Raw genomic sequence first — 222,027 nt, 5'->3', positions numbered from 1 at the left:
CATTCCACCATTACAGGAAATGCTTAGTTATCGTATTTGCCCGTTGTTGCAGAGCAGTATGCCAAGCCGTTTTGGCATACTCACTATCCTTAAAGTCTAGTTTAAGGTTAACTAAGGATAACTATGTGATACAAGCAAATACAAACCAATGCTGAATCCTTGACTTTAATGCAGCAACACAGTTCTGTGATTGGCCATCTTGGGTTCTGGGGATGTGACTTAGAAAAAGCTTAATTCACTCACTGCACTGTATTCAATATAAGAAAAGAGAGCAAAAGTCACCACACCCCATTAAATACATGTAAGGGTTAATCAGGTTTATTAAAAATGAAATTTTTTTTTACCACGTCTGGATTTTCATCCGTTTGAGAATTTGACATTTCTGCCACATGAGCGAACACATTTACTGCACGGACCTCTGTGGGTGCCTTTGGTGACCTGGGACGCATAGAGCTGTGGGGGTTGTTGTCAGGGCGGGCCCATCTCGCACAGGGGGAGGTCAAGTCATTTCCTGCTCTGAGAGCCCCTGCGTCCCTCGCAGCTGTCGGTTCAGTCAGAAACTAAACTCCCACATTTGTACGCCTCCTTTCGTGTGCTTCCTTAGATATGCGGATTTGCTGTGAAGGAGGACAAAACTATGCCCAACAAGGTCTTGTTTTCATCATTTGGACTGGACTGGAACGCAGCATCAACAAAGGCCTTGAAGAGGTTTTTCAGTCCCTGACTGCAGTTTAGCGCCAGTATGAGTAACTTTGACCACACAGCTCCAACACAAATTGTACAATTTATGACTCAATCCTTGCTTGAAGACTTAGAACCTGAAGTTGGTACTGGTAAAGTTATATTACTCTCTGAGTCATCTGCTGAATTGATGCTGAGTTCAAGAGCAGCCCTCTACATAAACTTTCCCCGACTTTGTATAAACACTTTCTTATTCTCATGAGGACAGGTGAGCTGAAGCCTCGCTAAGATGAATGCGGCCAAGAGGTGTGAACTGGTCACCAATCCACACGTTTTGACAACCATTACAAACTACAGCTCGGACAGTTCAATAAAGCTAGCATGTTTCTATGGCATTGCTTCTTAACCTTGGTTCGATCAAACCCCAGGGGTTCGGCGAAGGTAAAGAAAAGCATGGGACTATTTTCGAAGGCAAAGTGGCTTTTTAGACGAGGTTTTGGACTGGTTTGCTACCAATGTACAGACTTAATCAATTTCTTTTAACTGCTAGTCCTCGATCTGATGGAGGGGAGGAACTGGTTTGCTCAGTGGAAGGTTGACTCGCACTTGGTATGAGGGAATACAACAGACCAATTTTGACCTATTACAAAACCTGCAGTCAAAATGAGAAGAATTTTGAACAGGAATTTGCTAAATTATTACCTTGCGAGCTTAGATACAGTGGGGCAAATATTTAGTCAACCACCAATTGTGCAAGTACTCCTACTTGAAAAGAGGAGAGAGGCCTTTAATTGTCAGCATGGGTAAACCTCAACCATGAGAGACAGACTGTGGAGAAAAAAAAAACAGAAAATCACATTGTTTGATTTTTAAAGAATTTATTTCCAAATTAGAGTGGAAAATAAGTATTTGGTCACCTACAAACAAGCATGATTTCTGGATGTCAAAGAGGTCTAACTTCTTCTCACGAGGTCTAACGAGGCGCCACTTGTTACCTGTATTAATGGCACTTGTTTCAACTCATTATCGGTATAAAAGACACCTGTCCACAACCTCAGTCAGTCACACTCCAAACTCCACTATGGCCAAGACCAAAGAGCTGTCGAAGGACACCAGAGACAAAATTGTAGACCAGCACCAGGCTGGGAAGACTGAATCTGCAATAGGTAAATCGTTTGGTGTAAAGAAAGCAAGATGTGATGTGATGTGGTGTGGTGTGAGCAATTATTAGAAAATGGAAGACATACAAGACCACTAATAATTTAATCTCCCTCGATCTGGGGCTCCATGCAAGATCTCACCCCGTGGCGTCAAAATGATCACAAGAACGGTGAGCAAAAATCCATGAACCACACGGGGGGACCTACTGAATGACCTACAGAGAGCTGGGACCACAGTGACAAAGGCTACTATCAGTAACACAATGCGCCACCAGGGACTCAAATCCTGCACTGCCAGACGTGTCCCCCTGCTTTGTCCCCCTGCTGAAGAAAGTACACGTCCAGGCCTTTCTGCATTTGGATGATCCTAAAGAGGACTGGGATGAATTTGTTATGGTCAGATGAAACCAAAATAGAACTTTTTAGTAGAAACGCAGGTTCTCCTGTTTGGAGGAGAAAGAATACTGAATTGCATCCAAAGAACACCATACCTACTGTGAAGCATGGGGGTGGAAACATCATGCTTTGGGGCTGTTTTTCTGCAAAGGGACCAGGACGAATGATCTGTGTAAAGGAAAGAATGAATGGGGCCATGTATAAAGAGATTTTGAGTGAAAATCTCCTTCCATCAGCAAGGGCATTGAAGATGAGACATGGCTGGGTCTTTCAGCATGACAATGATCCCAAACACACAGCCAGGGCAGCAAAGGAGTGGCTTCGTAAGAAGCATTTCAAGGTCCTGGAGTGGCCTAGCCAGTCTCCAGATCTCAACCCCATAGAAAATCTGTGGAGTGAGTTGAAAGTCTGTGTTGCCCAACGACAGCTCCAAAACATCACTGCTCTAGAGGAGATCCGCATGGAGGACTGGGCCAAAATACCAGCAACAATGTGTGAAAAGCTTGTGAAGAGTTACAAAAAACCTTTGGCCTCCATTATTGCCAACAAAGGGTACATAACAAAGTATTGAGATGAACTTTTGGTATTGACCAAATACTTATTTTCCACCATGATTTGCATATAAATTCTTTAAAAATCAAACAATGTGATTTTCTGGGGTTTTTTCCCCCCCACATTCTGTCTTTCATGGTTGAGGTTTACCCATGTTGACAATTACAGGCCTCTCTAATATTTTCAAGTGGGAGAACTTGCACAATTAGTGGTTGACTAAATACTTATTTGTCCTATTGTATATCGGTTTTATTATCTAATTCCTAAGGGTTCGGTGAATCCACATTTGAAACTTGTGGGGTTCGGTACCATTAGCAAGGTTAAGAACCACTGTTCTATGGAATGTGGAAGGAAACCAAGGTACCTGCAGTAAAACCATGCAAGCACAGGGAGAAGATGCAAACGCCACACAGTTAGGCCACAGCTGAGATTTGGTCCCTGAACTCAAGATGTTTTAGCAAATGTGCTGCCCACTTATATTATAAAAGCATTTTCTCATCCATAGCTCACTTGTAACTCCATTTTTGTGAATGAAAGTCGGCTTAGATGACGGGTCAGTGCATCCGGACAGAACTGGAACGGATTGTGTTTATCTTTCTTCCATCTCAAGGTAGATGAAGGAAATATTTGTGTTAACATACATGATCCATGGTAAATACATCTGTGCTCTGCTGATTTGCTGACACAGTGTCACAGGGAATTCTCTTATAGCAGAACCAGCTGTGTACAAACATGTAATAGTAATTACAGCCAGACTGGTGTTTGCAGTCCACAGCTTTGCTCAAATTCCTTCCCATTCCTCTCAATGTGAATGAAAGTACATTACATACATTAACCCTTTTAGAGACAGTGGTCACTACAGTGGACAGCTACTGTATTCAAAAGTTCATGCATACCTTTAACCCTTTAGTGAATATTTTTAGTCATTAAAAAAACGGATATATTTGCAATTATTATGATGTATCTTTTTTATCATTATTAATCGTTATTGTATTTTTTAGATTTTATTTTATATGATTATTAGTGGTGCACTGAATCTAGTTTCAGAAGCGGCATCTATTGCCATCAATGGCATTTGAAAAGTTAAATACTATGAAAAAAAAACAACATTAGAGTGTTACTTGGGGCTGTAAACACTGTGTATTTAATCATTATCATTATCAATTATTCGCCCCCTCCCCGTCAAAATAAAGTGGACGTTTCGTAATTCATACATGCAAGGTGTACGCTTGGAGACATTAAAAAAAAAAAAAAAAAATTGCACCGGGTATAATGAGTGGGTGAGATTGAAACAAAACAAATAAAGGATTTATTGAGTTGATGAGTAATCTGATTTACCTGGCTACAAAATGGTGAAACTAGGTGGGGCATCATCCAACACTTGAGAAATATTCAAGCTCATTTTTTTTTCCTGTTGTGTGCTCCTACACACCACTTCCGTCAGCCTGGCAGGAAACAATAATGATTTCGTTCAAACGGCACTTCCTTTTTGTCTTCACAAATTCACAACTAAATTCGTCCACATATTATTGTGACCAACAGCAGAACATGACCTGAAAAAGAAGCCGATTGTTAAATCTTTAGGGTACCCCCGTTTTTAAATCGGCTCAGGCAAGTAGGAAGCAGGAAAGGATCAAGTTCCTCAGATGTCTGAGTGGGCTTTATGACCTTTGACCATATAGCGTGAGGGGATACAGCTCAGTTATCAAATAATCAAGCGCCGTCATGAGTAGGAAGAGGAGGAGGACTGGCTGAGGATTTGTGGGGGGCCTTTGATTGCTGGTTCTAAGTGGGGGAAAATATGTCCAACTTGAGTGATACAGAGAATGGAAAGATGGCTAATAAGTTTCAAGTGATTTTAGTGACCGTTGTAATGTCCTTTCATAATGAGAATTTAGTGCACATGTGGTACTTGTACTCCAGTTAATATCCATATCTTCAGGTATTAAAACAAATTTCATCCATGTAAGGTTTTTTTTGGTTTGACATGTGACAAACATCACAGTCAATATTTGCTTGTGCTTCATTTTCGCAACTTTTTCTGGGGTCAAAGTCTTAGTTCCACCACCGTCATCATACAGGATGTCAGGATGACTGTCCTGTGCCTCTACCGTAGGCGTTCTCAAAGATTTTGGCTACAGAAGAGACATTTTTCCAGGAATCCCTCTCCCGTAATCCTAACAACGGTAACACAAGTGTAGCCATAAACCATAAAATTAAAAAGCTGCCAATTTTGAGGTAGAACCTGACAAATAATGAGTTTACTTTTTTATCATGGGAGGGAAAAAAAAGGTCAGAAGAGCAGGCATATACGTATTTTGCTAGAATAGTCAGAATCTGATGAAAATAAAGACATTTTTCAAACAGTCATTAAATTGTATTAAGTTTCACAAGGGTGAAAGTCATCTTACAACTAATTTTAAAAATAAAACTGTTGTTATAATAATTCACCTTTTATTCTGAAAGATCGTTTGGTGACTGCCGGAACCCCAGTCAAATTGGTTTGGACGTCTATTGCCGTCAATGGCACTGAAATATGATCACTCAATTCAAGCCATGTCAGTTGAAATTCATTTAATATCTATCACTGTCAATGGTAGTGAATGAGTTGAAATTGAAAAATCTTTCATTTGTGTTTTTGCTTTCAAGTAGATGCTCAATCAAGTTGAGGAAGTTAATTAAATTATATAATAAGATATTCATTCATTTTCCAGGGCGTTTATTCTCACGAGGGTTGCTGGAGCTAACTATTGGCAGTAGGCGGGGTATACCCTAAATAAGTCACCAGCTAATCGCAGGGCACAAGGAGACGAACAACCAATCATGCACACACTGACATCTATGGACAATTTAGAGTGGTCAATCAGCTACAATGCATGTTTTTGGAATGTGGGAGGAAACTGGAGTACCCGGAGAAAACCCACGCAGGCACGGGGAGAACAAGCAAACTTCACACAGGAAGGCCCTTGATCTCAGAACTGTGGGGCGGGTATGCTAAAACACTCAACCACCGTGCCGCCTATAATAGTTTAGTAATGATATATTAGAAACAATAATCAATTAAAAAAATATATGTATATGGCAGAAAACACTCAGGTGACTTGAAGTTCCGCTCTGAGACCCTCAATTTGCCCAAATTTAAAAATTGTCCTATGTGCATGTGTGACACATCATTGGAAAACTTAAAATCTGTAATTTTCTGGGGGAAGAAAATTTTTGAACAGGAGGGCATTTAAAAAAAAAATTAAACCCCTAAACCCTAACTCGAGGTGAGAGCATGAGAGAGCATAATTCAAGACACCATGATTTTAACGAGATAGTATCGTGAACTTACCTTGTTTCGATCCAAAAACTCCATGTAGCATGTCTCACCGGGTGTCAAGACACAGTTATGAAAAGCAACAGCCGGACTTTTTGGGGATTTTATGGGTGAAACACGGTAATATAACAAGGGTCGCAATGCAGAAATCGCAGAGATCATGGAGTGGTCGAGATGTTCTTTTTCAAATATTTACCCTTTTAAACTTTTTATTTTATTTTATTTTTTTATTTTCTTAGTTTGGATCGATTATTTATCATCTAAAATATCAGGGAAAATGCGACAGTAACAACAACAACAACAAAAAACAATAAAGTGATAGTTACGAGGTAGATATCCGTGACCTATTCACATTTTTCATTGTGACGTGATTTGTTTAAATTTTTAAAATATGTGAGTGAATAATTTTATAAAGTTGTTTCTTTTACACTAAATATTAGACATCAAATAAGGCTTCTAACCTAAAAATGACAGACATTTAAAAAAATGAATATAATTACCTTCATTTATGGCTGGGTTGAAACAAAAGCGGTTGCATGGTGTATGTAAACGGGGGTCTCCAGTGTAAAACGGACAAATTAAAAATAGTTTAGGGGCTTAATGCGCTATTGAAACTGCTATGGAAGCATATAGACATATTGTTCCATCAAACACAACTGTTCTTTTGGTTTAAAATACAGCAGTTTATTTTAAAGAGGGGTGCAAGAGCAGAAACTGCTTTTTCAGCCTTGTCTGTGTTTTCCACCATATATTTTTTTATGTGTGCCCTCCAATTTGTGCTGGCAACCAATTCAGGGTGTAACTAGCCTACTGCTCATAGTTAGCTGGGCTCCAGCACCCTTGTGACCCTCATGATGAAAAGCGGCTTGGAAGATGAATAATTTTATACATGGTGCAAATTACGGACAACAGATATTCATTGTAAAAAGGCATTGAGGCTGCTTTAAATCTGAAATGTCACAAAAGGCATTAAGGTGTTATTAAAAAAAAAAAAGAAGAAAAAAAAAAACATTATTTCCATAATAAGAAACCATATATTCTGAAAAAGTAGGAAAAAAAAAAAAGTCAACAAATGCAAGGAACCGTCTGTGTACCCCATTTTGTGAACTATTCCTCTAGATTATTGCTGTTGTAATCTCAGATTGCACTGCATTTTATTACCAACTAAGGAAGAATTTGTATGTATGTGTTGATCCCTGCTGCATAGCTCACAATCCTGGGACATGACAAAGTACTTAGTACCTTTTCCCTGTATTTTCTCCTTTTTCTTCCTTCTAACCTCCGCTCGCTTCTTCCTTCGCCTTACTACCTCTCCATCATTTCCTGTTGAGTCACCACTAGCAAGAACTATTATTGTGCTATTATTCAGCACAATATTTGCCACACGCTACCACTCGCTGCAGCATGCCTCTGGGGAAAAAAATCATTTTTTTCCATGATTGAAACCATGCTTTATAACACTGAGCCAACCCAAGCCAGTCACTAAAGTTCCATTGCTCTGGGCTGTTAAAAAATGTGTCATAACTGATAGGGAGGAAACGATGCCATGGCGACATCCAGGCCCACGTAAAAAGCGTAGGCAGTGTATGCCCCCGTACGCGAGGGAGGGCCGGGAGGGGGCGGGGATTTTGAAAGTTGACTCATTCAAAAAACAGTTTGTGACTCACAGTGAGCGCTCTGGAGCAAATCTAGCGCTTCTGTGTGTGTGTGCGTGTTTTGTTGTGAAGACTATCTCCGTTCAGGATAAGAGAACTCCAATTTGACCTTTAGCTCCATCTCATCATGCATGTAGGTTAAATGAAGTTGTATCACACTTGTTTGAAGGATAGTGTAGCCTGGTGTAATCCTACAAGGACATCGGGTCAAAGTTTGCAGTGATTGAATGATGACATCATTGTGATACACACCCTTTTTGTCACTGTAGACCTGTGGAGCCTGTTCTAAAATATCTCCTATTTTTGGATATACAACGGGTTGCTCGTACTGTATATTGTATTTATTTTCATTGTGTATTTCAAACTCCTAATTCATAAAATATGTACAATAAAAGTTAAACAAGAATTGGCATAATCTAGGAATATCATGTTAAACAACACATGAGATGAAACATCCTTAGATGCAAACATCACATTGCAACGCAAAGCAAAAATAAAGAAATAAATAAAGATTTATATGTAGTGTAAGTATGTACTGGGCAACTCTGACTTCTAAGATGTGACTTTCTTATTCAAAATGAACAGCATGGCCCTGAATAAACAGGAAGTGACCCAACATAAAAAGGAAGTGACCTGGAATGCCCCAAAATGAACAGGTGTCCAATAAATGCTCTAAAACAGTGATGTATAGCACAATGAATTACCTTATGTTGAATTGTGCTATACAAATATATAGGAGTGGGACCTCTTGGTACCTCAGAATACAATACGATTTGCGATACAAAGCTCGCGATAACGATGATCTGACGATATGGTGATACAACGATTTTTGAAACATTGGTTAGGAAATCATTCTAGGATATTATACCAATAACTAACAAACAGAAAAACAGGGGGGCAGCGAATGTGATGTGATTCGCTGCCATCCCTCCCACTTCAAATGGATTGAACGTCTATGGCCGTCAGTGGCAGCTAATGCCAGGCAATGAGGTAATTTTGGGCCATTTAAGGTCATTTACCTGTTGATTTTCAGTTACTTCCTGTTGATTTTGGGGTATTTTATGGGTCACTTCCTGTTTATTTTGAGTTACAGAACAGGAAGTGACCTGGAAATCACTCATATGAATAGGCAGTGACTCATACTCAACAGGAAATCACCTGTAAATGCCCTAAAATGAACTGCTATTAACCTGTAAATGCCCTGAAAATCGGGCTGAATGACAGTGAATGCTCTGGTTTCGAATGAATGAACGAACGTTCCCAGCAGTGTTGTTAATAACGGCATTAGAATATAACTAACGTTACTAACGGTGTTATTTTTGTCAGTAGTGAGTAACCTAATTAATTACTTTTCTTATCTTGGCAACGCTGTACCGTTACTGAGGATGGAAAGGCGTGCATTACTATGTGTTGCTATATTGGTTGAATGACGCGATAAAAGGAGACGGACTCACCGAGACGACAGAGCAGAGCAGGAGTGGGGAGGAGGCAAAAAAGTTGTGACGCCGAGCAAACGCGATGCTAGGTGGCTCCAATAATACCTGACTGTAGCCGATAGCCTAAAAACTACTCCCACATGATATGGTTGGCATGGTAGATATCACATATACATATATATATATATATATATATATATATATATATATATGCAGGGCCGGCCCAGCCTATACGCAGACTATGCAGCTGCTTAGGGCCCCTGACCACTAGGGGCCCCCCCATCTGGCAATTGTTTAATTTATATTCTATTTTGTTTACTGCAGTTTGCTTTATTTGACTTTTGTGAGTTTTAATACTTGATTACAAGCTTAAAAAAAATAAAAGTTCTTCCTTAACTTCTTTCTTTCCTCTTTTAGAAAAAGGTTTGGCGCTATCTACTGTAAGTACTGACAATCATTTGGGGTGAGAAGTTTGAAGTATGCAGTGCAACAAAATCTGATTAATATACAAAATATGGACATATGGGTTGGATTGCATATATATTTCACAGTACACTGTGACGAAATGGTGGGCCAAAAATATGGGCCCCTTTGCATTTTTTTGCTTAGGGCCCCCAAATGGCCTGGGCCGGCCCTGTATATATGTAGAACTAGATGCAAATGACAGACACGGCAGCATTAGCAACATGTATAATAAAGGACTAGATGCGTTAGCAAACAGCCGCATCTTAAAGCAGTAGACTTCTCAGGAGGGCTCTGTTGTAGAGAACCTTCCTAGCGAACCTAAGTAACTTTTTACCTAAAATACTCCAAAATCTTGACTTGAATCTATCTTTAAATGATGAAACAGTTTTAAAACTTCCACATGTCAAAAGTAGACAGAAGGGAACTAATGCAATAATGGGAGCAATTTTAACAATTTTTAACGGTTGATTCAGGGTAAAGGGTGAATTAGGGTAAAGAATTGGGCTAGGGCCAATTGTCCCAAAAACCTTTTACACTTCACATAGTGTGACCTAAGTTTTTTATTTTATTTTATTTTTTTATTTTTAAAGAAAAACATTAAAACATGAAAATTATCACATTACTTTGCCAAGTAACTAATTACTCTTAAATTCAGGTAACTCAGTTACTAACGCAATTACTTTTTGGGAGAAGTAATTTGTAACAATAATTAATTACTTTTTAAAAGTAAGATTAACAACACTGGTTCCCAGTCTAAATGGATTGGGCGTCAAGCACCGTTAATGCAGCCTTAGAGTTAACACACTACCCAGATAGCAGACCGACGTTGAAAAGATGTTGGATCAACATTCCGCTGTTGATATATCGTTGAATCAACGTCACTTTTGCACCCTCAATAAGTATTGTTTCAATGTTAAAATCCTTACTAAACCTAAACTTCATTTCGATTATTAATATTGGAACAACACTGAATCAGTTTTATGTTTTCGACCAAAACGCCCGCTCATCCATAATTCAATGACTTTTCAATCATATTTCCCGGTCAATCAAAAATAAACTATTTGCCAACATTAGTTCATCAACTATAAAACAATGTTAACCCTACCATCGCCTGACATACTATAGAACAACGTTGATTCAACGTCACTTGACATAAAAAATTTTGATGTCAACCTTACTCATACATTTGGTGGAAAAATCAACGTTTGTTCAATGACGGTCTGCTATCTGGGTATTATAGTAGAAGATTTTGGTAGCAACTTGTTGGTTCCTTTTTATTTTATTTTTTTTTAGACATTGACACCTTTTTAAAACGACATCTCGATTTTTGGCAGGAGCATATCGATAACCTTTAGGGATACAAAGTATCACGATAGATCACCATCTCGATATTTTGTCACTCCCCTACAAATAAATTTACCTCGCCTTGCCTTAAAACATGACAATGGAATTAGTTACAAGTATCATGGATATGATGCATCACTTTTGTCACTAATCATCAAATTCTCTGCAAAAGTCTAGAAATAGACTTTCATGAATGTCTCTATACACTTTCATGAATGTCTCTATATACAGTGTACAAATGTTTAACCAGTTCTGGGTATCTTGTTGGTATATTCTTTTCAGCACAGCATCAACTATATGAACTGTTATTAAGACACTACATAGTAGGTTATAGTCTTAAATAAAAAAATACACAAAAGTCACCCAATCCCAACTGAAAAAATACACAGAAGTGAAGCTTCAGTCATCCCGTCCCATGAACTTGAGGGCTCTCTAGCATCTAGTGCGTACACAAGCACGAATACATATTTTCTACCATCAAATTAAAACGATCATATCTCAGGTTTTCCGTGGTCTATCGGTGCCAAATAAGAACTGGTTTGAAGTCCGCACTTTTGAGAATTTGAAAGTTTGCTATACAGTGCTTTAAAGACGCCACATCATTGATCACGCCTGAGTGATCACAGGATATATCATAGGAATAGACAACTTGTCAACTGTCCTATGACAGGTAGGCAACAACAACAACAACAAAAAACAGGTCGCACTTTAACACACAGGCAGCTGTTTTGCCCTCCTATATCTGTTAGGTTTTGTGTTGGTTTCCTCCTAGTGTGATTGCCCATTGAGTTCACCTGTTGTGCCTCCTAGTGTATCCTCCAATCTGCATCCTCCTGTGCTCACCTGTTCCTCGTTGTCTCGTTACCCCTTGTCTGCGTGTGTGTATATAAGCTCTCAGTTTCTTTTCATTCCTTGTTGCGTCATTGTCAATGCCCATGTGCTCGTCAATGTCTGTGTCGGTGTCTGAGTCAAGCCCTGTCCAAGCCCTCGTGTATCAGTCCCTCCGATTTAAGTAAGTTTTGTTTGAATCTTGCCCTTTTGATCCTCAGTGCTTTTGGTTGTACTTCGTGTTTTTGTTAGATATCATTAAACGTTTTTTGAGTTCACCTGCCTTGCCGCTTTTTGTTTCCCTGCAATTGGGTCCACACAACCTGCCTGCCTGCGTCCCTGACAATATCAAAAGAATTACATCAAATTTTAGAATTACAAAAGCCAGGGTCTACTTACCTCTTGAAAAACCAAGGTTGTATCGTCCTAGGCTTTCAAAGCTGTCGTCGCTGAAATGTTGAAAACAAAGATGCGATCGAGGAGCCGGAAGAAGTTCTTCCATTTGACTCTCACAAAAGATCCAAATCTTTGCAGAAGAAGGTTTTTGGGCCACTTATAGAGTCTCAAGCCTTCGTGTGAGCAATTCATCTCCACACATCGAGATGGCATGATGAATGTCGTTAGTAAAATCCGGAAAATATTTGCCGTATATGGCGAGGATAGTGTGGTGCTATACTTTCGTATTGGAGTGCTGGAAATGTCTTTGGGAATTGAGGTCATCAGGTAGCGTCCGGCAGCGAGGCGCGTCCCTCGTCTCAAGATGTTACTACGGCAGTAACTCAAAAACTATGTGGTCAATTAAAAAAAAATTGGTAACGTGGGTTTTGAGACAGCGAATAGTGCATTCAATACAATTTAACCAAGTAAAACACTCATGAATTGAAGTCTTCACCTGCCTTCTAAGGCAAGGCAAATTTATTTGCATAGCACAATTTAACTAATTCAAAAAAAGTGCTTTACATCACAAACACAAATAACATGATACATAAATATCACATTAAATTATTAAGACAGTTAAAACAAAAACAATTAAACAGGAAATAGAAATAAAAACCCCAAAATTGCATGAAAAACAAGTCATAGGACTTGAAATTTGAAGTATATGGGCAGTTATGAATACGTTGCGGTGTGTGCTAATATACAGTAATGGCCAAAAGTTTGGACACACCTCGTTTAATGCAACACAAATGAAGGTCCCAACCCCATTGATAAAGCAATAAATTCCACTACAGTAGGTAAGCTCAATACATGTGTTTTTTTTTTTCTGAATACATGACGATTCAGTTGTCCGGCAGTGGGCAACTCTAACTGACAACCAACATGAACTTGTATTCTTGGCCAAAAACTGAACCAAAAGCTTGCAAGAAACTCACTAGCTAGAGAAGTTGATCAAAACTGTAGCAATGTCCTCATACATTTTGATACTAACACTTTCATATCTAGTAATATATTGTGTGAAAACCTTTAAAAAATATACTAAAAATGTCAAATTCTTACAGTAAAAAAACAAAACAAAAAAACAGCAATCATAATTGCATTTTACTTCTAAGTTGTATGTCACTTTACAGTAAGTACATTTTTTTCTTATCTGAACACAATTCTGAACATTCTAAAGCTGATATTGTGCATCACTGCCCGATGCTGGTCAAGTTATAACAAGTGTGACAACCACCCCAAGGGACAAGTAACTTCATTCTCCAATACTGCATTTTTTTATGGTGGAAAACACTCAGGTGACTTGGAAGTTTTATTCTGAGACCCCAATTTTGCCAAATTTCAAAATTGTCCTAAATGCATGTGTGATGCATCATTGAAAAGCTTAAAATCTCAATTTTCTGAGGGAAGAAAAATTTTGAACAGGAGGGCATTAAAAAAACAAAAAAACATTTTTAAACAGCAAAACCCTAACTGGAGGTGAGAGCATGAGAGAACATAATTAAAGACACCATGATTTTAACGAGATATTATCGCGTAATTACCTCTTTCAGATTCAAGAACTCCATGTAGTATGTATCACCGTGTGTCAATCCACAGCTGTGAATGGCCAAAGATGGATTTTGGGGGGATTTTACAGATGAAACATGTTAATATAACAAGGGTTGCGATGCAGAAATAGCAGACATCATTGAGTGGTCGAGATTTTCTTTTTCATATGTTTACCCTTTTAAACGATTTTTTCCCAAACTTTTCTTTGTTTGGATTGATTATTTATCATCTAATATATTAGGGAAAATGCAACAGTAACCAAAAAAAAAAAAAAAAAAAAAAAATACAATTAAGCGATAGTTATCCGTGACCTATTTGCAAACTCCAATTCTTTCATTGTGATGTAATTTGTTTAAAAGTTTAAAATATGCGAGTGAATAAGTCGCTATTTTTAAAACTAAATATTAGACATCGATTAATGATTCTAAGCTACAAATGACTGATATTTTGAATAATAAATATAATCACTTACCTTCTTTCTATGGCTGGGTTAAAACGAAAGCGGTTGCGCGACATCTGTAAATTAAAATTCGTTCGGGGCCTAATGCGCCATGAATCAGCTATGGCAGCATATAAACATTGTTGTTCTATCAAACACAACAGTTCTTTTAGCTTAAAATACAGTAGTTTACATTAAAGAGGGGTGCAAAAGCAGAAACTTTTCAGAGCTTTTTCAGCCTTGTCTGTGTTTTCCGCTATACATTTTACTTTGTAATAGTCTCTCCTGTTGTATCTCATGTCATTGACAACAAACTCCATTCCATTTTAACTTAGACTGTACATTCATATAAATGACACAGCATTGACTTTAATAGGCCTACTTTAAGGCCCGAAAATATTCTTTAAACCCACTCTAAATAAATACTTCAACTTTTTCTTTGTACAGTGGTACCTCTACATACGATTGCTTCGACACACGAACTTTTCGACATCCGACGTAAAATTTGACTCGCCATTTGTTTCTACATCCGACGACATGCTCGAAATACGACGACAATGGCAGCACCGCAAACGAATGCACGGCGGATTTTCTTGTGTGACAAATCAACACAGGTTTCAGAAAAGGTTGGTACAGGTGGTGAAACAAGGAAAAAGTTGATGCTTACCTTCTAAATGAAGATGCAAATGACAGAAAAATATGAGCGTGGGGTGGGCATCCGTGAAATGGCTCAACAATACATCTCCACGGTCCTCCTCCGACCATCGTTCGCCAGTCTTTATAAATTAAGCTGACAATTCTTATTGTCTCCAAAGAAATCGCCAGCTTCGCCACGTTTTCATCATTTCTTTTACAACTTATTCAACACAAAACGCCTGCTGTCTGCCGCAATTGATGGTGTTCTCAAGAGAACATTCAAAGTGAAAGTGAAACTCATAGTGATGGGACGAAATGGGCCGAGGTTCCGAAGCTTGTGTCGAGTAATGGGAGGGGTGTTTCCACGAGGCTTGTAGCGAGGCGCGCGTCATTTCGGCAGAACCCGGAAATGATGGCGTGAGAAGCCTCGCCGGCCGGCTGAAGCTGATGTATGCTTCGGAAGTGATCCGACGTTCGGCGCGCATTGCAAACACAGTAGGCTACAGACTACGGTATAAATTGGTTGCAAAACGCAATGGCGATCGCCTGTTATCTCACATTTTGTGCATTTCGGGCTCCTGTACTTGTTACATGATCTGTGCGCAACAGTGCAACCAGTGCAATCTTTTTTCGAGCCTTTTCCTTTGCTTGCGATGGAAATTGCGCAAAAAAAAAAAAGCGATCCTCCCCTGTATGGGAACATTTTCATTTGATTGCTTTCAATAAGGTAAGGGAGAAGAACTACATTAATATAAATGTGAGTGTGTGTACCTATCTGAACCAAACATCAACAGAATGAACAATCCATTAGTGTACTGGGAGGCACAAAAGAATACCTACCCAAATTTATAAAAACTGACACTCACATTTATCAGCACCCCAGCTTCATCTGTGCCTTGTGAAAGAAGAATATTTTCTAAAGCTGGTGAAATATTGTCCAAAAAAAAGAAACCGTTTAAAGCCAGCCACTGTGGGAAAGCTATTATTTCTCAACAAAAATGAATAACAAATTATCCTTAGTACTTGTTTTGTTATATTTGTTTTGTTATTTTGTTCACATACTAAATTACTAACATAAGCACATTCATATCTTTCTCATAATCAAATAACCATTGAATTCTTAACAATGTTCACCTCTTGGGCTTGTAGACCACTTGATGGCGCCATAGAGTAAATGAAGCACAATGAAGCTTTGCTACATGTGCAAACCAATTGGCTGCAAAGCTTCATTGCTTCATAAGGCTTCATTTGGCCATCACTAGAAACTCAAGCTCACCGGTCTGTCTCTGGCACGTGAGCCCCGCGGTGCGTTCAGGTACACAAAAAAACGTCCGCCTTATTAGAACCCGATTCGTTACACTATTACAGGAATTATTATTATTCTTTTTATTACATTATTCCAGTTTTGATTTATAATTTATTTGTTTTGCTACGTGTAATTGCCATTTGTAATAGCACCAGCAGTATTTTTTAAGGATTTAGTGCAGGTTTTTGGGCTGTGGAACGAATTAATGGAATTATAATGTATTCCTATGGGAAAATCCTGCTCGACATACGACCATTTCGACTTACAAACAAGGTCCTGGAACGGATTAACTTCGTATGTAGAGGTACCACTGTACTTTAAAAAAATAATATCAATATAAAGTGGCCAGAATATCAATTGAAATAATGATCGAAAGATCGCTGCCAGTCAAATTGGATTGGCAGTGAAAGATGATTGGTCACTCAATGCCAACTTTCTCATTTGAAATGGATTTGAACTACTGAAAAAACTTTGGCGAACAACGACAAAATGTACTGCGTCAGCAAAAATATTTAATGTGACTTTTATGTATCATTTTGTGCAAATAGATTTGCCTTGCTTACATGTACAAAATACTTAAATTCACATTTCCTACATTGATTTATAACTGTCAGGCTTTGACCCTTGCACTAATGGAGGCATTGTTGAAGAAGTACCTCCATCTGGTGTTTAAAATGAGAAATGCAACAAAATGAAAGTTGAATTTAAGATTCTTGTGCCAGCCATATTCAATGATATTTTCATAGTTCAAAATTTGGACACCCCTGATGTTGAGTGACAGATAATGCGCATCCACATGTTACCATACATCCAACACGGTCATTCTCATCTCTTCTCATATGGGCCACATTGAGTGATATTGTCATAATTTCCTGCGGGACAACAAAAACTGGGCCGCAATTTAGACACCTTTTGATCGAGAAATCCAGCATCACCCCGCAATCTACGAGAACAAATGGAAGGTTGGCTAGATCGCAGGAAATTTAGAAAAAGCTAACAATTTCGTCATCCAGCCCGTGCTCTTTAAAAGAGTGGCTAGCGCTCTGTAATAAACGCGGAAGTGAGTACACAGTCGCTGCGTGACGTCACGAACTGATCATCCGCCGAGCTCGGACGTGACACCTAGCGTTATTATCAACCTTCACCCACAGTCGACGTGCAACGTGGGTAAACAAGAAGCTTGCCCGCCTGCGTGAGCTAAACGATAACCGGGGAAGAGAAATGATCTGGACGGTGTTCCCCCGAACCCCTCCCCGTTAGTTGTGCGTCAGCTTGACGTCACTCACCACAATGACGAGGCGGACGAGCACTTTGCGGACTGTTGGACGTGTTGCTACGTGAGCTAGCAACCGGAGCTAATCTCAGCGAACCTGCAGGGGGAGACAAAGCAGTATTATCAGGTCGAATACAACTCTTCTTTTTACCACACGTTTAAAGAAAATCAAAGTCTGTCTTAATTTCACGAAATTTGTATTTAAATTTTAATTATGCTCGATCATGTCTGGTTACAGTCTCTATCATACACAAGCATGGGTTCCTTAGCGTGTCCTTGATGTTTCTCATCAGTGGCGCCTTCAGAAATTTTTCATAGGGGTGGCCAGATGGGGCCACTTAAAATCTTGGGGTGGCCAAAACTAAAATCCATGATTTCAGGTTTTCATTATATTATTGCAGTAAAAAGGTCAGGGGAAAACTATCAGAAAAACGTAAGGACACAGCTACTGATATACAGTGCCTTGCAAAAGTATTCGGCCCCCTTGAATCTTGCAAACTTTCGCCACATTTCAGGCTTCAAACATAAAGATATGAAATTTAATTTTTTTGTCAAGAATCAACAACAAGTGGGACACAATCGTGAAGTGGAACAACATTTATTGGATAATTTAAACTTTTTTAACAAATAAAAAACTGAAAAGTGGGACGTGCAATATTATTCGGCCCCTTTACTTTCAGTGCAGCAAACTCACTCCAGAAGTTCAGTGAGGATCTCTGAATGATCCAATGTTGTCCTAAATGACCGATGATGATAAATAGAATCCACCTGTGTGTAATCAAGTCTCCGTATAAATGCACCTGCTCTGTGATAGTCTCAGGGTTCTGTTTAAAGTGCAGAGAGCATTATGAAAACCAAGGAACACACCAGGCAGGTCCGAGATAATGTTGTGGAGAAGTTTAAAGCCGGATTTAGATACAAAAAGATTTCCCAAGCTTTAAACATCTCAAGGAGCACTGTGCAAGCCATCATATTGAAATGGAAGGAGCATCAGACCACTGCAAATCTACCAAGACCCGGCCGTCCTTCCAAACTTTCTTCTCAAACAAGGAGAAAACTGATCAGAGATGCAGCCAAGAGGCCCATGATCACTCTGGATGAACTGCAGAGATCTACAGCTGAGGTGGGAGAGTCTGTCCATAGGACAACAATCAGTCGTACACTGCACAAATCTGGCCTTTATGGAAGAGTGGCAAGAAGAAAGCCATTTCTCAAAGATATCCATAAAAAGTCTTGTTTAAAGTTTGCCACAAGCCACCTGGGAGACACACCAAACATGTGGAAGAAGATGCTCTGGTCAGATGAAACCAAAATTGAACTTTTTGGCCACAATGCAAAACGATATGTTTGGCGTAAAAGCAACACAGCTCATCACCCTGAACACACCATCCCCACTGTCAAACATGGTGGTGGCAGCATCATGGTTTGGGCCTGCTTTTCTTCAGCAGGGACAGGAAAGATGGTTAAAATTGACGGGAAGATGGATGCAGCCAAATACAGGAACATTCTGGAAGAAAACCTGTTGGTATCTGCACAAGACCTGAGACTGGGACGGAGATTTATCTTCCAAAAGGACAATGATCCAAAACATAAAGCCAAATCTACAATGGAATGGTTCAAAAATAAACGTATCCAGGTGTTAGAATGGCCAAGTCAAAGTCCAGACCTGAATCCAATCGAGAATCTGTGGAAAGAGCTGAAGACTGCTGTTCACAAACACTCTCCATCCAACCTCACTGAGCTCGAGCTGTTTTGCAAGGAAGAATGGGCAAGAATGTCAGTCTCTCGATGTGCAAAACTGATAGAAACATACCCCAAGCGACTTGCAGCTGTAATAGGAGCAAAACGTGGCGCTACAAAGTATTAACGCAAGGGGGCCGAATAATATTGCACGCCCCACTTTTCAGTTTTTTATTTGTTAAAAAGTTTAAATTATCCAATAAATTTTGTTCCACTTCACGATTGTGTCCCACTTGTTGTTGATTCTTGACAAAAAATGAAAATTTTATATCTTTATGTTTGAAGCCTGAAATGTGGCGAAAGGTTGCAAGGTTCAAGGGGGCCGAATACTTTTGCAAGGTACTGTACTTTGGTGTATTGTGTAACGTTTGATGTTACAAATGATTTAATGTGCATAATCCATAACTGTCCAGTCAACATTTTGAGTTCTACAACAATTTTGTTTTATTATGTTATGTACAGTATATATTAGGCATAAGGTTTACATTTAGCTAGGGCTGTCAAACAATTACAATTTTTAATCGGGTTAATCACAGCTTAAAAATGAATTAATTGTAATTAATCGCAATTCAAACCGTCTCTAAAATATGCCATATTTTTCCTGTAAATTATTTTTGGATGGAAAGAAAAGACAGAATGGATATATACATTCAACATACTGTACATAAGTACTGTATTTGTTTATTATAACAATAAATCCACAAGATGGCATTAACATTATTAACATTCTTTCTGTGAAAGGGATCCACAGATAGAAAGACTTGTAATTCTTAAAGGATAAATGTGAGTTTGTATATTGTGACTAAATATTGCCATTTAGTGTATTTGTTGAGCTTTCAGTAAATGATACTGTAGCGACTTAACTGTTCTGCCCAAATGCATGATGGGAAGTGGTGCAACCATGACTGTGTGTGGTAGCTGCAAATGCTATATCTTCTCTGCGTTGGGTACACTACAGGGTGTTAAGAAAAAGGTCAACTCATGTCATTCTTCCCCATGTCGCTTCCCACAATATTTATAGTTGCTGTGGGAGAGATGACAAAGCTTTTGCCAATTAAAAGCATGGCCCCAATGAATGCTTGTATGTACTCCACTCTCTTATCTCTGTATATAAGTAAAACGGCGCCATTGTAGGCTGTTTGCGGCAATGCGTGAATGAGTCGTACCGCGAATGCGTTAATTGCAATAAATATTTTCAAGTGATTACTTTAAAAAAAAAAATTACCGCCCGTTAACGCAATAAATTTGACAGCCCTACATTTAACACAACAAAATAAATGCGTTCATTTGGGATGAAATGCATAACTGATGCTACAACAATCTAACGATATACTGGCAAGCGGGGCGCCACTGTTTATCATATGTATGATGTTCAGGTTACTTTTCCCCTTTTTTTCTTAGGTTACTAGATAGCTATTAAATGTTCATTTTTACTCTGCAAGATAACAAAAGATTAATATGATAGTAGTGAAGGGTAATGAATATGGATATTCAACTCATTCAATACCGATGATGTCCAATTTAATTGGGAAAGCTGACAAAAAACAAACAAACAAAACATTTTTAAAAAGTTTTTTCCCTTTCCTGTTTTTGTAACAAACATACAAAAAAATTATAACAAAAATATTTAATATTGACGGTGCCAGAAAAAAACTATAGTACTATAATTGGTATTGATTTAACCCTTTATAGGTCACTCATTTAACATTGGCTGTCACTGATGAAGTTAGACGTCCAATCCATTTAGACTTGGAGGGGTTGCAGCGAGTCAAACTGGATTGGACATCTAACTTCGTCAACGACGGCCAATGTTATGTCATTCATTCATTCATTCATTCATTCATTCATTCATTCAATTTCCAAGCAACTTATCCATGAAAAACCAAAATATAAAATATTTAAACATAAAAATTCAACTATTGCTGTGTTCTTTTTCAGACTGGAGGTGGGCTTACATTCTAATGAAACATGAAACGGTCTGCCCGAGGTCGTTCACAGGAGGAAAATCGTAAGTGACACAGTCAGATTTTTTTGGTTACCTCGGTTTAAAAAACAAAACAAAAAAAAACATAGTCAATACAGACATCTGGTACATTACCGTATTGGCCCAAATATAAGATGGCCCTGATTATCAGACGAACTCCTCTTTTTCACTACTCAAGTTTGAAAAAAGACTTTTTGAGCACCAAATTTTTATACAGAAAATAATTACAGTACATCTGACACAAATGATTATAACAATATATTTGAGAGAAAAAGCATGTTATTTTGCCTCATTCAAATCTTAATATCTGAACGTTTAAATATATAAACTAAAGTGCAATCACATTCGTAAATGAATGGCTCCTGTTTTTTGAAATGTAAATAAACCATTCTATTGTGATACAACAACAAAATTGCAATAACTGCGTTAACCATCAAAGTGAAATCTAACTGTAACTGTAGTCCTGAAAAAAAATCTGAATAAGGAAAAACATTGCAATAAAATAATGCAAACTGGTTAAACTTGAGAGTTGCTGACATCTGTCATGACAGAACATCGCTTCAATGATATCTGGAGCCATTTAGTGTCGTGAATGGGTATAACGTCTAGACCGCGAATATAAGACGACCCCCTCTTTTTCAGTCTAATTTCAATGCAAAAAACACTGTCTTATATTCGGGCCAATACGGTATTTGTTCTTATGAATTGTCTTATACATTACCAATTCTATATCATAATTTTGTATGATGATAACTTTCTTTTTTTAAATGCAGCTGAAAATGACCTGCACAAACTGAAGCAACAATATGGCCAAGCAGTAAAAGATAAACAAGCATATGATAGGAAAATTCAAAGCCTCCTCGAGAAAGACAGGCAAGTGGGTTACTTTTATTTTTTAATATTTTTTGGGGGGAATTGTATATATTACTTTTTGTACCCGTGCCTCACAAAATCATAAATACTCTATGTTCATCTGGCTTGAAGTTTAAGCATATTGTCTTTGTCCTTGTCTGAGTAGCAGGGAGATTCAGAGGCTCCAGACTGAACATGACGAACTATTACACATCCTCACCATCGCGCAAAGCAATTCCAACCAAAAGAAAGAAGTGAATGCTGCTCAAGATCTTGATAACCTTTTGACCAGTGAGGAAACTATAGAGGAAGAGCTACTCACAAACAAAGCCAAATTGGCATCTTATAAAAAGGAGGTGAGCTCCTTGTGCTAAAATGGCTACTTGACCGCTTCAAAATGTCATGTGAACAACCCGCCTGTTGCTTTCTTCTCAGATTTTAGAATGGGAGAGGAAGCTGGTAGCTCAGAGGGGAGGGAGTGCACCTCATAATACAAAATGTGAAGACAACTCAATAAAGGATATCTTGTCAAAAGAGGACAAACTGTACAAGGTCAGTGCTTAATCTATTGCAGTTTTGTCAAACTTGCAGCCTTCAGGCCGGAAATGGCCCACCAGTAGGTCCAATTTGGCCCCCTTAGTGATTCTGTGTGTGACCAAAAAACAGTGGCCCGGAAATGCCCAAAAATAAACAGGAAAGTATCCAAAATGCGCAAGAAGTGACACTTAGACACCCCTAAATGTACAGGATGTGATGTGTCAGTACCCTAAGATAACAAGGAAGTGACCCAAAATTAACTGTTTGGCTTCAACTAACAACAATAGACGTGACTTAAACTGGGAGGACTGGCTGTGAATGCTCATATTTCAGTGCCATTGACGGCGCTAGATGTCTAGCCCTGGTCTATGGCAGTCAGTGGGTTAACTTATTTGGTTAGAAATAAACTAGTCTGGCCATCATTAGATATAATTGCCATGAATGTGGCCCTCGAACTGAAATGAGTTTGACATCCCTGATCTATAGCATCTGTTAGTGAGCATTGTGTTTAATTCTGTGGCCGCTAAATGAAGATAGAACCTGAAACTGGTCATATTTTCTCTGAAGGGTCACATATGCTTCAATGAGCTGATGATAAGAAATGGGCAATTGAAAAAGGAACTTGATATTCTGGAAATGGAGAAGAATGAGTTCCTGCAAATTCAAACTCAGCTGAAAAAGGTCAGTCCCATGATTGATTGAAAATACAATTGTTGCAATTGTGTTGGGCACTATTGTCATTTTGCGTTTGGGGGGAAATTATGTGAAAATTACTTTTAAGAACATAATTGACAGTGTCTGCATTGTTTTCCCCAGGACCTGCATAACATTCGTAAGGAAATTTCTGACTTGAGCGCTATGTGTACAAAAGCCAACAATGCCAGGTGAGCATCTTTTAATGTTTCATGATAAATGTCTTTAACCAATATAGTAGCTCACTGTTGACCCATTGAACCATATCAGGGTACATGAGTAGATGTGCAAGTATAGGAAATACATTTATTACATACAGTGGGGCAAATAAGTATTTAGTCAACCACTAATTGTGCAAGTTCTCCCACTTGAAAATATTACAGAGGCCTGTAATTGTCAACATGGGTAACCCTCAACCATGAGAGAATGTGGAAAAAAAAACCCAGAAAATCATTGTTTGATTTTTAAAGAATTTATATACAAATTGATCAATACCAAAAGTTCATCTTAATACTTTGTTATGTACCCTTTGTTGGCAATAACAGAGCCCAAACGTTTTCTGTAACTTCACAACCTTTTCACACACTGTTGCTGGTATTTTGGCCCAGTCCTCCATGCAGATCTCCTCTAGAGCAGTGATGTTTTGGGGCTGTCGTTGGGCAACACGGACTTTCAACTCCCTTCACAGATTTTCAATGGGGTTGAGATCTGGAGACTAGTTAGGCCCAGGACCTTGAAATGCTTCTTACGAAGCCACTCCTTTGTTGCCCTGGCTGTGTGTTTGGGATCATTGTCATGCTGAAAGACCCAGCCACGTCTCCTCTTCAATGCTCTTGCTGATAGAAGGATTTCACTCAAAATTTCTCGATACATGGCCCCATTCATTCTTTCCTTTACAGAGATCAGTCGTCCTGGTCCCTTTGCAGAAAAACAGCCCCAAAGCATGATATTTCCACCCCCATGCTTCACAGTGGGTATGGTGTTCTTCGGATACAATTCAGTATTCTTTCTCCTCCAAACACGAGAACCTGTGTTTCTACTAAAAAATTCTATTTTGTTTTCATCTGACCATAAGAAATTCTCCCAGTCCTCTTCTGTATCATCCAAATGCTCTCTAGCGAACCGCAGACGGGCCTGGACGTATACTTTCTTCTGCAGGGGGACACGTCTGACAGTGTAGGATTTGAGTCCCTGGCGGCGCATTGTGTTACTGATAGTAGCCTTTGTTACTGTGGTCCCAGCTCTCTGTAGGTCATTCACTAGGTCCCCCGTGTGATTCTGGGATTTTTGCTCACCGTTCTTGTTATCATTTTGACGCCACGGGGTTAGATCTTGCATGGAGCCCCAGATCGAGGGAGATTATCAGTGGTCTTGTATGTCACCCATTTTCTAATAATTGCTCCCACAGTTGATTTCTTTACACCAAGTGTTTTACCTATTGCAGATTCAGTCTTCCCAGCCTGGTGCAGGTCTACAATTTTGTTTCTGGTGTCCTTCGACAGCTCTTTGGTCTTGGCCATAGTAGAGTTTGGAGTCTGACTGACTGAGGTTGTGGAGCCTCGTTAGACCTCGTTAGAAGAAGTTAGACCTCTTTGAAAGCCAGAAATCTTGCTTGTTTGTAGGTGACCAAATACTTATTTTCCACTGTAATTCGGAAATAAATTCTTTAAAAATCAAACAATGTGATTTTCTGTTGTTTTTTTTCACATTCTGTCTCTCATGGTTGAGGTTTACCCATGTTGACAATTACAGGCCTCTCTAATCTTTTCAAGTAGGAGAACTTGCACAATTGGTGGTTGACTAAATACTTATTTGCCCCACTGTATTCTAAGTATAATCACTATGACAGTTTGCGTACAGTATATCTACATCCACCCATTTATCTTCTCACCTCCTCCTTTCACCCAGTGTCAGCTTAGATTAAGACCCAATTCACCTGCGACCAAGTGACACGATGGAAAAATAGATACCATAATTTTCGGACTGTAAGGCGCACCTGACTATAAGCCGCCTCCCACTGAATTTGACACGATAACGGCATTTGCTCATAGATAAGCCGCACTGGACTATCAGCCGGAGCTGTCCATTTGAGACTATCATAAGACCATCAAAATTATAAAATAACACTGTCATTAGCATTAATGAATGCTTATGACTGGTGTCATTTAGTGTCATCCGGCAAATTATCTCACTTTTGAATGGATGTAAAAGAGCCGAGCTGGACATAAATGGAATTAGTGACAAAAGTTGCCGGATGACACTCAATGACATCTGTCATAAGCATTTATTAATGTCAATGACTTTGTCATATCATAATTACGACGGTCTTATGACAGGGTTATGACGCCGCCGTCAAATAAAATGTTACCTATGAACCCAAATAAATCAACAAATAAGCCACACTGTACTGTAAGATGCAGGATTCAAAATGAGGGCAAAAAAGTAGCGGTTTATAGTCCAAAAATTACAGTAAATAAAGTGACATAGTTCTTAAGTTATTATTAGATTCTGGACTGCTCACTTATCTAAATGTGATGTGGTGACCTCTAGCGTTGCAATCCAGATAAAGCAGAAGAAGTTGAAGGAACAAAAAGCTCAGTTTGATGCACAGTACACTCAAACAACAATCAATTTAGAGCATGAAATTGCCACGCACTGCAACCTTGAGGCTATGGTAAACATCAAGAACGCCGGCGACGAGGGTTCCGACCGCGAAAAAGGTGAAATATGTTCTAGAAAACACACATAGAAGTCCAGTCCTGTCTCTGCACACACTTTTGACTTTACTTTGAGTCTCAGTCAAATTGGAATGTGAAAAATTCCCACAGAGGATCTGCTGGAGCAGCTACAGAAATTGGCAAATTTGGAAGATGCCATCCGGAATATTTTGATAGAGACCGGGGAGAATGACCTTGACACACTGGTGGAAAACTTCATAGCAAGTAGGTCAAAAATCAACAAAAGTTGCAATTACAAAAATGTGGTATTTTAGTAGTTTGTGTTTTTCTCTTTTTTTATTAGTGGAGGAGGAGAACTATTCTTTACTGAGCTTTGTCAACTATCAGCACTGGGACATTGAGGCCCTTAAACAGGAGAACGCCGAGGTTTGTGCTGCTTGTGTTCAAGATGAGATCAGTGGTGAAACTCAGCTCACTTGTCATGTGGCTTAACATAGCGCATGCTTTGTTCCTAATGAAGCTTCAAAAGGAGTGCGAGGTCTTTATTGCTAACCGAAAGCAGCAGGCAGAGGACCGCAAAACACTTCAGACGGCCATTACCACCAAGCAAGAGAAGATCGAGGAGCAGCTGTCCGGCTACGAAAAGCGAATTGACGTCCTGGAAAATATCTTAGATCGTCTTAAAAAAGGTAAGCAGAGCTGCCTCCAGTGTAATATAAAGTGCTATGAAAAAGTTTGGGCACCTCTCTGATCACTAGAAGAAAAACAGTTATATTTGCGAGATTAAAATGTATTTATAGGAGTTAAGGAAAGTTTGCAATAAATAATTGATTAATAATTGTGCATTAATTAGGAAACCCCAACAGAAAATTTATATTAGTCCTTATTTTGTGAAATTAAAGCCCTTAAAACACTTTCTTTTCTATAGCTTTCAGTGAGAGTCTGGATTATTCCTGGACAATTCCTCTTTCCAAAACATCACCAGTTCAGTCAGGTTTGAGGGTTTCCGAGCATAAACTGCCCGCTTTTATCACACCACATTACCATTAATATTTCTTATCTGGGAACTCAGTTGACCATTCCAGACGTTGTAGCTTTTCCTCTGCATGAATGCCTTGATAGATTTTTTTTTTTAAAAGCAGTGTTTAAGGACGGTCTTGAAGTATGCAGCCCTGGCACAATTTTAATATTGTCACTGTTCCTTGAACATTGTTTTCAACATTCTGCGGATACTGGAATCCATGCAACATTCACATTTAACAAGATTGTCAGTTCCTGCACTGACCACACAGCCCTAAATCCAGACAAACCAGCACCATATTTTACTATGGGTAGAAAGTGTTTGGCTGGGAATGCTGCATTCTTCACGGCCCATTCATGCCGCCCCTTGTTATGTCCAAATAACTTCATTTTAGTTTCATCAGTCCACGGTATCTTATTTCAAAATGAAACTGGTTTGTATAAATGTACATCAGCATACTACAAGGAACTATTTAATGCATGTGCGCAGGAAAGGCTGAAGGTGCCTTTTACTCTCCCATACAGCATCTTGTGCAAAGTGCACTAAACAGTAACACCATCTGCAGCAATGTTATGGTTTAGGTCTTTGGAGCTGGTGTGTCGGTTGAGTCTGTTTTCACCATCCTTCGTCACTGCTTATTTGAGATTTTTCCTGTCCTGCCACTTGAACTGTACCTCTGGTCTTCCATTTCATCACTGTATTCCTCCCAGTGGAAACTGTCATCAGACAACAGTCTTTTTGTATCCATCCCCTAAACCACAATGTTGAACGTTAATTATATTGAGGTCATTTGAGAGTTGTTTTTAAGGTTTCCATGATGCAACTCTGCAGAGAACATTCAAAGAGGAGAACTACTTTCAAACGGTCACCTTAAATACCTTTTACATGACTGGCTTCACCTGTTTATTTAGGTCAACGGTCAATGAGCTTACCAAACAAAATTTGTGTTCCAGTAAGTAGAACTAAAGGTACCGTACTGGCCCGAATATAAGACAGTGTTTTTTGCATTGAAATAAGACTGAAAAAGTGTAGGTTGTCTTCGCGGTCTAGACATTATACCCATGACGCTAGATGGCGCCAGATATCATTGGAGCAAATGCTGAACTTGAGGAGTAATGTTGTCATGACAGATCTCAGCTACTCTCAAGTTTAACCAGTTTGCATTATTTTATTGCAATGTTTTTCCTTATTCAGATTTGTTTCAAGACTACAGTTAGTTAGACCTCACTTTGATGGTTAATACAGTTATTGCAATTTTGTTGTTTTATCACAATAGATTGGTTTATTTACATTTAAAAAATCAGAAGCCATTCATTTAAAAATGTGATTGCACTTAACATATTTAAATGTTCAGATATTAAGATTTGAATGAGGCAAAATAACATGCTTTTTCTCTCAAATATATTGTTATAATCATTTGTTTCAGATGTACTGTAATTATTTTCTGTTTCTGTATAAAAATTAATTTGGTCTTTTTTCAAACTTGTCTTGAAAAAGAGGGGGTCGTCTTATAATCAGGGCTGTCTTATATTCGGGCCAATACGGTATTCAAATCAAGAAAAAAAAAAGTGCCCAAATAAATGGTTTTCTTAATAAAAATAAAAAAAAGTCAGTTATATGATATATTCATTCATCTTCTGTACTGCTTATCCTCACGAGGGTTGTGGGGGTGCTGGAATCTATCCAAGCTAACTATGGGCAGGAAGCAGTCACACCCTGAACTGGTTGCCAAAAAGAAGCAGGGCACACATAGTAGAGCAACCACTTATACCCACAGTAAAACTCATGGAAAATTTAGTGTTCAATTAGCCTGTTTCAGGGAGCGCCCGGAGAAAACCCAAGCAGGCACGGGGAAAACATACAAATGTCACACTGGAAGGACGGAGGTGGGATTGAACCCTTGATCTCAGAACTGAGTGGCAGACGTTCTAACCACTGTTCCGCCCGGCTATATGATATGCTGTAATTGATGTAAAATGCGGATCCATACAATGAGTGATTCATAAAGGAAAATCCTGAAAATGATCAGGGGTCCCCAAACCTTTTCATACAAGAGTGACATTATCTATAAGTTATGAGTCTCCCCTTATTTTCCAGGCATCCAAACAATACTTGACATCACCTATGACACTAAAGACATGGCTAGCACGTTGAGTTCTTCTGACAGAGCCCTGGATGAGCACATGGCAGCTTGTTTAAAGCTAGTGGAGGAAAAAGTCAATGGTTACCTCAATCTGCAGTCCGTTATTGCCTTCCAGGAGAGCTTAACGCAGTGTGTATGTGCATGCATCATTAGACATTCCTACATGTCTTGCCGGCATACTCTAGCTTGCATTCAGTAGACATCGACAAGGCTTGTCACTGACTGGTTTCTTCTCACCATCAGGAGCTCTCTAACGATGGATTTGGTTCTATAGCGGATCAACTGCGAGGGAAGGGGAACACCCCAGCACCTTCCACCCCACAGACTGAGTAGGTCTATATTACAACTTGATTAGACATGATGTCAGAGGATCAATTATATACAGAGTTAGTGTACTGTATACCTGTTTTGTTTTAATGAAAAGACATTTTCCGATGAAGTACAGAGTGCCCCACCAAAATTTTAATTCACAGTACTAAGATGAAGAGAGCCACATAATTGGACGTCTCACGTCAATACCAATGAAAGAGTTGAAAGTATATATCTTAGAAACTACTTTTTTTTTTTTTTTTTTTAAAAACTTGCCCTGTTCAGATGCCTGACACGGAGAATGCAAATCTCAGTGTCCGGTTGGTCTGAATAGTTTTAATGTATCACATCAAAAGGAGAGGGAGACAGAAGATGCACAAACAACAGCAAGAAATACATTGAACGACTACACTAACTGTAAATATGTTGGTGCTAGTTAGCTAATTGTATTTCCGGTTTACACTGTGTGGGCGAAAGGGGGGCTGGAGGGAGAGTCAGAAAGTGATTGGAGAGGGGTGGAGTGTACACAAATCTGTCATGTGAGGTGTAGAATCCAGTATTTGTGTGAATCCCTTGTGAGTGTGAGTATGTTGGCATCCTGTTCTATGTTGTCCACTCGCTAATCCAGTTTTTCCACTTGAGTGTCTCTAATTGCACCTAGTCATGCGTGAATCCCATCAGATATGTGATAGTCCTGCAGACAAGTGGAAATGCCGTCCCAGGGCCACGGCCCTTCCCTTTCCTATCTCAGAAACTACTGTAGTCAATGAAAGTGAACAGTTTAGGTGCTGAATATAAGCTTTATTCATTCGTTTTTGAAAGACAATTTCAAAGATTTGTAAATTCTGTGATTTTACAAGTTCAAAATATGTGCCACCTGTGACAAAAACTATTGCCCTGTGAATTTTTTTTAGGGGGGGGGGCGTTACTTAGAAACCAATAATTGTACACCTCAAGAATTAATTTTATGACTTGCTGAATGCATAATGGATGAGAGCGAGCATGACAATAACCACAAAACCCACGGGGAGAGCCCATAAAATTTTTCACGCGATTAGCTGGCTTGATACGTTCATCCAAACAATGTTTCAAATATGTGCTTATTGAATATTTTAAATGAGGGGATAAATGTGTACTTTGTAATCATATTATGTTCTATACAGTGAGGACAAAAACCGTCCGAAAGGCAGTCGTTCAGGAAGCAAGGGAGCAAATGAAAAGATGGCTTCCTACAGCAGCTCATAAGCTGGTGAGTATATGGAGATGTCCGGTGGTACAAATGCAAATTGATTTTTGATCCGAGTTTGATTGCACATATCAATAAAAACGCGGTGTCCCGTTTTGTACTCAGATTCAGACAGAAAGACACGAGGACCAGGGGTCCGTTTTGTGCATAGTACTTGCACCAACATTAACATGCTGCCCTGCACTGGCCATTCATGCTTGGATAATGGCAGAAATTGAGGCCAGTCCTTATGTGCAGATGTTTCCATGTGGTGTACTGCAGCGTTTACGCACACGTTCATTTTTAGTATGGATCCTATGCCGTGTTTTGTATCGGGCCACAGATGAACGCCTCCTGAATGAAGTGACCAGCGGCGGCCTGCTCACAAACTCACAATTGTGGACTGAGAAAAAGACACTCAACTTCTAAATGAAACTATATGTATGTAACATGAATATGAAGAAGTCATTAGAGGTAACCCGAGAGGAGAAAAAAAATCCAAACATGAGGGCCTCTCAGAACATGGTTGGTTTTAAGAAGCACAGTGCCCACCAGAACTGAGTCAACGAGTGGGCATCTTATTGTTTTCACACAGCAATGGGGAAGTTAATGCACAGCTGTTGAGAAAATGGACTTAAAGGTCAAAACAAAAGGAGACCTATAATTGAACCCTGGCAACCACAAGGGGAGGATTGAAGGGCGATCTCAACCCCTGTTTGGGTTCCTTTAAATAGCTCAAAGCAGCAATTACTTGGTGATCCAGACCTTTGGACTACCTGACATGCTTCACAGTGCTTGCCACCGGGCGTTTAGTGCTAAAAAAAAAAAAACATTCGGAAAGAGTGTGCACATATACAATCTTAAAAGTCTTATTTCAAGTATTGCCTTAATTCGGTCAATATGAGACTTCATCTCAAAGCCAGGTGACATTCAAATTAAGGATAGAATTGAATAATGAACAAAATATTAAACATGTATGCCACCAAAACCTTTGATTCCTTAGTATTTCTATATTCATAAACTACCAATGACTGCGATTGACGTCCAAGCCATTGGACCTGGTAGGTATTGGCAGTAAATGAGTTAGATTAAACGGTAAACTATTTTATGATTAATCAATAAATTTGATAGATTAATCTGGTGGCCAATTTTGCGATTACAGTAAACTACTTTTGTAATTAAATGTTAATATTGCCATTACAAATGGACTGGTCATTGGTGCTGAAACATGATCAGTTGCAATTACTGAGTTAATGATAGATTAATCTGTCAAATAATTTTCATATTAAACAACGATTTTGATATTCATCTGTTGACTCATTTTGTCATGTTTCGATTAATCTCTGAATTCTTAGGTTAGTGCAAATGGATTGGGCTTCTATCAATCATTGGCAATGAAACATGATCACTGGCAGTGAATAAGTTAAATCATTACTAATGCAAATATTTTATGAGATCATCAAGAGTGGTCGAAGTGAACAACACTGCTTTCCCGTCGTGATCGTTCTGCCTCAAACACCAGCAAGTGGCTCTTCAGTGTCTCCTCAGGACCAGAAGCGATGAATGATGGGTCATTGTTCTGTGCAAAAAAAAAAAGCATATTACTGTTAAATTATTTCTTTGCATGAAAGTTGCCTGCAATGCACAATAAATAGAGAACATGACAATGAGGACTCACAGTCACAGCAGAAATGAAGGCATCCATCAAATGGTAATCTGCTTGAGCGTGTCCATGCAGACCATATAGAGCGGGCCCTTCCGTGTTGGCTACATGTTTGGTGGTTTTCTGGGTCAGGAAGTTGTACACATAAATCTTGTCATCTGTATATGACAACTCACCCTGAAAAGTAACGGTATTGCTTGAGTTGTCATTTTCATACACTGTGAAAACCTCCTCAAAACCAGTTAAATTCGCTTGTTTTCAGTGTAAATCTAGAAATAAGTGAACATATCTGCCAGTGCTTCCAAGTAAATTTTACTTACATTTCTCGAAATAAGAAATAGGGCTGTTTCTGTCGATTATTTTAGTAGTCTGTTAATCCATCAATTAGTTCATTTGAATAATCAAGTAATCGGATTAGGAATATTTAATGTGTAGCAGAAACCTTTGGAGATGTTAAACAAAGGCTTGCTAAGATTGCATTTTCAAAAGAGCATTAAATGTAAATCCCGAGTGTTTCTTCAAACTATGCAGAATTGCACTTTCATTTAAAAATAAATTAAAATACCTGAGTTTAGCCTCAAACTGTATAAACTAGGGCTGTTAAACGATTAAAATCTTTAATCGAGTTAATCACAGCTTAAAAATTAATCGTAATTAATCGCAATTCAAACCATCTATAAAATATTCCATATTTTTCTCTAAATTATTGTTGGAATGGAAAGATAAGACACAAGATGGATATATAAATTCAACATACTGTACATAAGTGCTGTATTTGTTTATTATAACAATAAATCAACACGATGGCATTAACATTAACATTCTGTTAAAGCGATCCATGGATAGAAAGACTTGTAGTTCTTAAAAGATAAATGTTAGTACAAGTTACAGAAATTTTGTATTAAAACCCCTCTTAATGTTAATGTTTTAATAAAATTTGTAAAATTTTCAATCAAAAAATAAACTAGTAGCTCGCCATTGTTGATGTCAATAATTACACAATGCTCATTATGCTTAAACCCATAAATTCAGTTACACCAAAGGGCCAGCAGAGGGAGACAAAAAACAAGTAACAAGTGCACATGACACTGCTGTCATTTTATTCTGTTTGAGCAGAGCATGTGCATTAATTGCGTCAAATATTTTAACGTGATTAATTTAAAAAATTACCGCTCGTTAATGCGATAATTTTGACAGCCCTAGTATGAACAAATAAATAAATTAGGTACAACAAAAGAACAATTGGCTTACTTGCTTTGCAAAAGTCCGCTAGCCTAAATGCTATAAAATGCAAAGTTTTTTTTTTCTTTTACAATGCTCTTAACAAATCATTCAAACACATATTCCCACAAAAACGGCTATACATTCCTATAAACTAAATTACGAATGCTTTAAAAAAACAGTTTAGGTCAAACAAATACTACAATCTTAAGTTGGTTTTAACAGGGAGCAGCGGGATTCAGCCATGTTAAATGAATTATGTAATATTTGTTGTTGCCACTAGACAGCACTGTATTCACCCAAATCAATTAACTAAATACAAACACTTTCAAAACTAAACGAATACTCAAAGCAGCAAAATTTGATTCGAAGCTTTTTTTCTAATCGAATCCTTCGAGTTAATCTATTAAGCGTTGCAGCACGAAAGAAAAATAACAGCTATCTGAAAATGAGTTTAAAAGACTTATTTTAAGCAATAAATTAGTATATTTAGTCTTAAGAACATTTTACATGTCAAAGCTTTTTTAAATTCATGAACAGATATTGTTAAAAAAATTAACTTTTAGATGTATTGGCTTTATAAGAACAAATACTAATATTTCCTCAAAGTCAGTAGAATAATCTCACGCATGAATCTGTTAACTCGTCTTTAATACTCGAAACAAGATGGAGAAAATTATTTGACTACATTTAAGAAAAATAATTGAGTTAGTTAGTTATAAGTTTGCAAGGTAGCTAATGGATTCCAGGTGATAAAATATTAGATTGTGTTGATCACATCTGTGGGTATTCCTACCTTACTTCCATAGATGGTTGTTTTTCGTTTGCAAATATCCTCAGTGAAAGCAACCATGGAAAAGGCTGCGGTCAGGCCACCTTCAAATTCCATGTTAACAACCTGTGAAAGTAACAGGAGTCATGAGACCAAGAACAACGCTTTTATGGTTAAAGAACTTTACCCTCATTTTAACAGAATATAGAGTATTCACAGAAAGTATATTGTAATATTTGGCTTTTGGGTGAGATTTCAGTATTAACTTGAGGTGAACTAAACTTTTGCAGAAACAGTGTACTACAAGAGTGAGTACAGCCCTCGCATTTCTGCAGATATTTAAGTATATCTTTTCATGGGACAACACTGACAAAATGAAACTTTGAAACAATAAAAATTTGTCTATTTATTTTCCCCTCAAAATACCGGTGACTCAAAATTTAGCCATTAATATCAACCCCTGGCAACAAAAGTGAGTACACCGTATGGAAACTACAGTGGGGCAAATAAGTATTTAGTCAACCACCGATTGTGCAAGTTCTCCTACTTGAAAAGATTAGAGAGGCCTGTATTTGTCAACATGGATAAACCTCAACCAATAGAGACAGAATGCGAAAAAAAAAAAAAAATTACATTGTTTGATTTTTAAAGAATTTGTTTCCATATTAGAGTGGAAAATAAGTATTTGGTCACCTCCAAACAAGCAAGATTTCTGGCTGTCAAAGAGGTCTAGCGAGGCTCCACTGTATTAATGGCACCTGTTTCAACTCATTATCGGTATAAAAGACACCTGTTCGCAACCTCAGTCAGTCACACTTGATCTGGGGCTCCATGCAAGATCTCACCCCGTGGTGTCACAATGATAACAAGAGCAAAAATCTCAGAACCATACGAGGGGACCTAGTGAATGACCTACAGAGAGCTGGGACCACAGTAACAAAGGCTACTATCAGTAACACAATGTGCCGCCAGGGACTCAAATCCTACACTGCCAGACGTGTCCCCCTGCTGAAGCCAGCACACGTCCAGGCCCGTCTGCGGTTCGCTAGAGAGCATTTGGATGATCCAGAAGAGGACTGGGAGAATATGTTATGGTCAGATGAAACCAAAATACAACTTTGTAGTAGAAACACAAGTTCTCGTGTTTCGAGGAGAAAGAATACTGAATTGCATCCGAAGAACACCATAACCACTGTGAAGCATGGGGGTGGAAACATCATGCTTTAGGGCTGTTTTTCTGCAAAGGGACCAGGACGACTGATCTGTGTAAAGGAAAGAATGAATGGGGCCATGTATCGAGACATTTTGAGTGAAAATCTCCTTCCATCAGGAAGGGCATTGAAGATGAGACGTGGCTGTGTCTTTCAGCATGATAATGATCCCAAACACACAGCCAGGGCAACAAAGGAGTGGCTTTGTAAGGAGCATTTCAAGGTCCTGGAGTGGCCTAACCAGTCTCCAGATCTCAACCCCATAGAAAATCTGTGGAGGGAGTTTAAAGTCCGTGTTGCCCAACGACAGCCCCAAAACATCACTGCTCTAGAGGAGATCTGCATGGAGTCAGGGCCAAAATACAAGCAACAGTGTGTGAGAAGTTTGTGAAGAGTTACAGAAAATGTTTGGCCTCCGTTATTGCCAACAAAGGGTACATAACAAAGTATTGAGATGAACTTTTGGTATTGACCAAATACTTATTTTCCACCATGATTTGCAAATAAATTCTTTAAAAATCAAACAATGTGATTGTGTTTTTTTTCCCCACATTCTGTCTCTCATGGTTGAGGTTTAGCCATGTGGACAATTACAGGCCTCTCTAATATTTTCAAGTGGGAGAACTTGCACAATTAGTGGTTGACTAAATACTTCGTCAAACCCTTTCTTTTATCCCAGGCAATAGTAGGTAGTTTTATTGACTATTATTTACTTTATTTATTTACGGGCCCGCCGAAACATGTCAGGTAAATAAAACTACCTACTATTGCCTGGGATAAAAGAAAGGGTTTGACAAATATATAAGTGTAGGCAAAATGAACTCTATACAACAATGACTAAATACTTATTTGCCCCACTGTACGTAGATCCTTAAATGTCCAAATTGAGTACTGCAGGAGTGCTGTCAGCATTGCTGCAGAGATTGAAGAGGTGGGGGGGTCAGCCTGTTAATGCTCAGACCATACGCCGTACTCTACATCAAATTGGTGTGCATGGCTGTCACCCAAGGAGGAAGCCTCTTCTGAAGACAGTACACAGGAAAGCTCGCCCGTCTCATCAGACCATAGGACATGGTTTCTTGTGTGCTGTCTTCAGAAGAGGCTTCCTCCTGGAGTGACAGCCATGCACACCAATTTGATGTAGAGTACAGCGTATGGTCTGAGCACTAACAGGCTGACCCCCACCTCTTCAATCTCTGCAGCAATGCTGACAGCACTCCTGTAACATGACATTTTGGAGGGAAAATGACAAGCAGTACTCAATTTGGACATTTAGGGATGTATGTATTTACTAAGGGGTGTACTCACTTTTGTTGCCAGGGGTTTAGATATTAATGGCTATATTTTGGGTTATTTTAAGGGGAAAATAAATTAACTCTGTTATATAAGCTGCACACAGACTACTTTTCATTAAGTCAAAGTTTCATTTTGTCAGTGTTGTCCCATGAAAAGATATACTTAAATATCTGCAGAAATGCGAGGGGTGTACTCACTTTTGTGATACACTGTAAACTTAATGTGACAGCTGAGTGGAAATCTCTCAACAAAACTTGTAGTTCTTCTACAGTTGTTTCATGACTACACTTAAAACTCATAACACCAGACATCCCAAGTTGCAAAAACTCTTCAGGGATATGTTTATCGACCCTACCCAACACCCACATGAGAATTTTGGAGACGATTGAAGCCTGCTCATATTGAAAGCTTATTGGCTAATTTGTCTGACTAAACCAATCAGCGTGATCCGTCAAGCCAAGGTGAGTTATTTTTCCACATGCTCTCACACGCATTGTCAATAAAAACAAGAATAACACATAGTCGCAAAATCCGGGATATTTCACCCCACTTTTGAGTTTCAGGGAGGCACTGTCAATATCAGGGCATCCCGGAAGTTATGGGAGACTTAGGCTGTCTGTAAAATTACAACATTACTTTGGTTTCAAGTCCCTTAGCAAAAATGTAATGTTTACGTAAAAAAAAAAAAAAAACTGCACTCATTTATGGCCTGCAGAGAACCCTGAAGGATGTAAACAAATTTAACAGTTTGTGTTTCAATTCAATGGACATCCCTCTGGTGTGTGGACATTTGCCACCCTGCAGCAGTAAAATAAGCTCAGTTCAGCAGTAACCTTAGTTACGACAGTGCCTTGCAAAAGTATTCGGCCCCCTTGAATCTTGCAACCTTTCGCCACATTTCAGGCTTCAAACATAAAGATATGAAATTTAATTTTTTTGTCAAGAATCAACAACAAGTGGGACACAATCGTGAAGTGGAACAACATTTATTGGATAATTTAAACTTTTTTAACAAATAAAAAACTGAAAAGTGGGGCGTGCAATATTATTTGGCCCCTTTACTTTTAGTGCAGCAAACTCACTCCAGAAGTTCAGTGAGGATCTCTGAATGATCCAATGTTGTCCTAAATGACCGATGATGATAAATAGAATCCAAATGTGTGTAATCAAGTCTCCGTATAAATGCACCTGCTCTGTGATATTCTCAGGGTTCTGTTTAAAGTGCAGAGAGCATTATGAAAACCAAGGAACACACCAGGCAGGTCCGAGATACTGTTGTGAAGTTTAAAGCCGGATTTGGATACAAAAAGATTTCCCAAGCTTTAAACATCTCAAGGAGCACTGTGCAAGCCATCATATTGAAATGGAAGGAGCATCAGACCACTGCAAATCTACCAAGACCCGGCCGTCCTTCCAAACTTTCTTCTCAAACAAGGAGAAAACTGATCAGAGATGCAGCCAAGAGGCCCATGATCACTCTGGATGAACTGCAGAGATCTACAGCTGAGGTGGGAGAGTCTGTCCATAGGACAACAATCAGTCGTACACTGCACAAATCTGGCCTTTATGGAAGAGTGGCAAGAAGAAAGCCATTTCTCAAAGATATCCATAAAAAGTCTCGTTTAAAGTTTGCCACAAGCCACCTGGGAGACACACCAAACATGTGGAAGAAGGTGCTCTGGTCAGATGAAACCAAAATTGAACTTTTTGGCCACAATGCAAAACGATATGTTTGGCGTAAAAGCAACACAGCTCATCACCCTGAACACACCATCTCCACTGTCAAACATGGTGGTGGCAGCATCATGGTTTGGGCCTGCTTTTCTTCAGCAGGGACAGGGAAGATGGTTAAAATTGACGGGAAGATGGATGCAGCCAAATACAGGAACATTCTGGAAGAAAACCTGTTGGTATCTGCACAAGACCTGAGACTGGGACGGAGATTTATCTTCCAACAGGACAATGATCCAAAACATAAAGCCAAATCTACAATGAACTGGTTCAAAAATAAACGTATCCAGGAGTTAGAATGGCCAAGTCAAAGTCCAGACCTAAATCCAATCGAGAATCTGTGGAAAGAGCTGAAGACTGCTGTTCACAAACACTCTCCATCCAACCTCACTGAGCTCGAGCTGTTTTGCAAGGAAGAATGGGCAAGAATGTCAGTCTCTCGATGTGCAGAACTGATAGAAACATACCCCAAGCGACTTGCAGCTGTAATTGGAGCAAAAGGTGGCGCTACAAAGTATTAACGCAAGGGGGCCGAATAATAATGCACGCCCCACTTTTCAGTTTTTTATTTGTTAAAAAAGTTTAAATTATCCAATAAATGTTGTTCCACTTCACGATTGTGTCCCACTTGTTGTTGATTCTTGACAAAAAAATTAAATTTCATATCTTTATGTTTGAAGCCTGAAATGTGGCGAAAGGTTGCAAGATTCAAGGGGGCGGGAAATATTTCCAAATAGAAATCCCGCCGATTAAAATCAATGGCTGCATGCAAGATTTGCGGCCTGAAAGTTTGGAGACGTGGAGTCAAATCGGCCAGTTTCAATACCTCGAACTTGATAAAACATTTGAAGACGAAACGTGAACGAACACAGCGAGTTTGAGCCTGCAAGAGCAGGACTGCTATCCAGAGGAAAAAGGCCGCTGGACCGGAGCAACAGTCTCTGGTCAGTTCACTTCGTCTACTTTACTTTTATTGTCTTTTACTGAAAGAAATGCCGCAGTAATTTGGGAAGTGTTTCCAAAGTATTGTTGCCACCTTTCAGAAATAGAAATAAGGGACTCCCACCTCCCGAAAAAAAGGAGAGACGGGATGCTGCGGTCAATTATTATTACTTATAATTGTTAGCGTCCGCAAATGCGGAAACAAGGTTGAACCTCGAAGCAGACAACAAGCGGGGGATACATAAAAGGGTTTAATGATTGCAAACAAAAAATAACACGCGATCGCGGGACAGTAGAAATAACAAAAGGAGTCCGTGACAGCAGGTCGACGAACAAACTAAGACGATAGGCAGCGGTTACAAACGAGAGCAGCACACTAACAGAAAAACCCAATGCAGAGGCATAACAAGCAAATGTAGCGAGATTATTGTGCCAGATGTCAAATAGCGATCAGCAAGGCAAATATCTTGGCAGCCTTCTCTGAGATCACCCGTGCTTAAATGCTGCGTTGATGAGCCTGAATTGGATTCAAGTGCCACGCCCCCACGCCCAGCAACAGAACACAATCTAACCAGCAGCAGAATGTGACAATAATTTCATGAAAGTTGGACTGTTTGGACTTTGAGAGGTTTAAAAAAGTTTATTCAGTTCATTCAGAGTTTATTATTATGAATTTATTTTTACTTTCTTACTGTTGGGCTAGTATTATACATGTTTTATTAATTTCACAAATTTAGCACTATTTTGGCCTTTGAGAGCGGAAGGTTTATTCAACTATTGTCTACTAGGGTTTAGTGTACTTTTTCCTATTTTGCAAAGGTAAGCAACAGCCTGACAAAGCCTTGATAGCAATGATTTCACATCCAATTATGTAGCTCTTTCGGAGAAAAAAAAAATTAAGAAAAAAAAAAATATATATATATATATATATATATAAATATATATATAAAATCGGGGTGGTATCGGTATCGGCCGATACTGCACAGCCAGGTATCGGTATCGGGGCCAAAAAATGGTATCGGTGCAACACTAATCACAATGTGATTTTTTTTGTTTTAAGTTTGAAGTGAGTTGACTGCAACCATACAGTTCTTGCAGTCCTAGTATAAAGCAAAAACAAAAATTGACCAAATAATTGCTTGTACCTAGAAAAAACTTCAGATGCAAAATGCATCCCTCATATGTCAAGGCTCGACTGTAATTTAAGTACAGAACACCGGCATTTCAAACTCAAGATTTTCAACCTGATTACTGCAGACGTTGTTGTCGCACTCGTAGACACAGCGGCCGTACGGTCCGATTTTTAGAGCCTCAGTTACTGTCTCGATGTCTGGCAAAGAGTTGGGGCATATGATGGACACAGGCCAGCCAGTTTGGCCCTGAAAGAAAACAAAAAAAATTGAAAATCTTGTCAAGCATGCACTTTGTGCTACAATGTTCACCTGTTTCACTCTCTCCAAGTAGATTTTGCTTGCCGAGTATGGACAGCTTTCCTCTACTGAACAGTCCAGGCAGCGATCACTAGCCCCTGCTGGCTAATGTGACAAACAATCTCACTCATATGTGTGTGCGTGTCAATTGGAACTTTACATTTCTTTAGTTGAAGCTCTCAAAAGGTTGAAGACCTTGTTTTCTTTAGTGAAGTGGCTGATGAAGCCAAATGACGTCACTTTCAAACACCTGTTAAGAACAATACCTGATGTTATCCATTTCGTTTATGGCGAACAAATGTCTTCTTGAGTTATTTAACCCTTTACAAAGCTAGAGCCAGAGTGTCTTTCTGTTTTTATTCATTTTAATGTAAATAATTTTGTTTATAGTGACATTTTATCAATCTCTATATGTATTTATTCATAAAATATTAAAAATACAATAATCTTTAATGATAAATATTGGCACTTGTGTACCAAAATGCTCGTATTTTAGCCTAAATGACCTAAAATGTGAACCAGGTCTTTGTGAGGTTGAGTATTTTTTATTTTATTTTAAAATTAAAAAAAAAAAAATCACTTGCCCTTCAATGTATAGTGGCAAAAGGTAACATGGAAGGATCAAGTTTAATATTTTCTAACCACAAAAACACAAATCAAGGACAGACTTAATAGTTTGCTACTCATAACCTTTTTTCAGTTTTACCTGCGTTCCCCGGCCCACAGATGGATGAGGTCGATGTCGTGGCAAGATTTGGCCAGAAGAGAGAAAGAGCTCTCAGCTTCATTCCTCCAGTTTCCGCGTACGTAGGAGTGAGCAAAGTGATAAAAGCCAATCTGAATAAAGAGGTGGGTTGCGTGTGTGTCTGCAAATATCTATTTTGGACAAGTGCATTTTTATTCCTGCTTACCGGCTCAAAGTGCTGAATGTGGATGACATCACCAATGACGCCACTGTCTATCAGCTTCTAGAAAAATATGTATTTGGCATTTTTAAAAATGCATAACAAGAGGTATTTATGATTAACATTTTTTTACATTAAACATAATGTAGCTTCCATGATTAATAGAAATAAACATGCATTTAACTTCTTATGGAACATTTTGCTCTAAAAGTAAGCTCAGAATTTGTTTTGGTCTGGAGCAGAGATCGACAACCCAAATGTGAGCTTGTTGTCCAAGGTTTTAAGAGAGAGACAACTAAGTATGTAGTCAAATTACCTTTATCTTGCTGATGGTGGGATCGTACCGTAGAACGTGACACACACAAAGCATCACACCATTCTCAGAGCATGCCCCCACAATCTCTATGCAGTCTTTGGCCGTTGTCTGAGGTCATAAAAAGGTATAGAGCAATATGTTTACATGACTTACATTACATTAAAGATAAGCAACATTATGGTATTTCAGCACGCGACTTGAGCCCTTTGTCGAATTTGTTTGTTCTAATTATGGTTAAGGTAAAGTAAGGTTCTACAATGCCAATTCCAATGATGCTAGGAAGTTGTGTTAAACATAAATACCGTATTGGCCCGAATATAAGACGGCCCTGATTATAAGACAAACTCCTCTTTTTCAAGACTCAAGTTTGAAAAAAGACTTTTTGAACACCAAATTAATTTTTATACAGAAAATAATTACAGTACATCCGAAACAAATGATTATAACAATATACTTGAGAGAAAAAGAATGTTATTTTGCCTCATTCAAATCTTAATATCTGAACATTTAAATATGTAAACTGAAGCGCAATCACACTCGTAAATGAATGGCTTCTGGTTTTTTAAATGTAAATTAACCAATCTATTGTGATAAAACAACAAAATTGCAATAACTGCATTAACCATCAAAGTGAAGTCTAACTGTAACTGTAAGCTTGAAAAAAATCTGAATAAGGAAAAACATTGCAATAAAATAATGCAAACAGGTTAAACTTCAGAGTAGCTGAGATCTGTCATGACAGAACATCGCTTCAATGATGTTTGGCGCCATCTAGCGTCGTGAATGGGTGTAACGTCTAGACCGCGAATATAAAACGACCCCCTCTTTTTCAATCTTATTTCAATGCAAAAAACACTGTCTTATATTCGGGCCAATACGGTAATAAGAGAATACAATGATTTGCAAACCATGTTCAACCTATATTTATTTGCCGACACCACAAATACATGATATTTAATGTTCAAAGTGATCAACTTGATTGTTTTTAGAAAATAATCATTACCTCATTGGCTGCCATTGACGGCGATAGATGTGAAATCCCTTTGAAGTGGGAGATTTGGTCACTCCACCAGTCCCCCTAAGGTCCGCCCCTGACACACTCCATTATAAATGATCTCAGCTCAGAAAAAATGTCTGTGCTTCTGTACCCTGGCACGGCAGCCTTATTTTTGCCATATACAAGATACAGTCAGTCTCGTCTTCTGTGGTTTGGGCTGGATTTCAAAATCAATGCTAGAACTCGGGATAACAACACAAACTGAATCTGAAAGAACCAATCACAGAAGCACAAATGTGACGGACGTAAACGCTTTACGACTCCCGTTGTCGGTTGTAGTCAATTTGCAGTTTACATACAGTCAACGAATGCAGTCTGATCTAATGAGCGCTGTTTTTTGTTGGAAAAACATAGCGGCACATGGTGTATTGTCGTGTACAGCTGTTGTTTTTGAAAAGTGAACAAATACTAAAAGCCTGTTTGAAAGCTAAGCGGTGTTATGTCTGCCCTTGACTCTGGCTGACAAGAGGTACTGTATGTGCAAAAGTTGTCTTGGTGTTCTCGCATTTCGGACGAGACTTTAGGTTGCACAAGCCAAAGCAGGACGCTAATAAAAATGCTATCGAGTGATCTTCATCAGATATATGGAGAAAAAAAAAGACAAAAACACAAACCTTCCAAAATTCCCAAGAGTGTGAAAAAATTCACCGTGACTTGACATGTATCTTGTACAGTGGGGAAATTAAGTATTTAGTCAACCACCAATTGTGCAAGTTCTCCTATTTGAAAAGATTAGAGAGGCCTGTAATTGTCAACATGGGTAAACCTCAACCATGAGAGACAGAATGTGGAAAAAAAACAGAAAATCACATGGTTTGATTTTTAAAGAATTTATTTCCAAATTAGAGTGGGAAATAAGTATTTGGTCACCTACAAACAAGCAAGATTTCTGGCTGTCAAAGAGATTTAACTTCTTCTAACGAGGTCTAACGAGGCTCCACTCGTTACCTGCATTAATGGCACCTGTTTCAACTCATTATCGGTATAAAAGACACCTGTCCACAACCTGTCAGTCAGTCACACTCTAAACTCCACTATGGCCAAGACTAAAGAGCTGTCGAAGGACACCAGAGACAAAATTGTAGACCTGCACCAGGCTGGGAAGACTGAATCTGCAATAGGTAAAACACTTGGTGTAAAGAAATCAACTGTGGGAGCAATTATTAGAAAATGGGTGACATACAAGACCACTGATAATCTCCCTCTATCTGGGGCTCCATGCAAGATCTCACCCCGTGGCGTCAAAATGATAACAAGAACGGTGAGCAAAAATCCTAGAACCACACGGGGGGGCCTAGTGAATAACCTACAGAGAGCTGGGACCACAGTAACAAAGCCTACTATCAGTAACACAATGTGCCGCCAGGGACTCAAATCCTGCTACAGAGCATTTGGATGATCCAGAAGAGGACTGGGAGAATGTGTTATGGTCAGATGAAACCAAAATAGAACTTTTTGGTAGAAACACAGGTTCTCTTGTTTGGAGGAGAAAGAATACGGAATTGCATCAGAAGAACACTATACCCACTGTGAAGCATGGGGGTGGAAACATCATGCTTTGTTTTTCTGCAAAGGGACCATGACGACTGATCTGTGTAAAGGAAAGAATGAATGGGGCCATGTATCGAGAGATTTTGAGTGAAAATCCTTCCATCAGCAAGGGCACTGAAGATGAGACGTGGCTGTGTCTTTCAGCATGACAATGATCCCAAACACACAGCCAGGGCAACAAAGGAGTGGCTTCGTAAGAAGCATTTCAAGATCCTGGAGTGGCCTAGCCAGTCTCCAGATCTCAACCCCATAGAAAATCTGTGGAGGGAGTTGAAAGTCCGTTTTGCCCAACGACAGCCCCAAAACATCACTGCCCTAGAGGAGATCTGCATGGAGGAATAGGCCAAAATACCAGCAACAGTGTGTGAAAAGCTTGTGAAGAGTTACAGAAAACATTTGGCCTCCGTTATTGCCAACAAAGGGTACATAACAAAGTATTGAGATGAACTCTTGGTATTGAACAAATACTTATTTTCCACCATGATTTGCAAATAAATTCTTTAAAAATCAAACAATGTGATTTTCTGTTTTTTTCCCCACATTCTGTCTCTCATGGTTGAGGTTTACCCATGTTGACAATTACAGGCTTCTCTAATATTTTCAAGTGGGAGAACTTGCACAATTAGTGGTTGACTAAATACCAATTTGCTCCACTGTATGTGGTGAAAGTCGGGTTGGCTTGCCAGGTCAGTGCTTCTGGGTCTTGTTTAGAAATGGTTTCATCTTTACACTGTATTTCATCCGGCAAGGGCAGATTGAACGGTGGATTGTGCTTACTGACAATGGATTCTGGAAGTATTGCTGAGCTAATTCTGTGATTTCCTTTAGAGTAACAATTATGTTTGTAGTACAGTGCAATTTAAGGGCCCGAAGATGACGGAAATCCAGTACTTTTTTGGCCGTGCCGCTTCCATGCAGTAATTTCTCCAGACTCTCTGAAGTTTTTGATAACATAATGGACCGCGGATGATAAAATCTCTAAATTCCTTGCAATTGTACATCAAGGAACATTGTGCTGGAACTGATCAACTATTTTCTCACGCGCTTGTTCAAAGAGGTAGACCTTGCCCCATCTTTGCTTATAAATGGCTGACTAATTAAGGGCAGCTCTTTTTATACCCAATCATGGTACCTCAGCCTGTTCAACTACGGGATGTTCCAAAATGGTGTTTGATGAGCATTCTTCAACTTTGTGTTTTTTGCCCCTTCTTCCAGCGATTTTGGAACATGTTTCAGACATAAGGTTCTCAGAATATTTACTAACAACAATCACGTTTCTCAGTTTGAACATTAAATACATGTCATGTGTAGTTTTATCAACTCTTCGATTTATTTGATTTCAGTGGTAAAGTTTCATCATGAAAATGAAATGGGCGGGGGTTTTGTTGTTTATGACCTTTAGGGTTTTGTTGTGCAGTACAAAATGTTGCTTTTTTGAGACTGGCAAACATCTATTTGTTGAACAATTATTGAGGTTTTTCATTGTCATGTTGTCACTCACAGCCATTGGTTTCTCCAGGAGAATATGGTAGCCCTTCTTTGCGAAGGCCACTGCAGGTTCCTGAAGCACACAAACACGAATGATTCAGAATTCATGTCTTTAAAAAGCGATGGACTACGAACTCGTTCAGAATATTAATATTAGTGACCTTATGAAGGCTGTCTGGAGTGCAAATGAAAACAGCATCTGCACACTTCTCTCTTTCAGCTAAAATGTGCCAGTCTAGAAAAGGCAGCATTGAAAATAGAATAAAGCACATCGCATCAATGGGTTGGCAGCGCCTTGCATGGCAGCAGCACCATTGGTGTGTGAAATGTGTGCTAATGTAAAACGCTTTGGGCATTGTAACAATGTAGATAAATGCGCTATATAAGTACTATCCATTTACCATCTTTATTTTAAGATGTTCCATGCTCACCTTCATACAAGTTCTCATCCGCAATGTTATGCAGCTGTTGGAACTTTGTGCGGGCGAACTTCCTAGGATCTGCTACTCCAACAACCTGCAATAATGTAATGATACTTCTCTTAGCTTTGTTAAAGGCTCAGAATAGCTTGTCATCTTTTTTATCACAGCAAAGACTTTCATTAATTGGGAAGCTCAGTTTTGGGTGTTTCAGGTCTAACAGCTGTAATTAACTCACCCCCTTTTCTTGAACATCTAACATTGTACCTAATATATGTTATATATATATATATTTTCCTGTATATTAACGATTTCAACAAAAGTATTGCCAGTGAGTGCAGGTTTTCTACAGGTATCAGCAAATCTCATTTAATGCTTTTTAATGCCACTTTAAACTAATCTAATGTCCCTGCCCAACTGCAGGTAGTTTCACACACATACAAAATGTAAGCGTTGAATGAAATGAATATTTTCAATCGTTGAAAATACAAATGCAACATAACCGCAACAAACAGCTTGATGTAACTTCAGTTCCAGTGAGGACACAAGGCTCAGGGAGGCCATCCATGCATGGAGGAGAGCTAGTAAAGGAACACTAGCAGTCGATGGGTATTGCTTTCAGCCCTAAAATTAGCAACCAGAATAACTACCAGTACATAAGAGTGATTCCTGAGATTACGATAACGTAACTCTTGTAGGAAGTAAAACTGAAAAGCATAAACACCCTCTCACACAAATTCATCCAGAAAAATGAGAGTACAATCATGAAAAAAACTACTCACTTGCACTCTGAGATTTGTTTTGCAAATATAAAGTGCTTTATAAATTAAATGTATTATTATTACTCATCACACAAGAGGAGACTTAGTGCATGTACTTGAAATTTCCATTTTCCCCATCGTCATGCCTCGGCCATAAGAAGCAGTCAACAGTGAAACACACTCCATTTATTACCCCCCACCACCCTCAAAAACAATGTCGCCGCTCACTGATATCACCAATGCACCAACACTCACACGCCTAATCAAAATTAGATTTAGATTAATAGTGTAAAAAAAAAAAGTTAACCATCAAATTTACATCATTTTTAATGCCTCAAACATTTAGTTTAATGCTTTTTAAGGCCTGAATTTGGGGGGGGGGATCTATTGAATGACTTTTAATGTTTTTTGATGACCCACATAAACCCTGTAGTAGTTCTATTCACCTATAAGTTGTTGAAAAGACTATTTACTTTTTTTTGCTCCAACCAACTACTACACTGTAGAGCTATTGTTAAATACGGTAATCTCAAACTATTCATTAACCCAAAGAAGACAAAATGTATGATATTTACAAAGTTGCACTCACCCTTTTCCTTACTGGTGGTATATTTATAGTAAATTGTAGTCATCAAACAGAAAAAAGTTTTTAAATTATACTGTATACAGTGCCCTCCATAATTATTGGCACCCCTGGTTAAGATGTGTTTTTTAGCTTCTAACATATATATATATATTTTTTCAAATAATATGGGACCTTAATGGAAAAAAGAGAAAAATCCAACCTTCAATACAAGTGCATTTATTCAGTGGGGAAAAAAATCCCACATAAAAAAATAATTATTCGACATCAAATAATATGTGTCACAATTATTAGCACCCCTGGTGTTAATACTTTGTACAACCCCCTTTTGCCAACAAGACAGCACCGAATCTTCTCTTATAATGTTTCACAATCTTGATTTTGTGTCTGGTGAACCATTTCTTTGTAGATTTGGCCATATGTTTAGGGTCATTGTCTTGCTGAAAGACCCAGTGATGAGCCATCTTCAGCTTTTGGGCAGAGGGCAACAGATTTTGATGTAAAATGTCCTGGTATTTCAAAGCATTCATGATGCCATGCAAGTTTCCCAGGGCCTTTGGAAGCGAAAACAGCCCCACAGCATCACTGACCCACCCCCATAAGATAAAAAAGATGAACGTTATTATGAGTTAAAATAATTTGATATTGATGTTTTTGTTTTTATCAGAAATTGATCCAGAATTTCTCCAACATTTAATAGAGAATGACTCAACATTTCCCCAAAATCAACAGAGAGTGAGTTGAAATCAAAAGTAAGTGACCCAGAAAACCCTCAAAATCAACAGGACACCTGAAGGCAAAAGTGACCCAGAATAGCTCCAAATCACTTGTGAAAGAACTTTTTCCCATTTGCTTTCCCTGAAAATATGCCGAAATGAAATTTAAAATTTCAAAAAGATTTACACACAATGTAATATCAAAAGACAGTAGGGCTGCTGCTATCGATTATTTTAGAAGTCGATTGATCGATGAACCAGTTAATTCAAATAATCGAGTAATCGGATAAGGAACGTGAAAAATTTAAACTGAGTTGAGCCTCAAACGGTATAAAAATATAAATAAATGAAGAACTTTGTACAACAAAAAGACAATTGGCTAGCTTTCATCGCAAAAGTACGCTAGCTTAAATGCTATAAAATGCTAATTTTTTTTTTTTTTTTTTTTTACAATGCTCTTAACAAATGGTTTAAACACATATTCCCGCAAACAACGGCTAAATATACATATAAACTAAATTACATTAGTTCAAAAAAAAAAAAAAACTGCTTATGTTGGTCTTAACAGGAAGCAACTGGATTCACCCATGTGAAATGAGGCAGACCAGAGGGCAGTGTATCCACCCAAATCAATAAAACTAAATGCAAACACTTTCAAACTAAACCATTACAATGCCACTTTAATTAAACGAATACTCGAGGCAGCAAAATTTAATTTGAATCTTTTTTTCTAATTGATAGCTCTAGTTAATCGATTAATGGTTGCAGCACTAAAAGACAGGCCTAACTGCAATGTTTACGTCTAGCGCTATTAGGATTTTACATGGACGTACCTGCACACGGTCAGGGTGGACGATGGCAAAGCGGGAGTAGATCTCCCCACGACATCCTGCTCCAACCACAATAACCCGGACAAGTGGACTCATGTTACGTCACCAACCTTTTGCTCCCCACGCTGCACCTGTCAAGATGGTTTCTTCAAAGTAACACGATTGCAGTGCTTTCTCCACAGGAGTCGATGGGTTACTTTGTTTTGTTTTGTGAGCGGGTTCCTAGTTCCAGCAATTCATAACCTACATGTTTGGTTACTGGCGTCGCGACTCGCGAGTCAAGATATACAAGCCCCGCCCTATAATGTGCTTGATTCAGGGACTCCTGCGAAATGTCCTATGAGTTCAAAGTGGACTATAAAACACCGCTTTATTCTTGAATTGTACACGCTCCATCTAAACAAATAAATTGTAGAAAAATATTTCCAGTATTATTATAGATGTAGATCAATATTCTAAACGATTAACTCAGAAGTCACCTGGGTGGCAATTATTCAAATACCACAAAACATTGAATTAAACTACTTCTTTGAACGCCTCCATGACGCAATAACGACCCTCATTAATTACAGAGTCTGCATATTGTACATTACGGTAATACAACGTGGTGGCCTCAGAGGTGAAATTCCGCTATTTAAAATAATTACCAAAAATGAATCCAGTTTACGGGGACAACGGATCTTCCTCTGATAATCATATGATGTAGGAATTCTTTTGCCTAATTTCAAAAATTATTTCTGACAAAAAATCAGTGGAGGTACCCAAGGGCGTAGGTTTGGTCTCAACATTGGTGGGGATGATATAACAGCATAACCTGCATGTACACTTTTTGCTGGGGACGGGACATTAATAAGATCAAACAGATCGGCTGAATGGGGGTCAGGGCTACATTTCTCACGAATATAAACCTAATAGGCTAAATAATCAATGCAAAATACATCTGTATTGACTTATACTAACTTTCATATGTATTGGTTTAGGTGATACACTGTTCCATTCAAACCTTTGTTTTCAAAAACTACTAAAGAAACAGTTTGAAAACTTCCAGAATAAATGTCTGGATTTAATTAGCAAATTTATATTTCAATATTTGAACATAACTCAAATCCAGGAATGCAAAAAAATAAACATTTGTCTTAAGACCACTCAACATTGTTGAGAAATTAATACAACATATATATATACATATATAAATAAATAAATTAAATTTAAAAAAAATAAAAATAAAAAAAAACTCTTAGTTCGGGAATAACAAAAATAAAAATTAACTCTTCCTTCAGGTAAGACACTACTCCTTTTGTCCACAAACACAGCCAAACTCAACAAAAAAATGAAAGCTTCTTTGGGCTGCTTTAAAACCACATAAATAAAATAAAAATGAAAATGAAAGGGATAAACCTCAGTTAGTTCACTACATTTCTCACAGTTTAATTAACGTTAACAGTAGAAAATACACAGAGGCGTCGCGTCCCATTAGGCCAGTGCTTCTCAATTATTTTCTGTTACGCCCCCCCAGGAAGACGTAAACGTTTCGCGCCCCCCCCCACAACTCTCTGCCGCCACTGTAGTTTGTATCATTGAAAAAATATATAGCTCAACTTAAAGTATAGAAAGACAATGTGCATCACTTTGCCTGTATTAAAAAAAAAAAAAAAAGTCACATCCAATCTGTGAAAATACATTCACGGTACATTTTTTGACCACGTAATAGTGAAAAATAAATTTTAAAAAAAAATCAATCAATAAATACTAATAAATTCTAATAACCATTTAACCGTAAAAACACAAAAATAATCGAACAAAAACAACTGTGTCTTTGGACAGTGGGACAGTTTTTGTTTTTGCTATTTTGCACTGAGCAACTTGGTATGCCACCTTATATGATGCTAACAGTGCTTGCTGGTTTACTGATGTAACACTGCAACAAAGCGGGACGATTGTTGGCAATATTCGGCACGTCTTGGCTGAAAAAAAAAAATCAATAATGGCTTATCAATGGGAGTGGGGCCTAAGTGACATCTTATTTGATGTGGCTTCCTGCTGTCCGTTGCAAACATTTTTAGACACAGACTGGTCTTTTCTCATCTCCCACTGTATTAAAAGTCAAAGGCAAACGCTACATACGCTTAGTCATATTTCCTCGACTTACCTCGTCACATCTCCAGTGCTCTTTGCTGTGTGCTCTTGTTTTATTCAAAAATACTGCGCACACTTTGCAAATGATACATTGTTCTAGTATAGCAAAAAAATATGTTCCCCGAGGTCACATACGCCACCCCTGGCATCACTCTGCGCCCCCCTAGGGGGGCCTGCCCCACTATTTGAGAAGTACTCCATTAGGCAAACCAGGCAATTGCCTAGGCCTCCCAGCCAGCAGGGGCCCCCAGAGGGCCAACAGATTTAGCACACGCAGCTTTACTGCACTGTCACAGCGACAAGTGCGAGAGTGCCTGTGAAAGCCTTGTGTCTGAGTTCCTTGAAGGGGCCCCTTCACTCGCTCTACACCCCCCCCCTCCCCCTCACGTGACTCAGCGTGAGAGTAAGTGGCGATTTGACTTTTTTTTTATTGGCGTATATCCAACATGAAGAGAAGTTATCCTTCTGGAAGCGATAAAAGAAAGAAAAAAAAAGCAGAAGAGGAGAAAAGAAAGCAAGACAGTGGTGAGTGTACTATGTTACTGTAGTTTTATGTCCTAATGTTGTAGAAGCCGGGCACTTTGAGTGTCCTAAAAAGCGCTCTATGAGACCAAGGCGTTATTATACTTTTATTAAATATGCTATTGCTCCAAGTCCAACTGTCCCTCTTACTTGCACACGCTCGAAGGGCCACATGTTGCTTGTTGCCTGGGGCCCCCGGGGACCCTTGCTACACCTCTAACACATACAGGAGGACACTTCTCTCTATGCAGTTCCCTACTCAAGTTTTACAGGTTAGCAAATTCACACAGTTTAATGTAATGCTAACGCTGATACAGGTCGGACTTTCAGTAGCAAAATTTGTTGGGTGTTCCCCCCCTTCACAACATTAACGTCTTTTTACATTAAATACAGTGGCTGCAGCTGCTGCTGACCGGAAAAAAAAAAAAAAAACAACCTTGTAATATCCCTCCTATTCGAAGGGGGGGCAGAGGAGGTGGCATGGGGCTGTGAGTGGGTGTGAGTGTGTGTACGGGGATCAAGCCAGCCAATCAAACGTGCATTTGAGCGGAAAAATGGACTGGGACACGCAGCAGTGAAAAGGGGTAAATGTAAGCCTGAACATAATGAAAATAATTCACTTAATAATGGTTGGATCAGTTCTATCCTTACAACATATGGGGAGACAATCTAAATTACCTACATAATTGAAGTCATTATCTAATGCAAATAAGGTAAGGGAACAATTTAAGCATCCTAAAAAGTTGGTAGTGTCATGTCCCAACCATCCCTATGCAAACCTACGCCCTTGGAGGTACTCTAGAACCATTGCATTTTTGAGAGCGTTCACCCCAAAATCAGAAGAAACTACAGCAAACATGAGCCATTTTCATGGCACTTTTATTTTGAAATGCAACACCAGACTTTCACGAGAGTGCTTTATTTCGAGTCCTGGGGTGGTCCAGAGTCCCCCTAAACTGCTCTATATACTAGTACTAGTATATGTGTATTTCTCTGAAGCTACCACGTTGCACTGCCGTAATGTACATAATGCAGACTGTAAACTAAATGAAGAGCGACTAGCTTGACTTCCTCTTTCCGACTGATAGCTCTTTCGGCTTTTTCCGGCTCAGTTCGTCATATTTGTATAGCGAAGGTCACATGACGCCATTTGCTAGATAACCAGCGTGAGCAGAGCTCAGCTGCAACAACTGTGATGCTAGCTAGCTCGTGACTCTGCATTTAATTTCGTTCTATAAACCCTTAAAGTGGTGTAAGCGGAATTTATTAAGCCACGCGTGTCTGTTTAAGGACCCAAGTTTCTGTTTTTGTGTCCTTTTGTAGCTTTTTTTCTTCTCAAGAGGCTACTCATCGAGTTTTGAGTGTTAGCTAGCCGCCAAGTTGTTTCCCCCAAACTTCACAGATCGAGGACGATATGAATGTGGACAATCAGTCTGTCACCACCGGAGCATCGTCTAACGCCACGACATCTTTGACTTCAAGCAATTGTGTTACAAATGAAAATGCGACAAGTAACGTCGGCAGCATCCCTGCAGTCACCAGCAACGGTAATGCTGTAACTGAAACTGTTTATGTGGCTCTGCACCCGTGGAACCCAATACTAAAAATATATTAATCGATTCTTTGATGAAAGCAAATACTAGACAGCTCCCAAAATGTTTGTAATTGCGTAGAAATTGATGAATAATCACATTTACCTCATCGGCTGCCATTGACGGCGATAAACGTCCAATTAATCATGTACCGTTCGAATGGATTGAACGGCTGTCGCCTTTAATGGCCGTGATGAATAACTATCTTCGAAATTTTTAGTGATGTAATAAAGAGAGGTTGACAATATATTGATATGATTCATTTATTTCCATACTTTGTATCCCAACAGGTTATCAATATGCTATAATAAGAATCAATGTATCGTTTTAAAAATATCTTAATGTTTAATATTACAGGAACTAACAGGTTGCTACCAAATTTTACCATTAGAATAGTGTCTTAACTCATTTGCTGCCAGTGACGTTGCGAGACGTCCAATTCATTTTGACTGAAGGGTCCAATGTACTCGGCCCTCCCATTAAAATGAATTGGATGTCTATCACCGTCAGTTGTGCTCAAACATGGGCATTCAAAGCCAATCATCCCATTTTAAATGAATTGGACATCTAACGTTCTCAATGGCAATCAATGAGTAATTACACTAATTTGTCTACAAAAATGTTGCAATAATATAGTGTTGCACTGAAATATTCACATAATCTGTGAGGAAGACAAAACTTTCGGACTGATTGTCTGCGACACTGCAAGAAAAAAATAACGTTGTGTATATTCTACCATTTAGAATTACCATGTTTTTCTCTTTAACAGTTCTACCATAGAATATCTCGGATTAATTTCCTGACCCATGCATCGATAATCGTTGTAACGCCATATTGTGAGATAATTGTTATTGTGAGCCTTTCATCAAATCGTATCATATCAGAAGATACCCCGAGGTTCCCACCACTTGTCAGAAAGCAATGGTTCATAATACTGTACTTTTTTGCATCTCAGTTAACTAAGTGGTCATATGTCTTGCAGCTTCGACCCCAGCCACTGCGGTGACGTCATCATCATCATCCGACTCGTCGGTGCCCAATGGAGTTTATGTGCCTGGAGGCATCACTAATGGAGACGTAAAGCCCAATGTCTCCACAACCCCACTGGCTGACTTTGTCATGCAACTGGAGGAGTACACTCCCACGGCGAGTTGTGCTTTCTTTACCTCCGTCCTGCACATGCAGTCGCACAAACCCATGCACTCTCAAACTATACAGTTAACTGCTGATTAGAAGTAGTGTTGTTCTGCGCAAGTGCCATTCAATCTCGGATTCTGCATTGACTGTGTTTTCTTTTTTTTTGGTCAGATTCCTGATGCAGTGACAGGCTACTACCTCAACCGGGCTGGTTTTGAAGCATCTGATCCAAGAATGTATGAAAAGTTCGATGTGACACAGTTATGCAAAGTTGGTAGTGTGTTGACGCTTTTAAATTGCATTTCATAGAATCCGCCTGATCTCCCTGGCCTCGCAGAAATTCATTTCCGACATCGCAAACGATGCCCTGCAGTACTGTAAAATGAAGGGGACAGCATCGGGGAGTTCAAGGAGCAAGACGAAGGTCTATTTTTCCGCTTTGGCTCATATGTCTGTTCAGAATGCGCATCTATAAACCGGATTCTATCAAAAAATGGAATATTATATAAATTGTTCACAAAAACTGAATGCAATGATTTGGAAGTGCAATATCCATATTGTATTCAGAATAGAACATGGATTACTGCTGAAAAGACTAATCTGAGAAAATCTATAGTTTTGAGAGAAAAAAAAAGGGAAACAGTAATACTTATTAAGACTTAGCTTTTAGTTGTGTTCATTACCCGAGAGCAGAAGTATACTAATATTTCAATTCTAGTTTAAAAAAAAGAGTTACAGAACTGAAGTTGCATTTTGATTCGAGTGTATTGATTCCAGAGATAAAGCAATCGACAGTTATGGATATCTGGTTGATAGTTTCCTACTCTGAGCATTTACTGACAAGTGGAAGTATCAGTCATTTCTGCAGCAAGTGTACACCCTGATATACTCCAGAAATGTGAACAAATTAGCATCTTCAGCACATGAGAAGATGAGGTGATCTCAAGTGCCTCTCTTGTCCAGACGTCGATGTCAGCAGCTGGCTAATTCCTTGGGTACCGTGGTGACCTGTGAACCTTTTATTCCCCTGCGCTAACCACTTTATTGTCGTTTACGTACAACTAGACATTAAGAGAGATGTACCAGACACATATTTTGGAGAAGTATCTGTACGAATTGTGAAACGCAGCTAATATACTGTCCAGAGGTTGCGCTAGACTTTTTCGTTGTCTGTCATTTTGACTGACAGGGTCATAAAAATCCGGTCATAATCTATTTTTACCCGTCACTTAAATTTTTAAAATGACTATATCTTGATGCAGTCACTATATGTATATACACAATAATACAATAATACTTGATAATATAAAGTAACTAACATTAGTGCAGTCATGGATTACAGTAAGCAGGCCAGTGCTGTGTTTCCATATATATTTTTATTATATTATGTATATACAGGATATATATTCCCCCCCCCCCCCAAGTGGGACCTTCCATGATCCTAATACATTTAATAATAATAAAATATTATATAATTTCATTTTATATATATATATATATATATATATATATATATATATATATATATATATATATATATTAGGGCTGCCAAACGATTAAAATTTTTAATCGAGTTAATTACAGCTTAAAAATTAATTAATCGCAATTAATCGCAATTCAAACCATCTATAAAATATGCCATATTTTTCTGTAAATTATATATATATTCTGTAAAATAATTTGTTGGAATGGAAAGATAAGACACAAGATGGATATATTCATTCAACATACGGTACATAAGGACTGTAGTGGGCATTTCACTCTACTGTCATATAAATCTGTCTATGCTATCCTCACTCCGAAGCGTCTACTTTTTCCAAAGCTAGACAGCTAGTGAACGACGCCTTAATAATCAGACTTCTTCCTTTTTCATCTGATTTATTAATAAAATGGCCTCAAACCATTGTCCTCTTTAGACCGTAGTGAAACTACACAAAAAAAGTACACAAGCATTGCATTAGCAACAACGTTAGCTTAGCACGCTATACAGGTTCACTAAACATAAACAAAAAGCGTCTCATACAAAAAATATAACATTTCGCTAACTAACATAATATGTACATTCTTTACAACAACCATACTTACGGACAAATCTTGTCCAAGGATCATATAAGCACAGCATTACAACGTAGGCGTCAGCCCGAGACGTCGTGCAGCCATATTGAACTGGCAAGAAAGCAATAAACCATGTCGCAAAGCGACCACAAGAGTTCGCTGTTAGACAGCACAAAAAAACCTTGCTGTAAAACTTACCAAAAGGCAGAATACTGTCTGAGCGGGACATGTGCGTTAATTGCGTCAAATATTTTAACGTGATTAATTCAAAAAATTAATTACCGCGCGTTAACGCAATAATTTTGACAGCCCTAATATATATATATATATATGTTTAAATTTATTATTATTATTATTAAATAAAAATGCACGTTGATATGACGCACATAAAGGAAACTTCTTTTTTTTTTTTTTTTTTTAAATCGTTAGAAAGTTGTATGGACTTACAATCCGCTAGCTTGTTGTTTCCTGTTGTCTTCCGAAATACACCTGGGTGACGGCGCGTCAAGTGTTCGTTCATAGCCGACGTGCTACCGTGGTATGCGAGCTCAGCTTAGCAAAAAGACTACACACAGTGGTGGTACCCTCCATATTTTCCTTGAAATAATTTCAGGCTCTGGCTAGTCTGGTCCGCTTTTTTGGCTTTATGCCGCTTTCACCGTGTTACTAATTCTGCCCTTCTTGGTAATTGGCGGCGTTTTCAACTGCTCGCCACAGTGAGGAGTGAACCGGCGATTCACTTGATTCGTTGTCATCCTTCATCCTCCTCTGCATCAGTCCCTCTTTTTTCACCTCTTTTATCAACAGCATCGTCGTTTTGGGGCTTTTTGAAGAAACTTCGGAAACTCAGTTGCCTTGACATTTTTCCGAGTAAGGCCAACGACGTCATGCATCAAGAGAGACAATAGCTAATTAATATGCTCACTCGCCACCCTGTGGTCTGGGGTGTGAATTGCAACCTGTCAAAATGACAGATGGACTTCAGTTTTTTCCGTCACCGTTTTAAAAAAAAACGGTCAACGACGGAAAATATTCGGTTAACGCGACCCCTGATACTATCCCACTTAGGAGGTAGAAAGCTCACTTTCACAAGAAGTCATCGAGCCGGCCTGGAACATGATGTTACTGTACTGCTGACTGCACATATGCTTTAAAGCTGGGACCAAAGGTGATGATAACCTTTAGTCCATTTAGGGTACTTTTAAATGTAGATTAAACTATGACGTAATGCCAATAAATTGAGTTCTAGATTGCGCAATTTTATTTAACCCTAACAGCCTTTGTCTGATAGGCCAAATGTTCTCTTTCGGTAAAAGATCTGGATGCTGCGTTTGATCTGCCAATATCATGTTAGAAATATGCACGGCCTTCTCTGAAAGAGAAGACGTCCGGATAGGAGCATATGTTGTTCTAGAACCTGAATTTACCTTTCTTCACTGACGGGTGCCCTTCCAGATATGCAAGCTGCCCATGCCACACGCACTTATGTAACCCCATAACATCACATGCAGGCTTCTGAACTGAGCGCTAATAACAACTTGGGTTGCCCTTGTCCTCTTGTCGTCTTGTCCTTTAGTCCGGATGACATGGCACCGCAGTTATCCATTAAGAACTTCAATTCGTGATTTGTCTCACTAGTTTTTTGATATGTCATCTATGTTCTATTTTGAATAAAATGTTGAAATTTGGTTCTTCTACATCATTGCATTCAGTTTTTGTTCAGTTTGTGTAGTGTTCCGACTTTTTGGAAAATTGCTTTGAACCTTTGCTTTGTTCCCCAAAAATGTATGTTCTAATGGGTTTTCTTGTTGATTTGTAGGATAAGAAGTATACTCTTACAATGGAGGACCTGGCCCCTGCTCTTTCAGAATATGGCGTCAATGTCAAGAAGCCCTATTACTTCACATAAAATGTTTCTTCCTTTTGCTTTACTTATTTTCCCCTGCTTGCTAACCCACTCGATTGTCAACATGCTCATTTTCAATCACAGTCCTCTAGGGCAGCTCTTTGAAGCCATTTTTGTTTGTTTATTTGTTTTTTGGGGGGGATACCACCTTTGAATTTTGGTCATTCACAAATTTAAGTTTAAATAAACCGTTAAACATAGAAATGTGCACTCCTTTTCTTGCGTCATACAGAATTCTATCTACAATTTGAGTAGATTTAGGGCCTAGCTCGGTGCCAGAATCCATCAATGTGTTGTACGTTATTTAAAATATATTTTGAATACAAGGTAATATTATTTAAATATACTGATTAATGATTTACAGTTTTCACCCATCCGATTTCTATCACAATAAAACAAGGTCGCTGGATTCTATACTGTTCCACTCAGTCATAGATGACGATGGACAATTAAGTTTTTCCAATTTGCTGAAGTGTCAGGTAGGTTTGCCAACTTGTTTACTGTACTTTCAGTTGGTATTTACGTATTTAAGTTAAACCTTTTTAGGGAACTTATTTAACTCTGGGTTTCCGTTGACGCAATGACAAAATTGAGCATTCACAGCGAGTCCTAGTTTAAATGAGTTGGGTGTCTATCATTGTCAATTTCAGGCAATGAATTGTATAAAACATGAATGTGCTACAATACACTCCAGGCTGAATACTGAAGACTTTGACAAAAAGCACGCATGTCCGCTACTGGCTAATTCATAATCAAAAGCAACAATAAGTCCACAATTAATGAATCAGTCCTGATACAAAAAAAAAAAAAAAAAAAATCTGGCTCTGGGGATTGATAGATACTAGACCACACTTAAGAGCTATCAAGTTTCAAGACGATCGGTTCAGGAACAATGGATGAATTGGACATCAAGATTTCTACCAATGAGAACAAGGAACAGCAACTACATAAGTGGCCACTTGACATGCCGTCAACTGGTTAAAATTTTTTTTGGGTGTGTATTCCTGTTTTTACTCGTATAAATATTGTTTTAAAATTTTATCTATTCATACAACAATATAGAAATAATGCATAGACTTCATAATGTATTGACGGGAAACGGGGCCGATAAATAGGGGGCCTGCATTGTTGGCGAGGCCGTCAAAGCTTACCGTGTGGAATCACAGACAGCGTTTTTTGTTGAAAATTAGTGTGAATAAATGCTTGAATCTCTGAATTCTTTATAAATATGGACGTAAAACAGTCTGGATTCTTGGTTAAAAGCAAAAAAAAAGCGTGCAGTTAATATTTATTTTACGTAAATATGTCAAAGTACAATGCTAGTCTGTTAGTAAATGTAGCTAGCGACCGCCCTTATATAAACAGAGCTTTTTCGTTAAATTCTTGTGAGTAAATGCATAAATCCCCGAATTCTTTATAGATATGGACGTAAAACAGTCTCGATTATTGGTTAAAAGCCCCCCCAAAAAAAGTGATGTTAGCATTTATTTTACGTAAATATGTCGAACTACAATGCTTGTCTGTTAGTAAATGTAGCTAGTGGCCGCCTTATGTAAACAGAGCTTTTCCCGTGAAAATTCTTGTGAACAAATGCGTAAATCCCCAAATTCTTTATGGATATGGACGTAAAACAGCCGCATTTCTTGGTAAAAAGCAAAAAAAACAAAAAACTGTGCAGTTAGCATTTATTTTGCGTAAAAATGTCGAAGTACAATGCTAGTCTGTTAGTGAATGTAGCTAGTGGCCGCCTCGTGTCAACAGAGCTTTTCCGGTGAAAATTATTGTGAATAAATGCTTAAATCCCGAAATCTTTATAGATATGGACGTAAAGCAGTCTCGATTCTTGGTCAAAAGCAAAAAAAAAAAAAAAAACGTACAGTTAGCATTTATTTTATGTAAATATTGCAAACTATGATACCAATGCAGTAGCGGCTAATTTTTCCCATTATGAAGTCTATAAATAATGATTCATAAAATAGTTGAGAGCTGGCATCCACATAGCCTATGTGGACATCACATTTTGGGTCAAGTAGACCACACTTGTTTCACAAGTATTCTCCGTGACCCAATCTCGGACAAACGGGAGGAAATATTTGTGGGATTTTTTTTTTTAAATAGTCACTTGCCCTATAAAGTGTTTATAAAAGCTGTGTAAATATATTTCAGTGTTTAATTTGTTTTACCAAGTCTAGATTTCTATAACTATAGTAAAAGACTATCAAAGTCGATCTATTAAGTAATAAAATGCGAAATCTGTTTCATGATTAACAAAGAATGATCACCAAACAATATGTGCGTTTTAACAAGGCTTTATACTTTACGCGTTTTTTGTAGGTTTGTCCCAAATGACTTGTTGTAGATTGTACTAACAGGGTTTCCGTACAAGTTTCCGGATTTAAATTCACCGCTTTACAAGTTATCCAGCGTTTTTATTTTCTCTGAAATCGCAAAGGGAGTGAAATAATGTCGGTTCAAGCGACAAACCCCAACAATCCTATTGTGTTCTTCGACATTACAATTGGAGGGCAGGTGAGTAGGAGAAATCCTTTATTATCGGTCGTCCTCAACAAAGATGAAGAAAGAGAAAAGCATGAGGCTCTTCCATTGCTGAGAGACCTAGCGTTTGTTTGACGCACGGTCACTCCAGTTCTTAACATATGTCAAATGTAAAATGTACACATTTAAATTCCCCGCGTGCAATCTTCTTGTATTGTGAAAATAGTATCATAATGGGCTAAACCGTCAAACGATAGATATATAAATTAAATATGTATGTGCGAATATATGTTTATAAGGTGCACATGCAGTAATTGAATACAGTACAGTAAGATTTTAATCAACTTCTCAATTAATACAAGTAATTTTTCAAGATAACTTTTATTCAGTGCTTGTTTGACTCAGACCATGAAACTTGGAAACTTGGGTTGTTGATAGAACCTAGCACGCAAAATTAGTTATTTATGAAAGTTGGTGCAAAAAGTGAATACATACAAATAGGGGTGTGACAAAATATCGAAATGGCGATATATCGTGATTAGGGCTGTCAAAATTATCGCGTTAACGCGCGGTAATTAATTTTTTAAATTAATCACGTTAAAATAGTTGACACAATTAACGCACATGTCCCGCTCACACAGTATTCTGCCTTTTGGTAAGTTTTACAGCAAGGCTTTTTGTGCTGTCTAACAGCGAACTCTTGTGGTCGCTTTGCGACATGGTTTATTGTCTTCTTCAATATGGCTGCACGACGTCTCGGGCTGATTCCTACGTTGTAATGTTGCGCTTATATGATCCTTGGACAAGATTTGTCCGTAAGTATGGTTGTTGTAAAAAATTTACATATTATGTTAGTAAGCGAAATGTTATATTTTTTTGTATGAGACGCTTTTTGTTTATGTTTAGTGAACCTGTATAGCGTGCTAAGCTGACGTTGTTGCTAATGCAATGCTTGTGTACTTTTTTTTGTAGTTTTACGACGGTCTAAAGAGGACAATGGTTTGAGGCCATTTTTTTAATAAATCAGATGAAAAAGGAAAAAGTCTGATTATTAAGGCGTCGTTCACTAGCTGTCTAGCTTTGGAAAAAGTAGACGCTTCGGAGTGAGGACAGCATAGACAGTAGAGTGAAATGCCCACTACAGTCCTTATGTACCGTATGTTGAATGTATATATCCATCTTGTGTCTTATCTTTCCATTCCAACAATTTATTTTACAGAATATATATATATAATTTACAGAAAAATATGGCATATTTTATAGATGGTTTGAATTGCGATTAATTGCGATTAATTAATTTTTAAGCTGTAATTAACTCGATTAAAAATTTTAATCATTTGATAGCCCTAATCGTGATACATTGTATCCCAAAAGGTTATTGATATGCTCCTGCCAAGAATCGAAATATCATTTTAAAAAGGTGTCCAAAAAAGAAAAAAAGGAACTAACAAGTTGCTATGAAAATCTGTAATAGTTAACTCTAAAGCTGCCATTGACGGTGCTCGACTCCAATCCATTTAGACTGGGAATGTTTGTTCATTTGACACCAGAGCATTCGCAGTCATTCTCTTCAAGTTTCGGAGCATTTACAGGTCACTTGCTTTTCATTTATAGGTCATTTCCTGTTGAATTTGAGTCACTGCCTATTCATTCGGTGATTCAAAGGTCACTTCCTGTTCTGTAACTCAAAATAAACAGGAATTGACCCATAAAATACCCCAAAATTAACAGGACGTAACTAAAAATCAACAGGTAAATGACCTCAAATGGCCTACATTTACCTCATTGCCTGGTATTGGCTGCCACTGACGGCCATAGATGTTCAATCCGTTTGAAGTGGGAGGGTGGCAGCGAATGAAGGAATCCCTCCCACTTCAAATGGATTGGACGTCTACTAGTGATAAACTCATTCCAATTCACAGCAGAAGCTTATTTTTCTGTTTGTTAGTTGTTTGCAGAATATCCTAGAATGACCAATGTATCGATAATCATTATATCGCCGTATTGTCAGATCGTTATCGTTAGCTTTGTATCGCAAATCGTATCGTATCGTGAGGTAACAAGAGGTTCCCTCTCCTACATACAAAACAAAAGCTATCAAGCTGTCATGTTGGAAATCTGAACGACAAACAGGGCCATGGAATGATGATAACTTTTCTTTTCCAATACAACAGTACATCTCATAATTCATAATTCAATTGATTATATTAAACTCAACACCTACATCACTCATGCAGCCCCATATAAGGACCCTGCCACCACCATGTTTTACTGTAGGCACCAAGCACTTTCCTGTGTACTCCTCACCTTTGCGATGCCAGTCAGTAATCAAGCCAAGGGCGTAGGTTTGCAAATGGACGATAGGGACATAACACAAGCAACTTTTCAGGATGCTCAAATAGTCCCCACCAACTTTTAAGCAACCTTATTTGCATTATACAACCCCTACCAAAAAGTATAGAATCACCAGTCTCGGACGAGCATTCAGATATTTTATTATGTAAAACAAACTCAAATAAAAAGCTTGAAAAAATATTGAATTTATTCAAAAGTTCAAAAACTCTTCGCATTCAGAAACAGTAAAAGAAATGAATAAAAAACATTGTGGTGGTCCGTAAATGTTACTTTTATAGAGACAGTGCAGGGAAATAAATATTGAATGACTTCATTCAGAGGAAAAATATATGGAATCATGAGAAACAAACAAAGAAATAACAATGAAAACACATCTGAACGACAAACAGGGCCATGGAATGATGATAACTTTTCTTTTCCAATACAACAGTACATCTCATAATTCATAATTCAATTGATTATATTAAACTCAACACCTACATCACTCATGCAGCCCCATATAAGGACCCTGCCACCACCATGTTTTACTGTAGGCACCAAGCACTTTCCTGTGTACTCCTCACCTTTGCGATGCCAGTCAGTAATCAAGCCAAGGGCGTAGGTTTGCAAATGGACGATAGGGACATAACACAAGCAACTTTTCAGGATGCTCAAATAGTCCCCACCAACTTTTAAGCAACCTTATTTGCATTATACAACCCCTACCAAAAAGTATAGAATCACCAGTCTCGGACGAGCATTCAGATATTTTATTATGTAAAACAAACTCAAATAAAAAGCTTGAAAAAATATTGAATTTATTCAAAAGTTCAAAAACTCTTCGCATTCAGAAACAGTAAAAGAAATGAATAAAAAACATTGTGGTGGTCCGTAAATGTTACTTTTATAGAGACAGTGCAGGGAAATAAATATTGAATGACTTCATTCAGAGGAAAAATATATGGAATCATGAGAAACAAACAAAGAAATAACAATGAAAACACATCTCTAGTATTTAGTTGCACAACAATAGCCACGTTTACATGCTGACTTTTATTCATACCGATTCAAATCATTCCGAATGGAAATTTCAGATCAGCTGTTTACATGTCACTTCATCTATTCCGATCCAGCGTTTACATGTGTCTGCCTTTATTCCGAAAGGACGTTTGACAACTGCCGTCTGACTTGCGCAGATTAATCAAAACAAAGCGTCACGTTGCAAAACATAGAGATGGATCGTCAGATCAGCTGCTGTTTTAACTTTTCGAGTGGAAACAAAACTTCAGAATGACACGCCGTTCATTTAAAAAGTTGTGTGGGCTGGTGGAGGGATTCATGGATATAAACTTTCCGCCGGACTCCAATTAGGTGCGCTGTGCGTGTGCTTGGAAGCCATGTTGCAAGTGACGTTACTTACGTCACAAAGTGACGTCACCACGTCAGTACGGAGCATGTGCAGAAAGAACGCAACCAGACACCATTCCGCTTCCCTGTTTACATGATATAATTTTACTTCTAATCGGTTTGGGAAAAGGAATATTCCACCCCTGTGAATCGGAATGAAATTCCATTCGGTTTGGGCCTGTTCATTCCGAATGAGGTGTTTATATGGAACACATTTATTCGGTTTGAACATCTAAACCGATTGTAATTGGAATATTTGGCTCCATGTAAATGTGGCAATTGTCACTTGCACCACGTGGCTGTAACAGACTCAAATAGTGCAGTACTAGTATGTAGTTCGCATCATTCCAAACCATAAAAGCTCGACTGCTTGTCTTAGTGGAAATGTGGAGGGACTTTTATCATTTCATTTTAACCATCAACGTATTAACCAACTGATTTGATTTTGTTGTCCCTTTAGTTTTGCAACACTTCTATAAATGGACGATGTAAAAATAAAAGTAAAAGTACTGGCACCCCAGCAATTCCGTCAGATAATGTTTGATTTTTCTTGAATTCTTTGGTAGTAATATCTTCATTTATTTCGCTTGCAATGAAGAAAATACATAAGAGAATGGGGAAAAAAATCATTTTTACACAAAACTCAACAAAAAGTGTTGGCACCCTTTGAAAAATCATGTGATGCTTCTGTAATTTGTGTAATTAACAGCACCTGTTACTAGAGATGGGAATTGATACGATTTTTACGGTTCAGATTCCATTATTAATATTGCTTAACGATTCGTTTCTTTATCGGTTCTCTCATTATTCTAATTTGGACTAATGGACTGTATGAGGTTCTGGGTTCAATATGTTTTATGGTTCATTTGCCTCGGGGTGTCTGTTAGAACGCAAGGAGCGGAGAGTGGAGTTGATCTTTGGCACTATTAATCCAAGCTTTGGATTCAGTCAGCTTTTATCTGTATTTTTATATCCACTACTTAAAGTACTCACAAAAAGTTTTGCAAAGTTGTGGTTTTGGGTGAAATTTCAGGGTGAAACAAAATACATTATAACCTTTATTGAATGCATTTGCTGTTCTGGTCCCTGACTCAACTATTGTAGTGATTTATTTTGGATTGGGATTTAAAAACATGAAGAGGAAATACTTATATTCGTTTATAGACGCACACAGATAAACAGGTGGCCACACTCTGCTCGAAATGCACACCTTACGCCTATTCTCGGTCCCAGAATACGCAGCGCGTGTGACATAGGACAATAACAGGAAGTAACTCATTGGTTGGTATGGGAACAAACGCATACCCAAGGAACCTTTCTAACTGGAGTATTAAAATTGCTAATAAAATTGTTTAGGATTATTTTAGATGCATGGCGATGTAGTGTAAAGCGCTTTGAGCGCCTTGAAAGGTGGAAAAGCGCTATATAAGTATAACACCATTTACCATTTACCATATTTGTTGTATTTTTCTTATAGAGTATTTGACGAGGAATACGATAGACCGATTAATAGACTTTTTGGGAAAAATCACCATTTCTGTAAATAGTTTCATGAATAATAACCTGGCCTGTAAAAAACAACGCAATGTCACTTGGCGACGACTCTTCAGATTATACTTGTTGAGTGGTCCCTCTTTGAGTAACCATGTAGTCTTACTTGTTGAATTGAAAGTGTGCAACGTGCGTGAGTTACAAGACGTAATTCGATACGAGAATCGTTAAATAAACTGCTAAACGTTTCCATAAAATTGAAACACACATGGAACCAATTCCCATCCCTACCGGTTACTTACCTGTGGCACATAACAGGTGGTGGCAATAACTAAATCACACTTGCAGTTGCAGCCAGTTAAAATGGATTAAAGTTGACTCAACCTCGGTCCTGTGTCCATGTGAGTACCACATTGAGCATGGAGAAAAGTCCAAAGAACTGTCCGAGGACTTGAGAAGCAAAATTGTGAGGAAGCATGGGCAATCTCAAGGCTACAATTCCATCTCCAAAGACCTGAATGTTCCGTGTGCAGTGTCATCAATAAGTGTAAAGCCCATGGCACTGTAGCTAACATCTCTAGATGAAAAGGAAAAGAAAAATTGACGAGAGATTTCAACAAAAAATTGTGCGGATGTTGGATAAAGAACCTCAACTAACATCCAAACAAGTTCAAGCTGTCCTGCACTCCGAGGGTACAACAGTGTCAACCCGTACCATCCGTCAAAAAGTTGAGCTTTTTGGAAAAAGGCATCAACATAGACTTTACAGGGGAAAAAACGAGGCCTTCAAAGAAAAAAACATGGTCCCCACAGTCAAACATGGCGGAGGTTCCCTGATGTTTTGGGGTTGCTTTGCTGCCTCTGGCACTGGACTGCTTGACTGAGTGCATGGCATTATGAAGTCTGAAGACTACCAACAAATTTTGCAGCATAATGTACTGTAGGACCCAGTGTGAGAAAGCTGGGTCTCCCTCAGAGGACATGGGTCTTCCAGCTGGAAAATGACCCAAAACACACTTAAAAAAGCACTAGAAAATGATTTAAGAGAATTACTGGAGACTTCTTAAAGTGGCCAGCAATGAGTCCACACCTGAATCCCATAGAACACCTGTGGAGAGATCTGAAAATGGCACTTTGGAGAAGGCACCCTTCAAATCTCAGAGACCTGGAACAGTTGGCCAAAGAAGAATGGTCTAAAATTCCAGCAAAACATTGTAAGAAACTCATTGATGTATACCGGAAGCGGTTGTTCGCAGTTATTTTGTCTAAAAGTTGTGCTACCAAGTATTAGGCTGAAGGGTGCTAATACTTTTGTCCGGCCCGGAATAATGATTTAAGTTTTTTTTTCATTCTCTTTTGTGTTTTTTTTTCATTGCAAGCAAAATAAATGAAGATATTACAACCAAACATTTGTAATTGCAATCATTTTCTGGGAGAAATTGAGCATTATGACAGAATTGCAGGGGTGCCAATAGTTTTGGCCAGCAGTGTATATAGTTCCAAATGCAGTTTGAACCAACTTGCAATTCATTTAGGACCACATTGAAACTGTTACGACTTACAACTGTATAAACGTATTAAACATAAAGTTTATTCTTTGTGATCAACACAGGTGAAAGGAGTTTCATATCACTTTGTTGACTCAAATGCCAGTACACCTCCCATGAGCACACACTTGTCGGTACTCTCACGTAAGGCCCTCGTGTGCAGCTCTTTACCCAGAACATCACACCTGCTTGGACACTGTTTGTGCACTCCAACCACATAAGGTTCACCCCAATAAAAGAAGGTAGACAGAAGCCTAAAAGCAGACTGGCTGTTATTATAACCACGTATGGCATCCATAATGTACTGAAGCCCAAGACTAGGCTGAGCCACAGTGGTGGTCGTGGCATGGGGGTCTCCATTAGCTCAAGCGGGGTCATCCGTGCACATTGGTTTAATGTGACCAAATTTTTCATCTTATGTTTTTCCCTTGCTTCAAACATCCTCTCAGCCTCGCTGATCCATTGTGGAATCCATGAGCAGTAGGGCAGCATCAAACAAATGCTGACACTGAAAATAAGTAAGGCAAAGTAGGTGACTAGTGTTGCATCCTGCACCTCACACAATAAAACCTTTTTATCAGCCGCAGTCCTTTGCTCTATCAGATTTACTTTTACAGCCCTATTGGCATTTAGAACTGCAATGATCCACAATACAGTGGTCAGTGCTATATTCTTGACTACCTTGTATGAGGCTTTCCAATTGTTGCAGCAGGTGTCTTCTAACCAAAGGTCCCACAAATACAGGCCCATCAAGGGCAGTGGCAAAGCTTCATATGTTTTTGAAGTAAAAGTCAAAAGCGAGCAGAGGGGAACTGCAATGTCATCAGGTCCAAATAACCAAATTTTGACCATGAACATTCCCACCACAAGGTCAGCCAGAACAACGGACAGACTGCTAATGCCATGCCAGCAGGTGTAGTCACGACTGCAGGTGTAGCACAAAACAAAGACATTTAATGCTAACTTGGAAACCAGAAGTATCACATAGTCCGATATGTAGTCTATGTGCAAGTCGCTGTCCTCCTCCCATCTACGGACAATGACATGCATTGTTGATTGCTTGTTTTGAAGGCCCAGCAGTGCTTTGCTCAAGATGTTCCAGGGAATACTATAAAAAAAGACAACAACAACATGGTATTAGTTAACTCATTCACTGCATCTGACAGTGACTGACATCATCAAATCCATTTCAGCTGGGATGTTTTGCATTTAGTGATTGTTTCACTGCCATTGAGGGCAACAGACTGTCGGTCCAATTTGACTGGGGGGGGGGGGGGGGGGGGGGCTGTCGTTTGGACGTCTACCCAATCAATGACAGGCAATGAGTTAACATAGTACTTCTCAAGTTTTCCCCTCTAAGGGGCCGTTTGCATGGTGACTCTCCAAAAATACATTGATATGGGCCCGTCTCCATTCGAACAATGTAGAAATTCCGCATGAAAACGATGTAGTATTCATGCCAGGCCCTAGGAGGCAGTGCAGATTTACAAGGCGACAGCGAATGATGCACTTTGACCCCAACAAGCTCCTCAGCCCGAAAAAAAATATGCCCGCCCACCCAAGCAATGGCATTTTTCTTTTGTTCAAAAAGGCACAAAAATGGAAACATTCAACATATTTAATTAAAAAATATTAATAAAATAGTAAATTAAAGCCGATATTCCACCATATTTGCTGTTATTAATGTTTAGTTGCACTGCTGCCCACGCCCAATGTGACGTGTATGAGTGCTGACGTTATCGGTGCGGTCTCGCGCAGCGGGGGCTTTTGATATTCATGCGGAGCAAGCTCTCCTCAATCCCCCGCAATCTGATTCTTCCACTTTGAAGGCAGGATTAAGAATTTTTCGTCTTCGCCGACACCATGTGTACGCGAGGCAATTCTGGTACTCAGTCATTGCGTCTTTGTGTTGCAGAGTCGCCATGTAAACTGCCCCTAAATGCCACCATGTCCGATGTGTAGCGTTGTAAGGGTTGCCTAATCAAAAATGATCGATTAGGGGTGAGCGCTGGGGGTAGTCTGGGGCGGAGGATGGCCAGGGCCCTGGTACTTCTCTCGCCCTGCGGCCGGTGGTTCTGGCGGTCAGGGCCCTGTCTGTGAGAGCCTGCCTCTTAACTCACGCACTCTTCACTTTGCACTGTAAATATCTTTCACCTTTTGGCACCTACACACTCATTCATGTTTTCGGAGAGATTTAGAACGTGGCCGTACAGTCCTGCCCGGCTACCCTTGATTTTACAGGTTAAAAAAAAATAGAATAAGGAATTTGGGGGAAACTAACAATGTACTTTGGACTTCCAATTAAAAGTGATTGTACAGTGCCTTGCAAAAGTATTCGGCCCCCTTCAATCTTGCAACCTTTCGCCACATTTCAGGCTTCAAACATAAAGATATGAAATTTAATTTTTTTGTCAAGAATCAACAACAAGTGGGACACAATCGTGAAGTGGAACAACATTTATTGGATAATTTAAACTTTTTTAACAAATAAAAAACTGAAAAGTGGGGCGTGCAATATTATTCGGCCCCTTTACTTTCAGTGCAGCAAACTTACTCCAGAAGTTCAGTGAGGATCTCTGAATGATCCAATGTTGTCCTAAATGACCGATGATGATAAATAGAATCCACCTGTGTGTAATCAAGTCTCCGTATAAATGCACCTGCTCTGTGATAGTCTCAGGGTTCTGTTTAAAGTGCAGAGAGCATTATGAAAACCAAGGAACACACCAGGCAGGTCCGAGATACTGTTGTGGAGAAGTTTAAAGCCGGATTTGGATACAAAAAGATTTCCCAAGCTTTAAACATCTCAAGGAGCACTATGCAAGCCATCATATTGAAATGGAAGGAACATCAGACCACTGCAAATCTACCAAGACCCGGCCGTCCTTCCAAACTTTCTTCTCAAACAAGGAGAAAACTGATCAGAGATGCAGCCAAGAGGCCCATGATCACTCTGGATGAACTGCAGAGATCTACAGCTGAGGTGGGAGAGTCTGTCCATAGGACAACAATCAGTCGTACACTGCACAAATCTGGCCTTTATGGAAGAGTGGCAAGAAGAAAGCCATTTCTCAAAGATATCCATAAAAAGTCTCGTTTAAAGTTTGCCACAAGCCACCTGGGAGACACACCAAACATGTGGAAGAAGGTGCTCTGGTCAGATGAAACCAAAATTGAACTTTTTGGCCACAATGCAAAACGATATGTTTGGCGTAAAAGCAACACAGCTCATCACCCTGAACACACCATCCCCACTGTCAAACATGGTGGTGGCAGCATCATGGTTTGGGCCTGCTTTTCTTCAGCAGGGACAGGGAAGATGGTTAAAATTGACGGGAAGATGGATGCAGCCAAATACAGGAACATTCTGGAAGAAAACCTGTTGGTATCTGCACAAGACCTGAGACTGGGACGGAGATTTATCTTCCAACAGGACAATGATCCAAAACATAAAGCCAAATCTACAATGGAATGGTTCAAAAATAAACGTATCCAGGTGTTAGAATGGCCAAGTCAAAGTCCAGACCTGAATCCAATCGAGAATCTGTGGAAAGAGCTGAAGACTGCTGTTCACAAACACTCTCCATCCAACCTCACTGAGCTCGAGCTGTTTTGCAAGGAAGAATGGGCAAGAATGTCAGTCTCTCGATGTGCAAAACTGATAGAAACATACCCCAAGCGACTTGCAGCTGTAATTGGAGCAAAAGGTGGCGCTACAAAGTATTAACGCAAGGGGGCCGAATAATATTGCACGCCCCACTTTTCAGTTTTTTATTTGTTAAAAAAGTTTAAATTATCCAATAAATTTTGTTCCACTTCACGATTTTGTCCCACTTGTTGTTGATTCTTGACAAAAAATTGAAATTTTATATCTTTATTTTTAAAACCTGAAATGTGGCGAAAGGTTGCAAGGTTCAAGGGGGCCGAATACTTTTGCAAGGCACTGTATACATTTGGTACATTTCCATTTATTTCTAAAGATATTGTAGAGATGATGCAGTAAATAAAAGGAGGCCAATAATGTTGAACAGGAATGTAACAAAAGATATGTTATAAAACACTGCATATTTTAAAATGTTTCATTGTTAAATCCTATTGAAAAACAACACATTGAGAGCGTTCACATATCTAGTGTACTTTCCCCTGCACACTTTTGTCCAATTTCACCCAACACACACATCACACAAACAACCGGACTTTCCAGAGTTTAGTTTCAGCCTCAAGTAACAACTGGCAGAGCAAGTACTGCTTGACAATGCAATCAAAAACGTCCTGTGAAACATACCTTTTCCTATCCTGTGTGTCCAGTTGGCTTTGTTGCTCCTCACGGCTTATTGGAGTGCTTGTGTTTCTCTACTTTTTTAGAAGTTGTCTGACTGGGGTTGGGAGCAGTAGTCTCTTTAGTTACAGCGAACACCTCATTGTAACCGCCTTCTTTTATGATGCCATTATATGCCTTTATCTTGATTGGCCTAGTTTACCTCTGTTGTTTAGAACAACGTGACAGCTAACAGGAAAGATGACATCCCTTTTTCATATTCCTCAAAGCTTTGGATTCAGTCAGCTTTTATCTGCATTTTTATATCCACTACTTAAAGTACTCACAAAAAGTTTTGCAAAGTTGTGTTTTTGGGTGAAATTTCAGGGTGAAACAAAATACAATAACCTTTATTGAATGCATTTGCTGTTCTGGTCCCTGACTCAACTATTGTAGTGCTTGATTTACTACTATTTAAAAAAAAAAAAAAAAAAAGTTTTTCCTCCACTTGGCATCAGTGCACGGTCCACGGTTGCAATCAAACGGTTTGGCCCACTTGCTGTACTTCATAAGTCATAAAAACAATGCGTAGTAACAAATAATTAACAGTGTTCAAACAGGATAGTTTCAGAAGGGACATGGCCATTGAAGCAGGTATACTGTACAGTGATAGGAAGTCACCTAAAGGCATACAAGTGGACATTCAACCCCTTTTGTAACTTTTGCTGTTAATCCTGCTTGAGAACAAGTTTCACAAAAAGAACTGAAACATTCAAGTATTTGAACAGTGCTCCTCCCATCTGAAATTTTTCACGTGCTTCAACTAAAAGTGGAAATTTGTTTAAATCGTAAAATTTCCTGCTATATTATGTACTTCAAATGTTTAATATTGTGTGGCATGATTATAGAAATGTGTGGACTAAACTACCATTGCTATAGTCAGCCGTTTGTGAACTAAAAAGCTTTGCTGACAAGCCATGCCACATTTGAAAGGTCTTGAACGTTTGAGTATATGTAGGGAAAACAACAAAAGATGCAAAAATTCATTAGTTATCAGCTCGTGGGAATCGCCGTTTTCCTCCTTTGAGCAGTTGGCTGGCCTTGTGTCTGTCAAACCTGGGATTACATGCAATCCGATCATTTCTCTGCACACCCTACATTCATCTACCGTAATTTCCTGAATATAAGGCGCACCTGTGTATAATGCGCACCCCAAATTTACTTGTAAAATCTAGGGAAAATTATTGTACCCGTTTATAACGCGCACCCTAATTTTAGCACTAATGAATAGAAGAATACAAGAAAACAGAGCTCGTGTACAGATACAGAAATGTCATTTCACTGACTGGTGAAACACAGCACAAGTGTAGCACATTGGTAGTTCAAAACATTACCATAAACTGACAATATTTACGGTAATAATATGATTTGACAACTTCTCCAACTTTCCAGAATCTAGGAGAAAACAAAACAGATGTGACTTTTCTTTTAAAGGCTGCTGTATAACTTGCTCGTTTCATCATGATGAATAAATGTTTCTTCCACGGATTGATACGGTAAAATGAAAGTGAGAACGTTTAAGTCGGAAATCCGTGAGAGCTCATCGCTGTCAACACGACAGTAACAATAGGATCTATTGTTATTTGGATTTGAGTTTCCCGACGGACAGATATAGTTGACGGACACACACAGGAAGTGTGTTGTTACGTTTGTTATGGTCGGAGTTGCGGAGCTGCAATAAACGTTGACTCAAATGAGTTAAACTAAATTCTGTGCTTTATGAAGAGTGAAAGAAGCAGGATTTAACACAGACGAAATCATTCGGTCGATTAGAGTGAAGTGTTACCGAAACAAAATGGTGACGTCACGTACCGTAATGGTCGGCAACGGGTCGCCGCATATGTTTCTTCAACACAACGTGGCCGTGTCAATTAAAAAAATCAGTTTATATATATATATGTAATATATATATATTTCTGTCCCCATCCATGTACCCGTTTATAATGCGCACCATGATTTTACGAGTTGATTTTGGGGGAAAAAAGTGCGCGTTATATGCGGGAAATTATGGTAATTCAACTCATGACAAAGAAACAAGGGATTCATCAAAATCAACAATTTTGGCCGATACCAAAGTTGAGGAAAACAAGGCCGAACAATTGTTAAAATAATACTTATCCAAATTTGTGTGTCGTCATATATCTGTCAAACCTTTAATTAATATCACTTTTTATGGAATGAATTGGAGCACAAGGGTTTTTACGTTGTAAAACAGAAGCGAAAGACAACAGATGACATGAGTGCACATATACATATCAGGCATGAAAATCTCTCACCTTTTGCCGAAATTTGCAGTTTTGAAGTCAAAAAGGGTGTCCTACGTGAATTGTGTAGATCCGAGGAGAAAATGTTTAAGGGGGGGCTTCGGGAGATTTTTTAATGTCGGAAACTCTGTATGCAAGCGGGGAAAGCGGCACAAAGCCAAAAAAAGCGCACCAGAGTGACCAAAACATTGACTTATTTCAACGAAACAAAGGAGGGTACAATCTTGTGTCCAGTCTCTTCAATGCCAAGCTTGGCTGCATGTCGGCCATGAATGAACACCTAAAGCGCTGTCACCCAGTTGTCTTCATTAACCATTTAATTTTGGAAGGCGACAGGAGACAATTACAAGCTGGCAGATTGTAAGTCCATCTAACTAACTAACGACATGTTTTATTGAAGTTGCTAAGCCTGTCGCAATATGCAATGAGTCCACGTTTTATTGTCGCATGCGTGCATGCATACATTTGTGCGTGCATGTACACGTGCATGTTGATGGCATATTAGACACCAGTTCTTTTCACAGATGTTGATTGGTCATCAACATGCTGTAGAATTAAAGGTCAGACATACAAAATAAGGAAACACATCTGTATTAAACATTGTAAACGTTAGCATTGCTACATTGAGGTTAATGGGGAACCTAGGGCAACCTATTTTAGTCTGCTATAAAACATTGGCATTCTTCTCCAAAACACAAACTTGCGGTTAAAAGGTGACACTTGAAACATGGAAAAATCGCTGGTTAACAGCATTTGCAAACGAAAAAAATTATTACTGATACCACATGCAATGATAAAAACAGCTTTTTTTTTGTCGAATGTAAACCTTCCTTTTAAATGACACCCTTTATAAAAAATATGATTGGCAATGATTATAATACTATTATATATAGTAGTATACTGTAATATCAACGCTAAACATTTTTTTAAGAATTGTTCTGAATCATGTTGGAAAGACAAAGTCAGTGTTCTGAATCTGTTTACATTCCATTCTTTTGCACTAGATAATGTTATCAGCATTTGACCTTATTGTTTATTTGTGATTTATTGTTGTTATTTACGTGTTTATTTGTACTTAAATAAAGAATGTAAGTGTTCCAAAATGTTCTGTGAATTAATAAGCGTCATCAAAAATGACATTGCTAAATTAGTAAAAAAAAAAAGTTATTAGATTTGTCGACTAATCGTAAAAATAATCTGCTGACTAATGGGGAGAATTAGTCGTTTGGGACAGCCCTAGTTGTACAGTGTACCGGGACATATTTCCTCCACACCCATCTCACCTTTTTAACCCCTGACCCATTTTCATGCCTGACATATACACATTTTTATTCTTTGTTTTTAGACTCATGATTACATATATTCGGAAAGTGAAGTAAAATAAAGAAGATGGTCCTTCTCATTTCTAAATTACGTACTATGAATTTGTAAGTGGCTGACCTTATATTAGAGAGGGAAGACTCGGGGGAGAGGTCTTGTAGATGAAGTATTGCCTTAAGGGACCTACAGTATATAATAAGTCGAGTAAGAATGACTGCGACTGAAGGCTTGCTTCAAAACAACTAGCTGAAGATACATGACTAAAATTTGCGTGTGATTTTTAAGCCCAAGAACGTTACACCTTACAAGTAATGTGCATGCTTTAAAGGGCTCATTAGAACTAGATTTGTGGTATTGCTTACATCATCACATTTCAGCTCTGTCATGTTTCACTCAAACTGACAAAATCAATTAATATCTGCATATAGTGCAATAATGTCAACTTCACAAGTTTCCAGACTTGGTGGAAAGGTCTCTAGAGAATCTGTGTACATTGTGAAAGAAAATCACTCATTCAGAATTCGCCAGATCATGATCAGTGGTTATATAGGTTGTAATGTGATTTTCAAGTCTCGCCACCAATATCTTTCCAAAGGTTCCGGTTTTGCTCGCGTAAACGGCTGTTTCTAAAGATTAATCAGTTGTCGATGTCTACTCAGGTGTTTGCACTGCTGTTTCTCCATTTTGTTTCAGGATGTTGGGCGAATGAAGGTTGAACTCTTTGCTGATGTTGTCCCTAAGACGGCTGAGAATTTCCGGTATGTTGTCACCTTAATTTGAGCATGAATTGTAGCAGGGCTGCACAAATCATCGGAAAATATCATCATCACAATCATGGAATGTGCAATATGCATGTTGCAAAAATATGCTATAAATGAATACATCAATGTTCAGTGTATGTTTCCATGCTTTGTTGAAGGTCTTTGCTATTTATCAGAGTATAACTAATAAGAATCAATCTTAGATGTCCATTGCCATCCACCACCAATAGTACTGACTACTACTTGGTTGTTACTGATACATAACTAAAAAAATGATTAAGAGTAATGACTGTTTTTCAGTCAAGCTTATAGTAACACTTACTGTATATTGAACGGTTTATGCCTCATAATAGTTTAGTCTCAATGAAAATCAAATATATCACCATGCACGTAGCCTGTTTAATTTCCCATATTGAAAAAATATATTTCATTAAAAGTTGAAAATATTTTTTCAGGGAAATGTTAAAAATCCCACTAACATCGGTACATAATTGTCATTATTGTCTATCGGTACTTTCTGTTGTGGAATACTCAATGCAAGTACAGTCCTGCACTCATTTTATTCATTAAGAAGTAGTGGTGTATCCCCATTACATAGCCCATGAGTGAATAGATAAGTATGTTTCAGAGTTAGTAAAATATTCATTTTTCATTCTTTCATTTTTTTTTTCCAGGCAGTTTTGCACTGGGGAGTTCCGGTAAGGCAGACTCAACTTTTTGACTTTTTCTAAAATTTAGGCAATAACAAGTTTTGAAGTACAATTAAACTTGATTGAACGGATTATTGATGAATCGAGCAAACTAGAGTAGGTGCTGTTGAATCGGTCTCGGTTTGCCAACATCATGACAGCGGTATCTTTGGCATTAGGCTGATTTGATAAGTACATAGGTGCAATGGTTGCTAATCAATAAAAGTTTGATATCTTTAAAGCTATATAGAAACAAAGTGATACAAATTGATGGTCTGAATATTGTGTAGTTCTTTGAACACAACAGGTAAAAACTGCAACATTTCAACCTGATTATGGTGTAGCGCTTTGAACACAACATATAGGTAACTAATGAAAAATTTAAACATGAACAACAGACAGTGGGGCAAAAAGGTAGACAGCCACCAATTGTGCAAGGTCTCCCACTTAAAAAGATGAGAGGCCTGTAATTTTCAATCATATGTATACCTCAACTATGAGAGGAGGAGAAAAAAAAATCCAGAAGATCACGTCTGATTTTTAAAGAATTTATTTTCAAATTATGGCGGAAAATAAGTATTTGGTCAAGAACAAAATTACATCTCAATACTTTGTTATATTCCTGTGTTGGCAATGACAGAGATCAAAACGTTTTCTGTAAGTCTTCAAATGTTTTTACAGGCTATTAAAGGTATTTTGCCCATTCCTCTATGCATATCTCCTCAAGAACAGTGATGTTTTGGGGCTGTCGTTGGGCAACACAGACTTTCAGCTCCCTTCAAATATTTTGTATGGGGTTGAGATCTGGAGACTGGCTAGGCCACTCCAGGACCTTGAAATGCTTCTTACGAAGCCACTCTGTTCCCCGGGCAATGTGTTTGGGATCATTGTCGTGCTGAATGACCCAGCCACATTTCATATTCAATGCCCTTGCTGATGGAAGGAGGTTTTCACTCAAAATTTCACGATACATGGCCCCATTCATCCTTTCCTTTACATGAATCAGGTGTCCTGGTTCTTCTGCAGAAAAAAATGCCATAAATTATGTTTCCACCCCCATGCTGCACAGTAGGTATGGTGTTCTTTGGATACAATTCAGCATTCTTTCTACTTCAAACGCGAGAAGTTGCGTTTCGACCAAAAGGTTATATTTTTTGTTTCATCTAACTATATGACATTCTCCCAATCCTCTTCTGGATCATCCAAATGCTCTCTAGCAAACTTCAGACGGGCCTGGACGTGTACTGACATGTCTGGCACTGCAGGATTTCAGTCCCTGGTGGCGGAGTGTGTTATTGATAGCTGCTTTTGTTACTTTGGTGCCAGCTCTCCCCTGGTCATTCACGAGGTCCCCCCGTGTCGTTCTGGGATTTTTGCTCACTGTTCTTGTGATCATTATGACCCCACAGGGTGAGATCTTGCGTGGAGCCCCAGATTGAGGGAGTTTATCAGTGGTCTTGTTACTGTATGTTTTCCATTTCTAATAATTGCTCCCACAGTTGATTTCTTCACTCCAAACTGCTTACAGATTAAGACTTCCCAGCGAGGTTCTGGTCTACAATTGTGTTCTTGGTGTGTCCTTTGACAGCTCTTTGGTCTTGGCCATAGTTGAGTTTGGAGTGTGACTGTCTGAGGTTGTGGACAGGTGTCTTTTATGCTGAGAATGAGTTCAAACGCGTGCCATTCATACAGTTAACGAATGGAGGAAAGAGAAGCCTCTTAAAGAAGTTACTGCTCTGTGAGAACCACAAATATTGCCTGTTTGTAGGTGACCAAATACTTATTTTCCACCATAATTTGCAAATATATATTTTTTAAAATCAGACGGTGATTTTCTGATTTTTTTTTTTTCTCATTCTCTCTCATAGTTGGGGTATACCTATGATGATATTTACAGGTCTCATCTTTTTAAGTGGGAGAACTTGCACAATTGGCGGCTGACTAAATACTTTTTTGCCCCACTGTATGTAGGTAATGTATTTTCGGAACGTCAATATCTTCAATAGCAATGCCCTACGAGTGTAACCAGTTTCAGTAGAAAGTCAAGCATGCCGCCACAACGCCACTCCGAAGCACGTTGGCAAGCTTAAAAATAAATCTTAATAATAGCTTAAAAATAACAAATACCTTAATAAAACTTTTAAAAATATATTTAGCATAACGTAGGAGCTGTAGTGGACATGGCTTGTATTTTGAAGTTGGTCCCTCACAAGAGACCATCTTGAAAATGGATGCATCTCTGGATTACTGGAGGATTTTGTATCAATTGAGGTGCTTGCCATAGATACGTTTCTATCTCTTGTTCTCACAAACAGTTATCCGGTCAAATCTTTTTTTTCGTCGCAACACTAATTGTTAGATATTCTGTCATCTTTGGGTCTGAGTCAAAATACATAAATGTTACTTATTTTTTACAATGTGTAAACATACTGTATATGCATGCCTTTTATAAGGTATTAAAATAGTAAATCTTTACCACAGAAGGGACGGTGTGCCTATTGGTTTCAAGGGCTGCACATTCCACAGGTATGAAAAAATAATTATACAGTTATACTATTTAAAAAAAAAAAAAATTTAATCGCTTATAACATACCTGTTATATTGTTGATTTACAGAGTGATAAAAGACTTTATGATCCAAGGAGGTGACTTTGTGAATGTGAGTTAAAGAGCGCCAGTATATTTGTTATTTTCAAAAGTCGTTTGCAAGGATTACTGTGTTGAATGCTGCAATGTAGACAGCTTTGACTTCTGGTAGATTTGTCCCACAAATTATACTTAATTTTTTTTTTCCACATACTGTAAAATGACCAAGTTGTAAACATTTTTTGGGGGACTTATAAACAGTTTTTGTGTATTTTATTTTATATGTTGTTTCTTAAAAGGGTGACGGCACTGGCATCTGCAGCATATACAGAGGTCCTTTCGCAGATGAAAACTTTCGGGTGAAACATTCTGCGCCTGGTCTTCTTTCCATGGTAAGTGGATATGTCAGTTCTTGATGGAGCACAAAGCAAAATTTAACTTCACCCAACTGTATAGACCCCACTCATATGACGTCACAACCACGCATCCGCGCCATATTGTCCGTCAGGTCGTCGTGTTTACGCATTACCGCTACGTAAATTCCTCCTATTATGGCGTGTTTTTCTGCTCGTTAACATTAATAATCATAATGGTGAAGGCGTGTGTGGCCACCATCATTATATTTTGAATAATATTTAGCTGGTACCAAGTGAAGAAGCTGGCCTCGTCTACGGATCATCAGTTAAACAGGTGTGTCCAAACCTTTTGCAAAGGGGGCCAGATTTGGTGTGGTAAAAATGCGGGGGGCTACCTTGGCTGATTTACATAGAACAATATATTTAAACAAATTTGAGCAAGCCCTTCTGTGTGTCACATTTGCTTTATTATTATTTTTTTATTTATAATTTCAACAATCTTGTCTTTGTGGCGTTCTCTTTCGACACTCGGGCTCTTGCGAAATACTGCTGCTGTGAAATTAAACTAGCTTCAAGTTGCTATAATTTCTCGCTGCGTATCTTCCCTGTAATGTTGTCGTACATGTCAGCGTTTCTTGTTCGGTAATATCATTATCGCATCACATCGAACTCTTTGAAAACAGCGACTGTCTCTTTGCAAATGAGGCAGACACAGTTGTTGCGTGTTTTATTGAAGAAATAGTCCAATATCCACCTATCCTTGAAGCGTCGGCCATCGCAGTCAACTTTTTTTTTGATTGATTGTCGCCATTTTAGAAAATTGGAAGTAAAGGGTCACACGGGATAATGTTGCTTAGAGTGCTGCTCTTAAATTTTTTAAAACTTTCGTGAGAATAGGCTGATTTTCTGTGGACAACATAGTTGTAGATATCAGGGTAGCAGATGTCAGGCAGAGATGGCGAAGACAGCGGGTCGAATAATATCGATTTAGGCATCAAATATGGATCTGGCGAATGGATAGACTGAAGCTTTTCCACATAACGCTTTTCATGCAACGCATCCAATGAGTTTACAGCTTCTGAAAGCACCGGGGCTTCCATGAATTGCACTATAAATTGCACGACAAATTGAAACCATTGAGAATACGGATAAACAATGACGGACAATATGGCGGCCGGATACAGCGACACATCATTCTGTGACGTTGGTGAGTAGGGTCTATATACTCAATACAGCTCTGTGAAGGCAGGCATATCTTTAGCCAACTTTTTTTTTTTTAATTTAGTTTGAATAGGACTCACTTCAATCATTCTTTCCTCTTAGGCAAACAGTGGTCCAGGAACAAATGGTTGCCAGTTTTTTATAACTTGCACTAAATGTGACTGGCTAGATGGAAAACATGTCGTTTTTGGTGAGTATGCTTCTAAAATTTCATTGATGAGTTTGAATGGATTTGAAATGTTCTATTTAATGCATAAGTTATGGCTTTAATCATCTTAGTTATGGTTGTTTCAGGTAAAGTTGTGGATGGACTGCTGATTATGCGAAAGATTGAGGTAAATGGTCTGTAATCTAAATTGATTTAGCTCGAGTCTTTGCAGAAGTGTGCAGTGTGGCACATTTATTTCTGTCCCAATGTTACAAAACTAATGAATTCTTTATCCCGGCTCCCCCAACAGAACGTTCCCACGGGACCCAACAACAAACCCAAGCTCCCGATCCTTATTGCACAGTGTGGAGAGATGTGAGGAAAAATGGTTCGTGCAAGTGAAATTAAGCATTTCCCTAATGTTGACTGATGCACCCATTCAGTCTCACTTTGTACCATAAACGGATAATAAATTCTTTTAAAAATACATTTTGACATTTTTTAGGTTAATGAAATTCCCAGTTTATTCATGTACTGTCAGAAAAGGTTGAAAATATGCTTCTTTTTCATGCTGTGACTTAAGAGGTCGTCACAGCCGGTTGCAAATTTTGTTTGGCACAGTTCCTGCCACTACAGATTAATAGTATGGATAAATTGCACATTAAATTGTATTGGACGGCCAAACTATTTCAAGTAGACCTTGTTTTGTTCATAACCGTACAGTACACTATTTGGATTGAAGGGGTCTACATACTCATTGGTGATATACTGCCTGCAGTAACACAAAACATATCAGTTTTGATGCACCTATTTTAATATTTTAAGAAAGGTATTGCAACTCTGTCAAGCATCTTCATTTTACTCTTAATGTTTCATTCTTTTTGTGTGGTAAGACTGGGGTGTATTGTAATGTTTATACTGTGAGAACATTGTGTTCCCAGTATTTTATTAACACCGTTGCCAGCCCGTCCCACCCCCACCCTTCACTACCAAACCAAACCAAATTGAAAATCTCAAATCGGGGGTAATGTGGAAAGAAATAGTCTGTGATCATTTGTGCTTGAAGGTGACGTGATGAGCAATGGTTCAATAATGGTGGTCGAAACTGTTAAAACCAAGGAGAAAGAGGGAGGAATCCTTAGCTGAACTTATGTCTCCCTCTTATCCCAGCCATCCATACAAATCCAAGCTCGTCCCCCCTCCCCCATCCACACTCTCGCTGTTCTGCCTTGGACCTAGTTCCACTGGCACAAAAGAATCCTTTTAGATGAGGACTGTTCTTATGGAGGCTGGAGGAAGGATTTCTGTTCCCAGTTTTGTGTGCATGTGTAGAGATGGAGGGGCAGCTTCATGAGGAGGCTTTCTGAGGTCAATGCGAAAGCCCATCTTTGTGTGGGAGAACGTGAACAAGGAGCTCTTCACACGTCAGCCAATGCTCATAAACAGTGTCAGTGGAGCATTAACATCACAATGGATGGGAGGGCTGCAGTGGGCTTGTCTCACGCCCAGTCTGGGTCTGTCTGGCATGCGCCAAACTGGACATCCAGTTTGGATTACCTGCAAGTAATTCCTGCATTTAAACAGTGATTATGCGGTATATGCTTATTTTTGTGCCTTTCCTAAGAGGGTGGGTATACTGATTCTGTGCCATTTTAACTCATTGGCTGCCATTGACGTCGATAGATGAACCAGTTACTCTGAAAACTAGCTGTTTTTTCATTGATAGTAATTTTGTTCAAATTCCCAATGTTAACACAAACTGATAAAATATAAATAACTTTTATTAGTGTTTTTGATTATTTTCATTAGCTGCATTAGCAGCGATAGACAATTCATTTTGATTGGGAGCTGTGGCAGCAATCGAGCACTGTCAGCCATCCGAGTGAAAATGAATTGCACCTTTATCGTCATCAAGGGCACTGAAACAAAATCATTCAATGCCAGCCATCCTGGTTAAAATGGATTTTATGTCTCGCTGTCAATTTCAGTGAATGAGTTAGTTAGACTATGTTATATGAAATGAACGTATCCGTACTCTGGGCCTTACAACAATGTCATCTACTGTATAAATTGAGAGGTGGAAAAAAATCAAACATTTTCATCCAGTGAAAGTTGTTGCTTTTCTTTGCATCCAGGGCGAGTTAATTCAGGTCATTGTGCAACAACCATAAAAATAATTTCCCGTACCAGTGGGTGAAGTGCATTCAATTTAACCTGAGTGTGATTTTAAATTCTTGATTCTCTTGACTATCTCATTGGCCTTTATAAAAGCAATTGATAAATACATTTATAATTATAAACAACTGCGGTTGAAAAAACGAAATACTGTACCTAGTATTTTAAACGTTTGGATTTCCTATGCATAATGAAGTTGATACCTTGTTCTCCCATAATTTAATCATTCAGCATATTCTATCACATCAACGTGTTCCAAAAGTGTCACAGTTTGTACGCTTGTCTTTGACGTCACTACGGGGCGGTGTAAATTGACAGGTACTTTCGTCTTCAGCCAATTAGAGTTGAACATACGTCTCTCTCTCACCTTCGCTGACAGTTGTCGTGGCCAATCAGAGATAGCGTTTATTTCCGTGACGGATTACAGCCAATCAAATCTTTGTATAGGCGGTGCACAGTCAAGGAACTTTCCCCGGAATAGTTTCCCGTCTGCCCAGTTCGATCGGCAACGGGAGCGGGAAGAAGAAAGCAGAGAGCCCGAAGGCAGTAGCCCCCCACCACCGCCGGCCCAGGTTACCATCTTGCACCGGGAGAGACAACAGAGAGCCGCCGCCGGCAGAAGGCATTACCAACTACTAGTAACCATGAGCAGCGAGGCCGAGGTACAACAACAGCCGCAGCAGCCTGCTGTCGACGTGGAGAGTCCATCCAGCCCGGTAGTTTCAGCTTCCGCGGGGGATAAAAAGGTCATCGGTAAGATTACAGCTGGAAATGAGCTTATTTGCTAAACTCGCCAAGGTGTCTATTTGGCCGCCAAGTCACATGTGAATATATAACAACACTATAGAACTTGTACAGTACGTACATAGTAAGAAATTGTGAATCTGCCGGATATCTTGGCGATCTGACATGTGTGTACGCACTAGAACGTATGACGTAAGTTTTAAATGTTAACGGAAGTGTAAAATGAATGCGCGATTCCATATATTTATTTCCTTATTATTTCTAATGTACGGGGATTGGGGGGGGGGGGGGGGCTTAATTATTCGAACATGCGGCAACGGCATACTCTACAATTACCTTGCTCTCCCTCGTCCACTTCGTTACCCGGTGGCCAGTTCATGTGAATTTTCTTGCCATTGAATAGATGAGATGAAATTTTGCAGTCGTTTATAACCCACCAATTCGCTTAACCGCAACCAGCCATGACCGTCGCAGACGAGCTAATGCTAACAGAGTGGTCGTCCCTTTGTTCACAGTAAATCCTCTGCTCCTCGTGTTTGCTTTTCGCAATAAATCGACGTTGGTGCTCAATCTGCATAACGAGGCACGGCACCTTTACGGGGCTTTCAATTCATCCCAAAACGCAGCACAGCCTGACATTATTGTCAAATTCGGCGCTGTCACTCGCGGCCTTCGTAAGCTACTTCACGGCGACTGTGGGTGATGGCAGGCTAAGCTAGTATTAGCCTCGCTGGGTTATTTTCACGGTTGAAGGGGACACCCAAAATGTCGGCCGAACTCTTAGTTTTCGACTCATTGCCGTCTCGTTCGACGACCGAGCGCGCAACACGGTGATTAAAAAGTGTTATTTTCGATGCGTTTGAGACATTTGCCGTCATTAAAACCGTGGTACTTGGAGCTCGTTGGCCCCGTTTCAACCACATGGTTGAGGCCAATTAGGCTAGTTAGCCTTGCTAACATGTCACCGCGCGACATTACCACGTGCGCAGCGCTGCGTTCTGTCCTATCAGACAGGTCAATTAGAAACGATTAAGATGACTAAAGTGTTACTTTCCTGATAATTATTGACTCACTCTCTGCCATTGACCCCGTAGACGTCCAATCCACGCTATGAAGGAGGGTAGTTCACAGTCGAAATAGAATGGATACTTGTACCTGTTTTTTGACTGACTGGCTGTCACATCTCCCAGTCAAATGAATTGGACGGCTAGCACTGTTAATGGCAGTTGAATGAAAGGTTAATAGTGCTAGTTTTTCTTTTTGAATTTGAGTTACTTTCCTAATTTTCTAAGCCTTGGCTGTATTTTTAAAAGGCTGGTGTCATTGGAAAGCTGGCTAAACCCAGAAACGAATGGCATAGTGATGAATAATGGCAAAACAATTCTAGAAAACCAAGGGTCCAGGTTTGCAAATAGTAAAACCTAACGTAGTTTAAAGAGGCCAGTCAAGTGATGCGTGGTTTCATTTGGCACACAAACATGCATACAAAAAAAAAAAAAATCATTAGTATTATATTATAAAAAATAGTCCATAATAAGTTAAATTTAATCAGAAACAATACATTTAGTACAGTTGAAAGTACTACAACAGCATCAAGCAAATGTGGTTTTGGAATAGCATCTCAAAATACTTAACTACTTTTTTGCACCACAAGGTGTGTGTGTATATGCGCAAAGTGCCGTTTAGAACATTTTTATTAAACAAAATACATCCACATTTCATTCATACTGTATCAAGGTACTTTGGATCCGACACAGGCTTGTGAAATGGTTCCAAATAAAAGACATGTACAGCATGCTCTTCAAACAAAAATATATATATCATATAAAAAAAATTGTAATGATAAATTTAAGCATTAATTCACAAGCTAACAGTCTCTAGTATAACTGTGACATGTAGCTACCTTCGTTATTTAATGACCGTTTCTAAGAAACAAATGTGATACAATTGACTGTGTAGCTGGATAGAACATGACCAAGATTGTCTCATGGTGCTGCTTGTCGAGTGCAGCTGGCACTGGGGCACCCCTTAGGTCTAAAAAGAGTGTGGCAGTTGGCAGTTAAATATAACTTGCAGGCAACCTTGCTAAAGTTATTTGATGCCATTGCTGCCTCCCCTCAGCAAAGGTCTTGTGGGCTTGCCTAGCATGTAAAAATGTGGGCTGCAAAATCCAGCTTACTTCAGTGTAAAAATAGAATGAAACACTCACCCACTTACTCATATTTGAACACCTGAACAGATTGCTGTTATTTTAAAAATATCTAGCTGTTGTTTTGAAAGTCTGAATTTTCGGTTGGCGCCTTCAAGTGTTGTACTACCGGGCAGACCCGCTATACCCACAGCTGCCATTTGCTTGCATTTCTTTGTGTTCATGCTGAGGAAACTGAATCAGAGAAGGCATTTAAAAGTTAAGCCTCTAGATAAGGCCGTTTTCATTGGTTGAAGAAATCCACCTATTTTTGTTACATTTCTGTTACGTGAAAATCGCGGGACGTCTTTAAAAAAAAAATCTGTTAAAATCAGTTCTTAAAGCAACACTAGGTAACTTTTCATTCTTTATAAAATATTTTCATAGCATTTGTGATATGTCGACTGACAACTAGTTGAGTCACACCTCTTTTATATCTTGAGGGGATCTGTATCGTTTTCACCGGCACTAATTAACTTTTAGGAGGGTGGCAGGAACCTTGTAACACAAAAAAAATACAAATGTGCTGATTGCTTTACGGCATATGTCACTTCCTCCTTATGTTATAAAGACGGAAGTCTATGCGAACGCTTTCGCGCAAATACTGCAAACATGCCAGGGCAACAGGAGAGAAAAGGTTTTGTCTTTGAGGAGACAAAAAAAATGTGGGGGGGGGGGGTCAGAGGGCCGGTGGTTGAATACAGCGCATAAGCACACGTTTCTCATTGTCAACATTGTCATATGCTATTGTTTAGCAACACCTGGATTCATTGCTGTTCATCATTCACACAGCCGCTGGAAACAAAAATGTCGTTAAATTCATCTCCAGGCGACCGAGAGAGCATGATTTCACAACAATGTGCGCTGGTCCTCATGGCAAACTCAGTCTTCCTTAAGGCAAAACACGCTCGCTTTTGTCCACCTGTGTCGCTACACTCGACCAAAACTGAAGTTACCTAGTGTTGCATTAAGAAATGAAAAAGGAATAATGATTGGGGAAGAATTTGAAATACAATCATTCTTCAGAAACATGTCTTGACAATCTGTTTTTACTCTCTCGGCAGCCACAAAAGTTCTGGGTACAGTGAAGTGGTTCAATGTCAGGAACGGATATGGTTTCATCAATAGGTAAGTGGATCGTCATTTTTCCCTGACTCTCCACCTGTTTCTCTTAAGAAGTCCTGGAAGTGTGTTTGAAGGGCCAAATGCAATCCTATTATAGCTTTAATTTGCCTGTGGAGCTGATGGGGCGTTTTGTCTGCTGTTCTTTTTACTGCTTGATTAATCCTCACACTTGCAGCTTTAGTTGCTGTCTATTCAAAGACTGAAAAGTTCCATTTGCAATGTCTCACTAACCAAATGAAATCTTCTTTGTGCAGGAATGACACTAAAGAGGATGTTTTTGTACACCAGGTAAGTGTAAGACCCCTGTTTCACAATGGCCATCCCGTGACAACCACTTAAGTCATATTTGAGAACCCAAACACACTAGTTTAAGAAGTTGCGAGAAACAGAGTTGCTTTGATTTCAAATCAAATTTTCCCGTTGGAAATTTCCAAATTTTATTTAGGACCCTGTAAAGTGAAAATAAAATTGACCCACCACAGACGTTTTTAAAAATTAAAAAAAAAAAAAAACTCAATCTAGCAAGTTTTAATCCATAAAAAACGCTATGCATACAAAATGAGGCAGCAGAATTATCGGACATTGAGCTATTCAGTAGCTAGCGGACCCACAGGTGCCTGGGCTCTCAAGAATGACAGCACTCAATGCTTGTATAGAGAGGGTGGTAGTAGAAATGCTACAACCACTAGGAAAAGGTATGGAATCACCAGTCTCGTCTGAGCACTCACTCAGATATTTTATTATGTAGAACAAACTAGGGCTGCAGCTATCGAATATTTTAGTAATCGAGTAATCGACTGAAAATTCTATCGATTAATCGAGTAATCGGATAAAACAAATATATTTTTAGGTGAAGAGCAATTATAAATATACATGAGAAAACAAGACATTTCATCTAATCTTGAACCATTTTCAGTCAATCAGTCTTTATTTTCGATGTATATTGTTGAAAACAGCCAACAATTGCATCTCAGATGTAACTAGAATTAAAAAAAAGACAAATTCACTGCTTTCACTCAAAAAACCTTTAGATCTTATTAAAAAATATATATATTTATTCCTAAAAATGCCATTACGCTTGATAACACACATCACTTAAAAGTTAGGATTTTTTCCCCACCTGTTTCAATTGAATTTCTATTTGTGTCAAGCCATTTTTGAGTTCTAGTTAAGTTTTACGCTACTCTAAACTGTAAGTCCTGATAGGATTTTGTGTTTTTGCAGTGTTCAAGATAAATGTATGATACAGGCTGTATTGGAGCACATTAGGGACCAGTGCTACTTGGTGTTTTATCCAGCAATGACTACTAAGCTAAAATTGATAGTTAGCATTATTGAGTTTTTATTTTACACCCTTATCACTCCACAAAGCTATGTTATGTTAAAGCCTGTATGTAAGACACGTTAGCCACGCATCGAAAGTGGTCATAGTTAATAGAAACCTAGCCCTCCGCAGGGCTAACGTTACGTGAGCTAGTGACTCAGACAGTAACGTTAATCTTATTTTTTAGCGTTTAGCGCTCTTTATTAGCGCTTAGCGCTCTACGGCTTTAAGATGGCCGCTGTTTATTAACGCTGCCCAGACGCGGCCGAGTCTATCACATTGCATCTAGTTCAACATACATGTGATCTCTATGCGACTCCTCAGATGCTACCTGCTACCAACTTAACATCATGCGGGCTAGTTTTTAGCAACGTCGGCGTAGTTTGGAGCGGCTGTCGGCTGCGGAAATGTTTTTTATATTTTTTTATTGCTTCTTCCTCTACGCACATGACGTCAGCACGTTGTCCCGCATTAAAAGTAGTCCGAGCGAAACGTGATGCTTAGAGCTGTCAAAATAAACGATTACTCGAGGTGAATAAAATTACTCGGATCAGTTTTTAAACTCGAGTTACTCGAGTTGCTCGAGTATTCGTTTCAGCTCTAGAACAAACTCCGATAAAAACTTGAAAAAAATAATGAATTAGTTCAAAAGTGCAACTCTTAAGGATTCGAAAAAACCTTAAAAAAATGAATAAAAAACATTGTGGTGGTCGGTAAATGTTATTTGTAAAGCAAGTGAAGGGAAATGAATATAGAATCACTCCATTCTGAGGAAAAATATATGGAATCATGAGAAATAAACAAAGAAATAACAATCAAAAAAACATCTCTAGTATTTAGTTGCACCACCTCTGACTTTTATGCCAGTTTGTAGCCTCTGAGGCATGGACTTGAAGAGTGACAAACAGTATTCATCAATTTGGTGCCAACTCTCTTTGATTGCAGTTGTCAGATCATCCTTGCAGGTCGGCACCTTGCTGTGGACCCATTTTTTCCCCCCAATTTCCACCACAGGTTTTCATTAGGGTTAAGATCTGGGCTATTTGCAGGCCATGGCATTGACTGGATGAGTCTTTCTCCAAGAAATGCTATAACAGTTTTAGCTCTGTGGCATGATGCATTGTCATCTTGGAAAATGATTTCATTATCCCCAAACATATTTTCAATTGAAGGGATAAGAAAGCTGTTTAAAATTTCAATGTAAACTTGTGCATTTATTGAAGATTTAACCACAGCCATTTCCCCTGTGCCTTTGCCTGACATGCAGCCCCATATCATCAAGGACTGAGGGAATTTTTGTTTTCTTCAAGCAGTCATCTTTGTAAATCTACCTGGAACGGCACCAAACAAAAGTTCCAGCAGCATCACCTTGTCCAATGCGGATTTTTGACTCATCGCTGAAAATAACCTTCATCCAGTCATTCACATTCCATGATTTCCTCTCATTTAGCCCATTGCAGTCTTATTTTTTTCTGTTTAAGTGTCAATGATTTTCATTTTAGCTTTCCTGTATGAAAATCCCATTTCCTTTAGGCGATTTTGCACAGCTCTGTCACATACCTTGACTCCAGCGTCCTCCCATTTCTTCATTTGTCTCGTTGTACGTCTTCTGTTTTCTAGACATATGGCCTTTAGTTGTTTGTCATGACGTTTGGATGTCCTCGGTCTACCAGTATGCTTAACTTTAACAACCTTGCCATGCTGTTTGTGCTAGGTCCAGATTTTGGATACAGCTGACTGTGAACAGCCCACATCTTTGGCAACCATATGTGTAGCGTTACCTTCTTCAAGAAGTTTGATAATCCTCTTCTTGGTCTCAAGAGACATCTCTCTTGTCGGAGTCATGATTCTTGTGAATCCACTTGGTCCAGTAGCTCTCCAAGGTGTGATAAATGCACTGCTTTTAACTGCTTACTAACCAGCAGATCTAATCTGAGGCAGGGGCCCAATTAAGGAAAGGAAATTGACTGGGTGTGTCTGTATTTTCTACTCAAAATAAAGTGATTACATATTTTCAGAATGGAGTGATTCTATATGTATTTCCCGGCACTTTCTCTATAAAAGTAACATTTACTCACCACCACAATGTTTTTTTTAATTCATTTCTTTTAGTGTTTCTGAATGCCGAGGAGTTGCACTTTTGATCTAACTCATTATTTTTTCAGGCTTTTTCTGAGTTTGTTCTACATAATAAAATGTCTGAGTGAGTGCTCGTCCATACTTTTTGCTAGGGGTTGTAGAAAGCCGTTGTTTATCTGTGAACTTCACTTTGACCTCTACTCAAAAATCTGGACTAGTTAAATGTATAAAGAAAAAAGTACAATGCATGTCTAAATTGCACTCATCTTTGCATCTTTGGGTTTAGAAACAAATCACATGAAACATTTTCATTTTTTTTTTCTTAGTTCAAAATGTGTACCACCACAAAACCATGAGTACAATGTCTGAAGTACCATTTTAACCTTCACTGCTATGCAATGAGAGTTTAGGCCTAATCTTATTTAATGTGATTATAAAATGCAATAAAACACTCAAAACGTTGTTGTCCATTTTAGTACTGAAATGTTAAATGTCTTGTTTTTAAAAAAACAAACAAACAAAAACGTTTACCCAAAAGAAATTATATCAATGATTAATGTCATAGGTAGTATTTGGTTTAGAGCTGGGGTCACCAACCTTTTTTGCACCACAGACCGGTGTGATTTGGGTCTTTTTGGGACTGCAAGCAGTACAAGATGTATGGCTTGCAGTCCAATCAATGGATTTCTATGACGACATTCTAATCTAAACTGTAGTATTATATCTAGAGTAGACAGGGATATTGATGTGTTAAGTGGGGGCACAGGGCAAAGTTAAGTCGGCCAGAATGCGGTCGTTAATAAAATATTATTTCTGTGCGGCCCGGTAGCAAATGCGACACGGACCGGTACCGGTCCGCGGCCTGGCGGATGGGGACCCCTGGTTTAGAGAATCTATTTGCTTCCAAGGAGGATGGCAAAAAAAAAAAAAAAAAAAAAATTCTATTCAGTGGATAAAATTCCTAAAGTTTGGAAAATATTGAAACATGGTTTCCAAAATGACAAATTGTTGATCAAAATAGTTGTCTTTCATGCCTGGTTGCCACATACCATTGAACAATATTTACATTTTAAAAGCCAGTTGTCTTTAGTCTTTTAAAGGATTTTCTGCATAAAGTAATACACCATTGTTTATTTCAGTGGCCAATGTATACCAAAATACAAATCAATTGAGTTATAAGTTAGATTAGTATTTTAAGTCAAGGTAGATGTAGCAATATGAACACTCATTGTATTTCTTGTCATTTCAGACAGCCATCAAGAAGAACAACCCGAGAAAATACCTTCGCAGTGTTGGTGATGGCGAAACTGTGGAGTTCGACGTAGTTGAGGGAGAGAAGGTAAGTGTCACTTACTTTTACTCTTTGCCTTTTAAATGCGCGCCTGTGCTCTAACGCATTTAATCCCATGGGCGACAGGGGGCAGAAGCGGCAAATGTCACCGGCCCAGGGGGCATTGCGGTCCAGGGAAGTAAGTACGCTGCTGACAGGAACCGCTATAGACGCTACCCCAGGAGGAGGGGTCCCCCGCGTGGCGGCGACTATCCAGAGAACTACCAGAGTGACGGAGAGGGCGAGCCGGGCGCCGGAGGGCGCGAAGGCAAGGGCGGTCGGGATGGCGGAGAGAGCGCCCCCGAAGGAGACTCACAGCAACAGCCGCGAAGGCCCGCCTACCCCGGCAGACGGCGCTACCCGCCATACTTTGTACGTAGATGCTTTGGCTGCCGGCCCCCGTACTCGCACGCATTTATTGTAGAGGGATTATGAGTGAGGTTTGCTATCACGTGTAGTGTTGTGCGAGGTATGTGTTTTTTTTCTGCTTGAAAAATTAGCTGGGTGTACTCTACACACATTGAGAAAGATGGCTAAGGGTAACATGCTAGCTCCTCATATGGCTCTTCCTGAAAAGCGAAACGCATTTACGGCAATGATTTGCTTACATGGCTGACAGTCGCAAAACATTGTGTTGCTAAATTTTGTTTCGACTACATAAGGTAGAAAACACTTCAAACACCGAGCAGACTGGTCATGAAACAGAGCGACCAGTTGAGACACTCTTCCCTTCAAATGGAAGTGTGAATTAATTTTTAAAAGGTTATTGTTTCAAACTAACAAGGAGTTTCTTGTGTGCAAATGGGGAGTCGTACTGTTTTTTGGTGATCACGAGTAGCCTAATATTTTGAATGAATGTTTTGATTCCACCTCCTTATCATTTTGTAAGATTTTTGCTACGTATCTGGGTATTTTATTCAAGTACCGAACAGAATTTGGTGTCATAGCAAATTAGCAATACTAGTCACATGGCTCCCATCCTGAAATGTACACTGATTTTCATAACCCAGTCCAGATTTTTTTTTTTTTAATATTCTCATGGCTGTGAAGAAAAATATTGGTGTATCTGAGGACTTGTTGACTTAAACAAATGCGATCACATTTTCAACATCGTACAACTCGAGTGCGAAGCCCTCACTGAATCATGTCTCATGTCTGCCTTCAGGCCAATGAGGGTGATGACAACCAGGGGGGTCCAGACCAGGCAAACAAACCTGCCAGGCAGAACTACTACAGAGGCTTCCGGCCAAGGTATGCGCTCATGCAGTCCCTGAAATATAAAAATGTATTACTTACATGTAAATTGTTAGTGATGGCTAGGGATGTTCGGGGACAAATCCAATTGGAATCGAGTGATGAGGATCAAGTATATAAAGGGATAAAAAGGAACACAATAATCCAGAAATACAATGGCATTGCCAAAAGAAACAAAATGTATACGTTTTATACTCTGCAACACTCCCGGAAAAATAAGTACTGGAAACAGTACAGTACTGTAATATGTTTGGAATTTTTGTTTCGGGGAAAAAAATCTGTATCGGATAGGGACTGCATTGGTAGATTCTCAAGATCTATTAAATCGGGTGTAAAAAGGAAAAGAATAAAAAATATGCGATCGGGACATTCCTAGCGATAACACATCTAGCACAAACATTACTAAAAGCTAGTACATGAAAGCACAATGATTGTTCATATAAACCTCCAATGTCCATCATTGCTTCCTTAAAGTATGTATTTGAAAGTCTTTATTTAAAAAGTTTTTAAAGTGTGTGTTGAGGACAGGACTTTAACATATTGAGTTAATTAGAAAAAGAAAAATTAGCTAAAAATAATATTTTTTTGCAGTTTGCATTCCGAGTAACGCAGAACCTTTGTCACTTTTTGCATAGTTACTGGTACACCAATTATGGTGCCGGCCACCAGTTTTTTTTCTTCCCTCAAAAAGGAAATAAAAATACATCTTTATTATACTTAAGTTAATGTCAATTGCAGAATTACGCAGACAAGGAAAATAAACATACTGAGGCTCAAAAAGAAAATATATTTAATTTTCGAAACACGCCCGATATCTTAATCCTAACATACAATCTAATACACTAGGACTGACTGATTTTAAGAAAAAATGTTATCTTGATTTTCTAGCAGATATTAAGATTTTAGTCACAATCCCCAATGCCTTAGTGCAACGATTTCTGCAAAGGTAATTTTTCTGGTACATGTCTTTAGTCTACTCCCAAAAGTCAGACTCACTGTCTGTCCTGGGAATTAATCGTTCCAACACTGCTACTTGTTCTGTTGTAGCCATTTCCAACCCCGTTAATGTCAAATAAAAAAATAACTTTTTCTATGCTTTCCTCAAGCCGCAACTCACTTTAGATTAGTCAGCAAGACCTGTACACACGTAGCTTCCTACTTGTGATTGAGTTTTCTTTTTTTTTTTCTTTTTTTTTTTTCAGCAGAAGGGGCAGAAATGCATTTTCATAATTTAAATTATAATTTATGACAATTACGTAAATGTTTTTGTAAATTACATATAATCCTCTTAATTACATAAAAAATACTAATTGAACATCATGAGTATTATGCAAAAAATAAAGGGAAAAACAGGTTGGAAAAACACATTCCGTGACCTCTGGGTACCTTACGATGCGATTTGCGATAAAGGGCTCACGATAACGATGATTTCAAGATACGGCGATACAACAATTAGCGATACATTGGTGAGGAAATCATTCTAGAATATTCTACAAATCAACTAATGAACAGAAGTGTTTTTTTCATCCTTTTGCTGTGAATTGGAATGAGTTTCACTGTTAGATGTACAATCCATTTGAAGTGGGAAGGATGGCAGTGGATGAACAAATCCCTCCCACTTCAAACGGATTGGAAACCTTATGACCGTGAATGCCAGACAATGAGTTCATTTTGGGGGCATTTCGTGTCTTTTGCAGTCAATTTTCGGTCACTTCCTGTTGATTTTGGGGCATTTTCAGCTTACTGAAAAGGAGAGTGACTCAAGAATTTCCCCAAATAAATAGGGATTGACTCAAATTCAACAGGATATGTAACCTTTAAATGCCCTGAAATGAACAGGAAGTGACCTGTAACTGCCCACAAGACTGGCTGTGAATGCTCTGGTTTCAGTGCCATTGACGGCACTAGATGTCCGATCCGGTCAAACTGAATCGGATGTCCAGTGCTGTCAATGGCAGCCAGTGATCTAACGTACAAACAATTCTAATGGAAGTTTTTGGTAAAAACCTGTTGTTTCCTGTTGTTGTTGTTGTTGTTTTTTTTTTTAAACGATTACACTTTTATAAAACGGTATATTGATTCTTGGTGGGAATATATCAATCACCTTTTTGATATATTACCACACCCCTATGCTGTGTAGTTGAGCCATGAGTCGGGGAAAAGCCTGACTAGCGGCGTCTGGATCGGTGTCTTTCTCTTCTGACAAATATTTCAATTAGCTCATCTGAAAAATGTAGTCAGCAGTTACATAATTGCGTGTAGATATTAACATGAGCCTAATGCCATGAATTTTTGTATGCTCAAATTAAGAGTGAATTAATGAGTTTGCACCAGGCCAAACTAACGACAAGTTAACGAATGTTAACAAGTCATCAATATATTGTGAACATCTTTTGACTTAAAACCGTGCAAAAATAAGACTCAGTCGAGCCAGCACACAATTTACTGCATTTATCCTCATTGTAGCTTGCCACTTGCTACTCCAGCAGTGGGCAGTAAAAGGCGTCTGTTGCATAGGACCAATACGATGACACTGTAACAACATATGTATACTAGGGCTGTCAAACGATTAAAATTTTTAATCGAGTTAATCACAGCTTAAAAATTAATCGCAATTCAAACCATCCATAAAATATGCCATATTTTTCTGTTAATTATTATTGGAATGGAAAGATAAGACACAAGACGGATATATACATTCAACATACTGTACATAAGTACTGTATTTGTTTATTATAACAATAAATCAACAAGAAGGCATTAACATTATTAACATTCTGTTAAAGCGATCCATGGATAGAAAGACTTGTAGTTCTTAAAAGATAAATTTTAGTACAAGTTATAGAAATTTTACATTAAAACCCCTCTTTGTGTTTTCGTTTTAAAAAAAATTAAATTTTTCAATCAGAAAATAAACTAGTAGCTCGCCATTGTTGATGTCAATAGTTACACCATGCTCATGGTGCTGAAACCTATGAAATCAGTCGCACCCAAGCGCGACAAAACACAAGTAACAAGATCACATGACACTGTGCTGTCATTTTAATCTGTTTGAGCGGGGCATGTGCGTTAAATGAGTCAAATATTTTAATGTGATTAATTTAAAAAATTACCGCCCGTTAACGCGATTGTATACATTAGGGCTGTCAAAACTTTTTTTAAAAACCTGTCCACTGTAGGGGTCCACCCCGTCCCAGACCAGTGCGGGATGGCGAAGAGGACAAGGAGAATCAAGGCGGCGAAGGGGGTCCCAACCAGCAGCCCCGCCAGCGCCGCTACCGTCGCAACGTCAACTACCGCCGCCGACCACGCCCGCCCACCGGCGGCAAACCCGGACAGGACACCAAGGAGGCCAAGGCGGGAGGCGATACCTCCGTAGAGAAAGCGGCCGCTCCCGAGGCCCAGCAGGGTGGGGCTGAGTAGGGGGCAACCTGCCCACCGGCACCTACCATCTTTTACCATCGTCCGGGTGAGCGTCTCGAAACGTGCAAGAGTGTGTGGCCTGCTGATGTGCGCTAGACTAATTTGCAACTTTCTCTCTCCACCCCCGGCAGTTTTTTTGACAACAAGAAACATCCAACAAGATCAGAGCAATAAAAGATTTGACTTGATGACCGTCACAAGCTTGCACCACGCATTTGAACAGATTTACCACCAATTGCCTGCAGGTTCTATGCAGACTTGTTTTTTTCCTTCTTTTTACGTGACAGCTACAACACCTTTTGGGGAAACGACATGTTTTTCTAAATCTGTCCTAAGTTTTTACACCAAATGATTTTTCAAGAAAAAAGCTATAAATTTGATATCTGGGCAGTTTGACATTTTTAAATAACTTTTTATCTATTTCAAACATTTTAACAAAATGCAAGCTCAAATAAAAGTCCAAAAACCAGGGACTATTGAGTGTTTTGTTTTTGTGTGTATATTTATTGGAAGTAGGCAGCCAGAAGCTAATTCAAGGTTTCACAAATGTACACAAGCCATACTTAGACTGATCTTGGTTATTATAGTTGCTAACAATATGGCAACCCTCACAATGATTGTCCTAAACTAGCATTCTGCTAGATCAGGGCTGGGCAAACTTTAATGCTCAAGGGCTACATTTCATTTTCAATTTGTAAAAAGGTGAAATTTGATACAGGTTTGAACAAACTATTCACTAATAAAAATATTTTTAAACGGCCAGTTAAAAAGAACTCATGAATATGCATTTTTATTTTACTCAACCTCGAATGTGTTTTAATGTTCCAGGACTTGAGATCTAGAACAGAGCTGTCTGTAGCCCCTTGGACATACTTTGCCCACTCTTGCCCTTGAGCGAGAGATCATGTGCATCATCCTCGAAATGTTTGCTTTTACAATTATTTGGTTAATGGAAAAAATGTCATTGGAACAATGGTACAGTATTTCAGTTGTTTTCATAAGGAAATAAATATGGGAAGGTTCTGAATTACGCTTTTGATTTATTCCAAAACAAAATTTTCAAATTCTACAGGCAACACTGCATGATTAAAAAAAAAAAAAAAAGTGATTACCATGTGTTACTTAAATTTGCAAACAGAAGTTTTTCAACATCACAGTGTACAATTGTGTCCAAAAATAAAATCGATCCAATTTTGAAAATGGCTTCGCCAAATGAACAACTGATTTCATTGTACATCTTCATGGATATAATCAAATCAGCTGGGCTGAACGTACTGTTTCATCTCAAAGGTTGTTCATCTTTGCCACAATAGCAAGGTCCTCTTTACTGCTTGTATGAGATTGAAAGAGAATCCTTTGACTTCCCAAGCGTTCTTGCAGATAAATGTTCCAGGCCTATCCTATTCTCAAACGTTGGTTTCTTTGCGCAGGCGCCTCATTCGTTGCATGTTGTCCTCAATGGCTGTGGGGTCGGTGATCTCTGTGGCACAGTTGGTGGGAAACCAGCCTCTCTCGCCGTCACGCATGCGCTCCCCGTAGCACCAGTCTGATGGGAGAACAGGGTATTTAGAGTGAACACAGGAGTCTGGGAAGGAGAGGGTCCCCTCACCTTCCTCCTTCGTTTGGACAATAACAAGCTCTGCTTGCCGTAGTCCTAGCTCGTCAGGCTCTTTGGGCATGTAGGCTTTGGTGGCCTCATACTGGGACAGATCTAAAAGAAAACAAAAGTCCCATTATACACTGCTTTTATAGCAGCCTTTCCCAGCTCTGCAGATGCATCAGAGTCAAAGCAGATGAAACAATTGTCATGCTCACCGTCTTTACAGGAGAAAAACTCTGTCTGCTTGTGTTCAGTGAGCGCGACTATCCAACGGGCCCGATCCACCCTTAGTAAAACAAGTGGGAGAAATAGAATAAAAACAAAACTCCCGAGGCAGAGGTAGAAAATAAACTCTCTGTCCTGGGATGCTAAAAAAGCCATTTTGACAAAGGAGCACAATGTGCAGGGCTGCGTTTCAATAACCGTTTGAGTTGCCCTTGCTAGGACGTCACATGGAGGCAATTTGGAGGGCGGAGGGGTAGTGAAAGACGTAAATGAAACACTTGCCCTCGTTCACTTACAGGCCAGACAATCATGGCTCAACCACATGTTGTTGAGGTGGCGTTATACTGCATATTCCAAATCAGTTGCGTCTCAAGAAATTCATCATAGGGGTGGCCACATGGGGCCACTTAAAATCTTGGGGTGGCTCACCAAAAAATAAATCTATAATTTCAGGTTTTTACTATGTTGTAATAATAAACAGGCCAGTAGAAAACTATCAAAGACCTCAGGAAAGGTCTACTGCTATACTTCGGCTGATTGTGTTATATTGTATTTTTATACTACTACAGTGGGGAGAACAAGTATTTGATACACTGCCGATTTTTCTGGTTTTCCCACTTGCAAAGCATGTAGAGGTCTGTAATTTGTATTATAAGTTCTCTTCAACTGTGAGGGACGGAATCTAATACAAAAAAAAAAAAACAGAAAATCACGTATGATTTTTAAATAATAAATTTGCATTTAATTGCATGAAATAAGTATTTGATACATCACAAAAATCGAACTTAATATTTGGTACAGAAACCTTTGTTTGCTATTACAGATACCAAACGTTTCCTGTAGTCCTTGACAAGGTTTGCACACACTGCAGCAGGGATTTTGGCCCACTCCTCCATGCAGATCTTCTCCAGAGCCTTCAGGTTTCGGGGCTGCTGCTGGGCAACACGGACTTTCAGCTCCCTCCATAGATTTTCTATCGGGTTCAGATCTGGTGACTGGCTATGCCACTCCAGGACCTTAAGATGCTTCTTACGGAGCCACTCTTTAGTTGCCTTGGCTGTGTGCTTTGGGTCGTTGTCATGCTGTAAGACCCAGCCACGACCCATCTTCAGGGCTCTCACTGAAGGAAGGAGGTTGTCAGCCAAGATCTGGCGATACATAGCCCCATCCATCCTCCCCTCAATACGGTGCAGTCGTCCTGTACCCTTGGCAGAGAAGCAGCCCCAAAAAATGTTTCCTCCTCCATATTTCACGGTTGGGATGGTGTTCTTGGGGTTGTACTCATCCTTCTTTTTCCTCCAAACATGACGAGCCGAGTTTAGACCAAAAAGTTCCATTTTGGTCTCATCCGACCACATGACCTTCTCCCATTGCTCCTCTGGATCATCCAGATGGTCAGTGGCAAACTTCAGACGTGTCTGGACATGCACTGGCTTCAGCAGCGGTACCTTGCGTGCGCTGTAGATTTTAAGCCATGACGGCGTAATGTGTTTCCGATGGTTTTCTTCGAGACTGTGGTTCTAGCTCTCTTCAGGTCATTGACCAGGTCCTGCCGTGTAGTTCTGGGCTGATCCCTCACGATCCCTCATGATCAGTGATGCCCCACAAGGTGAGATCTTGCATGGAGCCCCAGAACGAGGCAGATTGACCGTCAACTTGAACTTCTTCCATTTTCTAATAATTGCTCCAACAGTTGTTACCTACTCACCAAGCTGCTTGCTTATTTTCCTGTAGCCCATCCCAGCCTTGTGCAGGTCTATTATTTTATCCCCGATGTCCTTACACAGCTCTTTGGTCTTGGCCATTGTGGAGAGGTTGGAGTTTGTTTGTTTGAGCATGTGAACAGGTGTCTTTTATACAGGTAACAAGTTCAAACAGGTGCAGTTACTTCCGGTAATAAGTGGAGAACAGGAGGGGTTCTTAAAAAAAGAACTGAGAGCCGAACTATTTACTAGTTGGTAATGTATCAAATCCTTATTTCATGCAGTTAAATACAAATTTGTTATTTAAAAATCATACAATGTGATTTTCTGGATTTTTGTATTATATTCCGTCCCTCACAGTTGAAGAGAACTTATGATACAAATTACAGACCTCTACATGGCTTACAAGTGGGAAAACAAGCAAAATCGGTAGTGTATCAAATACTTGTTCTCCCCACTGTATATTCAAAACTACTGCGAAAGATTCCTAAGGCTTTTAAAAACTCCCAGCCTGGTTCATTACTCAAAACCGCAATCATGGGCAAGACTGCCGACCTGACTGCTGTCCAGAAGGCCATCATTGACACCCTCAAGCAAGAGGCTAAGACACACAAAGAAATTTCTGAGCGAATAGTAGTGATGGGACGAAATGGGCCGAGGTTCCGAAGCTTGTGTCGCGTAATGGGAGGGGCGTTTCCACGAAGCTTGTAGCGAGGCACGCATCATTTCTGCAAAACCCGGTAATGATGACGTGAGAAGCCTCGCCGGCCGGCTAAATCACATGAGCACTTCGGAAGTGATCCGACGTTTGGCGCGCATTGCAAACACAATACAGACTAGACTACGGTATAAATTGGTTGCAAAATATAATGGCGATCGCCTGTTATCTCACATTTTGTGGATTTCGGGCTCCTGTACTTGTTACACCTGTGTGCCGCGCGCAACAGTGCAACCAGTGCAATCATTTTTCGAGCCTTTTCCTTTGCTTGCGATGGAACCTGCGCGAAAAAAAGCGATCCTCCCCTGTATGGGAACATTTTGATTTGATTGCTGTCAATAAGGCAAGGGAGGAAAAATTACATTAATATAAATGTGACATTGCAGCTTTTCGCCTGTTCTTGTGTCTAACTTTTGTTATAACACAGGTGAAGTGTCTGTTGTGTGCAAGGGAACTTGTATACAACAATAACACCTTGTCTATGTTGAGGCATTATAGAGCCTTTCATGAGAGCAAGGAAACTGGGCCAAGCTTAGGTAAGCAAAATAACACAGTGCATAAACAATTTTAAGATACCATTTAAATACTGCATTACTAACATAACCTATAATTGATTTCTGATTGCAAGAGAGCAAAGATGTAGATGAAGCCTTGGTCAACATGGGCATTGAGGACTGTCAGCCTTTCACTATTGTGGAAGACAAGGGGTTCAGAAAGTTTGTTACAGCTTTGAACCCTACTACCTATGTTCTTCCCACAAGGAAGGTATGTATGTGAACACATGAAGTATTTCTTCTCATTTCCCCATAGTGGCAATTCCAATAGTTTTATATTGTTCCCTTTTAGGCTTTAAAAGCTATGGTGGACGACAGGTATAAGCTGGCCAAAGAAAACACCAAAGAAATGGTGTCAGAGGCTTCTGCAGTTAGCCTTACAGCAGATATGTGGACATCCATGAACGCAGACTCATATCTAGCTGTGACCTGCCATTTTATTGATGAACAAACATCATTGCACAGTATTGTTTTGGGGGTAGAACATTTCCCCGAGACACATACTGCTGAAAATCTTGCTCGAGCAAAAACTGCACTCATGTCTGTTATCTGCCTTGTAAGCGATGGTGCAGCAAATATGGGTGCCTGTGTGAGGGAGCTGCATATGCGGCGCACACTTTGAATCTCCGCATAAAAAAGGCCCTTGCCCAAAACTCTGTGCTGAGTGAAATTAGGGAGAAGTCCCGAAAAACAGTAGGCTACTTCAAGAGCAGCAGTACTGCAAAGGTGAGTTTCATTTATATCTTCTAAATTCAATGTAGTTGAAAGTTGCTGCCCCAGTGACACTTGAATTTGCTACTTTATTGCAGGAGCGGCTGAAACAGGTGCAAGAGCAAATGGGCCAGCCAGCACTGAAGCTAATACAAGAAGTTGAGACGAGATGGAACAGCACCTTTTTAATGCTTCAACGAATTTATGACCTGAGGGAACCAGTTGGAGCAGCGTTGGCAGGCCTACGCACTGATATGACTCCAATTTCCTCACAAGAGTACTCAATTGTTGCCGAAAGTCTGAAGGTACTCGCCCCTTTTAATGATGCCACAGTGGAGCTCTCAGAAGAGAAAAGGGTATCTGGATCAAAGGTCAATTCCACTTTTAGCCATGTTACACCATGCATTGGAACAGCAGCAACTGGGACCTCTTCAAACTCCAAATACAACAGCAATGGCTGAAAATCTGAGAAGACAGCTAAGAGAGAAGCTCAACACATTTCAATCTATGAGCATCATGTCACTCACAACACTACTTGATCCACGATTTAAAAAGATAGGCTTTTTCAGCCCCAACAAAGCATCTAATGCAGAAAAAAAGACTTGCCGCAGAATGTGATGCTGTCATTGTCATGAGAAAATACAACTCAACCTCCACTTCTTCACATGCGCACACATCAGAAGCAGCTCAGCCGGTGTGCCACATTACTTGTATTGCTGCACAACTTGTATTTCACTGACAGCCTGTTTGTCTATCATAAGGAGCAAACTGTGGCAACGCTTGGCTGAGACAGTTCAGAGGACCAGGACCCCAAACACCCTAGCTGATGCAACCCTGGAGGTCCAAAAGTACCTATTTGAACCAAACATTAACAGAATGAACAATACATTAGTGTACTGGGAGGCACAAAAGAATACCTACCCAAATTTATATAAACTGGCACTCACATTTCTCTGCACCCCAGCCTCGTCTGTGCCTTGTGAAAGAATATTTTCTAAAGCTGGTGAAATATTGTCCAAAAAAAGAAACCGTTTAAAACCAGCCACTGTGGAAAAGCTATTATTTCTAAATAAAAATGAATAACAAATTATCCTTAGCACTTGTTGTATTTTCTTCACATACTAAATTACTAACACAAGTACATTCATATCTTTGTCTTAAGCAAATAGCCATTGAATTCTTAACAATGTTGACCTCTTGGGCTTCTAGACCACTTGATGGCGCCATGGAGTAAATGAAACTCCATGAAGCTTTGCTACATGTGAAAACCAATTGGCTGCAAAGCTTCATTGCTTCATTTAGCCATCACTAGCGAATAGGCTGTTCCCAGAGTGCTGTATCAAGGCACCTCAGTGGGAAGTGTGTGGGAAGGAAAAAGTTTGGCAGGAAACGCTGCACAACCAGAAGAGGTGAGACGCACGCTGAGAAAGATTGTGGAGTTGGGCCGATTACAAACCGTGGGGGACCTGCAGAAACAGTGGACTGAGTCTGGAGTAGAAACATCCAGAGCCACTGTGCACAGGCGTTTGCTGGAAATGGGCTACAGGTGCCGCATTCCCCAGGTCAAGCCACTATGAACCCGAAAAAGCAGAAGCGCCCGACCTGGGCTACAGAGAAGCAGCACTGGACTGCTGCTCAGTGGTCCAAAGTACTTTTTTCAGATGAAAGCAAATTTTGCATGTCATTCGGAAATCAAGGTGCCAGAGTTTGGAGGAAGACTGCGGAGAAGGAAATGCCAAAAGTTCAGTGTCAAGTACCCACAGTCAGTGATGGTCTGGGGTGCCATGTCAGATGCTGGTGTTGGTCTACTGTGTTATATCAAGGGCAGAATCAACGCAGCATACCATCAGGAGATTTTGGAGCACTTCACGCTTCCATCTGCTGAAAAGCTTTATGGAGATGAAGATTTCATTTTTCAGCACGACCTGGCACCTGCTCACAATGCCAAAACTACTGGTAAATGGTTTACTGACCATGACATTACTGTGCTCAATTGGCCTGCCAACTCTCCTGACCTGAACCCCATAGAGAATCTGTGGGATATTGTGAAGAGGAAGTTGAGAGACACCAGACCCAACACTGTGGATGAACTTAAGGCCGCTATCGAAGCATCCTGGGCCTCCATAACACCTCAGCAGTGCCAGAGGCTGATTGCCTCTATGCCACGCCGCATTGAAGCAGTCATTTCTGCAAAAGGATTCCCGACCAAATATTGAGTGCATAGCTGATATCATTAATTGAAGGTTGACTTTTTTTGTATTAAAAATACTTTTTTTGTACTGGTCAGATGAAATATGCTAATTTTTTTAGATAGGGATTTTTGTTTTTTCTTGACTTTTTTGCCAAAATCATCAATATTAAAAACAATAAAAGGCTTGAACTACTTCGTTGTGTGTCATGAATCTAAAATATATGAAAGTCTATTGTTTATCAGTACATTACAGAAAATAATGAAGTTTATCACAATATGCTTTTTTTTTTTTTTTTTTTAAGAAGGACTAGTATTTATTTGTCTATACCTTATGATTTGTAGACAGATTTGTTGTGTAAATAAATTTAACCTACTTTTAGCTTCAGTCCCTCCCAACGCCATTTGATTGACAGACCATTCCTTTTGTTAAAAGCAAAATAGAAAAAGCAAGCGAAATAGAAACATCAAAAAAAGTCAGTTTTTTCCTTTTTTTGACAAAAGTGAAAGTAAATAAAAATGTTACTTGTTATTTATTAAATTATTTCTTTTTATACGTATTCATGCGTTTTTTATTTTGGCACTCCTGTGATTCCATAGGTTCTGCCAAATACAGTCTATTTTTAAAAACAATTTTTTTAACAACAACGATGAATTTTACAATTCGAAAAACAGTTTGGTATAACAATGAAACACTGTGCTGGCGGCTTGATTAATTTTCTTCTTCTTTGGTGATAAATAGACAGCAGCCAACGGTGTTTGAGCTTGATTATCATCACTGCAAGGATATATTTTCTGTGCACCACTGCAATGCACTGTGGGATATAGGGAGCTCTGAAGTGACCCCAAGAGCAAGTGAGCGAGGGCGAATGAAACTTATTTAAACGCAGCCCGGGTTTCTGTTTTCAAATGTGGGTAAGGTAAGCAGCTGCAAAATGAATAGTCAATTAACACAGACACTTGGGAATTAAAAAAAAAAAAAAATCGGGTTTGTACTTCACTTTGGCAAATTGCCTTCTTCAACTTGTTACAGCAGGGGGAGCTAAACCCAAAGCATGCACTGTACCTCGACTCTGCCACAAGGGTAATGCGTTCTGGTCGGCCCTCGCTGTTCTTGCTCATGAGCAGCCTGAAGGACAGATACTGGCTGGCGCTGTTCTTGCCGGGTGACGATGTCTGACTGTCCGTTTCCTGGCTGACTTCCACTTCCACGTTCTCTAGGGTGGCGTAGTCCATCACCACAAAGCTCTCCTCACTGGGGGGGGAACAAACAGCTTTTGGGAGGGTGCAAATGCAGTTTTATTCATTCATTCATTCATTTTCCATGCCGCTTTTACATAATTCAAATTAATTCCTACAATACCATATTTCATGTTCCTTTACTATACCATTAGCTGCTCAGAGTATGCAATGAATGAACAGGCATTGTTTGTTTACTCTCCGAGTCAAAAAAACAGAATGCAGATCTCCCTCAGGCTGACCATCTGAATGCTAAGCTGAAGAATGTCAAGTATTTGTGGACTGCATCCGTATTTATCAGTCTCCTCTTCCCTGGCAGTCTGAATCTTTTGACAGTGCTTAGGAAACAACTGAAAAATCCCTGGTTATCCATTCCACCTATTGATTGAGTACCGATCAGTCAAGCATGTAACTAACTAGGTTGCACAAAAACTCGAATCCTGCTCACCCAGATTCAAAATGATTGCTGTTGCGTATGAGCTAACTGGTATGACACATCTACACTACTTACAGACCTGTAGTTTTAAAACATACTGTAGGAGATAATGAAGACATGTTTAATATTTCAGTGTGACTGACCTCTTCTTCTTGGTGACAATGAGTACATCATTGAAGAGAAACACGTAGTTGCTCCTGTTACTGAAGGCCCTCCAGATACTTAGCTCTTCACCGCCGACAGCCAGCTCGCCGCTTTTCTTTAGCCAGCGTGATGACGACACCAGTGGAAATGGCTGTGGGCACGATGAAGCATCAGTAATGCAACTTACTTTTTTGTTCTTGTTTAAAAAAAAAACAACAACTCTTTTTTTGAGTTCCATTCCTTTTCCATGAACAACTTGGGCGTCTGATCAAGCAAACTGAGCAAACGTTCGCCGAAATGTCCTGATGGTGTTTTTTTTTCTGTCTGTTCAAATGATATAGATAACAGAGTTTATGAGGAAACTCTTTCTAATAAAATTCGAGACTATAGTTATTTTAAGACAACCATAAGATGGTCATGGTCACATATGGTCCACAGGCCTTGATGTTGACATATGACTAAGATTTTGACAGGGAAAAAAAGGAACTATAAAAGCATAACAAGTCTAACCTTGATTTTACCAAACTCCATCTGTTTCTGAATGGTGTACATCTGCTCTGTTCTCTCCATCCGCCGAGCACCGTCATTGCAGCTGCTGACCAACTGTGGAATGGTGAAATGATTAATGCAACCAATCAGAAAATGAGGAATGGAATACGCCTGTTTTTTAATAAATCTACCTTGCTGATGGCATGCAACGCCCAGACCGCAGCAAAATACTCAGCGGTCTTGTCAGGTGTCTTCTGGCAAATAGTCTGTGGGTAGACCGCCCCAATGGAACAATTATTATTAATATAGTAACTAGGGGAACAACAGTTTTTTCCATCTTTTACAATTATTTCATATTTTCTTAATAATTAGAGAATTTTTGTCAATGTAAAGGTCAAACAGACATCCAGCAACAGTGGCAGTCTGGTAACCCGTTGCATGGGAAGAATGAGAAAAGAGATCATTGGAAGGCCTCCGCATTCACTGCTCCCTTCAATTTGCTTTAGGGTGTCCTTAAATGCACCATTACTGCTCCTAAAAGGAAGTCAAGAAAAAAGATTTTAGGTCAACATTTCCAAGAGGCTGTGCCCTCACAATGATTCACACTTTAATGTACCACTTACAGGAGCTTCTGCAATGTCCTCTGCTGAAAGGTCTCATTGGAACAGTAGACGATGTAAGGGTCAAAGTGGTGGGCGGCGTGGTTCTGAACAATGTCGCTAATATCCCTGATTACAGGGTTGTCATAGTGACGTCGCTCGAGATCCTCAAAAAAGCTGCAAAAATGAAAGGGGGTTTTAAATGATGGCAACACTCCCACACATTAAATGTCATTATTCTCAGTTAAAATACATGTAAATCGCCAATTCAAGTGAACAGAAATTCCTTTGGAGTGGTCCCTTGTGTATTGTAGCGTTTACACTCCACTGTATACTTCGAAAATTATTTTTATAGTATTAGTTATAGGTATGGGAAACACCTTGATCATGTGCAGACTAGCGGAAACAATCTTAATAAAGTCAAAAGACACAAAGAAGATTTTTTCCCGATGTGTAATGGTGGCGAAAAATGTAAATAAAAGCCAATATTTCCGGGAAGTAGGTGAAATCGCTGCTGTCAGACATTTTAAACTTACTGTACTATTTGCCGGCTTCGTCCGAGTCTCAGACGGAAAAAGGATAAAGACGACAACAGTCTGAGCAGGTACAGAAACTAAGAGTAAGTGCCCATTTTCTTAGCTACATTTTACACGTTTCAAGTATCAGTGTTTGCTGTACGCGCATGACATGACTGACATCCTGTTCATCACACAATGGCTGCGCTTGTCAGTGGTGTTAATTTTTTTTAGTTTAAACAATATTTTTTTCCATATATCAGAGGCCTAAAAAATGTGCAATTTGCATATTTAAATACTTTGTGCAATCGGCTTTCACACAAAGGCCCTCTAGGCGTTGTCTGTAACTTTAAACTAGGGATGTCCAAACTATCCTCAGAGGGCTGCTTTCAGAAAAATTGAAGAGCCAACTTGAAATCCTTGGACTTTCATTTGTTAAACTGACGATATACAGTATATCGTCATATTGTACTGCACTAATATTTATGTATGTGGCGGAAAACACAGACAAGACTGAAAAAGCAGTTTCTGCTCTAGCAGTCCTCTCTAAAAGAAACTGCTGTATTTTAAGCCAAAACAACTGTTGTGTTTGATAGAACAATATGTCTATATGCTGCCATAGCAGATTCATGGTGCATGAAGCCCCCGAACTATTTTAATTTGTCCGTTTTACCCTGGAAAACCCCGTTTACAGACGTCGCGCAACCGCTTTTGTTTCAACCCAGCCATAAAAAGAACGTAAGTAGTTATATTATTCGAAATGTCTGTCATTTTTATCTTAGAATCATTAATTGATGTCTAATATTTCCTTTAAAAAAAATAAACGACTTTAAAAAATTATTCACTCGCATATTTTAACCTTTTAAACAAATTACGTCACATTGAAAAAAATGGCGTCTGTAAAAAAGTCACGGATATCTACCTCATAACTATCGGTTAACTGATTTTTTTTTGTTACGGTTGCATTTTCCCTGATATGATAGATGATAAATATTAGATCCAAACAAAGAAAAATGGAAAAATATCGTTTACAAGGGTAAATATATTAGAAAGAAAATCTCGACTACTCCTTGATGTCTGCGATTTCTGCATCGCGACCGTTGTTATATGACCATGTTTCACCCATAAAATCCCAGAAAAATCCAGCTGTGGCCATTCACAGCTGTGTCCTGACACACGGTGATACATGCTGCATGGAGTTTTTGGATCAAAACAAGGTAAGTACGTGATAATATCTCGTAAAAATCGTGGTGTCTTTAATTCTGCTCTTGCGTGCTCTCGCCTCCAATTAGGGTTTTGCTGTTTAAAAAAAAAAAAAAAATTTTAAATGCCCTCCTATTCAAAATTTTTCTTCCCCCAGAAAATTGAGATTTTAAGCTTTCCAATGATGTATCAGACGTGCATATCGGACAATTTTGAAAGTTGGCCAAATTGGGGGTCTCAGAGCAGAACTTCCAGTCGCCTAAGTGTTTTCCACCATATGTATATAATTATATATATATGTAAAAAAATTATATATATGGCGGAAAACACTCAGGTGACTTGAAGTTCCGCTCTGAGACCCCCAATTTGGCCAACTTTCAAAATTGTCTGACATGCACATGTGATACATCATTGGAAGTCCCCCAGTCCAATTGGATTGGGCGTTTATCGCCGTCATTGGCAGTGAAACATGATCACTCAATGCCAGCCTTCTGAATGGAAATGGATTTGATGACTGTCAATTGTCATAAATTAGTTGCATTGATTCCAACGTATCAGGTTTTGAAACCTGGGCTAATGGAGCGGCACCGTTTAAGTCACTAACTTCATCTAGTGTTGAAGCCGAGGAGTGCAACAGAATGTAAGTTGAACTCAGTTTTATTCGCCACGGGTTGGGGCCACAGTTTGGACACCCCTGCTATAGACATTGAGTTAATAGCTGAAGTTTTTCTGACCAAGTTTGAAATATAAAAGATTGGAAAAGAATACAAACTTTTTTACTGATGAGAGAAGAGAGGCTGTGCTTTCATTTGATTATTTACTTATTATCAAGTATTATGTGATATTTTGAAGCTAGCATGTCTGAACTTATCCTTTGTAAGTCAAAGTGGGAAAAACAATTGATCAAGCAGCAGGTCGTATACCCAAACACTCGAAAATCGAGATTCTACCGTATACAATACTATATTAGACAAAGGAAACTTAAAAGTTGACATTTGTTCTGTTGAATTAGAAAAATAAAAAACATCAGCATAAAAGCATTGAGTGCATTCCTCAACAGCACGACAAACAGTCGATACATGAATTTCCGCCACACCCCTGCAGAGGCTATTAAACAAAACAAAAAAAGGGAAAATGACACCATGAAGTCCAGAATGGAGGATAACAAAAACTACACAAATTAGACTCATTAGGTGTTGTTCTATCACACGTCCTCTCATACGCGCAAACTACAAAAGCTATTTTTTATTTACATTTATTTTTGTAAGTATTGAGTTCTTAAATGCAGCATATACTCATTTTAAAACCCAAAGAACACCACGCAGCATAGCGAGGCAGCAAAACCTGTTTGCCAAGCATGTTTTAACATGTCGATGGGACCTACAAGATACTTATCCATCCTAAAGGCAGGGGGGAAGGGGGGGTGCTTGACATTTTGAGTCACTTCTAAAACCACACTGCGAAAAGCCATGAATGTGTATGAATAAAAACATACATAGGAGTAGGAGTAGTGTATTGTTCCCACCGTTTGCTGACTTGGTGGATAACAGAGATGTTGGAGAAGAGGTGATGGTGCTCAGTTGTTGTCATGGTCCTCTTCAGAGCTTCATTCTCCTTAAAATGTCGCACCAGGATGCTTAAACTGTGCAGGTAGGAGTGTTCTGATGTGATTATTTCAAAGATTGCCTGTCAAATAAATCAAAACAGAGCCCATAAGTATCACCAACAGCAGTCTCAAGTAAACATTTCAACACACTGTCGGCAAATCATATGGGTGGGCTTGAAATACTCATTTGGGAGTGGTGTTATTTATAATGCTGAATGTACGTCCAAAAGCAAACGCTCCTTGGTGGAAAAAAAAAAGGCGTTGTCATGGATAGTGTTGAAGCCATATGATAAAGAGCCACGAGGTTACTATAAAAGTGGGAAGCACTAAAGCAGCAGACAGCGTGGCAGGGTGGGGGTTGACTCAGGGACTAGAATGCAAACAGGGTGGACCTTTGCTATTGACACAAAATGAATGCAATAACAAAAAGGGACAAGCCATTCTATGCTTGGATTACTTTACACACACTGACAGTATTTTTCCAAAAACATATCAAGTGTTAAATCAGAAGTTAACGGTGTCCTGTCATAGAGACAACCAATGTTCCCTCTAATTTTTTATGTCTCTGAGCAAACACACAAGCTCCCTGAGCACAGTGCAGCCCACGGTGAGCAACATCAGATGTGTACCGTATTTTTTGGACTATAAGTCGCACCAGAGAATAAGTCGCACCAGCCAAAAAATGCGTAACGAAAAGGTAAAAACATATTTGTCGCACCAGCGTATAAGTCACATTTTTGGGGGAAATTTATTCGGTAGAATCCACCACCATGAACAGACATGTCATTTTGAAAGGCAATTTAGAATAAAAATACAATAGAGAACAACAGGCTGAATAAGTGTACGTACGGTATGCTAACATTACATGACTCATAAACAACGAACTGAGAACATGCCTGGTATGTTAATGAAACATAGCTAGAGTTATTCAGATAACTATAGCATAAAGAACATGCTAACTAGCGACAATGATATAATAATGTGTGAATAAGTTCACATATAAGTCGCTCCAGAGTATAAGACGCACCCTTTGCCAAACTATGAAAAAAAACCTGCGATTTATTGTCCGAAAAATACGGTACATGGCGGCCACACACCAGTATCACGCCTTTTCACGCCTATTAGCATTTCTACTGCCTGTAAATTATCTAGTAGTAGCGTTTAATGATTAATACCCATAATTAAAATATCTTTATACATGTCACTAGAATACACACCAATCTGACTTAAATTGTACCTTATTTTTCACATCTTAATATATAGGACTAGCATTTGGTGTACTGATATGTCAGTGCTCTCATCTACTATCGGTGTATGCCAGGGTGCATTTATAACACTGCACATTATCTCGTTCTCCACTATCTCATTGATTGAGTTTACAAATTCAAAGGCATAGTTTTTACTTCGCCATCTTTCGGGTATACTCACATACTTTGCCATTTGATTGCAGATTTGTTGAACTGACACCACTGACGCATTCATTTCGATGGCAAGTAAAATATTGTCAATGAGAACTTCAACTTGCTCTGGGTCAGATTTTGTTTTGTGGGACAGCTTGTTTCTCTTCTGTCGGTCTATTGCACTCTCCCGCAATAATGTACCAATCCCCTGTCCCATCTTGAGTCTTCATAATTTTCAACAGCTTTCAAATGACTTTTCTGCTGAATATGACGCTTGAGGTAGTCCAACTTCCATTCAGTCCACATTTTTCCCTCTGAAAACTCACTTGGTACTTTGGCTTTGCGGGAAATATCACCCAGTTTCACCGCTTGTTCGTCTATTTGCACATGCTCCGACAGCCAATCCATTTTATATGAACCGCATTTCTTTTTTACTTTGGCTTGGTGAGTGGATGTGTCGCTGCCCGTTCGTTTCGCCATGATAAAAGGGGTTGGCCTTTGCGTCTCTCAACTCCGCCGCACTCACGCACTGTTGTCAGCTTGCTAACCTACACCCCGCGTGTAGGCTGGGCAATACACAAGCAATGTCAATGCTATGATTGGCTGCGTAGCGGATGTGAACCCTATCGTATCATTTGCTGTACACCTGTCACTCACCGAGTTACAACGCAATTAATACGTTTCTGTTGATTTTTTTTTTTTTTTGTGTGCGCAGCATAGACTTTCTTGTGCGCAGAGTAGGTGCCAGCAGTGCGCGATTGCGCACGCGCGCAGCTTAGAGGCAACACTGGAGACCACTCAAACATAATGGCACATACAGTAAATCAAGAGATGAGCTACTTACCTCTTGTCTTTTTCTCTCTTGAGGTGAGATCATGTTCAGGATCCCATTGTCCTTCACCTTCATAAAGTCGGAAGACAAAAGTGCATTTGAAGCATCAATTCAGCTTGTGCCTGCACGGGTACGGTTTCAACGGGGGTTACCTGTGGCAGCTGGCTCCAGGTGAGTTGCGCCGGCCTGTAGCTCTTTACCACAATGCTCTGGTCCTCCACCGGCGCTTCCACCACCACAAAGTCATCCAGCAGCTCATCCTGATTGGTGGAGTGCAAACCACGCTCTCGGATCTCCTGGTAGAGGCGCGGCGTTGCTGGGGAGCAAACCCACATATGAATCATTTCGGGGTTCTTAGGTCGGGAAAGTCAGCCACTTCACCCTATTATTCAATGGCCTAACATTGAGAGAATAAACAATTGCTGGAGATCAGCTCTACGTGAAAATCACAATGTTTGTGGTGTAACTTTAGAATACTGAATAAATGATCAGGAGAGCTTTTTCTTCTGGTCAACGCACAGTGATGACTGGCTGAGTAGCTGAGTCTGCAGGATGTTCCAATTCAATAATCAGAACTCAACAATGCTACATTCAGCATGCAGAGAGCTCCCAGAGTTTAAGACATTGTTTTCCAAGAGAGAAAACATGGCAAAATTTTGGCATTCACAATTTCATTGGGGTAGCAATTCAATATCATCTACAAGATGTAAAATACTCTAAAATATTCTCCAACATCTGATCATTTGTACTGTTTTGGCTACTTTTAAGGGATGTGGACAATGACTCACTCATACCATCTTTGAATGACCCTCGCTGGTTGCGGTTCCTCCTTCTCCCTAGGGTTCGCTGGAAGGATGACAACAACACATTTTATCACTGAGAACAGCCCTTTAAATTTTCTTATTCTTTTTGACAATAATACTTATTAGTCTGAGTTATATTTTTGTCATCTCAAAATGTGTCTTCGTCTAGTTTTTGCTGACAATAAACTACAACTTAGTCTTGAGTTAAGGTTGACGTTTAGTAAAAATGTTTTTGTCTGTAAAATTTAAAAAATGTACTCCAAAAATATATAAAAAAAAGATTCCCAACTCTTTTGAATGAACGTTGACAGACGAGCACATATTGTACTACAAGGACAATGCCAACTTTCTGATAATACACACCCAGCAGAAAAACAGTACATTATTTTCAATTAATTATACCCAGGGGTGAAAGTGGGCCAGAACGGTCAGGAACGCAGTTCCGGTATAAGATTCAGGGCACTGTTCCTGTATACGGTGCTTTGATTCAGAAAATATGACGACAACTGTGAAAACGCTATTTAAAAAAAAAATACAAAGCTGCCACACATGCATTTCATCTCCAAGAAGAAAACAATCTACCAACATCAGATTTATATACACAAGTGTTAACAACAAGCATAATAAAGTGCTTGTGTAGCTAATCCGTTTCCACCGATATTTATTATTTATTTTATTCCAAAGACGGCATGGAGGTACCCCAGCTGCTGCAGTTATCTGAGTCTGACGATGATGAGTCACGTCAATGTGCGAATGCACGCAGCAAAGCAAAATGCCTGGACTCATTTATCCGTTGAATTGGTTGACATACTGACATGTGCTCACCAGAGATAGTTAGCTCTGATTGTTTCAAATGGGCATGTTTTCTGAAAAAGCAAAAAAAAAAAGGGGGCAATGCAACAGAAAATGGATCAAATCTTTAAGAGCAAGCAAAGTGTTAAGGAGGCTTATTTATCTTATTTAGTTTTATTTGCTCTGATGGGAAGGTTCAAAACATCTTAGCTGTCAATGTGCACTTTGGACTTATATTTGTTCATTTATGTTAGGCTACTTATTGATTTACTTATGATTTTAAAAAGTCAATGTTTGTGTGATCTTCAAAATAAATTCCATTTCAGTCTGCATAATACAAGTCATTTGCACTTATTTTTCTTAATGTATGTTACTTATATCTTTATTATTAAAAAAACACAACAAAAAGTAAATGTTTCCATTATTAATATACATCCCATGTTCTTAAGTAGTTAAAATTGAGATTTGGCATTTAGTATGTGAGGAAATGAAAATAAAAATTAGAAGATGGAGGTTGGGGTTATAGCTGTTTTTGTTAACTTTTATTTTGCAAATCATTGAAAGAATACAATTTTGAATGAAAATCAGATTTTGTATGTGCTAGAGAAATAACTGACCAAAACAGTTTTCTTTGCATTTCAGTAGTTTTGACCCCCCCCCCCCCCCCAAAAAAAAAAAAAATCTGTGGCATCCTTCACGTCGGGGAGCTCCGGCAAGAAATTCTAACCACTTTCACCCCTGATTATACCCACCTGGACGTTACGAACTGTATGTAAAACAAAGTTGTCCGAGAGTTTAAGAGGACGCTCGCTGTTAGCACTAGCCTAATTCGAACACGAATGTTATGCTAATGCTATGAGTTACATTTAGTGTGTGATGATCACTCAGCACAGACCTTTAAAGGCTAAAGCAACATAACATTGCATATTCTCTCTGGCCAAGATAAAAAAAAATCTTACCGTGTGTGCGTGTGCGCAAGCTTTGAGACTGGGTAGGACACTGCACTGGTGAGTGGGGGTGGGAGGCACACCACGTCACATGAGTGACAATGGCAAGATTCATACCGCAGGTCTTAATGCACGAATCGCATGAAAGTGGACCATTTCAAATCCGATCTAGGTCACTTTCGTATGTGGATAAAATCCGATCTGGGTCACATTTTTTCCGAATGTGGCTGCGGTCTAAACTGCCAAGTCTCCCAAATCGGAATTCGTGTAGCAGTTACGTCAGCACAGCGGGTGTGTGACAGGGCGCTATGGTAGCGGTGCAGCTGTGCATTAGCGTTAGCTTGAACACCGCTTTTGGGGAAGGTGCGGGCTTGACAACATTTATAAAAAAATAAAATGTGATGAGGATAAGCCTGAGAATGCTCGGTTTTCTCTTTGCTCCAATTGAGCAATATTTCAAGATTGCCATGTGTGGTCATTTGTTTTGGTGCTCCTGCGCGTGTGGGTCAGTTTGCTCATCTCATCTCGGAGTGCGAATTAGTGCGCATGCGTGATACTTGAGCTGGCTCAATGGACAATGGACATCAATACACATCGGAATTGTGCATTAATACATGCGGCTTGAGCCTAGCCGGTGCTACGAAAGGATAACTACACATAAATCTCACATATCGTGAACATGTGACGGAAACCATTTCGCATTTTCCTCTCGTTCTTGTCTCTTTAGACGAAAACTGGCATTAGGCTCATTATGTTTTAGTCTCCCAAAACACGTTTTGAAGCTAGTTTTCGTCTCGTCGTTGTCCTGAAAAAATTGTTCGTCGACGAATATTTTTGTTATAGTCATTGTTGACGAGAACAACACTGCTGAGAAATACCGGTATACACATTTTGGTCTTTTACTATCTCACAATAGTTTGTTCTTGATTTTTTTTTTTTTAGCAGTCCAGTCCAGTAGAGAACTCTAAATAGCACCTGATATGCAAGCTTAGTCATCTCCATGCCTAACAGTCAGCGTTACTGAAGCTAAAGCAAAGTTTCCACTCCACCGTACTGTCAAGTTCAAGCATTTCTATAGGGGGACCAAAATAACTCATCCAGACAATACCACTTCTGGAACATGTTCAGTAGTGTACGACTTTTGAAGTGCCATTATTTACATTTAGCCAGAAGAAATGGACGGATAACAGCTTTACCTTCCGTCCAGGGCTGCGAGCTGCACAGGGACTGGATGCTCGGCCTTCTTTTACAGGTTTGAGTGTGTTAACAGCCTCTTTTCCCCTCGCCATGGCATCAATGTCCAGGCTGGTCACTGCTGCTCTGTAGGACTTGTTCCTCCGGTTCCTCCTCAAAGCGAAGCCATCTCCATCACTGTCATAGTCCTCCCAGCTCACATCAGGCCCCTGCGTTGAGTGTCGGATTCGGGATCCGTGACAGGAATTCTCCAGTCCAACAGGGAATGTCACCACAGTGGTGTGATGACGGTTTTTGGGCCGGCTGGTCACCGCTAGGTTTTTGGGGATGATCTGGTGACTGCCGAGCTTCTGGGCCACTGGACTTTGGGTGCTCAAAATAAGAGATTGGGGCACCACCAGCCTGCTATTACCATCCTCTTGGCTTTTGCAGGCCTCTTGCTGTACAGTGTGGGAGCTTTGTGACTGGCAACATTCATCGCCAGGCTCAGAAATATGGAGTACCGTGGAAAAAGGGCTCTCCAAAATCAAAGGGACCTGGTCACCCGCACGGCCGTCTGACTGGGTATGAGACATAGCGTCCTGGCTCTGTCAACTCGGCCCCGTCCACTGACCTCCTCAACACTTACAACATTGGAGGGCTCTGTGGAAAAGTAGAAAAGTTTGACATCACATTAAAACTCTTGCGAAAGGGGAGTTAGCTCACACCCATTATCACTTTCTCTTAGAAACCTTAAGCTTTCGAGCTAACACTGACTGTCAAACGATTAAAATTTTTAATCGAGTTAATTATAGGTTAAAAATGAATTAATCGTAATTAATCGAAATTCAAACCATCAATAAAATATGCTATATTTTTCTGTAAATTATTGTTGGAATAGAAAGATAAGACACAAGACGGATATATACATTCAACATATGGTACATAAGTCCTGTATTTGTTTATTAGAACAATAAATCAACAAGATGGCATTAACATTAACATTCTCTCAAAGCGATCCATGGATAGAAAGACTTGTAGTTCTTAAAAGATAAATGTTAGTACAAGTTATAGAAATTTTATATTAAAACCCCTCTGAATGTTTTCGTTTTATTAAAATTTGTAAAATTTTCAATCAAAAAATAAACTAATAGCTCGCCATTGTTGATGTCTATAATTACACCATGCTCACTCATGGTGCTGAAAGCCATAAAATCAGTTGGGCCCAAGCGCCAGCAGAGGGCGGCAAACACAAAAAAACAAGTAACAAGCGGACATTACACTCTGCTGTCATTTTAATCTGTTTGAGCAGGGCATGTGCGTTAATTGTGTCAAATATTTTAACGTGATTAATTAAAAAAATTAATTACCACCCTTTAACGTGATAATTTTGACAGCCCTATAAAAAATATGTTTTTGCTGAGAAATACAGCCCAAAAAACATGATGCTGCGACCACCACTTCTTTTGGAGAAATGCATTGTGTTTGCGTCAAACATACTCTTAGGAATTATGGCAAAAAGGCCAACTTGCATTTGATTGACTCCGAACACAATATTTAACACATTTAGCTCCTGTTGTGAAAAGTTTCGAAATGATAATCCTCTTCTCATTTTATATTTTACAAAATATTTCTATCGGATAAGTGAGACATTAGCTGCAACTTTAACGCTTTATAGGGCAGCGTATTTTGGTAATTAGGGGGGAAAAAAGCTAAACTAACTTAACCTCCTAAGAACTAGCATCCACAAATGTGGGTCATGTAGGCCACAATATTAACATTTGGTAGACAAGTGTGGCCTATATTGCTCAAAATGTGATGTCAACAACATATAGTATGTGGAAAATTATTACTGTACTTTCTTCTTTTATTCATCATTAATTTATTTTTCACAAATGTTTCGATAATCACTTTATGTATTTACTAGGCATGTGCCGGTATAAGATTCAGACAGTATGATAACCTTAAGCAAAAATATCACGGTATTGCCACTACAGCTATAAATTGTGTTACTTTGAGATTTCTGGGTAAAAAACAATAACTTTTTTTCCATTGAACAGGATTTTTATTTTTCAAAACATTAGCAAATTGGAACATAAGTATAATGTTAAGTTTAAAAAAAAAAATCCAAATAAAATTAAAATAAATGCAGTCCTTTAGGTGAGGGAAACCCACAGCCACAGCTTAACATTATTTTCATCAGAACAAAAATAATTGAATTACCGGTACTTTCCATAAAAAGCACATGTGTATGACTCGTATCACGTTTACATTAGACACACACTCTGTTTGTCAACACAGACAGTTGCCAGAGAGATTAAAAAAACATGTTTTACAACCGCTAGACACACTAAACACGCTGGAGTTAACTCTCGTAAATGGTGGGAATAGTGTTTACTAATCTTTAAATTTTGTATGAACGCGAAATCATATTTCTGTAGCCGAAGTATTCACATATCAGCGATTTCGTTTTCTTCGATGGGAGATTGAGCCTTGCAGCTGCAAGCGAGGGATTTCTCCCTTCATTTTGGGACATAAAAATAGCCAATACCTTAGGGACAGTATGACGGATTTTTTTTTTTTTTTGCGGTTTTGAAAATGTGACGTATTCATACCACGGTAGACCTTAAAACTGGTTATAAGCACATGCCTAATACAATATTATTAAAAACATTATAAAACCAAAATGAATAGAAACAAACTTTTTTTTTTTTTACACTATTTTTTAATTTTATTTTCAAATTTATATTTAACTGCCATTGACAATGATAGGTGTCCAATTCGTTTAAATTGGGATCACTGGTTGAGAATGCTCAAGTTACAGTGCCATTAACGGCGCTAGATGTCCAATTCATTTTGACTCGGATGGCTGGCAGCGATAATTCGGGGTCAGCCTTTTCACAGTCCAAATCAATTGGACGTCTAGCGGCGTCAATGACAACCAATTAGTTAAGTAAAGGGTTAAAGGTATGTAGGCATTCTAACCTTACTTCTCCCGCATTAAGAAAGCATAATTCAATCAATTAAATCAATTCACCCCGCATGCAAAACAATGCGTGCGTTTACATAAGAGTATATTTACTGTTTTCCACGCCAGAGTCGCAGCCCCAATCTTTGACGGTTTAGAGTGGAAGAAAAAATGTCTGCCTCACGTTCTCTTGGTTGTTTATGGCGAGGTTGCAGGAAACAGAGCAAACAATTAATTGCTGCAACACCCCACGGCTGTCTTACCTGATCGAGGTGAAATTTCAAAACTCCTAATGACCGGCAAAATAAATGAAAGACCGAAAGAGAGTGAGAGGAAATGAGACCTCAGTTGTGTCCACCGCTGGTCGTAACGTTGTTTTCACATATTTGGTCTTTAACCGCCACTTCCTGCTTTGGCAGCTCTCTGCTGACAGCGCTGTTACAGGTGAGCGTCAAGTCAACCAATCACAAAAAAGTGCAGATAGACCACTTCACTTTTTGAAAGATTAGTTCCAGTTTCAGTTGACGATTATTTATTTCCCCTGAATGTAAAGCCTTCTGCACATGTAATGCAGAGATTTAATCGCTTTGCGTATTTGATGCGGTCATTTTAAATCTGAATGCTGTAATTTTTCTTTTTCTTTTTTTTGCGTTTGTTCGTCGATCGGCAACTTCCAACATGTTGTTAGCGCATTCTAGTGGCCAATATTTAGTACTACAACACAATAAAACGGTCCCGTCCTGTCCGTCCGTCTAAATCAGGGCAGTGTTGTTAATCTTACTGAAAAAAAGTAATTAATTATAGTTACAAATTACTTCTCCCAAAAAGTAATTGCGTTAGTAACTCAATTACCTGAATGTAAGAGTAATTAGTTATTTGGCAAAGTAATTGGTGATAATTACTTTTTTTTTTTTTTCTCAAAAAAAAACAAAAAAAAAAAAACATTGGCCACACGATGGGAAGTTTTTTGTGAAGGTTTTTGGTACAATTGGCCCGAGCCCAATTCTTTACCCTAATTTACCATTTACCCTGAATCAACTGTTAAAAGTTGTTAAAATTGCTCCCATTATTGCATTAGTTCCCTTCCCTCTACTTTCGACATATGAAAGTTTTAAAACTGTTTCATCATTTAAAGATAGATTCAAGTCGAGATTTTGCCGATTTAGAAGTATTTTAGATTAAAAGTTACTTAGGTTCGCTAGGAAGGTTCTCTACAACAGAGCCATCCTAAAAAGTCTACTGCTTTAAGATGGCGGCTGTCTACTAACTCATTTAGTGCTATGTCTGTCATTTTGCATCTAGTTATATCTATGTACAGTACACGTGATATCTACCATGTCTACCATATCTACCATAACATGCGGGCGTAGTTTGTAGGCTTTCGGCTACAACATGTATTATTGGAGCTACCTAGCATCGCGTTTGCTCGGCGTCACGACTTTCTTGCCTCCTCCCTACTCCTGCTCTGCTCTGTCGTCTCGGTGAGTCCGTCTCCCTCAGACTTTTCGACCAATATAGTAACGCATAGTAACGCATGCCTTTCCGTCCTCAGTAAAGGTAACGGCGTTGCCAAGATGAGAAAAGTAACTAATTAGATTACCCACTACGGACAAAAATAACGCCGTTAGTAACGCCGTTATATTGTAACGCCATTATTAACAACACTGATCAGGGGTCCTCAAATACAAATCTTGAAGGTCCACAATTAAGCATGGATCCATTTGTTAATGTCGGTCAAGTACAAGGCAGGTCGAAGGTGGTAAAGGAGGGTTTCCTTGGACCAAACGACAATACAATGGGCATTCTGATTAAATAAAAATAAATTAACAAAACATTTTTGATTTAAAATTACAAAAAAAAAAAAAAAAAAAACATGCAAGAACTATGTTTACACATGTACACTAAATAATTGACTAGATCTGTCATTAAGGTGCAAACAATAACTATTGACAGTACATTCTGTAACTAAAACACTGCTGGACAAAAAAGAAAACGTGCAAGTAGTACAGTACATGATTACTTGTTCAGAATATAAATGATAAGCTCTGTCATCAAGGTGCAAACATAACAATTGTTGACAGTAACTTTAACTGTAAAACACTGCTCAGTGAGAGAAATGGCATTTGGGGGTCACAAAGCTGTTTACCCACATCATCGGCCAGTACTTTAGTGCATCTTGTAGTTGATAAATCTGAGAGTGAGATTTGATTTTTGTTTTCATTTCCTCCTTTTCTTTCCCTTCGAACATTGCTGTCATCATTTCATACAATCTTTAGTTATTTCTCCTTCAGAGGACGGTTTTTATGTTTGTCATTCCATTCTTCATTGAAACGGCAATTTTCATTGTCCACTTTTCTTCTCTTGGTCAATTATGAGCATGCCATTTTGTTAGATTCGGTCTTCTACTGGTGGCATTTGTGGAGATAGTGAACGTTGCTTAACGTTGTGATCTTGAATGTGCAGCAAGAGTGCCGGTGCTTTTCCTTTTTAAATGGGCACTTTTAAGCGAACGCAAGAAGTAACAACGGGAACATTTTTAAACAGGCATTTCACGGGACAGCATTTCCTCGGCCAATTATATAGTTTATATAGCGAGAGCGAGTGGATAGTGAGGGGACGAGGATAGTGAACCTACACCTGTAGGGGTAACACGGGGAAATAAAAATAAATAAATAAATAAATAAATAAATAAATAAACAAACAAACAAACAAACAAACTCTCAGCCAATCAGCGCATCCACGCAGGCTCTCTCAGCCAATCAGCGCAACGTTGTCATAACGATGACAACAGAAGTGAAAACGTAAGCTATTTAACTAAAACTCAAACAAAATTTAGCGATAGAATAGTAGCACATAGCGATAGATCGGCGATTCATACAAATGCTGTATGTTGTTTTTTTCTTTCGTTTTTTCGTACGTCCGTGGGTCCGCAGAGAGGTGTGCCGTATTCCGGTCGTGGACCGCGGTCTGCTAACTGAGGACCACGGGTCTGAATGCTGGTGTTTTAATGATGATACATCCTTGCCAGTTATTTATTTTTTTTGCTTGAATTGTTAATTTTGAGATTTGGATGAATATATAATTTCAACTAAATAAAAATCAAAATGAATTTTTAAAAAAAATCACCCCCACCCTTTTTTACAATTAAAAAAAAAATAAAAATCATAGTATTTAACCCATTGCCTGCCATTTAAAACAATAAACGTCAAATTAACTTAAAATGGAAAGACTGGCTGTGAATTCTTGTTTCGGTGCCATTGACGTCGATATACTGCACATCCAATCCATTTTGACTGGGAGGGCCTGGCAGTGACTATTCACTAGCAGCCTCTTCCAGTCAAAATGGATTGGATGTCTAGCATCATCAATGGAAGCCAGTGAGTTAAATGAGTGCCCCACACTTTAAATATTCAATTGCTACCCCCTTTTTTTGAGTTAACAAAAGCACAATTGAGACAGTTCACGTAATTATGATTTATTTCCTCCTTTTTTGAGCAGTCTGAAAACAATCATGCTTGCATGTATTTGCCCACTTCTATACAATCAAGGCTGAGATCCAGTATGCAAACACTGAAACTATCATGATCAGTGTGAGTAGTACAGACTAAAGGTTAAATGAAAAAAAAAAAAAAAAAAAGAAAAAAAAAATCAAATGGCGATTATCATTTAGAAATTTCAATATCATATGGCAGCTGATGAAAGTCAGTAACTATTTCCAAATGATGTGTGCAGTGCAGGCTTCATAAAATGGTTACTTATTGTAAACATTTTAAAAATCTAGTCTGTACTGCATTTATATGTTGCAAATTGATGTGTGTTAAATAACTTCATGATAAGCTTAAGTCTAATTTGTCATCCTCATTGTATGAGAAATATTTAACAGTTTCTTAGATATCAATGAATTTTCTTGCTGCAGAGGGAAAAAAAATCATTCACATGATGCAATGACAATAATGATGATAATAATCATCCGGGTATGGATTCATCCTATCTACTGAACCAGTGTGTGCTGACAAAGTGCGTTCTGTCAAAATAAACAGTTTTATCCAAACAACCTGCAGTGTTATCCAAACATACAGTAATACGTTATAACATGTTTGATACAAATTACGCAACATTCATGATCACCATACCATTAACACAAATAGAAAAAGGAATTACAATCAATGTAGCCTTTAATTCTTTCAGTGCTGATTTAGAAATGAACGTGGAGTTTCGCGTGAATGTTCAGATCCAGAACATTGCGACAGTACGTTTAGGTAAAGAGATTTGAAAGGTAGAACAAAGATTGTAAGAATGACAATTGTGGCAGTAAACAATAAGCATCTATGAGGTTTATACAAAATGTTATGGGACTCATTAATTTGTCTGTCAATGGTGTTATACAATGGTGAGCGTGGGTACTGTACAGAACACAAAAATATGACAGCTCTTTACCCCTTTCTGTGGCAACAATGCTAACAAACAGCACCCTTTTCCCTCACTAATTATCTGTATGAGAAAGACCAAAATTAACACGATGGACTTGCGGTGAAGCAAAGTGGTCTGGATTAAGGACACGTTCAGTTCAAAGAAGAGGTTTTATGTGAGGGCAATCAGTGCATTCCGAAGCTATACTAAAGCCTAAAGTTAGTCTCGGTGAGACTTTCAAAAAGGGCCCAGGAAAGTCCCAGCCTCTATCGTCCGCATCGCTTCAGTGTCTTGACGGTAAGAGAGAAAGACAGGACATCATCGGTAAAGCAACGGCCAAAAATCAGGGCGCAAAGCAATCAGTGAATGCCTTGGTAGTGGCAGTGTTGATGATAGGAAGGGCTCAATGAACAGAAGAGAAGAGAGGGAAGACCAGGTCACTGTTTGGCTATGTCTCCTTTCTTCAGGATGATCTGTCGTTGCCAAGGTGCGAGCTTGGTTTCGTCGTAACCTAGGATCCTTAGTCGCTCCTGCTCTGTCTTCTCTTCTACTTCCTTGGCCTGTTTGGCCTCCTCCTCTGCTTTCCTATATGCATTGAAGAGGACAAAGGTTAAAATTGTTTTAAGAATATACAGTAAGTGGCTTACTTATGAATTAGCCCTATAATTCCCAACCACGGTATTTTGCCACACAAGTGTAAGATCATCATGTTATAAAATTATTATTCATTATTTTAAAATATCCATACACTTGTGATGTTTCATTTTTTTTAGGGCCACTGGTGGAAAGGTCACCTTGACTTGAATCAATATTCTTCATTGCGGAGTTTTATCTTGCACATCTAACATGACATCACTTTCTTGATGCCAGAGAAAAGCCATCGTTGTTGGCCAACATTTGCAGGTGGGTGTCCTAGTAACCCTTTCAAGGACAGTGGTCAGCTATACAGAAGTTACTTAAGACTATTAACACTTTATTGAGCAATTGACCATTTTTTTGTCATCTTTTTTTAACGTAGAAAAAAAAAACTTAAATATTAGCTATTATTATTATGGTGATAAAAAAACTATCATTTTATTGTTTATTCATTCATTCATTTTCCATATTTTATATAATTATACCCTTGAAAATTCATTGAAACGGGCTGTGAACGCACATGTTTCTGTGCCATTGATGGCGCTAGACGTCTAGCACTGTCAATGGCAGCTGAAAAGTTCAATGTTTGCCCTGCAAAGGCATAAAAAAAAAAAAAAAAAAATCATAATTCATGCGTGAAAGGGCTAATGCAAATAATATTTGGCCATTAAAAGGTTACATACAGTATGCTGCAGATGTATTTCAAGGGAAGAATGAAGTAGTTATTTTTTGCTTTCTAACGAGCGCAGAAACACAGCACACACATTCACCAAGTCTATATTGTTAAGGCATATACAAATGGAAATGGCTTAAACATAAATTGTAATTCAAATGAAATATTGATGTAGTACATAGCTTTGTATCCAATCATATTATTATTATTTTTTTTTAATCAAATATTTTTAGATTTTGATGAAGACAAAAAAAAAAAAAAAAAATACTGCGGGGACATGTGTCCAAATACCGATACTTCTACTCTCAGTTTCCCAAAATGTCAGACCTGTCAAACAATAACATGGACATCATTTTAAATGATCGAGTATGTATTGATGGCAATTGTTATTTTCTTACCTCTTTTGTTCCCTGTCACATCAGGAGGGCAAAAGCACAAGGGGAAAAGGTGTAAATATCAAAAAGAATGTACAATGTTACAAATGATAATTTCATAATTTGGTCAGAACACATTCATTTCCATCTTTTTCACTTATTGGCTGCCACTGACTGCGGTAGACATCCAATCCATTAGAACTGTCAGTTAAAACGGATTACACATCAATTTCCGTCAATGGCAGCCAATTATTTCACTTACAGCAATGTTAATAAGTCTTTCAGTGATAATTATGTTATTGAAAGAGAATATACATGCCACTTAGCCTTAGATGATCTACCTACCACCTCACACAATGATAGTACAACCCCTAGCAAAATGAATGGAATCATCAGTCTCGGACGAGCACTCACTCAGAGATTTTATCATGTATAACAAACTCCGATAAAAAGCTTGAAAAATAATGAATTTGTTCAAAAGTGCAACTCTTTAGCATTCAGAAACACTAAGAGAAATGAATAAAAACATTGTGGTGGTATGGAATCACCCCATTCTGAGGAATATGGAATCATGAGAAACAAACAAAGAAATAACAATCAAAACACATCTCTAGTATTTAGTAGCACCGCCTCTGGGTTTTATGACAGCTTGCCGTCTCTGAGACATGGAATTTATGAGTATTCTTCATCAATTTGGTAACTCTCTTTGATTGCAGTTGCCAGATCATCCTTGTAGGTCAGAGCCTTGCTGTGGACCATTTTTTTCCAATTTCCACCACAGGCTATCAGTTGGTTGAGATCTGGGCTATTTGCAGGCCATGGCATTGATTGGATGAGTCTTTCTCCAAGGAATGCTTTAACAGTTTTAGCTCAGCTGCATGATCCATTGTCATCTTGGAAAATCACAAACAAATTTTCAATTGAAAGCAAGGGCGTAGATTTGCATAGGGACTGTAGGGAGTCGAGACATAACACTACCAGCTTTTCAGGATGCTAAAATTGTCCCCACCAACTTTGAAGCAACCTTATTTGCATTACATACGTAATGAGTTCAGTTATATAGGGAATTTAGATTGTCTTCTCATATGTTGTAAGGATAGAATTGACCCTACCAATATTAAGCGAATTATTTTCATTATGTTTATGTTTGCTAATAAAAAACAGACATTCTGGAAGTTTTCAAAAATTGTTTTCTGAAAACAAGGGTTTGAATCAAACAGTGAACACCTGAACCAATGCACCTTAAAGTTATTATCAGTCGATATGGATTTATTTTGCATTGATCATTTAGCCCATCAATTAATTAGGTTCATAGTCTTGAGAAATGTGGCCCTTTGCCCCGTTCATCCAATCTGTTTGGTCTTATTAATGTCCCGTCCCCAGCAAAAAGTGTACATGCAGGTTATGCTGTTATATCGTCACTACAAATGTTGAGACCAAACCTACGCCCATGATTTAAGGGATAAGAAAGTTGTCTAAAATTTCCAATGTAAACTCCAGCATCATCAATTTGTCCAATGCAGATTATTGACTCTTGACAAGGTGATGATGCTGGAACTTTTGTTTGCTGCTGTTCCAGTGATGTTCAAAGTGTTCAAAGATGACTGCCTGAAGAAGATATCAAAATTCCCTCAGTCCTTGATAATATGGGCCTGCATGTCAGGCAAAGGCACTGGGGAGATGGCTGTGGTTAAATCTTCAATAAATGTTCAAGTTTACATTGAAATTTTAGACAGCTTTCTTATCCCTTAAATTGAATTACCTTTGTCATTTTCTAAGATGACAATGCATCATGCCACAGAGCTAGAACTGTTAAAGCATTCCTTGGCGAAAGAATCATTCAGTCAATGTCATGGCCTACAAATAGCCCAGATCTCAACCCTATTAAAAACCTGTGGTGGTAATTGAAAAAAAAAATTGGTCCACAGCAAGCCTCCAACCTGCAAGGATGATCTGGCAACTGCAATCAAAGAGTTGGCACCAAACTGATGTAGAATACTCATCAAGTCCATGTCTCAGAGACTGTAAGCTGTCATAAAAGCCAGAGGTGGTGCTACTAAATACTAGAGATGTGTTTTGATTGTTATTTGTTTCTCATGATTCCATATTTTTTCCTCAGAAGTGATTCCACATGTATTTCCGAGCACTTGCTCTATAAAATTACCATTTACTGACCACCACAATGTTTTTTATTCATTTCTTTTAGTGTTTCTGAATGCTAAAGAGTTGCACTTTTGAACTTCAAGCTTTTTAATCTGAGTTTGTTCTACATGATGAAATGTCTGAGTGAGTGCTCATCCGAGACTGGTGATTCCATACTTTTTGCTAGGGGTTGTAATTACCAAGTAGTGGCGACAAGGGCATGATTAGGGTCCATCTGCCATTACTAATCTACAGAGGTACATCGTAGTTACTCACCTCTCTTCATCAATTTTTTTCTTCATCATGTCTCTCCGCCAGGCTGGCATCGATGCCAGACGCGCTGCCTCCTCGTCAGCCTGCCAGGGTCAGCAGAGTGGCAAATATTGTGTGAGTACGTCCTTTTAATGTACATGCCTTGCTTTACCCCATCCAATTATTTATTTATTTATTTTTTTTTGAAGGGTGGGGGAGAGTAGAGAGTAGAAGCTCAAGTTCTGTTGCCATCTTATAGTCTCTTTCAATAACCTACGTAAGGAGATTGATATTGGAGTAAGAATTTTAATTTTGAAATGCAATACATTTGAATACAATTATTTCAATTTACTGTATTTACTGTAAATTTTCATGTATAGTAAGCAGTCGTGTATTATACCCACCCTCAAAATAAACCTTTAAAGGTGAATTTTCTTTTACAATTGTTCTTTATGAATTCTCTGTGATTTCGTGTTTTCAGACACATTTTTGTGTGTCATACTGTATAAGAGTTCTCTTTCCTTGATAACAGTTTCATTTGTCAACACTCAGCTTTGGCCCGTATGTGCTTCTCAAAATGTTACATCTCGTTTGTATACTTACATACAGTATTTAATATATGCGTCTGGAGATTCAGTCGTTTTTGTTTATCCCAAAAAATGCATACCATGCATAAGAAATGATGGTTCATTTGTTCACAGTGGTAATTTTTCAACTACAGTTCCAAATGGTACTACGGCATACACTTGAAAAGACAGATGAGCGGAAACTGATTTGGTAACTGCTTGTTGCAGGCAAATAGTTTAATGATGCAATTATTCACCTGATTTGATTCCATCCCATCAAACCTGTATTGTATAAATCAGAAAGGGGCTAATACTGAAAGGAGGAAAGGTGATGCAATATAGCACCTGAAGCTGTGTCCCCGCCATGCTCGTTTTCATAATGTACATGGTAGCTGTTTAAACGGATCATGCTTAAACGTCACAATTATGAAAGAGCCCTTAACAAATGTGCCCTTTGTAAAAAACGTACTTCGTTATGTTGCAGTGTTATAGTCCCTTCCTTGAGCCAACTATATAAATAAATGGCATATTTGTATGCCATTTTCAACCAGTTGATCAATTAGAAACCTATGACATATAATTCCTAGTCAAATACTAATTGGATGCCACTTTTCAATGTTTAGGCTCGTACACTTACCGGTATTGTTGTTCCGTGACCTGAAAAGCCACCTTTTCTTCTCTGTGTATGAAGAGGCTTATGTTTATGTTAAGCCTCTACATTAAGAAGAATCAACTAATGGTAGCAATGTTTAACCAGTGTGTTCAACCACATTTTCTCTCTAAAATTAAACAGCTTAGTGCTCAAAGAATTGCGTGTAATGTGTGTTACGCATGTAGCAAACAGTGCACATTATTAAGTATTCTTCTCCTGTTTCTCTGAATCTACACATGACGTTTTCTCTGACCGCACTGACGAGTAACTGGAGCCTGTTGTCTCTTTTTAAACTGTAATGTGAGGAGCATAGAGGGCAGCCATCTTCAATTCTCTTTTTTTGACCTGACTAGATACATTACCCCAATGAATTTCTCTTGTTGAAGTGTTTCACTTGTCTTGGCAAAGGTAAATTCAGGTAAGATTATCTATGTCATAAATGTTTCATGATTCCCCTGGGAATTAAACAGCCGCAAAAAAAAAAAAAAAAAAAAATTAAAAATGACCTGATGCATTTGCAGTTAATATGATAAAACATTAGCATGCAAATATTTTGTGGCCAGTGGATCAACACTACTTACTGTTCTTGTGTGAGTCAGTTGACGTTGCCAGCAGTCTCAAATGAGTACATTTTGGAATCCAATTGTGATGTTGTTTGTCCATCCATTAAAATCAGGACAATTAAATTCAGTAAAGATTTACAGGTAAGTGCTATTTTTATTACAGTGATCCCTCGCTACTTTGCGCTTCAAACTTCGCACACTCAGTCCATTGCGGATTTTTTTTTCAATTAAGAAAAATGGATACAAATGAGCTGTCCCAAGCCTATCGCGTAGTCTCACTCTCCCTCCCTCCCTCCCTCCCTCTCCTTGCTCTTTCCTGGTCTGGCAGTGCACTGGAGTTGCTGATTTAAGTTAACGATGTTTGACAGACTGCTAAGGTTTGATCTTGCCAGAGACGCTTACCTCAAAGCGCCGCATGCATGCGTCAATCATCGTTCAACTTGTTAAACAGTTGCTGTGGCAACTCATTGTGTGTAAGTGAGCAGCTTGAGCGGATTTGAGTGGACTCACTCAATATAGCACTTAATAAAGCCAAGCATTTTTATACTTTTTTCTTGTTTCAAAATTATTCGATGGGACAGTATCATGTTTTAAAATGATCATTATTATTACATTTGAAGTGCTTAAAAACCATTTTATATATATACTGTATATTAAGGCTGTCAAAATTATCGCGTTTACGGGCGGTAATTAATTTTTAAAATTAATCACGTTAAAATATTTGACGCAATTAACGCACATGCCCCGCTCAAACAGATTAAAATGACAGCACAGTTCAATGTTCACTTGTTACTTGTGTTTTTTGGAGTTTTGTCACCCTCTGCTGGTGCTTGGGTGCGACTGATTTTATGGGCTTAAGCACCCATGAGCATTGTGTAATTATTGACAACAATGGCGGGCTAGTAGTTTATTTTTTGATTGAAAATTTTACTAATTTTATTAAAACAAAAACATTAAGAGGGGTTTTAATATAACATTTCTATAACTTGTACTAACATTTATCTTTTAAGAACTACAAGTCTTTCTATCCATGGATTGCTTTAACAGAATGTTAATAACGTTAATGCTATCTTGTTGATTTATTGTTATAATAAACAAATACAGTACTTATGTACCGTATGTTGAATGTATATATCCATCTTGTGTCTCATCTTCCCATTCCAACAATAATTTACAGAAAAATATGGCATATTTTACTGTACTGTATATATATGAATATGATAAATTATACTTTGGGGGAAAAAAGTGAAATAAACACGCTTGTGTGTATCTCTTTCCTATGCTAAATCTGAGTAAACACACACACACACAAATAAATAAATAAATAAATAAATTTTTTAAAAATTGGGGGTTGGGGGGCGCTACTTTGCGGTTTTTCATGGCGGGTTCTGGTCCCCATTACCATGAAAAACTAAGGATCACTATTATTATTTTTAAACACAAGGCATTTTGGTGATACGACCATAACAAAACTTAACTTACAAAACTAACTCAAAACTTTTTTTGTACATGTGTTATTATCACAATTGACTGGTCATTTGTGTAGTTGCAGTTGATAAAGACTTGCTGTAACCTCCTTGGGGCTTCTAAGCCAAAGGGAGCATGACAGCAGGAGTTGCTAAGAGGGTTATTTAGAGGTAATCTTGATGCTGGAAGACATAATGACAATAGTGTGGGATCTTTAGCTCTACATTGTACTGTCAGGGATTACACAATAAATTTTTGTCTCTTGGTATTGATCTGGCTTCCATTTTTGAGAACAGGAAGTAATACACAATACTGTCATCTTTTCACATGATGCTGGCCACCGAAGCTAAAATCACTTCTTCCAGAGTTGAACAGATCATGCAGGTTTACTTTTATGAATTATATTTTTGAAAACGTTTTCGAAATTTGGTTCAGTTTTTTGTTTTTAGAAAATGAATGAAAAATGTATTACCACATTATTTTAAGTAAGTGATGACTGCATTGCATCTAGGGCTATACCAAAAGAGCTCATGAGATTACATATTCACAGAAAATGTACTCAACTTTATTTATAACAGCAAGATACTAATACAAGATTAAATGACCGAATCTCTAACCACACAAATGATATGAAATAATAAATCTCACAGTGCAGTGACAAACACTCACAAAGATTTGTAATTTGAATGAAGATATTTAGAACATTAAATGGTGCTGTTTATTATTCCATACCTAAAAAGGATTTTGAGGTCTGACAAGTCAACTAAAAGTTGACTTTAAAAAGCTCTATGCTCACTTAAAAGCCATAAAACCCTTTTGAAGCCCTCTTTGCATATTGTTAATTCAAAGTGGAAATGTTCCGTTTTTATTTCTTTCTGTCAAAGAAGACATTTAAAAAAAAAAAAAACTCTTTCCTATGATGGGGAGTGAGGTAATCATAATAGTGGATATCGTAATGCAATAATTGCCAGGACAGGTATATATTTATAGTATTTACAGTGCATGCATCGTGTTAGTAAAAAAAAACAACTATCATTAACACCAGTTAATGGCAATAGATTTCTAATCCATTTTAACCTGGCGTCAAAATGGCTTGGACGTCTATTACTGTCAATGGCAGCCACATTGTTAAACAAGCAACCTCTTCTGTTATTAGCCATGCTCACAGAAACAACCTAAGCAAGTAAATAAATGGCAATTCAAACTTTTAACAGGAAAAAGTGCATCATGGCAATTTTCTTGTTTAATATATTTTTTGTTCAATAAAAATTCCAAATGTTGACAACTAGGGATGTCCCAATCACAGTTTTTCTGCACCCGGGTCACTTTAATTTTTGCCAGCTCAAAGATTTGATTTCGGCAGTGTGTTTAAAGAGTGACTCCTAAATGATCTCAAACACACTTTCACAGGCATTTGAAAACAATTTGTTTGAATGCATTAAAATTGCTAACCGGTCCATTACTCTTTCAACTCTTTAGGCCTTTTTTAAATGAGCCTTTGCAGACTTATGAATTTGTAATATCTTTCACTTTGCCCTGACTGTCCGTTGTGTAAACAAAGTAATTGTCTCATTTCATTATAACGAGCACAAAAGCTTATTTTTTTTCTGTCCCTCCATACACACACAGTTGTTGCATGAAAGTTCCGATGCTGCAATTGACAGGCACACAGTCTGAGTTCGAGTGGCTCTGTTACGGTCAATCAGACAACAATCCACAAGAAATGTGTTTCATTTGGCAAGATCTTTGTACTTACATTTTTTTTTTTTAGTATTAGGTCAAAAGAAAAAACAAAATCCGATCTTGTTCGCCAATAGCGATCAGCTCAAATTTATGTGATCATTGCCGCATTTCAATCACATGATCAGATTGGGACAACCCTATTTGTGACATTTTTGTGACTTTAGACACCATAGCCTTTATTTCATCCTGTACAGCAAAGTACTAGATTTACTTTGTGACTGTGAAATACCTCATGTGACATGGCCTAAAATTGAACACAACTTCTTACTTTCCTGTCTCAACTTATTGGAAATTGCATGTTCATTTTACTTTTCATGCTTGTTAAATGACAAAAAGCTCAGCTTCCTTTTCCTTCCAAAAGGCAAAACTTCGATCGATGTAACTAATGATTTCCTCGTTACTAAACTCCTTGAGTTCATATATCACTTTAATTGTATCGTCTTTATCATTTGCTAGAGTTTTATTAACTGGTTCTGCTGTGGTTTTAATTTCTTCAACTGGAACTGCTTGTCTTTCCATCTCTTGGTTTATTATTACATTAGAATTTTGTATGTTCGTCAAGCTCTGTCCCGCAACCTGCTGAGCATTCTGCTCATTTAATGGCATGTGCTCGTTGTCCTTTAAATCCGTGAGTGAATTTGTCAGTGGGTCTTGCTGGATTCTCTGTTCCCCCCATTGAGTGTAGTCCAATACACCATCCACAGCAGCAGCTGGTGACGAATATGGGGAATCTGATTGTGATGCTGGTGCAGTAGATGTTGGAGTGGGGTGTATATTTGGAGGTGGCGGCGGCGGCGGATGACCAGGTGGTGGTGGAAGTTGCTCTTCCATTGGAACGAAGGCCTCGGGAGACATAGAATGCAGCGAGGCTGTCATTACACCTCCCTTGTCATCGGAGTCCCCAAAGTACTTGACCTTGATGTCCTCGAATCCATCCACCCAGTCTCGCTTTCCTTTCTCAATTTCCCCCATTACCTCCTTGTGAAACTGCTTTATGACCTCCCATTGATGCCTACCTAGGCGATCGAACATCTCATAGCACAAGAGGTGGCGGAATTTGCGCTCGCTGCGAGACATGTTCATTTCCAACAGTTGGAAGTATCCTAGCATGAAAAGATCAAGCGTCAGGCTTTCGTAGTTCACAGGTGAGCCGTTGATGTGTGGCAAGAAGTGTTCAGGCCAGTAGATCATCTGGGCTCGACTCAACCTGCGAATTTGGCGACTGGGCACTTGGCTCATAATGGTCCTCCAATGACCAATCAGTTTGCCCACTACCTGCTTGGACTTCATGAAAAGTAGGAGCTTATCATCATCACTTTGGAAATCAACAATCCCCCCCTCCAAGTCAATTTGACTAAAGCTCTCCCAGCTCACATCCAAATTATTTACCCTTTTGCCAGTTCTATAAGATTCTGAGATGGTGTACTTGCGCCAGTGTTCAAGGAACAGGAAGACAATCCTCTCTTTCCGTGTTTCAATGCATTCCTGAACATAACTGAGATCTGTCTGTACCTCCAAACTTCTTGTTAGCTGATGATTGTTTAAAATGGGGTCTGCAGAAAGAACTTGGGTAAATTCGTCAATCTTGGTTTGAGCCATTATCTCAGTGCTTGCAAAGGTTTGAGGAACACAAGATGCCGCAATAACTGGCTCTTCAGCAAATATCGAGACCGACTTCTCCACCACAGGCAAAGTACCATTTGTGTGGGACTGACGTGGGTCAACAGAGGAACACGCATCATCTCGATGAACCATATCTGGTTTATTACTTGACTTGCTTACAACTGGGAGTGAGCTTTGACGTTTATACACCCTCGTTTCGTTGCTATTAGCAAACTGTGACTGAATTTCATAATTGGCCTTGAGGTTCTTCACTGATACTCCAAACTGCTTCATCTCCTTCTCCACATCTTCCTTTGTAGAGAAAGACTGAGAGCGTCCAATAATTCCCGTAACTGGGTCTGGCTGACTTACTGACACATTCTTTGCAATTTGTGGAGAGTATCCAGTGCTTATCAGTTCCAGGATGTCAATCTCTTTGCCCCCGAGTGTGGCAAGAAGAATGGCCATGCTCTTGAGTAAGGTAGAAATCTTGCTGCACCAGGCTGGAAGGTCTTCAGCTTGACCGTGCACCTGCTTTGGATTTACTGAAAAATGTCCTTGAGTGAGTGCTGCAGAAACCGGTAGAAGCTGATGAAGCTCCTGCTCAAGTTCTTCCAGCTCCTTCTCAACTTCTGAGACCTTGTGCATTACCTGCAGGTTCTCAATTTGCTTCTCAATGCGGTTGAGATCACCCTCAGTCATCAGTTCCCCAAAAGGTCCCAAAATAGCATTGTGGATGTGAGAGTAATGCCATTCCTGAGGATGGTAGTGGCCACTCGTCGCAAACTAAATCAGAGGTCAAAGGAGACCAAGAGACAAGAAAATGGAGAGGAGGGGATGGATTCCTTCAGCACTGAATTCCTTGTATAAACATTGCACATCCTTTAGGACACACTGGATCTACATGGATTTAGTGGTGCAATGGCACTGCCTCTTTTCATGCTTCATTTCAAGGGAAAAAAAAGAACAATGCGTGTTGCCCCTTTATTTAAAATTCAGTCTGTGTTAGTGTGTTTATTATCCAATAGAGTTGAATGATGTGTTTATGGTGTGTACATTTGCAAGTGTCATCTTTATGGAATTTAGTTACATTCCTTTGTGTTTTTAGTTATTTAAACAATGTCCTAAAAAGAGCTTAGACATGGCTGTCTATTGTTTTATTTTTAATCACTGTCCATTTGAAGATACTTTACACACACATTTAGTCACTGTTGAAGCCCAACATTAGTGCAACGTTGACACCCAACCATGGTATTAAAAAACCCTGGCTTTGTGGTTGGGAGTGCAACGGAGCTTGACATACAGTATTCTGTGTTATGATTAAGCACGGCTCACTCAACAGTCTGTATGCAAACAACATTTTGATTAAATACATAGATGTCAACACTGTACTGACATAAAGTGCACCTTTAGTTGCCGTTTTTAATATTTTGTTTAATAAGAGTGTTTGAACTGTAGTGTGAATGGGCTTGACATCACACCACTGAACCTGCATGTAGCAGCTTGAAACCAAAAAGCAGCCCCCCATCCAACACCGAATCACTCTGAAATGCATTCATCAAATGTTTGATGCTGTGATGGGCCTTGGACACAAGTCTTCACATCACTCCAAAGTTGCAACAAGAGAAAAGTTTAAAAATGCGTAACATGCAAAAGATACATGCATCATCCTTCAGAAATATCAAACACCGGGAGCATTCTAAACTAACTGAGAGTTAGAGCATTTCTTTCGCTCAACAGTCTTTTGTGGAAGTGTAAGTCCAGTACAATAGCTGTTAGTTTCATTTATACAACCTTGACAAGTTTTCCTTCTTTTAAGTTCATTGTACATTTTTTTAAAAAATCCTCAAACTGATAAAACTCAATTATGATAGGTCATGCTAACCAGGGCTTGAAATACAGTAGAACCCGCCAAGTTGCCTGGCACGGCCAGACTGTTCTCCCTGTGTTTTTCAAACACTGAGAGAATAGTCTGGGACCCAGCCCATTAACGGCCTCTCGAGTAAGTACTAAATCAATTGACAAATCAGATTCGTTTATTTGCGTGACGTGTTCTTAACGAACGACGTCACTCTTCCGCGTCGGAAGTCGTCTCCACAACACAGATGGCGAACAGGAAAGGCGAAAATATGTTCCAATCCACGGTAAAATCAGTTTTAAATTGCCAAAAACACATCGACACAAGTCATTGACAACAGTCTGTCTCGCGCTAGCCATGTTGAATAAACTCCGCTCTCCTCGTATGTTTACTTCCGCACGCAAGTCCCTCGTCCCGCCCATCGCTGATTCGTCCACTCCGCTGTCTGTTTGCTGTGGCTTGCTCCGCCCTAGAAATTTTATCCGCTTAATGGTGGCCAGACTCAATTGCTGGAACAGCGGTGAGTCTGGAGTACCAGGCTACCCGCTAAGTGCAGGTGAATTTTAGCTGTGAAACGTAACACGGCCACTCCAAATATTTTTGCGGGTTGTTTTTCACATCAAAATATATGCCAAGATTAATCAACAGTATATTATGTGATGTCAATGTTGTCCATCTTCTGTACTTGGCAATCTGTGTCAATTGTGATGTAACAGGAAAGCTGTGACCAAGGCTAGGTTCATACTACAGGTCTTAATGCACGAATCCGATTTTTTCGTGTTTTTCCGACTCGAGTCACTTGACGTTCTGAACGGGACAAGTCGCATAGTAGTGGACCATTTCAAATCCGAACTGAGTCACTTTCGTATGTGGTTCAAATCCGATCTGGGCCACATTTTTTCAGAACGTGACTGGCGGTCTGAACTGTCAAGACTCCCAAATCGGAATTCATGCAGCAATTACGTCAGCAAAGAGCAAGAGGCACGGAGGACGGCAGCCATATAGGCATTAGCGCCTAGCTTGAACTCTGCTTTTAAGCACGATGCGGGCTTGACCACAGTCATAAAAAAATAAAAAGAAAAGAATAAGCTTTACAATTTTCGATTTTCATTCTGTGCGCCGAATGACCAATATTTTATTATTGCACACATGGTCGAGTCGGGGCAAACTGACGCACTAACGTCATTTCACGCACACACGTCAAGGCTCATGTGTGTGCGTGTATGCGTTCTATCAGTCCATAACCCATTGGCATTGTATCAAATACTTGTTCTCCCCACTGTATAAACTTTGAATATAAGACTAAACGGGGATTATTAATGTGTTATTTGTGTCCTCTTTTTGGAAATCAAAATATGATCACTCTGGAATGACATACAGCTAGCATGTGTAATTTGTTTTGATGCTTCTGCGCATGCGGGTCTCTTTGCTGAGCGCATCTTGGACTGCGAATTAGTGCGCATGCGTGATACTTGAACTGTCTCCATGGACAAAGGCAGTCTGAACGGGCACGCCAAAAAACAGATATGGCAAAAAAAATCGGATTTGTGCATTACGACCTGTAGTATGAACCTAGCCTAACTGTACCGTGTCTGACTAGCGTTAGCAAGGGTCCCCTAAAGTTTAAGGTTTTCAACAAAAATAGTTAAAAGGAGTGCGATGCAAGACTTGCGAGACAAAACTTTGCTTTTATGTCAGCACAACAGTTTGATGTAACGTTCAAATCATCTATAAACATTAATGGAAAACAAAATATGCCAGCTCTCTGTAGCAGCCCAGTTAGCAACATGTCCTAAGTGGCGGTCATATTGGTGGGGTTCTTTTTAAACGCAATGTATGTCAATTGAAAATGAGTCATAGCTTGTCCATTCTCCAACTTTTTGAGGTTCACTTTCATTTCCCTCCGACATCATAGCATGTACAAGATACAAGATTTCAAAAAACAGGTCAAAAATATTCTAACATCGCCTCATTTCCACTGTTATGATTATACAGAATCCATTTTGTGTAGTCTTTGGTTCAGTTTAAAATTTAATAAACATTTAAACAAGGCCAGTGCTTTGCTTTAATTTTGAATGTTCCCTTTAATTTACAAAAATCAGAAGACATCGGGAATGTTCATACAAGCTTTAGAAATGATCAAATCCAATGCATGATTATCTTAACTTATTTGCAGCATAACAGTCATAGACATCAAATTCATTTGAACTTGGATGACTTTGTAATCATATTTCACTGCCATCAATGGCGCTAGATGTCTAATCTATTTTGACAGACAATTTGGATTTAACGTCTAGCACCGTCAATCGGCAGCCAGTTACACGCAAATTATGTTTGACGTGATTAAGCGCAGCAACTAGTCAATTATTATAAATAATCATTAGTGGCAGCCCTACTTCGGATTGGGAAGAAAAAAAATACTCATATTTTTATTTTGTGTTAGTTATGCATTATCTCATTTACTTATACCCACTGCGACAATTTCTAATAAATTTTAAGTCAGATGTCATGCATGAGCAACAACAACAGCAGGTAATCACACACACACACACAAAAAAAAAACACTTTCAAGTCAAGCTATGCAGCATATCCCATTTGCGTTTTCCATTCTTCTAATGCAAAACAAGCAGATCAAACGATCTGCTTTCAAATTGTTTACAATACAAATGGGATATAGCTAAAATGTGTCAACTTACCTTGCGTTTGTGCTCTTCTTCCTCTTGTACTTTGACTTGCAGCTTTCGCACCATCACTTGCCTCTTCCATTCGGGAATAGCTTTTCCCTGCTCGTCATGGGTAGGCACGAGCGCCTCTACATCTGCAAGGCTCGACTTTCTCCCCGACTGTTGTCCCGGTGTCCCTGCAGCACTGCTCCCATTAATTGCGGAATTGAAGTGCAGTTGCTCAAAACTCGCTGATGCCGACATTGCCTTGAAGGTTCCTGACCCAGGCGGACTGGGAGTTGGACTCGGCGTTGTGGGTGGAGAGGTGACTGACGTATTAGACGCTTGTGGGGATGAATTTTTGGGTGGTGGGCTACAAGTGCGAGTCTCTGGTGGAGATATGGTGTTGCCCTGAAGAAATATAAAAATTACATTCATTGTAATGACCAATAATTGCTTCATAACTCAATAATTCCTGGGCATAAGACTAAATATTATGCTTAGTTGAAAAATGTGGGCTTACATTGTTGCCTGTTGGTCCACTGTTTGAAAATACTGTGGTGTAGCCTTTACTGTGAGGTGTAGGCTTTAGACTCTTTCCCGCTTTGATTTCTGCCAGCAATTCCGAGTTGTCACCAGTAGGGGACATCATGTTGAAGGATTTTGTGCCTGAAAAAAAAAATTGAGTGATGCAGGAATGTTAAACGGGTCAGAAATCAAAACTGAATTGTGGGAAAGACACACAAAACACTTGGGAGTGACACAGTATTATAGAGTAAGGGTTGGTTTGCATGTTCAGCATTTCATTCAACCAGGCAAGTACAAGTGCTAGCACAGTAGTGTACATCAGTGGTATCCAACGACCAGGCCATAGAATGGTACTGATCCGTAGCGCATATTCTACCGAGCCGCACAGAAATAATAATTTATTTATGACCACATTCTGACCTGTGCTTCTTGACACACCAATCTAACTGCCTACTCTATTGACTAATCCAAGTAAAGATATGAGGAAGTCACTAGGCCTGTCGCGATAACAAATTTTAGTGTGCGATAATTTATGTAATTAATGTGACATGCGATATTATTGCGCCCCCCCCAAATTTTTTTCTTCTTAAACCAATTTACAATGACACAGTGAGAATACAGTATATATTAATAAATCAAGTACACCCATTTAAACGGGATAAATGTTTACACTTAAATTCAAAAATATTTTTTAAGAAATCACATCTAAAAACAAGACCATGCCTCTTTTAAGACAACACTATTACCACACAGAAACACAGAATAAATGTCTTTTTCAAGAAAAAAAAAAAAAGCACTTAATAACAAGCATTTAGGCAAATGAAAACTTTTCCCCCTCATAGCTTCTGCTATGGCGTTCCATGTGTAATATTCTGATTGGATGTTTTCCGAGGCACTCTGAAGCGCACGCAACGGTAATGTTGATTTGTCCATGTGACGCGGCAGAGACACAGGGCCCATATACAGTACTGTGCAAAAGTTTTAGGCAGGACACCTGCCTAAAACTTTTGCACAGTACTGTATATTTTTATTATATTATGTATATACAGGATATACTGTATGTATATATTTTCCCTAAGTGGAAGCTTCCATGATCCTAATAAATTTAATAATTAAAAAAATATATATACAGTACTGTGCAAAAGTTTTAGGCAGGTGTCCTGCCTAAAACTTTTGCACAGTACTGTACATCGGGCGCATCTTCGTTACGGGTCCGGCACAGCTCTGTGTTGATTGCGCGCCCCGCAGTACGCAAAAAACAGGCAGTACAGTCTGTACTCATCAGAGGAGCAGAGGGAGAGAGGTGGACTTGATTTGATTAAACATTTTTTTTTCCCGATTTTTTTTGTTGCTTTTACCATGAGTTTGCGACACTGTTTAATTAATTACCGTTATAAATTACATGATTTGCATAAAAAAACTCCCATTCCATCCTCATAGCTTTTGCTATGGCGTTCCATGTTTAATATTCTGATTGGATGTTTTCCCAGGCACCCTAAAGTGTACGCTATAGTGACGTGCCACAGGTTGAGGAAGTGTTGTTAGCGCTGTGTGTTAATAAAAACAAAGTTGTCAGCAAGTCATGTGTTTGATATCATTGCCAGAAAAACACACATAAGAGGACATATTGCAGCTTCCTTTTCAGTGCTGTCATTATAGTAATGATCTGCTGCATCATAAATCACTTTGTGACTTTCCACCTCCATGATGAAACGTTCTTCGTACATGTTCGCTGGTGTTTGAACGGTAAATACTGTAAGACACTCGGCTGTTGACTCCAGGCCTGAATCCACCCATTTTGACGGGTGCGTCTCCGGCAAAAATAGAAAATAGCCAAAACTATCCGGCACGCCGGAGATGGTCCGCAGTCAATCCGGAGCACTGACGCGGCCGGTATACGTTGAACAATAGGATATAGTGGGAACGGATTGGCTCTGACGCTATTTTTTGCCAGACCCGGACCGAACCCTGAACGAAGATGCATTTTGCCTAGTTGGTAACAAGAAAACCTTTTAACTTTTAACAGCACATCTGCTGCACACGAGGCGATAAATCGCAGCAGGAAAATTACCGCCTTAATTTTTATTTACCGTGCGATAAATGGAGTTATTGCATATTGCGACAGGCTAAGTCACCCTCCATTGGTGGCCGCCATTACTGTGGCGTTTACACACCTCAATAGCAGCCCAGCGTCAGTCAATGTGGACGGTAACGTTAGCTGCCTGCTGCTGGCTGTGTGCGGCACACCTCAGCAATGGCGGACTGGGGACTTCTGGTCGTTTTGCTTGGATTAGCTGTTGTCATAGAAATCAATTGGAGATAGCGTTTATATTTTTTAAATCTACTGTATGTGTGCTAGTTCTTGATAATGGCTTGTGATGCAGGTGCAACCGATTTGTTCCCAGAAATAATAAACCCACACGCTAGCGAAGATGACTGAAAAAGAGACATCTTTGGACAGCTTCTTATAGGGAAAAGGCCGTCTGCTGAGTCAGAAGAGGCCCCTACGCCAAGTCCAAGCTGCATAATATGTGGCCAAAAGTTAACAAACGAGGTAATGAAGCCTTCAAAGCTGCTCCAGCACATAGAGACTAAGCACCCTGGAATAATGGGTAACCCTTTGGAATTTTTTTAAAACAAAAAAGTGCGAGCACGAAGGACAGAAACAATTAGTGAGGGCCACCACATCAGGAAAAGCGAATGCACTGAGAGCATCATATCTCGTGGCGAAACGTAATGCTAAAGCCAAGAAACTTCTCACTATTGGAAAAATGATCATGCCTGCGACCAAGTAGGTTTGCTGTCATGATTAGAAGAGGTCGCTGTTAAAAAAGATTCAGCGTCTGGTGAGTTATATTTTCCCTGCACTTAACATTCATTTTAGCCGTCATATTTACTGTATTCATCTGCCACAGATGTCTGTGAAAAAAGGCCCACATTACACAGGTCCATGGTGCAAAAAAAGGTTTGGGACCACTGGTGTACATTACAAGAACGCAGACTCCCTTGTACCCCAGATTTTGGCATTAGCCATTTATTATAGCTCTCCATAGTGGTTAAAGCAACAAACGGTTCCTGAGTGATATCTATCCTCTTCTGTTGACTCAAAATTGCATCAAAATGCATTAGAGAAAACAAAGTTCACTTGAAAATCTTTATGGCATTCAGGCAGAAGAGAACCAAACATTTTACGAAACTAAATGAAAGAGGGTCTAATCATTTTACCGGATGTATCACCTGATGTAAAGGCGAAGCTGCTGAACTTTCAGTTTTAGCACGGATTGTTAGAAAATGTACGCATTCAGCTTCCACAGCCTCTAATCTGCTTAGGCTGAACAATGCAACAATTTTAGAAGGACTTTGGCTGTGACCTGTAATGCTAATCACAAAGAAACCACTTTTAAGGAGAACAAAATTATTTACTTTGACAATAAAAGCCCACATTTGGTACATTCACTGCCAGGGTAAATTTTGGATATACTTGTAAAGATGACAAAAACTGGTAAACATTAGCAAATGTCTAACACAAACACATGACCAGCAGCTGATGCGCACATTTATTGGATTAGATGTTTATCCAAAACAATCAGACCTATCTACTACAGAAGTTTTCTTTGGTCACTAATAAACATATTTTAGCGTGCCAATATTTGTCAAAAACAAACTGTAGCCAATGAATGCCTCACCTTAGTTACAGAATAACTTCAAATGAGTGGAAAGCCATCAGTAATCTCGAATTGCTGGATGAAAATGAAATAGTCCGCACGCAAAAGTGTTCCCTGTTGAGGCGACCTCAATGGTCCAACTGACCATAAAAGCCTAGCACCCTGCAACCCCTCCTCACTCTCCCTCGCTCTACTGAACTCTCCCTAGGGGAGGAGAAAGCAGCTTCCTATTAAAGCCCCATCATCACAGTCGGCGGAAAATCTAAAGGAATCACCAGTAACCGAAAGTGACAGCAAGCCATTGGCAAGCTGGGAAGGAATTATCACATACACTCGCACGCACACGCTTACAGCTTGTTTGTCAAAATCGCCACAGCCTACTTGATACACATTTCCTGCATTTACTTGCCATTTGTGCATGAGTACTATTCACATTTTATGATTGGTGTGTGTGGCTCCCATGTTTCTCAGTTTTGTCTTCTTAATTGAGAAGCAACTGTTGGTTTGAGATTAGGGGTGTGACAAAATATCGAAATGGTTTTATATCGTGGTACTTTGTATCCCAAAAGGTTATCGATATGCTCCTGTCAAGAATCGAGATATCGTTTTATAAAGCTGCCGTTTACGGTGCTCGACGCCCTATCCGTTTAGACTGGGAACGTTCGTTCATTCAAAACCAGAGCATTCACAGTCATTCGTTCCGATTGTCAGGGCATTTACAGGTCACTTGCTTTTCATTTTGGGGCATTTACAGGTCATTTCCTGTTGAATTTGAGTCTCTGCCTATTCATTTGGGTGATTCCCAGTTCACTTCCTGTTCTGTAACTCAAAATAAACAGAAAGTGACCCATAAAATACCCCAAAATCAACAGGAAGTAACTGAAAATCAACAGGTAAATGACCTTAAATGGCCCAAAAAACTCATTGCCTGGCATTGGCTGCCACTGATGGCCATAGACGTTCAATCCGTTTGAAGTGGGAGGGATGGCAGCGAATGAACGAATTTGCTGCCACCCTCCCAGTTCAAAAGGATTGGACGTCTACTAGTGATGAACTCATTCCAATTCACAGCAACAGCTTGTTTTTCTGTTTATTAATTTTTTTGTAGAATATCCTAGAATGATTTTCTGACCTATGTATCGAAAATCGTTGTACCGCTATATCGTCAGATCATCGTTATCGTGAGCTTTGTATCGCAAATCGTATCGTGAGATACCAAGAGGTTCCCACTTCTATTTGAGATCAGCCGAGACATATTGCCATCGAAGAATATTCAATTTGTTGGTCTCCAGAAAGTCTTAATGCATTGCAGTAATGCAACTAAAGTGGATGATGGCAAAAACCTTGGTTACAAAACAAACAAAAACAAAACTGTTCAAAACAGAAACATAACTAAATCAACAAGAATGACACATGCATTGAAGAACATGGTGCCATTTACAATCAAAAATGGGAAACCGAGCTAGACTTGACCATAAAATGACCCTCCCATATTAGACATTAGGAGTGTAAAGATGAATTGATTTGGATCGTTATATCGATTGGTTGAACACAATCAGATGGAAATCAATCAAAACGCAAAACAACGATCAACATCGTCATTGAGATATTTTGTTCATGAGAATGGCTTTCATTCAAATATCTGAAATGATTAAGCAACAAAATATTCAGAAACATCTCAATTACAGTGGGGCAAATAAGTATTTAGTCAACCACTAATTGTGCAAGTTCTCCCACTTGAAAATATTAGAGAGGCCTGTAATTGTTAACATTGGTAAACCTCAACCATGAGAGGCAGAATGTGGAAAAAACCCAGAAAAATCACATTGTTTGATTTTTTAAAAGAATTTATTTGCAAATCGTGGTGGAAAATAAGTATTTGGTCAACACCAATAGTTCATCTCAAGTACTTTGTTATGTACCCTTTGTTGACAATAACGGAGGCCAAACTTTTTCTGTAACTCTTCACAAGCTTTTCACACACTGTTGCTGGTATTTTGGCCCATTCCTCCATGCAGATCTCCTCTCGAGCAGTGATGTTGTGATGTGATGGGGCTGTTGTTGGGCAACACGGACTTTCAACTCCCTCCACAGATTTTCTATGGGGTTGAGATCTGGAGACTGGCAATATGATATTCTGTCCCCCCCCCCCCCCCCCCCCCCGCACACACACACACACATTCTGTCTCTCATGGTTAAGGTTTACCAATGTTGACAATTACAGGCCTGTCTAATCTTTTCAAGTTGGAGAACGTGCACAATTGGTGGTTGACTAAATACTTATTTGCCCCACTGTACTTTGTATATTTTATTGTTTGAAGTGAAATGCAACTGAATGTGCTCAATGTGTACAGTAGCGTATATCATATTACAGTAAATCAATCAAAGGCCCTTGAATCAATTTGAACTGAATCACGGCAGAATTGATAATCACAAATATCCAATTGTTGTCCAAAGAATCGATATAGTATCATCATGAAATTGGTTATTCACACTCCTATTAGACACATGAAAACCCAACCAACTATTGGTTAATCAATTGTTGGTTCATATCTTTGTAACAATTTAATTGCCTTAATATCTTAACAAACTACTTGCCGGTAATTAAAGCAGATTGGGACCATTCCCTTTTATTTGATCAGTTTTTAAATATAGAACACCACCAGAAGCAGTTGTCCTTTTGTACCTTTGCTATCTAAATGGGAATGGTTCCGTCTGCTATCTTTCTGAAGTTTATTTTTTCTCGGGCTGATTGTGGGCAAATGATTTACTGAGGCAGTACATTCACAATCATCTATGCGCACACACACACACAAACACATGAACATCATCTGGGTATCTTGTATACGCAGTGTTAGTAAATTCAATGTTGAACACTAAGTGTCAAATCTAGGACTTTATAAAGACGTGTTTTTTTTTTGTTTTGTTTCATCATTAGGAATCAGATGGATTCTAACTATTGTTTCATAGCAGCAATTTGATTTACCAGGGGGAGTATTTGATTGTTTTTAAGTCTCTACTTACTCTTCATTTGTCTTAGTGCCCCTCCCTCTCCCTGTGGGGCAGAGAGACCCCCACCTTGAAAGAGCAGCAGTGGTGACAGACCATGGTAGGCAAAAGATGAAAATAAAGAAAAACAAGCAGACAGAGAAAGATGGAAACGAAGCAAGAGTGACAGCAACAAAGAGCAATAATATTACAGTTTTTCCTCAATTGATTTGGTATCTTGCTCAGATCAGAATTGAAGTTCTCAAAACTACTTGTTCAATCCTCACAATATCGTATCACTAGTGCACTTGTACAATTTCTGACGTTTCCTACATTTTCAGTTGCATCTGTCATGATGGTCAAAATGGATGATCATGGGTCTCTACTGAATAGTCGCACCCACAACATTTAGTCATTACTTCATTGCACAAGTCTTTACATGCAAAATGGATGAACACGTTTGTCAACATGTGTTTGCCTTTTTCTAAGCATTTTCATTATTTATTTTACGTAACTTATTTTAACCTGCCAAAATTTGTGATAACTTTGTTTGGGACAATGCAAGTTTCGACCATTCCAAGATAATCAGGGAATAGTTTGCAACCCACAACAGAATTGTAATGTAGTTCCTCCCACCATACTCCCCATTCCTCAATCCCATGGAAGAATTTTTCTCCACATGAAGATGGCAAGTTTATAATCGCCTGCCTCACACTCAGATAACTCATCTAGATGCCATGAATGCAGCATGTAGTGACATCACAGCAGATACCTGCAGAGGCTGGATAATGCATTCAAGATTCTTTCCACACTGTATAGCAAGAGAGGACATCCATTGAGAGGTGGATGAAAATTTGTGGCCCAAAAGGGAGGAATGTCAGGAATGGAGAAAAAAAATCCCGACCTGTAGCACTCAAAGTTTAGTTGTGCCGATTGTCTTATGTTCACATTTGCAATTGTGCTTTTGTTTTTTTTTCTTCTTTTTGATACTCAGTGCTGTCTTTTGCTTTCCGTATCACTGTGACATGGTCTGTCAAGAAATTGTAAAAACAGTAAAAGTGTAAACTGAATCTTTTCCAGTCTCTTGTAATCAATCTCCGACACTTGCAATTTTCATCAAAACTTACGTACACCATGTTCAGCATCAGAGCCTTCCACCAGAGTAACTGTTCAATTGAGAGCATGACTAAGCAATTTGACTGTCTTGTCCGTACACAATGAAACAAGGACTTGTCATTCTGACAGCACTGACATGTAATTTTGAGCAATAGACGAAGTATTTTGCACAAAAAAAACCTGTCTTTTGCAGGTGATCCATGTTGTTTTGCCACTTGCATGACATGTTGTGAGGGTTGAACATGTAGTTTTGAGAATATCAACTCTGATCTGAGAAACGTACCAAAGCAATTGAGAAAAGCTAAACGTTCAAGAAAGCAATCGCCAGTTTCATGATCATGTGAATAGCATCAAAGTAGTTATATTGGATTATAATAATATACAATAATTGCAAAAAGTTATACATAGTTTTACCTGTTGAACAGAGTAATGTATGTTAAAGGCAATACAACCTTTTAGCTGTCAAATTATTAAGGCCAAAAGTGCTTATTTATGATATCATGTATCATATTATATCATGTATGTAATTCCCTTGTTGGTCATTATGGGAAAGAGCTATAGTAAACAGTACTGTTTAACGGTTAAACAGTAAGAGTTAAACTGTAACTCATAACTGTGTATCCCAGTCAATATTACTAGACATTTGTAATTTAACAGAACTACCTGACAATGAATGAAACAAGGGTATGAGTACAGTGAATAGGTCAATATGAATAAATTGTAATCAGTAATTGTTTTCAGTAAAGCTAACTCATTTGAGTACGAGTAATTTTATGTTTAAGCGAGAAAATTCGAAATGTATTGTTTAAAAAAAAAATCATAAATCTAAATGGCACACTTTGTTTTAAGGACAGTTAAGAACTGCATTATTTTTTATTTAGAATTGTTACTACAAGTAATTGGTTTTTTGGACCCTGTTCTCGACCTAAATCCTGCAGAGCTGTGTTTATGGAAAAGAATTACTGGCACCTGCTGGAGTACATCGTCAGTCAGCAGCCTCAAACACAGTGAGGCACTTAAGGAAATGGCTGAACACTAAACCAGATCACAGCGTAATGGTAGCCCTGCATGATGAATTTGAGATTAATTATTCAGGATTGTAGTTGACTACATACGTTTCTACCTGCCTTAACTTATAATTTTATATTTCATGAAACTTCACAGACTGAGGAAGATAACTTGAAAAACTCAAACTATAGACTTCAGAAATAATGGATGAAAAGAGATAAAGGAAAATACTGGTTGAGTTTTTGATAACTTTCTAAAATGTATGTTTATTTATTTTTTAAAACTTTTTGATACCATTGCAGCATTCGGTGTCAAGGATTACTCACTTCCTGATGACGATGATGCACGTCGCTGTTTGTTGGGGGTTATGTTTGCAGAGTCATTCTGCATTGTTGGTGTGTGTGGCGGCAACGGTGGAGGTGGTGGGGGTGTTGGCGTCGGCGTCGGATTGCTTGGAGGAGGAGGCGGTGGCGGTGGCGGAGGCGGCACCGGGACAGTTTCCTCTGTGGTGCCATTTTGAGACGTTTGGGTAGAGCCATTGGCAGGCTCTTCCAGCAAAACTGAGCCCTGGGCAGATAGAATTGTGCACCCACCATTATTGATATCAAAATTTGCTGAGGTTGGCTGGAATCCTTGCACTGCATCTTCAAAACCATAATTTTTCCGGAAAACAAAAAACTGCATAAACACTTTGTCAATAATTTGTTAAAAAACAAAATAAGACAGTCACCTATAGTAACGATTTATAAAATAAACGAATTCACCAAATTTGGAAATACAGTATACAGTATATAGTTTACAGAGTACAGGTTGATAGTTCTGCATGCCACTATTGGTCACTGGCATAAATAGATGGAAATTGTTATATTCTTTATTAACAAATTATAATTTTTGCACAAATAACATTTTCTAATAACCAGTACCATGAAATGCTTCTGTGCTTTTCAAGTGGATTTAAAAAAAAAAAAATTAGACTGAGGAAAAAATAAACAGCAAGTAATGCCCACCCTCCAATAAATAAATAATAATTTGTGTTTTGAAATGGTCTTCAATCTACTTGCATCAAAATCTTCCTTGCCTGTGTGTATTGGAATGCCATTTTAACACCTGCTTGGGAGAGGGTAGCTCAATTCTTGGCCAGACTGTTGCATGTGACAGCTGTAAGCATCCTTGTTAGAGGTCTCGCCTCTCTGCTGTATTTAATCAACTCATACAGACACAATAACAGAGCTAATATAGCCCGCTCTCCAGGGGAAACACTGAGGCTAAACAGTTAAGAAGACGCCATCTGCCGTTGTAAGTGATAGTGCTTGAACCCCAACGCCCACCACACCCCTTCACATTACACGCGTCTGACACGCTCTATAAGCGTGCCGTAACCCTGCTGGAAGAGAGTTAATGGACCGTGACAAAGAAGCAGCCCCACCCCTTTTAGTCTTCTGACACGTGCTCTTCATTGGAGCCCCCTTTACTCTTTGAGCCCCCTCAGGGAGTTGGGGGGAGGTCAGTGTCCCGATGAGTCTTGGCAGCACGTGCCACTGATTAGCCGACCCATCTGCTAGGCAGCCTCTGAGACCAGGAGAGGCCCCTCTGAGGTTGTAATTGGCTCAATGGGGATTATCCTCCATATCAGCCAAGCACCCCCCACTCCTGATTCCCATGAGATTATAGAAATACATCTCCAGAGACAGATGATTGGGTTGGACAGACCCTGCTCTATTTTCAAATACCTTCACATGGGGTAAATCAATTCAAAGACGAATGAAAGAAATGGTTTCATCCCTTACTTAAAGCAATTTTGATGGACAGTATGTCCCTATTTATCTAATTGTCGTCGTCATTTGAATATCCTTTTAAAAAACAAAAAAGTTTGTAATGTGACCTGTGTTTGCAAAGATCTAACTATCAAGTGCTAAATAAACCTTTGAAAAAAAGTTTTGAGTATTCAAATGCCAACATTTAGTCATTAAAAAATGTGTTTAAATCTGCTACAAATAAAGTTATACAAATTTAAAAAACAAAATTACATTTTCACTGCAGAAAAGACTGTGGAATCTTTGTCTTTTTATGCTAACAATTTGATTATCTGAAATATTACGACTCAAAATTTGAATGAAAGTTGCAAACTGTCACTTATAATGCGATCTTGCTCAGGTCCAAATATTAGTCAGCGGTATTGTCCTTTGATAAGCCATGATGACTTTGTGCTAAGCCCTTCTTGATGGTGCAATCATCCACGTGTGTTCCATTGGAGCTTGTACAGGTAGAACAGTTTATACAGCTTGGTTGAAGCTGAACAGTTGATGGAAATGAGATGGTGGTTTGCATTATGTGGCAAACAAAAAAGCTCAAAAGGACATGAACATTATGTAACCAACTGAGTTCCTTAATGCACAGACAAATACCACAATGACTAATGTATGCCAACAATTCACTATCAAGGTAAACATCAGTCAAAAAATGGGCAGGGGACTCAATTGTTTACCCTATACTCCAAATATTTAAATGTTTCAGGTAGTATTTTTCTTCAAAACGTTAATTTTTCTAAAGTAACACCTGGAACATTTTTTAATTTAACAATTTTTAAAATTCTTGTTCTCATCTTTTATGACATTATAGGCATCCCAGAAAATATTGAACTGTGTGCTGTTACCTCCTCCTTTGGTGCCATGACTTTGCTCCCACGGAGCTCGGCAGTGTCGCTCCCCAATGTCTTGTAGTAGTCCCCAGTGCTTGGCTGCTTATTGAAACTCCTGGACTTTCTATTGGAGTCAACACGCCGAAGTTTGTCGTGGTTTTCTCCCACCGTCAGATGCTTAAGATGAGAAAGAAAGCTTGTTAGCAATTTGTGTATTTGTTAGCAGTATACTGTATTACGCAATATTAGTTCTCTTCAAAAGTTTGGGACAACACAGAGTGCTTAATGGATTTTCTCCCCAGATTAGCACTCTTCTGTGAACAAAGCAGCTTAATTTAATAACGGAACAAGGCTTGTATTCAGATGCAATGCACTGTTGGCATTTGTGTTTCTGTTAAAAACCACACGCAGTAAATATGTCTAGCTTGAAGTAAGAGAGAACCCTAGTTGCATACAACAGGGCCACAGAGAAATTACTTTCCAACATTTTGCTCCAAGTTGTAAAGATCAGCCATTGAAATAATAAAAATTAATTAGCAGTAGGTTTTAACTTGAATGTACTTGTATTGCATGGTCTACGATGCTACTACACATAAATTTCAGATATGCATTTATTCCATTAGGCCCCCCCCCCCCCCTTTTTTGCGAAGAATAATGTTAATGTAGGGCCATCAGACAATAACAAACAGTGCCGAAATTGAAGATACTATGATATATTGATTACTGAAACATTTCTCAGAGGAAATAATGAATATAGAATCAATTTGTTACAGGGTCATCAAGTTGCCAACAGAGTCATTATTGAGTCTGCTGGTATTTTCTTGAGTATTCTTCACCAATGTTATGAGTAACACACAGACAAGAACAGAATAGAATAGCCTTTGTGAGTCTGAACGATAACCGTCTGCATCCTCTACAGGAGATGATGAATGGTCCACAAGTCCATGGATAAAAAATTGTTTGGATTTGTAGAGTCCTATGAATTTCCATCTGCCCGTCCCACTGGGTCAGATGTTCAAATTAAGTATGAATTCATGTGCCTTTTTGACTCGCTAATTCCAGGCCAGGTTGCCTGCTCCTTTGTAGGTGGCATCTCTCTTGTGGAGGAGTTCATTTGTTGAATCCGGTTGTTGTTACCGTTGAGCTCCCCAGCATGAGCGTTCACAGCCTGACCCAGGCCTTCAGCGATGATAGAGATCCTACAAAATTTTTTGCATGCTTCACTGCAGACACTCTCCAAGGATCAAGATATATCAGAAATTTGCTAGCTCCAGTTAGAAGAATGGCCATAATCAGAATTCTAATCATGTAGACATCTTCCTCACCATCAATAGACAAATTCAACAGACATACGATCATCCATTTTGTCGAAGAATCCATCGTATACCTGGCTGCAAAAGTACCACGAGGGCAAGCAATCCATGGCCCGTTCTTCTTGTCACGAAAATTTGGTCAAAAGCTTTGATGGACCAGGTTATGAATTTGATTCATAACCAGTCTGAAACACAAATCTAGTATAAGGCTACGTTCATACTGCAGGTCCTAATGCACAAATCCGATTTTTTTGTCAAATCTGTTTTTTTGCCGTGCCAGTTCAGACTGCCTTTGTCCATTGAAACCGTTCAATTATTACGCATGCGCACTAATTCACAGTCCGACACGCGCTGAGCAAGAAGACCCGCATGCGCGGAAGCGTCAAAACAAATGACTACACATGCTGGCTGTCATCCCTCATTCCAGGGGGATCATATTTTGATGTTGGCTGTCATCCCTCATTCCAGGGGGATCATATTTTGATTTCCAAAAAGAGGACACATATAACAACATAAACAATCCCTGTTTAGGCTTATATTCAAAGTTTCTGTGGATCGATAGCATGCACACACTGTCCGTGCATGTCACACACACCTACGGACAGTTTGCCCCGACTCTCGGCCATGTAAGCAATCTTGAAATATTGCTCATACAGAGCACAGAGAAAACCAATCATTCTCAGGCTTATCCTCAACCCAATTTTATTTTGTTATGACTGTTTCCAAACCCGACCCTTCCCCAAAAGCAGCAAGCTAAGGTCTAATGGACAGCTGCACCGCTACCCTAGGGTGCAGTCTCTCTCGCCCTTTGATGACGTAATTGCTGCATGAATTCTGATTTGGGAGACCTACCAGTTCAGACTGCCGTGACGTTCTGGAAAAATGTGGCCTAGATCGGATTTAAACCACATACGAAAGTGACCCAGATCGGATTTGAAGTGGTCTACTTCTATGCGACTTGTCCCGTTCAGACCATCAAGTTAATGCCTCACTCGAGTCGGAAAAACACGAAAAAATCTGATTTGTGCATTAAGACCTGCAGTATGAACGTAGCCTAAGTGGTGTATGACAAGTTTTAGGCATCATTTTTGAGAAGCTTTGATACATGGTCAAACCTATAAAAGTTCTACCTTTTGTAAGCATTCTTGCCAAATTCTAAGACTAACATGCTTCCTATATACTGTATATATTTTTAACAGATATTTGAATAAGCAAGGTTCAGGAATTCAGTGAAACCTGAGTTGTTGTTGTTGTTTTTTTTTTCAGTTTTAAATTCAGTGGAACCTATGAAAGTTCTACCTTTTGTAAGCATTCTTGCCAAATTCTAAGACTAACATGCTCCCTATATACGGTATATATTTTTAACAGATATTTGAATAAGCAAGATTCAAGAATTCAGTGAAACCTCAGTCAGTTTCAGTTTTTATTTTCAGTTTTAAAATCAGTGGAACCCCAGTGGCTGCCATGGCATCAATTCATGATTGTGGATTCTAACATGTTCCCCATCCACCTTTTTTGCCAGACCTGGTCCCCTCCGACCCCCCCCAATGAAAAAACGCCTTGGCTGGATGGATCAAGCGTTCAGCCATTGAGGGGGACGATGTTGAAAAATAAATTGTCAATAACACCTTATCCCTTTTAGTTTTTCTGATTTTTAAAACTTTTCATACACCCCTTGGACAGGATAAAGAGCAAAAACACGGGAGAAAAGAGTGAACGGGTCAAGGAAAAATATATCCAACCCTAACTATGTGATCACATAAATGAACGGTGATGGAGTTTTACGTCATGGAACTCTCCAAATTCCTCAAGAAGTAGGAGAATCGTGTACTTGATCCTTTGACACAACTCTGACTTCTCACATGTCGAAATGCTTAAATTGGATTGAAGTACTTTATCAATATATATGTGGAATACACAGTATGTAATAAGTATTCTTGACCACAAAATTTCTGTTTACTATCTTGGGAAAGCCATAAATTGACTAAAAATTGACAGAAATAGCTGAAATTCTGGTGAATGGTCTTCCCTAACTGAATAATGTGTGGTTGTAATTTGAAATAAATAGCTTTTTAATCAAAGTCACAATTGAAATTTTCATGGGTACGCATCTTTTTGGGTCACCCGTTACATACTGTACACCAGCAACAACTACCAGACATGTGGGTGTCCAGTGTTGGATTAAAAATACATCTGAACCCTGACCTCTCTTTTTTTCAGTATCTCATTTAGAAATCAGATGAGCCTGGTAACTTTTGTCGACTGTGCAGTGGTCCAGGAGGTAGGATGGTAATGTGAGGATAGTTTAATCAGCGCCCTCCAGGGAGACGGGCCAACAATACCAAACCTCTCAACTCCCACCACACACTTCTCACATCTCGAGACACAAGCATGTGGTCAGCCTTCCTTTGTGTTGGTTCATGCAGTATTATATTAATTTATTGTATAGGTTTTGTAAAGCACATTCACAGCACTTGTAATGCCACCCCAAAGAATGTTAAAAGCTGAGAATAAGTAGGTAATGCTATTCTTTAAAAATTATTCCACAAAGCAATCAGTTGAAACACTAACCTAAAATAACAGTGCAAAACATTCAGTGTTGACTGATATTTATCAGATAAAAAAAATCCCAAATCCTGCATCTATTAAGGCCAGTAAAGGTAATACAATCTAATGGTTACTATGCAAAAGCACACCCTGTCAATAGGACTACAAGACGCGTTCAGTTTTGAACACCTTACCTTGATGTTTAGTGTCTCCTACAGTTTTCCTGAAGTCTCGAAAGAGCTTCGGCCACAAAGCCCAGCAGCGCACAGAGAGAAACTGTCACCAGATCCAGAGTGTCACCGCTTCTCTCTGCTCAGCGCTACATCTGTCACTCTACCCGCCCCTCTCACTTTACGCAAAGACCTCATCAATAACCTAATGGGCTGGCCTCGCAGTATCTATGATGTCACCAGTGACCTACACTCCGCAACCACTCGCCCACTTGCCAAGTTATGTAATGTACAGAGACCCAGGTGCTTCCCCTACTTACATTGACCTTAGTACTTTGGATAGCACAGTCCAAATAAAAGAATGCTTACTAATCGCATATTTCAAAGTCCAACTTTCAACAGATAGGCAAAACAATCATTTGTTTGCCCAATTCAAACAAAGCAGTTGACTCGACTCAATGCAAATAAGGTGGCTGAAACGCCTTTCATCTGCAAGTTCATCTGATAACCTGGATGATATCAGTGTTCCCCGTTTCTATAGCACCAAGAGTAAATAGTTTTTCATTGCTATTTGTTGTGCACAACTACAAGTGTGCGTTTATTTTCATGTCTGTGTGTGTGTCCCAGTCCCAAGGAGAGGCTTAGTTTAAATTGTTAATGAGGAATCAGCTCAGCTGGTCTTCTGGGTAAAGAGAGGAGAAGGAGTGACACTAATTAAAATGTTCCCTCCCACACGACTGATTGTCTACACACACGCACACGAGCGCACAACCTCACATAGCTCACCCAGAAGACATTCTTAAGCGACTGGACACTTTCTCTAACATGGGTCATGTTATTTTGGTCTGTTATGGATGTTTTTCCGCTATCAAACTAATTTGCATCATGAATTTGGATGATTAGTCTTAGGATTCATTTTTTGATTCTTACAGATAGGTTGCATTTGTAGATTTATTTTGACTGGGGCAAATCATATTAACAATCAACGGTGCTGGTTTTACCTGCGCTGGCTCTTTAAGCAGACATTTGAGTAGGAGTGGGAACCTCTTTGTACCTCATGATACGATACGGTTTGCGATACAAAGCTCACGATAACGATGATCTGACGATATGGCGATACAACGATTATCGATACATTGGTCAGGAAATCATTCGAGGATATTCTAAAAACAACTAATAAACAGAAAAACAAGCTTCTGCTGTGAATTGGAATGAGTTTATCACTAGTAAACGTCCAATCCATTTGAACTGGGAGGGTGGCAGCGAATGAACAAATGTTCATTCGCTGCCATCCCTCCCACTTCAAACGGATTGAACGTCTATGGCCGTCAGTAGCAGCCAATGCCAGGCAATGAGGTAATTTTGGGCCATTTATTGTCATTTACTTGTTGATTTTCAGTTACTTCCTTTTGATTTTGGGGTATTTTATGGGTCACTTCCTGTTCATTTTTTTTTGTTAGAGACCTGGGAATCACCCAAATGAATAGTCAGTGACTCAAACTCAACAGGAAATGACCTGGAAATGCCCTAAAATGAACAGCAAGTGACCTATAAATGTACTAAAAATCTGACAGGATGACTGTGAGTGTTCTGGTTTCGAAAGAAACGTTCCCAGTCTAAATAGATTGGGTGTCAAGCACCATCAAGGCAGCCTTAGAGTTAACTGAGACACTAATATGGTGGAAAATTTTGGTAGCAACCTGTGGGTTCCTTTTTTTTTTAGACATTGACACCTTTTTAAAATGATATCTCGATTCTTGCAGGAGCATATCGATAACCTTTTGGGATACAAAGTATCACGATATATCACCATTTCGATATATTGTCACACCCCTACATTTGAGTGATCTGTGGCCAGATAAATTATAGAGATTGAGTTCATCCCCATCACTGTAAGCGCAGTGTGTCATAACCGAGGTTTGCCTCAGTAATGAGCATCTTCATTAGCCTTGGAGCCATGCTAACACAATAACATCTTTGTGGCCACTGTTACACAAGAGCAACAGTCCCACTGATGAGGCACAAGGGGAAATGACAGCTTGTGTCAAATGTTTCCAAATCAGTCAGGCAAGTCTGCTTCTTTGGGATTCTACTGTTCGAAAGAAATTATTTCATTACAGCAATTGTACTTGCTTGGCAACTTTAGTTGTACTTTTTCCTTTTTTCATCCTTTAAGTGCAAACATTTGAATGTTTCCAGCTTCTAGGAATTGTTTACCGATCATTGCACGATGGGGCTGTGCACGATCATGATGCAATATGAGGTGATGATTGTGGATCAATGGCACAGCAACCCGAGGCAAATTATGTTTGCTGATGATGCCGACTGATTTTCTGACTTAATCGTCAATTGCCAACTTTTCCTATATATTCAAACAGCACATTTTAAGAGTTGCCTTTACCTCTTTCTTCCTGCTGTTGCCCTCTACATGCCGCAAGTTGCTTTTGACTTTCAAAAACTCTACCGATGACGCCTCTTGAGGGGCCTTCGGAGCTGGATAGCCCGGAGGCGGTGGGGGAGAATGCGGGGGAGGCGGCGGTGGATAAGTGGGTGGCGGTGGTAGAGATGCAACAGAGTCGTGACTCTTCTTGGGCCGTTCGAGGTCGATGTCTGGATTTAGCATGTCCATGTATGCCTGCATGTCAGAGATGGCTGCCTCTGAGGCACCTGAAACAAAAAAAGATGCCCTTTAGTTAAATCCTGTGTACGATTTTGCCATGTTCTCCCAGTCTATTTTTTCTGTCTGAAAAATTCTCAAACCCGCTTACCAACTTTACCTCCGTCTATGTTTTGGCCACTAGAGAGCAGCACCAGTATTGCACCTTTTCATTCAATTAAACTAAGTTAACCTAGTTCAAGATGATGCTTCAATACAATTTTAAATACTTTACATGGAAATAAATCGATTGTGATTCGATTTTTTGGGTTTCGAGATTTCATGTAATCTCATTTTATCATTACAGAACGGTGCATACTTTTGAATGAAGTTCAATTCACCTTAAGCAACCTTTGAAAGCAGTTGGAGATGAAATGTAAGAAGATTATAATTTGTATTAGTATAATAGTCGACCTGTGTGTGCGACTGTGTTCAACTGTGGGCCTCGAGACAATGTTAAGCTGCTCCTCTTCTCCCCTGTGCTGGACTGGCTTGAGCTAGCAGAGTCGTAGTTAGACAAGGAGCTGGCTGGGGAACTTATGTCAAAGTGGCCCGCTTGACTTGCAGGGGGCATGGTTGTGTTTGGGGAAGAGAGGCCTGAATCTTGCTGCTTGTTTTCAGGTTCCTTGTACTCAAGGTCCAACGAGGGGTCCCGAGACAAAACCCGGTGCTCCACACTCTGTTGAATGATGCAAATTTTGTATGTAAACATTATTTTTCTTTACTAATAAAAATAACAACAAAAATGACCCAAGAAAACCTCAACACCCCCAAACAGAAAAAAATAATAAAATAAACAAACAAACAAAAAACTACTGTGTAAATCATGGGCCTCCTGTCCAGAGTTTTTTTTTTTTTTTCCCCCCATTTAATGGAAATACGTAATACAAAAACTGTATGTCTTATTTTAAATCAAAGCTGAAGTCTTTTTATTCAATACATTGGCGTTTAATTTCATTAAAAAAAAAAAAAAAAAAAAAAAAAATTATATATATATATACACAACACAGCGTGGATTTAATTACACCACACTAATGAAATATCTCACATTTTACCCGAGAGGCTTTACCCACATCAAACAGGCACCTCGTTGAATGTCCCTATTGGCAGCAAGTACAAGTGTTTCCTCCACACCTGATTGCAGAAGAGTTATTATTCTATTGGCCACTTGGGGGTTTCAGTGCTCACTGTTGCATTCACTGTACAGACCCAAGTTTTGTAATAAGTACAGTGCTGCATATTGGCTCGGATGCGCACACAGTTATGTACGAGACTGGTGATTGATTTGTAGCATCTTGAAAATAAGAGCATTCCCAGTTTAGTTCAGAACCTAATTGGAATAGGATTTTATGTATTATGAAACCAAAGATAATAAAATTGTCCCAGTTGAATACATCTATGTTGCTACCAGTACCAGCAAGTACTCCCATTGGCCCAATTAAAGTTGACCATGCACAAACTATAGCACCAATACACATTAAAGACCGGTTTGAGGAGGGAATGCTATACCTTGTTTTGTTTTGAAAAAAAAAAAAAAAAACAGCTAATAATAATAATTAGGGTTGTTCCGATCATGTTTTTTTGCTCCGATCCGATCCCGATCGTTTTAGTTTTAGTATCTGCCGATCCCGATATTTCCCGATCCGATTGCTTTTTTTTGCTCCTGATTCAATTCCAATCACTCCCGATAATTTTTCCCGATCATATACATTTTGGTAATGCATTAAGGAAAAAAATGAATAAAACTCGGACGACTATATACATTCAACATACAGTACATAAGTACTGTATTTGTTTATGATGACAATAAATCCTCAAGATGGCATTTACATTATTAACATTCTTTCTGTGAGAGGGATCCACGGATAGGAAGACTTGTGACTTTGTATATTGCGACTAAATATTGCCATCTAGTGTATTTGTTGAGCTTTCAGTAAATGATACTGAAGGCCATGCCCAATGCATGATGGGAAGTGGAACCATGACAAGTGAAACCACGACTGTGCGTAGTGCTACCAATTCATATATCTTCTCTGCGATGGGATATAACTTGAGGTGTTAAGAAAAAGATCAATTGCTACCTTGCTTCCCCACATTTCTTCCCATGATATTTCTAATCGTAGGGAGAGGAATTGAAAGGCTTTAACCAGTTAAAATAAGGTTCCAAAGGCTGCCAAAATTCACTCTACTCATTTTACGCTGCTTTTTAGCTCTCTATATAGGCAAAACGGCACTAATACAGATGGAGCGCGACAATGCGTGAGTGGGTTGTGCAGCGCGTGCATTAATTGCGTTAAGTATTTTAACGTGATACATTTATTAAAAAATTAAATACCGCCGTTACTGGGACAAATTTGATAACCCTACCTTAAGCCTAAACTAAAGACTCTGGATAAGTGTAACATATTATGTCTGTAACGTTAAATACAATTAGAAAACGAATTAATTAAAAAAAAATTTAAATTAAAAAAAGGCATGGCCGATATTTTTTTGCTGATTCCGATACTTTGAAAATGACGTGATCGGACTCGATCGATGGCATCACATCTCTAATAATAATAATAAGCCAAATTCACAGTGGCACATGACATGTCAGGGAAGTTATTAAATATTGCATTGTGATCATTAAATCCTCAGTGTCATACTGCAGTTGAAATCAAGTTTAGAAATTTGACAAATGTTAAATCCAATATCTTACTAATCCTAATGTCATATTGTTCACTAGAACAACATACTGTAGGCTTGGGCTTCAGATATTATTGTTTGTGGACGCCAATCAACAAACTTCCTGCTTTAACAGAGCTACTATCTGCCATATGTTGAGTATCAATATTGGGTATCTATCAGCAGATACGGTCTATAAGCAGATATTATTCAAGTACGTAATATTACTGCATGGGTATTTACTGTTGGGTAAAAAAAACAAACAAAAAAAAGCATACCAATCAGCATAGCTTTAACTGTTCCGTTATAACAACAATACAATGTTTATTTTTACAGCCTCTAATGATTTGTATCCTAGGGGGCTTCATGCATATAAAACTGACATTAAGATTTAATACTATTATCATATTATTTTTTTAAATAAATGAATAAAACGTAATAATTATGAAATAATAAAATAAACGACCAAAAATTATGACTTGTCTGGATCTTTTTGTCGTCTGTATGTACATCATATATACTGTATGTGTAATGCAAATTCTCACCATGTTCTCGACGGTGCGCAAATACTTAGCACACTGAAAGTGTCCGTTGTATTCAGCCAGGTCAGCCCCTGTAAAACCATCTTGGTCTCTGATACCCAGATCCACCCCATTGACCACCAGAATCTGACAGCACTAAAGAGATAAATGATACGTTAGTTCAGTATTTTGTAGTAAGAATGGTGGTAAGAATCCTTAACCTACTATTACTTGCTGATAACACATGTAAATATTAGGGCCTCTGCCCCTCCCTCCTGAGACTTGGGCCACCTTCGGCAGGTGTGCATGTTTTATGTAATTTACAGGTTGGACGTCGTCTCGTCACCAGATTAACTCATGTAGTTCCACTGTCAGTTGCATCACGCCTTGCTTACATTTTGTCTAAGATTCCAGCCTCATGATTTTTGCTTTCGTCCCAGGATCTGTTTCTGCACGCTCCTCGTCGGATCTCCACATCTGAGTCTTCACTGAGTCTTGCTTGCCTCTCACCGAATTCCTGCAGCTGTATTCTCATAACAATAAACGTATTTGGATCACAGTCTGTCGTGCCGTTGTTTGCACTGGGATCCCGCCATTCCGGCAACCCTAACAGTTACTATGTCAAACCTTCATTAAAATGAATTGCCTTCTTTACCACCCTAACAACAGCTTATTAGGAATTTAATGTAACCATTCTACAAAGCTTTTCTTAAATGTCATCTACAACCCCTAGCAAAAAGTATGAAATCACCAGTCTCGGACGAGCACTCACTCAGACATTTTATTGTGTAGAACAAACTCCGATAAAAAGCTTGAAAAAAATAATGAATTAGTTCAAGGGTGCAGCTCTTTAGCTTTCAGAAACACTAAAAGAAATTAAGAAAAAAAACGTGGTGGTCAGTAAATGTTACTGTTATAAAGCAAGTGCAGGGAAATATATATAGAATCACTCCATTCTGAGGAACTATATATGGAATCATGAGACACAAAGAATTAACAAAAGACATCTCTAGTATTTAGTTGCACCACCTCTGGCTTTTATGACAGCTTGCAGTCACTGATGAGTATTGTTCATCAATTTGGTGCCAACTCCCTTTTATTGCAGTTGCAGGATCATGCTTGCAGGTCGGAGCCTTGCTGTGGACCATTTTTTTCAATTTCCACCACAGGTTTTCAATAGGGTTGAGATCTGGGCTATTTGCTGGCCATGACATTGACCGGATGAGTCTTTCTCTAAGGAATGCTTTAACGGTTTTAGCTCTGTGGCATGATGCATTTTCATCTTGAAAAATGATTTCATTATCCCCAAACATTTTCAATTGAAGGGATAAGAACGCTGTCTAAAATTTCAATGTAAACTTGTACATTTATTGAAGATTTAACCACAGTGCCTTTGCCTGACATGCAGCCCCATATCATCCAGGACTGAGGGAATTTTGAGCTTTTCTATAGGCAGTCATCTTTGTAATTCTCACTGGAATGGCACCAAACAAAAGTTCCAGCATCATCACCTTGTCCAAAGCAGATTCTTGACTCATCACTGAAAATAACCTTAATCCAGTCATTCACAGTCCATGATTGGCTCTCCTTCGCCCATTGCGGTCTTGTTCTTTACTGTTTAAGGGTCAATGATGGTTTCCTTTTAGCTTTCCTGTATGAAAATCCCATATGATCGGAAGATCAAATGGGGATAAACAGTTGGTCTTCCTTGACTTTAAGTTGGCAGGTCAAGTGTTCAAGTCCTGCAGGCAGGTGAAATATCTCGGCCATATTTCGCTAATGCCGTTCTCTATATGTCCAAGCTAATATCCTTTCCTGTAAATTTTGTCAGTGCTCTAATGAGGTCAAGGTGGCCCTTGTTAAAGCCTATTGTACACCACTCTACACTGCGCATCTGTGGTCTAATTGTAACAAAGCAAGTTTTCAGAGACTACAAGTAGCATATAATGATTCACCTGAGCATCTTGTTGAAAAGGCCCAGATGGACCAGTGCTTCAGATATGTTTGTAGCAGCCGGGTGAATACCCTCCAGTCTGTTTTAAGGGTATTCATGTTTAATTTCATCAGTCTGAATGGTTAAAAAAATGTGATTGTGTTGGGCCTGACCAACATTTTGTACAGCTTTACACAGTACTTGTCACGGTTTTGGAAGCACTGGTATACGTGCCTTTTGAAAGTGGGTCGCTACGAGACCCAGTGTTGTGTAACCAAGTCCACTTGTTATTGTTTTATTATTTAATTTAATTATTATTATTATTTTTTAATCTATTGCTGTGAATTTGGATGTTGAGCCTGGTAATAAAATCTATCTATCTATATACTGTAATGTGACATTATTGCATTAGGACATGTAACACAGATGTGCTCACCTCAAGTTCTCCATTCTCTGCAGCATCATGAAGGGGGGTCCCTCCCCAGTTGTCAGTGACTATCTCGCCACCGTGCAGCAACAACCAGCTCAGAACTTTTGCATGACCGCGACTGGCTGCGAAGTGCATGGCTGTGGCCCCATCACCGTCCTTATCCATCAGGCTGATCTCTGTGAAACTCATCTGTAGGAACACTTGTGATTTTGTTTTAAAATGTCAACAATTTAAGATGGCAGTATTTTAAGGAAGAGACATGAAACTACTGACAAGATTTTCTCAAATAAAGGGTATACTTGAGATGCTTGTTTAGGGATATGGTAATATTTTTTTATTTTTACATCATTATATCCTTGCATACCAGCCAAACAATGACGGTGTTGTGGCCCATTTGGGAAGCAGCATGTAAGGGTGTCATCCCATCATTGGCTCTGATGAGGGAATCAGCTCCACAGTCCTTTACCAGGAACTGGATGACCTCCAAGTGGCCCTCCTGGCAAGCCAGGTAGAGCGGTGTGGCACCATTTTTAGTTTGGGAGTTGATGAAACTACAGTGGGAAGAGAAGAGAAGGAACGGATTCAACTGTTAAGGTTGTAGTTTCTCCTTTTTGTTTCATTCAACAGTGTGATATAGTGGTTGTTAAATGTGCCCCGTTTTGAAAAACCGGTTACTCGCGACGGTTTGGCAGCCGGGTTCCTTTGGCTCAGATTTCATAAAAAGCTGCTTTCTTTTAAATTCAGAGGGCTTTTGGTGAAATTGTAGCTGACCATGACGCACTTAGTGTCGGAAACTGTTGTACGATGCAACTTTCCTCCTAACCTTCCTAGCGGCGTTCAATTTCTTTTCTCTCCTGCATCACAGCTTGTAACCATGCTGATGTGGTCTGTCGGCTATTTGGCTGGGCAATATTACACAGAGCCCAAACAACTTTAAATATATAAACATGAGTGGGGACGGGCATTGCGTCGAAGATGTAACTTGTAGGCATGGCTTGATAGTCAAATGACTGAATAAGTAACCCTAAGCAATTGCTTCAAACAGCAACTGACACTAGTTAGACCTTAGTCAATATTTAGTGGGAAGGACAGGCCAGAAATCCAGATTTCAACGGATACGCTTTTTAAACCCACTTAAAAAAAATCCTTCTGGCCGGGGAGGTGAAAACAACAATTCAGCACTAAATTGACCTCAGTCTTTACACATTTTAAACAAATTATCTTACATATTGCATGTATTTTGAAAGCAAACATCAAAAGGATTGTCATGGACCTTTAAAACAGAGGTTCTGTTAATCTCCAAAGAGAACCAGATTCATAGGAAGCTTCACCAGGGATTCCAATACAGTTTTGGCAAAACAAAATTTTCAGACAAACATACTGTACAGCTACAGTCCTTTGCTAGTGTTGGCTACCATTAGATTTATTATGTTCATTATGTTAATATGATCTCATATACAATTACTAGCTCTGAGATTATAATGCAGACCTCCAAAATCAATCCATCAAAATATAAAATAATGCAGTATGAGTGGAGTGCTGTATTTTTTTTTTATATACTGTATGAAGCAAAGCTGGGCATGTCCATTTTGATTGTGGAAGGTTGGGTGATTGCAATGATGCCCTAGTAACTCAAACAGTATAAATCAGACATGTCCAAAGTCCGGCCCGGGGGCCAAATGCGGCCCGTGGTCAAATTTCATCCAGCCCCCAGCCTCTGTCATGAAATCAATAAAGTCTGGCCCGCACACAGACTTAATAAATTGGTCAGCAGTACTGCTACCAGCATATGAAGTAGCTTACACACTAAATGCTGCTCCTCATTTACCAACTAAAAGGCAGTAGCACTCTAAGCAACATTACCCCAGGTGACCCTTTACTCCCAATTTTCTAAAATGGCGACAATCAACAACAACAACAAAAAAAAGAAAGTTGACTGCGACGGCCGACGCTTCAAGGATAGGTGGAAATTGGGCTATTTCTTCGCTAAAATATGCAACAACTGCGTCTGCCTCATTTGCAAAAAGACGGTCGCTATTTTTAAAGTGTCAATGTGAGGCAATATTAGCAAACAAGACACGCTGACACGTATGACAAGATTACAGGGAATATACGTAGCGAGAAATTGAAGCAACTTGAAGCTAGTTTAATTTCACAGCAGCAGTATTTTGGAAGAGCCCGAGAGTCGAAAGAGAACGCCACCAAGGCTAGTTGTGAGATTGTTGAAATTATTAGTTAAAAAAAAATAATAAAGCAAATGTGACACACAGAATGGCGTGCTAAAATTTGCTCAAATATATAAAAGGACGTCAGCCAAGGTCGGCCCCCCACATTTTTACCACACCAAATCTGGCCCCCTTTGCAAAAAGTTTGGACACCTCTGGTATAAATAAATTGCAATTTTGAAATTAAAAACAACAACGCTAGTGCTAAAACAGTTTGCTACAACTATTCCAGCTACAACTATTATAGAGTGAAGGTTCAAAAAATGAATAACATCCACATAATGTTTTTCTTTTCATTCGTGTAGTAATTTGTTCAAAAACGCCAAAACCTACAGCAAGTAATGGTTTAAGGTTGGCAACATTGTAAACAAACTACTCAATGACTTTAGGCATTTGAGACAGCAACCAGCACCACAATGTACTACGTGTGGATGTCGTTTCTCCTCAAAGTGTACAGCTGCTTTTCACATCTTATGTCAGCAGTCATCTTAAGGCCTACCAAGCGTCAGCGAGGAGTTTGGTATTCAAAGAACAATGCAAAACTTTTAAGCATCGCCTCTAAAAACAAACAGTGAGAACACCGTGTTCGTGTTTAAAACACCAATTGTTTACTGAAGTCCTTATGTTTGTTACATAACTACAGTTGACATGGTACCATGTTTCTTTCTGATATTTATGAGTGACCCTCTCCAAGATCGATACTAGAGATGTGACCGAACATTTGGCGCCGAAATGTGTGAAGAATCGTCACAGTCTTGAGATGATGTCATCAAAACATGGGGAGAAGCAAAACTACCAACATGTCCGCGGTTTAGAAGTACTCTGACTTATCAAAGATGTATATAAATTATCCTATGAAGGAAATTAAATGTGCTTGATCGTTGCTACATGTGCGTTCTGAAGTTGCTTTCCATTGATGTCCCGTGTTACATCGAGTACAGTGCACTTGAGCCCGTGGGTGAGTAGTTTGGAGTTTAATCAAGCAACCAGTATACAAATAAAGTAGTAGTTGAATGCATACATGTGCATTTGCTGAGGTTTGGTACAATACATTTTTAGCATGACTACTGCCACTTTTTGCCACTTTTTTTTCCCACGACTTCCCCACCCTCTCTGCCAGTCGTTGTTTAATCCGGCTGGGAGCGACTTCGCTTGGCTTTGTCGCCACTAGAACTCAGCCCACTCGCTTGGCTCTCGATCAATTCCACTTGTTGCAGAAGAAAACAGCAAATCCTATTTAAAGAGTATGAGAAATTGTAGGAGTCGCCTTGTAAAGAGCTTCAATAGTTTCGTCGAGACCGGAACAGTTTTCGTTGTTGTTGTGAACTACAGTTCCATACAAATACGTACACAGAGATCTCATTCAGCTTAGCAACTGGAGGCGCGAGACACATTTTTTGAGTGTCCCAATCTTCAATGAAAGCACATTTATCAAGGTTTAATTGGCTGTGATGTCTACCGAACAGAATGCAAGACGACGCCGGAACCTCTGCTATAGGACGCGTTCAGAGTTTGCCACAAAATGCTCACTACCGCCGGGAACGCACTCTCCCAAGGGGTTTCCGAATCTGCACCTTTCAGAAAATTTCTCGAGCCTCGGGGTTCGTAGAACATTTTGGTAGACATTTGCGTACTTGTGAGAAGGGACCATATTTTATTTCTGCCTCATCACAAAAAACAAACAAAGATGGTTAATCGAAAAATAACTAAATGATTTTTTAAAAAATGAAATAAAAAATGAATTGTATACATGTCCATTATTCCGCCTTGCAGTTTTCAGTGCTTCCAATATTCGGTTTTGGAGAATAATTTTGCTTACTTTACATCCCTAATAAATACCATGTGATAACCACCCACCAGAACTCTTTATGCATCCACAACTATTCATTTAAACATTTTTAAGTTGTTGCCACTATCTGCATTCAACAATAGCAACAGGAAAGCCTTCTGCCAATGGCATCAACATCTAGAGTATTTTGAGAGCAGTGATCAGTGATGCTTTAAATCCTGACCCCCTTTTTTCTCAACACTCTGAGCTGGCACCCCAGGAAATCCCATACTATTCATCTATCTCTCCTTGTCCCACACGAGCAGGTCAGGGAGTGACCAGGCACTTCCCCACTTAAATCCTATAAAGTTGTGCTTTATCTGGACACTGACAAATGAGCAATGTGTCTCCTAAGAGGATTACCACTCCAGTAGCTTTGCCAGACTAGCTTTGTGCTTAATGAAAGGTTACCACTGGTGAAGGTGGCCCAAGTATGTGAGGACCAGCCACAGACAAGGTGAAAAAAAATGCAAGGCGGCGCTTCAGTCCTGTTGTGACAAGCCTTACCCAGCCAAGCACCCCCTTGATAGGATGTAGCTCAGGTCCAATGCACTACTGACTAAAAGACACTACAGCACATTAAACCTACATGTGGATAATCGTATGTACTTTCTAAATGCAACATACAAGGCTGCTTATGTTTATTCGCGTTCCAGTAAGAACATAGCATGCTGGTTTAGCTTTTGAGGTAAATGTTAAAGTAGAGCAACCCATTTTCTACTTCAACGAAGTAATATTTATGATCATTTATTATTATTTTTATCTAATATATTCAGCAATATTTTTTACATGAAAAAAAAAACATCTGAACATACAGTGGTATGAAAAAGTATCTGAACATTTTGGAATTTCTCACATTTCTGCATAAAATCACCATCAAATGTGATCTGATCTTTGTCAAAATCACACAGATGAAAAAACTGTCTGCTTTAACCACACAAACATTTATAGTGTTTCATATTTTAATGAGGATAGCATGCAAATAATGACAGAAGGGGTAAAAATAAGTAAGTGAATCCTCTGCCTGAGGAGACTTAAAGAGCAATTGAAACCAATTTTTACCAAACAATTTAAGTCAGGTGTGTGCCCAGTCACTGATGAGTGGTTTAAAGTTGCCCTGCCCAATATAACACAACACACCTGGTAACAATTATCTTGATGAGAAGCATTGTCGGATGTGCATCATGGCTCGGTCCAAAGAGCTGTCTGAAGACCCGCATTCAAGGATTGTGGATTTGTATAAAGCTAGGAAAGGATACAAAACCATCTCTAAATGGTTGTTAAATGGTGTTATATAGCACTTTTCCACCTTAGCCTGGATGTTCATCAATCGAGAGTCAGAGAAGTTGTCTACAAATGGAGAGAGTTTGGCACTGTTGCTTCTCTCCCAAGGAGTGACTGTCCACCAAAGACGACGCCAAGAGTTCAGCGCAGAATATTCGGAGAGGTAAAAAAAAGAACCCTAGAGTGTCTGCTAAAGACTTACAGAAATCACTGGCACAGTCCAATATTTCTGTGAACACAACAATTATATGTAAAACTATGGCCAAGAATGGTGTTCATAGGAGGACTCCACGGAGGAACCTACTGCTCTCTAAAAAAACATTGCTGCTGGTTTAATGTTTGCAATAAGGCACTTGGACACTCCACAGAAGTTTTGGCAAAATATTTTGTGGACTGATGAAACCAAAGTTGAATTGTTTGGGAGTAACACACAGCGTCATGTGTGGAGGAAAAATGGAACAGCTCACCAACATCAACACCTCATCCCCACTGTGAAGCATGGTGGAGGAAGCATCATGATTTGGGGCTGTTTTGCTGCTTCAGGGCCTGGACAACTTGGCAATCATTAATGGAAGAATGAATTCAAAAATTTATCAGGACATTTTTCAGGAAAACCTGAGGCCGTCTGTGAGACAGTTGAAGCTAAAAAGAGGATGAATGCTGCAACAAGACAATGATCCACAGAAGTAAATCAACTTCAGAATGGTTTCAGAAGAACAAAATACACATTGGGGGGCCAAGTCCAAGTCCAGTCTTAAACCCCATTGAGATGCTGTGGCATGGCTTCAAGACAGCGATTCATGCCAGACATCCCAGGACTCTAACTGAATTACAGCAGTTTTGTAGAGAAGAATGGGCCATGATTAGTCCTGATCGATGTGATGGACTGATCTGAAGCTACAGGAAATGTCTGGTTGGAGTTATTGCTCCCAAAGGGGGGGTACAAAATATTAAATGTGATGATTCACTTACTTATTTTTCCCCCTTCTTTCATTGTTTGCATACTATCCTCATTAAAATATGAAAACCTGGAAATGTTTGGGTGGTATTAGTTAAAGCAGACATTGTTTTTACATCTGTGTGATTTTGAAAAAAGATCATATTACATTTGATGGTGATTTTATGCAGAAATGTGAGAAATTCTAAAAGGTTCGGATACTTTTTCATACCACGGTACCTATAATTGCTCAATTTTCATGATAGGTTTTTATAACGTGAGTTTTAAAAGACATAGGCTACCTTTGGCTTCATAGAGAATCGACTTGAACTCTCACCACCAAAGAGGTGCTATTGAGCAAATGTGAATTTCAAAGAGGTAACCTATGTGTGACAATAACCCAAAAAAAGAAAACTAAAATCGAACAATAAATAAATAAACAAATTCTGAAGTTGTTGTTTCCCGAGATGTGGTACTAAATATGTACAATGGAGTTATGCTAATTTTCCAAGCAATTGAAGTAATAGTACTGTTTCTTGAAACGGATATGTGAAGGTATTTACTGACTGAATTGCTTCCGTCTGCCAAAGTAGTGTAGCATTCTGTTTTTGTTGGGGGGGGGGGGCATGGGGTGACATCTAATAATGTAGTTAAAGCATTTATTAAGTGTGATTATATTTCATAGCTATAGCATCGGCCAATATGAATATTTCACTAACCATTTCTGTGGTAACAGCTCTACCTTTGGACATGCTTTAATTGGGCCTCAACCAAAGACAGATTACACTACCTATTGATTTGTGCACAAAGGCTATCAGTAGACACACAGCCTTGAGCCTGCTGACTTTAATTCACAAAGGTTGAAAGGTGGACAAGCAACCAATTGAATTTGTTGTCACATCGTTACTTCCCTAGGCCTTCAAAAACTAACTGATTGATTCCAAATACACTTCAAATCATTTGAAATATTATACGTAGATATGATTAAGCTGTGCGCATGTCTATTTGGCCAAAATTACAAAATATTAGTAGGAATCACTCTAAACAGCTTTTTTTAATTTCTGTTTTTCTGCAGTAAGTGCAGCAGCCATATCAGACTTTACAATGAATGTATCAGAGATTTTTTCATTATAACTAAAAATCTTAGTTTCCCAGTTTTTGTCAAGTTCCTGAGGAAAAAAAAACAATTATTTTGAATGTCCACTGACAAAAGAAATACTCCACCTAAAACGCAGTGAATTTAATGTTGGGTATTGTAAACCTTGTACAAATTACAACAAAAAAAAACAAAAAAAACACCCACACTCCCACAAATGGACACAGAGGCAATAAACTGTCAAACAGTCAAATGCAATCTGTTAATCACTAATCACCTCTGGAACAGCCTTTGAAAGTCACCAAGATAGACTCGCCAAACTGTGACATTACACTTTGGGAAGCTGTGCTACACTTCGACACGGAGCTTTATTGAACTGTGCTGTTTGGTTATTGAGGGTGCCATTCACACAAAGCAGGAATTGTACCGAGGGCCGAGGCACACTTATATCAACACAGGTACAGTAGCACCCAAAGATCATGTCCAATCGCTAATTTAACAACTAAAAAAATACTGAACAACACACCATCGATGTCTCCCAAGCCATCAAACATACATAATCTTGTCCAGAAAGTCATAGATAACCACCATTCATAAAGATCAGCCTTTAACCCTGCAAAAGCAAATGCCTGTGTTGCATCATTTTGCCACTCTTTTTCAAATCTATTAGCATACTCAATGTAAACAATTTATTAAATTTTTGTAAATTAGGTGGAAATTAAACATTCATTGACATGTTCCATAAACCAGTCCACAGATCCAAGTAAATGAGCTCAGTTCATTCCACTTTACAAAACACCACTAACACACCTCAAAATAATTTAGTAGTAGATGGTACTTAGGATGAAGGTTAAAAAAAATAAAAATAAATAAAAATTAAAAAAAAGTCCAAAAAGTCAGCTTGACGAGCTTCCAATGAAACTGTCAAATCATATAACTAGGAAAATCAACATGAACTTATGAATGTACTGTGTAGCTCAGCGCAGCAATTGGTTTGTTTCTGTCAATACAGTGCCAGGTACTAAACTCATGATGTAACACAGGGGTCATGTTATCCTTGTAATTTCTCAACTCGAACAAACCTGAGCCATCCAATTACCCCTTAAAACACTTTGATAAAAATTTGGCGAGAGTAATAAATCCTGAAACAAGAATGTTTATCTCAAAACTGCAAAGTTCTTATTGCAAACAATGACTAGGGCCAGTTGCGCTTTGGCTATTCAAACGTATTTGTTTTCCTCATTAGCTTATCGCTGGTTGGCGCTACTTTGTGTCGCTGTGGAGATGGTGACAAACGGGAGGGGTGGGGAAGAAGAGTGAATGGGGCCCCGGCTCTCAGGCGGCTACGTGTCCCTTGGGCTCATTAAATTTTCAGCAGCTAAGCACCTACTTAGCTGTGCCATTAGAATATACAGGAGCAGCTACATTTTAGCACGTACAGCACACAATTAATGAGACATACAAATCTGAAGTTCACAGATATTTGCTAATATGTATATCAATAGTCCTCTCTGTGCCATTTGCTTTGTCTTTGTACAAATAGTGGAAATAACAGGGCATTGTTTGTTCAAATCTCCTTTTTCTTGCCAAAGCTTTGTAGTAAGCTGACTACAAGGAGTGTGTCCATTTTTGTATTTGAACACTGCTGGCTGAACCGTGATGACCCGTCAGCAGATTGGGATAAATTAGCTTTGTGTTTTTGTGCCGTTTCTGTGATTAGAACTGTCTCGATGCAGAGTTTTTTTTTTAGTCAGAATTGACAACTCGGCCTCCCTAAAGTGGTGCCGTGTCCATAGCAATCATTCAGTCCAGTGTTATCGCTGGAAACCACGATCGGGTCTGACTCTACACTGATTAGGGACAGTAGTAAATAAGTGGCAATCGCACAATGATGTGACATACGCCTTCTGATTTTAATCAGACATATTGTTTTCTGATATATTCAGTATAAAACACATACTGTTGTGGTACACTATATGGACAAATGCATTGGTCCTTGCACACAAAGTTGGATTATTTGATGTAGAAGTTCAATTTAAACCCCATCCAACGCCTTTACGCTGAACATGGCTGAAGCTACACCCACTCATCTAACAACAGTAACCCCATTTATACTCTTAACACTTCGGCCCAAATGAGTCAGAATAATAGTTTGAATGAGTTACATAATCACAAATTAAGTTGCAGAATTTTTAAAGTAAATCAAGAGAGTGTTTTCCCCTCAAAAGGATTAAAGTATTTAGATTGCAAAATTGAAATCTAAAAAGTAAAGTTCGGCTTGCATCTTACCAGTGCCAGACTATAAAGTACATTCGACAGCGTGAGCCCTAAGGCTTATTCACGCTGTTGTTTTTGCAACAGCCCTGACTTGTTTACTAAGTACAGCAGTCAAGTCTGCGAACAACACATACTGTAAGTTTAGCTTTCTCCTTGAGCGTTTATACAATGTAACTTTTAGTACTTGAAAGACACTGACTTTCTCTTTCGAGGATGTTTTTGAGTAGGCATGTTGTTTTTCTTTAAAATAAGAAAAAAAAGTCACCATGGTGACACCAGTCGTGTGCAGCACATTTGTTTACAGAATCAAATTTAAAATTCTCTTCCTTGGGATGGCATTTACCCCATTACAAATATTACATTTATTATAAAAATGTTCCATTATTCATTCATTGTGCATTGTTTCATTATTCAATTCAACTCAGAATTGTTCTCCATTCTACTGTGAATTCAATCAAGGCACTATTTCACAATGAGAAATTTAACAACCTAACAAAAATGTACAAAAATAAATAAATAAAATATGACAAATGAAATAATGATGATCTTGTCTTGATCTACTCACCAATTTACTTAATGCAAAATCTGAGATGGTTTAATTGAACACAAAACATTGTTGAAGGTAAAAAAATAACTTACTCAGATGTTTTGAAAGGCAACAGGGGAATGCATAGGTTTATTGTACCCTCTGCAACCTAATGGAGGAGCATTTTACTTTTTCTGTCACTATCCCTCACTAGCATAGATAGATAGATGAGCAAAGATGTATTTGTAATTAATAAATGAACAACTCAAGTCCAATTGGATACTTTCCGATGGCTCTGATGATAAGCCCCCACAACAAACTAGTGTAGGATTGGCACGCTGGATTGGAATCACTGCTGTATCCTTAGTGGAATGGGCCATTGTTTTCAGGAAAAATAAGCCTCCAAATTAGAACACTTAAACACTGCAATACAGCTTCAAACATCATCCAAAGCAGTGTTGTTTTAATCAACAATGACAACAACGAAAATATTTCGTCAATGTACAATTCTTTTCATGAAGATAACGTCACGATGACGAAAACGTTTCCTGGTAGACTAAAACATAACGAGATGGATGCCAATTGTCGTCTGACGAGATGAGAACGAGATGAAAATTTGCCATAGTTTCCGTTATACGTTAACAATGTGTGATATTTTCCTATCGTACGTGTAGTTAGCACGCATCTTATCAGTGTTTGCTGGTGTCACTCATGTGGCGTTCTGCGCCTCCCCCCGAGCCCCACACACGCACGTGCACGCATGTGCCCATTCCAGGCTCCTTATGTGAAACACATGTGTCAGGTGCTTCTTGGTAAGTTTTGTTTTCTTATCTTGGCTATGCCGTGTTGCTTTAGCCTTTATAAGTCTGTGCTGAGTGATCATCACACACTAAACTAACTTGTAGTGCTGGCATAGCGTTTGCGTTAGCATAATGCTCGCAGTAGCATTAGTATTTAGCGCGGTGACTCGTTGACTATCTTCTTACACTCTTGGAAAACTTTTTACATACAGTTCATGGTGTCCAGGTGAGTTTAAATAATTGCAAATAATGTGCCGTTTTCCTGCTGAGTGTGAATTTTCATCATGAAAATATTGATGTCCTTGTAGACTAGACAATTATGTGCTCGCCTGTCAATGTTCATTCGAAATTGTTGTTAACCTTTTATTGATTTATTTATTTACTCATTCATGGAATAAAACGTTTGAAGTTTATAGACAAAAACATTTTAGAATTACTGACTAAAATGAGACGAAATTTGTCTGAGATTTCATTAACTAAAACTAGACGAAGACGAACATTTTGAAATAACTAAAATATGATTAAAATTAATAAGTATTTTCATCCAAAAGACTCAGACGAAGACGAAAAATTAAAAGGACGACGAAAAATTAAAAGGGATGCCAAAAACAACACTGATCCAAAGTGATATTCTCCAAATTCTATGAATACTCATTGATCATTGGGAGACTTATATCGCGTTAAAAGTTAAAACAATGCATCAGTTCAGTCTATACATTTTCAACAAATAAAATTAGTTTCTGCAGACAAGGAATAGGATCCCAAGATTGATTGTTTTTAGATTTTGCTCTAATGTGAATTAAATTCTGCACAAGTTCTAGCGTTAAATCCTTTTAAACGAAACATATGATGAGACCAAATAAAAAAACAATCTGATAAAGACACACTGACACTCCCTGTTTTAGAACCACTAACATGAAGATTACCGATTAACCCCTGCAGAGATAAATCAGTCTTGTTATTCTTACTTTGGGCTGTGCCCCAGTAACAGTCGGAGCGAGGACAGGTCTCCCTTGGCAGCTGCGTAGTGGACAGGTAGGGCACCTGTGTCAGTGGCGGCCCCAGGGTCCACCTCCCCACTCTTAAGCAGCCACTCAGTGATTTCATGATGGCTGAATCGGGAGGCCAGGTGAAGAATGGTGGCGCCAGAACTGTCTTTGTCCTGAAACCAAAACATTGTAGCAGCGCTAGTGTGTCCTCAACATACTAACCATTCAAAAGGGTGATTACTGATGTCAGGACCTTGTAAATAATGAGAATTTAAAAAAAAAAAAAAAAAACCCAGCCAATTAAGCTGCAGACTTCAACTGTTTTGAGCTATGAACACACGCTGTAATCCAAGGGGCCGTTTACATGGTGACGCTCCAAGAATAAGACAAATGACATGTTTGCATTATATGGTTCCGTCTCCATTTGAAAGATGTTGCAATGACGTACCGCACGCATGCTATTTTTAGACCGTAACGTTGCATCGTAAAGCAGAAGTAAAGCAAGAGTGGGACATTCTAGACCCGCCCTCACATAGAAACAATGTTAATTCTGCTACTTTTCTCTGGTAATCTTTCAAAAACGAACATGACGATCGCACATTGCCTTTTTGGAACATGTACAAACGACTCTAGACATTACGACATATGAAGGATGTTTCTTCATACGTTTCCGAAACCAAAACTCTGAGGAAAAAATGTGAAGAATTAATCAACTTACGCGGACGTTTTAACGCCAGCTAGGTGAAGCAATTCACATTTCATATGAGGTAAACATTTTGTTGGGTTGGTATCGTCTTTCAGAGGACAAAGAGGTAAGCCATTTTCATATTTTTAACTTATTTTTTAGCGTGACGTTGTGCCGTGCTGCTTCTGTCCGACAATGAATGACCTGAAAAGAATTAAACTGGTATCTGACTGCCAGTTACCTTTTCTGTTGTAAAAAAACAACTTCAGTAAGGGGGAAGTGTAAATAAATCATAGAATTAAGATGTTATTAATGGAAAAATTAAAAGTGTTCGTTGGGTGTCACTGACTAGCATTTGCGATCGCTACACAAAACTAACTAAATTACCCCCAAGAACGGTCAGAGACGTAGGACAACCAGAGGATATAATATACAGTATAAGAAAGACAGGGCAGGTGGTAAAGGATAGCTTGTTGAAACAGGAGAATGTCATTGTCAGTTACGTAAGAAAAAGGTGTGGATAAAAAAGCTAAGGCTATGCTTAGGTCAGCTCATTTTTTTCCGTCTGTTTCAGCCCTCGACACTCAAGCCATCTCTTTAACTGAACATTTTTATGTTCTTCCAAATCTTTGCCAGTGGATTTGGCACCAGGAACATCATTTTCGGAGAGAGTTGGTAGGTTTAGCTCTGTAAACATCTTGTTCGTACACGATTTCCATTCATTTCCTATTAGGGACAAACGGTGGTGTGTCCCCCCTTAGCAACAGTCGCTAACGTCATGAATATTAATGAGCGAAAGTGACGTGTTGCTTGCAGTACGCCATTCTGTGTGAAAACTGTCGTATTCATGCCAGGCCCGAGGAGGGCATTGCAGTTTTAAAAGGCGACAGCCAATGATGCACTTCCTTGACAACAACCGCCTCAGCCCGGAAGACAACACAACCGCCCACTCGACGCAATGACGTCCACGCATTTTTTCTATTTGCTTCAAAAGGTACACAAATGTGAACATAAAATATATTTAAATGGAAAATAATATAAAAACAGTCAATTAAAGCCGACATTCCAACATGTTTGCCATTTTGAATGTTTAGTAAAAGGGACAGCGCATGCCCACAGTGACGTGTGCGAGTGCTGACGCCATCGGAGCGAGGGCCTTCCAGTCATATGGTTGCGGAGCAATCCCCGCAATCGAATCGTTTCCGCTCTGGAGGCCGGAATCAAAAAATTGCGTCTTCGCCTCCTGGTTTTGCAGTCACTGTGTAAAGGCGAGGCCATGCCGCAACACAATTGTTGCGTCTTGGTGTCACAGCGTCACCATGTTAACAGCCCACAAAATGCACTTCAAAAATGAAATAGTTACAGTATCTAAATGCTAAGACATGATGAATACAAATCGAATTATTAAAATACCAGCTCCCAGACATTCATGCAATCCATTTTAGCAGGGAAGGCATCCAGTAAAAATGGATTGGACGTTTATTAGCGTTAATAGCACAGAATGATTTAAATCAATTTTTCAGGCATGTTCCCATTTATTATTATCCAACAGTATTTAACATTTTCAAGCACGAATAATAATTATTATTACTATCATTATTAACCACTCATTTAACTCACTGGCTGCCGCTGACAGCGCTAGATGTCTAATCCATTTTAAGTGGGAACTTTTTGACTGAAACATGAGCATTCACAACAGTCTTCCCAGTTTAAATGAATTGGATGTCTATTGTCATCAGTGGCATGCAATGAGTTAAATACTGTGAGAAAAAAAATTAAATGTACAGAGTATTACTTGGGGCCATAACTAGTGTGTTTCTGGCAAGGGCGTAGGTTCGGTCTCAACATTGGTAGGGACGCTATAACAGCATAACCTGCATGTACACTTTTTGCTGGGGACGGGACATTAATAAGACCAAACAGATTGGGTACATTTCTCAAAAAAAGCTGGTTCCTATGTAGAAATGAAAAAAGTTACAGTAAAATTATTTTCATGGGAGAAAGTCATTTTTCAAAATGCTTGCTTCATATAAAGGAAATTTACAGTGGTTGTGTTTTTTTTTTTTGGGGGGGGGGGGGTTTTAAAAAAATGTGCATCTTTAATGATGTAGAAAATAAATCAATTTTACTTAGGGAATAAATGCACAAAATGCACAGTTGAATTAACGTTAAAAGTAGAAAAAGTACAGGAAGACACGTCTCTAAGCAGCTTTCTACTCGAGTTTTACAGGTTAGCAAGTTCACACAGTTTAATTTTTATTCCATCTCTGATGCAGGTCGGACTTTCAGTTGCAAACTTAGTGGTGTGTTCCCCACATTCACAACATTGACGTCTTTTTACATTGAAAAAACCTTCTAATATCCCTCCTCTTCAAAGGGGGCGGAGGAGGCGGCATGTCGACATTGTATTTCTGTCAGGATTGTGTGAATGTGGTGGTTCTCGTCATCAGCCAATCAAACGTGTGTTTGAAGGGGGGAAAATGGACCAGCACATTCAGCAAGTGAAAAGGGGTGAATGTAAGACTGAACATAATGTAGGGTCAATTCGATCCTTACAATTTATGGGAAGACAATCTAAATTACCAACTGAACTCGTTATATAATGCAAATAAGGTTGCTTAAAAGTTGTTGGGGACAATTTGAGCATCATTAAAAGTTGGTTGTGTTATGTCCCTACCGTCCCTATGCAAACCTACGCCCTTGATTTCTGGTTTTATTCATTTTTAATTTCATTACATTGGATTTTTACTAAAATCGGATTTTTTTTTTTTTTTAAACTTCACAAAAAAAGTCACTTGCTCTATAAAGGGTTAAAGGTCTTAAGTGTCAAATTTTGAATAGCTGTCCACTTTAGTGATCACTATCCCAGAAAGGGTTTAATATCTTACTACACTCGGTATGAGGTACATATAAGTTCATCATGATTCTGAAGGATTCAGCGTGAGTGTGACCAGACTAAACTGTTACTGTAGCACAAATTGCATCCCCGACCGCCGCCCCCTTCCCCTGACACTAACCTCCGGGCGACATCCACCCTGGGTCAGCAGCCACTGTAAGCACGCCAGGTTGCCGGTGGCTGCAGCATCATGAGCCGGGCTCGCCCCGTTGTTCGCCAGACAGTGTCCCGGCAGCCCAGCCTCCTCGACCAGGAAGCGCATGCAAGCCAGTTTGCCCGCCCGGGCTGCATGGTGGACCGGGGAGGCCCCCAGTGCATCCTTCACGTCTCTGGTGAGCGTCTTCGAGGCTAATTGCGCTTTGAGAGTTTGCACGTCCCCCTGCCTTGCGGCCAGCAGCGTACGCTCCCCTTCGACGACCATGGCTGCCGCGAACTGCACGACCACCACCGTCTCCTCCCCCTGACCTCTTCCTTACCTAGTTACAATTAAGTCCGACGACTTCACCGCGAGGATAACCTCGGCATTGGGAAACCGCAATTCATCACATTTAGGGCTCAATTTCGCTCTAATTTCAACGAAAGCCAATCCATTTTTATAAATGATGTCAAATTAGAAACTGACCTTTTGTTTAGTACGCGACTTCCTGTAGGATAAGTGCGCACCTGTTGCGTATGATACAATTCGAATGCCCTCTATTTCTTCAGCCAGTTTGTTTTTCAACAACTAAGTCGTATCATGTGCTTCGGAGAGTATTTTTCCTCTTCTGGCAGATGGCGACATGGGACTGAGCGCCTGTTAAATAATCCATCAGTGGGAGGATCGCTGAGCCTTGTTATAGGTGGTTGCTTTCAGAAAATCGGCTCTCAAATTAAAGGGCCAGTGCTGGCATTGCGTTTAAAAGTGTACTCTGTATTTTTTTTTTTTTTTTTTTGTGTGTGGGGGGGGGGGGTTGCACTATAGTGGACAGCTATTCGAAAGTTGACACTAAAGACACTTTATAGAAGTTCTATCTAAGTTATAGAGTAAAATTGAAATTATTATAACAAAAGTTCATTTTCCCCCTCAGTCAAAATGGTTTGGAAGTCTGGCACCTATTAAAAAAAATAAAATAAAACAAAATCAGAATTTGTGCATGACAGGCTTAAAGGTACATTTTGAATATGAATATATAGGTATATATGCATGCGTGTATGTGTGTTTATATGTTTTCAATAGAGATGTCCCGATCAATCGGGATCCCGATCGATTGGGTCCGATCACGTCATTTTCAAAGTATCGGAATCAGCAAAAAAATATCGGACATGCCTTTTTTTTAAACATATATACATATATATTTTTAAAAATTAAATCGTTTTCTAATTGTATTTAATGTTACAGACATAATATGTTACACTCATCCAGAGTCTTTAGTTTAGGCTTAAGGTAGGGTTATCAAATTTATCCCGTTAACGGCACTAATTAATTAAAAAATAAAAAAAATTATCACGTTAAAATACTTAACGCAATTAACGTATGCGCTGCACGACCCACTCATGAATTGCTGAGTTCAATCTGTAATGGCGCCGTTTTACCTATATATAGAGCTAAAAGGCAGTGTAAGATGAGTAGAGTGTATTTTGGCCTTAAAATCCCTCTCCCTACGATTAGAAATATCGTGGGAAGCAATGTGGGGTAAAAAGGTAGTAATTGAACTTTTACTTAACACCGTATGTTATTTCCCAATGCAGAGAAGATATATCAATTGGTACCACTACGCACAGTCACGGTTGCACTTCCCATCATGCATTTGGGCAGAACAGTTAAATGGCTACAGTATCATTTACTGAAAGCTCAACAAATACACTAGATGGCAATATTTAGTCACAATATACGAAGTCAAATTTATCCTTTAAGAATTACAAGTCTTTCTATCCGTGGATCCCGCTCACAGAAAGAATGTTAATAATGTAAATGCCATCTTGAGGATTTATTGTCATGATAAACAAATACAGTACTTATGCACTGTATGTTGAATGTACAGTATATATTCGTCCGAGTGTTATTCATTTTTTTCTTAATGCATTGCCAAAATGTATATGATCGGGAAAAATTATCGGGAATGATTGGAATTGAATCGGGAGCAAAAAAAAGCAATCGGATCGGGAAATATCGGGATCGGCAGATACTCAAACTTAAATGATTGGGATCGGATCGGGAGCAAAAAAACATGATCAGAACAACCCTAGTTTTCAAATTTCTTTGCCTGTTCCTTGTGGCTGTTGGGATTCTGCTAGTAAGACAATGCACTAGGGGTTCCCTACCTGTTCTCCGGAAATTTCGAAAAAAGTTAGTATCACCTGACCCGGTACCTGTACATTACAGAAATTTACAAGACTTGCCCAATTTCCGACAACCCATAAAACTCTAACTCTCTCAACTCTAAATCATGGCTTTAAACGGTCACAGTTGATGACAAGAAAGCACGTAAAACGTCACCTTTGCTCATTAATATTCATTAATATTCATGATGCTAGCGACTGTTGCTAGGGGGGTCAAACTCGCGCTTGTCCCTCATGCTAGATGCATGTAAATAGTGTACCAACGGGATGTCTACTGAGCGAAACCTACTAATTCTGTCCAAAATGATGTCCTTAGTGCCAAATTCACTGGTAAAGATGTTGAAGAACATACAATTGTTTAGTTTAAGAGAATGCTTGAGAGTAAAGGGCTGAAAAAGATGGGAAAAAGAGCCGACCTGTGACAGAGGTAGCTTTCTATTGACACCTTTTTTCGTGTGAGCATTTTTTTATTTTTTTATTTATTTTTTTTTACGTTGCCTTATGCCACTGACTACGACATTCTTCTGTTTCAACAAGCTATCCTTGACCAACATATGCCCTGTCTGTCTTATAGATTATATCCTTTCTACAGTTCTTGGGAGTAGTTTATATTGCTATTTTGTGTAGCAATCACAAATGCTACTCAGTGGCAGCCACCAAACACTTTTAATTTTTTCATTCATAAAAAATCTTAATTCTATAAATTTATTTACACTTCCCCCCTACTAAGGTTGTTTCTTTACAACAGAAAAGGTAAATCTGTTAGATCTAGAGCCTACCTATATCAAAATGGCCTACCTCTTCGGGGCAGGCTGTGGCAGGCAATGAATCAGGATTGTCATCTGTAGGACCATGGCCCCCAACAAAATGTTTACTACATATGAAGGTGAATTGCTTCACCTTGCTGGCGTTAAACTGGTCTTTTGGACGTCCGCACAATTTGATCCATAGTTCACATTTATTCCTCTGAGTTTTTGGCTTCGAGACACGAATGAAGAAAACATCCTTCTTATGTGGATGGTCGTAATGTCTAGAGTTGTTTCTTCAAGTTCCATAGCAGCAGTATTTACTTGGCTTGTTCTTTTTTGAAAGATTACCGGCAGAAAACAAGCAGTACTAGCATGGGTTGTATGCGAGCGGGCTTCTATGTTGACCCCCTTCCGGTTTACGATGGTGACGTCACGCGGCCTTGCGATGTAAAAATAGAACTTGTGCGGTACGCTCTTGCATTACTTTAGTGTGTTTTATTTGGTCTTTCAACACCTGTGTCTCGTGTCATATATGGGTGGTGCAAAAAGGTCGCCCAAGGCATTGTTCACAGGAGATAGCCATTGAGTTGCCCAGTGTTTCAATGAATCACATACTTCTGTATAGACCTGCTGCAGTTACAGTTTAAAGCAACACTAGGTAACTTTTCAACCTTTATAAAATATTTTCATAACATTTGTGGTGATATGTCAACTGACAACTAGTTTGATGATACCTCTTTTATATCTTGAGGGGGTCTGTATCACTTTCACCAGCACTAATTGAGGAGGAACCCTATATGGAACCCTGCCACACACACAAAAAAAACCTACAAATGTGCTGACTGCTTTACGGCATACGTCACTTCCCCCTTTCCTCATTCATTATAAAAATGAAAGTTGATGTTAACCCTTTTGTGCGAATTCTACAAAAATGGCAGAGCAACAGAGACAAAAGGTTTTGTCCGAGGAGAAAAAATGAGAGGCTACCAGGATAAAAGGATACTCAAGAATAAACATTGGCACGGCTTTCATTTGCTGGCGTGAACCCCCCCAACCAGACTCGTTAGCGCTGACGTGTTCGAGGGGGGTGGGGGGTTAGCTACACTAAGCAACACGGCTAACATCATATGCCATTGTTTAGCCACAACTGATTTTATTACCTTATTACTTTTCATTCTTTAAACAGCAGATGGAAACAAAAATGTTGTTTAATTAATCTGCAGGCGACTATCATGACTTTACGACACTATGCGGGTGTGCGCTGGTCCTCATGGGAAACGCAGCGCTAGTCCTCATGGGAAACAGTCTTCCCTAAGGCAAAACACTACCGCTTTTGGCCACCGGCATCGCTAAAGTGGACCAAAACTGAAGTTACCAAGTGTTGCTTTAAGACAGTGTTGTGTGCGTTCTTTCAACATTAGTCTTACATTTCTTTTCCCCCTTTAGGTGACCAAAATAAGCACATCAGGACCATTTATTAAAATTAAAGAACTAACATAGGTGATACAAAAATAAACCCCAAGAACAATATATTTTGACTCTGAAGTTGAGTTCCATGTCCAAAATCCCGCCCCACACACACACCCCTGCTAATTTGAAAACTTTTCTATTCAATATTTTGTAATTTATATTAGAAATAAATAAAAATCAGCGATGGTGCATTTTAAGATAATCTAGGGTGTGGTTAGAAATAATCTATTTTCCCTTTGTCTGATGTTTTCTTTAAATAAAAAAAAATAATACTTGGCCTCACTTGTTTTTTGTTTTGTTTTGATTTGTGTGCAAGCATTTAATAAAAAAGAGCACTGTATGATGACAGACAACTCACTCACTTTTTAACATGCATCAGACTGGCTGAAAATAATTCCATATCCATCCAAGAACAGTTCACTCTCAGCCATAGCTTACTTTCCAACTAAACAAAGAATATTACATTGAAACAATCATAGCCTTAATCCAGCACACCATGGTCAAACAGCTATAATTGTAGCATTTCTGTGGTGATGTTATCGCTCTTGAAGCAACCGTTATTTGAAAACAAATGATGCTGCAGGTTTTACAGGCAGACAATTTAATAAAAACCTCACGCATACATTCTTTATCCCCTGCAAAGAGCAACTAATTCAAGTGCTTGATGAGCCAAGAGCATTAGGATGTCTCAGTGAACGATAACCGCATGTCTGTTGTGCACTGCCCCCGGGTGGCCAAAACGCACACACAAGAATGTGCGGCAAAGTGCATTGCAGAAGGTACGAAGAATTGCTTACTTCTTTTGAATTCTGTTTATGTCATTAAAGGTTTTTTGTTGCTGTTGTTTTTAAAGTACAATGTTCAGAATTGATTACATAGTTATACTTTGGGTCTCATGAAGTGCGTAGATTTGCAATGCACAACATTTTCCAAGGACTGAATAAACTCCCCCTATTAAGAATAAAGTCCAAACCTAATGTTAAAAAGGGTGAAATGTTTCTTTTGAACATGTAGACTCAACAATCATTTATACACCAGTAGCTGCCATTTATTTAACGCTTGTGGTCCGAGCGTGCTTATAGTTTGATCTCACCTGAGAACATAAAGCTTATTCATACAAGTTCATTAAACAACTGCAATTCTTATAGCATCACCAAATGGTGCCACACAAGTTTAATGCAAAGTTAAGTGCCTTATATTTTGCCATAACAATAATTATGTTTCATGATTGTATCGTTTCATACAGTATCTGACTCTTGTTTTCATATTAGCCTGCGGGGTCGGGTTTTGTTGAGGGTCAGACTCGTGCTCGACGCGTGCCTCTCCACACCATCTGTCACACAGGCCCAACTGTCATGTACACCTTGCACCAGTGGGATTTATGCGGGAGTGGCGACAAGACGGGACGAATAGGTGGGTGTGGGGGGGATTCCCACAAGAGCGTGACTAATTGTACAAGAAAATGGACAATAAGTACTCCCTGGTGGGGCTCACTATAGCACATACTGTCAAGAGCGACTGTTAAGAGCGATTAACCTCCACCGGATGTAGTTCATGCATATACAGTATACAAATACAGATTTCAGTGACCCTTCTATTTTATTAGAATTTTTGCAGAAACATTTGATACATTTGTATACAATTGTTTTTGTTTTAAGGCACGCCACAAATTCATATAAATTATTATTATTATTTATTATATCCACTTATTATATATATTTGTATAATTGTATTGTAAAATATATTCAAATTCAATGTGATGTATTGAGCAAAATCACTGGTGATTTATCCCGTAAACACACTCTTTGACAGCTATGTCTTAATATTTTACTATATGTCAAAAGCACACAAATAAAATACGAGCAATGGCTATATAGTCTGAATAATATATTGTATAACCTCATTGGATGGCGACAGGCATCTTTTAAATTGTGAGTGGACACGCCTAATTCAAATAGATTGGACGAGAAATTGGACCTTTATCACCGTCAACGTCAACCAATGAGTTAAATTCTATACTTGTATTACTTTTCACATGTCACATTATATTATACGATGGTCCACACAGAGCCATAAGTACATGTATTAATCAAGTATAGAAACCCCCTGCCCTCATTGAAACTGGCAGCAGTGCATGGGAAAACCAACGGTTTTCTGCTCGGCCTGGGAAAAGGCTGGCTTATGTCATGCACGCGTCAGGCTCGCGACAGTTATTCAAATTGCACCTCATTATTCGAGGGCTGTATGCCTCCCTCCCTCTCCCCCAAATTTCTTTTGTGTGGTCACATCTGCTGCTGCAAAACGCGGGAGCATTCAAACCAGGCCATTTCGGCTCAAGTTCGCTCTGCTTCTGTCGAGAGACGACCACTTTAAACACTGACCGCCCCCTATTCAGTTGCATTTTTCAAAATGGAGTTCCACATATAATCGTGGATATCTCTCATTATAAATTGAGTATGTTTTTAGTTCAAATCTCAGCGTCATTATAGTCACGAATTAATATTTTGTGACACTATATTCTATAATCAACTTGTCCATCTGGAACGTGCAGCTGCTTGGCGCGTGCTACGCTCTATTCCATTGTTGCCATTGCGTGCGTCCACCTGAGCGCGTGCACGATGAGCCCAGACGCACAAGAGACATCCTGTCTGCACTTTAATTAATGTAATGAGTTGTGCAAAGCACCGTGATTATTACAGTGCCATACATTCACATCCAAATTTAGACACATACTTTTCTGCATGGTGATATACACAGTATATCACCATGCAGAAAAGTATGTGTTTGCTATGACTAAAAGAAAAGACCAGACCACATTAGTCTTTATTTAAAAGATGAAAGAAAACAAACAAGCAGAGAAAAAAAGTACTTTATTCACACCCTCATCCTTGCGTTTGTTTAACTGCTTATCAAGTCTTAAAGTAAACGGTATATGTTTAATAAATTATCCATCCATCCATTATCTACCGCTTGACTGAACCCATGCAGAATTTGTCTCTATTAATATCAGCGGTGGGTAGAGTAGCGAAAAATTTAACTCAAGTAAAAGTAGCGTTATTTCAAAAATAATATTACTTAAGTAAAAGTAGTCATCCAAAAAAATGTACTGAAATACAAGTAAAAAAGTATTTGGTGAAATGAATACTCAAGTAATGAGTAACGTTAAAATTTTCCTATATCGTCAAAAGATAGCCATAATCTTTTCAGGCAGTTTTGGCTCTGTCCCAGTCTTGAAGAGTCCTTTGGACTCACCATGCAGGCGTGACGTGTCACCCCCCACCAGCGAGCCGGTCATCCGTGATCTGCAGTGAGAATTGCCACGGTCAGACTTTCTCACACTCACGAGGACTCATTAAGCACAGGCATACACATAAACGACGTCATGATGACACACGCACGCAGCGTTTACAAAAATATTATTGCAATAAACCCATTCATAAACATAATTTCAATTGTCTGATTTTATTTAAATACAAAGTCATGTGACGTGTTTGCTATATAAATATGCTTCATGTCTATTTTGTTATCACGTGTCACATTCATATGAACTAAAATTAGTTGCAATTTAATAATCACTAATATCAAACACATGAAGACCTGATAACTCGCTAATCTGGTTACATGCATTGTATTAACATAAAACATAACATAAAAAGACATGCTCGACATGAAACTGTAGGTTATAGTCAAATATGCATGCAAAGGATATACAAAAACAACTTACCGCATGCAGCATGCAGGCCGCCCATGCAGCAATGTTTCCATGTCAGTGGTGACATAGGGAAGTGTGCACTTGTATTAAGCGCCCTTTTCGACCAGATTCTCGTGCGTGGCTCATCCACGCGGGTGACGCGTTCACGCTGTGGGCAGTCACCTCCCTGGATGCCACGCCCTCTTACGGCTTGACACAAACACCGCCTGGGAGACTCCAGCTCCAATAAGAACCACGCCAGCAACATTTTGAATTTATTCATGTAATCAGATCATATTGAATTTGAAATGTACGATTAATGCATGTATTCGATATTAGATCATTTTACAATCTGCTTTAGAAATAAACCTGCAAATAATCTGAATTATCATCTAAGGAACCTTTATTGAGCCTTACCCGATTATGAATTTAAAAAAAATTAATTATTTAAGTAACTGATTTATTTATTTATGCATCAGGAATCACGTAGTAGAATATCTGACTTGTTTATTGCGTGCACTCGTTAACGACCATCCGACAGCTCTTAATGGCCCCAGTATAACTTTGTCGTAAGAAACCATCTGCTGTCTTTTGTTTGCATGGCTCGTGCTGTCCTCGTGCAACCATTAGGGCTACATAATGGAGGGGAATTGACTATTCACCCCTCCCCATATCCACGAATATTTGCACTAAAACATGAGAGAAATGTGTTATTTTTCTGCACTGAAGTTGCAGACCGCTGCTCTCCTCGTTGTACCAAATTCTAGCGCGCCATCACCAGATGTTTAGTTGCGTCAGGCAGCTTGGCTTTTGGCTTGGCGAGCCATCTTTTGAGAGATTCAAAATCATGTCTGGACCCTCCCTCGGTTGCACTAATTCCTGACTACATCGTGAATGTGCTTCTGTGACCACCACGCAACCCACGCCACGCGTGATGCTTTTCATTGTTTCTGCAGGACATCTTCACCCGGCTGCGACGGGCACGCAATTTAAAGTCTTAATTCTGTCAACACATTTTCTGTTCTAAATCTTTCTGGATTTATTTTAACTATATTTTTGCTGTTAGCCGTGAAAGCATTTAATATATATATATATATATATATATATATATATATATATATATATATATATATATATATATATATATATATATATATATATATATATATATATATATATATATATATTTGTAAGGAAATCGAGCTCCATTCTGTCTACATAGACCTACATGCCAATTAAGGCTTTACAATCGTCAACCACAAATGACAGAGAAATTATTATTATAACGTGGTATTCAAACCTTTAACTTTACGTAACTGCTTGCAAATGCGAATACGAATTTTGAATAAAACCTGGTTTGATGTTTCGTTTCTCATTTCGTGCCTCCCATTTCATTCTGTATGAATCTGAATAAACAACTTATAATTGTTTGTATTTTCATTCAATGAAGACATCCTTGCAAGGTCGTTGAAAACAGACAAACGAAACAAAGAACAAATACCGCCCCCAAATATTTCCCAGGATATAAAACAAATCTGACAGAAAAACAGATTTGAAAAACAGCAACAACTAAATCTTAAGTTAAAATAAATAAATTAAACTTTTAGCCATGCACAAAATCTGGCAAAATTACTTCGCCTAATGTTGGCCATGCAGTTTATTAGTATTTTATGGCGGTTTCAGACTGTGACGTCTGATCCATGCATGATGAAAAAGTTGGGCAGCAGATGTTAAATGCAAATGGCGTTGTTTTTGGCTTGGGATGCTCCTTGGTACGATTTGATAGGTTAGTGTATTAGTGTATAGCAACACTGCTCAACAAACTGTGTGGTGTTTTTTTTTTTTTTTCTTAAGTGTCACTGAAATCAATGAATGTCATCATATAAATTACTCTTGACCTATCTTGTTTGTGTTCTGTTTAACAATTTGTTTTATTTGCATATACAGTATTAAATATATACCATACATAATCAACAATTTGATTGGATCTGCCAGGGCGTTATTAATTCAAACATATGTTTTTCATGTTTGTATTGTTTGCAACCTACCAAATCAAATGAGCACTTTTTATTTCTTCATTTATTATTATTTTTATTCATTAAATATTTTCTTTTTTTCTTTTTCTCACCTTTGTTGTTCTCTTGCAGTTGTTAATGCTGCTCATTATTTATATTTGTATATTCCTTAAAAAAGAGTTTATTATCAAAGCTATTACTGTATGGTTTTCTATATACAGTGCCTTGCAAAAGTATTCGGCCCCCTTGAACCTTGCAACCTTTCGCCACATTTCTGGCTTCAAACATAAAGATATAAAATTTTAATTTTTTGTCAAGAATGAACAACAAGTGGGACACAATCGTGAAGTGGAACAAAATTTATTGGATAATTTAAACTTTTTTAACAAATAAAAAACTGAAAAGTGGGGCGTGCAATATTATTCGGCCCCCTTGCGTTAATACTTTGTAGCGCCACCTTTTGCTCCAATTACAGCTGCAAGTCGCTTGGGGTATGTTTCTATCAGTTTTGCACATCGAGAGACTGACATTCTTGCCCATTCTTCCTTGCAAAACAGCTCGAGCTCAGTGAGGTTGGATGGAGAGTGTTTGTGAACAGCAGTCTTCAGCTCTTTCCACAGATTCTCGATTGGATTCAGGTCTGGACTTTGACTTGGCCATTCTAACACCTGGATACGTTTATTTTTTAACCATTCCATTGTAGATTTGGCTTTATGTTTTGGATCATTGTCCTGTTGGAAGATAAATCTCCGTCCCAGTCTCAGGTCTTGTGCAGATACCAACAGGTTTTCTTCCAGAATGTTCCTGTATTTGGCTGCATCCATCTTCCCGTCAATTTTAACCATCTTCCCTGTCCCTGCTGAAAAAAAGCAGACCCAAACCATGATGCTGCCACCACCATGTTTGACAGTGGGGATGGTGTGTTCAGGGTGATGAGCTGTGTTGCTTTTACGCCAAACATATCGTTTTGCATTGTGGCCAAAAAGTTCAATTTTGGTGTCATCTGACCAGAGCACCTTCTTCCACATGTTTGGTGTGTCCCCCAGGTGGCTGGTGGCAAACTTTAAACGAGACTTTTTATGGATATCTTTGAGAAACGGCTTTCTTCTTGCCACTCTTCCATAAAGGCCAGATTTGTGCAGTGTACGACTGATTGTTGTCCTATGGACAGACTCTCCCACCTCAGCTGTAGATCTCTGCAGTTCATCCAGAGTGATCATGGGCCTCTTGGCTGCATCTCTGATCAGTTTTCTCCTTGTTTGAGAAGAAAGTTTGGAAGGACGGCCGGGTCTTGGTAGATTTGCAGTGGTCTGATGCTCCTTCCATTTCAATATGATGGCTTGCATAGTGCTCCTTGAGATGTTTAAAGCTTGGGAAATCTTTTTGTATCCAAATCCGGCTTTAAACTTCTCCACAACAGTATCTCGGACCTGCTTGTGTGTTCCTTGGTTTTCATAATGCTCTCTGCACTTTAAACAGAACCCTGAGACTATCACAGAGCAGGTGCATTTATACGGAGACTTGATTACACACAGGTGGATTCTATTTATCATCATCGGTCATTTAGGACAACATTGGATCATTCAGAGATCCTCACTGAACTTCTGGAGTGAGTTTGCTGCACTGAAAGTAAAGGGGCCGAATAATATTGCACGCCCCACTTTTCAGTTTTTTATTTGTTAAAAAAGTTTAAATTATCCAATAAATGTTGTTCCACTTCCCGATTGTGTCCTACTTGTTGTTGATTCTTGACAAAAAAATTAAATTTCATATCTTTATGTTTGAAGCCTGAAATGTGGCGAAAGGTTGCAAGATTCAAGGGGGCCGAATACTTTTGCAAGGCACTGTATATGTATATTCTGTCTATAATGTAAGAGAATCATCATTACACAGGAAAATAAAAAACAACAAAAACTATAAGGGTAAAATACCAGTAGCTTTGGCAAGGATTTTAATATTAAAAAGCGTTAAAAACGTCAAATACATGTAAAGATGGTATAGTTCTTCTGAAACTCAATTTTATGATAGATTACTGGAAAGCAAGGCAAGGCAATTTTATTTAGCAATCAACAAAAGGTAATTCAAAAGGCTTTACAATGCATGACATTCAACAAGACAACCAAGAGAAAGAAATAACACATTATTAAATGAAATCATGATAGAAAAAAAAGTATACGGTGATGACACACTGCATTCATTTTGTCATAATCCCCAAACTATGTGAGGTTTCAAACCTACACCATCATAATATTGACAGTTGAGCGTGCTGACCAAAAACAGCAAGCGTTGCACGTGTAGAAGGTTAGGAAAACCATATTCCCTCAAACCATAAAATTTCGATTTCAATTTTTTCCCCCTAGGGAGAACGGATAATAAGCCATCATCCTATACCTATATAGCCATGAAAGTACATGGCACTATTGAGATATACAGCATGTGAGGGCATATGAAAACAAAAAAATAATAATAATTTTCTTTTTTTTTTTTTCCTTATCGAGATTGGCTCACGGAAAACCCAGGCGTCTCTCTCCCCACCCACTTCGTCTAGCTCTTCTGGGAGGATCCAGAGGCATTCCCAGCCCAGGCGGGAGACATAGTCTTCCCAGCATGTCCTGGGTCAGCCCCATGGCCTCCTCCCAGTGTCTTAGTACACCGAACACCTCACCAGGGAGGCGTCCAGGAGGCATCCTAATCAGATGCCCGAGCCACCTCATCCGGCTCCTCTCGATGTGGAGGAGCAGCGGCTCAATACGAGTAGTGTAGTGAAACGGCAAGCCGTTGAAGGTGGATCCCAACACAGGCTCAGAGACGGACTACCTGCATACTAATATTTATCAAATCAAAATATAAATGAGGGAATATAAACTGAGGGAGCACACCGAAATGCGAGTCTAATATTTATTAATCCAAATACAACCAAGGGAGCACGCCAAAAACGCAAGTATGATAAAAGTTAATAAAAACAGCACAAACCTAGTCAGTGAAAGAAAAAAAGAGTCGGCAAAACAGCCAGAAAAAGTAAAAACCAAGCAATCGCAATGTCTAACAAAAATAGTACACAAAAAAACAAAGTGAATCACAAAAGGAAATACAGACATATGCAGGCAGGAGAACTGAAAGGAGACGAATTGTCTTGTTTTGAGTTACTTCGGTCAGGTTTGTGCCCTAGTGCGTCTTTCCTTGTGATTGCCCATTGATTTCACCGATTGTGACCTGCTCCTTTTGTGTAAACCAACCGGCTTCCTCTACTGTCACCCACCTGTGCCTCATTGTCTCATTAACCCATGTCTATATTTAAGATCCTCATGTGCTGTCAGTTCTTGTTGCGCCATCATCCATGTCAGCACTCATTTTGCATCCATGCTCCCCATGCTCTTGCTCCCTCTTCCCATGGTAAGTTTGGATTTTTTGGGAGTTTTTTTTTTTTTTTTTTTAAATATTCCTGACTTTTGTTTGTACTTTGTTTTTTTTTTGTCACCATTATTTAATATTTTTGCACTACCCCTGTCTACCTCACCTCCGTTTCCCTGCATTTGGGTCCACCTTGTCTCCGCGCCTCGACATGTACAGTGGGGCAAATAAGTATTTAGTCAACCATTAACTGTGCAAGTTCTTCCACTTGAAAATATCAGAGAGGCCTAATTGTCAACATGGGTAAACCTCAACCATGAGAGACAAAATGTGGAAAAAAAAAACAGAAAATCACATTGTTTGATTTTTAAAGAATTTTTTTGCAAATCATGGTGGAAAATAAGTATTTGGTCAATACCAAAAGTTAGGAAAGTAGATCAACCAGTATGCAGAGTTTCGCCTTTTGGCTCAATTCATTCTTTGCCATGATGGACTGATGCAAAGTTACTGCACCGATCTGCCTGTCGATCTCCCGCTCCATTCTTCCCTCACTTGTGAACACAAGCCTGAGATGGTTAAAATCCTTTACTTGAGGAAAGTCCCCATCCCTGACTCAGAGAGGGAGTTCCACCCTTTTCCGACTCAGGACCATAGTCTCAGATTTGGAGATGCTGATTACCATCTCGGATGACACTCATTGCGAACCGCTCCAGTGAGAGTTGAAGATCACATCCTGATGAAGCCAATAGGACTGCGTATATCATTGCAAAAAGCAGAGATGCAATACTGAGGCCACCAAAATGGCCTAGATATTCAGTCCATAAAGTTAAGAACACAGTTGGTGACATAGAGCAGCGTTGGCGGAGTCAAACCCACACAGGAAATGGATCCAACTTATGCTGCATTGAGGAAGGTGGGAAGTCGGACTTTTCCCACTCGGATGGTACCAGTTGCAACTTCAAAGTGTTCCAAGTGAATGTAAACAGCAAAGATGGCTGATTGCGACAAATTGTTTTTTATTTTGGCCATCAAAAGACATTTTGACCGCCAGCAAACCTGCCTACAAAGAGCAGAAAATCCTCACGCAAAGTCAGTAAAAATCATATTGTGTGGAATAACTACATTCATTTTAGAATAAATAGATACAGATAAAGATTTTTTTAAAATTTGCTTTATTTCTCTAAATAAAACATTATTTTTTGTCCAAATCAGATAACTTACAGATAACACGCAAAGAAAACACAACATATCCTCGCGTAAAGTTAGTAAAAAAATCATATAGTGTTACGGGTAGTAGTGTTGATTAACTAAATTAATTTAATAATAAATATATACCAATATATATTTTTATAATCGTGTAATTAATGTATTACCATTGACAGTTTGCTTTTCGATGGGCAGCATCATTTTGTCAAGTGACATCAGATTCCTACCTTCCTCGAATGCAGCATTACTGCCAGCCAGGCGGACCAAACTCTGACAGCAGTCATACAATTAAGGACCAGACCAGCGGTATCAGGGGTTTAGGTGCTCTATACTCCCGGAGAACTCCCCACAGAACTCCCCAGGGGACACAGTCGAACGCCTTCTCCAAGTCCACAAAACCCATGTAGACTGGTTGGGTGAACTCCCATAACCCCCCTGAGAACTCTGTTGAAGGTATAGAGCTGATACACTGTTCCAATGTCAGGACAAAAATCACATTGCTCCTCCTGAATCTGGAGATTTGACTTCTCGACAGACTCCCCTCTCCAGTACCCCTGAATAATGAATGACTCTTTCATCTAATTTTGGAGATATTTTGGCCTACTGTTCATCGTAGGGTTACTGTAATTCAACAAAACTAGTTTTTGATCAAGTACTGGCTTTTGAAGGTCATTTCCCAGCATTTCAATGTCAAAGCATTTCAGATTCAAGTTCGACTTTGACTAGGCCACGCCAAAATCTTCATTTTGTCTTTTAAATTCATTCACAAGTTTACGTGCTGGTATGTTTTGGATTGCTGTCTTGATTCAGGACCCGAGTTAACATTAGTTTTTAAATCACACGTCAATGGCTCAAAATTCAATTTTTTTTTGTTAAAGAGCCTGAATCATGTTTCCATCAATCACAGCAAGATATCCAGGTCCTGAAGCATCAAAGCGACATCAGTCCAAACCTGTGTGATTTATGTCACAAAAATATTAGAATTCAAACAAAAAGCAAAGCTTTTCTACTTCAAAGTAGGCTAGATAATCAACAAGCAGAAAAGATCCTATGGTATTTATTTCATTCCGTGTGCGCAAGTCATGTTAGTTCAATGTACTTTTTCAACAATGCCCTGGGCCCAGTATTTCAAAACATTTCTTCTAGATTAGATTTGTTTGGATAGGATTAAATCTGAATATCTATCCTGAGTGATTGATCCTGGAGGCAGGGCTCGAAGGCGAGAGTCTGGTGGCTGGGCCTGTATCCATTGAGCCCGGCCGGGCACAGCCTGAAAAGGCAACATGGATCCCCCTTCCCATGGGCTCACCACCTGTGGGAGGGGCTAAAAGGGTCGTGTGCGTAGAGAGTTGGAAAGCTAACTCTTGGCACATGGAATGTCACCTCTCTAGCTGGGAATGAGCCCGAGCTGGTGTGTGAGGCAAAAAGTTCCGACTAGATATCGTCGGACTTGCCTCCACGCACAGTTTGGGTTCATGCACCAATCCTCTCGAGAGGGCTTGGACTCTCTTCCACTCTGCAGTTGTCCACGGTGAGAGCCGCCGAACAGGTGTGGGCATACTTATTGCCCCCCGGCTTGGCGCCTGTATGTTAGTGTTTACCCCGGTTGACAAGAGGGTAGCCTCCCTCCTCCTTCGGATGGGGGGACAGGTCCTGACTGTTGTTTGTGCTCATGCACCAAACAGCAGCTCAGAGTACCCACCCTTTTGGAGTGCTTGAAGGGTGTGCTGAAGAGGGCTTCCTCTTGGGATAACACCAACACCAACACCAACCAACTCCCTCCTGCTGGGGACTTTAACGCTCACATGGGCAATGACAGTGAGACCTGGAGAGGTGTGACTGGGAAGAATGCCCCCCCCCCCAACCAGAACTCTAGTAGGGTTCTGTTATTGGACTTCTGTGCTCGTCATGGTTTGTCCATAACGAACACCATGTTCAAACATAGGGGTGTCCATGTGTGCACTTGGCCGCAGTTCCATGATCGACTTTGTAGTCGTGTCATCGGATTTGCGGCAGCATGTTTTGGACTCTTGAGTTAAGAGAGGGGCGGAGCTGTCAACTAATCACCACCTGGTGGTGTGTTGGCTCCGATGGCGGGGGAAGATGCTGGCCAGGCCTGGCAGACCCAAACGTATTGTGAGGGTCTATAGTGGAGATGGGGTACTGCTGACCTCGACTCGGGACGTTGTGAGTAGGTGAGGAGAATACTTCGAAGAGCTCCTCAATTCCTCTGACACGCCTTCCTGTGCGGAAGCAGAGTCTGTGGACACCAAGCTCAGGCGTGGTCTCCTATCTTTGGGGTCGAAGTCACTAAGGTGCTTGGAAAGCTCCTCGGTGCCGAGGAGTGGATGAGATCCGTCCGGAGTTCCTAAAGGCTCTGTATGTTGTGGGGCTGTCATGGCTGACATGCCTCTATAAGGTCGTGTGGACATCGGGGACCGTGCCTCTGGATTGGCAGATAGAGGTGGTGTTCCCCCTTTTTAAGAAGGGGGATCGGAGGGTGTGTTCCGATTAGAGAGGGATCACACTCCTTAGCCACTCTGGTAAAGTTTGTTCAGGGGTGCTGGAGAGGAGGGTCTGTCGGGAAGTTGAATCTCAGATTCAGGAGGAGCAGTGTGGTTTTTGTCCCGGCCGCGGAACAGTGGACCTGCTCTATACCCTTTGCAGGGTCCTCGAGGGTGCATGGGAGTTCGCTCATCTGTTCTACATGTGCTTTATGGATTTGGAGAAGGTGTTTGATCGTGTCCCTTGGGACATCATGTGGGGGGGGGGGGGGGGGTGCTTCGGGAGTACAGGGTACCGAGCCCCCTGGTAAGAGCTGTTTGGTCCCTGTATCACCAGTGCCAGAGTTTGGTACGCATTGCCGGCAGTAGGTTGATTTTGTTCCCAGTGAGGGTTGGACTCCTCCAAGGTTGCTCTATGTCACCGACTGTGTTCATAACTTTAATGGACAGAATTTCTAGGTGCAGCTGAAGCACTGAGGAGGTCCAGTTTGGTGGCCTCAGCATTGCATCTCTGCTTTTTGCAGATAATGTGGTGTTGTTGGCTTCATCAAGCCATGATCTCCAACTCTCAGAGGAGCGGTTCGTAGTCGAGTGTGAAGCAGTTGGGATGAGATCAGCACCTCCAAATTCGAGACCATGGTCTTCAGTCGGAAAAGGGTGGCGTGCCCTCTCCAGGTCAGGGGTGAGATCCTGCCCCAAGTGGAGGAGTTCAAGTATCTTGGGGTCTTGTTCACGAGTGAGGGTAGGAGGATTGACAGGCGGATCGGTGCAGCGTCTGCATTAATGTGGATTCTGCATCGGTCCATTGTGGTGAAGAAGGAGCTGAGCCAAAAAGCGAAGCTCTCGATGTACCAGTCGATCTACATTCCTACCCTCACCTATGGTCACGAGCTGTGGGTCGTGACTGAAAAAAACAAGATCCCGGATACAAGTGGCCGAAATGATCGGCAGGGTGTCCGGGCTATCCCTTAGAGACAGGGTGAGAAGCTTGGTCATCCGGGAGGGACTCAGCGTCTGGCCGCTATTCCTCTGCGTTGTGAGGAGCCAGCTGAAATGGCTTGGGCATCTGGTTCGGATGCCTCCTGGATGCCTTCTTGGAGAGGTATTCCGGACATGTCCTACCAGCGAGAGGCCCCGTGGACCACCCAGAACATACAGGAGAGACAATGTCTTTCGGCTGGCTTGGGAACGCCCTGGGATTCCGTCGGAGGAGCTGTTTGAAGTGGCAGGGAATAGGGAAGTCTGGGCTTCCCTGCTAAAGCTGCTGCCCCCACGACCCGACCCCGGCCTAAGCGGAAGATAATTGTTGGATGGATGGATGGATATCGATCCTGAGTGATTGATCCTAACCCTATAGCGTATGAATTGGTAATCCAATCCACCCCTGAAATCCAATGAATGGTATTCCTGAATATTTCAAAATTCCACTATGGAGATTAGGATACTATTAGTGTGAAAGATCAGGATTACGATCTAATCCGAATGTTGGATCAAGCAAGGTTTCAAGATGACTGCAGACATGTTGTACACATAGATGGTAATATTGCAGTAATGACAAACATCAGGCTGGGGAGGATTTGAGTTTCATTCACTTTGTTTCATTACATTTTCCTAAAAAGACACAGGAGTCGAAAACAGGACAGGGAGAATTCAAAATATACATAAATCGAGACTAATACAGCATAACATAACATAACATAACATAACATAAATATTTGTCGACCTTTAGTCAGTGCGGGTTGGTCATTTAATCGGTTTAATCCAGGAAGTCACTGATGGAATTGTGGTGCATTTGCCTGATTTTGGTGCAGGTGGCATGAGATAAATTTCCACTCAGTGTTGGTGTGTAGGTGCGGAATGTTTTTCTGTATGCACTACAACTGACTGGCAAAATGCAGAAATATTTACAGTATTGTCATTCTATATACTTATTTTTAATAACCATTTTTTGACCGTCTTTGTCTTAACTATACTTCATTTAAATGTTCCATAAATCTGCATTTTAATGCGGTGCTATATACAGTAGGTGTCAGGCACACAACCTTATCAAATGCAGTGTACACAACACCATGTTGGTGCAAAACTACACATATAATCTAACATATAAAGTGCTTTAAAAAACATTTATTGTGTGAAAATGCACTTAATGGTATTTCACTCTGACTAACTATATGCTCATCTAAAGCAGTACCTCAGAAGAAAGCCTGCATTTCTGATGATACTAACAGGTTTTGTGAGGCTCACATTGGTCTTAGTAAATTATTAAATTCTGATGAATATTTATTTGTTATTTGGAGAAGATTTTAAAAAATCTAATTTGTATACACAAGCCACTTTCAGCACAATCGCAGAGGTTTGAATTATTTTGATTTTTTCCCCTTTTCATCTGAAAACTCCTCCAGTTTTCAGATGTTAAGGTGTTTATATATATATCCACAATTTCCTACGCGATCTGTCCGTCACGTCTTCACTGCCTGCCATTATGTTGGTGACTTCTTGCCACACAACCAACTGCTCATGAGCTGAAAATATGTCAAGATCCTCCTATTGGATCTCGTTAGTCTGTTGTCAGTTTATATTCATGAGTGGCTGTGAAATACTTATCAATAAACACGCAGTAGTGTGAAGTTTGAAAAAATAAAAATAAAAAATAGAAGAATAAAAAAATGTGTTGCTCGTATAGAGAGAAAAGGTTGTTTTTCTGTAACAAATGTTTTTGCAGTAAAAATCCATTCATAACCTTTATTGTGTTTCTGTTCAAACCAACTCAAGTTAAATAAGCATCAATAATGCCATTGCTAACATAGCGTTTGGCTTGGGATGCCAGACTTGCCATGGAGATCATGCGCAGACATTTTTCATTCTTTTCTTTGTTTCACGCCTCAATTCATTATAAAGAAAAGCTCCAGATGGAGCCTGTAGGACTGTGGCTCGTGTCAGTCTCATGCCACAAAATCATCAGTGCATTGAAATATATACACACGGCATCAAGTGTTTTCTCTTCCTCTCTTAAAAAATAAAATCAACTTAATATTTTAGAAATGTGGTAATTTCCGTTAATAAAAAGTATGTTGTGCTGAAAATAGTTTGAATGTTACTTTGGCAGTTTGCAGCAGCAAAAAACTGCTTGTGATGATCCTTTGGTTAAAATAATGTCCCAAGGTTTACCTCCAACAACCCCCTCCCCTGATGAACCGCCGGAAGCCCCTTCATAATTCTCAGCATGTCGTTCAACAAAAGATCACTGTGGTCTCCGTTTGCACAGATGGATACCCACGCTGAAACTAGGACAAAAAAAGTCTCTAACCGAAGCCCCTCTCCTTTTTTCTTTATGTTGCTTCTCCGAAAGGGACCTGTTCCCATGCAGACTGGACATGGCAGTTATTTGGGGCCCCATGGGACAGGACGCGTGCAAAACGGTGCAGCTGCAGGACATCTTGCAGTCGAGTTTGCAGCACGTCCCTCGAGTTTAATGTGCGTTTTCAACGAAAACCTTTCATGTATAATTGTTTTTAGTAATATAGTGACATTAATTAAATCAAAGTGTGATGATTATTTCAAATAAACATTTTTGGGATAATCAAGCTTGTGAATAAATGTTTTACGCAGCAAATGAAAATCTTGTGTGAAATAATTAATCCCCAACATGCATTTGAATATTTAGACAGTGTGTAAGAAAGCGACATGGGACTCTTGAAGGGGCGTGTAAAGTGAGGGGTGGAAGGGTTTGCCATGCAGAGCATGGGGAGGTTGTGGGGGTGGCGGCGGCTGATTTGAACAGTGGCTTCCCATCTGTTAAGTGCTTTTGGCGCGTGCCGAGCGCGTGAGACCCAGCGCTGCAGTTCACCGTTTCCTGTGGTGGTTGAGAACTGTCCTCTTTGAAAATAATGCAAAATTCTAAATATCTAATATCTTTTTCGATTTAATACATACTGTTGTAAAGAGAGGAAATGAAAAACAAATAATCTGAAAAAGACAGAGTACATAAACCCGGTTATAAAACCAGTAATTACGTTATTTCTGAGCACTGTTTAGTTGCTGACATAAGGCCTATGCATGCGCATCATAAAGTGCATATAAGAACTCCACAATTGCTTTTGTGTGTGTGTACGACAATGCAATACAGCGTCACTTGATGCCTGCTAAGACGCGTAGGTCCTCCTCCACCGAACCCAGCAGGAGCATCCATGTAGGTACACTGTGTTGTTGGCATTGGCAACAAGCTTTTCACGAGCAGATGTTAGATGCAGCGTGGCGTGGGTTTACGCTTTTAGGGAATATATTAGTCCCGTCATCTTGGAAACACACAGCCTATCATGCATGTGTGCGTTTCAAATGTGTGCACCATAAAAGCTTGAAAATGTTTAAGTTTTGCGATATCATAATTTTTGCTTACTTAAAATTTTAAGCAAGCAGAACAACAATTTATGTTTCTATCAAAACTTGCAAAATAAAATAAAAATATAATTGTCTTGAAATTTTGAGCTTTGTTAACTTTTATTTATCGTGTGTAGTTTTACTATTATTATTATAGTATAAGTGGTTGCATATGGATATATTAGGGCTGCACAATATATCGTTTGAACATCGCCATCGTAATGCACTCATACGCAATAGTCCTTTTGCAGGGCATGCAACTGTTTTTTTTTTTTTTTTTTGCTTCATAAAAACAGCAAGTGTGTAGAGACATGGCCTCCTGGACCTCTTATATCAGAGCTGAGTAGAGTTGCAAAAAATTGTACTCAAGTAAGAGAAGTGTTACTTCAAAATAATATTACTCAAGTAAAAGTACAGTCATCATCCAAAAAATGTAGTCAAGTACTGTACAAGTAAAAAAAGTATTTGGTGAAAAGAATTCTCAACTGATAAGTATTATTTTGAGTAACTGCTTACAGTGTTTGATTTTTACTACAGTGATCCCTCGCTGCTTTGTGCTTCAAACTTCACGCCCTCAGTCCATTGCAGATTTTTTTTCCAATTAAAAATTAAAGTAGTTTCTAACTCTCGCTCCTGCCGCTTTTCTTAGTCAGGCAGTGCACTGGATTTGCTTATTAAAGTTAACAATGATTGACAGGCATTAAGGTTTGATCTTGCCAGAGACGCTTAGAAGCCAAAACTTCAAAGAGCCTCATGTGTCAATCATTGTTTAACTTGGTAAACATTTGCTGTGGCAACTCATTGTGTGTAAGTGAGCAGCTTGAGCAGATTTTAGTGGACTCACACAATGAAGCATTTAATTAAAAGAAGCATTTTTCTACTTTATTCTTGTTTAAAAATAATTTGGTGGAACAGAAACATGTTTTTAAACTTATCATTTAATCAATTATAACATTTGAAGTGCTTAAAAAACATTTATTAAAACATGTACAGTACATATACATATCTTTTTTTATTATTATTATACTCTGGGGAAAAAAACGTGAAGAAACATGTCTTACATGTATCCTTCCAATGCTAAATCTGAATATATACACTGAACACACACACACACACACACAAAAAACAACAGCTTTTTTTTGGAGGGGGGGGGGCGGGTCGCTTCGCTACTTCGCGGTTTTTCACTTATTGCAGTGGGTTCTGGTCCCCATTAACCACGAAAAACGAGTATCAATGTATTATTATTTTTCTAAATATGGTATTTTTTTCAGCACATACAATAAATACTTTTTTTTTTTTTTTTTTTTACTGTGCTTTAAAGACGACGTGATTGTACAGGCTCGTGTGGTAGAGGAAAGGCAAGCTTGAGTCTGATTAGTATAATGGAGTCATGAGATTATTGTTGCAACATCTCATTGGTGAAACTGGTGGAGCTACTGTTGGCTCTCTGACAAAAATAAAGTCAATATGTAGAATAAAGAGGAAAAATGTATTGACTCTAGTGTAGCCCAAAGTAGCGGAGTATGAAGAGCGTTTTCTTCTTCACGAATCTACTGAAGTAAAAGTAATAAGTACATTTTAAACGTTACTCAATTAAATGTAACGGAGTAAATATAACGCGTTACTATCAGTGTTGGTAATAACGGCGTTAGAGTATAACGGCGTTACTAACAGCGTTATTTTTCCCAGTAGTGAGTAATCTAACTAATTACTTTTCTCATCTTGGCGACGCCTTTACCATTACTGAGGATTTAAAGGTGTGCGTTACTATGTGTTACAACGTTGGTTGAATGACGCGAGAAAAGTCCTAGGGACACGGACTCACGGAGACGAGAGACCAGTTACAACGTTGGTTGAATGACGCCAGAAAAGTCCTAGGGACACGGACTGACGGAGACGAGAGACCAGAGCGGGAGAGGGGAGAAGTGAGTTGTGACACCGTTGCAAAGGCGATGCTAGGTGGCTCCAATAATACCATAGCCTACAAACTCCGCCCACATGATATACGGTTGATATCACATATGTATAGAACTAGATGCGAAATGACAGACAGTGACTATACGCATTAGCACATGTATATGAGAACTTGATGCTAAATAATAGACTGGCCTTCTTAAAGCAGTAGACTTCTCAGGAAGGCTATGTTGTAGAGAACGGTTCCTAACGAACCTTAATAACTTTTTATCTAATTACTCCTAAATCGGCAAAATCTTGACTTAAATCTATCTTTAAATGATGAAACAGTTTTTAAACTTTGCCATGTCGAAAGTAGACAGCATAAAAAGCATCATTACATTAGGAGGTCTATGGTAGACAGAAGGGAACTATAATGCAATAACGGGATCAATTTTAGCAACTTTAAAGGTTGATTCACAACATTAAATGACTTCCAAACATAGCAAAGGTTACTATGTTTTTTTTATTTTTTTTAATTTTGTTGGAGGGACATGAAAGGTAACACCAGTTTTTATGCCTAGTAACTAATTACTCTTACATTCAGGTAACTGAGTTACTAACTCAATTACTTTTTGGGAGAAGTAATTTGTAACTGTAACGAATTACTTTTATAAAGTAAGATTAACAACACTGGTTACTATCCACCTCTGCCTTCACAAATTATCCCCCTTTGCCTGGAATAAACGGTATTATATGAATACATACCTGACAAGTTGTAGGGTTCCGGCGTAATTTGTACAAGTGAGCACGGATTTTTAAATGTGTACGCCGTACGTTCAAAATCTGTACATTTTTCGTGCATTACGTTTTTTTTTCTACGTTTGGATTTTGTCACCGTTTCGGCAACAAGACAAAGTGCGTTACTATGCCTTACTACGTTGGTTGAATGACGCGAGAAAAGTCAAAGACAGAGAGAGAAGAGCGATGCTAGGCTATAGGTGGCTCCAATATTTCCTGACTGTAGCCAACAGCCTACAATCTATGCCTAGATATCACATGCATATAGAACTACATGCGAAATGACAGACTCGGCGACGTTAGTAAACAGACGCCATTTTAAAGCAGTAGACTTCTCAGAAAGGCTCTGTTGTAGTGAACCTTCTTAGTGAACCTAAGTAACTTTTTATCTAAAATACTCCTAGATCTATCTTTAAATGATGAAACAGTTATAAAATTTTCACTTGTCGAAAGTAGACAGAAGGGACTTCCAAACATAGCAAAGGTTACTATGTTTTTCTTTTTTGGGAAAAAAAAAACAAAAAAAAAACATGAAAAGTAACACCAGTTACTTTGCCAAGTAACTAATTACTCTTACATTCAGATAACTGAGTTACTAAATTACTTTTTGGGAGAAGCAATTTGTAACTTTAATTAATTACTTTCTGAAAGTAAGATTAACAACACTGGTCATAGAGATAAAGTCTGCAGAATGAAAAGTGATGAAAGCAGAGATTTTATTCTGCCAATTTGTTGCCAAACACAATTTTCCTGCAACTATTGCTGATCACTTCTCAGAATTAGCAAAAGAAATGTTCCCTGACTCAAAGATTCCATCGGTAAGTTAAAAATTGGACACACTAACAAACTACCTTCAAGTCAAACTGAATTGCGAGCATGAAGTGCAGCCATCAAGACATGATAGAAATTGCCAAAAGTGCTACGTACAATTATTAGTCACTGTTAAATTTTAGTAATCATGATGTAGTTGAAGATATTGATTGTTCTTTGATTGCACCGCAGGTTATATGCTACATAGGGCTGTCAAAATTATCGCGTTAACGGGCTTTAATTAATTTTTAAAAAATTAATCACGTTAAAATATTTGACGCAATTAAAGCTTGCAATGAATGACCCGCTGGCATATTGCCTCAAACATTACAATGAGGCCGTTTATGGACATTAAGAGTGAAGAGAATGCCACCGGCCGCTTGGGGGCAGCGCCGTTCCGTACTCATGTTATGTCTTCTAAACGTGGGAGAATTAGTAGTTGTGAGACGTTTATGCTGTATTCACAATGCAATGCAAATTGCTAATTGTGCGCCACACATATTTCGGTAAATTTTCTTTCTTTTAGTGGCAATTATGTGTCTCTTGTTTTATTTTGGGTAAGATATGTACAGATACAGTATATGTTATACAGTAAAGGCGAGTGGACACAGGCGTTCTTTGGACTGCGCCGTTTATTGGCATAAGCCTCTCCTTCACAACAAACATAAGTATCGTTTAGTGAAAGCACAACAAAAATAATATTCCTATCCCTCTCAAAAAAAAAAAAAAAAATTCTCAAAAAGAAAAGCACTTCAGTCTATAGTAATGAGGCCCTATTCTGACACACAGTTGAACAACAATGCAAAATAAACTGGCATTCCATATCAATTTAGCTATGCAAAATACACGTAAAACTTTTCACTCTATTTTTATTAGTGTTATTTTTATTCTTCTTATTATTATATTAACTCTACTTTTGATTGAAAATTTTACAAATTTTATTAAAACGAAAACATGAAGAGGGGTTTTAATATAAAATTACTATAACTTGTAACTATAACATTTATCGTTTAAGAACTACAAGTCTTTCTATCCGTGGATCACTTTAACAGAAAGAATGTTAATAATGCCATTTGTGGATTTATTGTTACAATAAACAAATACAGTACTGATGTACAGTATGTTGTATGTATATATCCGTAGTGTGTCTTATCTTTCCATTCCAACAATAATTTACCTAAAAATATGGCATATTTTAGAGATGGTTTGAATTGCGATTAATTGCGAGTAATTACGATTAATTAATTTTAAACTGTAATTAACTCGATTAAAAATTTTAATCGCTTGACAGCCCTAATGTTACAATATTATCAATAAATTCATATTATTTTAAAAATTGAGTTTTATTTTTGTTTCATAGTGCACGCTACAATGTTGTAAGATTAGTAACCAATTTTTAAGGGCATACGTCACTATTTGTAAGATTGCCAAAAGCCTCGGTTTGACAGGTATGTGAATACAATGCGGTCATGGTGAGTCAACCAAAGTATCCATCCAAATTCTTTTGGTTTTAATATTGCAATATATATCGCAATATATTGCAACCCCAATATCGCAATGTTAGTTTTTTCCAATATACTGTTTATCCTTTAAATTTTTTTTTTTTTTTTTTTTTTTTTTTTTTTACACATTGCAAGATGGCTTTTCTTGTCCGTGCAGTCACACATGTACAAGTCTTGAATTGGAACCTATAAAATGCAACAGGGCACGTTTTGAACACTATATACATATCCAGAAGCAACCTCTGCATACCAGCGCTTGACTGCATTGAGAGGCCCAAATGGACAGATGGCCCAAGAGGAGCGCATATCATGAATTCATTACCCAAGGGACTTGAACCCCCAGCCTGCCCCCTCCTCCCTATTCAGAGCCCGCATGCAGCGGCTTATGTTCCCGCCCCTGTGACGCGCCGGGGCCACATAAATAGGAGACTGCACGGCCTCGCAGTACATTTCAGCTTCGATTTCGAACATCTCTCACAAGCACAAGCCCCCCACAATATGAGTCCCAGCATCACTTCCGACGCCAGCCAGTCTCTCACTGTCCGGTCCACAGTGGCTCAGAGGAAACAAGCCCACGAACTTAGAAAGGTAAGGAGAATTAAACAAAACATTTCTTACATTTCAATGAATTTTTTTTTGTTCTTCATTATAATTTTGAGACACCAATGCGATTTTATAACACATTTCCTCCGTCACTTCTTTCAGACTCTCAAACCACTGTTGGAGAAGAGAAGGCGTGCTCGCATTAATGATAGTCTGAGCCATTTGAAGAGTCTCATTCTTCCTCTGGTTGGAAAAGACAACGCGCGCTACAACAAACTGGAGAAAGCGGACATTCTGGAAATGACCGTCCGTTTTCTCAGAGATCTTCCAACGTCGCCTGCAAAAGGTGAGCATATGTGGCGAATTATAATGATCGTAAAAGTGCGCATTTTGCGCAAACGTGCAATCTAATGTTTTTTCTTTCCATTCAGAACCTGCAGAAAGTTACCGAGAAGGCTATAAGGCGTGTCTTGAGCGGGTCTCGGCTCTTCTCCCTCAAACCAGCCTTGACCAAGACGCGTGTCAGCGAGTCAGTGCTTTTGTGCAGCGCTCCATGTCCGCACCAGTCACCCCGTCCTGCCTCAACTGCTGCGCCCAAACCTCCAGGGCATTCCCGCACATCCAGCAGAGGCTGCTGAGCCTCAAATCCAACTTCAAATCCAGGGCCGACAGCCAGCCTCAGCCTCCTCTGCCGGTGGCTCAAAGCCATAGCGCTGCGCAACAGGTCCCGCCTGCTGTCAGTGCTGACATGTGGAGGCCCTGGTAGAGTCAATGAACACTTAGTCGATGCATTATTTATTTCATGACGAGCCACTTATAACGCATGATGTAAGAGTCGCTGCATAATTACTGTAAACCAGCAATTGTTTCATTTGCGTAAAATCCTGCACAGACCCCAAAGAAGCTGTATAGTCTGTTAGCGTATTATTATTGCAATCCTCTTTGGGGTTTCAAAGGCATGGGTTGTAGACAACACTTTTGTAAAACCCCAAGGGTTACTCAGAGTTTGAGGTTTGCACTATGGACTTCAAAGTATTTTGGTCTGTGCAAAGAATAGTTTGTAAACACTATGTGTTAAATAAATATGATGAAAGTCACACAAAAAAATGTGATCTGTGGAATTTTATGTCACAGGAAACAAAAGTCAATAAATGCATTAAAACACAACAAGTGTTTTGTTGAATTTTCTTTCCATGATGTCATAAAATGAGGATAATGAGTGAGATATAGGGGTTAGGAAAAGGCGGCAAATTCATAAAGCCACAGGTCAGCTTGAGACTATTGATGGCAAGAGCAGCTGCTCTATTGTTGCTGCATTAGGCGCCTCTCTGCATGCTTGCCGCCAAATTGGTGGGAAGAAGCACTGAGATGCATGGCTGGACATGCACAGCCCCCAAAACACACTGGAGCATGTTACAAACATGTCATCAATTTTCACATAAGGTTTTTATGATATTGGTATACTAATGTGTTATACATAAACAAACATATTGTTGGAACATTTTTGTATTAATATTGTATATATGTATTTAAATTTAGATATTTCTTTATTATTAAATTTAAAATCCAATGAGTATAATACTGGACATCAGGGCTATTTTGAACCATTTTCAGGATACGATGCTCTTGAACACTGGGTAAAATTTACACATATGTAAAGACTAACCCTGTTCAGACTATGTTAATTACTTCATGCGCAGTTGCACAAAAGCGAACCCTTTGTAATTGCTTGGTCTTCTGTGTAGTTTGGTCATGCAATGAAATCTTTATCCAAGTTGCATTACTATGCAAGCTCAGCCTGCTTAAACAAATTTCACACAATCCGAAGCAGTATACACCAAGGAAATGGTAAAAATGTACATGTGAATGAAGTATAGAAGTGCTCCCAATAGCTGCCATGCTGTACTGAAGGTGGAAAAAAACCCACATTGTTTGTGTTTTCTATTCTCAAAAGGCATTTACTCATGTGCGGTGTTGTTTTTGGCAGCCCTTTTCATTTTTGTCTCAGTCTTAGTCGTTTGGACGATAATACTTAGTAGTCTTTGCAAGGGCGTTGGTTTGCATAGGTAGGGACATACAGTAACACTATACTAACTTTTCAGGATGCTCAAATTGTCCCCACCAACTTTTAAGCAACTATATATGCATTATATAATGAGTTCAGTTACATAGGTCATTTTAGATTGTCTTCCCATATGCTTTAAGGATAGATTTGACCCTACCATTATTAAGTGAATTTTTTTCATTATGTTGAAACTTAACATTTACCCCTTTTCACTTGCTGAATGCGCCAGTCCATTTTTACCCCTCCTCGAACACACTTTTGATTGGCTGATGACTTGACCCACCCTTGACACACTCATGCACGCTCACACTCACACAGCCCAGACAGAAATACATGTCAACAACATGTTGCCACCTCCGCCCCCTTCGAAGGAGGGGATATCGGAATTTTTTTTCAGATAACATCAGCCACTGTAAGTAATTTAAAAAGACACCAATTTTGTGGAGGTGGGAAACACACCACTAATTTTGCTACTGTAGGTCGGACCTGCATCAGAGTTAGCATAAAAAACTGTGAACTTGCTAACATGCAAAACTCGAGTAGGAAGCTGTTTGAGAGAAGTGTCCTTCTGTGTGGGTTTTTACTGTTAACATTAATTAAACTGTAAGAAATGTGGTGAACTCTGCTCGAAACTAAAGAACTAGAAAAACGTGAGCAAGAAGCTGCTTAGAGAGAGAGGGGTGCTGCATAACCTCACAACATAATCATTATTAACAATGTAAAAAAAAAATAAAATTTTTTTTATTTTTTGCCGCGAGCTAACCACACTAGCGTTGCAATCGGCAGGTCGATCGTGATCGAAGTAATTCACCCCTAAAATAGCATATCAATTAATTAGGTTCATATTTGTGAGAAATGTAGCCCTGACCCCTGTTCACCAAATCTGTTTGGTCTTATTAATGTCCCATCATGAGCAAAAAGTGTCACGTCTCGGAAGTCTTGTTAATGTTTTGTGTTGATTCATGTCATTCTTTTATTTTGGTACTGGCATGCCTCCTAGAGTTAACTTTACTTCCTGCCCTTGCCAATCAGGCTGATCGCGTCCACCTGTCATCCTCTGTATAAATAGCCTGCTTCCAAACTTACCCAGTGTCGGTTTGTCTGCTATCCTGCCACGTCCTACGCCACGTCCTTGTGTAAGCCCCTTTTTTGAGAACGATTCATGTTTTTGAACCAATGCCTTTTTGTTTCTAGTGAACGATACTCAGTTGTTTGAGGTCCAGCTGTTGCTGTGAATTTTTGTTGATTAATATCCAGCTGTTGCTGTGAATTTTTGTTGATTAATGTCCAGCCGTTGCTGTGAATTTTTGTTATCTTCCCTTTTTGAACTTTATGAACTGGAAAATAAATCTTTGTTTGGATTGAACTGTCGAGCATTTGGGTCCTTTAGTGCATCCTTGTCAAAAAGTGTACATGCATGTTATCGTCCCTACCCATATTGAGACCAAAGCTATACCCTTGAGTCTTTGTCATATTTGAGTCGTTTCAAAATGTGTTTGTCTTCGTCAGGTTTTTGTTGACGAAAACTAATGTTGTCTATTTCTAATGGACGTTTAGTTAATGTTTTCATCAGTATAATTCAAAAGTTTTACTCCAAAAATAAATAAATAAATAAAGGTTTCAAACTATGTGCCCTGCAATTGGCTGGCAACCAATTCAGGGTATACCCCGCCTCCTGCCCATAGTTAGATGGGACAGGCTCCAGCACCTCCACAACCCTCGTGACGATAAGCGGCATGGCCAGTGAATGAAAAAACAAAGGGTTTCCAACTATTTCAAATGAACATTGATGGACGAACACATATTGTAGCATTTACACATGAGTGACACAACGACACACTGCTACGATGCATGCCAAATACAGACAAAAATATCACACATTGTGAACATGTGACAGAAACTATGGCGTGTTTTCGTTCTTGTCAGAAGAAAATTGGCATTCGTCTCGTTATGTTTTAGTGTCCAGAGACAGGTTTTTAGCTCGTTATCGTCATGAAAATATGGTTAATTGACAAAATATTTTCGTTTACAACACTGCTCATGTGAACAAAATGAAACAAACAAACAAACAAAAAACTATAATCAAGAATCATCAACGATGAATTGAATGAGAAGAAAGAGTCACAAAAGCCTACTGATAAGTTTAGCTGTAGTGAGCCTTTTGCCTAAGGTTAGCTGGAATAGACTCCAGCAACCCAGGACCATGACCAGGTTAGGATATGAACATAACCCTGGGGGGAAAAGGCACCATACACTATCAACAAACCTAGTATAACTGTGTGATAGGGTTGATTGATCGTGGTTCGGGAATACTTTACTTTCAGAGAGCTGGGAGCTATGCGATGATTAGAAAAAAAAGTTTTTTAAAACAATTTGCAAGACATTTTTATACCGCCTGTCTGCATATTGAAGCCTACCAGAAAATGAATTTTTCAGCAGGACAACAAGAAACACAGAAGTAAATCAATAACTAAAATAGTTTCAACAGATCGACTACTCTGTCCATCAGAACCTTTCGGGAATCAGATCCTGCAAAAAAAAAAAACAAAAAACAAAAAAAAAACGCGGTGGTGAGTTGGCTCCGATGGTGAGGAAAGATGCTGGTCTAGCCCGTCAGACCCAAATGTTTTGCAAGGGTCTGCTGGGAACACCTGGTAGAGTCCCGTGAGAGAAGAGCTTCGACTTCCACCCCTGGCAGAGCTTTGCCCATGTCTGGGGACAGACGGGGGCCTTGAGTCAAAGTGCACCATATTCTATACCTTCAATACTGAAGTGGCCGATCAGAGCTGTGGCCATAAAGTGGCCGTTGCCTCTCGTGGCGGCAATCCCAGAACTCGTTGGTGGAGACTGGCAGTAAGGATTGCCGTCAAGATGAAGAAGCCCTATTGGACCTTTTTGGCCTGAGGGACTTCAAAGGCAGCTGATGGGTACCAGCTGGTAGTCACTCAGACAAAAATCAAGGCATGGGAGGAGTTTGGCGAGGCCATGCAGATCGATTTCCAGATGGCTTCGAAAAAATTCGGGTCCATCGCCTGACGTCACAGGAGTGCACCATCAACACTGTACATAGTGGAGATGGGGTGCTACTGACCTTGACTCAGGATGTTGTGAGTCAGTGGGCTGAAAAATTCAAAGACTTCCTCAACTTGACATTTACACCTTCTAATAAGGATGCAGACTCTAGGGACTCTGAGGCGGGCTTTCTAATCTCTGGGATTGATGTGATTGAGGTGGTTAAAAAGCTCCTTAGTGGCAAGGCAAGATTTGCCTCTGAGTTCCCAAAGGCTCTGGATGTTTTGGGGTTGTCTTGGCTGACATGCCTCTGCAACAGCATGTGGACATTGGGGACGGTGCTTCTAGATTGGCAGACTGTCAGGGATGAGGTCCTTCCCCGGTTGGAGGAGTTGAAGAATTTTGGGGTCTTGTCCACGAGTAAGGGAAGAATGGAACGTGAGTGTATCAGGCGGATCGCTGCTGCATCTGCAGTGATGTGGATTTTGTATCGGTTTGTCTCGGTAAAGAAGGAGCTGAGCTAAAAGGCTAGGCTCTCTATTTACAATTTCCTTACCTCACTTAGGGTTATGAACTGTGGGTTGTGACCATCCTGATTAGGATGCCCCCTGGATACTTTTCCAGGGAGAGCGATGTCTGGGCTGTCCTACTGAAGCTGCTGCCACTGTATAAAACAGTAGAAGGTGATTTGGTATGATTGTCATTTGCTTTTATTATTTAGACAAAACAGTGAAAAATATATAAATTTGCATGATAGCTTGGAAGTGTATCGCTTTGACTTAAGCCTGTCACACATTGAGAGCCATGGGGAAAAATTAGTAAACTATCGTTCAGTGTTTCATGCTCAACAATTAATTTTGATGAGTTGCCAGCACCCGGCCACTGGTTTTGCTGCCATACAAAGTCTGTATTACAAACATGAATACAAGAGCTTTAACGCACCCAAAACAAATCTACATCCAGGGTTTAATCGAGAGCTGCTAGACCCAACCATACCTGTGTATAGTGAACAAAGTGTGCAGTCTCTATGCAAATGCACAGGTGCAGTCAGCGAATGGAACAAGGAATAAATGCCAATAAAATATCCGCTCTTTCCTGTATTCACACCTGTTTCAATGTCATTGTCAGTCGCGTAATAAAAAGGTGTCGGTAAAAAAAGCTAAGGTTATGCTAAGGTCGGCTCGTTTTTTTCATCTTTTTCAGCCCTCGACACCCAAGCCATCTCTTTAACTGAACATTTTTATGTGCTTCCACATCTTTGCAAGTGAATTTGGCACCAGGGACATCATTTTTGGAAAGAATTGGTAGGTTTAGCTTTGTAAACATCTCCTTCGTACACGATTTCCGTTCATTTCCTATTGGGGAAAAACGGTGGTGTCTCCTCCCTTAGAAACAGTAGCTAACGTCATGAATATTAATGACCGGAAGTGACGTGTTGCTTGCAGTACACCATTGCGGTGCTTTCATCTCCGCACCGTAGTGTGGCGTGGACCGGCAATTAACGTGGCTGGTTGTCGTCGATTCGTCCAGTGCTTACTTCGGAGAGGTGGCGATGTGTAAAAAAACACAGTGACGCGTTGGATGGCTTTTTGCTGGAGACTTTCATTCACAAAGCAAAAACCAGTGGGGGACACAGCCACTTATTTTCAAGTTTTGATATTCTATACAATATGCATTTATATTTTAGTTAATTGATAGATAATATTGGTAGTTATTCGATTTCAATGTATGTCCATGTTGTTTTCTGTGGAGTAAAAATTACAGCTCTGTTGGATATAAAAATTCGGATATGCGTCATTAATCTCGGTGCGGCACACTGATTGACAAGAAAATTTAAAATTGGCACTCCACACCAAAAAGGTTGCTGACCCCTGGACAAGAACATCACAGCAAAACAATGTCTGCTACTTTCAACGAGAACAATTTGAATAACAGATGCCCTGCAAGGTGAATTTCAAAGCAATAGGGGCTTTTGAGTTCTAACATACAAGAAGCTATAATCTATCAATTTTTATTACACAGTCCAGGGGCAGGCTCAAGAGGTCACTCACTTTGTCCATCCATCCATCCATCCATCCATCCATCCATCCATCCATCCATCCATCCATCCATCCATCCATCCATCCATCCATCCATCCATCCATCCATCCATCCATCCATCCATCCATCCATCCATCCATCCATCCATCCATCCATCTTCTCCCACTTATCCGAGGTCGCCCATTAAAGAAAAGTGCAATGTATTGAAAGACCTGGTTCGCTCACTCCAATTCACTTGAATGTACAGTGTACCCTCATGTACATTTTGGTCACAAACTTGATATTTCATCTGGTACATATGAAATTAGAAGCATAATAAATGTATTTTATATGCACTCTACTGAAATTCTTGGCGGCTGGCTGCTCGTCCAAACCATGGAAACTATATTAAGAGTGTGTTAAAGTCGATTGGCTGGTTGCTACTAGTGTTGCACTGATACCATTTTTTTGGCCCCGATACTGATACCTGGCTGTGCAGTATCAGCCGATACCGATGCCATACCATTACTACTTTGTTTGAAACATATACAGTATACTGTATGTCCAGCCCCCTTTCTCTTGTTAGCAGTTGCTGCTGTTGTAGCCTCAAACTCTTTGTGTTCGTTCACGTTTTGTCTTCAAATGTTTTATCAGGTTCGAGGTATGGAAACTGGCCGATTTAACTCCACCTCTCGAAACTTTCAGGCCGCAAATCTTGCATGCTCCCATCGTACTCGATGGAGATTATAAACTGAAATATTTCCAGACCGCCGACATTTTCTTCTCGTAGTTTATTTTTTCCTACATATGAAAAAGCTCTCATTCGTCTAGAGCAGGCCAATAGCGATAGGTGCTTGGCATGCAAAGTGATCACGTGTCATCATACAACAGAGAGTGTAGTGAGCTTCAGGAGAAAAAAAGGCTGCGGTCAAGTGGACCGGTAAATGGTATCGGTGCCCTCTTTGTCAGCCACCCCTGCCGATACTCGTATCGGTATCGGCACATCTTTGGTTGCTACACTGCACAAATGCGATGTACATTTTGATGTTGCCAGTTGATTCATCATTCATGAAAACAGCAGTCAAACTCAGAACACTGTATTACAGTCCAGGATTTGATTGCATCGTTCAGTGTGCACCAAGCCTAATCTTCAGGAAAAAAAAAAATCTTACTCAGTTTCCAAATTGGCAATTTGGTTTACTTTTTTGCTACATCACCTTCTACTTTACACACCGAATGTCTTCAAGATGAACATTTTTTTTTTTTTAAATCCTTGTTGAATTGTTCCAAATACCCAATCGTTAAAAAAATGTTAACCTTTAACATTGAAGGGTATAGTGAAGGTACAAAAGAATAAATACTTGCATGCAGTTTTAACCAGACATTTTGTTGTCTCACAGAAAAATTACAATTAATCACTGACCAAGGTATCTCTTTATACTTAATAAAAGATTATGTAAGGTTATATAATTAACATTTTATATGGGCAAAAGGACATATACTGTACTAGTATATATTTTTTAACAAACAAGCAAAGAAGTTTCTGCTGGTTAACTAGTACTATTTGATGGTTGTTTATCTTTTTAGTCTGTTGTGCAATCATGTTTTTTAACCTGTGACATTCAGGCTGTACCTGCATACATGTGTTGTGTTGTGCTATTAACCTTTTATATACAGTACAACACTTATTTTTAAGGTACATTAGAATCATAATATTCAAATTACACACCCAGAGATTTTCTTATTTAGTTAAATCTGAAATTTAATTGATCGGTTTCTCGTTTATCATTCCTTATTCATTATTTAACGACCGGGGTTAGCTTTGTAGACAACACAAGGGACACAAAACCAGCAAGACTGACAAAAATCAACCTCCTCTCCCCCTCCATGATCCCAAAACCTGCAGCATTCATGTGACTCTTAATTCCTGTGAAGTGCTGGGACCTTGATAGACAAAGGCTCCCTGTTATCCAGCCTGCACAGATGGGTTACAGACGCTCAATTTACTTGAAAAGACAAAAGGGACTCTAACTGACGATGTTGAATGGGAGGAGAGGTGGGACCCTGCTATACAACCCCCCCTAGAAAAAACTCAAACCCCCTCCACTCCTTTACCCTCCATTAATCTCTCCATCCCAGCGGGATAGCAAGGGGCGCGTGCAGCAAGTGTGCCTCTTAAAGTGCTTGTCTTTGCATCGTGGTGATGGGACCTTCTCAGAAATGCAATCTAACTTTTCCTCGTAACAGAACTGACTGAGCCAGAGTTTTTACTCTCACATGGATTGTAGGCATATTCCACTTAAGGATGAACCAAACTTGTGCAAATTAGAATTCTATTGCTGATACCTCGGCCAATTTTTTTACAGGACACATGATAAATTGTCCATGTGTCCTATTTTAAAATTATGTCATCATACACCATACAATTTCGGATCCAGTCGATTTGCTCCATTGAATGCCTCCCGAATCGTAGTACTTAAAAACATTTTTTTTTTTTTTTTTTTTTTGCAGCTTGCATGTGACAATCAAGTATTGACAGACCATGCGCTGGATCATCCTTTACATTCGGTTGCATCTTGTTAAATGGATCATTTAATCTTCCACCTCACGAAATAGTCTGTCTATTGCACTCATCAACATTTGTTATTTGTATACCGTATTTTTCGGACAATAAGTCGCACCTGAGTATAAGTCGCACCAGCCATAAAATGCCCAACGAAGAGGAAAAAAAACATATATAAGTCGCACCTGAGTATAAGTCGCATTTTGGGGGGAAATTTACTTGATAAAATCCAACACATAGGACATATATGTCATCTTGAATGGCAATTTAAAATAAAAATACAATAGAGAACAACATGCTGAATAAGTGTACAGTATGATAATGTTACATGATGCATGAACAACGAAATGCGAATGTGGCCGGTATTTTAACATAACGTAGCTATTAAGAGTTATTCAGATAAATATAGCATAAAGAACATGCTAACAAGTATACCAAACCATCAGTGTCACTCCAAAACACCAAAATAACATGTGAAATAATATAATAATGTGTTTATAATTTCTCACATAAGTTGCTCCAGAGTATAAATCGCACCCCTAGCCAAACTGTGAAAAAAACTGCGACTTATAGTCCGAAAAATACGGTATTATCTTTCCTGTGATGTTATGCAAAGCAAAGTGTTTCAGCTGGGCCTTTAAATGCATTCACAGTTGTGTGTCTAATTCATTTAAATTTTGTCAATAATCCCATTAGAACTTTCCTAAAACATTACATCATCATCTAGGTTTTGGCAAATTATTTTAAAGCATTGTAATCTTACTGGACTGTATGTGTTATGATTAGGCCTGCACAATTTATTGTTTAAACATCGCCATCGCAATGTGCGCATGCGCAATACTATAGTCCCGTTGCAGGAAGTGCAATTGTTTTCTTTTTGTTTTTGTTTTTATTTTTTGCTTCATAAAAGCAGCAAGTGTGCAGGGACATGGTGTCCTCAATCCCTCTTTTTAGAGATGGGTAGAGTAGCAACAAAAATTTTACTCAAGAAAGAGTAGCATTACTTCAAAGTAATTTTACTCAAGTAAAAGTAGTCATCCAAAAAATGTACTCAAGTACAATTGGTGAAAAGAATACTCAAGTCATGAGTAAAATTGTGAGTAACTGCTTACGATGTTTGATTTTTTTACTTAAATTTCTATGGTGCTTTAAACAAGACATGTTGAACAGGCTGGCGTGATAGAGTAACAGCAAACTTGAGTCTGTTTAGTATAATGGAGTCATGTGGTTATTGTTGTGATGTCTCCTCCGTGAGTCATCACCTTATCGTGGTGGAGGGGTTTCCGTGTCCCAATGATCCTAGGAGCTATGTTGTCTGGGGCTTTAAGCCCCTGGCAGGGTCACCCATGGCAAACAGGTCCTAGGTGAGGGGCCAGACTAAGCATGGCTCAAAATGACCCCTTATGATGAGAAAAATAAATGAACTCCAGTTTCCTTTGCCCGTACGCGGGTTACTGGGGCCCCCCTCTGGAGCCAGGCCTGGAGGTGGGGCTCGAAGGCAAGCGTCTGGTGGCTGGGCCTGACCCCATGGGGCCCGGCCGGGCACAGCCCGAAAAGGCAACATGTGGTTCCCCTTCCCATGGGCTCACCACCTGTGGGAGGGGCCAAAGGGGTCGGGTGCGGGACAGTTGGGCGGCAGCCAAAGGCGGGGGCCTTGGCGGTCCAACCCCCAGCTGCAGAAGCTAACTCTTGGGACATGGAATGTCACCTCTCTGGCAGGGAAGGAGCCTGAGCTGGTGGGTGAGGCAGAGAAATTCCAACTATATCTAGTCGGACTGTCCTCCACACACAGCTTGGGTTCTGGTACCAATCCTCTCGAGAGGGGTTGGACTCTCTTCCACTCTGGAGTTGCCCACGGTGAGAGGCGCTGAGCAGGTGTGGGCATACTTATTGCCCCCCGGCTTGGTGCCTGTACGTTGGGGTTTACCCCGGTAGACGAGACGGTAGCCTCCCTCCGCCTTCGGGTGGGGGGACGGGTTCTGACTGTTGTTTGCGCTTATGCACCGAACAGCAGCTCAGAATACCCACCCTTTTTGGAGTCCTTGGAGGGTGTGCTGGAGAGCGCCCCCTCTGGGGACTCCCTCGTTCTACTGGGGGACTTCAACGCTCATGTGGGCAATGACAGTGAGACCTGGAGGGGCGTGATTGGGAGGAACGGCCCCCCCCCCGATCAGAACCCAAGTGGTGTTCTGTTATTGGACTTCTGTGCTCGTCACGGTTTGTCTATAACGAACACCATGTTCAAATATAGGGGTGTCCATATGTGCACTTGGCACCAGGACACCCTAGGCCGCAGTTCAATGATCGACTTTGTAATCGTGTCATCAGACTTGCGGCCACATGTTTTGGACACTTGGGTGAAGAGAGGGGTGGAGCTGTCAACTGATCACCACCTGGTGGTGTGTTGGCTCTGATGGCGGGGGAAGTTGCTGGCCAGACCTGGCAGGCCCAAACGTATTGTGAGGGTCTGCTGGGAACGTCTGGCGGAATCCCCTGTCAGAAAGAGTTTCAACACCCACCTCCGGCAGAACTTCTCCCTTGTCCCGGGGGAGGTGAGGGACATTGAGTCCGAGTGGGCCATGTTCCGCACCTCCATTGTTGAGGCGGCCGATCGGAGCTGTGGCCGTAAGGTGGTTGGTGCCTGTAGTGGCGGCAATCCCCGAACCCGCTGGTGGACACCAGCGGTAAGGGATGCCGTCAAGCTGAAGAAGGAGGCCTATTGGGCCCTTTTGGCCTGTGGGACTCCGGAGGCAGCTGACAGGTACCGGCTGGCCAAGCGGACTGTGGCTTCGGCTGTCGCCGAGGCAAAAACTTGGACATGGGAGGAGTTCGGCGAGGCCATGGAAAACAACTTCCGGACAGCTTTGAGGAAATTCTGGTCCACCATCCGCGTCTGAGGAGAGGAAAGCAGTGCACCATTAACACTGTGTATAGTGAAGATGGTGTACTGTTGACCTCGACTCGGGACGTCATGAGTCGGTGGGGAGAATACTTCGAAGTCCTCCTCAACTCCACCGACACGCCTTCCTTTGAAGAAGCAGAGTCAGGGGACTCTGAGGTGGGCTCTTCAATCTCTGGGGTTGAAGTCACTGAGGCGGTTGGTAAGCTCCTCGGTGGCGAGGCCCCGGGGGTAGATGAGATCTGCCCGGAGTTCCTAAAGGCTCTGGATGTTGTAGGGCTGTCATGGCTGACATACCTCTACAACATCGCGTGGACATCGGGGACAGTGCCTCTGGATTGGCAGACCGGGGTGGTGGTCCCCCCTTTTTAAAAAGGGGGACCGGAGGGTGTGTTCCAATTATAGAGGGATCACACTCCTCAGCCTCCCCGGTAGTCCATTCAGGGGTGCTGGAGAGGAGGGTCCGTCGGGAAGTTGAATTTCGGATTCAGGAGGAGCAGTGTGGTTTTCGTCCCGGCCGTGGAACAGTGGACCAGCTCTACACCCTCGGCAGGGTCCTCGAGGGTGCATGGGAGTTCGCCCAACCAGTCTACATGTGTTTTGTGGATTTGGAGAAGGCGTTCGACCGTGTGCCTAGGGGAGTCCTGTGGAGGGTGGTCCGGGAGTACGGGGTACCGAGCCCCTTGGTAAGGGCTGTTCGGTCCCTATACGACTGGTGTCAGAGTCTGGTCCGCATTGCCGGCAGTAAGTCGAATTCGTTCCCAGTGAGGATTGGACTCCGCCAAGGCTGCCCTTTGTCACCGATTCTGTTCATAATTCTTATGGACAGAATTTCTAGGCGCAGCCTAAGCGTTGAGGGTGTCTGGTTTGGTGGCCTCAGCATTTCATCTCTGCTTTTTGCAGATGATGTGGTGCTGTTGGCTTCATCAAGCCGTGACCTCCAACTCTCACTGGGGCGGTTCGCAGCCGAGTGTGAAGCAGTTGGGATGAAGATCAGCACCTCCAAATCCGAGACCATGGTCCTCAGCCGGAAAAGGGTGGCATGCCCTCTCCGGGGTCGGGGGTGAGATCCTGCCCCAAGTGGAGGAGTTCAAGTATCTTGGGGTCTTGTTCACGAGTGAGGGTAGGAGGAAGCGGGAGATTGACAGGCGGATCAGTGCAGCATGTGCAGTGATGCGGACTCTGCACCGGTCCGTAGTGGTGAAGAAGGAGCTGAGCCGAAAGGCAAAGCTCTCGATTTATCAGTCGATCTACGTTCCTGCCCTCACCTATGGTCACGAGCTGTGGGTTGTGACCGAAAGAAGATCCCGGATACAAGCCGATATGAGTTTCCACCGCAGGGTGTCCGGGCTCTCCCTTAGAGATAGGGTGAGAAGCTCAGTCATCCGGGAGGGGCTTGGTGTCGAGCCGCTACTCCTCCGCGTTGAGAGGAGCCAGTTGAGGTGGCTCGGGCATCTGGTTCGGATGCCTCCTGGACGGCTCCCTGGAGAGGTGTTCCGGGCATGTCCTACCGGCGGGAGGCCCCGGGGTCGACCCAGGACACGCTGGAGAGACTATGTCGCTCAGCTGGCCTGGGAACGCCTTGGAATCCCGCCGGAGGAGCTGGGTGAAGTGGCTGGGGAGAGGGAAGTCTCGACTTCCCTGCTAAAGCTGCTGCCTCCGCGACCCGACCCCGGACCAAGCGGAAGATAATGGATGGATGTCTCATCGGTGAAACTGGTGGAGCTACAACCCCTAGCAAAAAGTATGGAATCACCAGTCTCGGACAATTACTCACTCAGACATTTTATCATGTAGAACAAACTCAGATAAAAAGCTTGAAAAAATAATGAATTAGTTCAAAAGTGCAACTCTATAGCATTCAGAAACACTAAAAGAAATGAATATAAACCATTGTGGTGGTCAGTAAATGTTACTTTTATAAAGCAAGTGCAGGGAAATAAATATAGAATCACTCCATTCTGAGGAAAAAAAAATCAAATCATGAGAAACAAAAAAAGAAATATCAATCAAAACACATCTCCAGTATTTAGTAGCACCACCTCTGGCTTTTATGACAGCTTTCAGTCTCTGACGCATGGATTTGATGAGTATTCTTCATCAATTTGGTGCCAACTCTTTTGATTGCAGTTGCCAGATCATCCTTGCAGGTTGGAGCCTTGCTAAGGACCTTTTTTTTTTTCAATTTCCACCACAGGTTTTCAATAGGGTTGAGATCTGGGCTATTTGCAGGCCACGACATTGACTGAATTATTCTTTCTCCAAGGAATGCTTTAACAGTTTTAGCTCGGTGGCATGATGCATTGTTATCTTGGAAAATGACAAACATATCTTTAATTTTAAAATTTCTAAAATTTCAATGTAAACTTGTACATTTATTAAAGATTAAACCACAGCCATCTCCCCAGTGCCTTTGCCTGACATGCAGCCCCATATCATCTACGACTGAGGGAATTTTTATGTTTTCTTCATGCAGTCATCTTTGTAAATCTCACTGGAACAGCACTAAACCAAAGTTCCAGCATCATCACCATGTCAAGAGTCAAGAATCTGCACTGGACAAGGTGTCAAGAGTCAAGAAGGTGATGTATTTTG

At 39.5% G+C, this 222,027-nt stretch overlaps 9 protein-coding genes across 24 annotated transcripts; 5 read left to right on the top strand and 4 right to left on the bottom strand.

Annotated features, from left to right (window-relative positions):
- The first annotated feature begins 17,268 nt into the window (after positions 1-17,268).
- On the top strand, positions 17,269-32,661 carry LOC130912070 (outer dynein arm-docking complex subunit 1-like). 3 transcript variants are annotated; one of them, XM_057829867.1, is made up of 15 exons: positions 17,269-17,603; positions 21,155-21,224; positions 21,974-22,077; positions 22,219-22,408; positions 22,488-22,604; positions 23,157-23,270; positions 23,406-23,473; positions 25,833-26,002; positions 26,111-26,224; positions 26,304-26,386; positions 26,481-26,649; positions 29,079-29,257; positions 29,368-29,453; positions 30,597-30,682; positions 30,785-32,661. In XM_057829867.1, the coding sequence occupies exons 3-14, from the start codon at positions 22,037-22,039 to the stop codon at positions 30,676-30,678; spliced, it is 1,413 nt and encodes a 470-aa protein (XP_057685850.1). In that variant the 5' UTR covers positions 17,269-17,603; positions 21,155-21,224; positions 21,974-22,036; the 3' UTR covers positions 30,679-30,682; positions 30,785-32,661. The 3 variants fall into 3 exon arrangements, 2 of the variants coding, with proteins under 2 accessions (XP_057685850.1, XP_057685849.1); XM_057829866.1 differs by having other exon boundaries at positions 21,974-22,073; positions 30,785-32,660; XR_009062532.1 differs by lacking the exon at positions 30,785-32,661 and having other exon boundaries at positions 21,974-22,073; positions 29,079-29,253.
- On the bottom strand, positions 30,227-54,001 carry zgc:154075 (uncharacterized protein LOC556929 homolog). 4 transcript variants are annotated; one of them, XM_057829869.1, is made up of 14 exons: positions 53,906-54,001; positions 49,554-49,681; positions 46,673-46,757; positions 46,403-46,476; positions 46,255-46,314; positions 42,146-42,253; positions 41,836-41,892; positions 41,631-41,761; positions 41,120-41,174; positions 40,937-41,029; positions 40,739-40,873; positions 34,339-34,440; positions 32,337-32,498; positions 30,227-32,237 (listed from the first exon to the last, which is right to left on the bottom strand). In XM_057829869.1, exons 2-14 carry the CDS (start codon positions 49,644-49,646, stop codon positions 32,118-32,120), a joined length of 1,275 nt encoding a protein of 424 aa, XP_057685852.1. In that variant the 5' UTR covers positions 49,647-49,681; positions 53,906-54,001; the 3' UTR covers positions 30,227-32,117. The 4 variants fall into 4 exon arrangements, with proteins under 4 accessions (XP_057685852.1, XP_057685853.1, XP_057685854.1 ...); XM_057829870.1 differs by lacking the exon at positions 53,906-54,001 and having other exon boundaries at positions 41,836-41,889; positions 49,554-50,046; XM_057829871.1 differs by lacking the exons at positions 46,403-46,476; positions 53,906-54,001 and having other exon boundaries at positions 49,661-50,044.
- On the top strand, positions 53,343-59,208 carry taf10 (TAF10 RNA polymerase II, TATA box binding protein (TBP)-associated factor). The gene is made up of 5 exons (XM_057829873.1): positions 53,343-53,755; positions 54,783-54,946; positions 55,109-55,173; positions 55,247-55,361; positions 58,812-59,208. The coding sequence occupies exons 1-5, from the start codon at positions 53,623-53,625 to the stop codon at positions 58,899-58,901; spliced, it is 567 nt and encodes a 188-aa protein (XP_057685856.1). The 5' UTR covers positions 53,343-53,622; the 3' UTR covers positions 58,902-59,208.
- Positions 59,209-61,259: 2,051 nt separating this feature from the next.
- Positions 61,260-82,320, top strand: ppih (peptidylprolyl isomerase H (cyclophilin H)). Its single transcript, XM_057820459.1, has 9 exons — positions 61,260-61,427; positions 76,769-76,833; positions 77,511-77,534; positions 80,007-80,051; positions 80,141-80,183; positions 80,410-80,502; positions 81,790-81,877; positions 81,982-82,022; positions 82,146-82,320. The coding sequence occupies exons 1-9, from the start codon at positions 61,362-61,364 to the stop codon at positions 82,212-82,214; spliced, it is 534 nt and encodes a 177-aa protein (XP_057676442.1). The 5' UTR covers positions 61,260-61,361; the 3' UTR covers positions 82,215-82,320.
- Positions 63,387-85,912, bottom strand: si:dkeyp-100a1.6 (uncharacterized). Of its 4 annotated transcripts, XR_009061279.1 has the most exons (3): positions 72,459-72,887; positions 67,717-69,281; positions 63,387-67,620 (listed from the first exon to the last, which is right to left on the bottom strand). XR_009061279.1 is itself a non-coding variant. In XM_057820423.1 (2 exons), the coding sequence occupies exon 2, from the start codon at positions 69,221-69,223 to the stop codon at positions 68,204-68,206; it is 1,020 nt and encodes a 339-aa protein (XP_057676406.1). In that variant the 5' UTR covers positions 69,224-69,281; positions 85,828-85,912; the 3' UTR covers positions 63,387-68,203. The 4 variants fall into 4 exon arrangements, 3 of the variants coding, with proteins under 3 accessions (XP_057676406.1, XP_057676417.1, XP_057676396.1); XM_057820423.1 differs by lacking the exon at positions 72,459-72,887 and adding an exon at positions 85,828-85,912 and having other exon boundaries at positions 63,387-69,281; XM_057820434.1 differs by lacking the exon at positions 72,459-72,887 and adding an exon at positions 85,091-85,447 and having other exon boundaries at positions 63,387-69,281.
- On the top strand, positions 84,481-97,950 carry ybx1 (Y box binding protein 1). The gene is made up of 8 exons (XM_057820448.1): positions 84,481-84,763; positions 88,007-88,070; positions 88,322-88,355; positions 92,720-92,809; positions 92,888-93,172; positions 93,966-94,051; positions 97,234-97,523; positions 97,609-97,950. Exons 1-7 carry the CDS (start codon positions 84,655-84,657, stop codon positions 97,475-97,477), a joined length of 912 nt encoding a protein of 303 aa, XP_057676431.1. The 5' UTR covers positions 84,481-84,654; the 3' UTR covers positions 97,478-97,523; positions 97,609-97,950.
- Positions 97,783-120,933, bottom strand: arhgef16 (Rho guanine nucleotide exchange factor (GEF) 16). Of its 3 annotated transcripts, none has more exons than XM_057820389.1 (15): positions 120,437-120,933; positions 117,378-118,017; positions 114,434-114,485; positions 113,792-113,955; positions 113,652-113,708; positions 111,327-111,487; positions 108,108-108,260; positions 107,889-108,018; positions 107,676-107,750; positions 107,506-107,598; positions 106,995-107,146; positions 106,243-106,431; positions 99,293-99,363; positions 99,087-99,188; positions 97,783-99,023 (listed from the first exon to the last, which is right to left on the bottom strand). In XM_057820389.1, the coding sequence occupies exons 2-15, from the start codon at positions 117,948-117,950 to the stop codon at positions 98,884-98,886; spliced, it is 2,112 nt and encodes a 703-aa protein (XP_057676372.1). In that variant the 5' UTR covers positions 117,951-118,017; positions 120,437-120,933; the 3' UTR covers positions 97,783-98,883. The 3 variants fall into 3 exon arrangements, with proteins under 3 accessions (XP_057676372.1, XP_057676382.1, XP_057676363.1); XM_057820399.1 differs by having other exon boundaries at positions 120,666-120,933; XM_057820380.1 differs by having other exon boundaries at positions 120,586-120,932.
- Positions 120,934-123,920: 2,987 nt separating this feature from the next.
- Positions 123,921-180,456, bottom strand: espn (espin). Of its 6 annotated transcripts, none has more exons than XM_057824478.1 (15): positions 179,765-180,456; positions 176,042-176,235; positions 164,465-164,651; positions 164,107-164,289; positions 161,762-161,893; positions 158,967-159,231; positions 158,298-158,563; positions 151,882-152,043; positions 149,555-149,795; positions 147,141-147,194; positions 140,447-140,592; positions 139,957-140,334; positions 128,834-128,913; positions 126,440-126,451; positions 123,921-125,317 (listed from the first exon to the last, which is right to left on the bottom strand). In XM_057824478.1, the coding sequence occupies exons 1-15, from the start codon at positions 180,062-180,064 to the stop codon at positions 125,170-125,172; spliced, it is 2,748 nt and encodes a 915-aa protein (XP_057680461.1). In that variant the 5' UTR covers positions 180,065-180,456; the 3' UTR covers positions 123,921-125,169. The 6 variants fall into 6 exon arrangements, with proteins under 6 accessions (XP_057680461.1, XP_057680454.1, XP_057680470.1 ...); XM_057824471.1 differs by having other exon boundaries at positions 126,440-126,461; positions 128,835-128,913; XM_057824487.1 differs by lacking the exon at positions 126,440-126,451.
- Positions 180,457-206,829: 26,373 nt separating this feature from the next.
- On the top strand, positions 206,830-207,640 carry hes2.1 (hes family bHLH transcription factor 2, tandem duplicate 1). The gene is made up of 3 exons (XM_057830321.1): positions 206,830-206,919; positions 207,037-207,220; positions 207,306-207,640. Exons 1-3 carry the CDS (start codon positions 206,830-206,832, stop codon positions 207,638-207,640), a joined length of 609 nt encoding a protein of 202 aa, XP_057686304.1.
- The last annotated feature ends 14,387 nt before the right edge of the window (positions 207,641-222,027 follow it).

Source organism: Corythoichthys intestinalis, chromosome 2, assembly GCF_030265065.1.
Source record: "Corythoichthys intestinalis isolate RoL2023-P3 chromosome 2, ASM3026506v1, whole genome shotgun sequence".
NCBI classification, from domain to species: Eukaryota; Metazoa; Chordata; class Actinopteri; order Syngnathiformes; family Syngnathidae; genus Corythoichthys; species Corythoichthys intestinalis.
The sequence above is the reverse complement of the archived record's forward strand: the minus strand, read 5'-3'. Positions and strand labels throughout refer to the sequence as shown.

What these genes read in the sequence shown, in the direction of transcription:
- LOC130912070 (XM_057829866.1), top strand. Translation starts at nt 21,185, where the DNA reads ATGAAACGGTCTGCCCGAGGTCGTTCACAGGAGGAAAATC. An exon ending in AGCCTCCTCGAGAAAGACAG is followed by an intron (nt 22,074 to 22,218) that starts GCAAGTGGGTTA and finishes TTGTCTGAGTAG; the next exon opens with CAGGGAGATTCAGAGGCTCC. An exon ending in TGGCATCTTATAAAAAGGAG is followed by an intron (nt 22,409 to 22,487) that starts GTGAGCTCCTTG and finishes CTTTCTTCTCAG; the next exon opens with ATTTTAGAATGGGAGAGGAA.
- zgc:154075 (XM_057829869.1), bottom strand. Translation starts at nt 49,646, where the DNA reads ATGAGTCCACTTGTCCGGGTTATTGTGGTTGGAGCAGGATGTCGTGGG. An exon ending in TCCACCCTGACCGTGTGCAG is followed by an intron (nt 46,758 to 49,553) that starts GTACGTCCATGT and finishes ACATTATTGCAG; the next exon opens with GTTGTTGGAGTAGCAGATCC. An exon ending in ACTTCACTAAAGAAAACAAG is followed by an intron (nt 41,030 to 41,119) that starts GTCTTCAACCTT and finishes TTGTCACATTAG; the next exon opens with CCAGCAGGGGCTAGTGATCG.
- taf10 (XM_057829873.1), top strand. Translation starts at nt 53,623, where the DNA reads ATGAATGTGGACAATCAGTCTGTCACCACCGGAGCATCGTCTAACGCC. An exon ending in CCCTGCAGTCACCAGCAACG is followed by an intron (nt 53,756 to 54,782) that starts GTAATGCTGTAA and finishes TATGTCTTGCAG; the next exon opens with CTTCGACCCCAGCCACTGCG. An exon ending in GAAGCATCTGATCCAAGAAT is followed by an intron (nt 55,174 to 55,246) that starts GTATGAAAAGTT and finishes TGCATTTCATAG; the next exon opens with AATCCGCCTGATCTCCCTGG.
- ppih (XM_057820459.1), top strand. Translation starts at nt 61,362, where the DNA reads ATGTCGGTTCAAGCGACAAACCCCAACAATCCTATTGTGTTCTTCGAC. An exon ending in TTTTGCACTGGGGAGTTCCG is followed by an intron (nt 77,535 to 80,006) that starts GTAAGGCAGACT and finishes TCTTTACCACAG; the next exon opens with AAGGGACGGTGTGCCTATTG. An exon ending in AAGGAGGTGACTTTGTGAAT is followed by an intron (nt 80,184 to 80,409) that starts GTGAGTTAAAGA and finishes GTTTCTTAAAAG; the next exon opens with GGTGACGGCACTGGCATCTG.
- si:dkeyp-100a1.6 (XM_057820423.1), bottom strand. Translation starts at nt 69,223, where the DNA reads ATGCATGTCATTGTCCGTAGATGGGAGGAGGACAGCGACTTGCACATA.
- ybx1 (XM_057820448.1), top strand. Translation starts at nt 84,655, where the DNA reads ATGAGCAGCGAGGCCGAGGTACAACAACAGCCGCAGCAGCCTGCTGTC. An exon ending in GGATATGGTTTCATCAATAG is followed by an intron (nt 88,071 to 88,321) that starts GTAAGTGGATCG and finishes TTCTTTGTGCAG; the next exon opens with GAATGACACTAAAGAGGATG. An exon ending in TACAGAGGCTTCCGGCCAAG is followed by an intron (nt 94,052 to 97,233) that starts GTATGCGCTCAT and finishes TGTCCACTGTAG; the next exon opens with GGGTCCACCCCGTCCCAGAC.
- arhgef16 (XM_057820389.1), bottom strand. Translation starts at nt 117,950, where the DNA reads ATGTCTCATACCCAGTCAGACGGCCGTGCGGGTGACCAGGTCCCTTTG. An exon ending in CGTTGCATGCCATCAGCAAG is followed by an intron (nt 107,599 to 107,675) that starts GTAGATTTATTA and finishes ACCATTCCACAG; the next exon opens with TTGGTCAGCAGCTGCAATGA. An exon ending in TGGAGTTTGGTAAAATCAAG is followed by an intron (nt 107,147 to 107,505) that starts GTTAGACTTGTT and finishes TCGTGCCCACAG; the next exon opens with CCATTTCCACTGGTGTCGTC.
- espn (XM_057824471.1), bottom strand. Translation starts at nt 180,064, where the DNA reads ATGGTCGTCGAAGGGGAGCGTACGCTGCTGGCCGCAAGGCAGGGGGAC. An exon ending in TTACTGGGGCACAGCCCAAA is followed by an intron (nt 164,652 to 176,041) that starts GTAAGAATAACA and finishes TTCCCACTGTAG; the next exon opens with TTTCATCAACTCCCAAACTA. An exon ending in TGTGACAGGGAACAAAAGAG is followed by an intron (nt 125,318 to 126,439) that starts GTAAGAAAATAA and finishes CAATGCATATAG; the next exon opens with GAAAGCAGAGGAGGAGGCCA.
- hes2.1 (XM_057830321.1), top strand. Translation starts at nt 206,830, where the DNA reads ATGAGTCCCAGCATCACTTCCGACGCCAGCCAGTCTCTCACTGTCCGG. An exon ending in AAGCCCACGAACTTAGAAAG is followed by an intron (nt 206,920 to 207,036) that starts GTAAGGAGAATT and finishes CACTTCTTTCAG; the next exon opens with ACTCTCAAACCACTGTTGGA. An exon ending in TCCAACGTCGCCTGCAAAAG is followed by an intron (nt 207,221 to 207,305) that starts GTGAGCATATGT and finishes CTTTCCATTCAG; the next exon opens with AACCTGCAGAAAGTTACCGA.